Here is a 288,358-nt window from a genome sequence, read left to right as displayed (position 1 = left end):
ACTCCATCACAGGAGGGCCCCGCGACCGCAAGGTCGGATGGCGACTGAGCGGGAAGTCTTGGCCAGGTCTGGCTCCCTAGAAACACAGGACAAGCACCGCTGAACAGGGCCCCGCCGTGACAAGAACCGCTGAACAGGGCCCCGCCGTGAGAAGCACCGCTGAACAGGGCCCCGCCGTGACAAGAACCGCTGAACAGGGCCCGCCGTGAGAAGCACCGCTGAACAGGGCCCCTCCGTGAGAAGAACCGCTGAACAGGGCCCCGCCGTGAGAAGCACCGCTGAACAGGGCCCCGCTGTGACAAGAACCGCTGAACAGGGCCCGCCATGAGAAGCACCGCTGAACAGGGCCCCGCCGTGACAAGAACCGCTGAACAGGGCCCCGCCGTGAGAAGCACCGCTGAACAGGGCCCCGCCGTGAGAAGCACCGCTGAACAGGGCCCCGCCGTGACAAGAACCGCTGAACAGGGCCCCGCCGTGAGAAGCACCGCTGAACAGGGCCCCGCCGTGAGAAGCACCGCTGAACAGGGCCCTGGCGTGAGAAGCACCGCTGAACAGGGCCCCACCGTGACAAGAACCGCTCCGCTGTGCCCTTCCTGTCAAGCACCGCTCCGCTGGGCCCTTCCTGTCAAGCACCGCTCCGCTGGGCCCTTCATCTCGAGCACCGCTCCGCTGGGCCCTTCCTGTCAAGCACCGCTCCGCTGGGCCCTTCATCTCAAGCACCGCTCCGCTGGGCACTTCCTGTCAAGCACCGCTCCGCTGGGCCCTTCATCTCAAGCACCGCTCCGCTGGGCCCTTCATCTCAAGCACCGCTCCGCTGGCCACCGCCGTCTCAAGCACCGCTCCGCTGGGCCCTTCATCTCAAGCACCGCTCCGCTGGGCCCTTCCTGTCAAGCACCGCTCCGCTGGGCCCTTCATCTCAAGCACCGCTCCGCTGGGCACTTCCTGTCAAGCACCACTCCGCTGGGCCCTTCCTGTCAAGCACCTCTCCGCTGGGCACTTCCTGTCAAGCACCGCTCCGCTGGCCACCGCCGTCTCAAGCACCGCTCCGCTGGGCCCTTCCTGTCAAGCACCGCTCCGCTGGGCCCTTCCTGTCAAGCACCGCTCCGCTGGGCCCTTCCTGTCAAGCACCGCTCCGCTGGCCACCGCCGTCTCAAGCACTGCTCCGCTGGGCCCTTCCTGTCAAGCACCGCTCCGCTGGGCCCTTCCTGTCAAGCACCGCTCCGCTGGCCACCGCCGTCTCAAGCACCGCTCCGCTGGGCCCTTCCTGTCAAGCACCGCTCCGCTGGGCAACGCCGTCTCAAGCACCGCTCCGCTGGGCCCTTCATCTCAAGCACCGCTCCGCTGGGCAACGCCGTCTCAAGCACCGCTGGCCCATTGACAGTGCCGGTTCTGTGTCGAGCAGGGCTTCACGATGCACTCTGGGCACCATGGCTCCTCCATTAACAGTGGAGTCGGTAATCCATCTGATGGACTGTGGCTTGGCACTTCCCAGGATGGAACAGTGGGCAAGCCACACACTGTAGAGACTTGTGAGACTGTGGCTTTGCACTCCCCAGGATGGGACAGTGGGCATGGAGGCCCCTCGTGGATCTGGCGTCATGGACTCATGTGGCTGAGGTGCCCCCCCTTCCCTTCCCCCTGAGGTGCCTGTAGTTTTATCATCTGATGCCCCAGCAGTGTTCTCTCCAATGGTATCTGGTCTCCTGTGTGGGCTTTGCCCATGTGTTTGTGCACATTGGCCCACGGACTATGGAACTTTGACAGAATGGGCAGGACTTATTGCCTATGTATATATTTTTAACTATGTTCATTCCTTATTTTGTATCTTTCATATTGCATATTTCCCATAACTTCAATGGAGCTATATTATACATATATTTTATAGATCATTTTAATTGTGTCTTTGCATTATTCCGGTGGGTTTGAGGGGTGTCACTCTGACTTGTTGCTCTGCATTGGGGTGTAGGTATTTGGGGTGGGGGGTGGGTGTATGGCGTATGTATGTGCCCGTAAGCTTTCCTCCTCCCCCCTCCCCTGTGTCGTAGGTGCAGTACTCACCGTTGTCATCTGCGCCGGCGTTCGTACTCCTGGTAGATGAGCAGGTAGACATTAGCTGGTAGGATGTTTAATTTGGGTTCCATGCTGTCCTCCTTCCTCGTGGAGTGTGTAGAGGTGAGCGTTTTCCCATTCATAGTCTGTTTCCGCCGTGTTTTTATCGGCGGGGCTCCCGCCCCGGAAAAGGTGGCGGATTGGTGAGTTGCGATAGGGTGGGCGGTACATTGTCTGCCGCCTGTATGTTGGCGGTGACCACCGCGCTGTTTGTCTGTCCCGCCGTGGCGGTCGGAGTGTTAAAGTGGCGGCCTGTGTTGGCGGTTCCCGCCAGGGTCAGAATTCCATTTTTTTGACCGCCTGCCTGTTGGCGGGTTGGCCGCCGCTTTATCACCGACCGCCAGGGTTGGAATGACCCCCATAATCTTTGACAACATGCTGGGCACATAGCATATCTGTCAAGTTACCTGCATTTGGTGAATGTTATCCTCTTTTCACTGGTATTCAAAGAAAGAAAATGTGTCCATAGACTTTAAAGGGGTCACCCCTTTTTTTAAAACTGTGAACACTCTCCATAAGAGTGTTTGTTCTCCATTCTCATTAACAGGAGGACCCTCTTAGAGACATCACATGTTCAACAATTTTAAGTCAAGCTATTGACAGGCATGTATTTCCCACTGATAAGACACTTTCTAGCAGCCAATATGGACAACCAACCGTAGTTTGGTAAAATACACTACACATGTTCCTGAGATAAGCCCAGTGGCATACAACCTTGGAGCCATGCTTACAAGCCCAGTATGAGTTTCACCATCTCTAAGAGGGTCACCCTTTACACTCAACATTGCTTACCAGTCTGTAGTACTTTAAGTTATTCAACAAAGTTCTGGAAATAAACATCCACAATTATAAACGTCAACAGAATCTTTGGTTTTTCTCACAGATTTTTTGCAACAGGATTTGACTTTAAGTCATATCCTACTTTGAAACATGCCTCTGCAATTCACATCAGGTGAGTTCAGCCTTTACAGTTTAATATAAAGTCTGCGCACCAAACTTCACTAGTTTCTGAACAGTGCACCATATGCAGTTCAGTATGCACCACTCTTGCCTCTAGGACTTATCCTATTTACATTCTATGCAGCCACTTAGGCACATACAGTAACGCTTTGCTGCACATGACTATAGACACCTTATTAATTACTTTCTGTTTTAAACTGATGTAAGGGTTTATGGAGTAAGATGGATAGCAGTTATTGTATGTTTTTATTTGAGATGTCATCAGTGATGTCATTTAACATGTAATGAGGGATTTAATATTTGAGGTCACAAGCAGTGCTAATGGGGGCACAAGTTATAGTTAGTTCACTAAACTATAACTGGTAAATTTCAATTTTTTAAAACAAAAACTTTTTCTTATCACATTTCAGCACCTAACTATAACGTCACTTTTTGGCAAAAAAAAAAAAATTATATATATATATATATATATTACCTACTGGTGGTCACAGAGTTAGGACCTAGTTTTCACTGAAAAAGCATTTTTTGACTTAGCTATATCTTTAGATCTGTTTGATGAATCTTTATGAAAGTTTCAAAATAAAGGGTGCCCAAGGGTCTTGTTGTACATGGAAAAATTCTGGGTGATTCATCAAGCAGCGGCCAGAAAAAAAGAGGGTAAAAAAACATGCATTTCCCATTTTAATTCCATTGGGAATTTTAAAACTGCTACACCCCGAACCACTGGAATGATTTACACCAGATTTGGCAGAAAGGTAGCTTTTGGTCTGGAGAGCACACTTTTTGTTATTTGGGCATACATGTACTAAAGATTGGATTTGCGAGTCGCAAATTGCAAGTCAGAGCGACTCGCAATTTGCGAGTCGCAAAACCTTATGTTGAACAGTGTCAATGACACTGTTTGTGATTCATAAGGGGGTCGCAAATGCCCTACCTCATGAATATTCATGAAGTAGGTTGCAATTTGCGACCCCCTTGGGAATGGCCACCCTGACAGGGATGGTGGCCTGCTGGAGACAGCAGACCACCATGTCTGTGACTGCTTTTAAATAAAGCAGTTATTTTGTTTTTTGAAATGCGGCCCGTTTTCCTTAAAGGAAACATGTAGCCCTTTGTGTAAAACCATTCAGTAGTTTCAGAGTTGTTAAAGGAAAATGAGATTTGTATCTCTAGAGGAGTGGATCCTCCTCGATTCCTCCTCGGATCTGGAGGAAAAGCAAGGCCCTGAAGGCCGGCCACATCCTAACGGAAAAGTTGCAGCTGCCATTTTGTTTCTCACATTGACTAGGGGGTGGGGAGAAAAAAAAAACAGTGTAAAAACATATAAGTGGTCAGAAAACCCCCATAGGACACATGGAAGGGAACCTTAGGCATCTCTCATGGGAAAATACTTGCCCTTTTATTTGGTTGATCTGTGGATACTTAAATTCTCCTCGGATCCTCCTTGAATCCAGTGGAAAAGAAAGGCCCTGATTGGTTGGCCGCAACCTGACAGAAACATTAACATGCACATTAAAAAAAAATAGAAATTCACTGAAAAAACAAAGGTTACATGGATGTTACAGTTAGGTTGACATTTTACCCAGATAAAACCATAAAAATTCAGCAGTTACAGTTATAATTATAGTTATACTTCTCTGAAGAAACTATGGCCCTCATTACAACCCTGGCGGTCGGTGATAAAGTGGTGGTAATACTGCCAACAGGCTGCCGGTAATTACCGCCAAAATATGACCATGGCGGAAAGAGCTCAGATAGACAGCCACTTCACCACACCGACCGCCAGGGCTGAAACAACAGCCACCATGGCGGTAGCCGTCTACAGCCAGGCGGAAGACAATGTTCCGCCCAATGTATTATGACAGCCCAATCTGCCATCTTTTCTGGGGCAGTACCAATGACATCCAAAGCATGGCAGAAACACTGCACAGAAGGGAAAGGACTCACCATTGGAAACACAGGGAACAACCACGCCGCCGTGGAGCCCCAGCTGCAAATATTTCCGATGATCTTTTACGTCCTGCTCCACCACGAACACCAACGAGGGCAAAGACGACCACTGTGAGTACAGCCGCCTAGCACACAGGGGAGGTGGGGAGGAAAAAGAGAGTGACACACATATGCACAACACACACCCCCACCCCCAACACCATACACACAATCAGATGCAGTAAGAAAACTAACTGACCCTGTGGAATAATGCACAGACTACAGGAATTGATGAAAGTGAGTGTAATAATATAAATACAGTAGAAATACGTACATCCAATCTAAAAATATATACATATGTACAATTCAAGGGACACTGCCCAGTCCTCAATGTGCGTGGACCACAGGGCCATATGACAAATCCAAGGCCCCACTTGTCTCCTGCCACAACACAGAGAGAACAGTGCAGGGGCATCATTTGGAAAATAGGCAGGCACCACAGGGGAACGGGGAATGGTGGGGCATCTCAGCCGGCAGATGGAACAACACCACTGGTCCTGGAGGGGGCAACATGCCCATTGCTCTGACCTGGGGATCCAAGGCCACAGTCTCTCAAGTGGGTGACTTGCCCACATGATCTGGAGGGGGGCAACATGCGCTGTGCTCTGTCCTGGGGAGTGCAAGGCCACAGTCTCTCAAGTGGGTGACTTGCCCACATGCTCTGGAGGGGGCAAAATGCCCATTGCGTTGTCCTGGGGAGTGCAGGGCCACAGTCTCTCAAGTGAGTGACTTTCCCACTGGTTCTGGAGGGGGCATTGTACCCTGTGATCTTCATCCTGGGGAGGATGGGTTGAGTGGGAGGTTTCCCCACTGGTTCTGGAGGGGGCATTGTGCCCTGTGATCTTCATCCTGGGGAGGATGGGGTGAGTGGGTGCCATTGCCCACTGTTTCTGGAGGGAGAAACGTGCCCTGTGATGCAGATCTTGGGGAGTGCAAGGTCACATTCTGATGGATACAACTACCTGTGGATTCCTCACCTCATGAATACTCCCATGGCGCCAGCATTCGACGGAAATCTTCTTACTAGTCTCTGCACGTCGACGAGGACGTCACTGTCTCGCACGCGACGCCGTCTGACGTCATACAGGCAATAAGAGGTCCTCGACGACGTGCAGACGTCAGTTCCCTTTTTTCCGTGCATTCGAAACGGTTATCTTCGAGGGAGCAACTGTTACTCTTGCGGTTACAGTGTATATCTTGCTGCGTACTCTTTCTCTGTGGAAATAATGTCGCAGAGAAAGTCTGGATTTAAGCCTTGTCGTGAGTGTGGAGGCAAGATGTCGGTGACGGATCCTCATTCCGATTGCCTTTGGTGTTTGAGCTCCGACCACGACGTCTCGACTTGTGATTCATGTCAGCACATGAATCCGAAGGCCCTTAAAGAACGCGAGGCGAAGCTGTTTATGGCCAAGTCAAAGGAGAAGCATCACAAGAAAAAGTCTTCTCCAAGACATCGGCGTCATCGAGACTCCCGGCGCCGTAGAGAATCTCGGCGTCATTCAAGGGAGGCTCGTTCCAAGTCTCCGGATCGGCGCCGGAGGACATGGGAGGTCAGCCCCACGGTGACGCCGCATCCTTCGACGCCGTTGCTCTCTCCGGCGTCTCCAACTTCGCCTGGACAGGCGTCGGTGATTGAGGTATTGGAGCCTCAAGTGTTTTCTCCGGCGCAGACGCCGAGGCCGGCGTCGGGGTCGCCTCCGAGTCAGGCACCCCAGTATCCGGCTTTTCCCACCCCTGGAGCCGATAGTTCCGCATTCTTGAATGCGATGTATGCCATCTTCCAACAGATGGCTCCAGGGGGTGCTCCGGCTGGGCCTTTGGCCTTTTCTTTGGGTGATCCTGCGCCTCTTCGGCCGGCACCCTTTATGCCCTTTCTCCCGTTTGGGAACGTGGGCTCGGCGCCAGTGTCGGCGCCGGTGGCCGCTCCGGTGGCTTCGGAGGGATTGGCCCCAGGGATTTCCATCCCGTCGACGTCGAGATTTCGGCCTGTGACTCCGGTTGGTCCATCCGTTTCAACTGCTCTTCAGTCGGCGCCGAAGTTACCTGTGGCGCCGGATGCGGCGTCGGTGGCTTCGGAAGATCGGCGCCGATCTCCGACTTCGGCGGAGGTATTGTCGACTCCGCGGATTGAGCAACGACTGCATTCAAGGAGGCGTGCTCTCCGGGTACTAGAGGAGCAGGAGTACCAACGAGCCCTAGAGGAAGGAGAGCTAGAGGACTCGGGTGATGGGCTGCGTGGACTGGAGTCGGCCAGTGGGCTGGACACTTCCCCTGAGTGGGACCTTTCGTCCCCGGGGGAATATACCGAGGAAGCTGCTTCCTTTCATACAGTGGTACGGAAGGCAGCTAGTTTTTTGGACCTGCCTTTGCCGGTGGTGGAGGCGAAACAAAACCTTTTGACAGAGGTGTTGCATCCAGCCTCAGCCGCAGCGGAGCCTCTATTACCTTTTAATGACGCTCTGCTGGATCCGGTTTTAGAGGTGTGGAAGAAGCCGGCATCTTCCCCAGCAGTTCACAGAGCCGTGGCCAGGAGGTATCGGACGGCTCCAACTGATCCTGGTTTCCTATCTAGGCACCCTACGCCGGAGAGCTTGGTTGTGCAGGCCTCCTGTTCGTCCAAGTCAGCGCCTGGTTCTTTTCCGACGGTGCCGGGGGACAGAGATTCAAAAAAGCTGGAGGCGCAGTCGAAGAAGATTTTTTCGTCCTGCAGTCTGGCTTTAAAAGCCACCAATGCAACCTGTATCCTGGGGAGGTATATTCATGCTCTTATGGATGACATCTCCTCTTCGTTTACAGAGCTTCCCCAGGGTCTTTTGGATCTTGTCTCTGATGCCCAGGCTGCTGCGACCCAAATTATCCAGACGGGACTGGATACCACCGACTCGGTAGCCAGAGCAATGGGCACAACTGTGGTGGAAAGGAGACAGGCCTGGCTCCGTAACTCAGGCTTTTCGGCAGATGTACAGTCCACATTGTTGGATCTCCCGTTTGATGGGGACAAACTGTTTGGGGCTAAGGCTGATTCGGCCTTGGAACGGTTTAAGGAGAGCAGGGCCACGGCTAAGTCGCTGGGACTCCAAGCTCCTTCTTCCACGGCCTCTTCCAGATTCTTCAGGAGGTTTCGTGGATTTGGGCGTGGCTCTTCCTCCTCTTCCTTTCGGGGAAGATATCAGCAACCTGCCTCTTCCCATCCCTATAGATCTTTTAGGGGGAGGGGTAGGGTCCGCACCAGGGGAGCTTCTCAGCAGCACTCTGCCTCTTCCTCATCCTCTGGCGGGGTGCAGCAGGGGAAGCAGCCTTAGGCTTCCACCATTTCCCACTCACTCCTCTCCTGTAGGGGGAAGATTACAGCATTTTCTCACCAAATGGGAGACTGTTACGTCGGACACTTGGGTTCTCAGTGTTGTGGGAAAAGGCTACACCCTTCCCTTTCGGGAGTTTCCGCCCCTCATCCCGCCCCGCCCTTCGTATTGTTCACAAGAACACCTCCTGTTGCTAGAACAGGAGGTAGAAGTCCTCCTTTTAAAGGGCGCGGTGGAGTTGGTCCCGGAGCAGGAAAGGGGTCAAGGAGTTTACTCAAGGTATTTCCTGATTCCCAAGAAGGATGGTCGTTTGAGACCAATTCTGGACCTGAGGATCTTGAATTGGTTCCTCAAGCAGGAAAAGTTCAAGATGCTGACCCTAGCACAGGTGCTTTTGGCGTTGAACATGGAAGACTGGATGGTGTCTGTCGACTTGCAGGATGCTTACTTTCATATCCCGATACTCAAGTCACACAGGAAGTATCTCCGGTTTGTGGTGGGATCGCAACACTACCAGTTTGCGGTCCTTCCGTTTGGTCTTACTTCAGCACCTCGAGTCTTCACGAAGGTGATGTCGGTGGTTGCGGCAGAGCTCAGAAGGAAGGGGATAGCAGTATTCCCTTACTTGGACGATTGGTTAATCAAAGCCAAGTCCCCGGAGCTTGTGTTGCGTCATCTGCAGTCAACAACCCAGTTGTTGTTCGACCTGGGCTTTTCGGTGAACGAGCCCAAATCTCACCTAGAGCCCTCTCAGCGCCTCCTGTTCATAGGGGCAGTACTGGATACAACATTGGGTCGGGCCTTTCCTCCGCCTCAGCGGATTCAAGATATTCAGGATTTGGTTCCAATGTTTCGAAATGGAGCGGTAGTTCCAGTCCTCAAGGTCCTTCGTCTGCTCGGTCTTTTTGCCTCCTGCATTCTGTTGGTCACGCATGCTCGCTGGCACATGAGGGCTCTTCAGTGGTGCCTCCGAAGGCAGTGGTCTCAACACAGAGGGGATCTAGAGGGTACTGTCAAGATCTCCAGAGATGCTGCTGTGGATTTGAAGTGGTGGATTGCAAGCAACAATCTTTCACAAGGAAAACCGTTCCAGCAGTCGCCACCAGTGGCCACAGTCATAACGGATGCTTCCACTCTAGGGTGGGGAGCTCATCTGGGGGATCTGGAGATCAAAGGTCTTTGGTCTCCAGAGGAACAGATTTTTCACATCAATCTGTTAGAGTTACGGGCTTTACGTCTGGCTCTCAAGGCCTTCCTCCCTTCCCTTCGTGGTCAGTCGGTACAGGTCCTAACGGACAATACTACCACGATGTGGTACATAAACAAGCAGGGAGGAGTGGGGTCGTACCTTCTCTGCAGAGAAGCTCTTCGACTATGGTCCTGGGCAAAGGACCATCGGATTTGCTTGATAGCAAACCATCTGGCCGGAGTTTTGAACGTGCGTGCGGACAGTCTCAGTCGCCACTTCTCGGCAGACCACGAGTGGCGTCTCCATCCAGATCAAGTCCGTTTAATCTTCCAGAAGTGGGGGTTTCCTCGGGTAGATCTGTTCGCCACTCGAGAGAACGCGCATTGTCCGTTGTTCTGCAGCCTTCAGTATCCGATGCAGGAAGCGTTGGGGGACGCGTTTCAAATGACCTGGTGCGGCCAGTTGCTTTACGCGTTTCCTCCCATACCCTTGATTCCTCGAGAATTGAGGAAGATTCGCCAAGACCGGGCTCTAGTAATCTTAATAGCTCCGGATTGGCCAAGGAGGGTGTGGTACTCCGACCTTCTCCAACTCTCAACGTGCCCGCCGCTCCGTCTCCCTTTCAGGGCAGACCTCCTCTCACAGTCGCAGGGGCAGGTTCTACACCCCAACCTCCAGAGTCTGCACCTACATGCCTGGAGATTGAACGGGGCAACCTGAGTTCCTTCTCTCTCCCGCCTGAGGTAGTGGATGTTATATTAGCGGCCAGGCGACACTCCACTAAATCTATCTACGCTAATAGGTGGTCTAAATTTGTTGCGTGGTGTGGAGAGAGGCAGATTGATCCCTTACATGCTCATCTATCGGACGTTTTGTCTTTTGCTCTATCTCTGGCGCAAAAAGGTTGTGCAGTGGCTACCATTAAAGGTTATTTATCGGCCTTGTCAGCCTTCATATGTCTTCCAGACCAACCATCTTTATTTAAATCCCCTATTGTTATCAGATTCTTGAAAGGTCTTCTAAATCAATATCCTCCAAAGCCATTCGTTATGCCGCAATGGGATTTGTCCTTAGTCCTGACTTTCCTTATGGGGTCCCCTTTTGAACCTATGCATTCTTGCCCCTTGAGGTATTTGGTTTTAAAAACAGTCTTCCTGATAGCTATAACATCAGCAAGGAGAGTGAGTGAGTTGCAGGCCTTATCAGTAAAACCCCCTTATACAACTTTTTATGGGGATAAGGTGGTGTTGAGGACCAAGGCTGCTTTCCTCCCGAAGGTTGTTTCACCCTTCCATTTGGCTCAGGCAATTACTTTGTCCACGTTCTATCCTCCGCCTCATCCTTCCAAAGAGGAAGAAAGACTGCACCGTCTGGACCCAAAGAGAGCGTTGAGCTTCTTTATCGATAGAACAAGGGATTTCAGGCTGGAGGATCAGCTGTTTATTGGATACGTGGGCAAGAGGAGAGGAAAGGCAGTCCACAAGAGAACACTATCCAGGTGGGTTGTTCTTTGCATTAAAATATGTTACTCTTTGGCAAAGAAGGATCCTCCTGAGGGCATTAGAGCTCATTCCACCAGAGCTAAGTCGGCCACTTCGGCCTTAGCCAGAGGTGTTCCTGTGGTCGACATCTGCAAGGCCGCAACTTGGTCGTCCCTTCACACTTTTGCAAAACATTACTGTTTAGATTCTGAGGTTAGAAGGGACGGCCATTTTGCACGGTCAGTGCTGCAGGATTTCTTGGTTTGACCATTTAGGCACCCACCGCCGGGCGTGGTACTGCTTTGGGACTCTATTCATGAGGTGAGGAATCCACAGGTAGTTGTATCCATCAGAAGAACGAGTTACTTACCTTCGGTAACGACTTTTCTGGTGGATACATTAGCTACCTGTGGATTCCTCACGGTCCCACCCGCCTCCCCGTTGCCTTTATGGTCTTGCCAAGTAATCCTTGAGTGCGCTCCTCTTGGTCTTTGAGGGTGCAATAGATGTATATATATAATATATTTATATATATATATGTGTATATGTGTATATATCTTTATGTATATACTTGGTGTGTGTATATATTTTAAAAGAGAGAGTTTTATATATATATATATGTACATAAAAAGATTTACAGTTATTCATACAATGTGGTGTATTTTACAATATAATGGATGTTGCCTTGCTCTTTCATTGCATTGCCTGGTTGTTCTCATGCACGTAAAAAATGATTGGTACTGACGTCTGCACGTCGTCGAGGACCTCTTATTGCCTGTATGACGTCAGACGGCGTCGCGTGCGAGACAGTGACGTCCTCGTCGACGTGCAGAGACTAGTAAGAAGATTTCCGTCGAATGCTGGCGCCATGGGAGTATTCATGAGGTGAGGAATCCACAGGTAGCTAATGTATCCACCAGAAAAGTCGTTACCGAAGGTAAGTAACTCGTTCGTCTCTCAAGTTGGTGTCATTCCCACAGGATTTGTGGGGGGCAGGCCGCACAACAGCCCATGGAGGCAGGTCTACAGAATGTCTGCCAGTGGTGATGGCTGTTCAGTGGTGATGGTGCTGCTGCTGCTGGTTGTGGGGGGAAGCTCCTGCCCATCCTCCGCAGCCTCGGACTGCTGCCCACTGCTGGTGGTGGTGGTGGTGCTGCTGCTGCTGGTGGTTGTGGGGGGAAGCTCCTGCCCATCCCCTGCAGCCTCGGATGGCTGCCCACTGCTGGTGGTGGTGGTGGGGGTGCTGCTGCTGCTGGTGGTTGTAGGTGGAAGCTCCTGTACATCCCCTGCAGCCTCGGAGGCTGCCCGCTGCTGGTGGTGGTGGGGGTGCTGCTGCTGCTGGTGGTTGTGGGTGGAAGCTCCAGCCCATCCCCTGTAGCCTCGGACGGCTGCCCACTGCTGGTGGTGGTGCTGCTGCGGCTGGCAGTGGTTGTGGGGGGAAGCTCCTGCCCATCCCCTGCAGCCTTGGACGGCTGAACAACCATGGTTGGTGGTGGGGGCTCTGACTGAGTCCCAACACCAGGCCCCTTGTCCTTCCTGCTTGCTGGTGCAGGCCCCTTGCCCTTCCTGGCAGCAGTTGGGGATGGCTCCTTGCGCTTCCTGGCAGCAGCTGGGGCTGGCTCCTTGCCCTTCCTGGCAGCAGCTGGGGACGGCTCCTTGCCCTTCCTGGCAGCTCTTGGGGCAGGCACCCTTTTCGTGAGGCAGCCTGGTGCCCTGGATCCTTTCTCACCACGAGTGGGTGTGGACACTACTGGGCCCGTGGACTGGGTGGCTGAGGTGATTGCCTGGGGTTTAGCCACCCTGGCCAGACGTGAAGGACAGGAGGGGTAGGGAAGAGGTCAATGGTGGGGAGGAAAAGCTGCTTAGGGACATTGGGGCGGGGAGAGGGAGAAGGTATGGGAGTGGAGGAAGAGGGAGTGGTTGTGGGAGGTGTCTTTCTGCTGTGTTTGGGCGCAGGTCCATGAGCTGGATGCTGTTGTGAGGTGGATGGCTGTTGGGTGTCTGTGTGCTTGCTTTTGAGTACTTTGGGAGGGGGTGGGACAGACACAATGGGAGATGACACGGGGATGTGTACATGGCTGTTGTGGCGGTGTCTGCTGGAGGTGTTTGTTCTGATAGATGTGCTGGTCATGGCGGTAGAGGATGTAGATGTAGTGCATGCAGGTGTGAGTTTAGATGCAACTGGGAGGGAGGTGGAGGAGGAGGAGGACGGGGACACAGTGGAGGCAGTGGATGTTGGTATATCTGCATCTGGATGGTGTTTGTATGAGTGCCTGTGGGATGATGTGTGGTGCTTGTGTTTGCCTGTGCCATTCTTGTGTGTTTTCTTGTGTGCATGCTCGTCTGCCTGTGTGCTTGGGATAGGTTGGGGTTGAGGGGAATGGGATTGGGTAGTGGAAGTTGGAGGGGGGAGAGTGGAAACAGGGGCAATGGCTGCTATCAGAGAAGAGGGCAGAGCCTGGATTGATCTCAGTTGGGCCGCCACGCCAGTGTGGATGCCCTCCAGAAAGTCATTGCTCTGTTGCATTTAGGCTGCCAGCCCCTGGATGACATTCACAATGGTTGACTGCCCAACAGAGATGGATCTCAGGAGGTCAATAGCCTCCTCACTCAGGGCAGCAGGGCTAACTGGGGCAGGGCCTGAGGTGCCTGGGGCGAAGGAGATGCCCAGCCTCCTGGGTGAGCGGGCATGGGCAACTCAATGAGGGGCTGCTGGGAGGGCGGTGCTGGTATGGGGGTGGCGGATGTACCTGTAGCTGGGGTGGGCACAGAAGTGTCCGCCACCACCAGGGAGCTTCCATCGGAGGAGGTATCTGTGTCCGAACTGTCCCCTTCAGTCTCCCCCTTGGTGCTCCCCTCGCCCTCCGTCCCACTGGTGCCCGCACCGTCGGTGGACTCTGCCCCCTGGGTCCTGTGGGATGCAGCTCCCTCCGTCACGGTCCCTCTGCTCCTCCGCCAGATGATGCTAATGCACATAAGGACAGGATGACAGAACAAAAGGGGGGAGGGACAAAGGATACACTTGGTGAATGGCTGCACTAACACCACCGTTGGTGTACACAGCACCCTCACACACAGGGAACAGGCCTACGCACTATGCAATGCACTACCAGTAACAATGCTAGTCACCAGGGCATGGGGAGGGACACATACCGCCAACTGCAGCATACCTCGGACCCACACCAGCCCTGCCCAGTAGTGGATGCCTACAAGCTGGGTAGGATGACTATCACATCAGAACCCTGGCCAACATGGGCCTCCTCTGCAAAGTCAGGCCTGGTGTAGGGGCACCCACAGACACACATCCCCCACCCGGATTCCACCCCACCAGGCATAAGTAGTAATGATGGGGACTGTACTCACCCCTTGTGGCTGCTGTGATGCCCTCAAGTGCCCATCCAGCTCTGGATAGGCCACTGCCAGTATGCGGGCCATCGGGGGGGTCAGGGTTCGACGGGCACCCCTTCCTCGTTGGGAGGCCATCCCCAGCTAAGCCTCCGCCGTCTTCCGTGCCCAGCGTCTCAGGTCCTCCCACCGTTTCCGACAGTGGGTGCTCCGCCTGACGTAGACCCCCAAGGTCCGCACGTCCTTGGCGATGGCACGCCATATACCCTTCTTTTGATGGGCGCTGACCTGCAGAGGAAATACACACAGGGAAAGGTATTAGTTAGACCGTCCTGCCTGTTACACTCATGGCCCACCATACCCCATCCCCATTTGCACAGACCTGGACGAGCACACAAGCAGCAGGCCGTTCAGGAGACATCCACCAACCCCCCTCACACGAGGTCTTCACACACACCACTCCATGCATTCATGCCCCATGCATCGTGCTCACACTGTACTCACCTGTTGGTCTGCAGGCCTATACAGCAGTCGGTACTGGGGTAGGACCCCATCCACCAGTCTCTCCAACTCCGCCGAGGTGAAGGCAGGGGCCCTTTCCCCAGTCGCATGTGTCATGGTAGGTTCCAGACACAGGTCACAGCAGCATATGCAGTGTAGGTCCTCTTCTGTTGAAGGTCAGGTAGCAAGTGAGTGAACCAATAGAAAGTGGCGGTGACGTCTGCGGCGGTGCATACCGTCACTGCCGGCATACATCACCATTGGCCACTGTACCCCATAGGACCCAATATTATCCAATGAGGCGTTGGACGGCGGTTCCCGACCGCCTCCCACAACGGCGCACAACGTCAGTGGAATTACCTCACTTCCACCTGTCCCTCCACGCAGGACAGGTGGATGCAATTCCGGGGGGGGCAGGCCCTGTATTATAACTGCGTCACAGTTCACAGTTGTACATACAGGACAGACGCCACTTATACATTTAAAATTAACTTCATGCATTGTACTGTTGTGGCTACAATGTATTATTTGTGACCGGCTCCTCATTCTTTTGCCCCATTGATTGCTACCGCTGCAGAGGAACAGGAGATGGAGACATACCCCATGTACAGACCACTGGTGGACTTGGCAACAATGGAGGACAGGCACATTATCCTCACTTATAGATTTGACAGGGCCACAATCACTGCACTGTGTCCCCAATTGGAGCCTGACCTGATATCTGCTATCCGTCACCCCACTGGGATCACCCCTCTTGTGCAAGTCCTATCTGTACTACATTTCTTGGCAACTGGTTCTTTCCAAGTGACAGTGGGCTTGGCAGCATGAATGTCACAGCCAATGTTCTCAATAGTGCTGACAAGAGTGTTGTCTGCCCTAATTAAACACATGTGCAGCTACATTTTTCCCCCAGGTGGAGGATTTGGCCACAGTGAAGGCTGACTTCTATGCAATGGGACATATCCCCAACATCATTGGGGCAATTGATGGCACACATATTGCATTTGTTTCCCCACGGCAAAATGAACAGGTGCTCAGAAATCGAAAGAGTTTTCACTCAGTGAATGTCCAGATGGTGTGCTTGGCAGACCAGTACATCTCCCACGTCAATGCTAAGTATCCTCAGTCTGTGCATGATGCCGTTATACTGAGGAATAGCAGCATGCCAAATGTGATGGCCCAACTGCAGAGGCACAGGGTGTGGCTAATAGGTGAGCCCTGGTTCCCACCCAGTGGATGTTGGTGTGGGCCATATGGGATCGTGTGTGGCTAAATGTTGCCCCTCAATATTTGCAGGTGACTCAGGTTACCCCAACCTATCATGGCTACTGACCCCTGTGAGGAATCCCAGGACAAGGGCAGAGGAACGTTACAATGAGGCACATGGGCGAACAAGAAGGATTTTTGAATGTACCTTTGGCCTCCTGAAGGCTAGGTTTCGGTGCCTCCATCTAAAAGGTGGATCCCTGTGATACTCACCGAAGAAGGTCTGCCAGATAATTGTGGTATTCTGCATGTTGCATAACCTTGCCTTGAGACGCCTTGTGCCTTTTCTGCTGAAAGAGGAGGCTGGAGATGGCCGTGTGGCAGCAGTGGACCCTGTGGAGAGTGGGGATGAGGAGGCAGAGGATGAGGATGAGGACAACAGAACTGCAGTGATTCGACAATACTTCCAATGACACACAGGTAAGACAGTGTAACTTCACATTTCATTGTCATTTATTTGTTTCACATTGCCACTGGCAGGCTGTGATTTCCCACTTCTATGCCCACTCACTGTACCCTTTGGACACTCTTTTTGCAGATGCTGGTGCCCCACTATTGCTCCTGGTGTGTTCACTGCAGCCAACTACAACTCTATCCTATGTGCACATTACTGTACAGTTTATTTGCAATGTTTGAACCTTGTTAAACGAATACATACTTAAATCATTTGACATACTCCATACTTGTATTTTTTCAAAGTGTGTTTATTGAAGTGCTATGAAGAAAAGTGGTAGTGGAATGGGCTAGGGTGGCGATGGAGAAAAGTCCAGGGTATAGTTCCAGTCTATTTGTAGCACAGGTGCATTGTCCAAGGGGACATAGAAAGTGGAGCAATGGCAATTAAAGGTGGACAGGGTGACAGAGTGGGACACAAGGGTGACAATCAGGAGAGTCTTATTTCCTGGTGGGGTCTTGGCAATGGTCTCTGGCTTCTGCCTGGATCGTAGGGAATGTTTGCGGGTTGGTTCTCCTTCTGCAGGGGGAGGGGTGCTGGTGGCCTGGTGGCCTGTTGGTCCTGTGGCGGGGCCTCCTGTCCACTAATGGCAGCAGAGGTGGAGGGCAGTTTAGTAGTCTGACTAGTGGCAGGGGTCCGCTGTGGTAAGACCGCCTCCCTCATAATGTTGGCCATGTCTGCCAGCACCCCTGCTATGGAGACCAGGAAGGTGTTGATGGCCTTCAAGTCCTCCCTGATCCCCTGGTACTGTCCCTCCTGCACCCGCCTGTTCTCCTGTACGTTGTCCAGGATCTGGCCAAGCGTACCCTGGGAATGTCGGTATGCTCCCAGGATCTCGTTGAGTGTCTCCTGGAGAGTCAGTTCCCTGGTCCTGTCCTCCCCCTGGCGCACAGCACTCCTCCCAGTTTCTCTGTTGTCCTGTGCCTCTGTCCCCTTAACCATGTGCCCACTGCCACTGACCCCTGATTGTCCCTGATTGTCTTGGGTATGAGGTGTGCCCTGGGGACCCTGTAATGGTGGACACACTGCTGATTGACATGCCCTGGGGAAAGAGGTATAGGTACGCTGGGTGGGTGGTGTGGTGGTGTTTCGTGAGGGGGGAGGCTATGTGGTGATGTGTGACTGTGGCTGGGTAACCAACGGTCCAGAGGTCCCTAATGGGCCAGGTTGGTCATCCAGATCCAGGCGACTAGAGTTGCTCTCATCACTGTGGGCCTCTTCTGTGTGGGGACTGGAAGTTGCTGGCACCTCTTCCCCGCTGACATTGGCTGGAATACCTGTGGGGATGTAAATGCAGTGTTATTGTTTCTGTGTGTGACATATGGTGCATGGGTGGCTTGCCCTCTTTGGTTGTATTTGCCCTAGCAGGTTTCACTTGTGTGAGTTGGTACGTGGTGTGCTAGCTGATTCTCTCTAGTGTGCATGTTTTAGTGATAGGTGTCCATTCAGGGCTGTGAGTGGTGTCCATGCATTGGTATAGCATGCAGGGCTTGGCATTGGGATGAGTGAGATGTGATGGTGGGGGGTGTGGGACGAAGTGATGTGATGGGAGTGAGGGTGAGGGTATGTGATGGCATGCAGGTAGGGGGGGTGATAGAAATAGAGAGTTGACTTACTAGAGTCCAGACCTCCTGCTACTGCAGCCAGGCCATCAGGATGCATTATTGCCAAGACTTGCTCCTCCCATGTTGTTAGTTGTGGGGGAGGAGGTGGGGGTCCACCGCCAATCTTCTGTGCAACTAGTTGGTGTTTTGCTGCAGTGGAACGTACCTTCCCCCATAGGTCATTCCATCTCTTCCTGATGTCATCCCTGGTTCTTGGGTGCTGTCCCACGCCATTGACCCTGTCCATGATCCTCCGCCATAGCTCCATCTTCCTAGCAATGGATATCTGCTGCACCTGTGCTCCAAATAGCTGTAGCTCTACCCTGATGATTTCCTCCACCATGACCTTTAGCTCCTCCTCAGAGAATCTGTGGTGTCGTTGTGGTGCCTTGGGTGTAGTGTGAGTGGTGTGGGTGAGGGTGTGTAGGATGAAGTATTGGGGTGTGTGATGTAAGGTGTGTGGGTGGTGTATAGGTGATGGTGGTGTATGGGTCTGGTGCTGTCTGTAGTCGTGATGTCAGTCTGTTGGCAATGGTTTGTATTCGTAAAGGGTTGTGGGTAATGTGGGTGTGTGTTTTATAGTGGTATGGGTGTGGTGTGTGTACGGGTATCAGGTATGTGTTGTTTGAATTGCCCAATGTGGTGCTGTTTTGTTTGTGTGTGTGTATTTTGAGCGCAGCGGTATGTACTGCCAATGGTTTACCGTCATTGAATGTCCGCCATGGTGATTCGTGGGTCATAATGTGGTGGGCGTTGTTCTGTTGGCGTAACGGTGTGGGATTTGATACCACCAGTTTATCATTGAACTTTGGTGTGGCCGACGGATTGGTGTGTGTGTGTGTTATAATATGGTGAACAGATATCTGCGGAGGCGGCGGTATGTTGGCGGCAGTCAGCGTGGCGGTATGTGGGATTTACCGCCAATGTCATAATGAGGGCCTATAACTCCTGCGGGAAGGTAACTTTAGGCAACAAGTTATAGCTTCTTAAAATAAGTACAACTATAACGATAACTGCTAAATTTCTATGGTTTTGTATGGGTAAATAATCAACCTAACTATAACAATATTTATGTTTGTGTGTGTGTATACATATAGGTGTAGTATAGTTATAGTTAAGTCAGAGTTCCATAGGAAGAGTGTTTTTTGTTTTGCTGCTAACTTTGGAGTGATTTGACAAATCTTCACATAACTTTCCAGAAAAAAAGTTCTTCCACCTCAACTGCTTTCTGGAAAGATTTTTGGGTGATCGTCAAGCGGGTCGAGGAAAAGGGGGACAGGGGTCCCAAAATGGACTCTCCAAAACACATTTTTTTCTGTGCAATTTCCCATAGGAATTTTGGGAGCAATACAAGCGTAAACAGCTGAATAGCTTTGGCAGCTCTTTACAAAAAGCATGCTTTTGTCATATGGGGTAAATCTGTTCAGCCGTTTTTGAGAAATTAAGCTCCAAAATATAGTGCTATCTGCATGGTTGGTCCCACAGGAGTACCGTTATACTGGAATGAAAAAGAGAACATTCTGATTAGCTAGAGGTTTTTTTGTACCTATGAGCCCCTTTAGTACTTCACAACCGGTACTGGTTCCCTGGTATTGAGCAATCTGATTGGCATGACGCACAATCAACAGAAATGTTGCAGCCACTCAGCCCCATGACTTTAGTTTTGTGATGCTTTGGCAGAGCTTCTTAGGAAGTAGTTGCACTCTAATTAGAGATTGCACTTTTCATATTTATTCTTCTCAAGATATTTCAACATAAACATCAGATGAAGATTAATGCTTGTTCTTTTTCTTCCCTCTTCTAGGTTCCAAGGAGGAGGTCCTTACGCCGTTCCCTCGAGAGAAGCACAGTAACTATTAATGAGTATTTGATTCTCCTTCTTAGTTTGATACCATCACCGTAAACACCATGAATGTGCACTGAAACTCAAAGGGGTGGAATAGGGGAAAAGAAAGGTTTTTTTCCCTTTTAGGCATGGGAGGAAAAAGAAAAATATAAAGGAGTGTATACGTTGCCCTGAAAGGGTAGTAAGGCTTATATTCAGCCCCTTCCCTCACATGCAAGACAGAGCCCCCCTCCCCGCCTCCATCTTGTGATTTCTCTTTGTTAGAACTACTGAAGCGGTCATATAGCTGCAAGCGTCTTTCCCAGTACCTGCACCCAGCCACACACCTGACAAAGCCACGCTCCTCCTGAAGCGTGGCGAGAAGGCGCAGCTCCATGACAAACAGCCTCCTGAGTCGTCTCCTGGTCTGCTTGGGGAAGCTTTCTTTTTGTCGTCTCCTGCTCTGGGTCACAGCGAAGGGGGCAGTTCCAACTGTCTTCTTCAACTCCAGTCGACCTCCAAAAATGTCCAATCATCTGTTCATCTTCCCATCGCTCGGCACTGTTCTCTCCTGGCTCCACCTCTGGTTGCCACTGCGAAATGGCCGTCTCTTTTTTCTTGATGCCAGGGTCAGTACCTCGAAGTTATCCTCTAACAGCTTCTCCTATTCAGAATGTAAACTTCCCTTAAAGGAATGGCATTCGTCCTGCAGGGGAGAAGAGGGACGTATTGAGATCTCATTCTCCCGGGGATTGGGCAGTCGCTGACACATCTCCCACCCAGGATTTTCCCGATCGGGAAAAAGAGGATAATGTGAGAGAAGGTCAGCATTGCCTTGCTCCTTGCCTTTTCGATACAGTACCTCAAAACTAAAAGATTGTAATGCCAAAAACCAACAAAATATTCTATTGTTCTTTCCACTGTTCCTATGTAGCCAGGTCAAGATAGCATGGTCTGAATAGAGAAGAAAATGTCTCCCTTCCAGGTAATATTGTAGTTTCTCCACAGCCCACTTCAGGGCAAGGCATTCCTTCATAGTGGAGTAGTTCTGCTCCCGAGGGAACAACTTACGACTAATTAATACAATGGGAAGTTTGTCTCCCTTCTCACCTTTCTGAGATAATATAGACCCTATTCTTACGTGTGAAGCGCCTGTCTGCACCAGGAATGGTTTGTCAAAGTTATGGGAAAACAGGACAGGTTTCGTAGTGAGAGGTTTCTTTATAGTGTCAAAGGCTTCTTTTGCTATTGCTAGGGGGTGGTCAAAAAAACGTGGTCGAACTGACTTTTTCAGGAAATCTGTTAAGGGGCCGATATCTCGGAATACCGCGGTATAAAACGGCGATAATGTCTATTCTAGGAACACTCTTACGCCCTTCTTATTAGTAAGGAAGGGAGTGTCGAGGATTGCCTTAACATTAATGTTTTTGGGCTCTATACCTCCATCCCCTAGTAAATAACCTAAGTACCTGACCTTACTGCATGCAAATCTGGACTTCTTGGTGTTAATATGTAGATGGGCATTTTGTAGCTCAGAAAGAATTAGAGAAAGGTGGTGTAAATGATCATCCCAGGCTTTGCTTAACACAATTATTGTCCAAATAAGCTGAGGAGTATGCCTGATGATTATACAGTACAGTATTCATTAGACTTTGAAAGTTTGCGGGAGCACTGTGTAGCCCGTGGGAAAGACGGTAAATTGGAACAGACCAGATGAAGTGGCAAAGGTGGTTTTTTTCTTGGTCCTGAGGGCTCAATGGCACCTGTCAATACCCTTTGGTTAAATCAATGGTGGTTATAATCCTAGCTGCCCCTAGTTTTTCGATTAACTCGTCCACCCGTGGCAAAGGGTACCTATCTATTTTAGCTACCTTATAGATGGCTCGAAAGTCAATGCAGAATCTTATTCTGCCATCAGGTTTTGGATCGCGAACGATGGGTGAACACCAGTTACTGGTAGATGGCAGTATAACTCAATTCGTAACGTTGTTGATTTCGGTTTGGAGTGGCTTACGGCGTGCTTCAGGGATTCTATAGGGTTTTTGTCTGATAATCACTCCATTTGGAGTTGGGATGGCATGTTCTGGTAGGTGTTTTTTCCCAGGAAAGTCAGAAAATAAGTTTGCGAAGACTTTAAGGGTTTCGATTAGGTGTGTTCTTATTTTGGGGGTCAAGTGCTCATTGATGTGGGTTTCCTCAAGAGTGTTGGAGGCAGGTACACTACACTTTTTTAGGGGATAGTCCTAACCATTTTTTCAAGAGGTTGATATGGTATATTTGTTCTTTTTTTGGAGACAGTTGCAAACAATAGGTCACCTTCCCAACCTTTCCAACTATTCTAAAAGGACCTTGCCACTCGCTTTTGAGTTTTGAGTTTGTTATTGGATGAAGGTAAGAGTACCAGGACCAACTCCCCTACATCATAGGTCCTCCATTTCTTTTCTTGTCATATATACATTTGTCTTTTTGTTGGATTTTTTCTAAGTTCTCCTGGGCCAATGCCCGTAGTTTTCCCAGGCGGGACTTTAACTGGGTGGCATATTTTTCCCATGCCACTTTTGTGACTGCCAGAAGGGTACGTGGCTGTCGTCCGAAGAGTAAGTCCGTAGAACAAAGAGGGCCAAGGAAAGCAATTGATCCCAGTTGTTCCCCCCCATTTTCAGACAAAAGGTTTTTTAGGGTTAACTTCAGAGAGCCGTTATATCTCTCCACCAGACCATCTGTTTGTGGATGATAAACTGATGTCCTTAGTTGTTTTATACCCAGTTGTCGACAAACTGGTCTGTAAGTATTTCCCGGGGAAACCCCATCCGGGAGAATATTTGCAACAGCAGTTGGGCTATGGTTTTTCTTTTAACGGTCCTTAAGGGAATGGCTTCCGGGGTATCTGGTAGTATAATCAACTAAGACTAATACTTATTGATACCCACAGGGTGTACGAGGAAGGGGACCGATAAGGTCCATTCTAATTCTTTCAAAGGGTTTCTCTATTAAGGCAATGAGTTGTAACGGCACCAGTGGTGTTCGGTATGGGTTCTTTTTCTGGCAGATCTCACACAGTTGGCAATAGCATTTGATGTCAGCGTCAACACCAGGCCAATTAAAGCATTTTTAGGATAGAATAACTAGTCTTCTCTGTCCCTTTGTGTCCAGCCAGCAAGTGTGAATGAGCAGAACACAGAACCTGTTCTCGGAAGTCCAAAGGGACTAGGAGTTGTGGCTCAACCTGAGGTCCTGTTATTCTATATAGTAGCCCTTTCTTGATAGCAAAATGGGGAAAAGGTGGATATGTCTTTTCTTTGTGCTCCTCTGTGGCTTGCCAAGCATTTTGTAATGTGTCCTCGTTTACTTGGGCAAAGCAGGACCAGGTGTATTCAAAATCCCTAGCTCTGACCAGTGACACTTAAAATCTTTCACACCAGGAGTCAGCGCTGTTCCACCTGAACTACAAATGGAATTTTCAGGTCCATCAGGATATGTGGATCATGAGGAACTTCCACAGGGAGTCTGTTGAAATTTCCAGAAGAACTGGGAACAATAGTTGAGCTCACAAAATTGTGCCTCATTATAACCAAGCCCACTCACTGCCTCCTCACTTGTTCCACCTCTTGAGGAATTGTCGTGAATGCAGGAAATGCAAACTGCAGATTGTCACTCCATTCCTGGAGAAAAGCATATGTAACTTACATGCAGCTAAATCCGGTCTCCAACTGAAGAATTCCGAACACTGTTGATTTAGGTGGGATGTGAAGAGATCAATCAAACATGGTCCTCCCTTGTTCATTAGAAGTAGATACATTTGACAATCACTGACAACGTTTAGGTAACAAGACTTTCAATTTGCTACGGAATTCTTCTGCCCTAGTGGATATTCTGCTGATGCTATTGTGGATGTTGAAGGCACATTTTCCAAAAGTCTTTGGCTGCCTCCAATAACATTTTTGATCTTATTCTTACCTACTTGTCGATGTAACAAACGACCGAAAAGATTGTCCGTCTGCAAGAAGATGTAGCAACTCGCTTTCGGATGGTCTAGCGCTCTGTGGCAAATGAGCTCTCTGGGAGTTCTAAACAATTGATGTGTAGTGACATGTCCATGCTGGACGAACAGCGATCTGTGGAAAGAGAGCTGCTGCTGGCACCACACCCCCATCTGCTGGCATCTGATTTGATAGCCACATCTAATATCCTAATATAGCCCAGCTGTTCCAGATGACCATGTGCTCCCACGTCAACACAGTTTCATTCTGGCCTCTGTTGAGAGACTGATCATTTTTGCAAAAGACAAGCCTCTGTAAAGGTTTTTTTATCTTCAGTCTCTGAAGGGTAAAGAAGAAGGCCTGGGAAGTTCATTTGGATTAGTGAAGCTAGAATGCTCACAATTTTGCTATTAATCTCCATGCTAGGACATTATTTCACAATCCAGATTATACGGAGCTGAGTTCTTTCTTTATCTCTTTAATCTTTTGTACTAGCAGTTGCAATAACACTTTCACTGAGTCCACCTGAAAAACAAAAAATTATTTGTTTGTGATTGAAACAAGGCCAAACTTCCCCGTGTTGATGACAAAAACCAGCTCCTGTAACAGTTGACCATTCAGGTCAGATAAGATACCAGAATCAATGGGTTCTGATCCATGATGACCAAGTCATCCAAAATATACAATCATTTGTGCCCCTTTGGCCGTTAGAGCCACAAATGGCTTTATTGCCTTGGTAATGGACCAAGAGGCCACCAAAGGCTGAAAAGGAGGATTGAAAACTCATACCATTGAGATTTCCTTCGAAACAGAAGGAATTTCCAGTGTGGGGTAAAAAATGGAATTGTGAAATCGTCATATAAGCGTTCTTGAAGCCAAAACAGACCATCCAATCATGTTCTTTGAGGAAAAAAAATTCAAGAGATGGATACTCTGCATCCTTCAAGTGATGGCAGAAAATCCAACCATTTAATCCATAAAGATTTAGATCCAATGTGAATCCAGCTTCTTTCTTTTGCCCAAACAAATGTTGCTGCAAAAACACAAAGGATGGTGTAAGGAAATGCCTCCTTGGCATGGTTGCCCCCTGACTTTTTGCCTTTGCTGATGCTATGTTTACAATTGAAAGTGTGCTGAGGCCTGCTAACCAGGCCCCAGCACCAGTGTTCTTTCCCTAACCTGTACTTTTGTATCCACAATTGGCAGACCCTGGCATCCAGATAAGTCCCTTGTAACTGGTACTTCTAGTACCAAGGGCCCTGATGCCAAGGAAGGTCTCTAAGGGCTGCAGCATGTCTTATGCCACCCTGGAGACCTCTCACTCAGCACAGACACACTGCTTGCCAGCTTGTGTGTGCTAGTGAGGACAAAACGAGTAAGTCGACATGGCACTCCCCTCAGGGTGCCATGCCAGCCTCTCACTGCCTATGCAGTATAGGTAAGACACCCCTCTAGCAGGCCTTACAGCCCTAAGGCAGGGTGCACTATACCATAGGTGAGGGTACCAGTGCATGAGCATGGTACCCCTACAGTGTCTAAATAAAACCTTAGACATTGTAAGTGCAGGGTAGCCATAAGAGTATATGGTCTGGGAGTCTGTCAAACACGAACTCCACAGTACCATAATGGCTACACTGAAAACTGGGAAGTTTGGTATCAAACTTCTCAGCACAATAAATGCACACTGATGCCAGTGTACATTTTATTGTAAAATACACCACAGAGGGCACCTTAGAGGTGCCCCCTGAAACTTAACCGACTATCTGTGTAGGCTGACTAGTTTTAGCAGCCTGCCACAAACCGAGACATGTGGCTGGCCCCATGGGGAGAGTGCCTTTGTCACTCTGAGGCCAGTAACAAAGCCTGCACTGGGTGGAGATGCTAACACCTCTCCCAGGCAGGAATTGTCACACCTGGCGGTGAGCCTCAAAGGCTCACCTCCTTTGTGCCAACCCAGCAGGACACTCCAGCTAGTGGAGTTGCCCGCCCCCTCCGGCCAGGCCCCACTTTTGGCGGCAAGGCCGGAGAAAATAATGAGAAAAACAAGGAGGAGTCACTGGCCAGTCAGGACAGCCCCTAAGGTGTCCTGAGCTGAGGTGACTCTGACTTTTAGAAATCCTCCATCTTGCAGATGGAGGATTCCCCCAATAGGGTTAGGATTGTGACCCCCTCCCCTTGGGAGGAGGCACAAAGAGGGTGTACCCACCCTCAGGGCTAGTAGCCATTGGCTACTAACCCCCCAGACCTAAACACGCCCTTAAATTTAGTATTTAAGGGCTACCCTGAACCCTAGAAAATTAGATTCCTGCAACTACAAGAAGAAGGACGGCCCAGCTGAAAACCCCTGCAGCGGAAGACCAGAAGACGACAACTGCCTTGGCTCCAGAAACTCACCGGCCTGTCTCCTGCCTTCCAAAGATCCTGCTCCAGCGACACCTTCCAAAGGGACCAGCGACCTCGACATCCTCTGAGGACTGCCCCTGCTTCGAAAAGACAAGAAACTCCCGAGGACAGCGGACCTGCTCCAAGAAAAGCTGCAACTTTGTTTCCAGCAGCTTTAAAGAACCCTGCAAGCTCCCCGCAAGAAGCGTGAGACTTGCCACACTGCACCCGGCGACCCCGACTCGGCTGGTGGCGATCCAACACCTCAGGAGGGACCCCAGGACTACTCTGATACTGTGAGTACCAAAACCTGTCCCCCCTGAGCCCCCACAGCGCCGCCTGCCGAGGGAATCCCGAGGCTTCCCCTGACCGCGACTCTTTGAACCTAAAGTCCCGACGCCTGGGAGAGACCCTGCACCCGCAGCCCCCAGGACCTGAAGGACCGGACTTTCACTGGAGGAGTGACCCCCAGGAGTCCCTCTCCCTCGCCCAAGTGGAGGTTTCCCCGAGGAATCCCCCCCTTGCCTGCCTGCAGCGCTGAAGAGATCCCGAGATCTCTCATAGACTAACATTGAAAACCCGACGCTTGTTTCTACACTGCACCCGGCCGCCCCCGCGCTGCTGAGGGTGAAATTTCTGTGTGGACTTGTGTCCCCCCCGGTGCCCTACAAAACCCCCCTGGTCTGCCCTCCGAAGACGCGGGTACTTACCTGCAAGCAGACCGGAACCGGGGCACCCCCTTCTCTCCATTCTAGCCTATGTGTTTTGGGCACCACTTTGAACTCTGCACCTGACCGGCCCTGAGCTGCTGGTGTGGTGACTTTGGGGTTGCTCTGAACCCCCAACGGTGGGCTACCTTGGACCAAGAACTGAACCCTGTAAGTGTCCTACTTACCTGGTAAAACTAACAAAAACTTACCTCCCCCAGGAACTGTGAAAATTGCACTAAGTGTCCACTTTTAAAACAGCTATTTGTCAATAACTTGAAAAGTATACATGCAATTTTGATGATTTGAAGTTCCTAAAGTACTTACCTGCAATACCTTTCGAATGAGATATTACATGTAGAATTTGAACCTGTGGTTCTTAAAATAAACTAAGAAAAGATATTTTTCTATATAAAAACCTATTGGCTGGATTTGTCTCTGAGTGTGTGTACCTCATTTATTGTCTTGTGTATGTACAACAAATGCTTAACACTACTCCTTGGATAAGCCTACTGCTCGACTACACTACCACAAAATAGAGCATTAGTATTATCTCTTTTTACCACTATTTTACCTCTAAGGGGAACCCTTGGACTCTGTGCATGCTATTCCTTACTTTGAAATAGCACATACAGAGCCAACTTCCTACATTGGTGGATCAGCGGTGGGGTACAAGACTTTGCATTTGCTGGACTACTCAGCCAATACCTGATCACACGACAAATTCCAAAATTGTCATTAGAAATTGATTTTTGCAATTTGAAAAGTTGAAAACCTGCTAGGGCCTTGTGTTAGATCCTGTTTAGCATTTCTTTTAGAGTTTAAAAGTTTGTAAAAGTTTGAATTAGACTCTAGAACCAGTTGTAGATTCTTAAAAAGTATTCCAACTTTTAGAAGCAAAATGTCTAGCACAGATGTGACTGTGGTGGAACTCGACACCACACCTTACCTCCATCTTAAGATGAGGGAGCTAAGGTCACTCTGTAAAATAAAGAAAATAACAATGGGCCCCAAACCTACCAAAATACAGCTCCAGGAGCTTTTGGCAGAGTTTGAAAAGGCCAACCCCTCTGAGGGTGGCAACTCAGAGGAAGAGGATAGTGACTTGGAGGACAATTCCCCCCTACCAGTCCTATCTAGGGAGAACAGGGTCCCTCAAACCCTGACTCCAAAAATAATAGTCAGAGATGCTGGTTCCCTCACAGGAGAGACCAACACCTCTGAAATCACTGAGGATAGCCCCAGTGAAGAGGACATCCAGTTAGCCAGGATGGCCAAAAGATTGGCTTTGGAAAGACAGATCCTAGCCATAGAGAGGGAAAGACAAGAGATGGGCCTAGAACCCATCAATGGTGGCAGCAACATAAATAGGGTCAGAGATTCTCCTGACATGTTGAAAATCCCTAAAGGGATTGTGACAAAATACGAAGATGGTGATGACATCACCAAGTGGTTCACAGCTTTTGAGAGGGCTTGTGTAACCAGAAAAGTGAACAGATCTCACTGGGGTGCCCTCCTTTGGGAAATGTTCACAGGAAAGTGTAGGGATAGACTCCTCACACTCTCTGGACAAGATGCAGAATCTTATGACCTCATGAAGGGTACCCTGATTGAGGGCTTTGGATTCTCCACTGAGGAGTATAGGATTAGATTCAGGGGGGCTCAAAAATCCTCGAGCCAGACCTGGGTTGACTTTGTAGACTACTCAGTGAAAACACTAGATGGTTGGATTCAAGGCAGTGGTGTAAGTAATTATGATGGGCTGTACAATTTATTTGTGAAAGAACACCTGTTAAGTAATTGTTTCAATGATAAACTGCATCAGCATCTGGTAGACCTAGGACCAATTTCTCCCCAAGAATTGGGAAAGAAGGCGGACCATTGGGTCAAGACAAGGGTGTCCAAGACTTCAACAGGGGGTGACCAAAAGAAAGGGGTCACAAAGACTCCCCAGGGGAAGGGTGATGAGACAACCAAAACTAAAAATAGTAAAGAGTCTTCTACAGGCCCCCAAAAACCTGCACAGGAGGGTGGGCCCAGAGCCTCTTCACAAAACAATGGGTACAAGGGTAAAAACTTTGATCCCAAAAAGGCCTGGTGTCATAGCTGTAAACAGCATGGACACCAAACTGGAGACAAGGCCTGTCCCAAGAAAGGTTCCACTCCAAACTCCCATCCAGGTAACACTGGTATGGCTAGTCTCCAAGTGGGATCAGCAGTGTGCCCAGAGCAAATCAGGGTCCACACTGAAGCTACTCTAGTTTCTGAGGGTGGGGTGGATTTAGCCACACTAGCTGTCTGGCCGCCTGACATGCAAAAATACAGACAGCAACTCTTAATTAATGGGACTAGAATAGAGGGCCTGAGGGATACAGGTGCCAGTGTCACCATGGTGACAGAGAAACTGGTTTCCCCTGGCCAATACCTGACTGGAAAAACGTACACAGTCACCAACGCTGACAATCAGAGAAAAGTACATCCCATGGCAATGGTTACTTTAGAATGGGGAGGGGTCAATGGCCTGAAACAGGTGGTGGTCTCCTCAAATATCCCAGTGGACTGTCTGCTTGGAAATGACCTGGAGTCCTCAGCATGGGCTGAGGTAGAACTAAAAACCCATGCAGCAATGCTGGGTATCCCTGAACTGGTGTGTGTGAAAACAAGAGCACAATGCAAGGCACAGGGTGAAAAAGTAGAGCTGGAGTCTGGAAAAATGGCCCAGCCTACCAAGAGAACAGGAAAGTCAGTTGGGAAACCAACTGCAACACAGCAAAAGAAAGGGAACCTCTCTTCTCAGGAAGAAGTTCTGCCCTCTGAGGGAACTGAGCCTTTGGAGCTTGAACCTTACCAGGTTGAGCTCTTAGGCCCAGGGGGACCCTCCAGGGAGGAGCTGTGTAAGGGACAAGAAACCTGTCCCTCTCTTGAAGGCCTTAGGCAGCAAGCTGCTGAAGAGTCCAAAGGCAAGAAAAATGGAACGCATAGGGTCTATTGGGAAGATGGACTCCTGTACACTGAGGCCAGAGACCCCAAACCTGGTGCCACTAGGAGAGTGGTAGTGCCTCAGCTGTTCAGAGAGTTCATCCTAACATTGGCCCATGACATTCCCCTTGCTGGACATTTGGGACAAACCAAGACGTGGGAGAGGTTAGTCAACCACTTCTACTGGCCCAATATGTCCAACATGGTTAAGGAGTTTTGCCTCTCCTGCCCCACCTGTCAAGCCAGTGGTAAGACAGGTGGGCATCCAAAGGCCCCCCTCATTCCACTTCCAGTGGTGGGGGTTCCCTTTGAAAGAGTGGGTGTGGACATAGTTGGTCCACTGGAACCTCCCACAGCCTCAGGAAATATGTATATCCTGGTAGTAGTGGATCATGCTACCAGGTATCCTGAAGCTATTCCCCTTAGGTCGACTACTGCCCCTGCAGTAGCCAAGGCCCTCATTGGTATCTTTACCAGAGTGGGTTTCCCTAAGGAGGTGGTGTCTGACAGAGGTACCAACTTCATGTCAGCATACCTAAAGCACATGTGGAATGAGTGTGGAGTGACTTATAAATTCACTACACCATACCATCCACAAACTAATGGCTTGGTTGAGAGATTCAACAAGACATTAAAAGGCATGATCATGGGGCTCCCAGAAAAGCTCAAAAGGAGATGGGATGTCCTCTTGCCATGTCTGCTTTTCGCTTACAGAGAGGTGCCACAGAAGGGAGTAGGATTCTCACCCTTTGAACTTCTGTTTGGTCATCCTGTAAGGGGACCACTTGCCCTTGTTAAAGAAGGCTGGGAGAGACCTCTCCATGAGCCTAAACAGGACATAGTGGACTATGTACTTGGCCTTCGCTCTAGAATGGCAGAGTACATGGAAAAGGCAACCAAAAACCTTGAGGCCAGCCAACAGCTCCAGAAGTTTTGGTATGACCAAAAGGCTGCACTGGTTGAGTTCCAACCAGGGCAGAAAGTCTGGGTTCTGGAGCCTGTGGCTCCCAGGGCACTCCAGGACAAATGGAGTGGCCCTTACCCAGTACTAGAGAGGAAGAGTCAGGTCACCTACTTGGTGGACCTGGGCACAAGCAGGAGCCCCAAGAGGGTGATCCATGTAAACCGCCTTAAGCTCTTCCACGACAGGGCTGATGTCAATCTGTTGATGGTAACAGATGAGGATCAGGAGGCAGAGAGTGAACCTCTCCCTGATCTTCTGTCATCAGACCCAAAAGATGGTACAGTAGATGGAGTGATCTACTCAGACACCCTCTCTGGCCAACAGCAAGCTGATTGTAGGAGAGTCCTACAACAGTTTCCTGAACTCTTCTCCTTAACCCCTGGTCAGACACACCTGTGTACCCATGATGTGGACACAGGAGACAGCATGCCTGTCAAGAACAAAATCTTTAGACAGTCTGACCATGTTAAGGAAAGCATCAAGGTGGAAGTCCACAAGATGCTGGAATTGGGAGTAATTGAGCGCTCTGACAGCCCCTGGGCTAGCCCAGTGGTCTTAGTCCCCAAACCTCACACCAAAGATGGAAAGAAAGAGATGAGGTTTTGTGTGGACTACAGAGGGCTCAATTCTGTCACCAAGACAGATGCCCATCCAATTCCAAGAGCTGATGAGCTCATTGATAAATTAGGTGCTGCCAAATTTCTAAGTACCTTTGACTTGACAGCAGGGTACTGGCAAATAAAAATGGCACCTGGAGCAAAAGAAAAGACAGCATTCTCCACACCTGATGGGCATTATCAGTTTACTGTTATGCCCTTTGGTTTAAAGAATGCCCCTGCCACCTTCCAAAGGTTGGTGAATCAAGTCCTTGCTGGCTTGGAGTCCTTTAGCACAGCTTATCTTGATGATATTGCTGTCTTTAGCTCCACCTGGCAGGATCACCTGGTCCACCTGAGGAAGGTTTTGAAGGCTCTGCAATCTGCAGGCCTCTCTATCAAGGCATCCAAATGCCAGATAGGGCAGGGAACTGTGGTTTACTTGGGACACCTTGTAGGTGGAGGCCAAGTTCAGCCACTCCAACCCAAGATCCAGACTATTCTGGACTGGGTAGCTCCAAAAACCCAGACTCAAGTCAGGGCATTCCTTGGCTTGACTGGGTATTACAGGAGGTTTGTGAAGGGATATGGATCCATTGTGACAGCCCTCACTGAACTCACCTCCAAGAAAATGCCCAAGAAAGTAAACTGGACTGTGGAATGCCAACAGGCCTTTGACACCCTGAAACAGGCAATGTGCTCAGCACCAGTTCTAAAAGCTCCAGATTATTCTAAGCAGTTCATTGTGCAGACTGATGCCTCTGAACATGGGATAGGGGCAGTTTTGTCCCAAACAAATGATGATGGCCTTGACCAGCCTGTTGCTTTCATTAGCAGGAGGTTACTCCCCAGGGAGCAGCGTTGGAGTGCCATTGAGAGGGAGGCCTTCGCTGTGGTTTGGTCCCTGAAGAAGCTGAGACCATACCTCTTTGGGACTCACTTCCTAGTTCAAACTGACCACAGACCTCTCAAATGGCTGATGCAAATGAAAGGTGAAAATCCTAAACTGTTGAGGTGGTCCATCTCCCTACAGGGAATGGACTTTATAGTGGAACACAGACCTGGGACTGCCCATGCCAATGCAGATGGCCTTTCCCGGTTCTTCCACTTAGAAAATGAAGACTCTCTTGGGAAAGGTTAGTCTCATCCTCTTTCGTTTGGGGGGGGGTTGTGTAAGGAAATGCCTCCTTGGCATGGTTGCCCCCTGACTTTTTGCCTTTGCTGATGCTATGTTTACAATTGAAAGTGTGCTGAGGCCTGCTAACCAGGCCCCAGCACCAGTGTTCTTTCCCTAACCTGTACTTTTGTATCCACAATTGGCAGACCCTGGCATCCAGATAAGTCCCTTGTAACTGGTACTTCTAGTACCAAGGGCCCTGATGCCAAGGAAGGTCTCTAAGGGCTGCAGCATGTCTTATGCCACCCTGGAGACCTCTCACTCAGCACAGACACACTGCTTGCCAGCTTGTGTGTGCTAGTGAGGACAAAACGAGTAAGTCGACATGGCACTCCCCTCAGGGTGCCATGCCAGCCTCTCACTGCCTATGCAGTATAGGTAAGACACCCCTCTAGCAGGCCTTACAGCCCTAAGGCAGGGTGCACTATACCATAGGTGAGGGTACCAGTGCATGAGCATGGTACCCCTACAGTGTCTAAATAAAACCTTAGACATTGTAAGTGCAGGGTAGCCATAAGAGTATATGGTCTGGGAGTCTGTCAAACACGAACTCCACAGTACCATAATGGCTACACTGAAAACTGGGAAGTTTGGTATCAAACTTCTCAGCACAATAAATGCACACTGATGCCAGTGTACATTCTATTGTAAAATACACCACAGAGGGCACCTTAGAGGTGCCCCCTGAAACTTAACCGACTATCTGTGTAGGCTGACTAGTTTTAGCAGCCTGCCACAAACCGAGACATGTGGCTGGCCCCATGGGGAGAGTGCCTTTGTCACTCTGAGGCCAGTAACAAAGCCTGCACTGGGTGGAGATGCTAACACCTCTCCCAGGCAGGAATTGTCACACCTGGCGGTGAGCCTCAAAGGCTCACCTCCTTTGTGCCAACCCAGCAGGACACTCCAGCTAGTGGAGTTGCCCGCCCCCTCCGGCCAGGCCCCACTTTTGGCGGCAAGGCCGGAGAAAATAATGAGAAAAACAAGGAGGAGTCACTGGCCAGTCAGGACAGCCCCTAAGGTGTCCTGAGCTGAGGTGACTCTGACTTTTAGAAATCCTCCATCTTGCAGATGGAGGATTCCCCCAATAGGGTTAGGATTGTGACCCCCTCCCCTTGGGAGGAGGCACAAAGAGGGTGTACCCACCCTCAGGGCTAGTAGCCATTGGCTACTAACCCCCCAGACCTAAACACGCCCTTAAATTTAGTATTTAAGGGCTACCCTGAACCCTAGAAAATTAGATTCCTGCAACTACAAGAAGAAGGACGGCCCAGCTGAAAACCCCTGCAGCGGAAGACCAGAAGACGACAACTGCCTTGGCTCCAGAAACTCACCGGCCTGTCTCCTGCCTTCCAAAGATCCTGCTCCAGCGACACCTTCCAAAGGGACCAGCGACCTCGACATCCTCTGAGGACTGCCCCTGCTTCGAAAAGACAAGAAACTCCCGAGGACAGCGGACCTGCTCCAAGAAAAGCTGCAACTTTGTTTCCAGCAGCTTTAAAGAACCCTGCAAGCTCCCCGCAAGAAGCGTGAGACTTGCCACACTGCACCCGGCGACCCCGACTCGGCTGGTGGCGATCCAACACCTCAGGAGGGACCCCAGGACTACTCTGATACTGTGAGTACCAAAACCTGTCCCCCCTGAGCCCCCACAGCGCCGCCTGCCGAGGGAATCCCGAGGCTTCCCCTGACCGCGACTCTTTGAACCTAAAGTCCCGACGCCTGGGAGAGACCCTGCACCCGCAGCCCCCAGGACCTGAAGGACCGGACTTTCACTGGAGGAGTGACCCCCAGGAGTCCCTCTCCCTCGCCCAAGTGGAGGTTTCCCCGAGGAATCCCCCCCTTGCCTGCCTGCAGCGCTGAAGAGATCCCGAGATCTCTCATAGACTAACATTGAAAACCCGACGCTTGTTTCTACACTGCACCCGGCCGCCCCCGCGCTGCTGAGGGTGAAATTTCTGTGTGGACTTGTGTCCCCCCCGGTGCCCTACAAAACCCCCCTGGTCTGCCCTCCGAAGACGCGGGTACTTACCTGCAAGCAGACCGGAACCGGGGCACCCCCTTCTCTCCATTCTAGCCTATGTGTTTTGGGCACCACTTTGAACTCTGCACCTGACCGGCCCTGAGCTGCTGGTGTGGTGACTTTGGGGTTGCTCTGAACCCCCAACGGTGGGCTACCTTGGACCAAGAACTGAACCCTGTAAGTGTCCTACTTACCTGGTAAAACTAACAAAAACTTACCTCCCCCAGGAACTGTGAAAATTGCACTAAGTGTCCACTTTTAAAACAGCTATTTGTCAATAACTTGAAAAGTATACATGCAATTTTGATGATTTGAAGTTCCTAAAGTACTTACCTGCAATACCTTTCGAATGAGATATTACATGTAGAATTTGAACCTGTGGTTCTTAAAATAAACTAAGAAAAGATATTTTTCTATATAAAAACCTATTGGCTGGATTTGTCTCTGAGTGTGTGTACCTCATTTATTGTCTTGTGTATGTACAACAAATGCTTAACACTACTCCTTGGATAAGCCTACTGCTCGACCACACTACCACAAAATAGAGCATTAGTATTATCTCTTTTTACCACTATTTTACCTCTAAGGGGAACCCTTGGACTCTGTGCATGCTATTCCTTACTTTGAAATAGCACATACAGAGCCAACTTCCTACAGATGGGGTCAAGAATGATCTATTGCTTCCTTGTTTAGAAGTTTTCATGTTCCCTCATTGTTAAAGGCTTGTTCTTGTTTTCTAAGGGAGAACGTGGACAGTGGTGTCATAAAATTCTAAATGAACACCCTGAATCATTTGCAAGGCCCAAGAATCCTGAGTCAGTCTGCGCTAATTGTGTACAAAGCAACAATTCCTGCCCACATGCATTGAAGGTGTTAGGTTTTATCTGCATTTCAGGGATTGTTGTTGACATTTGTGGTACCTCAACCACCACCTCTCCTGAATCTGGCATACCAACCTTTGTATCTGGAGGGAAGGAAGGTACCTTCTCCGGAGCTCTAGAGCCCCTTCATCGTGCAGCGCAACCTCTCTGGAAGCTTGTGAGCATGAGATGGGCCAATGAGACAACTTTTAATGAAAGATGGGTATTATCTAGTGCTGTGAAGGTGTTAAAAAACGAACCCATCCACCGCTATTTATAAATATATATTACTACAAAATGGTTAAAGTGTGACAATATAGTTAGGTGCAATTGTCAGCCTAAATGTAACATTTTAATCTAAAAAGAAAAAACACAGAAATCCACATCTTACATTATATTCAAATAACTATAAAATGCGCCCTTGTCATGCACAGTATGGTCATCAGTGAGTGCATATCAGATGCCATCTTTGATGGCATCAATGATGTCTTACAACATGTTATGAGAAAATTGACTAGTGGAGGAACTCGAGTCTATGCTGCAGAGGAGGGGACAAACACTGGAAAAGAAACAAGCAAATGAGAGAGACAAAAAAGGCAATCTGTGATAACCAATGGGTGAGCTTCAAGCCCTTGTAAGTTCTTGGTAAGCTGACAATAGGTCTTTTTTACCAGACAACTACAAGCTGCGCTGTCTAAGATACTCAACCTAAAAAAGCAGTCTCCATAGGTGCTGGTGTTAAGGAGGGAACTGGTGAGTCACACGGTGGTGAACGTAGTTCTGCTCAAGCTCAGTCCCCTGCCTAGAGGCTAGGCTGGGCCTCAGAAAGGCCAGTTGCATCTTTGCCACTATTCAAGGCTGGAAGGTTCCTCCTCTCCTGATCCCTCTGGATTCTGATGCTTCCAGAAAATCTCCAACCTTTTTTTTAACTTGTCTTTATTAGCATTTTCCATACTTAAGACATAAAATACCAATACAACAAAACATTGCAGCAAAGATAAACACAAGGAGCTGGCCAAAATCACAAAGTACATACAATGCATCGCTAAGCCCCCCCAAGAGGGGTCAACCCACATTATCAGCAACACTCCGCACAGTAGTACAAATCATGGAGGGTCCTGCAAAAACCCCTGGCACTCCACCAAGCAGACGTTTTGACACATTTGCCATAACTGCAAGCTCCATACTCCATGTGCCCTAATCCATGTCTAAGGCGAAACCAGGGATACCACACAGGAAGGCCCATGGGACAGTCAGTCGTTTCAGTCACTGTACTCACTCGTTCCACTATCTCTCCCCAGAGCTCCAAATCCCTCTCCGCGTTCTCATCCGTACTCACTCGCCGCAGATTACATTCGTCTGCAATTGACTACTAACTACGATCCATCAACCATTTGAGCCACGGCAGGGAGGGTGGTAGCTATCCAATGTATTTCTTTGCATCTCAAGGTCAATCCTAGCCCAAACAATGCAAATTGATATCCCATTTTCCTTACCGCTTTGAGGAGCGGCAAAAGTCTGAGCAGGCTATCTGTCCAGCTCGACTCCTGTGTTTTCACCGAATGCACACAGCACTTCAACCCAGTATTCATTCAGCTGTAGACAACTCCCAATCATGTGTAGAAAACCTGGAGGAGATATTGGCATGTAGAGCATGTGGGCCGGGCGACCAGGGAAGATCCTGTCAAACTCTGTGGAGTGAGATATGCCTGGTGCAAATAATAAAACTGTATGAGCTTGAAGTATATGTTACTTGCAGTGTCCTTCCCCTGGGCGCGGGCCCACTACCTCCCGCTGTCCGTGAGAGGGTCCCCCAGATCCGCTGACCAGCCATTGCAGATATGCCCCACTTCTTTGAATGTGGCAGCCTCCTGGGCAACAAATAGCCTGGAAATGAGTTCCCTTCTTGTGCCTGGGTCCAATATGACACCAATTGTACAGGATTCTTCTGACTCCTTGGGAAAGGTCAACCACATCCCATGAGCTGTGCAGGATAGTAGCAACCTGCTGGAACTGCCCCAGTGCTACACTAAACAAGGTGGCAGCATCTGTCATAGTCATGAAGGTACTGTTCAAATACAGGTCGCCCGCCATCCTGCAGCCTCCTCCAGCCACTGCATCATATCCTTCTGAGACTGCATTTGCTGCATGGCTTTCAGCCACCACAGAGGGAGCAGATGCATGTATGAGGCCTTACTTAAAACCCTCCGTACCGCTTGCTCCCATGCTGCCGCCATCTGCCTCACTATGCAAGGACCTTATGCTGGTATCCCAGCGCCACTCATCAGCAGCTCGGGGAGGGTGCTGTCCTCCACCAAGCCGGCCAACAAGCGCTGTTCCCAGTTGGGGTCTGCATGCACCACAGATCCACATGACGTAGAAGTTCTGAGAGATGATAGAGCTGCAAATCCGGGAGACCCAGCACCCCACCAAATTCCCCCACTCCCCGCCCCTCCCCTCCAGGGTCCTGTTTCAAAAAAATTGACCTGGCTTCTCCCACCCACCCTAATGTAACCAATAGGCTATTGAGTTCCATGAACATAACCCTTGGGAAATCACAGAAATAATTCTGCATTGTTTACAGACAGCGGGGCAGGAGCACAATCTTACTCAGGGCTACCCTACTCATCACCGACACCAGGAGTGTGTTGCCATACTGGACCGATGTACGTAAGCCAGTTGCCACACTTCTCATATTCAGGTAATACTGGGGTCCTGCTTCATGGGCAGTTTGCATGCCCTGATATGGATATTTTACCAGCTCCCAGGGCAGACCTACCTCAGGGAGTTCAGCCCTTGAACACCCCTCTAGGCCCCCTAAGAGTACCGTCTTTGTTCATTTATCATGCAGCCCGAGGCCCTATGAAAATCCTCCAGAACCAGCATCATTGCCGGTACCCAGTCCTCCGGCCTAAACAGGTAAAGGAGGGTGTCGTCGGCATACATCGACACAGTGTGCACTGCGGTCCCCGCATGAACACCCCACTCTGCCAGGTCTTGCCTGACGCACTATGTCATGGAAAGAAATGAGTTGAGACAAGAGGCAACCCTGTATCATATCTCTCTCCACACAAAAGGCCACGGACACCACACCACCTGTCCGCACCTGTGCAGTAGGCCCAGCATAGAAGAGGCGCATCCAGGACAAAAATTCGGGTCTCATTCGCTGCAGACCTCCCACAGATACTCCCAACCTAGGGTATCTAAAGCCTTCTAGATGTCTAACTCCACCAGAACCGCCTCCTGCGTTGAGTGCATCACATGCAACAAACTACAGAGATTCGTATGGGTGCCCCGCCCCTGCATAAACCCGCACCGATCGTCTGCCCCGAGGCTCGACACTACATCCACAGCATTGTGCCCAATACCCTGTAAAGGATCTTGATGTCCACATTTAACATGGAGAGTGGCCTGGAAGAGCTCGGGGTCTCTCAGGTCTTTATCAGGCTTAGGAAGCATCACTTTGAGCATAGGCACCCGCAGTGAGCCCTGACCTTTAGCCTCCAGGAGCATCGCATGAAGTTTGGGGACCAGTAGAGTAGAGTAGGTTTGGTAGAATTCCACTGGTAAACCATTGGGACAGGAGCATTTACCGTGGGTCATGTCACGTATTGCTGCACTTAGCTCCTCAGCTCAAAGCTCCTCCTCTAGGCTGTCCCTCTGCTCATCCGTGAGTCGAGGCAACTCCATTCTGTCCAGGACGGCACCCACTTCATGGCACGTGTCACGCACCCGGGTCCCATACACCCCTACCAGATGCTCACTCAAGAGAGCATTTAGGCCCAATTTGCTGCCCACTAATGTGCTGTCCGTCCAGGACAAGGTTAAAATCAGTAAGGGGAAGGGGTGATGGTAGCGCTCCCCCTTAAGAAGCTAGGCTAACAGGTGCCCTGATTTGTTCTCCCGGTCTAACTGTTCCCTGTATTCCTGCCTAGTGAAACAGTCCAATCTGTCCCATATATCGGCTAGCGTGTCCCTAGCCTCCAATGCCGCTGCCTCTAATATCCCCATCTGCCTGACTCATTGCTGTAGGTCAGTCAGCGATCGCTCTGCTTGCATTAGGTCCCTTTCCAGATGTCACCGAGTGCCACACACTGAGGAGAAACACCCCCCCTCCAACTCTTTCAAGGCGTCCTAGTCTGTACCCCTCTGCTGGGTAGAATGCCAGTTGTCATCAAAGTATCCCTGAAGGACCATTCAGATCTCCTCCCTATAGATCTGATCTCCCATTTCCTCTAGGTGAAGTCACCATAAAGTCTTCAGCTTTCACCAAGTTGGGGGTTATATTAACATCAGAGGCACTTGCTCAAACAAATAATAATTCTTATAGTTCGTAATTAATATTATAGTCTATATATATATTTTGATCAAATAAAGATAAACCATCAAAGTCCAAGAACACACTGTCATGAAGAAAGTCCGATCACATGACAAACAAATAGAGAGACGTCTCATTTCTTCTGCGTGGTTCACCAGTTTGTAGTTTATTTATTTCAAGCCAAATTCTTGTTCTTCTTTATATGCAGATTTTGAATTTTATTAATTATGAAAGATAAGAATTATTATTTGTTTGAGCGAGTGCCTCTGATGTTACTATATTGTCTGATCAACATGTTTTTTTCAGGTTTAGGGATGAGGGTGTTTCCCTTATGAGAGCACCGCTTTACTGATATTTGTGCACTTTTACGTGTGCGACTGGGTCTTTGAGCACCATTTTCTCCACCGTCTAACACCCTCTCTTTTGTACGTAACCAAGTTAGGGCATACCTGGATTTGCAGCCACCAGCAGATGGGTACTTTGCTAGAGTGGCACTTATAGCAGGCTGAAGGAATGCATGGAGGCTGCAAGCAGGGTCTTATGCTACTGCCAGGAGCCATTTTCATCAGCTTTGCAGATACGCCGATAGATCTGACACCTGAAGTCCAGTGAGACTGAAGCAGGCAGAAACCTTTGGCTTGGACTGAAGCTGCAAGAAAGTTTACCCAGTTTATCATTTAAATGGGCCTACCCCTATAAATGAATTGTAAACACCACTAAACATTCTTTACCCGAGTCTGGGCCTAAATGCACCCATTAGATGAATCAAAAATAAATATACCCCCTATCTCAAGATCTGAAGTAATTGACATGGCACTGGTCATTTTGACAACTGACAAATTGTGACAATGAAAACATATAATTCTGTTGTTGTTTACAACAAATGGGGAACATTCTTCTGATGATATCTATTCAATGAAGAAAACCCAAAACTTTCTTGTACACAAACTGACCAGGGCAACAATTATTGAGACTGAATATAACTCCTCTGATCCTATACTGCAGCGCTCAGTGGTGCTGGCACTGTAAGGGTGCACATCCACAAAAAGGGTACTTAAAGTGGTATGCAAAGGCATGATCCCTTTGTTGAACTGCTTAAAGCCAAACATTACAAATATCAATAGATCTGACACTAATGGGGGCATACTCTGTATTATGGAGGCACTTCACCTTTGACAAATGTTCAACTGCTGGGGAGTGCCTCCTTCGACCATGCTAATGAAGTAGAAACAAATCCCCAGGTAAGATAATTATACATACTAATAGGGCGGGTAGAAGAGCTATATACCGCATTTATTCTGCCTGAGTCATTACATAAAATAAATAGGGATGCCCTCTAGCTCCAAAGAAAGCCTGTGACGTGTATTTGCATAGAAGATGGCTGAAACATGTAGGCAACAGTCTAATGGTTATATGAAACACTGTCTTTCTTTCGACATCATTATCTCATTTGACTATATCCAGGTTATCCATAGAATAAAGGAGAAATCATTTGGGTATACCTTAAAGTATTTTTAAACAAAAACTGGATCCCTGTTTTATCTCTAGTCAAAATAATTTATAACAAACTCCCAATAGGGGTTGAGTCCATCTGTGTGGCACCATCCTATCTCGACGAGGGGAAGGCACCAATAATGAAGCATGCCTCTATTAAACCGTGGGTAGGTGACTTCTAATATCTATTGATATCAATGATGTCTCAAGAGTTCAACAAAGGGACTGAACCTTTGCATACAAACCCACATACCCTTTTTGTGGATGTGATTTTGCTAGGAAGAACGTGAGTGGGTGTCATGTATTTCTTGCTTTATGAGTGGAAAACATTGTTAGGGTGCAAACATGCAAGGTCCTTATTCTCATTCATTCTGTGCTACCTGTTGTCTCATCTTTTGGTCTGTGGATAACCTTGTTTTAAATTCTGTGCACAAACACAGTTTACCAATAAAGAAGAAAAAGACATGGAAGAAAAAGAAAAAAAGTTTGTACTGTAGGTCTAAAAACAAAACAAGTGCATAGCAAACAAATAATCATATTATGATTTGCATCATATATTGCCGAGTGATATTCTATATTTTCTCATGGTTCGATTATGTCAAAGTTGACCCATGCTCTTAGGTAGCTGGCCAATCTCGGAAATGTAACCATCATTTGCTTTTTGAAGTTGAAGAAAACTATAATGTCTGTATAGGTTAACAGGCTTTAGGTTAGCTTTTAACTGACATTCTCACCTAACTATAACATCACTTTAACCTTTGGGTTTTTCATTACATTTCTGAAGTTTTCCTAAAGTAATATTATTTCCAGACCTAACTGGAACATTACTTCAGTCTTTGAATTCTTTGTCTTTTTAATGCTTTGCTGTTGTCAGATTTCTTACCAACATTGCACAGCACAGACATTTGTGTATTATTTTGTAAGTTAAGCCCAGCATAATTAACTGTGGGAGGAAATTCAATCCTAGTCATATGTACCATTCTCAAGGCATACAAAGATATAATTTTCACCAATAATGTGTGATCTTGTGATAGATATTTACCTCCATTTCCCAAACTCTAGAGCAGTTAGCATTAAAATTTCCGATTTTATGCCATTAAGAATTTTTAAGGGGTATTACAAGAAATCAAATCAATCAAATTAAGTATTATATACTTAAATCTTATACTTGACTACATAGACCTGTATGTATTACATTTATTAATTAATTTATCATCTCTTCAGAGGCAGTGTTACCCAGCCAACTTGTCCATTTCTCCACTCATCGTTGAATATCATTTTGTAGTATTCCCAAAATAGCACATTGTAGTATTTAATTGTATCCGGTTTGGTATTATGTAAATGCTCATATAGTTTTTCATGAAACTAGTCCCATTCTCGCCTTGTCAAGAAAGATTTAATTTCAACTCTTGAAACTGTAGACATCTATAAAATTACTGCTTTTGTGTAGTAAAATCATATTAAATATCATTGAATATTTGGAAACAGTTATAATCGAATAGTTGACACACCGTACTTATCTTTCCTGAGCTAGTTGGCGAGATCTGCTCTAGAACTATGAAGTGATGTGGAAAGGGGTAAGAGCACACAATGTATTAAGGTTTTTGGTGGAGCAATGTGTGACTATGTATTATGAGCAAGATTAGATGCTTGCAGTAACACAAGCCGTATAGGCAGAGTGAGGGAGAGGGAACACTCCTCCCAAGTTACAGTAACACAAGTCACATATCCTCAATGGACAAAAAGAATCTTGATTTTCCCTTGAGTTTTGAATAATATAAGGTGGAAAGTGGCAAACAGCAACTCCTTGATATGCAAAATTTTCTGTCTGGTCAGAGGAGGGCAACTCGTGATGATAGGACTACAGGGTCAAAATCATTGTTAGACCTCTGATCTCCACTGCTTTTTTTTTTTTATAAAGAACTTTATTGTTTTTTGCATGTTTGAGTCTAGAACTTGTCCTAGAACTGGTCTGGGATAATTCAATTTAATTTTATTATGGTGAGTGCATTGTGTATCAGTTTGTCTTGGATTGTGTACATTCTTCTGTATTGAAAAGTATTTTAGTAAACAGTGGTATTGACTTCAGAGGAGCACTGCCTTCTCAAAAGTGCACTTTTGTTGTGATTTGAGCAACTCTGTCCTGGTGAAGCAGTGATATTACCCTCCCTCTACATTGGTCTCTGGATGCCCTTTCCTGCTTAAGCTTGGTTACTCTGACCACCTGCTCATTTAATCCCGGGTGGTCGTGTAACTCAAGGCTCCTTAGTACTAGGGACTACCCTTTATAACAATCCTAAAATTGCATCCATGTAAATGTTGAAAGGGTTAAAGTTTAAGAGGTTTATTTTTGTTTAAATAAATGTTTTTGTGTTTTAGTAAGGAACAAATTCATTACAAAAGAAGATCAGTTAAAACATGTCAGTATACGTGTGTCTGTATGTCCACTGTAACTGGTTTTATCTCCTGCCCCACCCATATAATTATTACTTATATCATGTGTATAGAACCCACTCCCCTACAAGCACGCACAGCTAACATAGTGTGCAACAGCCGCAGTCAATCTCTCCAATGAAGTAATCAAATCACATATTCTAATTTGACATAGATTATTGTTTGAAGACCTATTAATTTAGCCAGCAGCTGAGATCATTCACCAGAATCCTCAGTCAACCCTTCATCCCTTCTTTTACTCTTCAGATCATGTTCATTTGCTACCGCCCATTCATGAAAATCTTTTTATCAAGCTTCTTGGCTGGAAGGCCTCGTGGAACCCCAGTTCATCCTGAGCTTAACCACCATGCCTAGCACTGCCATCGTGCCTTCATCTTCAAGAACTGCGTGGCAGGTAATATGCCCAACAAACACAGTTTCATTGATTGGACCTGCAAACCATTGGTCATCAACTGCAAACTCACCACAACAGTGTCCTAGAATGCTAACATTTGAGATAAGTCATATGGAGAAAATGAATTTGGATTAGCTTGAAGTGCGCATTAAGGGAGATGGTCTTTACCTGTGTACATCTGGTATTGGTTCTAGGCATTCGCCTGACCACCTTTTATGAACCACTGTTGTATCTCCCCAATCCAGGACCAGGCCTGCACACAAATTAGTCCCCAAATGCCTTCACCCTGCTAGGGCCAAAATCATGCCAATCACCACAGTTGTCTCAGGTAAAGTAGTCCAGATACCTCCAGCCATCTGCACTATATGTGCATGTTGTGAAAACTGGATGGGCCAAACTCAAAAGCATCTCTCATCTGGTCATAGGTAAGGGATTGCTTATATAGATATAACTCCCCCACTACCTCACAACCCCCCTCAACTTCTGGACTGACACTGTGGTGCAGTCACAGGGCGTTCTCTTCAAAACTCCTGAGATCACCCCCTTCCACACTGTCGCCACCTGACCGACAATATATCAAAGAGAGCTTCTTGCCTGTGATCCCAGTATGAAGGCGTTGGGTAGGGAATGAAGGGGATGATACCAAACCAGCAACCACTTTTCCCACTTATCATGCCGATTGAACAAGTGAGTTGCATTTTGGAGCTGTGCAGACGCGTAGTACTGGAAGAAATCAGGAAAACATGCCCACCTTTCATCTGGGCACCTTCAAAACACTAAGTTTAACTTTGCTGCACTTCTGCGCCCAAACCAGAGCGTCAAGTAATCTATCTAGTTCTCAGAAGAGCCTACAAAGTAAGTGGGACATCATATTTAGTAGTACGTATAAACACCTGGACAGAAACACCATCTTGGGCAGCGATATCCGGCCCATCATAGATAAGGGCAATTTGTTCCAAAACACAGTCCGTACTCTCCCCTTATTCAGATCATATTGTGCCTTAGGGTACACCTAGACCTGAATGCCTAAGTATTGAAAATACATTCTTTTAATACCAGCTTTAGGTAATCACTCTGGGACCAACCCCAGGAACCTCCCATGTGGGTAGAGCAGCAATTTATGTCTATTTTGTGACCAATACAGATACATTGCCAGACCAGGTTAACTCCACATAAACACCAAAGTGTCTTAAGCATTAAAGGAGGTCTCATGTGGCTCTGACCCTCACTCCCCACTCCATGATAGAGGTACAGAGATGGCACACTAGTGGCTCTACAGCATTGGTAAACAATGTGGGAGCCATAGGACACCCCTGTAGTGTCTCCTTTTGAAGTGACCACTCTGTAGATACCCAGCTTCCTGTCTGCACCATAGGCATGAGATGCTCATGAGAGAGGCATGTCTAGGTACAGAACTCAGGCCTAAACCCCATATATTATATCACCACCCACAGGTAAGTCTACTGTTTCTTGTCAAAGGACTGTTCTACATCTATAAACTCCCAATGGCAGCGGCTCCAGTTAACACATGTATTAAACGCCTTATGTTGTGCATTGTGCACTTATCAAGAATAAAACCTGATTGATATATATACACACCAAATTACTAAAGATCCTGATTAGTCTTCTAGCCAGCACTTTGCTAAGTATTTTCACATCATTATTTATCATGGCTAAGAGATGGTAAGTCATCAGAAGCATTGGGTCTCTATCTCACTTGGGGACTAGGCCGGCTTTTGCGCTGGTGGCACCTGGTGTGACAATCTTTGTTTGGCACCTCCTCACCCCTGTGACCTCCTTCTCCACATATTCCCTCACTATCACCCTCCAACAGTACCCCCATCTCTCCATAGCCCTCTCTGACATACATTTCATTTTTGTAACGCTACTCATAGTTCACTTACACTCAGTTCCGTGATTTGCATGGTACACATTCTTAGCAGTAGTCACCTTAATCACCACAGTTATTTTCACATATTTTGAAAGGTGCCAGACACACCAGGAACTCAGAACAGGTGCTTTGGAACCCATAAGTTGTCCTAAACACAGCCCCCACTCCACCAGGGCAGCGCCAAGTGTGGCTGCTCTTGTGGCACCACCCTAAATCTGGCCCTGCTTCCGGATTAACGTAATTAGCGCTTGCTGCATAGACTTGGGTTAGACACCCACCGCCCTAGCCCCAAGGAATACCTATAGAAGATCTCCAGCCATTGTGACTGACACATCTGTTATAAGCCGACAGTTCATCTGCGTCACAGGATTTTTGTTTGATGATTCCATCCGGGTCCTCCTGAAGCTCCTCACACGTGCGTTGGATTTCAAATTTGTTTGTATTCCTTTAGGACAAGGGTGGCAGGCACATCCATTTTAGCATTCATCATTGATCTCTTGCCTTGAAATAATGTATACCCCTCCTTCTTCTTGCAGTCTCAGAATAGGTGTGTTGGGTTTCTAAAGGCATCTGGGCGCTGAGGTTGCTGCGTCTGTGACGAAAAGCCAGGTCTTGAGTTACTTTCTGAAGTCTGCCAGGGAGGGTGCCATTCAGATGTGGAGGGGGAGGTCATTCCAGGCTTTGGCGGTGATGTAGTAGAATGTGCGGCCCCGCTGCGGGTGCAATTGATGCGGGGGACATGTGCAAGGGCGAGTGAGGTGGAGCCAGGTGTCTGGAAGGAAGATGGATGTTTAGCAGGTAGTTCATTTAGGACGGTCAAAGTTTATGGTGGGCTTTGTAGGTGTGTGAGCGTCTTGAAGTGGCATCTTTTCTGAACAGGTAGCCAGTGTAGTTTCCTGAGGTGAGGAGTGATGTGGGTCTGCTAAGGGTGGGCCAGGATGAGTCTGGCTGGAGCTGGGAGGAGATGCCAGTGTAGAATGCAGTTGCACCTGGCCCTTTTTGCAGGGTCATCCCCAATCTTTCTGCCTCCTTCTTCCTAATTTATTTGACCAGTTTTTGTTGGCTTTAGGGCTCTGGGCACTTTACTACTGCTAAACAGTGCTAAACTGCATCTGCTTTCTGTGTAAATTGTACTGTTGATTGGTTTAGCCATAGTTGGCATATTTGATTTACTGGTAAGTCCCTGGTAAAGTGCACCAGGGGTGCCAAGGGCCTGTAAATCAAATGCTACTAGTGGGCCTGCAGCACTGGTTGTGCCACCTGCATTAGTAGCCCTGTAAACATGGCTCAGACCTGCAACTGCAGTGTCTGGGTGTGCAGTTTTAAACTGCCAATTCGACTTGGCTAGCGTACTCGCTGGGCGTCCTGTTACTTAGACGCCGAAATCAGGATTATGGAGTTAAGAGTTAGGTACATTATGTGTATTTAACTTTTATTCGGAGAATTGTTACATGGCAACATATCGTTTTTGGATCAACTGACACCTATGTCTAGTGCTTTAGTGATATTGGATTTTTAAGCCCTGAAGAAGTCGCAAGGGATATTAATAATTCCCAAAGACAAAACACGTGTTGGCTGGAAAGCTGGAAGTACAAATTTCTATGGATTGCTGAATATGAAATCAGATCTTCAATAAATTCTGGACTGATTAATGTACTCTAAGAGTCGACTTCAATGAACTATAAGATGCATCATGGACTGTTGTGTGCAACTATATATATGTGAACTATATATTTCATGATTTTTGTGCAATTTAGGGGCACCTCATTGTGTTAAAAACACTTGCCAGGCCTAAACTGCCTCTTTTACTACATGTCAGGCACCCCTAAGGTAGGCCCAAGGTAGCCCCAGGGGCAGGGTGCAGTGTATGTTTAAGGTAGGACATATACTAGTGTAGTTTATATGTCCTAAGAGTGAAATACTGCCAAATTCGGTTTTCACTGTGCAAGGCCTATCTCCCTCTCATAGGTTAACATGGGGACTGCTTTTAAATATCCTTAAAGCGCAGATTCCCCTTGAGAGCAGATATAAATATGGGGTTTAGTGTCTCTAAACTCAGAATTTAAAAATATATCTTTTATTGCAGTTGGTTTTTAAATTGTCTGTTTGAAAATGCCACTCTTAGAAAGTAGCCATTTTCTTGCTTAAACCATTCTGTGACTCTGCCTGTTTGTGGATTGTCTGTCTGGGTCGTTTGACAATTGGGCTGTTTTGCACCTCTGTAGACCGTGACAAAATGGGGGTGGGGGTGTAGCCTGCATATCCCGATAAGCCATCAGAGCTAGAGGGGATGGAGAAGTTGTCATTCACACCTGAAAGGACTGTGCCTGCCCTCACACAATGCAGTTGCCAACCCCCTGCGGTGTATCTGGGGCCTGACCTGGACAAGGAAGGATCTGTCAGACACTTCAGACTTTGCTTTGAAGTTTGCCAACTTCAAAGGCAGAAAGGGGTAAAAGAGGAAGACCCAAAATCCCAGACTTTTAGAATCTTTCTGGCATCAAGAGGAATCTCTGCCCCGGAGAGGAGCTGAAGGAGGAGTACTGTCCCTTTGATGTGTTGCTTTGCTGGACTGGTCTGCAGTTGCTGATTCTGCCTGAAAAGAGTGCAAAGGGTGAACTTTGCTGTGTGTCCTGCTTGAGAAAGTTCTCCAAGTGCTTGTAGTAGAGCTTGTCTCCTGTTGGAAGTCTCAGAGACACCAAAGACTTCAGTTTCCTTGACCTGCAGCACTGGGAACTGTGTGTTTTGTGCTGTTAAAGAGGAGAAACCACCGCAACGCCGGCAACGATGCTGCTGGCCTGCACCGTGACCTGCTGACGCCGCACGGAGTCGCATTGGCCTGCTTTGCACCGCGACCCTGGTCTCACCGACACCGTCATCAGACAACTTTACTGAGCCGCTGCTCGCACCACGACCTATACCCCCCGCACTCCGGCATTGCCTGCTCAAACCGCAGCCTGGGCCTCCCCAACAACACTGCTCCTGCTGACAGCAGCGCCGCTGCCTGCACCGTGGCCTCTGGACACTGCTCGTGAGGAGCACGAAGCACCGTCCCGCACCGCACCGCAGCCCCGGTCCACCGATACCAGCACCATCAACTCCAGTGTTGTCACCAGACATCCCTGCCTGCACCGTGGCCTGTTGACACTGCTCATGAGGGTCACAAAGCACCGCCCCGTCCTGCACTGCTGGCTAGGGCCTACTGATGACAACATTTCCGCAACCACGACGCCGCTGGCTGCACCGTAACCTGCAGACACCACATGTTGCACCGCCCCGCTTCATACCGCAGTCCTGGACTTACCGACACTGCTGGATGCCGTCACTGAGCCGCTGCCTGCACCGTGACCTGTGGGCACCGCGCGTCACATCGTCCCGCTTCGCACCGCAGCCCCGACGGCATCAACGCCGGCGACTCCTACACCGACTCTGGAACCGACACCGCAAAGTCAATGACGCCGCTCTCCGGAGCTCACCGCGAGGCTCACAATGCCCTACAAATCCAAGGTATTGTTTACGGGTCTTCCCGACACCGTAGCTGGCCCGTGACGCAGCGGCCGGCCTCAACTGTTGGCTTTGTTTATCACAACGCTGTAATAACCCCAGTTGGAGCTATTGACTTCAAGGAAATGTATTTTTGAGTAAGTCTTGCAGAATTCATATTTTTATTACTGTATGTTGGATTTTTATCGTATTTGGTCATGTTTTACACAAATAAATATTGGCTATTTTTCTAAAACTGGTGTGGTGTCCTTTTGTAGTGTTTTCACTTATTACTGTGTATTATGTGCAAATACGTAACACATTGCTTCTGAGAACAGCCTGACTGCTCGTGCCAGACTACCAAGGGGGTGAGCAGGGGTTATCTGAGCGGGTATCTCCCTTATCCTGACTAGAATAAGGGTCCCTACTTGGACAGGGTACAAATCGACTGCCAACCAGGGACCCCATTTCTAACAAGCACATTGCTGTAGTCGAGGCGACTGGTGACGAGAGCTTGTGCAACAGTCTTTCTGGTGTTTACTGGGATCCATCTGAAAATCTTGCAGAGCATGCAAAGGGTGTGGAAACAGGAGGTGGTGACTGTGTTGTCTTGTTGTTTCATGGTCATTTGACTGTCCAGAATTATGCAGAGGTTGCAAGCGTGGTCAATCGGTGTGGGAGTGGTTCCGAGTTCTTTCAGCCACCAGGTGTGGACCCAGGCGGAGGTGTTCTGTCCAAAGATCAGTACCTTGGTTTTGTTGGAGTTCAGTTTGAGGCAACTGTCTGTCATTCAGTTGGCTACGTCGGTCATGGCATTTCAGAAGTTTGTTTTGGTGTTGGGGGGTCTTTGGTGAGCAAGAGGACGAGCTAAGTGTCGTCAGTGTATGAGATGATGTTGAGTCCATGGGATCTTATAATATCCGTGAGGGCGGTCATGTAGATGTTGAACAGCGTGGGGTTGAACGATGATCCTTGGGGCATGCCGCATATGATGTTCTTTGGAGCAGAGGTGAAAAGTGGTAGGCAGATGCTCTTGGTGCATCCTGAGAGAAATTAGATGATCCACTTGAGGGTGTGTTGCTGAAATGCCTATATTGTGGAGACTGTCAATAAGGATGTGGTGGGTGATGGTGTTGAATGCTGCAGACAAATTGAGGAGAATCAGCGCCACTGTTTCTCCTTGGTTGAGGAGGGTTCTGATGTCATCTGTTGTGGCGATGAGCATGGTCTCTGAGCTATGGTTAGCCCAGCAACCTGATTGTGATGCGTCATGTAGATGGTTCCGTTCTAGGTAGTCGGCGAGCTGTCCATTGATGGCTTTCTCGAGTACCTTGGCTGGGTATGCGAGCAGGGAGATTGGCCAGTAGTTCTTGAGGTCGCTGGGGTCGGCTGAGGGCTTCTTTAGGAGGGTTCTGATGTCTGAGTGCTTCCATCCATCTGGGAATGATGCTGTAGAGATGGAAGCATTGAGGAGGTTGGTCATTTCCATGCTGATTATGTTGGATCCAGGTTTGAAGAGATGGTGGGGCAGGGGTCGGTGGGTGCCTGAAGTGGATGGAGGACATGATGGTAGCGGTGATCTGGACGTCAAGTGGGGACCAAGTGGTTATGGATGGGCTGGGGTTCACTGGTTGGAAGAGGTTGTCGAGGCTGAGTGAAGTGGGTTGATGGTTAAAGTTGTTTTAGATGTTGGCAAACTTGTTGTGGAAGTAGTCAGTGAGTCGCAGAGTTGTTGGGAGGGGTGTGCTGTGTTTTCTGTGGCAGTCGGGTTGGAGAATTCCTTGATGATCGTGAAGAGTTCCTTGGAGTGGTTGGTTGCTGCATCGATGCAGTCCGTGCTGGCTGCTCTTTTGGCCCCCTTGATGCACTGATGGTAGTCGTTGAGTGATGTTTTGTGTGCTGCTCTGTTGTAGAGGTCCTTGGAGATGTGCCATTGCTTCTTGAGTAGAAGACAGTTATGCTTGATGGTTCTGAGCTCTGGGGTGTACCAGCTGGCTTGTCTTGTCATTCTGTTGGCTTTTGCCAGTTTCAGAGGGACAACTTTGTCTGCACATTTGCTGATCCAGGCAGAGAAATTGAGGACGGCCTGGTTGAGTTTGGTTGGTGTGATGGGTGGTGTGGTGCTGAGAGCCTGCGTCCATTGGCTCTTGTTTACTTTTCCCCAGTTGCAGTGTGTGGCATTTTGGTGCTTGGTGATGAGAGAAGATGGTGTTGAGGGGGTGTCCAGCTTTATGGGTGGGTTTGGAGACTAGTTGGGTGATGTTGTTGAGGTTCTCCAGTGGAGATGTGGAGTTGGCGTCCTTAGGGTCCTCGATGTTGGAGTCACCGGGCAGCATGTAGTGGAGGGAGTCGATGGCAAGGGGGCAACGATGTTGCTGATGGCATTGCAAAAAGCTGGACTGGGTCCTGGTAGTCTGTATGCAAGAGTACCTCTTATGGTTGTCTTGGTGTCAACGAGTGGTAGGAAGTTAAGGTACTCCATGACAGGTGTTGGGTCGTCGTTCATGGCGGAGCATTGGATGGCTTCCTTGAATATTATGGCGATTCCTCTGCCGTGCTTGTTGGGGCAGTCCCAGTGTATCATCCTGTATCTGTCTGGGGTGGTGGTGGCGATGTCAGGGTTGGAGGTGGGGTTGAGCCATGTTTCCGTAATGAAGGTGACATCTGCAGAGAGGATGGTAATAGTGTCCCAGATTTCTGTGATGTGTTTGCTGGGGGAGCGGGCGTTGAGCAGGATGCAGTGTAGCAGTTCCAGGTTGATGGTTTTCTTATGGGAGGTACTGGTGTTGGGTCCTGTGTGGGTAGGAGGTCCTATGAGGCCGGAGAAGAAGCAGTGGCGGCAGGTGAACGATCCTGGGTAGCCCAGGGAGGACATGCAGCAGAGGGAATCTTGGCGTCTGGTGTTGAGGACCAGGAGTTTGTCAGCGGAGTAGCAACGGATGGTGGGAGGGCCAGGATCCTGGCACTGGGTGCAGTCCAGGTGCGGACGGATGCAGACCGGCTTGTCTTTGGCATGCCCACTGCGCAGTTGTGCCATTAAGTAGGTCCTGGAGTGGGAGGTGCACCGGGTGTGAGGGGGTGTAGAGCGGGAAAAATGGCTGGAAGCGGTGGGGTCTGAAGCGGGCGTCCAAAACGAGCAGGAAGTGAGAAGGGGAGGCAGCAGGGGCCTGAATAGTGCTGCCAAGCATGAAAATAGCAGAAAAACCCAAGGCAGGAGCAGTGGGCACTGGACTACAAGCGCAATAGAGCACTTTGCGGTATATGCTGGGGGAGCTGAAGGGACCTGCTCAGTGGGGTCGGCAGCGACTGCCATTAAGTAGGTCCTGGAGTGCGAAGGGCGGAAGGGGGTTTAGTGCGGGAAAAATGGCGGGATGTGGTGGGGCGTGACTTGGGGGTGCAAAAAGAGTGGGAAGGGTGAAGGGGAGCCGGATGGGGCTTCAACAGTGCAACCAAGCAGGAAAGACACAGTAAAACAGTAACCCAAGGCAGGAGCAGTGGGCGCTATACTGCAAGCGCTATAGAGCACTTAGCAGTAAGTGCAGGAGTAGCTGGAGGTAACTGCTTAGTAAGTATGTTCTTATTGAGCCTATCCCATGTGTCCAACATACTATTTTTAGCAACTAGGAGATCCCCCTGCCCTTTCTGTGTCCAAGAGTACGTCTTGGTCCAAGTATACCACCTCAACCTCTGTCTCACGTAGCTTGATCGAGCATCGATCTAACACCCGCAATCTGAGACTTACTCTCCCTTCTCAAAGCAACTTTGTAGGTTCCACATCCATAGTCTGTGCATATTGCGATTGGAGGTATTAAATGCATTACAAAGTCCCGAATATAGGAAACAGACGAGGTGTCTGTCAGTGCTTCAAGTTGTAGTGGCCACAAATAAATCTTAGTAATTGTCCGGCACTGCCTAAGGATTAGTTCCAGAGGTGAATGGTCAGAAAAACCTATTCAGGTAAGTTGCACTGCCAAACCCTCTCAAACAAGTCCTGTTGTTAGGATAAGATAAGTCTGCTGTTGGTTTTAGGAGTCGGGGAGTGTCTCGAAAATAGTCATGTTGATGGATTCTGAACCACCAGATGTCAACCAATTCCATATCGAGAAATATTGGTTTTAATAATGCTACCATTCTCTGTTTCATTCCCTCTCTAGGTGGATGACTGTCTAATTGACCGTCGAATGTACAATTAAAGTCACACGCCCAGGGAAACTGTGTATGCACATGAGGGGCTATCAAGCGTATAATGTTGTTAAATAATCACTTATCATCTGTATTGGGTGTGTATATAGTCATTATGCATGTATCTGTGCTATCCAGTATGCTGTACACCAACACATATCAGCCATTAGGGTCTAAAATAGTTGTCCTGCATTAGAAAGGAAACCTAGTAACAATCCAAATCAGTTCCCCTCGAGAGTAGGAGGAATGACAGGCTGCTACAATATGTCCCTCGTTGTCTTAGGTGTTTATCAACCTCTGGCGTCAACAAGTGCATTTCTTGCAATAATCCGGTTTGGGCACCACACCTTATGAAGTAAGCATGCACTCTACGACATATAGGGTAATGATTTAAGCCTCTAACATTACAAAAGATCAGTTTCCAATCTGCCTTTTTCAGATATCAAAACATTTAGCTGTGGCAGGGGCGGCGAAGGCAACCAGAGACGCAGGGTGTCATGTCCCCAGGAAATGGGGCATCTGATATTTTGGGGACAGCCACTGGCCAAGTAGGTATCAGACACAAGAACATAACAAAACATCACAATATTCCAAATCCCACAAAACAGTCCCTTCCTGAGGGCATATGCCGCAATGAAAAGAAACCTTGGCATTCGTGCAATGATTGTCGGAGCAACTCCATCGTCACAGGGTAGTTCTGGACACAACTTTCCCACCCACTAAGATAACAAGTATGATACTATAAAATCAAGTATGAAATGTAAGCAGTGGAGTCAAGAACAGAACAGTGCCTCCATGTTTCCAGGCGCACCATCCCGCTCATCGACTCATAGCAATACTACAGAGGACGGTGGCCTACACTTGTGATTGTAAGAACTGTAAGTTTAAGACATTGGAAACCTAAACCCCTGCACATATGTCCAATCTCATACACACATCCAATGACAGCTCAAAGGATATATGAGGGTCGTGGGAACCCACGGGATTCAGTAACCCCACATAGGAACCCCCTTTCGGAGGCAAAGGCCCTCTGCTCCTTTCCACACTAATGGCTGATTTAGATTTTGGCAGATGGGTTACTCCGTCGCAACAGTGACGGATATCCTGTCCGCTGGTACATGAATCCCATAGGAAATAATGGGATTTATATTTCAGCAGATGGGATATCCGTCACCGTTGTGATGGAGTAAGTCGTCGGCCGCAATCTAAATCAGCCTTTAGTGTCAATACACCTCAAATGGTGACATCTTGTTCTTGAATGGGATCGGAGTCAGTCAAACTCTATTGGTCCATTCCAGCATCATCCTGCTCAATGATCGTGTTGGCAACAGATGATCCAACTGTTTACATATATGGTCCCATTGTCCTGTACGACAATCCACATTGTATGGTCACTGTGACCAGGTGCATTTTGCTTGGTCCACTCTGGAGAGCGAAAGAGTCCACAGTGCTCTTTCTCGGGTTACCATTAGCCACCTGTGACTGCCCCAGGGGCACTCTGTTTGAGCACTCAAGCCAACTCCAGACTTGGGACGAGGAGTCAAAAAAGTTACTAGGTTGAGAGGTAAAAAGCAATTTCCTATGGTGTTTTTCCTGTTAGGTTCTGTTAATGCCTGGAAGGACCTCTGGGGAGGAACAGTGGCACTGGTCTCCTAGATATCAATTTCCAATCCCTTGGTGTTGTCCTCTTTATAATTCCTGCCATGTTCTTAATCGAACTACTTTCCTTCACAGGATCAGTCACCACTGCTGCACCTCCGCTCCAATAGCAACCTGGCCGGTAGGTTGCAAAAACCTAACTCTGGCTGTACCTATAAATCATCCTATATTCTTCAACCCCTTCCCTCTTCCAACTCCCTTCTCCCTTCTGCCTCTGCCATCTAATCCAAACTAAGGTATTTTCTCAGTGTTCCCTTCTAATGGGCAACTACAGTCCCAGATGCACTAAACAGTCTTTAGAAGTTGACCTGTGCCCCTGATGTCTTATTAAATATGACACTGTTAGTCTTAAAGCTGCACCCTACAGTGTTGCACCTGGTAGATGCTATAAACCAGTGATTCTTAACCTTTTGACCTATATGGACCCTCACTTAATCATTTGTGGAATTGGGGACCCCAAATGAGTTGTTATAGGAATACAGGGGCCCCACTCTAAACCATTTTGGTGATTTGAAACATGAAGCAATACACAAAAATACATAGAAGACTTCACTCCAAAGGTCCAGCACTCTCTTCTAATTTCACAATGCCCTATTCATAGCATTGTGGGCTACCAAATGAGGCATGGACCACTTTTCCTCAAATAAGATACTTAACTGCAAAAAAAGAATGGTAAGCCCACCATAAATCTAAATTAAAGGTATAAATCTTCATGCCACAGGGGTGTTTTAAATAACACGTTGAGCCAAGTCAATAAGTCCAGTAGACATTTATTGTGGAACACTTAGGAAAAAACAACAGCAGACAGGTGTTTTGCCCCCTGAGGGTATATGCACCTGGGGCTTTCTGAAGGCTAGTCATATGTTCACAAAATTATATACATTTTTGATGTCCATAACATATGCAGATGATCAGAAAGTCTATTGATACAACACGAGATTGGAAAAACAAGCTTGTGTGTGTCATAGGTTGAATCCCTGACGTCGAAAGGATTGAAATGTGACTCAATCCTCTTACCTCTCTGGGATATTTTGACACATCTCTCTCTTCCATGATGTTGGTAGGGTCAAAGGGAGTTCTGCATATTCGTGCATGCACTTTGGTTTTCTGCTCGAGCATGCACAATAGGATAAGTCTCTTGTGCAGATATGCATCCTTCCAGTTCGGACACGAGATAGCAGCTCACCTTTTTACACTGTTCAAAGTCCACAGGTAAGAATTTCTGAGCATTCATGACTGGTTTTGCTGAGTTCTGTTTTCACTCCTTTTTTCATTAGGGACCTTCTCTTTCATCTTTCTATCAATATCCTGACTGCTCTGCTTCTCCCAAATGCCACAAACATGGGAGGGAGGATCAAGAAGAAAGAGTTTGCAGCACAGTTGGTTTAAAGGAGATGTTGCCTCCAACCAGGAGATGGCTGTGGCAACTCCTGATTTTGGGTCCTCTGACAGTGGTGATGTTGTCCCTATTGCACGTGAAATAAAGTGCAAATACATTGCTAAAGAAATCTTGACAGACTTACTGGCCCAAATCAGAGAAAATATTACCTTTTCTCCTCTGGAGAAACTGAGGACCCTCAGATGAATCTCTATTAAGACAGTTCCAAAAGCCATCCAATGTGGTTTTGTCACTACATCTGTTTGTCATGAAAGTAGTTAAACATGAATGGATGGATCCTGATAGGCTCACGGTGCCAAGATTTATGGTAAAGCTTTCTTCTCTTGAAAATATGGTCAGTATGTTCCCGGAGAGTGTACACGTGGATTCTGTTGTGGCAAGTCTAGCGGGCCATTCTTGGATGTTGAAGAAAACATCCTAAAGGGTCCGTCGGATAAACAGGTGGACTCTGAATTGAAGAAGTTCTTCTCAGGCTCTAACATAGCAATGACAAACAGAATTGTTGGGCTTGTTCGGTCTAATCTCTCATCTCAGATATTAAAAATCTATTCCAAGGAATTTAGGATGAGTCAACTTGCCTGCCTTTATTAGAAGACATAGAGCTCCTGATATAATTTCTATCAGAGCTTTCATTTGATTTGGTGAGATCAGCTGCACTAGCTGGAGGTGCTTCTGTAGCCAGTAGGATGAATCTATATCTCAAGAACTGTAATACTGATGCGGAACAAAGAGCAACAGCATTAAAATGCCATTTGAAGCTAATAGGTTATTTGGTGCTGGCTTGAGGACAAGCTGTACCATTATTTTTTAAAGAAATGACTCATGTTCCATCCTTCAAGCATCAGTCTTCAAGGGGTTCGAGTTCATTGAAATGAACATCCTATTAACATCAACGTTCTAGAAGGGAACAATCCCAGGATAAGTCTTCCAGATTCCAGGGAAAATCATCCTCCTTCATATCTTTCAAGAAGCAGAAACAGGAAGCAAATACCAAGAATCAGAGTCCCTGACAATGCCAAGACAGATTATTTCCCCATTAAAGGTGGGAGGATGAATTCAACAATTCATTTCAGAATGAGAATAAATAATGATGGATCGTTGGGTTCTCCAAGTGGTCAGCAAGGGGTACCTAATAGAGTTCTTATTGGATCTGATTTCCACTGGAACCATTTGTATTCTGTTCCCTTGAAATCCAGTCAAAAGTGAAGCCCATAAAGGGAATATCTGCTCTTCAGATGAAGGGAGCAATTATTTCAGTTCCCCAAAAAGAGAGGTCGGGAGTGTATTTGATTGTCTTTCTAGTCCCAGAGTCATCGGGGAATTTATGTCCCATTTGGCATGATGTTAGCCTGAACGTGCTCGCAAAGATGATGACGCCGGTTTTGGTCCAAATTTTTTTACATGGAATTCCAGGTTTTCCATCACTGGACGATTGGTTACTTCATACAGAAATACTGGTTCAAACCGCGCAGTTCCGAGAACAATAAAAAATAATTATTTCTTATCTGGGTCTCTTGCTCAACATTCCGAAGTGCCAGCTTTCTACTTCCAAAGATCTGTTGTTCATAGGGGTGCACTTCAAGACAGATTTTGAGGGGGTCTTTCTTACAGAGAAGAGAGTCACTCATCAGCAGTACTTAAACTACTTTCCATTATACAGTCTCCTGCCAGTTTATGGCTAGAGATCCGGGCCATATGGCAGCATGTGTTCAGACAGTCCAATTGGCAAGACTTAATCTATATTCTCTCTCTTGTGGCATCAACAGCCTATGGTCAGCAATTAGGAGCGCTCCTCCATAAGGGTGGAAGAGCTCGTCCCACTAACTAATATGCCCCCAGAAAAGCCCCAGAGATGAAAAATGAAATAGTAATTAAAGTTAATTTATCACTATTTTATTTTTCACTAACCCACGTCCTGAACCTAATGTCAGGACAGGGCGGGGTCTTAGCTGCTTAATAGCAGCAGCAGGGAGGATTGGTGAGCTGGGCACTTAAGTTTAAAGTGTGCATGTCTCTTTCTCTGACTGTCTTGCGATGCCTAGCCAGGCCTGCGCACTTTAAACTTCCCAACCCAGGTGCACTTGGGAGCGCTGCAAGAGTCCGCTCCCTCCAATCCTAGTGCTTCTCTCATGCTGGTTAGGTGAGTTGGCTGGGGTCTGCGCTGGAGCCTGGAGGAGAGAAAAAGAACACTGGGACCGGAGCAAGGTGGACGTGTTGTGCAGCAAGCAAGGCATGTGACTATTTACTTTTTAATATATCTATTTTATAATATATAATATAGGTGCCTTTCATGTAGCGCGTATATAATATAGGTGCCTTACATGTAGCATGTATATAATGTAGGCACCTTACATATACCACGCATGCATGCATTCACCAACCACCCATTTGCCCGCCCCACCATGGGGATAGTCTAAGATAGTGGCGACTGTGCTCAGGTCCTATGTGTCTAAACAGGAGTGTACCGAAATACAGCCCAGTGCAGACAGAAATAATAGAGTTTAGGCACATTTACATAGCTGCTACCACTGCAAATGTGCAGCTTATACATTTCCACAACCGATCATGTGGTGCCAACCGTAATTGAGGGCTATAAAAGCGAAATGTTGATCAGGAATGGTCCCCAGGTTTAGTCTTGGCAATCACATAGCCAAAATCATAATGGGGTCCCAGTATGGATACCGAGGTTTCCTAAAGCATGGAAACAAAAAGAAAACAATAGGGCAAACAGATTTTCAAAACCAAAAAAAAAGAATTGGCAATTTAAGCCAAGAGGTTCTTACATTCCAATAGACCTGCTTCAGGCGGGAGACTCACTATTTTTTAAGCAAACAAATCACTTTATTTTGGCTGTCTCCTATCTGAAATTACCTCTGCTTCAGTAGAAGTAAATCGGGGAAATACATTCGCCTGAATATTTTTGTTTTAAATCACACACTTTATTTTTTCAAAATGTTGGCATGTATGTAGGTCTGGCTTTAATGGGATAACCCATGCACACACGGGTATGCCAAATGTATTCCCATGTAATAGTACATTGAAACTATGACCAGTTGGCTTTGCTAGTACTTGCTTGTGTTGGTGCGATATTTGAGGTTGCAGTATTGGTGTTGGTAATATGTTGGTGTTAATGGTATTGGTGGTGGTAGTATTGGTGGTGATTGTATTGGTTGGGCGTATTGGTGGTCGGTGCTAAAATGCTGATTATGTGGTATTGGCGGTTGTTACATTGATGGTAGCTTGTTATTGGTGTAAGCTGTAAGGGTTATCACATTTCTCAGAAAAGGATTCCGAATAGGCTTGGACCTGGTACTTGTAAAACCATGAAGCCTTTTAGCATGACTAAAGGGAGTTGTTTGTGTGTTTTCTGTAAGTTTACATTTCGAACTTATTTTGCTGATTTTCTGTATTTTGTTTATAAAATACTGGCCATGTTGCAACCCCACAGCTGTCAAGTGTCCCTGGTTATTAGTGAAGCTGTTGGTGGTATTCTTTGTGGCCTTTGTATCAACGGGCATATTATTAGTGATAGAAGGGCTGCGTGGATGAGATTAAGCTAGAAATGCCAGCGAGATACCTAAACAGGAGAAACTTGAAACATAGAAGTAGGACTACAATTTGGCAACAAGCCGCATTTGACTTTGGGACGCCCGGCAGCCATCTTGGAAGGGAATTCGCCCACATATTTGTATCGGTATTGCGTAACGCTAACAGAAATATTTTAAAGACAACTTGTTTTTGAGCCACTAACTGATTTTCTTTTCCACTAACATCATGAAAGGGTACATTATTGTAAAAAATAAAAGTGGGAATTCGGATTGTATATTCGAATTCAAAGTTGCTTACGTATATCTAATAATTTGCTAGGCATGCGCTACTTTGTAAAGTTTACGGTATTAATTTCACGTGATGAAAGTATGCACACTAACATTCCAAGATGGCCAACAGCAGTTCATCGTACACCACAGCGTAGGTCCTCTTTTGATTTCTTCATCCTGCACCAAAGCCAGGCAGACGCAGAGACAAAAAAAAGACTGTGCAGGGACGTCTTTTTGTTCAGGTGCATACACTGCCCGAGTTTATTACAGTTTATTAAAGATTAAAGTTCCTTATAACTTTTACCGTTTTACCTGATTTGTTGTCCGCTGAATCTTTCTGCTCTGATTGGTTGTAGCTTGCTGCTTTCCGATTGGTCGCTGTGCTTTCACGCTGGGCCACGCTGTCACCAGTGACGCAAAGTAATGGGTAAATATTTCTATTTTGTTATGGACATCTAATAAGTGAAAAAAATCCAACCGTTTCACAGAAATTGAAAGGCGTTTATCCTTAACTCGCTGCTTAACAGTTAGCAACGTCACGTTTCACAAACTGTGCAGTGCAATGTAGCCATTGATGACAGCCCGGACTCCCACATTTAGGATAGAAGAATCACTGTCGGTGTTTTGCCGTTTGGAGGAGGTCACCCTTAGTGATTTGCCGTTTTATAGTGCAGGTAGCTAACACAATTAGTGACCTGCAATTTCGCAGTATTTAACACGGCGTTTCCGAATTCGCGGCGTGACACTTTCAAACGGAGTGAAGAGTCTTTTTAAAGTTTACGGTTTGTGACGTGGTGTTTCATAAAATCGTGACAACTGGGAAAAACACTTGGTTTATGTAGCACTAAGGAATTCATACAGGTGGCATGTAGCGCTGTATGAAAAACAAATCAACTTCCATTTCAGAATGGCAGCTCAATAATTGAACAGCGATATTCTGAAAATATGATCTGACTCCAGCCGTTTTCGACCCGCGTTTACCATTTCGAATACAGCAGAGCTTGGATGTCAGTCTGTGGTTATTTTAGTGCTTACTAATAAGGTGAATACCTGAAAATGGAGGCAAATTCTGGAAAGGACTGTAAAAAAGTCAGAACAGAGAGTCAAAATTCAGAACAAAGTGTCGGAATTCAGGACAAAAACTCAGGACAAAAGGTCAGTTTTACAGATACATCCAAGGAGAGGCCATACCCCACTACTTTATCAGTGCATTTATTTACTGTTTTCTACGTAGCACTGTTTATTCACTACGATCTTTATGTAGTTCCTTCTAGGTAGGCTACATACCGGTGGCACATTATGTACTTGTTCAATAATAAATTAATGCCCTCGAGCACAGTGTCAAGGGCATCACTCCTATCCAGATGTACCCAAACGTTCCTGAACAGAAAGCAGCTGCAAACTTTTGATTATGTTTCTAAACATTTTAAAATCAATGGCACAAACATTGGGGAAACATTAAGGTAAGTTAAAGCTGCTAGTTTAGACAAGCAGAACAAAAACATCTGGCTCACCTCAACCTCCAGTCAACGTTAAACCTAAAAAAAAAAAAATATATTGAGGCACAGCACATGGTGTGTGCGATAGCTTCACGCCTAATATCAGGATGTGAGGTACCCACAACTTGTCTGTAGTCTCGCAGCACTAAAGCGTGCTTCCCAAACTCTACATTTAGCTTAGATCTGGGAGCCCAGAATACCAGACAACTAGAAATAAAGAGCAGGATAGAATAGAGATCAGTTGGGAAATTCACAGCAACTGATTCAAAGGACTGTTGCAAAGAACCGGACAAATAAGGATGCCAAGTGGTTGAACATGCAGCATCCACCCCCCTGGCAAACTCTGCTGGTACAAATGTCCGCTGGTCATGCTTGTGAAGGGTGAAAGGGACCAGACCCTTTGGAAGATTGTGCTGGGCGATTGCCCACTCAGTCCATTACTTAAAATGGTTCTGCATCCAAACCAAGGCCAAACCAGTGATGGTGAGAAAGTAGCCTCTTTCTAGCCTTGTTACCCCCACTTTGGGCCTGTTTGTGAGTGTATGTCAGGGTGTTTTCACTGTCTCACTGGTATCCCGCTTGCCAGGGCCCAGTGCTCATAGTGAAAACCCTATGTTTTCAGTATGTTTGTTATGTGTCACTGGGACCCTGCTAGCCAGGACCCCAGTGCTCATAAGGTTGTGGCCTATTGTATGTGTTCCCTGTGTGATGCCTAACTGTCTCACTGAGGCTCTGCTAACCAGAACCTCAGTGGTTATGCTCTCTCTTTACAAATTGTCACTAACAGGCTAGTGACCAATTTTACCAATTTACATTGGCATACTGGAACACCCTTATAATTCCCTAGTATATGGTACTGAGGTACCCAGGGTATTGGGGTTCCAGGAGATCCCTATGGGCTGCAGCATTTCTTTTGCCACCCATAGGGAGCTCTGACAATTCTTACACAGGCCTGCCACTGCAGCCTGAGTGAAATAACGTCCACGTTATTTCACAGCCATTTTACACTGCACTTAAGTAACTTATAAGTCACCTATATGTCTAACCTTTAGCTGGTAAAGGTTAGGTGCTAAGTTACTTAGTGTGTGGGCACCCTGGCACTAGCCAAGGTGCCCCCACATTGTTCAGGGCCAATTCCCCGAACTTTGTGAGTGCGGGGACACCATTACACGCGTGCACTACATATAGGTCACTACCTATATGTAGCTTCACAATGGTAACTCCAAATATGGCGATGTAATATGTCTATGATCATGGAATTGCCCCCTCTATACCATCCTGGCATAGTTGGCACAATCCCATGATCCCAGTGGTCTGTAGCACAGACCCTGGTACTGCCAAACTGCCTTTCCCGGGGTTTCACTGCAGCTGCTGCTGCTGCTGCCAACCCCTCAGACAGGCATCTGCCCTCCTGGGGTCCAGCCAGGCCTGGCCCAGGATGGCAGAACAAAGGACTTCCTCTGAGAGAGGGTGTTACACCCTCTCCCTTTGGAAAATGGTGTGAAGGCAGGGGAGGAGTAGCCTCCCCCAGCCTCTGGAAATGCTTTCTTGGGCACAGATGTGCTCAATTCTGCATAAGCCAGTCTACACCGGTTCAGGGGACCCCTTAGCCCTGCTCTGGCGCGAAACTGGACAAAGGAAAGGGGAGTGACCACTCCCCTGACCTGCACCTCCCCTGGGAGGTGTCCAGAGCTCCTCCAGTGTGCTCCAGACCTCTGCCATCTTGGAAACAGAGGTGCTGCTGGCACACTGGACTGCTCTGAGTGGCCAGTGCCACCAGGTGACGTCAGAGACTCCTTCTGATAGGCTCCTTCAGGTGTTGCTAGCCTATCCTCTCTCCTAGGTAGCCAAACCCTCTTTTCTGGCTATTTAGGGTCTCTGTCTCTTGGGATTCCTTAGATAACGAATGCAAGAGCTCATCAGAGTTCCTCTGCATCTCTCTCTTCACCTTCTGCCAAGGAATCGACTGCTGACCGTGCTGGAAGCCTGCAAAACTGCAACATAGTAGCAAAGACGACTACTGCAACTCTGTAACGCTGATCCTGACGCCTTCTCGACTGTTTTCCTGGTGGTGCATGCTGTGGGGGTAGTCTGCCTCCTCTCTGCACTAGAAGCTCCGAATAAATCTCCCGTGGGTCGACGGAATCGTCCCCCTGCAACCGCAGGCACCAAAGAACTGCATCACCGGTCCCCTGGGTCTCCTCTCAGCACGACGAGCGAGGTCCCTCGAATCCAGCAACTCTGTCCAAGTGACTCCCACAGTCCAGTTACTCTTCACTCCAAGTTTGGTGGAGGTAAGTCTTTGCCTCACCTCGCTAGACTGCATTGCTGGGAACCGCGACTTTTGCAGCTACTCCGGCCCCTGTGCACTTCCGGCGGAAATCCTTTGTGCACAGCCAAGCCTGGGTCCACGGCACTCTAACCTGCATTGCACGACTTTCTAAGTTGGTCTCCGGCGACGTGGACTCCTTTGTGCGACTTCGGGTGAGCACCGTTTCACGCATCCTCGTAGTGCCTGTTTCTGGCACTTCTCCGGGTGCTACCTGCTGCTAAGAGGGCTCCTTGTCTTGCTCGACGTCCCCTCTACCTCCTGGTCCAATTTGCGACCTCCTGGTCCCTCCTGGGCCACAGCAGCGTCCAAAAACGCTAACCGCACGATTTGCAGCTAGCAAGGCTTGTTGGCGTTCTTTCGGCGGGAAAACACTTCTGCACGACTCTACAAGGCGAGAGGGATCCGTCCTCCAAAGGGGAGGTCTCTAGCCCTTTGCGGTCCTGCAGAAACCGCAGCTTCTTCTGTCCAGTAGAAGCTTCTTTGCACCCGCAGCTGGCATTTCATGGGCATCTGCCCATCTCCGACTTGCTTGTGACTTTTGGACTTGGTCCCCTTGTTCCACAGGTACCCCAGATTGGAAATCCAGCGTTGTTGCATTGTTGGTTTGTGTCTTTCCTGCCTTATTCCCCTATCACGACTTCTTTGTCCTTTGGGGAACTTTAGTGCACTTTGCACTCACTTTTCAGGGTCTTGGGGTGGGCTATTTTTCTAACCCTCACTATTTTCTAATAGTCCCAGCGACCCTCTACAAGGTCACATAGGTTTGGGGTCCATTCGTGGTTCGCATTCCACTTCTGGAGTATATGGTTTGTGTTGCCCCTATCCCTATGTGTCCCCATTGCATCCTATTGTAACTATACATTGTTTGCACTGTTTTCTAAGACTATACTGCATATTTCTGGTATTGTGTATATATATCTTGTGTATATTTCCTATCCTCTCACTGAGGGTACACTCTGAGATACTTTGGCATATTGTCATAAAAATAAAGTACCTTTATTTTTAGTATAACTGTGTATTGTGTTTTCTTATGATATTGTGCATATGACACTAGGTGGTACTGTAGTAGCTTCACACGTCTCCTAGTTCAGCCTAAGCTGCTCTGCTAAGCTACCATTATCTATCAGCCTAAGCTGCTAGACACCCTATACACTAATAAGGGATAACTGGGCCTGGTGCAAGGTGCAAGTACCCCTTGGTACTCACTACAAGCCAGTCCAGCCTCCTACATTGGTTGTGCAGCGGTGGGATAAGTGCTTTGAGACTACTTACCACTCTTGTCATTGTACTTTTCATAAGAGAAAAATATACAAAACAAGTTCAGGGTATATACACATAACCAAAAAGTTTTGCATTTCCTCTTTTCACTCTTTTCTAAGTGCTGAAAAGTACTTCTAACTTTCTAAAAAGTTAAAAAAGTTTTTTTCTCTGTCTTTCTAAAAGCTCTGACAAACTTTTTTCTCTTTTTCTATCACTTTAACTCTCTCTAAAAATGTCTGGCACAGGCCAAAATGTTGATCTGTCCAAACTTGCATATGACCACCTTAGCTGGAAAGGAGCAAGGAGTCTCTGTGTAGAGAGAGGTTTGAGTGTAGGGAAGAATCCTTCCTTGGAATTGCTACTTAACATGCTTAGAGAACAAGATAAGGCAAGAAGTGCCCCATCTGTTGAAAAAGTAGCTAATGGTTCCCAATCTGATCCAGGGACTCCCCCAGGAAAAGATTCAGGAAAGAAACTTCCTAGCCTGCCCATTACTAGACAGTCTAGCATAGTTGGTAATGATGTTGAGTCACACCATACAAATAGTGTTGTCTCACATCATAGCAAAAGCATTTATTCTCACCACAGTGGTACTGATGTTTCTGTTAACCAAGCTGTAAGGGTGCCCTCTGTAAGGGACAGGTATCCTTCTGTCCATTCTCACCATACTTCTGTTTCAAGGCATGTCCCTCCCACCCACCCTGATGACAGATTATTAGAAAGGGAACTCAATAGATTGAGAGTGGAACAAACCAGACTGAAGCTCAAGAAGCAACAGCTGGATTTGGATAGACAGACTTTAGAAGTAGAGAAGGAGAGACAGAAACTGGGTTTAGAAACCCATGGTGGCAGCAGCAGTATTCCCCATAGTCATCCTGCAAAAGAGCATGATTCCAGGAATCTGCATAAGATAGTTCCCCCTTATAAGGAGGGGGATGACATTAACAAGTGGTTTGCTGCACTTGAGAGGGCCTGTGCTGTACAGGATGTCCCTCAAAGGCAGTGGGCTGCTATCCTATGGCTATCATTTAGTGGAAAAGGTAGGGATAGGCTCCTTACTGTAAAAGAAAATGAAGCTAATGATTACAAAGTTCTTAAGAATGCACTCCTGGATGGTTATGGCTTAACCATTGAACAATACAGGATAAAGTTCAGAGAGACCAAAAAGGAGTCTTCACAAGACTGGGTTGATTTCATTGACCATTCAGTGAAGGCCTTGGAGGGGTGGTTACATGGCAGTAAAGTTACTGATTATGACAGCCTGTATAACTTAATCCTGAGAGAGCATATTCTTAATAATTGTGTGTCTGATTTGTTGCACCAGTACTTGGTGGACTCTGATCTGACCTCTCCCCAAGAACTGGGAAAGAAGGCAGACAAATGGGTCAGAACAAGGGTGAACAGAAAAGTTCATACAGGGGGTGACAAAGAGAACAATAAGAAGAAAGATGGTGAAAAATCTCAAGATAAGCATGGGGATAAGGGTAAAACCAAAGATCCCACTTCAAATCTTAAACACTCTTCAGAGGGTGGGGATAAAACTAATTCTTCCTCTTCTTCTCAACCTGCACACATTAAAAAGCCTTGGTGCTTTGTGTGTAAAAACAGAGGCCATAGGCCAGGGGATAAGTCCTGTCCAGGTAAACCCCCTGAGCCTACCACCACTAATACATCAAGCTCTAGTGCCCCTAGCAGTAGTGGTACTAGTGGTGGGACTGCTGGCAACAGTCAAGCAAAGGGTGTAGTTGGGTTCACTTATGGGTCCATCATAGAAACTGGGGTAGTCAGTCCCAAGACAGTTTCTGTCACACCTAGTGGCATTGGCCTTGCCACACTGGCTGCTTGTCCCCTTACAATGGATAAGTACAGGCAGACAGTTTCAATAAATGGTGTTGAGGCCTTGGCCTACAGGGACACAGGTGCCAGTATCACTTTGGTGACTGAAAACCTAGTGCCTCCTGAACAACACATCATTAGACAACAGTATAAGATTATTGATGTCCATAACTCCACTAAGTTTCTTCCCTTAGCTATAATTCAGTTTAGTTGGGGTGGAGTTACTGGCCCTAAGCAGGTGGTGGTATCACCTAGCTTACCTGTAGACTGTCTCTTAGGTAATGACCTAGAGGCCTCAGTTTGGGCTGATGTAGAGTTTTATGCCCATGCAGCCATGCTGGGCATCCCTGAGGAATTGTTCCCTCTCATTTCTACTGAAATGAAAAAGCAAAGGAGAGAAGGCCTGAAAACTCAGGATCCCTCTCCATCAACAGGTAAAAAGGGTATCACAGTATCCCCTAACCACCCTACCATTCAGGATACTATTCCTGTGGTGGGAGAAACCTCTCCTGGGGTGGCACCTGTTCCAAGGGAATCATCAGCTGGCAAAGCTGTACTCCCTGAGGTAGAAGTACCTCTCTGTGAAATAACTAACATTGGTGACAAAAAGAGCACCATTTTAGTTAACATGGAGCATCCCTCCAACCCTCCCAGATAAACTTTAGTGCAGAAACTCTGCACTGCCTCAGAACACTTAGGACAGCATCCCTGCCCTAGTGTGGAGCTCATAGGACAGCATCCCTGCCCTGCTCCAACCCAAGAGAAACAGCATCCCTGTTCTCTCTTCCAGCCATATGGACAAAGTTTTTGCCCAGCTATGGCTTTTCTGAGACAGCATCCCTGTCTGGCATTTCCATCACTACAAATAGGTTCAGTGGGCAATTCCCACTGCTCTAAACTAAAACTTACTGATAGAAACTCTGAAAATACATCTTCACATTGTTGCTTAGCTAAAAAACTTCAAACAGGGTGGTTTACATCCCCACAGGGAAGCAACCATATAGTGGATGATAAAGGGAGTAACCAGTCTATTGCAGAGCTACTCTCTACTTATCACCACTTAGACAATAAAGTCTCAACTGGCCAAGGTTAGCCTTATTGTCCTTCGTTTGGGGGGGGGGGGGTTGTGTGAGAAAGTAGCCTCTTTCTAGCCTTGTTACCCCCACTTTGGGCCTGTTTGTGAGTGTATGTCAGGGTGTTTTCACTGTCTCACTGGTATCCTGCTTGCCAGGGCCCAGTGCTCATAGTGAAAACCCTATGTTTTCAGTATGTTTGTTATGTGTCACTGGGACCCTGCTAGCCAGGACCCCGGTGCTCATAAGGTTGTGGCCTATTGTATGTGTTCCCTGTGTGATGCCTAACTGTCTCACTGAGGCTCTGCTAACCAGAACCTCAGTGGTTATGCTCTCTCTTTACAAATTGTCACTAACAGGCTAGTGACCAATTTTACCAATTTACATTGGCATACTGGAACACCCTTATAATTCCCTAGTATATGGTACTGAGGTACCCAGGGTATTGGGGTTCCAGGAGATCCCTATGGGCTGCAGCATTTCTTTTGCCACCCATAGGGAGCTCTGACAATTCTTACACAGGCCTGCCACTGCAGCCTGAGTGAAATAACGTCCACGTTATTTCACAGCCATTTTACACTGCACTTAAGTAACTTATAAGTCACCTATATGTCTAACCTTTACCTGGTAAAGGTTAGGTGCTAAGTTACTTAGTGTGTGGGCACCCTGGCACTAGCCAAGGTGCCCCCACATTGTTCAGGGCCAATTCCCCGAACTTTGTGAGTGCGGGGACACCATTACACGCGTGCACTACATATAGGTCACTACCTATATGTAGCTTCACAATGGTAACTCCAAATATGGTGATGTAATATGTCTATGATCATGGAATTGCCCCCTCTATACCATCCTGGCATAGTTGGCACAATCCCATGATCCCAGTGGTCTGTAGCACAGACCCTGGTACTGCCAAACTGCCTTTCCCGGGGTTTCACTGCAGCTGCTGCTGCTGCTGCCAACCCCTCAGACAGGCATCTGCCCTCGTGGGGTCCAGCCAGGCCTGGCCCAGGATGGCAGAACAAAGGACTTCATCTGAGAGAGGGTGTTACACCCTCTCCCTTTGGAAAATGGTGTGAAGGCAGGGGAGGAGTAGCCTCCCCCAGCCTCTGGAAATGCTTTCTTGGGCACAGATGTGCTCAATTCTGCATAAGCCAGTCTACACCGGTTCAGGGGACCCCTTAGCCCTGCTCTGGCACGAAACTGGACAAAGGAAAGGGGAGTGACCACTCCCCTGACCTGCACCTCCCCTGGGAGGTGTCCAGAGCTCCTCCAGTGTGTTCCAGACCTCTGCCATCTTGGAAACAGAGGTGCTGCTGGCACACTGGACTGCTCTGAGTGGCCAGTGCCACCAGGTGACGTCAGAGACTCCTTGTGATAGGCTCCTTCAGGTGTTGCTAGCCTATCCTCTCTCCTAGGTAGCCAAACCCTCTTTTCTGGCTATTTAGGGTCTCTGTCTCTTGGGATTCCTTAGATAACGAATGCAAGAGCTCATCCGAGTTCCTCTGCATCTCTCTCTTCACCTTCTGCCAAGGAATCGACTGCTGACCGCGCTGGAAGCCTGCAAAACTGCAACATAGTAGCAAAGACGACTACTGCAACTCTGTAACGCTGATCCTGCCGCCTTCTCGACTGTTTTCCTGGTGGTGCATGCTGTGGGGGTAGTCTGCCTCCTCTCTGCACTAGAAGCTCCGAAGAAATCTCCCGTGGGTCGACGGAATCGTCCCCCTGCAACCGCAGGCACCAAAAAGCTGCATTACCGGTCCCTTGGGTCTCCTCTCAGCACGACGAGCGAGGTCCCTCGAATCCAGCAACTCTGTCCAAGTGACTCCCACAGTCCAGTGACTCTTCAGTCCAAGTTTGGTGGAGGTAAGTCCTTGCCTCACCTCGCTAGACTGCATTGCTGGGAACCGCGACTTTTGCAGCTACTCCGGCCCCTGTGCACTTCCGGCGGAAATCCTTTGTGCACAGCTAAGCCTGGGTCCACGGCACTCTAACCTGCATTGCACGACTTTCTAAGTTGGTCTCCGGCGACGTGGACTCCTTTGTGCGACTTTGGGTGAGCACCGTTTCACGCATCCTCGTAGTGCCTGTTTCTGGCACTTCTCCGGGTGCTACCTGCTGCTAAGAGGGCTCCTTGTCTTGCTCGACGTCCCGTCTACCTCCTGGTCCAATTTGCGACCTCCTGGTCCCTCCTGGGCCACAGCAGCATCCAAAAACGCTAACCGCACGATTTGCAGCTAGCAAGGCTTGTTGGCGTTCTTTCGGCGGGAAAACACTTCTGCACGACTCTACAAGGCGAGAGGGATCCGTCCTCCAAAGGGGAGGTCTCTAGCCCTTTGCGGTCCTGCAGAAACCGCAGCTTCTTCTGTCCAGTAGAAGCTTCTTTGCACCCGCAGCTGGCATTTCCTGGGCATCTGCCCATCTCCGACTTGCTTGTGACTTTTGGACTTGGTCCCCTTGTTCCACAGGTACCCCAGATTGGAAATCCAGCGTTGTTGCATTGTTGGTTTGTGTCTTTCCTGCCTTATTCCCCTATCACGACTTCTTTGTCCTTTGGGGAACTTTAGTGCACTTTGCACTCACTTTTCAGGGTCTTGGGGTGGGCTATTTTTCTAACCCTCACTATTTTCTAATAGTCCCAGCGACCCTCTACAAGGTCACATAGGTTTGGGGTCCATTCGTGGTTCGCATTCCACTTCTGGAGTATATGGTTTGTGTTGCCCCTATCCCTATGTGTCCCCATTGCATCCTATTGTAACTATACATTGTTTGCACTGTTTTCTAAGACTATACTGCATATTTCTGGTATTGTGTATATATATCTTGTGTATATTTCCTATCCTCTCACTGAGGGTACACTCTGAGATACTTTGGCATATTGTCATAAAAATAAAGTACCTTTATTTTTAGTATAACTGTGTATTGTGTTTTCTTATGATATTGTGCATATGACACTAGGTGGTACTGTAGTAGCTTCACACGTCTCCTAGTTCAGCCTAAGCTGCTCTGCTAAGCTACCATTATCTATCAGCCTAAGCTGCTAGACACCCTATACACTAATAAGGGATAACTGGGCCTGGTGCAAGGTGCAAGTACTCCTTGGTACTCACTACAAGCCAGTCCAGCCTCCTACATTGGTTGTGCAGCGGTGGGATAAGTGCTTTGAGACTACTTACCACTCTTGTCATTGTACTTTTCATAAGAGAAAAATATACAAAACAAGTTCAGGGTATATACACATAACCAAAAAGTTTTGCATTTCCTCTTTTCACTCTTTTCTAAGTGCTGAAAAGTACTTCTAACTTTCTAAAAAGTTTAAAAAGTTTTTTTCTCTGTCTTTCTAAAAGCTCTGACAAACTTTTTTCTCTTTTTCTATCACTTTAACTCTCTCTAAAAATGTCTGGCACAGGCCAAAATGTTGATCTGTCCAAACTTGCATATGACCACCTTAGCTGGAAAGGAGCAAGGAGTCTCTGTGTAGAGAGAGGTTTGAGTGTAGGGAAGAATCCTTCCTTGGAATTGCTACTTAACATGCTTAGAGAACAAGATAAGGCAAGAAGTGCCCCATCTGTTGAAAAAGTAGCTAATGGTTCCCAATCTGATCCAGGGACTCCCCCAGGAAAAGATTCAGGAAAGAAACTTCCTAGCCTGCCCATTACTAGACAGTCTAGCATAGTTGGTAATGATGTTGAGTCACACCATACAAATAGTGTTGTCTCACATCATAGCAAAAGCATTTATTCTCACCACAGTGGTACTGATGTTTCTGTTAGCCAAGCTGTTAGGGTGCCCTCTGTAAGGGACAGGTCTCCTTCTGTCCATTCTCACCATACTTCTGTTTCAAGGCATGTCCCTCCCACCCACCCTGATGACAGATTGTTAGAAAGGGAGCTCAATAGATTGAGAGTGGAACAAACCAGACTGAAGCTCAAGAAGCAACCGCTGGATTTGGATAGACAGACTTTAGAAGTAGAGAAGGAGAGACAGAAACTGGGTTTAGAAACCCATGGTGGCAGCAGCAGTATTCCCCATAGTCATCCTGCAAAAGAGCATGATTCCAGGAATCTGCATAAGATAGTTCCCCCTTATAAGGAGGGGGATGACATTAACAAGTGGTTTGCTGCACTTGAGAGGGCCTGTGCTGTACAGGATGTCCCTCAAAGGCAGTGGGCTGCTATCCTATGGCTATCATTTAGTGGAAAAGGTAGGGATAGGCTCCTTACTGTAAAAGAAAATGAAGCTAATGATTACAAAGTTCTTAAGAATGCACTCCTGGATGGTTATGGCTCAACCACTGAACAATACAGGATAAAGTTCAGAGAGACCAAAAAGGAGTCTTCACAAGACTGGGTTGATTTCATTGACCATTCAGTGAAGGCCTTGGAGGGGTGGTTACATGGCAGTAAAGTTACTGATTATGACAGCCTGTATAACTTAATCCTGAGAGAGCATATTCTTAATAATTGTGTGTCTGATTTGTTGCACCAGTACTTGGTGGACTCTGATCTGACCTCTCCCCAAGAACTGGGAAAGAAGGCAGACAAATGGGTCAGAACAAGGGTGAACAGAAAAGTTCATACAGGGGGTGACAAAGAGAACAATAAGAAGAAAGATGGTGAAAAATCTCAAGATAAGCATGGGGATAAGGGTAAAACCAAAGATCCCACTTCAAATCTTAAACACTCTTCAGAGGGTGGGGATAAAACTAATTCTTCCTCTTCTTCTCAACCTGCACACATTAAAAAGCCTTGGTGCTTTGTGTGTAAAAACAGAGGCCATAGGCCAGGGGATAAGTTCTGTCCAGGTAAACCCCCTGAGCCTACCACCACTAATACATCAAGCTCTAGTGCCCCTAGCAGTAGTGGTACTAGTGGTGGGACTGCTGGCAACAGTCAAGCAAAGGGTGTAGTTGGGTTCACTTATGGGTCCATCATAGAAACTGGGGTAGTCAGTCCCAAGACAGTTTCTGTCACACCTAGTGGCATTGGCCTTGCCACACTGGCTGCTTGTCCCCTTACAATGGATAAGTACAGGCAGACAGTTTCAATAAATGGTGTTGAGGCCTTGGCCTACAGGGACACAGGTGCCAGTATCACTTTGGTGACTGAAAACCTAGTGCCTCCTGAACAACACATCATTAGACAACAGTATAAGATTATTGATGTCCATAACTCCACTAAGTTTCTTCCCTTAGCTATAATTCAGTTTAGTTGGGGTGGAGTTACTGGCCCTAAGCATGTGGTGGTATCACCTAGCTTACCTGTAGACTGTCTCTTAGGTAATGACCTAGAGGCCTCAGGTTGGGCTGATGTAGAGTTTTATGCCCATGCAGCCATGCTGGGCATCCCAGAGGAATTGTTCCCTCTCATTTCTACTGAAATGAAAAAGCAAAGGAGAGAAGGCCTGAAAACTCAGGATCCCTCTCCATCAACAGGTAAAAAGGGTATCACAGTATCCCCTAACCACCCTGCCATTCAGGATACCATTCCTGTGGTGGGAGAAACCTCTCCTGGGGTGGCACCTGTTCCAAGGGAATCATCAGCTGGCAAAGCTGTACTCCCTGAGATAGAAGTACCTCTCTGTGAAATAACTAACATTGGTGACAAAAAGAGCACCATTTTAGTTAACATGGAGCATCCCTCCAACCCTCCCAGATAAACTTTAGTGCAGAAACTCTGCACTGCCTCAGAACACTTAGGACAGCATCCCTGCCCTAGTGTGGAGCTCATAGGACAGCATCCCTGCCCTGCTCCAACCTAAGAGAAACAGCATCCCTGTTCTCTCTTCCAGCCATATGGACAAAGTTTTTGCCCAGCTATGGCTTTTCTGAGACAGCATCCCTGTCTGGCATTTCCATCACTACAAATAGGTTCAGTGGGCAATTCCCACTGCTCTAAACTAAAACTTACTGATAGAAACTCTGAAAATACATCTTCACATTGTTGCTTAGCTAAAAAACTTCAAACAGGGTGGTTTACATCCCCACAGGGAAGTAACCATATAGTGGATGATAAAGGGAGTAACCAGTCTATTGCAGAGCTACTCTCTACTTATCACCACTTAGACAATAAAGTCTCAACTGGCCAAGGTTAGCCTTATTGTCCTTCGTTTGGGGGGGGGGGGGGGTTGTGTGAGAAAGTAGCCTCTTTCTAGCCTTGTTACCCCCACTTTGGGCCTGTTTGTGAGTGTATGTCAGGGTGTTTTCACTGTCTCACTGGTATCCTGCTTGCCAGGGCCCAGTGCTCATAGTGAAAACCCTATGTTTTCAGTATGTTTGTTATGTGTCACTGGGACCCTGCTAGCCAGGACCCCAGTGCTCATAAGGTTGTGGCCTATTGTATGTGTTCCCTGTGTGATGCCTAACTGTCTCACTGAGGCTCTGCTAACCAGAACCTCAGTGGTTATGCTCTCTCTTTACAAATTGTCACTAACAGGCTAGTGACCAATTTTACCAATTTACATTGGCATACTGGAACACCCTTATAATTCCCTAGTATATGGTACTGAGGTACCCAGGGTATTGGGGTTCCAGGAGATCCCTATGGGCTGCAGCATTTCTTTTGCCACCCATAGGGAGCTCTGACAATTCTTACACAGGCCTGCCACTGCAGCCTGAGTGAAATAACGTCCACGTTATTTCACAGCCATTTTACACTGCACTTAAGTAACTTATAAGTCACCTATATGTCTAACCTTTACCTGGTAAAGGTTAGGTGCTAAGTTACTTAGTGTGTGGGCACCCTGGCACTAGCCAAGGTGCCCCCACATTGTTCAGGGCCAATTCCCCGAACTTTGTGAGTGCGGGGACACCATTACACGCGTGCACTACATATAGGTCACAACCTATATGTAGCTTCACAATGGTAACTCCAAATATGGCGATGTAATATGTCTATGATCATGGAATTGCCCCCTCTATACCATCCTGGCATAGTTGGCACAATCCCATGATCCCAGTGGTCTGTAGCACAGACCCTGGTACTGCCAAACTGCCTTTCCCGGGGTTTCACTGCAGCTGCTGCTGCTGCTGCCAACCCCTCAGACAGGCATCTGCCCTCGTGGGGTCCAGCCAGGCCTGGCCCAGGATGGCAGAACAAAGGACTTCCTCTGAGAGAGGGTGTTACACCCTCTCCCTTTGGAAAATGGTGTGAAGGCAGGGGAGGAGTAGCCTCCCCCAGCCTCTGGAAATGCTTTCTTGGGCACAGATGTGCTCAATTCTGCATAAGCCAGTCTACACCGGTTCAGGGGACCCCTTAGCCCTGCTCTGGCGCGAAACTGGACAAAGGAAAGGGGAGTGACCACTCCCCTGACCTGCACCTCCCCTGGGAGGTGTCCAGAGCTCCTCCAGTGTGCTCCAGACCTCTGCCATCTTGGAAACAGAGGTGCTGCTGGCACACTGGACTGCTCTGAGTGGCCAGTGCCACCAGGTGACGTCAGAGACTCCTTGTGATAGGCTCCTTCAGGTGTTGCTAGCCTATCCTCTCTCCTAGGTAGCCAAACCCTCTTTTCTGGCTATTTAGGGTCTCTGTCTCTTGGGATTCCTTAGATAACGAATGCAAGAGCTCATCCGAGTTCCTCTGCATCTCTCTCTTCACCTTCTGCCAAGGAATCGACTGCTGACCGCGCTGGAAGCCTGCAAAACTGCAACATAGTAGCAAAGACGACTACTGCAACTCTGTAACGCTGATCCTGCCGCCTTCTCGACTGTTTTCCTGGTGGTGCATGCTGTGGGGGTAGTCTGCCTCCTCTCTGCACTAGAAGCTCCGAAGAAATCTCCCGTGGGTCGACGGAATCGTCCCCCTGCAACCGCAGGCACCAAAAAGCTGCATTACCGGTCCCTTGGGTCTCCTCTCAGCACGACGAGCGAGGTCCCTCGAATCCAGCAACTCTGTCCAAGTGACTCCCACAGTCCAGTGACTCTTCAGTCCAAGTTTGGTGGAGGTAAGTCCTTGCCTCACCTCGCTAGACTGCATTGCTGGGAACCGCGACTTTTGCAGCTACTCCGGCCCCTGTGCACTTCCGGCGGAAATCCTTTGTGCACAGCTAAGCCTGGGTCCACGGCACTCTAACCTGCATTGCACGACTTTCTAAGTTGGTCTCCGGCGACGTGGACTCCTTTGTGCGACTTTGGGTGAGCACCGTTTCACGCATCCTCGTAGTGCCTGTTTCTGGCACTTCTCCGGGTGCTACCTGCTGCTAAGAGGGCTCCTTGTCTTGCTCGACGTCCCCTCTACCTCCTGGTCCAATTTGCGACCTCCTGGTCCCTCCTGGGCCACAGCAGCATCCAAAAACGCTAACCGCACGATTTGCAGCTAGCAAGGCTTGTTGGCGTTCTTTCGGCGGGAAAACACTTCTGCACGACTCTACAAGGCGAGAGGGATCCGTCCTCCAAAGGGGAGGTCTCTAGCCCTTTGCGGTCCTGCAGAAACCGCAGCTTCTTCTGTCCAGTAGAAGCTTCTTTGCACCCGCAGCTGGCATTTCCTGGGCATCTGCCCATCTCCGACTTGCTTGTGACTTTTGGACTTGGTCCCCTTGTTCCACAGGTACCCCAGATTGGAAATCCAGCGTTGTTGCATTGTTGGTTTGTGTCTTTCCTGCCTTATTCCCCTATCACGACTTCTTTGTCCTTTGGGGAACTTTAGTGCACTTTGCACTCACTTTTCAGGGTCTTGGGGTGGGCTATTTTTCTAACCCTCACTATTTTCTAATAGTCCCAGCGACCCTCTACAAGGTCACATAGGTTTGGGGTCCATTCGTGGTTCGCATTCCACTTCTGGAGTATATGGTTTGTGTTGCCCCTATCCCTATGTGTCCCCATTGCATCCTATTGTAACTATACATTGTTTGCACTGTTTTCTAAGACTATACTGCATATTTCTGGTATTGTGTATATATATCTTGTGTATATTTCCTATCCTCTCACTGAGGGTACACTCTGAGATACTTTGGCATATTGTCATAAAAATAAAGTACCTTTATTTTTAGTATAACTGTGTATTGTGTTTTCTTATGATATTGTGCATATGACACTAGGTGGTACTGTAGTAGCTTCACACGTCTCCTAGTTCAGCCTAAGCTGCTCTGCTAAGCTACCATTATCTATCAGCCTAAGCTGCTAGACACCCTATACACTAATAAGGGATAACTGGGCCTGGTGCAAGGTGCAAGTACTCCTTGGTACTCACTACAAGCCAGTCCAGCCTCCTACATTGGTTGTGCAGCGGTGGGATAAGTGCTTTGAGACTACTTACCACTCTTGTCATTGTACTTTTCATAAGAGAAAAATATACAAAACAAGTTCAGGGTATATACACATAACCAAAAAGTTTTGCATTTCCTCTTTTCACTCTTTTCTAAGTGCTGAAAAGTACTTCTAACTTTCTAAAAAGTTTAAAAAGTTTTTTTCTCTGTCTTTCTAAAAGCTCTGACAAACTTTTTTCTCTTTTTCTATCACTTTAACTCTCTCTAAAAATGTCTGGCACAGGCCAAAATGTTGATCTGTCCAAACTTGCATATGACCACCTTAGCTGGAAAGGAGCAAGGAGTCTCTGTGTAGAGAGAGGTTTGAGTGTAGGGAAGAATCCTTCCTTGGAATTGCTACTTAACATGCTTAGAGAACAAGATAAGGCAAGAAGTGCCCCATCTGTTGAAAAAGTAGCTAATGGTTCCCAATCTGATCCAGGGACTCCCCCAGGAAAAGATTCAGGAAAGAAACTTCCTAGCCTGCCCATTACTAGACAGTCTAGCATAGTTGGTAATGATGTTGAGTCACACCATACAAATAGTGTTGTCTCACATCATAGCAAAAGCATTTATTCTCACCACAGTGGTACTGATGTTTCTGTTAGCCAAGCTGTTAGGGTGCCCTCTGTAAGGGACAGGTCTCCTTCTGTCCATTCTCACCATACTTCTGTTTCAAGGCATGTCCCTCCCACCCACCCTGATGACAGATTGTTAGAAAGGGAGCTCAATAGATTGAGAGTGGAACAAACCAGACTGAAGCTCAAGAAGCAACCGCTGGATTTGGATAGACAGACTTTAGAAGTAGAGAAGGAGAGACAGAAACTGGGTTTAGAAACCCATGGTGGCAGCAGCAGTATTCCCCATAGTCATCCTGCAAAAGAGCATGATTCCAGGAATCTGCATAAGATAGTTCCCCCTTATAAGGAGGGGGATGACATTAACAAGTGGTTTGCTGCACTTGAGAGGGCCTGTGCTGTACAGGATGTCCCTCAAAGGCAGTGGGCTGCTATCCTATGGCTATCATTTAGTGGAAAAGGTAGGGATAGGCTCCTTACTGTAAAAGAAAATGAAGCTAATGATTACAAAGTTCTTAAGAATGCACTCCTGGATGGTTATGGCTCAACCACTGAACAATACAGGATAAAGTTCAGAGAGACCAAAAAGGAGTCTTCACAAGACTGGGTTGATTTCATTGACCATTCAGTGAAGGCCTTGGAGGGGTGGTTACATGGCAGTAAAGTTACTGATTATGACAGCCTGTATAACTTAATCCTGAGAGAGCATATTCTTAATAATTGTGTGTCTGATTTGTTGCACCAGTACTTGGTGGACTCTGATCTGACCTCTCCCCAAGAACTGGGAAAGAAGGCAGACAAATGGGTCAGAACAAGGGTGAACAGAAAAGTTCATACAGGGGGTGACAAAGAGAACAATAAGAAGAAAGATGGTGAAAAATCTCAAGATAAGCATGGGGATAAGGGTAAAACCAAAGATCCCACTTCAAATCTTAAACACTCTTCAGAGGGTGGGGATAAAACTAATTCTTCCTCTTCTTCTCAACCTGCACACATTAAAAAGCCTTGGTGCTTTGTGTGTAAAAACAGAGGCCATAGGCCAGGGGATAAGTTCTGTCCAGGTAAACCCCCTGAGCCTACCACCACTAATACATCAAGCTCTAGTGCCCCTAGCAGTAGTGGTACTAGTGGTGGGACTGCTGGCAACAGTCAAGCAAAGGGTGTAGTTGGGTTCACTTATGGGTCCATCATAGAAACTGGGGTAGTCAGTCCCAAGACAGTTTCTGTCACACCTAGTGGCATTGGCCTTGCCACACTGGCTGCTTGTCCCCTTACAATGGATAAGTACAGGCAGACAGTTTCAATAAATGGTGTTGAGGCCTTGGCCTACAGGGACACAGGTGCCAGTATCACTTTGGTGACTGAAAACCTAGTGCCTCCTGAACAACACATCATTAGACAACAGTATAAGATTATTGATGTCCATAACTCCACTAAGTTTCTTCCCTTAGCTATAATTCAGTTTAGTTGGGGTGGAGTTACTGGCCCTAAGCATGTGGTGGTATCACCTAGCTTACCTGTAGACTGTCTCTTAGGTAATGACCTAGAGGCCTCAGGTTGGGCTGATGTAGAGTTTTATGCCCATGCAGCCATGCTGGGCATCCCAGAGGAATTGTTCCCTCTCATTTCTACTGAAATGAAAAAGCAAAGGAGAGAAGGCCTGAAAACTCAGGATCCCTCTCCATCAACAGGTAAAAAGGGTATCACAGTATCCCCTAACCACCCTGCCATTCAGGATACCATTCCTGTGGTGGGAGAAACCTCTCCTGGGGTGGCACCTGTTCCAAGGGAATCATCAGCTGGCAAAGCTGTACTCCCTGAGATAGAAGTACCTCTCTGTGAAATAACTAACATTGGTGACAAAAAGAGCACCATTTTAGTTAACATGGAGCATCCCTCCAACCCTCCCAGATAAACTTTAGTGCAGAAACTCTGCACTGCCTCAGAACACTTAGGACAGCATCCCTGCCCTAGTGTGGAGCTCATAGGACAGCATCCCTGCCCTGCTCCAACCCAAGAGAAACAGCATCCCTGTTCTCTCTTCCAGCCATATGGACAAAGTTTTTGCCCAGCTATGGCTTTTCTGAGACAGCATCCCTGTCTGGCATTTCCATCACTACAAATAGGTTCAGTGGGCAATTCCCACTGCTCTAAACTAAAACTTACTGATAGAAACTCTGAAAATACATCTTCACATTGTTGCTTAGCTAAAAAACTTCAAACAGGGTGGTTTACATCCCCACAGGGAAGTAACCATATAGTGGATGATAAAGGGAGTAACCAGTCTATTGCAGAGCTACTCTCTACTTATCACCACTTAGACAATAAAGTCTCAACTGGCCAAGGTTAGCCTTATTGTCCTTCGTTTGGGGGGGGGGGGGTTGTGTGAGAAAGTAGCCTCTTTCTAGCCTTGTTACCCCCACTTTGGGCCTGTTTGTGAGTGTATGTCAGGGTGTTTTCACTGTCTCACTGGTATCCTGCTTGCCAGGGCCCAGTGCTCATAGTGAAAACCCTATGTTTTCAGTATGTTTGTTATGTGTCACTGGGACCCTGCTAGCCAGGACCCCAGTGCTCATAAGGTTGTGGCCTATTGTATGTGTTCCCTGTGTGATGCCTAACTGTCTCACTGAGGCTCTGCTAACCAGAACCTCAGTGGTTATGCTCTCTCTTTACAAATTGTCACTAACAGGCTAGTGACCAATTTTACCAATTTACATTGGCATACTGGAACACCCTTATAATTCCCTAGTATATGGTACTGAGGTACCCAGGGTATTGGGGTTCCAGGAGATCCCTATGGGCTGCAGCATTTCTTTTGCCACCCATAGGGAGCTCTGACAATTCTTACACAGGCCTGCCACTGCAGCCTGAGTGAAATAACGTCCACGTTATTTCACAGCCATTTTACACTGCACTTAAGTAACTTATAAGTCACCTATATGTCTAACCTTTACCTGGTAAAGGTTAGGTGCTAAGTTACTTAGTGTGTGGGCACCCTGGCACTAGCCAAGGTGCCCCCACATTGTTCAGGGCCAATTCCCCGAACTTTGTGAGTGCGGGGACACCATTACACGCGTGCACTACATATAGGTCACAACCTATATGTAGCTTCACAATGGTAACTCCAAATATGGCGATGTAATATGTCTATGATCATGGAATTGCCCCCTCTATACCATCCTGGCATAGTTGGCACAATCCCATGATCCCAGTGGTCTGTAGCACAGACCCTGGTACTGCCAAACTGCCTTTCCCGGGGTTTCACTGCAGCTGCTGCTGCCAACCCCTCAGACAGGCATCTGCCCTCGTGGGGTCCAGCCAGGCCTGGCCCAGGATGGCAGAACAAAGGACTTCCTCTGAGAGAGGGTGTTACACCCTCTCCCTTTGGAAAATGGTGTGAAGGCAGGGGAGGAGTAGCCTCCCCCAGCCTCTGGAAATGCTTTCTTGGGCACAGATGTGCTCAATTCTGCATAAGCCAGTCTACACCGGTTCAGGGGACCCCTTAGCCCTGCTCTGGCGCGAAACTGGACAAAGGAAAGGGGAGTGACCACTCCCCTGACCTGCACCTCCCCTGGGAGGTGTCCAGAGCTCCTCCAGTGTGCTCCAGACCTCTGCCATCTTGGAAACAGAGGTGCTGCTGGCACACTGGACTGCTCTGAGTGGCCAGTGCCACCAGGTGACGTCAGAGACTCCTTGTGATAGGCTCCTTCAGGTGTTGCTAGCCTATCCTCTCTCCTAGGTAGCCAAACCCTCTTTTCTGGCTATTTAGGGTCTCTGTCTCTTGGGATTCCTTAGATAACGAATGCAAGAGCTCATCCGAGTTCCTCTGCATCTCTCTCTTCACCTTCTGCCAAGGAATCGACTGCTGACCGCGCTGGAAGCCTGCAAAACTGCAACATAGTAGCAAAGACGACTACTGCAACTCTGTAACGCTGATCCTGCCGCCTTCTCGACTGTTTTCCTGGTGGTGCATGCTGTGGGGGTAGTCTGCCTCCTCTCTGCACTAGAAGCTCCGAAGAAATCTCCCGTGGGTCGACGGAATCGTCCCCCTGCAACCGCAGGCACCAAAAAGCTGCATTACCGGTCCCTTGGGTCTCCTCTCAGCACGACGAGCGAGGTCCCTCGAATCCAGCAACTCTGTCCAAGTGACTCCCACAGTCCAGTGACTCTTCAGTCCAAGTTTGGTGGAGGTAAGTCCTTGCCTCACCTCGCTAGACTGCATTGCTGGGAACCGCGACTTTTGCAGCTACTCCGGCCCCTGTGCACTTCCGGCGGAAATCCTTTGTGCACAGCCAAGCCTGGGTCCACGGCACTCTAACCTGCATTGCACGACTTTCTAAGTTGGTCTCCGGCGACGTGGACTCCTTTGTGCGACTTCGGGTGAGCACCGTTTCACGCATCCTCGTAGTGCCTGTTTCTGGCACTTCTCCGGGTGCTACCTGCTGCTAAGAGGGCTCCTTGTCTTGCTCGACGTCCCCTCTACCTCCTGGTCCAATTTGCGACCTCCTGGTCCCTCCTGGGCCACAGCAGCGTCCAAAAACGCTAACCGCACGATTTGCAGCTAGCAAGGCTTGTTGGCGTTCTTTCGGCGGGAAAACACTTCTGCACGACTCTACAAGGCGAGAGGGATCCGTCCTCCAAAGGGGAGGTCTCTAGCCCTTTGCGGTCCTGCAGAAACCGCAGCTTCTTCTGTCCAGTAGAAGCTTCTTTGCACCCGCAGCTGGCATTTCCTGGGCATCTGCCCATCTCTGACTTGCTTGTGACTTTTGGACTTGGTCCCCTTGTTCCACAGGTACCCCAGATTGGAAATCCAGCGTTGTTGCATTGTTGGTTTGTGTCTTTCCTGCCTTATTCCCCTATCACGACTTCTTTTTTCCTTTGGGGAACTTTAGTGCACTTTGCACTCACTTTTCAGGGTCTTGGGGTGGGCTATTTTTCTAACCCTCACTATTTTCTAATAGTCCCAGCGACCCTCTACAAGGTCACATAGGTTTGGGGTCCATTCGTGGTTCGCATTCCACATCTGGAGTATATGGTTTGTGTTGCCCCTACCCCTATGTGTCCCCATTGCATCCTATTGTAACTATACATTGTTTGCACTGTTTTCTAAGACTATACTGCATATTTCTGGTATTGTGTATATATATCTTGTGTATATTTCCTATCCTCTCACTGAGGGTACACTCTGAGATACTTTGGCATATTGTCATAAAAATAAAGTACCTTTATTTTTAGTATAACTGTGTATTGTGTTTTCTTATGATATTGTGCATATGACACTAGGTGGTACTGTAGTAGCTTCACACGTCTCCTAGTTCAGCCTAAGCTGCTCTGCTAAGCTACCATTATCTATCAGCCTAAACTGCTAGACACCCTATACACTAATAAGGGATAACTGGGCCTGGTGCAAGGTGCAAGTACCCCTTGGTACTCACTACAAGCCAGTCCAGCCTCCTACAGTGATCTACCTCAACCCTAGGTGCCAAGATACATGTAGATTCATAAAAATATTTGGGATGTCTATTACACAAGCAAAATGTAAGAATATGAAAAAGATTTATAATCTAAGAAGTGTTTCTTTAACACATGGTAGTGTTTTCCCATTTATATACAATTAGTACATCAGAGCCCAGCTTGAACAGGGAATCAGTTACCGCTCAATACGAAAGCATAAATAAACAGCGTTACCCCACCGATTTGCAGGATGTAAATCTGGGCAGGGTGACTTGGTCCCTCCAAGCCCTGTTTGCTTTCTGGATCTTCTCTTTCACTTTCAGTAATGGGCCACATGGAACTAGTGAAGATGGTGGTACTACCCCAGTTATTGCAATATTTTGCAAATCTTCACCTGCTCAGCCCTCGTTCCTTCTCCAGACACCTCAAAATGCTCCACATCTGATTTGGGAGCTGGGGTGCCACCGGGTAGCTTTTTGTACTCTAAAACTACTAGTGACTGCTGGTGGATTAGCCCATCTGGACTTAAAATGCCATTATTTACCTGCGGAGCTCCGAAGGGTGTTTCCCTGGTTGTCAGACCACCCCTACATAAGACGTGGTTTACCCATAAAGACTTTAAGGTGGGCTTACTGCACTACTCATTCTTTCCTACAGACCATTCAACCAAATGCCACGCAGAATTTTTCCACCAAGCTTTCTCTTACCTTACTAGAACTTGTGAACTCACTAACAAGAAGAAAACCTATGCCTCCCCAATACCTTTGCTAGGCCTCCCCACTCGCACAGGGTGGCTTTGCTGAGGGCATGTTCATCAGTGTCGTGCTGCAGGCCCCTCAAAATAATGCAAGTAAGGGAAGGCAGGACACCATATGGTAACATCACTGACTTTGCAGATATTATATAGCTATTCTTGAAATGGGTGCTGAAGGCTTGAGCTATGTGTGAGCCTGAAGCCTGGCTCTGGCCCAGATCAAGGTCCTTTTGGAACCTCAAGCCCATAAAGAGCTGAGTTTTCATATGGCTTGTGCCTGCCTCCTTCCGTCTACCCAGAATGTGGTGTTAGGGCAAGGACTGCTGACTTTGGAAGTGGGCTACCAGGTTCAAGTCTTGGCATTGACTCAACATCTTGTGATTCAGGGAAACCCACTCAATCTCTCCATGCCTATAAACAATGAATGTGACTTTGTGTAATGTTAGTGGTGCTCATGCAAAGTACTCCAGTACCTTTGGATCAAGTTCATGCTATATAAAAACTCAATACAAATGCACAAAAAGTAAAATCACAGCTTTAACATAAGGAAAGACAAAATAACAATTTCCTGGATGATTTGTACAAAGTTAAATTTGAAACCAGGGATAAATTGCTCCTTCCCTGAGTTTTTTTACTTCACCAAAACTCTTTTTTCATATAATAATGCATATGAAATCACTTTCAGATATGTGAGTTCTGAATTCCAGTTGTACAAAAACCTATTGTATTAGATTTCACATATTTAAATTTGACGTATTAACGTCAGTCCTTCACATGTTAAAGAAGTACACTTCTCTTGAATTTTATCATCTTTTACATGATGTTTGTTGTGTGATTTACAAAGCAAACATATCAGGTCTTGGCTTGTGCATGGGCTTTAAGATCTGAGCCAGAGATGGGCTCTGCTCTCCTTTTTAATTTGTCGGCTCACCCACCTCAAAGCTATTCAATGCAGTGGTTGAAGAGCATTAAAAAAAGAGTGGATACTGCATGAGGATGGTGTCAGTGAGTGCACAGGCAGAATCAAAGGTGGGGCGAAAAAGAGCAAAAAATTCGGTAACTATTTTGTTGATCTCTCACCGTCAGGTATTGACATATAAAATTACGCACACCTTAACTGAAAGATAAATAAAGTTAACCTAATCTGAGGGAATTGCACTATTTTATGTTATGAAACCTCTATTGGTTAATGCAATCGCTGCAGATGTGTATGTGTGTAGCTACAGACCCACATAATTAAATCCTATTTGGTGCAGCAGGGAAAAGTGACTTGGGTATTTTTAGTGCTCGAAGGTCCTTGAAAGCTCCGTGAACGTTTAAGTCATTATTTTAGACATGCATTATACACAGTATAATATAGATTGTCACTAAATGTACATAAAAATTTCAGTTAAAGATAAAACAGCTTTTATGGATTTCAGTGATATGCAGATTATCTCTAGTGCAACATTTTTTGTAACCGTCCATTAAAAGCAGGCACTCTGTAGCTCAGCTTGGAACACCCTTACAGTACCCTGTCAAAAAGAAAATATCTTGTCATCAGGAAGCTTCAAGTGACTCCACAAATTAACACCTCACAAGCAGCCTTTACTTTTGCCGATTAACCAATTTCACACAATTGCATTTCTTTGAGGAAGCGGACACCCTAACAAGAAGGCTTATTTCTTTTTTGAGGCCTGCCCCTCCTTCCAGAATGCAGCACAGGAGACTCTTTCTCGTCCACTTCAGCTGAATAGTTTTTTGTGGAAATAATCTTTTGCCCTTTCCTATTGTTCTGGGCTTCCTTCGCTACACTTAGCACACATAGGACCAGATGTACAAAGGATTTTTCTGGTCGCATTGTTTGTATGGAAAAATTAATTTTGTAATGTTCAAAATGCACAGTGCGATTCGGTATTTGGAAGGAGTATATTTAGGGCATTCTATCCCAATACCAGATTTGTATGATATGTATAACTGTTTTGCAAGTGAATTCCGGTCGCAAAACAGTAATACTTTATCACCAATTTAAAACTGGTGGTAACTCATTCACAGAGGGAAAGGAATCCCTTGGGGACCCCTTACCTTTGAGAAATTAAATATTTTTTTAAGAGCAGGCAGTGGTCCCACGATCCTCTGCTTACTCTTAAAAAATGAAACTGCAAAGTTGTAATTTTTCTTTTTTTAAACACATCCCGTTTTCCTTTAAAGAAAACAGGATGCAAAAAAAGATTGCGTTATTAAAAAGCAATCACAGGCCTGGTGGTCTGCTGACTGCAGCAGGCTCCATCACTTTGATGGCCGCGATTCTTAATGGGCCACAAATTGGAACCTAACTCATTAATATGCATGAAGTAGGTCGATATGCGACCCAGTCAGAATCTCTAATGAAACTCAGAAGCGTTTCATACATTAGGAATCCTGATTTCCTAATTGCAGTTCAGAGAGAATCACAATTAGGAAGTTGATATCCTAATGTTATTACATCTGGCCTTTAATCTTTAGGTCTATGACTGTGGTGGGCCTCATGTTGTACCGCAGAGTCAGTTTGCACCCAGTTGTTTCCGCATCTCTGTTAAGAAAATGGGAGACACCTATGGGCGGGATTAGATACACTTACGATTACATCCAGTTGTGCAAGGTTTTCCATCTCCTGCTCTACCAGCAATCGTAAGTGTAATGGTATCCTTTGGTACCTAAGGGTTGTAGGCTTTATGGTTTTGTCAATATATAGTTTGATTGGGGTGCCTTTGAGGCACCCTTGCCCTTGGAACAGATGTGCAAATTGTTCTAAGCTGTTGTTCACTTGTTGCTTATTCACCTTTCATGAAAAGAATACCAGCCCCAGGTCCTCTCCCATGTGATAGCTTAGTGTCCCATAGCCCTGTGGTTACACAGAACCTTGCTTGTATTTCAGTGGCCCGTTGAACACAGTCACATCGATAACTCCTGGCAGTATGAGGAGCTGCTTCTCACCGTGTGCATATATCTTGTACACATTGGCAAAAATAAGTGTTGGGTTCTAGATTTTAACATAGGTGTATGATCATTAAGTTCTCAGAGGTTCCAGTGTTGATCAGAGCCTCCACAGAGTTGTCCATGATCTGTACCTCACACCTGAGCTGAGGTCGCCTACCCTGTCTTTCTGGGGTAACGTAGGAGGCTAACACTACATGTTCATTGACAGTATCGTCCCTGCTTGGCCTCTTAGCTGCTGAAACTGTGGGGTTATTTGGCTAGTGTTGTTGCTCTTCCTAGAGCATTATCTTTCAGAGGGCAAAGTTTGTTTGGCTTCTCCCTCCAGATGTGCTCCCTCGGTCTGAACTTCGGCATACGTAGGCAAAGTGGTTGCTTTCTCATAGTTGGAGCAGGCATTCCTTTTTGAGGGGCATTTGTCCATTGCATTGACATCCAACCTACACTTCTGACATCGGTTGAACAACCTGTTGCAATGTTGCCAGTGATTTCAGTATTGGTCTTCTTCGTATTGTTTCCAAATTGATCTCTGTAGTTTTAGGATTAATTTTTGCAGTGTTGATGATTGGCACCCCTGTATGATTTCTGCCCTTACTTTTTTGGCTGGTCTTCATCTTAACCTGTGCTTGTAATCTCCTTCAGTTGCGCCTAGAAGCCGTCAGTTATCTCTTCCTGCCTCTGGCTGGCCTGTTTCAACTTGAACTGCTCATAATTCGGGTTGAGCTGGACGTCAAACAGGGCGCTGAGTGCCACAATAGCTGAGTTGTAATCGTGATTAGACCATGTCCCTGGGAGGTTTTCAAAAAGCTTATATATTTCCTCCTCATGAAGTGTAACAGTGTGACTGTCTCCGTTGTGCCCCTGAAATAGTTATTTAGGCGGCCTACACAAGTCTTCTGTCAACGGCTGCTGTGGCTGGATTGATAAGCTTGCAGAGTGAGAGGAGCTCTGTTATTGAGGCTCCTCCTGGCAGGTGGGCTACAAATGCTGGCAGTCCGATTTCTGCAGGGTCCCCTTATGCATCATGGGCCATGCCCCTTAAATGTTATTGCTCGCTTATCCACCTCTTTTACCAGCCGTCCGCCCTGAATTGACTTGTGCCTGTTTCTTGCTCTTTTTTCCCCTTGTATTTCTGGGTTTGTTGTCAGGTCTGCATGAAGCCTGTCTTCACTGCCATCAGTGCATGACAGAGCACTGTGCTTGCTGTGCTTGGCTCAGGCACAGGGTCAAGTGGTGTTTGTCAACCAGACTGGGCACGCGCCCACTGCAAGCAGGTGTTTTGCCCTTTTCCATGATTGCAGTGGCACGAGGCGGTCATCAGTACGGCTTTGTGCACAGGGGCGTGGTGTGCCCCAAATGGCTTCTCCATGCTGCGGCTGCAGTAAAATATATGCCCTCGCAAAAAGCCCTGATGTTGGTGGAGCCCGAGTTCGAGGCAACCAGTGATGCGCCTCCTCGGCATGAGGGGTAGGACCTCAAGGCAACTTTGCCAGGCTGAGGATGTTGCGACCACAGGGCTGAGAAATCCTCAGCCTGGCAAAGTTCAGCTCAGGCAGCCAGGAGCCTGCACATTTTGCGCATGACTAGCGCCTGGGTGCCTGACCTGAATAAGAAGAGTGTATGTCAGGCTGACCTTTGCTCAGCCTGACAAACACTCTTCCTCTCTGGAAAAAGATGGAAAACGTGACCTCTTCACCTGTAAGGACGGGCCACAGCTGATCATTGACATCTTGGCAGGCACAGGAGTGTTTCAGTTATGTTTTAAAACTCTCACTTTTGATAAATACTTCTTGATCCAGAGATACAATCTGGTGTACTAAGGTGGAACACTTTCGTGCGTTAAAGTAATATGCTTTTTTGAATTTCAAAGACACCAAACCATATTCTCAAATGATGTTTGTGGCCTGATTTACAAACTAAATATTTTCAAAACTCGGGTAATACATGGGCTGTTAATGCCAGAGCTGATTCTTGGCTCTCTCTGTTAATTTATAGGCTCACCTACTTCTACATAAAACCAAGGTAACCAACTTTTTCAAGGGTGCCCTTTTCCACCACAGATACCCATTTCCGTTTCTACCTCGTCTAGCTACTTCAGTGCTGGAGACAATAACCTTGGTGAATTGGTTGTGCTTTCTCTACGTCATCTCACATTGTTCAGCAATATATACATATCAGCAAATTAAACAAACCACACTGCTGTAATTTTTCTTGTTATCTTGCTTTGTTGCCCCTCAGGCCTTGTTCATGCGGTTATCTGATTTGTCACTTATTTGTGCTGCCCTGCCAAACACACAGAATTGTTTAGAAAGAGCTATTTCTTCATCAGTAGAAGCATTGTAACATCCTATGAAATGCTGAATACTTTTAACAATTGCGTGTGTTTAAGTGAGTAGTTGCACCTGATTCTCTAGTATATTAGAATGAACCAGCAACTGATGAGTCACGACATCCCTTCGAGAAGGTAGCAGTGATCGAAAGAGTTGGGACATATTAATCAATGCTACATATTGAATTACCTTCATAGAGAACTGTCCTACTTTTTTGTCTTTCACCTTCATGTGAGACATAAACTTCTCCTTCAACTGCTTCTGTTCGGCTGTGGGTTTCCCAGGGGTTTACAAGAAATGTCGAGGTAGTTTGCATGCTCCAATTTAGAAACGAATGCACATACTATAATTAAGTACACTTAGTTAAGGGAGAACTGTACTGTCCCAGAGCCATCAAATTAATGCAGAGTAGATTATCAGGCACCACATTTAACCAATGAGAAACTAGACCATATTTAGTTTTCTGAAACATTAAAAAACATTTTAATGTATGTCAGTTGACCAGTGTACAAGTTGAAACAAGGGCAGTACATGTGTACCTTATGATATTATGTTGCAGGAATCCTAACTGAAATGTATCCTTCCACCTTCCTATTCATGAAGGATTAGTCTTCGATTTAATCTGCTTGAAGAATTTGGTTTCATTTCAATGAATGTTTTCAGAGATTTAAGTCAGCAGTCAGATAAAGGGAAGGGCTAGCATGTATATTCAGAATTCATGTGTAAGACACACAAACGAGATGGCAAGGGATAAAAAATGGTCCCTTCCCCTTTTTCAACATGCAGGAGTTCAGGTTTTTAGAACCAAAAGATGGGGATCCTATGGGACGGAGCACTTTAGGCCACTCTGGGATTTTATGGTTCTCTATACATTTCTAATTACACTTGAGTAATTATTATAGAGAGGTTGTGGTCCTGAAGAAAGCTATTAAGTGGGCAGATACATGTTGGCCCCTCAAAAAGGACAAGTATTTCCCCCTTTCTTTTAAACCTACACACTGGGTCACCAGTTAAATCTGTTTTAGTCTACAACTAGATAGTTGTATTTCTTTTTTTTTTTCCTCTCTGAATTTCATCAAGATAATCCCCACTCCAGTAAAACCGGTTATATTACTCCTCCATCCTCGGGATTTTCCCACCTTCTTAGCTCCTCTCGTCTCCAGGGCTGTATCTTATATTGATAGAATCCTTATCAGTATGAGTTGGGGCCTGATAATGAAGCATTCCACCGCTGGATGGGTGAGGGCTTTAATCCTGTAAACATCAGTATGCACATCACCTGCTATGTTTGCTGGGTACCTCTTATATTCATATATTATTTTGGAGATTGTCCCTGTTCTCTGTTAGAAATGGGGTCTCTAGTTGGCAGTCGGTTTGAACCCTGTCCAAGTAGGGACCCTCACTCTAGTCGGGATAAGCGAGATACCCGCTCAGATAACCCTTGCTCACCCTCTTGGTAGCTTGGCACGAGCAGTCAGGCTTACCTCAGAAGCAATGTGTAAAGCACTTGCACATAACACACAGTAATGCAGTGAAAACACTACAAAACGACACCACACCAGTTTTAGAAAAATAGCCAATATTTATTCATGTAAAACAAGACCAAAACGATACAATTCCAACAAACAGTGCTAAAGATATGAATTTTGTAAGATTTATCTTAGAAATACGGTTCCTTGAAGTCGATAGCTCCATCTGGGGCTATCACGGCTTCGTGATCAACTAAACCAACAGATCAGGCCGGCCGCGGCGTCGCTGGCCATCTACGGTTTCGGGAAGACCTGCAAACAGTACCTTGGATTGCCAGGGCGTCGTTATCCTTGCGGTGAGCTCTGGCGAGCAGCGTTGCTGGCGTTGCGGTGTTGGTTCCAGAGTCGGTGCCCTTGAAGTCACACGCGTTGTGGATCAAACTCCAGGCTGATGAAGTCAGGAGCGCTGGCGTGGATGGCGTTGGGGCTGCGGTGCAAAGCAGGACGATTCGACGTGCGGTGCCCACAGGTCACAGTGCAGGCAGCGGCTCAGTGATGGCGTCTACTGGCGTCTGTGAGATCAGGGCTGCGGTGTGAAGTGCGGCGGTGCGACTTGCGGTGTCACCAAGTCACAGTGCAGGCAGCGTCGTTATCGTTGCTGAAGCGCTGTCGTCGGTAGGCCCAAGCCAGCGGTGCGAGACGGGACAATGCTTCATGACCCTTACAAGCGCTGTCCACAGGCCACGGTGCAGGCAGGATACCTGGTGACGACACTGGAGTCGATGATGCTGGCATCCGTGGACTGGGGCTGTGGTGTGGGTTGGGACTGTGCTATGTGTACCTCACGAGCAGTGTCCACAGGCCACGGTGAAGGCAGCGGTGTCGGGATGCCCAGGCCTCGGTGTGAGTAGGTGATGCCAGAGTGCGGGCCTACAGGTTGCGGTGCGAGCAGCGGCTTGGTGAAGTCGTCCGATCACGGCGTCGGTGAGACCAGGGCCGTGGTGTGAAGTGGGGCAATGCGACTTCGTGTGGTGTTGGCAGGTCACGGTGCAGGCCTGCGGCATCGTTGGTGGTGTCACGCTGGATTCTCCTCTTGAGCAGCCCAAAACACACAGTTCCCAGTGCTGCAGGTCGAGGAAGCTGAAGTCTTTGGTGTCCTTGAGACTTCCAACAGGAGGTAAGCTCTACTCCAAGCCCTTGGAGAACTCTTTCAAGCAGGACACTCAGCAAAGTTCACTCTTTGCACTCTTTTTCAGGCAGACGCAGCACTGCAGGCCAGTCCAGCAAAGCAACCCAGCAAAGGAACAGTACTCCTCCTCCAGCTCTTATCCTGGGCAGAGGTTCTTTTTGATTCTAGAAAGATTCTAACAGTGAGGGGTTTTGAGTCTTCTTCTTTAACCCTTTTCTGCCTTTGAAGTTGGCAAACTTTAAAGCAAAATCTCAAGTGTTTGTGAGATCCTTCCTTGTCCAAGCCAGGCCCCCGACACACACCAGGGGGTCATAGACTGCTTTGTGTGAGGGCAGGCACAGTCCTTTCAGGTGTGAACGACCACTCCTCCGTCCCCTCTAGCTCAGATGGCTCATCAGGATATCCTGGCTACACCCGCCCCCTTTTGTGTCATTGTCTAGAGAGGTGCAAAACAGCCCAACTGTCAAACTGACCCAGACAGACAGTCCACAAATAGGCAGAGTCACAGAATGGTTTAAGCAAGAAAAAGCCTACTTTCTAAAAGTGGCCTTTTCAAACAGACAATTTAAAAACCAACTTCACTAAAAGATGTATTTTTAAATTGTGAGTTAAGAGACCATAAACTGCACATTTTTATCTGCTCTCAAGGGGAACCTACGCTTTAAGGATATTTAAAGGCAGCCCCCATGTTAACCTATGAGCGAGATAGGCCTTGCACAGTGAAATCTGGCAGTTTTAGGAAATATAAAACACACTAGTATATGTCCTATCTTAAACATACACTGCACCCTACCCCTGGGCTACCTAGGGCCTACCTTAGGGGTGCCTGACATGTAGTAAAAGGGAATGTTTAGGCCTAGCAAGTGGGTACACTTGCGAAGTCGAATTGGCAGTTTAAAACTGCACACACAGACACTGCAGTGGCAGATCTGAGACATGTTTACAGGGCTACTAATGTGGGTGGCACAAACAGTGCTGCAGACTCACTAGTAGCATTTGATTTACAGGCCCTTGCCACCTCCAGTGCTCCTTACAAGGGATTTACCAGTAAATCAAATATGCCAATCATAGATAAACCAATCAAAAGTACAATTTACCTAGGGAGCACTTGTACTTTAGGACAAATTGGCAGTGGTAAAGTGTGCAGAGACAATAAACCAGCAAAAACAAACCTGAAGAACTGGGAGGAAAAAAGCAAAAGGTTTGAAGATAACCCTGCAAAAAGGGCCATTTCCTACCGGCTCCATTATCCCTATTGTCTCCATCTAATTCATAGATATTCTGAATTCTTAACAAAGGCTACCCTGCTATCCCCCTGGTTGCCCAAATGATACCCTCTAAAGTCATGTGGTGTTAAACCATCTGCTGAAATAGCCATTCTTAGCTATTCTAGAGGACTTAGGTGACAGAGGTTTTATCAGCTGATAGCGAGCGATAAGATTGCATATGGCTTGAAGGACGCAAAACTATGGAGCCGGTCCTTCAATATCACAATGCTGACAACAGAGCTCTAACTTGCCCAATAAGACTATCGAATGTGGGGATCTTGGATCTAAATAGTAAGTAATCAGAGGACTTCTCAATGCATATGAAGAATGCATCACCAACAACAAAAAGACAAGCCTATACCCTTTTCAGACTATCGAGTTCTTAAGTCTCCAAATAGACTCGATCAACGCACAATTGAAAGTTCCCCTTCACAAAGGCAAAGCCATATTTGCATCTCAGCTGGAGGTGATCATAGAATCAGATGCCAGACGTTGGGGCTGGGGAGCTCTGTGTGGTCCGGTGGAGACGGGGGCCGTTGATTTCTGGAAGAGCTCCGTTATCACATCAATTGTCTAGAATTGTTAGAGGGAGTGTTTGCAATCAAGTCCCAGTTCAGTGAAATGTTGCATTCTTCTGAAAATGGACAATGTCTCAGCAGTCAGTTACATAGATTGCCTGGCGGGTACGAAGTGCAAACTTCTGGCAGAGATAGCCAAGGATCTTTGGCATTATTGTCTGGATCGCCAAATCTCAGTAATGGCAGCATACATTCCAGGAAAATCCAGTGTGAGAGCGGACTGGAACTCCAGATTCCTTCGAGACTCCAGCGATTGGAGGTTACATCCTAGGATTTTTTGGGCCATCAATCTATGATGGGGTCCATGTCTGATAGATCTTTTTGATTCTAGACTGAATGTGCAACTCCTGAGCTTCTTCAGTTGGAGGACGGTTTCTTTGGTGACGAATTTAGATGCATTTCTACAGTCTTGGTCGTTGGGGACCCTTAATGCGTTCCCCCTGTTTTGCATGATACCAAGAGTATTGGCTCAGATCAGATGCCAAAAAGCAGAAGTGATCTTGGTGTCTCCCTTTTGGAAAGCCCAACCCTGGCTCCTGGAGGTGATGATGTCATGCGATCTTCCGGCTTCTGTCCAGTCCTTCCCGAATCTATTGATGGACCCAGTGGGTCATCCTCAACCGATGTTGGTTCAGGGCCTTCTGTCTCTCATGGTATGGAGACTTTCAGGAGACGTTGGCAATTGCCTGGAGTTTTGGAGGAAGCAATGTTCTTTCTCACACAATCTTGGGCTCCCTCTACCCACATAAGATATGAACCAGCCTGGCGACACTGGATTAGTTGGTGTTGTGAACAGGATGTGGCTCCCTTGGGGGGGCTGGAGTTCAAGTAGTTGTGAACTTTTTTATCAGAGCTAGCCAGTCAGGGTTTAGCCTACAGGACGGTGAAAAATTATAGATCGGCCATCTCATCGGGCCATCCTCACATTGAATGTAAACCAGTTGATGAACTCCCGATTGTATGTAGGCTCTTACGGGGTATTAGACTAATTCGTCCTCCTCAACCCAAGTGTTCGGTGTTATGGGACGTTAATGTAATTTTGGCTTTGTTGAGAAATTGGCCTTCTAATGAAGACCTTTCCCATAAGCAGTTATCGGCAAAATTAGCCACTCCATTATGTTTGATATCCTGCATATGGGTATCAGATGTAAAGGCACTGGATATTGCAGGTAGAGTATTTACACCTTTTGGGGAATTGTTTACTATTTCTAAACATAATAATACTGCGTCACATTGTGTTTCCTATCCTGCTTTTCCTCACGATCATAAAGTGTGTGTAGTTAAACGTTTAAGAGCATACAAAGATAGTACTCGTGAACTTAGACGAGATTCAGCAGGTCAACTACTTATTACTTTACAGAAACCTGTCCACCCGGTCTCCTCTACAACTTTGGCTCTTTGGGTTAAATGGTTAGTGACAAAAGCTTGAATAGATATCAGTCTTTTTGGGGCTCACTCTGTTTGAGGAGCTGTGGCATCCAAGACTTTTTCAGTAGGTGTTCGATTGGAAGATATTATGGCCGTGGCGGATTGGTCTTTTGACTCTACTTTGAAAGTATTCAATCATAAACCAATTGTGGAGGTTGCAAGAAGGGTAGTAGAACAACTTTAAGCTATCATAATCTGAGGCCTCTGGTCCTGACATAGAATAAAAAGAATTCTAGCTATTGCATTAAGAATTTTAGATTCTATTAAGGACACAAAGGTGAGGATTATGCCACCCAGGGTTATTCATATGTATTTCAAATTGATTATCTATGGTATTTCATCTATACATATTTTTTTCAGTTTAATACCTACCCTGTAGGTCGATCAGTGTTTTTTCTTGGTATTATTCCATATTTTGAATTCCCTAGGCAATGACGGCAAAGCTGCTTGAACACTACGCTCTGGAAGAGTGAAAAGTGAAGTTCGGCTCTACCTCCGAGGACTTGGTGCCTCTACTGGAGGCTGTTGTGGTTCCTGACTGTAGGACTTCATTATCGTAAGCTCCATTATGGGCAAATAAAGAGGAAGGACTTTGTTGGTTCAGGAATAGATAGGGCAGTGAGGCCTTGTGATTGTACAGTTAAGGACTGGGGCTCTTGGGATATGTAGTGTAAAGTTTTATTGTATTGTAATTGACTGCTGTGCTTTACGTCAGTAAAGAAAGAGAAGCATAAACCTCACCTCCATGTCCTTAATGTTTTCTAAAAAACTTAACTCAGTAGCTAGAACATTTTTAACTTACCCTTAGGTACATTAAGCATCTCGCAGTAGTGTTGTTAGCCTGTTTGATCCTAAAAAACTTTGAATAATCTTGATTGACTGCCGAGGGGAGGGCATGGTCAAGTCTATCTGCTAGAGTTTTAGGATGCACATGTGGTTTTGTCTTGCCCATTTTGTACAGAATTGTAATTGTACTCAGCCATGAATTCAGCATATTTTCTGCCCCAACACAATGCCAGATCAGGTTTTTTAAAATTGGCTTGAGGATCCGTTCCCCATGACTCTTCCTTCCAAATGATTGGTATTGGCATTTTCAACAATAACAATCAGAATCACATAAAGAGATACATGAGTGAGCGAGGTACAGAATCAGTAACGGATGTAAAGAACATGGTCACAGGGCCTGTAAGTTTAATGCTCTTCTATCAATCACAGGCCTATGTCGAAAAATGGATCCTGAAGGTGGTGTTTCAAACGTTTGGAACAAACACCCTCTCCCCCCAAGGCTTCACAGAACAAAGAGAAAGATGTGTTGCATATGAACCGGTGGTGCAAGTTACTAAACAGCGTAAGGCAGGACCCAGTTATTGCAGTTTACCGTAGGAAAGCAGTCATTCAAGAGGACTGTCTAAGGGAATCACAGCAGGCGAGTACCCGCACGGGGGCTTGCAGTGTTGTTTAACACTGTTGTTAGAATGTGGGTCACCCCCAAGGTAAGCAGAACATCTGGTAATTTGTCGTCACATCTGGTGCAGCGCATGTGGCTTCTTCAGCTTCTGCCCACTCTTCCCTATGGCTCTATTGTTCCTTTTTTAACTTTAGCATTTTCCAGAGTAATATAACACATAACAGAATAACAACAGTGTACATGAATACATCGATCCATCATTTATTTAATACTTTAGCATTCTGGTATGTACGGTGGAGGCTGGAGTACCCAACATTTTATATCAACGGTGGCTCTGTTGTGGGGTGGCAGTGCATAGTGATCCTATCTTTTTCTCCAGGTGTCAGGTGCCAGTAAGAAGCATGAAAGAGGGGAGGGGTTGAGCACCATCAGAATAACCCAAAGTATAGTAATTGAATCCGATACACCACTGTGCAATGTTAGTAGATAGTCTGGTAGTGGAGGTAGGCTCTGGAGGTATGTGGCTGTAGTGCAGCATAGTCTTTACTGGTTGTAGCACATACAATCATGCTCTTTAACCACTGAGTTGGGCACATATTACTGTCCCAGTGGAACTTCTGGTGTGAGCGTGACTCCTATCATTGTGGATATTAAGAGAAAGACTTATGGCATGTCCAAATCTTTTGGACGAAATCAGTCTTGGTGGCACAGAACTTAGGACATTGTGCAGACCGAGTGGGGTTAATTCATGCTAAATGCCGAGGTGTAAGGTAGGCCCGGTGCAGTAATTTGTAATGTAGCAACCTATATATGTAGCAACCTATATTTGTGGTTAACGGAGATGAGTTTAGTCTAACTACAACAATAATACCAAAGTGTATCAGATAATAAGAGAGCTAAGTCATATTCCAGGGTGTCTCTGATCCGCCTATTCGGCTCAGGTTTCATGGCTATGCATGCTTGGTATAGTCTGGAGACAAGTCTCTCCCAAGCTGTGTCCGTGATAATGAGCATCAGTGGAGAGAAATCCTCTGGAGCAAGTGGGTATGCAGGAGCGCAATGCATCATGAAGGCACTTGAGAACAAAGAGCACGTAGCATCTCCGAAATGTGTATCGTCTGCATGTGTAAGCACATGACCATGCAAGAAAATATCCTCAAAATTGTGTAAATTATATTGCAATTGGGTAAGTTGGGCTAGTTTTTCCTTTGTAAGTTTGATAGTGGTATGACAGGTGAATAGAGGACGACCCCCAGGTTGGCGCCAAAGCATTTTTCATGCCCAGCTTTTGGTTGAGAATGTTTGCATGCCTTTAGGGAGTATAGAAGGAAGTGGAACATGTCCTGCCTGGTCTCCGTAGGCGCCATATAGGGAAGATGAGTATCTGGTTGATACCAGTGATACGGAAAGTGACATTGCGCTGCAAGATAGTTTAACTGGCACGCTGAAACTTCCTCGCTTATAGTGGAGCACTAAGGTGTTCCCATCGGAGCAGAGGTGTCCGCCCGCCCCTATGAGTTGTAGTAGGAGGCTCTGCAGGGTGACAAAAAAGCTATTAGTTAATGGGAGATAGGTATGATCAAGAAGAGGTATAAGAAGCGAAGGAGGACAACTATTATTAGGATTTCCACGCATCCTAGAATGGAGAGGGGAAGTTTAATCCATTGTTCGATTTGTGTAGTCAGTTTGTCGATGGCAGATCTATAATTCAGGTGGATTATTTGCTCTTGCAGAATAATTCCCAGTTACTTGGTGGAGCCTATAAACCAAGTCAGGGGATATTCAGTGGTCCCCTGTGTTGTAACGTTAGTAAGGGGGGTGAGTTCTGATTAGCAGGCTACAGGGCTTGCACACACCAGCATACTCAGTATAACCTTGTTGAAGTCCCAGTTTTTCCCAGCTGGCTTTTAGAAAGGACCAATCTAATGAATCAAATGCCTTTTCGCTGTCTAAGAGGCCTACTGCCGCTGGACCTCGGAGGAAATCCTATTTAATACCGCGAAGATTGTCCAAATTTAAAGAAGTGGATCTGTGGGGAACAAAGCCAGTCTGTATAGGTGATCTGATCTGTTCTATTAAGAGATCATCTAGTTGCGGTAACTTTAGCTAATATTTCATTATCAAGGTTAAGTAGTGAGTGCGAACAGTAGGAGGTGCAAAAGTCGTATTATTTACCGGGTTCATTAATAGTGTGATCACAGCTGCCCTTAGCATTGGTGGGAGCATGCCCGCCTCAAGATCTTTGTCATACATTTCAAGCAAATGTGGTGCGGGTAGCTGTTTATACCCCTTATAGAACGCTCCTCTGAGTCTGTCAAGGCAGGGGGCCTTGCCTGTATTATTTCTTCGCATGAAATCGGTTTACTTAGGAATTATCTCTGGGCATTGGAGATCCATACCGTGGTTATGCGGTTCCTACTTTGGTGATAGGACTGCGTGTTTAGGACAACAGCATTGTAGAGTGTGGTAAATTGAGTCATCCCCACACCATTAGTAGCTGTTGGCCTAACTCCTTGCTAGCTCACAGTGCCTCATCCAAACCTCCAAACCCACAGGGATAAAAGATGACTATGGCAACCTGAACATGATACTCCGACTTCACTGGGAAGCCATAGAAACAGATCGTACCCTTTTCGCTTAGTTACTCACGCATGCCAAGGTGAGACACAAAGATGCAAGATAAGTTTTCAATACATTTATTGAAACAGTCACAAACAAGTATAAAAAGTGTTTGTCTTTGGAACCAGCAAGTGGTGGAGGAATCACAGTTCTGGCACCCTGCATCCCAAGAACAGGCACCAGTACTTGGTATGATGTGCCAAACCTTATTTTCACAGCAATCTTTTCACAAACCAGATCCCCAACTTTTAGAATCTAGTTTGCAGATGTTGGTGAATCCCTTATTCAGGGTTGTTGAATTTAATAAAATATCTACTTGTCAATGCGAAAGGTTACTTCTTAAATCTACTTGTCCGGTAAAACAATCGACTTGTCCCTTTGGTGCGTTGTAGTTCGGCGACAAATTATGGCAGCAATCTCATTGTGTAAGAGCACTGATAATAGCCTCTCTGATTATGTCAGGGCCACTACTATAGTAGGGCTTGAATACTTGCAATTTCAACCCCTACTATAGCAGTTTCCATATTTTGCCACCTTTCCGCAGATTAACATACTGGGGCTGGAGGAAGCAGTAAGCAATAGTTCCAGGGCTGGAATGCCTTTGAGTCTGCAAACCCACTAACTTGCATGTTTTAAGGATTTTCAATAGCTCTTCTCTGATCTTTTCCCGTAATAAGAAAGGTTGGAAATTTACTCAAGGGCAGAAGTAGGGTTGGGAAAAAAATGGATGGAGGGAAAGTGAACTTGTAAACGCTCAATAGATTTTCACATGAGCAAATCTACACATGCATATTTGCTTGTGCTAAAATACAGTTTACAAATATTTTCTAGGAGTATGATTTTCTGGTCTACTTCTGAAAGTGCTTGTGAATTCATGAAAGTCACTAACTCAGAGACACATACCATGGGTGCACTTTAGTGACTTTCTTTAAGAATTGGGTCCCTAATTAGGTCTGATGTTAACAAAGATATCTTGGCCCAGATTTAAGAAAAGTGACTCTTCACATTGTGAAGCACCACTTTTCCTACACCCCCCCCACCCCCCACGCCACCATGTGTGCTCTGTATTTGCGTCACGGCACATCATGGCGGTATTAGGTACAATATCAGCCACATTTTTTACCCTATTGTGGAGCATTGCTCCACAAGCGCCAAAAATTCTGAAGCTAGTGGAGCTAAGTGCAAGGAGGCCTGTTGATTCCAGTGGGTGCGTCCTTTTAACACCTGCCTTCAGCAAGCGTTAGAAATGACACAAAAAATGGTGCAATTAAATCTTGTAGATTTCATTGCACCATTTTTGCAGGCCTTCTTGTGCCGAAACGCCCCCTTTGCATACATTATGCAAGGCGCTTGCATAATGTGACGCAAAGTGTTGCAAAGTGGCGCAATGCATGCAGTACACCACTTTGTAGATATGGTACAGCGTTTTTGGCAGTGTAATGCCACATTAGCGTCAGAAAAATGACACTAATGTGGCTTTAGATGGTGGAAGGCCATCGTAAAATCTGGGCCTTTGTTTTAATACACTTATATTTCTCTATCAGTTGGCTAGCTTTACTGTCAATTATTGCATTCTGCTCTTCCACAAGAAGCTTACTGGCAAACAAAAAGTAGTTTTGTTCAGTGCCAGGAACCATTGTGGCAATCTGTGGCTAACGAAACTGGAGTGAGCCCCCCTGCAAAAAACATGGAGGGCCCCTCCCTCCAGACTCACTCTGTGCTGAGGGGGCCCCAAGGAGAGGGGCTGTGGGGCCTTTGTTATGCCACTGGTGGCAATGTGTGCTTTTTGAGACCAAAAACATTTATTTTTCTTTTTGCCAGTGTTGTTACAATTGTAAGGGCCTGGCAGCTCCCACAACAATAAAGTGTTACAAAAGCCATGTAAAAAGAAGACACGCATTGACAAAACCAAAAGACTCTAAAAAAATGTTGGATCTGTTGCCTTTGCCAGGGCTTGTTTATTTTTATGCTTCCCATAATCTTGTTGAAAATGGTTACACTGATTTTCCATTAGGAATGTTTTTTGGAAATACTAGCATGCATCAACACATTTTACTAAATGAAGCTTCAAAGAAAAAGCACCTAAAATTTCATAGTAGCGAAACGTTTTCTTTCCTACTTGAATTTTTTTTAACATTGTATTTTCACAGCAAAGAATCATCACTCTTGCATACAAGCTGCTGCAAACATTTGCATCTAATCAGCGAGCATTCTGGGAGCAATATACTTAGGCCCTCATTCTGACCTTGGCGGGCGGCGGAGGCCGCCCGCCAAAGTCCCGCCGTCAGGTTACCGTTCCGCGGTCGAAAGACCGCGGCGGTAATTCTGACATTCCCGCTGGGCTGGCGGGCGCCCGCCTTCAGGCCGCCCGCCAGCCCAGCGGGAAAGAGGCTTCCACGATGAAGCCGGCTCGGAATCGAGCCGGCGGAGTGGAAGCTGTGCGACGGCCGTCACGTATTTCACTGTCTGCGCAGCAGACAGTGAAATACATTTAGGGGCCCTCTTACGGGGGCCCCTGCAGTGCCCATGCCAGTGGCATGGGCACTGCAGGGGCCCCCAGGGGCCCCGCGACCCCCCCTACCGCCATCCGGTTCCCGGCGGGCGGACCGCCGGGAACTGGATGGCGGTAGGGGGGGTCGGAATCCCCTCGGCGGCGCAGCTAGCTGCGCCGCCTCGGAGGATTCCAATGGGCGGCGGTACACTGGCGGGAGACCGCCAGTGTTGCCGGTCCGACCGCGGCTTTACCGCCGCGGTCGGAATGCCCATTGGAGCACCGCCGGCCTGTCGGCGGTGCTCCCGCGGTCCTCCAACCCGGCGGTCATGGACCGCCAGGGTTGGAATGACCACCTTAGTCTCATATTAAATTTTTCAAACACATATGTACACTTTTTTTTTTTTACTGGAACCACTGTCTGTAGTGCAGTATGACTTTAAAACGTTTGCTTACAGCGCTCACCCTAATAATGAAGACGTTTAATTAATGAACCATAAATACAAGTTTGAACAGCATTAACATATGAACACACACATTCCCTCAACTGCAGACAATTGCCTTCTCTGTAAACTGGCAGCCCAACAGTTTGTGCTGCCGGGGTTTGGCCAACTTGTCCCAAGGACAAAATAAACATGAGAACTTGTTGCCCTTGACCCCGTGATAGGAATTCCACATCCCTGCTTATTCCCAAAGTGGCGGAATGTTTAGTAGAACGCTCACCTCAGAAATGTTGTAATTCCTGCAAGACAGTAAGACGTTCATTTATGTCAAAATGTGTTTCTGCTGCCACTGCGTCAAGACCATTAAGATCTGGGACAAATATCATAATACCAAGCAGGACTTCATATGGGGTGCAGCCTCCCAAAGATATTCTAGGGAGATTTTTTAATGCTCGCTGGACCCCACATACATGATGGATCCAACTACGACCTGAACCTAATACTCTAGCTGTTAAGGATTGCTTTAAGTCTCAGTTTTTCCTTTTCACTATCCAATCTCTCCTAGGATGATAGGGGGAAGAATAATGCGCTGCTACACCCAGTGTTTCCATGGTTTCCCTGTAAGCCTTGGAGGCAAAAGCATGGCCCTGGTCAGAATGGAATGTGGCAACTGCATATGTCCCGACAAAACATTTGCAAATCTTTAGTAACAGTGTGATTGTCAGCTGATCATTGTGGCCACACCCAAAGGAATCCGGAGCAAGAGATTACTGCTAGTAGAATGTATTTGTATGGACCATCAGAATTTAAAGAACCACAGTCCAGGTACCCACTCTGCGTAGGCTTTTTAGACACTAAGTTGGGTGTCTGTGTTGGGCACTTGACAGTGGAACCCTTAATTTGTTGGAAGATGTCACAGCTAAGGACATATTGCATAGTCTGTTTGTATAGACCATGCCACCATTAGCGTTTTTGTAGTAATGAAATAGTAGGTGCCACACCAGCAGGGGCAGAAGCAACACCCTCACCGCTGCTTGAATTTATTCTAGCCTACAATGTTGGTTGGGTCACAATCACCCACCCCTGGAATTGTTACATAAGAAATGTTCTGGGCACTTAAGTGGTAGGAATATTTTACTAGATATGCTTTAGGGAAAGTGGTGCCATCAGCGGAAAGTTTCTCAGCAGCCAATATTTCATCATCCACCCTAGTATGAGAATGAGTAATCGCAGCTGCAGTTGCAGTGACAACTGCAGATTTGTCTGCTTCATCAGCCAGTGAATTCTTGACAACGTGTGTTCCAATACGTTGATGGCCCAATGTATTAGGCAGTCTGTCTTTGAGCTCTGCCACCATCCCCAAAGCATTTTATGCTTTATGGTGTTTCCTTTGGAGTCTCTGAATCCGTTAAGGCACAAATAGTGTAGGTTTTCATCGAAAGACTGTATACAATAATACGAATCACACATTATCATTGTGGGGAATGCAGGATTCGGATGTTCCAGCGCTAAAATCAGTGCTTTCAGTTCAGCACGTTGTGCTGTACAATCCTCAAAGGACTGTGTAAAGGTTTGTTGAGCAGCAGAACCTCACCAGGCCGTATCACTAGTCATGATACGGCTGGCAGCGTTCAACCGGCTTGGCGTGGCGGTGCTGGTGGTAGCAGCGCCAGTTTACCACCGTCTGCCAGTTTGATCACTGTCGATTTCTGCCCTTTTTGTGGCGGAAGTCTGGCAGTGATCATATTATGGCGGATGGTTGGTAGCCGAGGCGATGGTATTTTGGCGCCCGTCACCGCGGCGGTATGCGGATTTTACCGCCAACGACCTAATGTGGGCTATAATTTACATCAGCGGCAGTTGAGGAGATGGCCCATTGTATCCATTGTAGTTGTAAGGCTTTTGCATTTGGAACACTAGACTTTGTAACAGCCTCTATGGCTCGGACTGGGGTAACGACAATGGTGCGTTTTCCCTAGGCCAGTAGTCTCTCCTTGATAACAGTCATCAGAACTGCGGTCAACATTTTTTCAGTGGCTACAAAATGCTTTTCTGCTTTGGAATACAAATGTGATTTATATGCACCTTTGTTGATGTGACATAGGTAAAACCAGAAGCACCCAGAATTATCCGAATGACCACATTTTTGTTTTCACATGTATGGAAGTGTTTAGTTTAAAGATTGTCATTCTGAAGTGATTGTGAGTATTTGTGCGTGTTAAGTAGTCCAATGTTTACTGGGAAAATCTGAACGTATTAAACCATAAAGTGGTTTTATGTGTTGTACATAATCTGATATGTATGTTCTGCCCAAGTTAAAGAATCCATAAGAGGATTGCAGTTTTTTATGGCACTTGGTGGTTATAATTGTGTACACCTCTCAAGGAAGTGCGGTGCCAGACTATTCCCCTCATTTGAAGCCTCATATCCCACAAACAGGAAAGCATTTTTTGTTTTGTTAAAATTGCACTTGTGGCCATGTTCAGCAAATCCCAGTACAATGAGCTTTACCCTGTCCAAATGTGTGTTTAAGTCATCGTCCATCAGATAAATGTCATCTACATAGGACAGTGCTTCAGGATCAATATCATGTAGTGTAGATGTCACACAGGCAGAGAACAGACATGGGCTGTTCTTATGTTGTTTATTAGTGTTGTGATGTATGAATTTTGAATTGCAAATGGGCATTTTTGATTGTTTAAGTGTTTGTAGTCTAAGACTACTCTATACAAATTGTCCGGCTTAGCTATGGGGAACAAAGGGTTGTTAATAGGAGATACACAGGGTTCAATTACTCCCTTGTATTCGAGTTGTGAGAGAATCTCCCTCACAGTAGCTTTTGCTTCATGTTTTATAGAGTAATGTGGTTGGGCATGTGGGCTGGACCATACCTGTATAAGATGATAAGGAGAATCACTATTCCAGCCCACATGGTTGCTGTACAGCGCTGGGGCTTGTGCAAGTGCCCAGTCTGCAGAATAGGCTTGTTTTTCTTGTTCTGGAACCAGGACCGAAAAAAATGGCAAAATTACATCTTCCCATTGGGGAGTGTTCTAACAGACTCTGATAACCAGTGATTTTCAGCCAAGAGAATGTTGTAGCTGAGGTTTAATCTTTCCCAGAAAATGACTTAAAGTGTTCACATTATGTCCGTCTCAATGTGTATGTTTAATTTCTAAACTTGGTGTGGAGGGGTGACCCTCCTATCTAGGGTTTCGACTTCTATGCAGTTTCTAGTTGCTCTCACATCCAGAAACTCTTGAAGATTCTGGCGTACTATTTTGATCTCTACAGCGCTGTCTAGCAAAGTCACTGCCCATGTCCTGTTCCTCAGAAGCGTTCTCAATATGTGTTGCATATTTCACTGAAAGTCCCACAACCTCCTTCTTTATGCATTGTGTTTTTGGTTGGGGAAGTTGTTCTTCCATTTTTATTACGTCTGTCGAACGTTGCAAGTCCTTCTTTGGTTTCAGATACGCTTCTTGTCTGCAACCTGACTGCCCACCTTTCTCAGTCCTTTGTTGAATAAGCCCTGAAAGGAACAAGAAGGGCTTGTATCACTATACTTTTTACTGTCCGGTTGTTTCAGATTATTACAGTTACATAAATTATAACAACATTTTTCAGAGGTCTCCGAATGCAGGGATTCTCCCCGTGATTTAACTTTATCTTTATTTGATTTTTGTTTATCTCAGTGTTTTTTAGAAGACTCTTGGGCGTGCTTGGTATTATCTTTTTCAGAATTACCTTTAAGCTGCAGCTTACTTCGTCTGGCCCCCAAGTTATCCTGACTAATACTAGTATAAGTCTAGGAAATTATTTTTGGTAGCTCGCAATCCTGATCTACTAAAGAAACTTGTGCAAGCCGTTGGCGTACCACCAACACTGCTACTTCTTCTGTAATATTTTCCTCAACAATTGAGGATACTGTGGCAAAATGACCCATTCATTTTATCCCCAAGTCCAGGGCAGGGGCAGTCTCATGTTCATTTTGAATTTCTTTTTACACCTCCGGCAGATCCAAAAGAGATGGTGTACTATCCGTTATGGTGCATATTTAGCAGCAAAAACTGTGCCTCAAGTAGCACAATCATCGAATGACAAGCACATTGTGAGAATTATATGTTTATCTTGGGGTCCCGTATGGAGAAACACTGCTTCCCCCAAGGGGTTGGTTTTAGAGCAATCCAAAACAGAATCTCTTTTCGTTCGGTGGTATCTTTACCCATAAGTGCATTAAACACTGGGTTTAACCAAGGTGTAGCCAATTGTTGTTGGACAGCTGGAGCAGCCTTCGCTGGGGCAGTATTCAATGTTTGCATTACGATCTGCGCTAAGCATCTATATAGGCTTACTAAATTATTGTATAGTGGGCATAGATCTGCTGCCTGTAAATCTGGTACATTTGTATAAGGGGTATAGGCAGCTAGTACTGGCCAAGTGAGCCCTTTGTTACTGAGGGGACCTAATCTTACATGTGCAACTACGTTTGGGGGTGAGAGGTTTGCCTTGAAACCAATTTTGGTATGATAATGAAATGTTTAAATAACTGTATGCTCTGTATTGTGCTGGTGGATTAGCCACCGTTTATGTATGAAACGTATTTGTGTTGGCATCGACTGCTGGAAAATTGACCCATTACTAAAATGTTTTGGTTCTGTATGTGTTGTGTGCATAACATCTCCACCCCCATTAGGTTCCCATTGGAAAGTAAATGTTGTGTGACAGCATGTCTACAAGCTACTGGAGTAACTATTGGTTGTGCCATTTTTGAAAAACAGAAATTGGAAATTTGGAACACCATTTAGGGTAGCCTTTTAAGAGTTCAAGCTTGAACAACCTGTAGACTAATACCGGTACAATGCTTCATCCAAACCTCAAAAGGTGAAGGTGCCTCATACAAACCATAAAAGGTGATTATGGTAACCTGAACATGACATTCCGGATCCCCAGGGAAGCTGTGGAAACCGATTCTACCCCGTTCGCTCAGTTAATCATGCATTCCAAGGTGAGACACAAAGATGTGAGATGAGTTTTCAATACATTTATTGAAACAATCGCAATCTAGTATAAAAACGTGCTGCGATAATTAGGCAGATGAAACAACGCAGGGTGATCAACATTGTGATCAGGGTAAAGAAGATACATAACCCTACCATGATGTATGTCGTTGTAGAGGTTCTAGAGATCCCTACTTAACCCAAAGTGTACGTCTGATTGCATAGCAGTTTAACCCTGTACCTGTCCTGATCTAAGGGCTTGGCCCCTTCCCCATACCTGGATTGAATATCAGGAATCAGCCTGCTGTGTAGATGGCAATCCTCTCGGGAAGCTGAAAGTTCAACATCAGCAAAACTGCCTGGTGTACAGTACGCGTCCCAGGATGGCCATGACCGGAATGCCCTCCTTGGGTCAGTGTGTAGTTTATATAATAACCCATGTCACATTGGACTGGCAACACAAGTTAGCATATTGTGTACTGCGTTTAACAGCCTTGGACAAAGAGTACTGATTATATGTAGTGACAGGCTGGTTAAATGAGCAATGTGTTCCTTGCTTTTCTAGAATAAAGCAACTGATATAATGTGTAAAAAGCCATCGCTAAAAAGCAGCTTTGCTAACATGAACAAAATTGTATAAAATGTAGATAAAACACAAACCGTAAAACTAAGCTAAATACAGGGGTGCCCAACCTGGGCACTAAAAGGGTCCTCACCACACCATTGCGATCTCTGCAAGGTAATCTGCAATTGCAAATGTGTCTCCCAGAGTTTTGGAAGAGTAGAGATCTCATAGTCTGAAATCAGCCCACCTGCAGCTTTCTGCAATGTAGGGATGTATCCGCTTAGTCTATTGGTTGCAAGAGCTGCACCAGGATGTTCCCTTTCTTCGTACCGTCTAACTTTAGCATACTTTCCATAGCATGCTGTTTCTCGGTCAGCCAAGTCACAGAACTCGTCCATCAGGACCAAGCGTTGGTGCTACTGGGGCCCAATGTGCAGATGTCCCAGGCTCTATTATTCTTTCAGCAAAGGGTGGTATAGTTGTGGGAATCCCCCACATCCATCTCACAGCTTTAACTACTCCCCCTTCCCGTTTCAGGGACTTCACCACTCATGTTTTGCATTTTGGAGCCCCGCTGCTCCACGTCTTGTAGCTTTCACAGCTATAACATCCAAAGTGGGAGCCTCACTGCTTCCAGTCTTGGAGCCCCTCAATACCGACACACCATTCATTGAATTAGGCATCTTCCCTGCTCTTGACCACAGCCACAATGTCACGCTGCTGATTGGGTAGTGTGACCACCCTGGTTGCCCACCTCTGAGATGCCAGTTGCGGGTCCTCAGCTGCATGATATGGCAGATAGGCATCAGAGTTGTTGTTTGGGCCAGGCACCCGCTAAGCTGTAAACACGGAGCCAGGGTTGGGCCACTCCATTTCTCATTCCCTGATGGGAGTTGTGAAAAAGGGCCCCACTGAAGGAATGGATTCTCTCATTGGCTGATCAGGATTTGTAAACAGCTTCTCCCTTCTACTTTGGAAAATGGACAAGCGTATGTCTACCTAAATAAGGAAACAAACCAAAGATGTTTGTGGCCAAAGAAGCTAAGGGAATCTTTACTTGAGGGTGCAGTTTGGCACAGTAAGAAGGGTTTTGTTATTGGAAAACCAGGTTCACTATCCTTTAACTGTATTCTGTCACTTTACTTTTCACAGGGATATGAACACCTACTTACATCTACCTTTTTAAGGACTGGTGAAGAACCCCAATGCCAGAAGACAAAGCTGCATGTAGAACATAAATCCTGAAGCAAGAGTCTTAAATGTGGGAACCCCAGAAGGACCTTTAATAACTTCAGGTAAGTAGAATGCTTCAAAACTTTAATGTATGTCTTCTGTTGCCAAGGATGCCAGCTCCCCACGCCACTGCTGTCTTTTAAGTCTTTATTTAACAGAATAGCAATTTTCAGTTATTTGTAGCATTAAGATGTAGTACAGTTTTGCTGATCTCATATATACCATACCCTCTGTTGAGTAGCGCAAGAATTATTTTGGTATAGAAATCCTGATGGAAGTCCCAGATGTCCTCTAGTTTATGTTTTTTGAATGGATAGTTTTTTTTTTTTTATCTTTCATCACCTCTACATAGATCCCCTTCCATCTGGTTCTTAACTTGTGGTGAGCAGTCTTTACATCTGATTTCATTTGTTCTCATAAAATCCTTGATTATTTTAAAGAATTAGGACCAGATGTATGAATAACTGGTCACATAATGCTGGTCTCAAATTGGGTCCAGTGTTTTTGCGACTAATAAATAATTTTACTATCCATCCTTTATAGTAATAGGTTGGTTTGTAAAATTCTGACTCTTACTGGGTTGCTGTACAGACCAAGAAGAAAGAAATGACCTTTTCCTTCAAAGTTATTCATTTATAAGTAACTGGCAACCATTAATTGCAAACCTTTGCCTCTTTGTCTCATAAGCTGCTTTTGTGACTACAACCACCTTAGTGGAATTACCTAGTACCTGTGACAATAATAGGTTGAAATCTCCACCTTTCACATATTAAGTCAGGTCTACTAGAAATTCTGAGATAAATTCTGCCTGATCACAGTTTGGGGCATATGCTAAGTTCAAGGGGCCACATAGGTTTTCTTAGGATCCTTTCAAGCTGCTGTTAAATGTTTACTTATTTAGATTTGAATCCACCTTATGCCTCTGTCATCCCTGCCCAATGTTCCCTGTCTCCTTAGCTTACTCTTGCAGGTTTTTACATCCTTGATCTCTTTGTCATTGTTTTCTGCCTTGTTTCTCCAAGGTCAACTTTTATCTCACCTGATCTGGGACAAAATCTGAGAGTGAAAGATAAGTTCTGTTCGCCATCTCCGGCACAAACTAAAAACTGCATACACTGATGTGCTTTTAATTAAATGCTATTTACTATTTCTTTGACCTAAATGTACCTCTTGTCTATTTTGATTTCTGTTTTTTATAAATAGCATTTTATGATTTTTACTATTATTACTCTTGGTTTTGTTTTAAATTAGACAAGAAGAATTAGTTGGTCGAACTGGTTGTTTCTCATTTTCTTTCTAACCCCATACAAAAAGCACATATCGGCTTTCTAAACCTTAATCGGTTATGGTTCCCTGCCTCTTCATAAAGTTGTTTGAACTATTTAACTTTGAAGTTGTAATAAATAGGAATACATTTTACACCTCCAATTGTTTCTGGCTCAAGTTCAACTCAAATAAGTATTTTCGTATCTCTACTTCATGACGGAGCTAAATTCAGATATTTTGCCAACCACCTCATTCCTTCTTTAATGCCAATCTTTACAAATATGGCTTGTTCAAGCAAGTCTGTGATCCTTGGTTGAAAACTTAATTTGCCTTCTGAGCTGCTGCTTCTTGGACCTCATCAACTGCCCCCCTCTTCAGATCTGCACAGCCTCTCCTTGTGTGATTGCCACTACCTTGTGTCACTTTCAATAGGAAAATCATGGGAATACCAGTCTCCAATCGTCACCAATCAGATTTTGTCTCATTTTGTGGTGAGTGGATTTTCGGTAGAGGTGCTTCTGGTCAAATGTCAAAGGCCTCAGGGGACCTCCTTCTGGTCCGGTCCACTCTAGGGGCTGGGTGATTTCACTTCCACCTACTTTGTGCAGTTGGTTTTAAATTTACTAAATTCTTGAACTGCATGCACTAGCAAAGCTGTAAAACATGTTAGTGGAAACCCCATCCAAACCAGATATTGACTTCTGACAAAAAAGTCAATGGGAATATTTTCATGCAAGAAGTCTTCAATGTTTGCTGAGTTTGCAAAAACTTGCTGTCTCCAAAACATTTACCGACAGCCTTAGTCCATTCCATCTCAACTATAGCCACCTCCAGTACCACAGTTCCTAATGCTTCTTTTGTAATTGTAACTCTTCAGTTGTGAGTAAGTTTGGCAAATATGATCCTGTGAAATGCTACCTAATGTATTTCTCCTTTTCTTGTGCTCTCTGATCTCCCCCACCCCCTATTGTATTTCCTCTCAATCTGCCTCTCTCTCACCTCAGAGGTTTCAGACATGGACCCACAGAGTTCACCAGAAGTGAGGAAGCTGAGAAAGAAGCTGCGACAAATAGAGAACTTACAGCACTTGCAGCGGGACCTGAGCGAGTCTGAGGCGCTTAAGGTAGGAGTCCCCTCGCCGTTATTGAACATCAGTAATAAGTGTTTCTAGCAACAGTGCAGTGGTTATTGCAAACCGATGAACCTGAGAAAGCATCTCTCACTGACCCCGAAAGATCGACAGCATAAAGAGTTGCTCTCCAATGAACAGTATAGCCTATTAGACCATCATTCCCAATTACTGGGACCTAATTTGACAGTGTGAGATATCCAGTTCCCTTACTCTGTGCTTGTGAAATATTTGTCAAGGTCGACCTAGAGTCTGTAGGTTTGACATAACTCTTCTAGTGACATGCATGACTTTGGACAATTATAAACGCTGTTCTCTGTAGGAGTTACCTGGCTTCCTGCACGGAGGCCCATTTAGTTCCTTGGTGTAAATAGTGCCATAGTTGTGTCTATTTTACCAAAATAAGGTTAGATGATTAGCATCTGTGTTCAGCACTTAGGAACTATTATGCACACAGTAAGTGTGCCTCTTGAAGGGACAGCACCAACTTTGCCATAGGCAGATGCTGTGAACAGGAGTCCCAGGCATAGCAAGTTTACTGACAGAGGAATCTACAACAGTAGCTAAAACAGAACACTTCACAGAAATACAAAAATTACCTTACAAGACTAAATAAACCAGAATCATGTATGTGTGGAGGATTTCTTTCTAAATCCAAAATATAAATTTGAGATTTTTATAAAATCAGTGTAGAGACTGACACACACTGAGTGTTAACCACAGCAGGCTCTGCAGAGTGTGCAGTGCAACAACATCATGAGGTGAGAAGGGTTGTTTGAAAAGGTAAACCAGAATGCCTCCATGTTGGCAGCACTAAGCAAAAACTGAAGAAAACAGAGGTATTCAGGAATCCCGCGTGTGTAAACTGCCAGCCTACAACGTATCCAAAAGAAATGTGATGTTTCAGCATGCAAGCCCACTTAGTGCACACAACATACAATAAATCCTAGGGTTACCCTGGTCATTGATGGGCACACTGGTACCATGTATCCACACACCTGTCTGCGTTTGTAACCTCAAAACCCCCAAGAAAGAAAGCCATCCCAACCTTGGACCGCTGAAGGCGTGGAGTGCCTCCGTGATAGTGGTGATGCGAAATAGGACAGAGGGTAGGTGGGACCAGAGTCCAACTGTAAATGTCATGATCATTTCCCCCCTTGTGCTGCAGCTAGAAGAAACAGACACTGCGCTCTCAGCATGAAACAGCAATGTTGTTCTTGTTTACAGTTCACATTTTACTTACGTTTGCAGTCCTAAGAATGTTTGCTATTGCTTTTTTTTCTTGTGGATCTGTAGTTGTTTTTCATGCAACATATTACTCTTACACAGTGCGCACAGTGAGAAGAATCCCCTCTAGGTGTCTGTGCGAGTACCCTTTGTGGGTTGGTGTTTGTAATGATTCCAGATTGAGAACTGTAAAGGTCACTCTGAAGGCATTGCAAATTTCTGTCAGTGCCCGACAGTGGACAGTAAAGGGGTTCGGGGTGCATGTTCACCCAGTCCTTGGCCTTTTTTCAGAACGTGCAGAGCAGTGATTGGGTGTGCCAACTGGAACTGTGATTCTGTGTGAAAATGCGTGAAGGAATTAAACACCTGTTTAAATATTAACACGTCAAACGTTAGAGAAAATACAGTGCTTACAAGTGAGTGGGCGCGGTGTGGGTTTTGGGGGGTGGTGAAGTGCAGGAGATGCAAGAGAGTACGTGAAGGACAGAGTGAGGAATAGGTGCTAAAGAGGAAAGCGATGAGGGTTGTGATATGCAGATAGTGTTTTCAGAAGGATATGAGGAGAAAAAGGGTTAAGGGTCTAAACCACAGGCCGCAGAAGAAAGTGATGTGAAGAAGTGGACTTGTGTGATTGAATCATACCAAAGACTACTACCCCTTCCACAGACCTTAGTAACGTTTATTAATGCACAGTCTGCTTAAAATGCAAAATGACAGGCACAGTGAGGGTAGGACACTTTTGGAAGCAGGCCGCTGAAAATCATTGAACAATAAACCCTTTGGTCAACCATTGCTGCGAAGAGCTGAAGACTGAGCAAGAAGCATGTTAGGTGGTAATGGAGAGTTGGCCCAGATGAGGCACTATGGCTAACCCCGCCGTGTGGGGTTTGGACACATGCAAATGGTTGGGTGCTGGGTCTGGCAATAGAGCCAAGCCACCTGCCCAACTCTTTTGAATGTTGGATGCAGGGTGTGATATGACACCAGGCCTTGCAAGCAACCTGTTTGTGGAGAGGTGGGTGCAGACCATGGCAACAGGCCAAGCCCTGTGTCAAACGTGTCCTACAAGTGGCTAAATATCATGTCCAGTATAGGTTTGATTATTGTGGAGGGTTGGATGCAAGGCCTTGACAGAAGCCTTGGTACTTAGCCCAAGTACTGATGCAATTGGGTACAGGGTCTGGCCAAAGGCTATGACTGAGATGTCATGAGTGATGTTATATGTGGGGACATAAGCAGTGCATGATAGGAGAACAAGTTATAATTAGTTTATTAAATACTAAATTAAAACTGGATTATGTCAGTGGTCTAGGGCATTTTTAACATTAGCTTGTGTCTCATTACAGCACATAAATATAATGACATTTTGACTATTGTTTTTTTCAGTGAATAGCTGTTTTTTTTTAATGTAAGTTAGGGTCTCGGCACCTAACCTGTTTTTCTTCAGTGGATGGAGATACATATATCTATATAATTCGGACCCTACGGTAACTAGAACTCGTGCCTTCACCATTCACAGTTGTCTCATTAATAATTTTATTGCAAATGCTGCAGTGAGAATATGAAAGATGGCATAGAATATGTCATGAATTATATAATATGTGAACGAATTAGCTATGCATGGCGCGAGTCGTAGTTACCTTAGGGTACGAGTTTTAGTTACTTGCAGAACTCTAATTATAACTGCTGAATTTCTATGGTTTTTGTATGAGTAAATTCAGAACCTAACTATGGCGTCCTTGTAACCTTTGGTTTTGTAAGTCAATTTCTATGTTTTTTTTTACCTATAGTAATTTTCATTGCTATAAGTGAATCCGACAACAGCTGCACACGGCCTTTGGCAGCAGTTCGGCCCTGAGGCTAACCCCCTATAGGCATCCAACCTTGCACCAGACACAGCCTTCTCCTGTGCGCAGTAGGGCTTGCCCCCAAGGGCTGGCCTGCTGCCAGTTCCTGCGGCCAGCCTTCCTAACCTGATACTGTGCATGGCCCTTTGCACATGCATGGAGAAAGTTGGCCGTGGCCTTTATGGGTGTGTGAATAGGTGTGAGAAGCTGTATCTGGGGTTAAGAATGGCTGTCAGATTGTCTGTTTGGGTGTGAGAATGTGTACATCAGTATTTTAGTGGGTGCATCAGTATGTGCGCGGGTCTGTGAGTGGGTGCACCAGGGTATCAATGGGTCTGTGAGTGAATGTCTAGCGGTCTAAGAGGGTGTGTGACTGGGTGCGTAACTGAGTGAGTGCGGGAGGGTCTGACTGGGTCTATGAGTGCGTGTGTGAATGTCTGAGTGGGTCTGTGGCTGGGTGCATGAGTGTCTGAATGGGTGTGTGAGTAGGAGAATTGATTAAAAGAGAGACAGAGAGAGAGAAAGAGTGAACGTGATAGAGATAGTGCTTTTTAGCCTTTGATGTCTGATATTCTTAGAAGGAATTATTTGTCTCAAATTTAAAATAGGATTTTTTTTTTTTTTTTAATATAATAATTAGTTTTTTATTTAAAAAAAAAAAAGAAATTAGTCCACTTGGATTCGAGCTACCCAAAGGTCAGTGTGAAGGTCACAGACCTTCAGACTGAGCTATGGGTTTTTTTTTTTTTTTTTTTTTTCTTTATGGGCTTTCTGGTACCTGCGAGAGGCCCTTAAGGGCTCCCCCGTGGCCCCTTCCTATTTTTTAAAAATGATTTTTTTTTTTTTTTTTTTTAACAAAAAGCCTTTTACAGGCTACCAGGCTTCCCCTGTGGTGACAATGCTTCAGCAAGCAGGGAGCTGCTTTGACAGCAGCAGCCCCCTGCTTGCTGAAACATTTCATCTCTGACAGAGATGAAACTTAGGATTTTGACAGCAGGACCTGCTTTACAGGTACCGCTGTCAAAAGCTAAGAGTTTGCTGTGGCTTGGCTGCAGCTGCAGAGCTGCAACCAAGCAACCGCAAACAGCCATGTCCCGGGGATTGGCACCCGGGGACATAACAGTAGCCTGCCGTGGGAGGTGGCGGTCCCCAGGGCCATCAGTGGCTCCTCGAGGAGACATAGCCCAAGGGACGCCCCGCATATTTTAAAAGGAAAGGCACTCACCACATCGATAAAAAGCAAAGCCCTGGGCAGGTAGCGGTCACCGGAGGTGTGCTGGGGTAGGGAGGCTCCCCCATACTAAATTAATATGCCCCCAGGACCTGGCCCACCTGGGGACCTATGAAAAACACCAGCGCTGGAGCCGGTGCTTGTTTTTTTCTTTGTTCACAAATACTTTGAGGCCAGGGATGTACAAATATGAATTTCCCTAAATTTCTCAAAAACTACTGAATGGATTTACACCAGGTAACAAAAAGCACAATCTGCGTACCAACAGCTAATTTTCTGCCAAATTTGGTGTACATTTGGTCCAGCGGTTCCGGCTATAGATGCGTTGACAGATCCTATGGGAATTAACATGGGAAACACAACGTTTTTGAGCCCCATTTTTCCTCAGCCCCTCTTGACAGGTCACCCCAAAACTTTCAATGCGCACCAAGACTCACTGGACCAGTTTTTAAAAAAAAACATTGTGAAGATTCATCAAATGGTGCCAAAGAAGCTGGGTCCAAGAAAAAAAAAAAAAGGTTGAAACTTCTATCACAGATACAGAAAAATAGCTGAATGGAATTATGCCAAACTTGGTAAAAAGTTAAAAACGTTTCTCAGAAAGCATGGTTTCTGTGGTTTGCATAAAGCCATTCAGCTGTTTTTGAGAAATTTGCTTTTAAACAGGTGCTCCGGGTAATAATGGAATAAAAAAAAAACATGGGTATATCTGGACTGTTGGTGTCCGGATATGCTCAGATTGACCACTTTAAAGGGAACTGACAAATCCTGATCAGCTACATGAAAAATGCTGACTCCCTGCTGGGTTTTCAAGAACCAATCAAGTGAGTAAATATTTTCCTCTCATGATTATTTAATGGAGGCTGGGAAATTGCACCAGAAGCTAAAATGAAAGCACATTTTCTTTATCTGTATGCTATCTTCCTCAGCCAGGTGGGAATAAAGTCAGATATTCTCAGTAAAACATGTACTTCCAAGCACACCATCATCTTGTCAGTTGATTCCACAATGATCTACTGCATCTTCCCTCAGTGTACAAATAAACAACTAGAATGTTAACTTTCAGTTTTTGTGACAAAAGTGTGGCATGGCTGAACACCATCATCACGAAATCAAGGCTGTAAAACGTAAAGCATTTCTTTTAGAAATGAACACAATGATGGGATTATTTTGTCATGGAAATTACAGTTAGTGCTTTAGAAAGTTAAAATGAGGGCACATTGTCTATGACTTCTCAGGTATCTTTCTCATGCATGTCAGTAACACATTCTGACATGCAGACTAAAACATGTACTTCTAAAGCCAGCGGCAGTCTTCATTTCCCGGTGTTCTACTGCATCTTTCCACAGGGTTATCTCAATGGATTCAAAGCTGAAAAAACATACAGCATTGCTTTTAATAATTGACAAAATGGAGGGCAGAGGAATGGGGGTAGGGGCAACAACCCAAACAGGCAAGAGAGGCTCTGGCAGTATAACAGACCATTGAGTGCAGAAGTCAGAGGCCATGGCAGAACAACCATACAGGCCAACAGACCCGATTCATGCAGGAGTCTCCCAATGTGTATATCCGTCTCCTACCTAAAATCTCCCCTTTTTCAATATAAGTCAGTGGGGAAAATCAATTCCCCAGGTTTTTTTTTTAAATCTCCCTGGTTCAAAATGTTGGCAAGTATGGTTCATTTGATCACAGAGGGCAGGAGGAATGGGGTAGGGACATTCACTCAGATAACATAGGGCAAGAGGGAGATAGGCAGGGGCACGAAACTGACCTTTCTGGGCAGGCGTCAGGGATCGCAGCAGCACAATACACCACCCAGGGCAAGCGTGATGACAGTGCAGCACAACAGACCATGGGAAGAAATAGGGAGGGGACAGGGCCATGTACATAGACAATGGAGAGCACAGGGGAAAGAGACAAGGGCAGCAGGCTGACCATACCAGACAGACAGGAGGGACAGTTGCAGCTTAATGGACCATGAAGGGCAGGAGGGGAGGGGGCTGGGGCACGACAGTGGACCAGACAAGGCAGGAGGGAGGGGATAGGGGCCTGCACATGGAAACCGTAGGGCAGGGGGAAAGGGGACAGGGCAGGAGCAGCAAAGGATGGGCACTGAAAGCACAAGACACCATGAAGGGTAACAGTGAGACCATAATGACTTACACACAGACAACAAGGGGAAGGTGGGAGGGGGTCAGGCGCAGCAAGCTGACCACGCAAGCTAGGTGGGAAGGGCAGTGGCAACACAAAAGATCATGCATGCAGGACGGTTAGTGGCAGCACAAAGGCTGTTGTGGGTAAGAGGGAGGGGGCAGGAGCATGCATGCAAAAAGGACTATGGAAGACAGAAGGGAGGGGTAGGAGCTGTACACAGACAAGAGATGGCAAGGGAAGGGGCTTCACAGCAGACCATGCCGAGCAGGCAGGAGGAGCAGTTGCAGCACAACAGAGCATGGAGGGCAGTAGGGAGTGGCAGCCAAATGGACCCCAGAGTACAGAAGGGAGAGGATAGGGTATGGAACTAGAACAGGCAGGGCAGAGGTGGCAGGGATAGGCAAGAGCCATCTGACCATGCTAGGCAGATCGGAGGGGCAGTAGCAGCTCAACAGAACACTCAGAGTAGGTAGGAGGGGCAGCAGCAGCTCCAATGAACATGGTAGGAAAAAAGGAGGCAGCAGGGGCATGCACGCAGACATCGGGTGGCAGGGGGCAGGAGGGTAGGGGCAGCAAGCTAAGCACAGAGGCTATGCAGGAGGGCAATGATGGGGCATAGAATTGGGCAACGGAGGGCAGGAGGAGTGGGCAGGGACATCAAGCTAAATGGAGGGCAGTGGCAGCACATCGGACCATGCATGGCCGGAGAGAGTGGGCTTGTGCATGGACTCAGACAACAGAGGGTAGGGAGGAGGTGGATGGGGCAGCAAGCTAACTGTTCAGGCAGGTGGGAAGGACAGTGGCAGAACAACGTCCACACAGAGCTGTTATGAGGGAGCAGGGGCATGGACTTGGACAATGGATGGCAAGGAGGGGGGGGCAAGAGCAGCAAGCTTGGGTTGGGGCAGCACAGTGCTGGCCCTGCGTCCAGTGCCTTGCTCACTGTGCATTGCGACAGGCATCTTACTTAACATTTTTAAAAAAAATAGAAATTCACTGAAAAAAAACAAAGGTTACAGGGACGTTATAGTTAGGAAATTTAATTTAAAAAAACTTTAGAAATTCACAAAAAAAAAAACCCAAAGATTACATGGATGTTATAGTTATGATCAGATTTTACATGCACAAACCATAGAAATTAGTTAGAGTTATCTCAAGTAACTATATGTCGTGCCCTAAGGTAACTGTAACTCGCACCCTCACCATGCACTGCTAATTATCCCAGATACTACATCACTCATGACATCTTCTATGACATCATTGATAATATCACTGTAACATTTGCAGTAATATTATTGGTGAGAAAACTTGCATGGCGAGGGCACAAGTTGAAGATACCTTAGGGCACAAGTTATAGTTACTTGAAATAACTGTAGCAGCTGAATGTCTGTGGTTTTGTACGTGTAAAATCTGAACCTAATTATAATGTCTCTGTAACCTTTGGTTTTATAGTGAATATATATATATATATATATATATATATATATATATATATATATATATATATATATATATATATATACCATAGTTATAGTAAAGACCATGTTTCCATAGGAAAAACATTTTTTGCTTGCTAATACATTTGCCACTATTTTGACGAATCTTGATGAAACACTGCAAAAAAAGGTTCACCTACCTATTTCCTTCTTGGAAAGTTTTGAGGTGATTTATCAAGCAGCAGCTGAGAAAAGAGGGCAGGGGCCAAAAACATGTTTTCCCCATTCATTTTTCCATAGGAAAATTAGGCACAGCTACAGCCAAAATGCTGCATGGAATTAAACCAAATTTGGCAGAAAGCAGGACCTTGATCCAGAAAGTATGCCTTTTAGTGAATTGGTTTAATTCTGTTCAGTAGTTTTAGAGAAATTAAGGTTAAAGAAATATAGATATTTCACTCCGCGGAGGATCTTCAGAGCCAGAAGATCTAAAGATTCCTCCAAATCAACAAAGATGTCATGGGAGCCATTTTATGACTCTGGGACTCAGTCCCCTTTCGAGGGCACAAGTTGAAGATACCTTAGGGCACAAGTTATAGTTACTTGAAATAACTGTAGCAGCTGAATGTCTGTGGTTTTGTACGTGTAAAATCTGAACCTAATTATAATGTCTCTGTAACCTTTGGTTTTATAGTGAATATATATATATATATATATATATATATATATATATATATATATATATATATATATATATACCATAGTTATAGTAAAGACCATGTTTCCATAGGAAAAACATTTTTTGCTTGCTAATACATTTGCCACTATTTTGACGAATCTTGATGAAACACTGCAAAAAAAGGTTCACCTACCTTATTTCCTTCTTGGAAAGTTTTGAGGTGATTTATCAAGCAGCAGCTGAGAAAAGAGGGCAGGGGCCAAAAACATGTTTTCCCCATTCATTTTTCCATAGGAAAATTAGGCACATCTACAGCCAAAATGCTGCATGGAATTAAACCAAATTTGGCAGAAAGCAGGACCTTGATCCAGAAAGTATGCCTTTTAGTGAATTGGTTTAATTCTGTTCAGTAGTTTTAGAGAAATTAAGGTTAAAGAAATATAGATATTTCACTCCGCGGAGGATCTTCAGAGCCAGAAGATCTAAAGATTCCTCCAAATCAACAAAGATGTCATGGGAGCCATTTTATGACTCTGGGACTCAGTCCCCTTTCGTAAAAAAAAGAAGTAAATATGACATATAGGGGCAGGGCAGAGATACCCCGTCCCCTTAGGACTGATGGGGGAGGACCAGAGGGACAACCACCTCCTGGGGCAAAAAACAGCATTTTTGTTATCAGTACCTATGTGCCCTAAAGTAAATATAACTTGTGCCCTGCCATATGTTGACAGTTAACTCCAATATTACATTGCTCATGACATGTTTCATGACATAATTGATAAAATTCTGCAGCATCTGAAATTAAATAATTGAGGACAACACTGCATGGAGGGAGCATGATTTAGTTACTTTAGGGCACAAGTTATAGTTACTTGAGATAACTATAAGTGGTGAATTTTAGTGGTTTTGTTTGCTTAAAATGGTATATTTTAACTGACATTTTCCCCTAAGTATAATGTCCCTTTAACCTTTGTTTTTTCACTGAATTTCTAACTTTTTTAACTGTAAAGTAACATAATATCACAATTTATAACTATAACATTACTTTAACCTTTTTTAAAGTAATATATATATATATATATATCACACAGTCTTCATGATTCTCCATTGTAGGTGAATCATCCAGTTTTACCTGTGCCCCCTTGTGTGGCCCCCTAAAAACACTTCTGGAGACATTGATGCTTACTGATATGCCATCTGTACAAAATATAAATTACAAAACCTAGCATATTGCTCAGATAGTTGCAGTACAGTATACAGTGTCAAGGTAACCATGAACATCGGCAAATGAAAGCAGCAATACTCATAATTCACATCAATGTTCACACTGATTTGAAAGCTAGCTCTGACAGACTGATATGTTCTTGAGCCAGATGAGAAACATAAGGGGAGGTGGAGGGTCCCCTGTGTCATTTTCGAAACTACCTCAGGATAACAGTTTGGCTCTTGGAATTGTAATGTTTAGCATTTTAGCTGCCAGCATTGCAGTGCTAAAAATGGATTTTGATTCACACCAACCTGAGAGTTTGTATTTAGGAAACATCTCTGAAAGCTTCTCAGTTCCATAGTGCCAGCAAACTGTAATGTTTACTGGTCCAGACACCGACAAAAGTATTCTGTGTTTCACAAGGTGTGAAATTTAGTGATGTGAGGTTTGAATGACAATTAGAGACTGCGGATGTTGCAGCTGCAGCACCAACGTTTTACAGTGGTTGGTGGTTAATTATTAGTGACATGTAATTTCACAGTTGTAATTAAATTTCATATCTCGTGACATGTTTCACAGTTAGCACTGTCAACTGTGGCTTTCCCTTTTGTATGCATTGATGCCACTTTGCAACTCAGTGACACCACTCCCTCATTTCAGATTTGGTGACAGGAGCTTTCACAATGAGCAGATGTGCGCTTCATAAGTAGTAATGCCATGTTCCTCAGCCCTTTACAAAATAGTCGGGGTTCCCCTGATTATTGAATATATAAGATCTTACAATTAGCAGTATTGGAAGTCACATTTAGTGGCATGTGATTTGTCAATTAGTGCTGTGAGATCTCACAATTAGAGACAGGATTTTGGTGTTGAGACATTTCATAAAATGCTCACCTCATCCATACCCAACTCTGACCCTTCCTCGTGTACATCTGTTCTTTTTCCCCCCCTAGGTGTCGTGTAAGCAAGAGATCAGAGCAGAATTGACACTTCTGCTCTCTCGACTGGCTGTGCAGAGCAATGAGCCCCCTACAGCAGAAGATGCCAGCTTTCTGCCGATGGCTCATGGAAAAGCCCCTGAGGCGGGAGACATTAAAAGGTGATGAGAGAATGAACAAAATGATGTATGTGTTGTAGGCCTGAACATTTGGTGCAAGTCAAATTGGAGGATATTGAAAGAGCTCTGCCAGTGACTCAGTATTGGGATATTAGTGAGTACAAAGTTCTTCCATCTAAACTTAGTGGTGGAATCATCGCTTGAAGATCAGTGAAGTTCAGGACAGAGTTGGTATTTATGCACACCATTAAAATGCACTACATGTAATTTGAAGACGAGAATTGAAGACAAGAAGCCAAAGGTCAAAACAGCTATTGAAGATTTAATCTCCCTAAACCTTCTTGGTCTTACCAACTTAACCTCCCTTTCCTCCTCCAGTACTGCCTCCCTAACACCTAGACCATTACTAATGACATTGTATCCACCCAAAGTATTGGAGAAAGTTACTGCCAAACACGCAAGTGATATTTAGAAAGGAAATATCTAAATGGCACCTGCGGTTTTTACACTGCCATTGTGATAGTTCAATAGATTGAGCACTTGCTCCAGAGATGTTTACAATGTGCAGGCCACCAGTCTGAATCCCATGAGGGTGACCTCAGCCATCTGAAGTGGAGGAAGTGAGAACCCTTAAATTACATAACTAATCCCTAATATTAACGGGCCAAGAACTAATATAATTTGTGATCTGAACTGTAAAAATGGTCAATAATAATGTTATTAAGTTACCTGAATAAAGCAATAAAACCATTTACATTTTCTGTTAGACCACCGTGTGTGTGTGGATTTGTGAGGGAGAGGGAGGCGGATAGAACTGATTAGTTTGCTGCTCTCCAGCTTCCTTCCAGCACTGCCTATATTTGGGGGAATTTGAACACAACAGACATGCTGTGGAGAGAGTGAAATGGTGCCAGATTTCTGTTTTAGTTTTTTTTTTAACAAAAGCATTGACAAGTGGAGCATTTTGCTTCTCTGGGCATTAAAAGAAGAGATGACAGATCTAGAGCTGGTAAATGTTTGCCAAAGTCCTCGCAAAGTCACTGAAGTTATTGCTTCACCACTTCACCCTGTCTTAATCAATCCTATTATGGGACAATAAACTAGTACAGATAATGCTATATTCTCCAGTTCCCTTCTTGAGGCTGCTAATCGCAGCATGAGCCTGCCTAAGCTACAACATCCTTGGATGTGGAAAAACCCTTGTTCAAGTTTAGTGCACTTTCCATGACCCCATCTTTCAATGAACATGTTTCAGCCACACCTTTCAACAGGTGGCAGTAGCACTTTACCATTGTGAACTGCCTGCATTTCTTTGTAATAGTGGTTTCTGTCAAGGTGCAAGCAGTTTAACTTATTGAACAATGAATGCTAACTTTCAGGAACACACAAGCAGAAGATATGATGAAATAAAGGAATAAAGTTACTTTCGGAATGTAATCACAGTTATTACCCACAGAGCATACTGGTGGTTATAAAAACAAAAAATATGTAAGGCTGATTAGCAATAAATGCAAGAAAGTGCTTGGTGTTCAAAGCTGATTCACACATTTAATTTGTGATATTTGCATGCATGAAAGAAAGGGAGACGAAAACATGACTGTGTACGCGTCTTGTAATGTAGCATAACAATTTTGACAGGCCATAACTAAATCATTTGTATGGTACTAGGTTGTGATGTCGATAACGTTTCGACCCCAAACGATAGGAGATTCTTCATCAGAGCAGTGAGCAGTAAAAGGCATGCGAAAGGCGCGGGGATGGCGAGTATCGATCCGGGACACTCTTAACTCCATAGTGACAAGAACTAGGGGTCCCAACTCCTGAGAAGTTAAGGAGACGGGGTCCAGTATCGATTCTGGGCAATGAGACATACACAGTGAAAGGGTTAGCAGTTCCAGGTCCTGAAAAATAACAAAGTGAGTTTTATTAATTATTAGTATTAGATGATGCCAATGAGCGCACATGAAGTAGTAAGCTTAAAGGTGAATAGTACTTAGACAGAATTGAAAAGGTCTAATTGTAAAGATTAAATATATAGGTTTATAGCACCAAATGAGGGCAGACTGCCCTAAAGATACAGAATAAAGGGCTTACCATGTTCTGGTACACAGCAACAGATGGTGCGGGTATGGGAAACTGATAGAGGCCTAGTGATGTCCACTCTCTAATCTCATAAAGGATACCTACTTCTAGAACTTCAGCAGTGGTACAACACACAAGGTTATTGTGTCATGCTTAAAATTAATACGTACTCCCTTAAGAATGCATTAGTTTGCCCTGTGTGCTGGAATTGTCATTAAGATAATGACACTCTTGCATGTTATGGTTTAATGTTCTCTATTTTCTGGTTATTGGAACTCTGTCAACATTATTGAGAGATTACTTGGAATATGAATATTTTTCTCACCTAACGTGTTGTGTACAGTTCAATAGCAGTTTTGTTTCTCAGAATAGAAGTCAGAAAAATAGGCACCATTTTCTTGCCTTGTCCTGTTACTCCGTGAAATGTGATTTCAATCTCCACATAGATAGGAAGATGGCAGCTGTAAAAAAGGACTGCTAGAACATTATAACAATACCATTTGTTATTCACCCTGTGATCCTGGGAACTTGACTAATTTGACCGTTATGCTATCCTTTTCATTCTTTCTACTCCTTCCTCATCTTCTCCTCTTCTATCTATAATTATAAAAAAGTATTCCCACCCGATTTATTACTTTTTGTAAGTGAAGTTTCTAAATATAGCATAAACCATCATTCTTTTAGTAGATTTTTGTTTTATTTTTGGCATCCACGCCCCACATACACTCCCCTCCCAAGCTTAAAGGTAGGGGAATAGTTCAGTGTCAATTCTAGTTCTGGAGGCCGAAATATGTCCACAATTTCTTCCATATGGCCTCATATTTGCGGGGGCAACCCCTCGCCGCGTAAACGAGTTAATCCAATTTGCCACACGGGTCCATGTTCTTAATCCATGCTGCCACAGGTGGGGCCATCGTATAGGTCCATGCTCCAGCAATATCGCACTTGGCTACCACGGTCCCCAACCCCACAAGCAGCCTGTCTCCTTTAGGTCCGTCCAAGTCATACATTATACCAAGGAGAGTAATTCTGGGGCTTATCTGGATGGGGAACCCTACCACCTGGGAGAGACCTTGAGTACCACAATCCAGAATATGTGTACGACCGGACTGGACAGGACCAAATCATGTGGTAAAAATCACTCTTCAGGTCAGGGCACCTGGGGCATTCAGGGCTGTCCCGGTGCCCGGCTCTCCATGGTAGTACAGGTATAAATAAGGCTTGATGCAAGTATTTAAACTGTGCTAGCCAGGACCCGAGGTGCCTTGCACTCATCCCACCAGTCCGCCTCTTCCAAGTCCCCCACACACCTCTCCCACTTCTCCCTCAGGAGGCCCAATAGGTCAGGCCAATGACACAGAGAATTATAGATCTGTGAAGTCCTTCCTTTCCCCAAATGGCCCATAAGTAATCATTCCTGTGGGCTGTATTGTGGGACCGCATCTAGATCGTGCAGTGCTCCTGAAGGGCATTGTGGAGTTGGCGATAGAGAAAAAACTGTGAGGTCAGCATCTGGAACTCATCAAGTAGATCCTGGAATGACCAAATATGTTCTCAATCCCAGGCATCACCAATTTGGATATCTCCATGGAGTCCCAGCCTCAACCCCTGTAACTGGGCCACTTGTGTTAGCCACCTACCAACCCGGGGGGGGGGTGCACATGGGCCTAGGACAATCGTTCGTAGTAGCGAGCAAATACCTCCACGATCTCCTGGGAGTTCTCTACGAGGCATGCTGCTTCATCCCGAACACTGGGAATCACTCTATCCTCGACCTCCTTTGTAGCCAACCAATGGAGAAGCTTACTAGATTTGTCCGACCACTCGTATACACCTCGGATAGAGGCCATTGAACACCTTTTGGTCTCCTCCATGCATTCTAGATGGAGTTTGGTCCTGTCAAGCGGCAGCTAGTCTCTCTTGATCAATAAGACTGGCAGGGTCCTCTGGTTCCTGCACCGAAAGCGAAGCCTCCAAGTCCGCGATATGCCCCATCCGCTCATGCCCAATCCCTTTAACATACGATCGGGCTATCCCTCTCAAAGAAGCCTTACAAACCCCACTCTCTCTTCCCCCCAGAGCACTCTGGCCTAGGGCACAGAGCCCTTGTTGATGTCAAGGAATATTTTTAACTCTTCACATAAATGGTCCACCAGCATGTCATCCAATAGATGCCAAATTGGACTGGTACAGGTGAGGTCCTTCCCAGAGAGGTAAGGATTGGGACGTGATCAAAGATCCCTCTGGGTAGTATCTGCGACCCAGTGGTGTGCAAAATGTCAGTCGCTGGGAAAAACAGATAGTCGATGCGGACCACGAACCATGTGCTGCAGAAGTGTGTGTATATACCCTTCTGCCAGGGTTCCAAACCCGCCAGGAGTATCTACCACCTAGTCAGGTCCCCCACTCTGCCAGACCCTTCCCAAACCTACAAGCATCACCCTGGGACTTGAACCAGTCCATTGGTCTCATGACATTGTTGAAGTCACCACCCCCGATAATGGTCACTCCAGGAAGTTTGTCTGCCATCTGGTCCCTTAGTTATGCCAGGGTAGATTGCTGAATGGACAGAGGAGCATATACACTGTATACGTTGTAGATGGAGCCTTCCAGTGTGCCCTTCAGAGACACGTATCGATCCTGGTCATCACTTTTGACTCTGGTCTCGGCTAACTGGAGTGTCTTATGAAGCAGAATAGCTATCCCCTGGAGCCCAGAGAGTAGCCCGGGTAAAACACCCTGTCATACCCCTTGCGGGCCAGGAAATGGTAGTTGTGGCCATCTAGATGTGTCTCCTGTAACAAGTGTATTTTAGGTTTGTGTCTGTGTGTAAACTGAAGTACGGCCCCACATTTAATTCGGTTTAATTGGCCGTTGACGTTCCCAGGTCATAACTGAGAGTGTCCCCACAAGAGAAGGAATGGAGTATCTGACATAAGTCCCATAAGAAGTGGTAACGGCCTTTCCCCACGGGGCCCCGAGCATGACCAGACGTGGGCATGTGTGACACTATAGATTGATGAGCAACAAAACAAAAAGGGTAACACAACCATTTGCAATTACAAAACAACCCCTCTACCCCCAATGCCCCCACCCTATACTTCCCAGCCAGACGAAGCATCTGTTGCCTGACCCCAAACAAACCATAATACTAACTAGGGAGTGATGTAACTTAGAATTGCCAGACTACAGACCCCTCCACCCTGCAGGGAAGTCCTAGCGTCTGTCATCATCATAGGATACAAACGTTCTGGCGTGCAAAACCTGAAAAGCAGTTGTCGCTTGTTTGTAACACCTTTGTCCACAGCCATCGCAGGCTCACGCTTTAGCTTTAAGGGTTGACCCCTCCATCCGGTGGCTGTCCCTCTCCCCTCAGACTCTGAAGACCCCTCCGCCTCCAACTGTTCCCCTCGTCGTTTTTGGGATTGTTTCTTCCATTGCCTCTTCGCCTCTGCCCCTACGGAGCCACGGTTGTGGGAGGGAGATGCTGTGGCCATTGCCACTGTGGTGGGATGTTGGGAGACAGTGGTCTCTGTTCAGAAAGCCAAGCCCAGGCTTCCTCTCAAAGATTCAAAAAACAGAAATTTGGAATTATAGATAACTCGGAGCTTGGTGGGGGTATAAAAGCTTGTACTGTATTTACGTAGCACAGAGCTTTTGTTTCACTTGGTCTAATGATTTAAGTTTTGTGCGGACAACTTTGGTTACTCACAGTCTCGGAGTCGCCGGGGAGTCCTCCCTGAAGTGTTGTTTCTCCACAAGTCGAGCCGGGGCGTCGGGTGCAGAGTTGCAAGTCTCACGCTTCCGGCGGGAAACGCAGTTGTCTTGAAGTTGCTTCTTTGAAACAAAGTTGCAGTCTTGGGTGAACAGGGCCGCTGTTCTCAGGAGTTTCTTGGTCCTTTTAGAGCAGGGCAGTCCTCTGAGGATTCAGAGGTCGCTGGTCCTGGGGAAAGCGTCGCTGGAGTAGTTTTCTTCCGAAGGGGGGAGACAGGCCGGTAGAGCTGGGGCCAAGGCAGTTGGTGTCTCCGTCTTCTCTGCAGGGTTTTTCAGCTCAGCAGTCCTCTTCTTCTTAGGTTGCAGGAATCTGAGTTCCTAGGTTCTGGGGAGCCCCTAAATACTCTATTTAGGGGTGTGTTTAGGTCTGGGAGGGCAGTAGCCAATGGCTACTGTCCTTGAGGGTGGCTACACCCTTTTTGTGCCTCTTCCCTGAGTGGAGGGGGGCACATCCCTATTCCTATTGGGGGAATCCTCCATCTGCAAGATGGAGGATTTCTAAAAGTCAGAGTCACCTCAGCTCAGGACACCTTAGGGGCTGTCCTGACTGGCCAGTGACTCCTCCTTGTTTTTCTCATTATCTCTCCTGGACTTGCCGCCAAAAGTGGGGGCTGTGTCCAGGGGGTGGGCATCTCCACTAGCTGGAGTGCCCTGGGGCACTGTAACACGAAGCTTGAGCCTTTGAAGCTCACTGCTAGGTGTTACAGTTCCTGCAGGAGGTAGGTGTGAAGCACCTCCACCCAGAGCAGGCTTTTGTTTCTGTCCTCAGAGAGCACAAAGGCTCTCACCGCATGGGGTCAGAAACTCGTCTCTCAGCAGCAGGCTGGCACAGACCAGTCAGTCCTGCACTGAACAATTGGGTAAAATACAGGGGACATCTCTAAGATGCCCTCTGTGTGCATTTTTTTATAAATCCAACACTGGCATCAGTGTGGGTTTATTATTCTGAGAAGTTTGATACCAAACTTCCCAGTATTCAGTGTAGCCATTATGGAGCTGTGGAGTTCGTTTTTGACAGACTCCCAGCCCATATACTCCTATGGCTACCCTGCACTCACAATGTCTAAGGTTTTGCTTAGACACTGTAGGGGCATAGTGCTCATGCACCTATGCCCTCACCTATGGTATAGTGCACCCTGCCTTAGGGCTGTAAGGCCTGTTAGAGGGGTGACTTACCTATGCCATAGGCAGTGTGAGGTTGGCATGGCACCCTGAGGGGAGTGCCATGTCGATTTAGTCATTTTCTCCCCACCAGCACACACAAGCTGGTAAGCAGTGTGTCTGTGCTGAGTGAGGGGTCCCTAGGGTGGCATAAGACATGGTGCAGCCCTTAGAGACCTACCCTGGCATCAGGGCCCTTGGTACCAGGGGTACCAGTTACAAGGGACTTACCTGGGTGCCAGGGTTGTGCCAATTGTGGAGACAATGGTACATTTTAGGTGAAAGAACACTGGTGCTGGGGCCTGGTTAGCAGGGTCCCAGCACACTTCTCAGTCAAGTCAGCATCAGTATCAGGCAAAAAGTGGGGGGTAACTGCAACAGGGAGCCATTTCTTTACACAAGCCCCCCCCCCCCCCCCCCCCAGCCCACATGCCAGGAGACTCAGCCAAAGCTGGGAGAGTCTTCATAGTCTGTCAGGCGAGGAAGAGTAGAGGAAATAGGCTGGTTTGTTACAGGGCCTAACCTGCCTTACATCCTCCTGTTCAGGTCATTCCCTCTGGGGAACTGACCCACTTCCACAGTGATAGGACCTAGTCTGAATTGCCTCTTCTCTGTGCTTTTAATGTCTCCACCCATTCTCTCTATTTTGGGGTTAGAGGTATCCACCTCTGCTAATCTTATCTTAGCCAGGGTCACCCCTAGCTTACCCAAAGAGGTTACCCAGAGCTGGAGTAACCCCACCATGACCAACAAGGTCAGGGGGCCTAACTTGCTATTTGGCATGGGGTCAGACCACCATGCCAAGGATAGTGCAGCCATAAAGGCTAACACCCAGCAGAGGCCACTGACAGCTGTCAGTGCCCAGAACCACACCTTTAGCTCTTCACCTACAAGGGAAGGGGCTAAGTTACAGGCTTCTTTGGGTTCAGGGTGCCTGTCTGCTGTATTAGAGTGGGGGGTTACTACATCTTGTAGTAAACACCCTTCTTCCACTCCTTCTTCTGTTAGCTGAGGAGCCACCCACTCAGGCTTAACAGTTGCCTGACTAGCCAGGACTTCTTGTGGGTCAGGTTGGACGTTACCAGTGCCACTTTTGGAGTTCTCCCCTACTGGAGCAGAATCTCCTTGGCTTGCTGGAACCTTGGCTAAAGATTGTCCACCCTTCCTACACTGTTTTCTTTTCTTTTTCTTCTGGGGCCTACTTGCAGTTACTGCAGAGGCAGCACCTCCAGAATCCTTGGGAGAGGACTGGCACTGGACCAGGTCCTCTCTTGGGCTCTGACCAACCTCTGGGTAGTCATTTCCAAGGAGACAATCAAGGGGGAGGTCTGTACTGACTACCACCCTTCTCCACCTAAAAGTCCCACCCACTTCTATGGGCACAAAAGCCACAGGCCTATCAGTGACCCTGTCTGGGCTAACTCTTACTCTGGCCATCTCACCTGGGATGTACTGGTTTGAGAACACCAGCCTGTCATGCACAACAGTGTGACTGGCACAAGTGTCTCTCAGGGCAATGGCTGGGATTCCATTCACCAGTAGGTGGTGGAAGTGTCTACTTCCCTCTGGAATCTCCAACTCACCTGTTGGGCCCTTTTTCCAGTTGAAGGCTATGAAGACCTCCTCATCTGAGGAGTCATCCCCAATGGCTACACTGGCCACCCCTGGGAATTTGCTAGGGGGTTTGTTTTTGGGACAAGAAGTGTCCTTGGTGTGGTGCCCTGTCTGTCTACAGTTATGGCACCATGCCTTAGTGGCATCCCAGTTCTTACCCTGGTACCCACCTTTGTTTTGGGTTGTGTCTTGGGGCCCACCCACCTGTTCTGGTTTTTGGGGGCCTACAGAGGACTCTTTTTCTTTGTTTCTAGTGTCACCCACTCTCTCCTGTGGAGGCTTTGTAACCCCTTTCTTTTGGTCACCCCCAGTGGAAGTTTTGGTTACCCTAGTCTTGAGCCAATGGTCCGCCTTCTTTCCCATTTCTTGTGGAGAAATTGGTCCTAGGTCTACCAGATACTGATGCAACTTTTCATTGAAGCAGTTACTTAAAATGTGTTCTTTCATAAACAAATTATAAAGCCCAACATAGTCATGCACTTCATTTCCAGTTACCCAACCATCCAGTTTTTCACTGAGTAGTCTACAAAATCAACCCAGGTCTGGCTCGAGGATTTTTGAGCCCCCCTGAATCTAATTCTATACTCCTCAGTGGAGAATCCAAAGCCCTCAATCAGGGTTCCCTTCATGAGGTCATAAGATTCTGCATCTTTTCCAGAGAGTGTGAGGAGTCTATCCCTACACTTTCCAGTGAACATTTCCCAAAGGAGAGCACCCCAGTGAGATCTGTTTACTTTTCTGGTTGCACAAGCCCTCTCAAAGGCTGTGAACCATTTGGTGATGTCATCACCATCTTCATATTTAGTCACAATCCCTTTAGGGATTTTCAACATGTCAGGAGAATCTCTGACCCTATTTAAGTTGCTACCACCTTTGATGGGACCTAGGCCCATCTCTTGTCTTTCCCTTTCTATGGCTAGGAGCTGTCTCTCCAAAGCCAATCTTTTGGCCATCCTGGCTAACAGGAGGTCATCTTCACTGAGGCTATCCTCAGTGACTTCAGAGGTGCTGGCCCCTCCTGTGAGGGAAGCAGCATCTCTGACTATCACAGTTGGAATCAGGGATTGAGGGTCCCTGATTTCCCTAATTAGGACTGGAAGGGGGGAATTCTCCTCCAAGTCACTAACATCATCCTCTGGGTTGTCATCCTCAGAGGGGTTGGCTTTTTCAAACTCTGCCAAAAGCTCCTGGAGCTGTTGTTTGGAGGGTCTTAAGCCAACTGGAATTTTCTTTATTTTGCAGAGAGACCTTAGCTCCCTCATCTCAAGATGGAGGTAAGGTGTGAGGTCGAGTTCCACCACATTATCTTCTGCACCAGGCATTATGTTTCTAAAAGTTGGAATACTTTTTAAGAATCTAAAACTAGTTCTAGAACCTAATTCAAACTTTCACAAAACTTTTAAACTCTAAAAGAAATGCTAACAGGGCCTAACACAAGGCCCTAGCAGGACTTTTAAAAATTTAGAAAAATAGCACAAATTGTAAAAATCAGTTTCTAATGACAATTTTTGGAATTTGTCGTGTGATCAGGTATTGGCTGAGTAGTCCAGCAAATGCAAAGTCTTGTACCCCACCGCTGATCCACCAATGTAGTAAGTTGGCTCTGTATGCACTATTTCAAAGTAAGGAATAGTATACACAGAGTCCAAGGGTTCCCCTTAGAGGTAAGATAGTGGCAAAAAGAGATAATACTAATGCTCTATTTTGTGGTAGTGTGGTCGAGCAGTAGGCTTATCAAAGGAGTAGTGTTAAGCATTTGTTGTACATACACACAGGCAATAAATGAGGAACACACACTCAGAGACAATTCCAGGCCAATAGGTTTTTGTATAGAAAAATATATTTTCTTAGTTTATTTTAAGAACCACAGATTCAAATTCTACATGTAATACTTTGCATGAAAGGTATTGCAGGTAAGTACTTTAGGAACTTTGATTAATCACAATAGCATATATACTTTTCAAATAAAACACATATAGCTATTTTAAAACTAGACAGTGCAATTTTCACAGTTCCTAGGGGAGGTAAGTAATTGTTAGTTCTTGCAGGTAAGTAAACCACCTACGGGGTTCAAGTTTGGGTCCAAGGTAGCCCACCGTTGGGGGTTCAGAGCAACCCCAAAGTTACCACACCAGCAGCTCAGGGCCGGTCAGGTGCAGAGTTCAAAGTGGTGCCCAAAACGCATAGGCTTCAATGGAGAAGGGGGTGCCCCGGTTCCAGTCTGCCAGCAGGTAAGTACCCGCGTCTTCGGAGGGCAGACCGGGGGGGGTTTTGTAGGGCACCGGGGGGGACACAAGTTAGCACAGAAAGTACACCCTCAGCAGCACGGGGGCGGCCGGGTGCAGTGTGCAAACACACGTCAGGTTTGTAATAGGTTTCAATGGGAGACCAAGGGGTCTCTTCAGCGATGCAGGCAGACAAGGGGGGTGCTCCTCGGGGTAGCCACCACCTGGGCAAGGGAGAGGGCCTCCTGGGGGTCACTCCTGCACTGGAGTCCCGATCCTTCAGGTCCTGGGGGCTGCGGGTGCAGGGTCTTTTCCAGGCGTCAGGATCTGAGAGTCAGGCAGTCGCGGTCAGGGGGAGCCTCGGGATTCCCTCTGCAGGCGTCGCTGTGGGGGATCAGGGGGGACAACTTTGGTTACTCACAGTCTCGGAGTCGCCAGGGAGTCCTCCCTGAAGTGTTGTTTCTCCACAAGTCGAGCCGGGGGCGTCGGGTGCAGAGTTGCAAGTCTCACGCTTCCGGCGGGAAACGCAGTTGTATTGAAGTTGCTTCTTTGAAACAAAGTTGCAGTCTTGGGTGAACAGGGCCGCTGTTCTCTGGAGTTTCTTGGTCCTTTTAGAGCAAGGCAGTCCTCTGAGGATTCAGAGGTCGCTGGTCCTGGGGAAATCGTCGCTGGAGCAGTTTTCTTCCGAAGGGGGGAGACAGGCCGGTAGAGCTGGGGCCAAGGCAGTTGGTGTCTCCGTCTTCTCTGCAGGGTTTTTCAGCTCAGCAGTCCTCTTCTTAGGTTGCAGGAATCTGAGTTCCTAGGTTCTGGGGAGCCCCTAAATACTCTATTTAGGGGTGTGTTTAGGTCTGGGAGGGCAGTAGCCAATGGCTACTGTCCTTGAGGGTGGCTACACCCTCTTTGTGCCTCCTTCCTGAGGGGAGGGGGGCACATCCCTATTCCTATTCCTATTGGGGGAATCCTCCATCTGCAAGATGGAGGATTTATAAAAGTCAGAGTCACCTTAGCTCAGGACACCTTAGGGGCTGTCCAGACTGGCCAGTGACTCCTCCTTGTTTTTCTCATTATCTCTCCTGGACTTGTGGGGGCTGTGTCCAGGGGGCGGGCATCTCCACTAGCTGGAGTGCCCTGGGGCACTGTAACACGAAGCTTGAGCCTTTGAAGCTCACTGCTAGGTGTTACAGTTCCTGCAGGGGGGAGGTGTGAAGCACCTCCACCCAGAGCAGGCTTTTGTTTCTGTCCTCAGAGAGCACAAAGGCTCTCACCACATGGGGTCAGAAACTCGTCTCTCAGCAGCAGGCTGGCACAGACCAGTCAGTCCTGCACTGAACAATTGGGTAAAATACAGGGGGCATCTCTAAGATGCCCTCTGTGTGCATTTTTTAATAAATCCAACACTGGCATCAGTGTGGGTTTATTATTCTGAGAAGTTTGATACCAAACTTCCCAGTATTCAGTGTAGCCATTATGGAGCTGTGGAGTTCGTTTTTGACAGACTCCCAGCCCATATACTCTTATGGCTACCCTGCACTCACAATGCCTAAGGTTTTGCTTAGACACTGTAGGGGCATAGTGCTCATGCATCTATGCCCTCACCTGTGGTATAGTGCACCCTGCCTTAGGGCTGTAAGGCCTGCTAGAGGGGTGACTTACCTATGCCACAGGCAGTGTGAGGTTGGCATGGCACCCTGAGGGGAGTGCCATGTCGACTTAGTCATTTTCTCCCCACCAGCACACACAAGCTGGCAAGCAGTGTGTCTGTGCTGAGTGAGGGGTCCCTAGGGTGGCATAATACATGCTGCAGCCCTTAGAGACCTTCCCTGGCATCAGGGCCCTTGGTACCAGGGGTACCAGTTACAAGGGACTTATCTGGATGCCAGGGTTGTGCCAATTGTGGAGACAATGGTACATTTTAGGTGAAAGAACACTGGTGCTGGGGCCTGGTTAGCAGGGTCCTAGCACACTTCTCAGTCAAGTCAGCATCAGTATCAGGCAAAAAGTGGGGGGTAACTGCAACAGGGAGCCATTTCTTTACACTTTCTGACTGCAGTCACTTTATTGTGGAATTATACACAGCATATAAATCATCAATACAGCCAGACTTCAACACTGCTGTTACAAATAAGTAACTTTTTCCGTACACAAGCCTTTAGTTTTGTAGTTGATTAAGCCACAATCAGATGTTTTGTGAAAAACAGCCATAAACGCCACCTTCTTCCTCAAAGACGTGCTGCTCCACTTCAGTACATGTTTTACACTAGGGCTCTTGTTCCCCCAAGCAAGGTTAATATACGTGGTGTTGATTACAATGTGAAGGGTGGGCTGAGCCCTCAAACCAGAGTTAGGTAAGACATTGAAAGAAAACCTTGATTGTAAACACCATCATTATCAGTAAAACAACCAAAGGTTTTTGTAGAGCAGACATTAATTATGCTTATTTTATTCTTCTTTCGTTGTGGTAATCCTATGTTTGGAATGCAGCATTCATTGTATTTTGGTTGTCTTGATGCTCAGCCGACACTTATTCCACCTTCTTATTGCACGCAAGCCCAGAGTTTATACAGATCTGTCATAATAATCTGCATTGAAGAGAGGGATTAAATTAATTTTGCTATTTAAGTCATTAGAATGTGATTAGTGAAAATCTATAGTACATAATGAATAAAAAACAAACTCTTGTCATATTTGATGTTTTTCTGAATTTATACTACTTAATTGTAATTCTTTGTTGTTGATGAACATCGACAACTTTACCTAAACCAGATTGCTTTCAAGCATTACATTCCTGACATGGTGCTGGGTGTTCCCTACCTGTCTTCCTACATCACTGATATTCGTGTCGCTTACAATCAAGGGTTTCTCTGTGTGTCCTGCTTTAAACTCCCATCGCACTAGCTTGGACTCTTCCAGTTCTTGGTGGTGCCCAGACTAGCTGCTGCTTTCTGCTTTTACTGCCACAATGCTAACTTGAAAACTTTTGTGAGGGAAGCTTCTCTTATTCGTGCACAAACAATTTAACATTTATTTTTGTAGCTTGTCTTCTGTCTTTCGAGGGTTGCATTCTATGAAATGTCTCTCTTAACATCTTAAGGGAATCTTCACACTCCCCTATATAAAAGTTCACCTCAAACTGGATCTTTAAGGAGGTTGTTTTGCAATGAACCAAGGCACTGTCCCTGGGTCTGCTCAGGGATATATATTGTGTTAGTGTGCTTTGCAAGGGACATCTTTTCTCCTGTGATGATCTTAAATGTTCGCTCTCTTTAATATCTCGCCCGGTCTCCTGTTTTTCAGCCTTCCTGGCAGTGAGACCAGTCCTAGGAAAATGGACACTTTTGAGAATGCCACGGAGAGCTCGCAAATGCCCACCAAACAGTTAAAGCTCAGCCATGCAGTAACCGACCCTGCTCCAGAGAGGCACAAGGAGACAGGTACACCCTGGGACAGTCATGTGTTGGATATCTGGATTAGACAGGTATTTAGTGTGAAGTACAAAATGAGCAAGCAATGTGCCTGGAGATATTCACATAGCGCTACAAAGGTTGACATAGCTCAGGATCTCCTTCTTTTCTTCTATAATTCCCTCTGCAAAGAATGGACCTTTCTCACAGTCCTGCTGCCTCTCCCTGTGTGTTGATCTCCTTTCTTTATCCCCCTTTCTACACTCTGTCCCCATCAGTCTTCCTGGCTTCACTCTCTGCGTGTCCACCGCTCTGCCGCCCCCACCCCTCAGCTTTGAGTTCATGGCACTCAATCCATTTCTGTTTTGTCTTCTCTTCGACTTGCCTCAGTCTTCTCTCCCTCTGTGTATTTAGTCTCCCTTCTTCTCTTCATCATCCTAATTTCTTTCTCCCTCTTCTTTGTACCATTTATCTTTATATTCTCTTTGCTCCTCTCTAAATATCTAGTACTCTTCCATTTTCCACCTTCCTTCTGAGTTGTTCAGCATCTAGCTTTACTCTCATACCACACGATTTCTTTCATTTCTGCCTTTCTCGGGTCATGTCCATGATATTCCTTCATCTTCTTGACTTCATCCTTTCCCCCCGCCTTTATTCCTCCTTTGTTTTATTTTTATTTCCTTTTTCCACTTATGTATTTTTTGTCTCTCTTTCCTTATGTATGTTTCCATTATTCCTCTGCAATCACCTCCGTTGCTCTCTTCTTGTCTTCCACCTCCTCTCTTTCCACCCTCTTTTTGCATCTCTGTTTCTGTTCTTTTGTGACCCTTTGTTCTTTTCTTTCCTTGCCCTTTCCCCTCTTTATTCTACCTCCTGTTTCTTCTTGAATGACTCTCCCACCTCTTCTCTCTCCTGTTTGCATTTCCCCATCTTTCTCTCTCTTCTCTTTACCCCCTGTCTGACTCCCCATTTTCCTTCCAGCCCTTATTTGCCTCTTTCATCCTTTTCCCTTAGGACACGTGAAGGACCCTGTACTTGCGCAGAGGCAAGCAGCTGCGAAGATGCATTTCCTGAAGCGGCGGCTAGAAGGACATGCAGACCTCATTACCGCAGTTGTATTTGAAGGCGCCATGGTCATCTCAGCCAGGTAAGCTTTGTATAATTAGTGTAGTAACGCAGGTAAAATCTCGCAAAATGTAATTTACTATGGGGTTTACATCTGTAGAAAGGAAATTATAATTGCAGATTCCCTCTCCAGAACACATACAACTTTAATGGAAAATAAAGATGATTTAAAGTACAAATTAAAAATAGCATTAGTGTGTGATAGTGATATTAAGGGCCTGGTTATGAGTTCGGTGGATGGTTTAGACCATTGCCAAACTTCCGCCAGGGAGGTTGCCGCCATACTATCTACCCTCTCGCCGGGCCCATCAAGATTTTCCCGCTAGGTCAGCGGTGGAAACCTGAGTTTCTGCCCGCTGGCCTAGCAGGAAACAGCCTACAGCATTGTCTCCCGCTCATAATCAAGCCGGTGTCAACGGGACGACGGGATGGACATTTATTTCATGAATAATCTTTGGATGGATTTCATTAATTTTGGATACCTATGAACATCTTTTCAAATTTACAACTGTGAAGCAACTAATATTTCAGTGTGGGAATATGGACTATTGGATAATTAATCCCATTAATTTCATGTTTGTATTATAAATTGGATCTATTGTAACATTTCCTGGACTGTATTTAATTTGTAATGAATATTAGCTTCTGTTTACTGACTTGGTGTACAATGACTCATAATTAGTACAAGTGTGCGAATACATTCTATGTAGTTGGAGGTAACGTTATGTTACTTTATTGGGGAGATTGGAGGGTGCAACCCTAGTATTTGGCACCGTGTACTGCAGTATAATTTATAGCTGTATTTATGGGGGCAGGAGCGCCTTATCACTCGTAATTCACCCCCACATATAGAATGTACAGGGTGCACCAGCACCCTCACAATGTTTACTGTCTGCAAAAGCAGACAGTAAATATTGTGAGAGTGCTGGCTAGAGGGGGGCTGCACTACCTATGCCAAGTGCATAGGCAGTGCAGGGCCCCCTCTCGGGACCTGCACCCATTCTCCGTCAGCCTTTTCTTGGCACTGCTACCTCCATGAAATTGGTGGCTGAGGACGAGGTCGTAATCCCCCGGGGAGCCCTGCTTGCAGCGCTGCCCTGGCAGATTATAATTGCCACCTACCGCCAGACCGCCAGGATCCATAATCCTGGCAGAGTTGCAGTCCCACTGCAGCCCAAAAGTCAGGGTTGAAATATGTCCCTCGGACCGCCGCATTGGCGGCGTTCCGTCCACCATCTGTGAGCCTGGCGGTCTATTCCATTTAGGAATTGTCAAGATTAAATATGTAGTCAAGAATGTTTTTTTTGATGGCCTGGAATTTATATTGATGTAGAGAGGATGGTAAGAGAGTGCGTTGACTGTTATTGTTACTGATAAAACCATGCGAAGCACTTAGACTGCTTGTTTGTGATTATGAGTATCCCAGAGCGCCTTGAGAGAGCATAGCTGTGGACATCAGTGGACCGATTGGTAAGTCACACAAGTGTATCATTGTGGTTGTAGATATCCATGTGTCAAAGTAGTTGATGAAGCAGACACATACAGTGTTTTCATTTTGTTATGCAAAATATTGGAATTGAAGGTATACCTTTATACCTGATCAGTGACAACGGGGAACAATTTACATCTGGTTAAGCAAAGAAACAGATCAGAGACATGGGAAATATTCATAGAAGCAGATCACTTTATAACCTTAGTGATAACGGAATGGTGGAACCATTGAACAAAGGTTTGAAACGTGCCCTTCGCTTGTGTGTAAGAACAATTCGAGCTGGGAGCTGCAAGTTGTAAAATCGGTGTGGTCATACAGAAGTAGCTCCCCCGGGATATATACTCCATTTGAGATCATGGGAGGAAGGAAACCAAGGTCAAAATATAGTCGTGGTTCGCCTTTCATTTTACGGTAATTGGGATGTCAGAAACCAAAGTCAAAAATTACGAAATGTATATAGAAAGTATAAGAACTATTATGACAAGAAACACAGTGTTACAATAGCTAAAATTGAAGTAGGCCAGTGGGTAAAAATCCAATAACCTGGCAAGGTGCCCAGAGGAGTGAGCCAATGTGTTTTTAAACTAGGCGGGTCATTCAACTTTTGAAAAATGTTGCGAGGGTGGAGGACGGGAGATGCCGGCCTTTGAGTAGACGGGCTGTAACCCATGGGGTGACGATGACTGTGGGCAGTGTGCACAGTAAGCCTCACCGACCACGGCCCCGGAGTCCAGCATCACTTCTGAACAGGGAAGTGTGCCGAGCGGTTCAGAGCAGTGTTTGGGGAATTCTCGACAGCGGAAGAAGGAAACGGAGTCTCCGGGAGATATAGGGTTTGAAAGCGAAGGTGTAGAAACCATTTGTAAACATCTGCTGCTCAACAAGATACCTTCGTTAATGGGAATCCAGTTACTAAGCGACCTGAAAGGACATCGAAGGACCGAAAGCTTTGGATGAATTTGCGTCTGGATAATTGCGTGTTATTTGTGGAGCTTTACACATCTTTATGCATCTGATAAGGGAACAGAACTTTGTTTCTCACTTTCGTTTTTAGGTCGTTTTTCCTTTTTATTATTACATTATGCCGTACGATATTGTTCGTCAATGATAGATAAGTTATTTTTGTCATATATGGGAGGGGAAATGCAGTGTACGTATTAGCTGACATGTCAGGGTTCATTGTGAGAGTGAAATGAATGAAGGTTAAAGGACAATCCAGTCACAGATTAAGAAGTACTCCACAGCATCCCACTCATTTGATTGGTTTACCACCATAACTGGAGGCTCTGAAATCAGGTCTCCTTGAAGTGACTCTACTCATAATCATGGTCGGCCCCTGAGCCAGGCGATGCAACACTTGTACCATTCAGAGAAGCTGCATCACAAGATGATCACAATGTATGCTGTGCTATGCATAACAACCCGCCAAGCTGAATGCCAAATGAAGGCAGGCGTAAAATAGGAGATATTTCCACTAAACAAATAAAAAAAACAATAAATTACGAGAAAAAAATAACAGTAAAGCAACTATATTGTTAAAAAAAACACCAGTCTCCGGCTGGATATCTGATATCGACCTGAAACGAAAAAGGGTAGTTATTATATGCATAAAAGCAAGTATACTTGGATCAGCAAAGTGCAGTATACAGCTATGGCCACTAGGCTGCAGTATTAGCTAGGTGAACTTAAAAAGAAGCGATCTGAGGGTGTCTAAATCCAGCTTGCAGTACAAGAGAATACGAAGTCAAGGTGACGAGGTGGGTCACCTTACATAAATTCCACCACACGGAAATGTTTTATTTATGGAGCAGAGCAACGCTAGAGACGGATCTAAAGAGGAAGGTTAAAGCCCGGATTCCCTTTCGGGCTTCAGCAGCTTTGGAACTGAGCTCCTCGCTCCGCTCATGTCGTGGCGAGGAATGAAGTCAGCTTCTCTCATGCTTACCACTCGCGCGCACAGGGTCGCACTCTGTTTCAGCAGCTGAAGGATGGAGCGTTTCTCAGAAAAACAAACATCGGCCAATTGTTCACGTTTTAAGATTCTGCAAAGGTTCCGAACATGATACCTTTAGATCTTCGTATAAAATTGTCTCTATTCATTTTTTCATGTCTTTTCTGTATTTGTTTACTTTAATTTTCCGTAAGGGGTCATTAAGGTATTAGTAGAACACATTTTAAAGTGATTTTGTCTATGTTTACTGTTTCAAGTATGTACTGATAAGGGGGAAAAATACACGATATAGGTAATTTTCCTTTTTTTTTAAACTGACTGGAACCCAAGATCATGCGGGCAAAAAAACAAGCATTTGCATTGGGCCTCACATTTGCTCAAGTTAGAGCTATTAGTGTTGTAAATTCCTAACTGGACTTTTCTTGCCACATAACTTGAAAATAAAAAGTAAAACAGTTGACAGAATCAAGCCGATTCAAAGCGCCAGGGCCGCTATGAGAATGAGCGCGAAGGAGAGACACAAAGTGAAAAAGAAGTTCACTCACAGTCAAACGTATCTGCAATTGTGCAGTTATCCATGTAACAGGTTCAGTCTGCAAGGCAGTAACAAAATTACCCCAAGGAGGGACAAGTAAAGCATTTACCAATGACAAGAAATTATTTTTGAAAGGCAAGCACACTAATGAGTGAAATTGATGGGCGTTGTTAAAAGCCCACAATTCTTACAACAGGTCAAAGCGCTTGTGCCGTTGCCCTAAAAAGGGCCTTGTGCTGCAGAAAGTGCATAAATTCACCATGCAAACTTGAAGGCCCAAGTAAGAAGAGAATTGACTATAAGTAGGCATTAAAAAAAATGGATAGGGCAGGGTCCAGTGAGATCAAGTGAAATGGTAAACGAGGGCCGAGGAAAGAAATGAAGGATAATTCGTAGTTGCCGAGCTTCCCTTTTGGTCATGTGTGACAATATCACGGTCAAGTGTGCTTATGTATCACAGTCTGCGCCTTATGAGTGACAATGTGAGTGAAACCTTATCCAGATTAAAACGATCAGAAAGAGTCCCCTGTGCTGCAACATACAGATCTACAAGTAAGTCCTATGTATTTTTTTGTTCAGTTGTAATTAAGTGCACTGAAGTCGTGCTGCTCGCCGGTGACACACTGTCATTGAATTTAAAGTTACCTGTTTCTGCACACAGTGGAGAGCACCAAGCAGCTGCCTCTAAAAACACTGCACTCCCTGACAGCTCTCAGGCCCACTTCTACCTCCAGAGCCTGTCCCAAATCGGATTGACCAGGACAGCGCCCTGGGGAGAGAGAACATGTGATGTTTCGTGTGAGGGCAGGGGGGTCGTTGCGGCGTGACAGCAGGAGGTGTGAGGAAGATGGGGGGAGGGCAGGGGTTTAATGGGGAGCTAACAGTTATGCTGAGGTACGTTAAGAGCTGATCATGGGATGGATGATGCTGTTTGCAAGACATTAAGTCAGGGAGTGCCCTGCTGCTCCCTTTGGGAAATTGGTGCCCAGGGCCTGGGCCCAGCATGCTCATGCCCAAGGCTGGCGTTGCGCTTATCATCCAGCCGGGTCACAGACACTGGTAGCTGCTAAATGTTGACCATCAGTGTCTTTCTCATCCTACTGACAAATAACTTTTTTGACACTGGGTGAATTACAAATAACTACTGCTGCTCACCTAACAGGAACTCTCAAAATTGTGCGATATTGTTGCAGTGCAGGAATGGGGAAAAGATTAACGAGTCTGGTAATCTAACCCAGTGGTCTTCAAACCTTTTAAATTAGCACCCTCCAGTGGAAAACAAAACGATCGAGCCCCACCCCCTCTGAATTCAATTATTCTTTTAAACTGGCAATGTTTAAATACATTTAGACTTTTTTAAACATTGCAGCTAACTTCTGTTACTGTTTTAAAAAAGGAATCAAATACATGATGGCAAACATACTATTCTGGTCAGGCAGGCCTTACTGTGTAAAAGTACCCAAAGTGGGATTATTAGAAGTGTTTTGGGGATTTTAAGAGTATTTGGAGTTCCTTAATTTTTGACCAGCTTGGATATAATGACAAAACATGTCATTGATGGCCCATTACAGAGCTGTTTACTGCTGATCATTGTCCCCCCCCGTTTGAAGACCCCTTATCTAACCTGTGATGTTTGGCACTTGGCAGGGCTGTTACAATTTATATAGTGCTGAATAGTTCCTTGGTGCAAATTAACCCCACACATGCATTTTATTCAAGACCCCAGAGCAAGATATCTTGCACTATCAAAGCTCTCCATTCTTGAGGTGCATCTATTAAAATGTATACATTTATTTATAAATCATTTATCATTGGGAAACGTGCGGTATTCTATAACTTTGCAGGATATATATTGATGTACAAGTACAACAGATTTAAAGCCTTACTATGTAACCTCAAATTAGTACTTTTTCTGTCTGAAATATTTTGATGGCGTTGTGACATGTATAAACTAGGAGGAGGGAAATGGGATTTGATTTATATATGCAGCTGAATAGTTGAAAAACAAAGATGCTCGGAGTCAGACCCTACATGGTGAAAGGTTCAGATGCCTTGGCGGAAAACAACACTAGGAAAGATGCTGCTCCCGATCTGTGTCCGGGCACTGCTGGGTTCAAACTGTATATTGTTTATCAACATGACCACGCTGTTCTGACAAAACCATGTAGTATGCTCAGAGCCGCGTTCAGCATAATTGTGAGTGATAATGATTCCCCGTGATGGGTGCCTAAGAGACTTCTTAATTGATGATGTGTGATGATGATCAAGACAAGCCAGTACATTTTGACACAGCGCACCCACTGCCGGCACAACTCACTACAGCTCCTTGTAGAGCGCAAGTGCACCTTGATGTTGTTCCCGTAGTGCTATAGTGCGCTTAACTCATGCATTTTAAAGCAGCAATGCAGACACCAGCACTTAAATGCGTTAGTTTAACCCCTGATGCGTGGTACTTGGCAGGGCTGTAAGGTCCACAGTGAGAATAGAATGAGCCCAAAAATAGGATTGAAAGCATCAGGTTGAAGATGTTCCTTGATGAAATAGAGCCGAGAAGATAAAGTGCAAGCACTAGACAGTACCTTTAAAGGAATGTTGATGTTGTAGCTTGAAATGGCACACGGGGAACATCAGTCATTGCCAACATATGTAATTTTGTATCTTCCAGGGAAAGAAATCACAAGTGTATAGGTTGCAGTCTTGAGTTTATTCTGACATAAAAGCTCAAGCCTTCATCCAGCAATAATCATCAAGGTATGGAACTTTCACCCCATCCCACAGCAATGCAGTCCCACAACACCAGACAAACATTCCATGACATTCCATAGAAAAAGACTAGAAAGTTAGCTCTAAATACCACCTCTGGGTTTCGGTTCACTTAATCCTTGACTCTTGGAAGAAGTCTTGCAGCTTAGATTTAGTGAGCAAAGAAGAGCTGACCTTCTCAGCCAGAAGAGAGACTGTCCTGATATTGTGAAGATCTGCACAAGGCCCCGCAGAAAGTCTGCATTGCGGACCTTTCAAAGGACCAAGATCTTCCAAGATCAACGATGTTCCAGCAACTCAGCGGGCCTAAAGAAGCAGAGAAAAAGCACCTTTCAGGGTAATGCACTGCACCACACATTTTCTGGTTTATTTAACTAGGGGAGCTTGTACTGATTCCACAACCTTTTGAACCACCTTTATGGCCTTTATTGTGTCATTGCAATAGGTAATAGTTGCAGATTATCCGTAATCATAAAGTTCATACCGAGCAATAGTAAAGTTTTGGGGTCCACTGGATGCCCTCAGTTCTGTGAGTGGCAGTGTTATGGTATCCTGAAGGTAGGTGCTCCAAGGAATCTAGTTGGTTATCCTCTAGTACATTCTCTACTTTTCTAAAAGATGAAACACAGTTGGGGGCCTTAATGTTTATCGAAATACTTGAATTGTGTCCTTCCTTGTCCCCCGGTCACCATTGATATGGACACCCTGATGCTGAATCCTTGAACCACACCATTGATAACATCGGCTGACACCCTTGTTGTTTAGGTATTTCGTGTTTTGGGTCTCAGAGACTTTTCACTTTTTATGACTGGAAACTTCGCAGCTCCTGCTCCAACCCACGGAATTCTCGAATCTGGTATCCAAACGCAGCGTCTAGTAACCTGACATCCTTTCTTTCTGTTTTTTGTTTAATTACCTGGAGCATTAAAGAAATGTTGCTAAACACTATTGAAAAGGACCTGCCACATCATGAAGTTCCTTAGGACAACCCACTTGCAGCCCCATAGGATACTGTTGGTCACATAGCACGCGTTATACAAATTCTAGTACAAAACGAGGGTGCCTGTGGGTCATATCTTCACCCTAGAAGCTATAAACATATTTTTAAAAAAAATTTGTGTCATAAACTTAAGTGCTCTTTTTACTTACCAGTAAATACATCCTAAACTTTGACGATAAAACACTGAGCGGAAATTGAGTTTATTGCGTGTTATTTACTTTGACATACTGAATATGAGCTTCTGACTCCTACAACCTTCTGAAGTTAGCCTTGACAGCTTGCTCTTGCTATCCTGGGTGTCAAGAACAGAAAGGGAGTACCATGGCTATCCCATGGGGCCGTAAGGGCACACAGGCCCGGTTTGTGCTGCAACGCCAGGTGCCAAAAAGGAACAGTGCACCCTATAGCTGATATTGTGCTGCCCCCAGAACAGCCATACACTCTCTGGGGGCAGTGCATTGGTGAAAGATGGCCACTGACTGAATCACTTTGTCTTCTTTTTACAATGCATACTGCACCTAACTTGCACTTGCAAGGCGGTTAGAGATCCCTCTGCCAGTAGGTGACTTCACCGCTTCAAGTGTATGTCTGGGGCCAGTCCATTGACCCCCTTTGGCCCTCCAGAGGGCTTCCCTTAGGGGGCACATTGACTGTGGGCTGCCTTTCCGTGCCCCGTCTCTTTCCTTCTGCGCCCAACATCAATGATACAGCAAGGATGCAGTGACAAAATGTTGCCCCCATTTTCCATGGGGCCAGGCCTGGTGCAAATGAAAGAATGCCCTCTTAGGATAGCGCCTGCGCTATATGTGTGCCAGCGCTATCAGTACTACAGAAGGGCGGCATAAGCGTCTGCTGCACCTCTGGGATATAACAGCGCCCCTGGTGGTTGTCAGAAAACAGGCGCACCCATGTGTTGTATCCCGGGCACCATTGGAGATGCGGGCCCTGGAGTGCGGAAGTATCAGGGGCTATGGACATCAGTGGTAAACAACAGTACCTACAGGAGATCCTTGCACGATAATCCCCTGTCTGCTCCACGACCATCCCCCCATTACCCATACAAACCATCCCACTACACAGTGGACGACCAGTGTGTGACTTGTGATCTATTTACTCCAGCAACACCCTCACCGTGGAACACTGCACACAAGCCAAACCAGGGGATAGCTTGCACCATCATCATCCCTTTCAACACACTAAAAAGTAACAATACTTAAAATCACACAACTTACACCAGATCAGCTGTGACTGGCACAGTGTAGGTGCACAACTTGCGCCAGTGACAGTATGCACCCCTCAAACAGACACATGTATGACGAAGTGTGGAGCAACTCACCGAGTCACTCACTGACGTCCATCACTGAATGTCCTCGTTAGGACCTGCGGCAGCCTAAGGGCGTGCAGCAAAATGTACCCTGAACACACACGTCCAGCCAACAGATGAACTTGGAGATCCACTCTTACTGGCTGCTTCTACGCAGTCACTGATACGTGACATACCTAATGTCATAGATAATACATGCTAACTTCATATAATCCAGTTATGAACCACTATATGAATATCTCCTGACACAATCTCTGTGCAGACTGCAGGATTGTCCTCTCTCCAGTCCTCAGTTAAACCTGCACACTGATGCGCCGTACAAAGCCAGTTACTGCGCTGCGTCACAGCCACACATGCCCAACAGCAGAACACTGCAGTTTGCCACTGACAATCGAAACACTACTCATTTGACAAAACACTGTTCATTAAAATGTGCACAAAGTCATAAAACATTCTCAACCAGGCCTGGTGGAGGCACACACACCAAGTAGAGTAAAGGTGTTGAGATTGCTTGTTCAAGTGCAACACAAGTCACTACAGCTTATTTAAACACAGTTGCTCCTGCGGATTGGTTGAATGGCAGCCAATCAGAATTGTTTTGATTAGTCTCTCTTCAGTCACTAAATACACCTTTGTGTCTCTGCAGTTCTGATACTCTGCTGGAAATCTAAGGTTCGCTTACCCAGATACCCATGAAAAATGGGATTTTATAAGAAACACAGATGTGTAGTCTTTGGATTTCCTCTTTGCTGTTCTTCTTCAGCAGTAAATAAAATAGAAGTATAACTTAGTATTAAAAAAGTTAACACCAAGAAATACCAGGTACTTATAACCAGCAGTCAAACAGCCATCATCACTGCATATAAGTGACATTCCCACCTCCAATTCCTTCTTTTTCTTTAATGCGAGGTGTAGAAACATAAGTAAACTGCCCATGAATTCAACATCGCAAAGTATCCACATAATTCTTATAGAATGAAGCAACGCCCCATTGAAGTAATCGCCAAATGGAGAAAACATCTATGAAAAGCTACCTAAATAAACTAAAAGTGATAACAAGGTGAGAAGATGTACTCATCTCTGTCCTTTATCACATTCCAGTTTTTATGCACGGCTAACTAGGAAAATAGACCAAGAGTGTGTACTGTTTTTTGTGGGCAATGCCCATTAACAACCAACTGTGAAGCATATATTATTGGTTCACAATAAAATGTCTTGAACACACTTTCCTTCACTTAATCAGCCTTTCAAAATGTCTTGAAGTTACTCACCCAAAACAGAGGCTTGAAAGCCCAAGTCCCTGTAGAAGAGTGTTCCCAGACAGATAAACATCAATACAGCTAACTACATAATCCAATGTACCTGTCTAACGATTTTCGGGGTAGAAACTGGTAGTTAAGTTTTCTTAAGTGGAATCAGTAATTGTGTTGAACCAGGATTTCTGAAATTGCCTTTTTTGGCTTCATAATTCTCAATCATTTTACGGTACAAGATATGTCGTAATTCCAGAACTCTGAATATATTATTATGGAACTCTGAAGCATACTGATATGCCTCGTGATTGAAAAATATACAATCAAGAGTAAAATAGGTGTTATTCACAGCTAATGCTTTTGCACCCTGAAACGCTTCATAAGTACATTCAATATAACAGCATAGTTAACCTAGTTGGAATCTGTTAAAAAGAGAAAGCTTCATTGACTGGCCACCTGTTGACAAATTAAGAAACACATTTTCTTACAACAAAGAATAACATTTTACTGTAGAGAGTTTTAACACTTTTACCTCTTTGGACAACCTACACAAGATTGGTTGAACATTGAAGCGTCTGTATGCCATGAACCTGAAACTCCTTTTGCAAGTTCGTAACCTGCAGAAGTTTCAGACCAAATTAAATTGATGATTCTATATCCTCTAACTTTCTCTTTAAGGAAATTAAAGTATATAGAAAAGACCATTAACCACATTTACTTGTAGGAGCCATAACTGGACTCAGCTTCCCAAGGTGCTCAATAATTTTGAAATACTGAATCTCAGTTTGACTCCTACAGACCTCTGGAGTTAGCCTTGACAGCTTGCTCTTTCTATCCTGAGAGTCAAGGTGCACAATAACGTTTGTACTTTCAGGGCCCAAAAGTCCCTAGCGATGTTGATCAAGAGAACTAGGGTACCCCTGGAAGCCTCTGTCCACTTTCTGAAGAGAGCCATGTATTAGAATGTTGTGATTACTGCTGAATAGTTCCAGGAGAAGTAAAGTGAAATCTAATAGGAGAAAGGGAATAGTCATGGTCATATCTAAAAGTGCTCCGAGCCACAGCAGACACAGCCAAAGGACCATGGACATGGTCTGCATACTGTGGGACACAAACAGGGGTTAACCCTTGAAATCCATATTGCCCGTCAAACCTAGACCACCTTTGGTTATATATGTGTTTTTCATAAAATAGAGCATTGAGAGCTATAAGCAAAGGGAAGATCTTTTCCCCTTGTTTCATTTCCTGTTGTGCTTCCCTACCCTGAAGATCCCTCTTTGTATCCCCTCCCCCACTGAGGCCACACACCCCTCCCAGTGCTATGTGCAGTTCCACTGGACTTAAGCGATTTTGCGGCCTCTGCTTTTCTGCATAATTATGGATTTACATCATTTGCCATTTAAATCATCTTCTGCTGCATAATCTTGAGATTTCAGCAATAAAAAATGGTTTTGTAACTAATATGGATCAAAAGCTTCTAAAAATGTGGCAACATGTGTTGATGCATATTGAAAGGCCCTTCACAAAAATAGACCGGTCATCTTTCTTTTGCGTATTTCCATACCAAGGTGTGAAAGCCATACTAATGAAGTGAAACCTTTGCACAGATATTTTTAACGTGTAAAAATGCCAAAATAATGGGGTAATACTAACTGAAAATGTGCTGCATTACGCTACATATTTTGCCTTTTCTTGCTGCACAATATAGTCAGTCTGCTGCATAAACTGGCGTTCCCCTTCTGCATAGTTCCAGTGGCCCTAGCTACGGGGCATACATTGTTGTTGTTTCCAAGTTTACTGTTGGTGTATTAAGTGGCATTTTGTTCATAAATCGTTTTATAATCAGATTCCAATTTATAATCTTCTAAAATGCTTAGCGATCTAAGGGCCTGATTTAGATTTTGACGGTATTACTGCAATCCGCAGCGGACCAGAGTACTCCACCAAGCAGACAGCTTTCCGACCGCTGTATTTAGATATATTACAGTTAAACCACCGACCGCCACAACGGAGTGCTCTTCCTAGCCGTCAGGCTGGCGGGTTCTGCCGCCCATATTTAGATGTCACAGTTCTGCAGGTGTTGTACTGGCTGCGGATTGCTAACACAGGGAGGACATTGTGGGACCCAATGGACATCGTACAGTGGCTGTGGAATAGAGGTGAGTCACACACACATATTGTACCGTAGCCAAATGCGACCCACTGCACAACACACTATACTACACACCACATACACACTGTTATCCATTGCTATTCCACCACAACACAGCACATGCATGCCGAAAACACACATTGGGATACAGCCATGATCCAACATACACACTATCGACACTAATCCACACACAACACAGTCATGACAACCAACACAACCATGCCCTCATCTACTCAAACACACACTGACACAGTATCACAACTACACACATCACGAGAACGACTACCACACAACACTCATCTGAATGTTATGCACAGCAACACAGCACACAACCAAACATACACAACAACAGCAGACCCATAAGCGAATGGCACAAGTCTGACACAACCACATCACTCGTTAAAGCTCCTTCCACCTCAACCAGCCAGTCCAGTCCCACAAACACACATCTCACATAAACAACTAGTAGTACATATTCAGAGGTACTGGTCCCCTTGCAATGTGCACACATGGACATAGTTGACAAGTGCAATTGTGATGGTATTGTGGTGCCAGCATACATTTGACAATGAATACTGACACCATAACGACAGTTGTGTATGTGTGCGATATGTGTCTTGTACCAGTGTGTCCCCATCTATGTCTGACACAATTGTGTTCTGAACATATGACTGTCACAGTAATGTTTTTGAATTACTGTTACGTTTATATGAGTGCACTGGACCCGAGCTCTTGTGCAGTGACCACACAAAGTACACAGGCAGAAAACAGAAGTGGCAACCGGGAAAAAAGTTACGTTTTTACATCATTTACCACCCTCACTCCGCCAACTCAGATGTGGAGGTCGGATTGCCACAGTTGGCGGTAAGGCACAGCAAATTCTGCTCAGCGGTGAGAGTGGCTGGAGTCTTGCTGCCAGCTACTATGTTCAGAGGCGCCATCGATGCGTTGGAGATTCCGGGCACAGTCGGTGGGATTCGGCGACCTATCACCTATTGGACCCCCAACATCTAAATCAGGCTTGCGGACCGACAAGCTGGCAGATAGGTTTTCCGATTGAAAACTGACAGCGGGACAGTTACCGCCAAGATCTAAATCAGGCCCTAAGGCACTTGTGGCATGACAGTTCTTTAGATTCTCTGCTAATGTGTACTCCACTGTTTTCCAAAGTAACTCTCCCTACCTTAGGCCAGTCTAGATATTTTTTCCTTCCCTGGCATCCACCACACTCCCTCCATCCATTTGTTTTCGTTGGTCACCCTTATTCTCCCCCGCAGAGCCATAAGGGTCTGTTTTGCTGCTAGGAGCAGGTGAGAGATACGTCTTACCGTTCTCCCCTGTAAAGAATAAATTTCAGGCAATGATCTGCCCAGGATTATCACTTGAGGGCAGCCAGACATCCAGCTCAGATCGTGTGATTTCTTCAATTTTGTGGACTTAAACCACTTTAATCTGATTTTGTCATTAGGGGCCAGATGTAGGAAAGGGTTTGCGCCTCGCAAACGGCGAAAAACGCCGTTTGCGAGGTGCAAAAGCCTCTCCGCGATGCAGAAATGCATTTTGCGAGTCGGATCCGACTCGCAAAATGCATTTCCGACTCGCAAATAGGAAGGGGTGTTCCCTTCCTATTTGCGACTCGCAACGCTATGCAATTTCGCAGTTACCATCCACTTGAAGTGGATGGTAACCCAGTCGCAAACAAGAAGGGGTCCCCATGGGACCCATTCCCCTTTGTGAATGGAAACAAAAATATTTTTTCAGAGCAGGCAGTGGTCCAATGGTTTCGGTATTTTTTTCCAAGTGCAGGTCGTTTTCCTTTAAGGAAAACGGGCTGAAGTTGTTAAAAAAAACTGCTTTATTAAAAAGCAGTCACGGACATGGTGGTCTGCTGTCTCTAGCAGATCACCATCCCCGTGAGTGCCCATACTCTCAATGGGGTCGCAAACTGCAACCCACCTCATTAATATTAATGAGGTGGGTCTTTGCGACCCCATTGCGAGTTGCAGAAGGTGTCTGAGACACCTTTCTGCATAGCAAATTGCGACTTGCAATTTGCGAGTCACACGGACTCGCAAATTGCAAGTCGCAATTTTAAACCTACCTACATCTGGCCCTAGGTGTGTTGCAACACAGACAATGCTTTTCCTGTGTGCAGCCTGCTGGTATTCAAAGGACCTGGTTAATTCTTCTCTTGCCCTTGCCAAGAACAGACTACTCCCTGTGGAGGTCAATTGCTCTGAAAATGCTGTGGTCCCAGAAAGATTGCCGGAAGGATTATGACCTACTAGATCAACTTTGCAATGTAGTGACCCCAAGGGATAATTTCTGCCTTCAATACAAATAGGATTTCATTATGACTTGCATGAAGGCCCCCAGATCAACTCATAGAAACTCTTTGTATTGTGTTGGAGGGAGAATGAGATTTATTCTAATTTTAGATGAACCCTTCGTTCTGTAGTAACTCTGCTGTGATGTGAGTTTGTCTTAACATTGACTTGCTCTGAGACATGAGATGAATGTCATCTTAGTATGTGATGAGGGTGAATGCCCCAAGTGCTCAGTAATTCCAACACAGTTTCCATCAGTTTGGTGAAGTACATTTGAGCCGATGAAAAGCCCAAGGAAGACAAGATTTCCAAAACTCTATAGTAGAAAATATTTCAGAGAATTCCTGGAGAATCCTGAGGAATTTGAGCTAATGTCCTGTAGAAGATGATTCCTCATGTGGACCAAAATTGTTACTGGTGTACTTATATTGGTTTCTTGAATGATTGAATATGAATCCCTTAAATGTCCTCCCCCTTCCCCAAACCTCCCTCACTGAACAGTTATGTGTAGTGTAGGTTGGACCCCAGCTGATCAAAGCCTGTAAGTAAAAAAAGAAAAACAGCACTCCGTTACCCTTCCAGGTTTGTGGGCGCTATATAAATGTAGTCATTCAGTTTTGTCTTTACCGCTTGTTGACTGGATTTTGTTTATACCTGCACATCGTTTGTAAAGCCCCCTAAAGATCATCTGCATTATGCTAGTTGCTTTGAGCCCAGGGGCACATTCAGGCATCCCCTCATTGCCAAATTTATATTATTAGTAACTCAAAAAGTGAACTTTGGTATGGCTTGCTGTCAGTCTGCATGTTGATTGCTTTGAATTTAATTTGCGTCACTGAAACTCCTATTGATATGGCAGGTAACTGGTTGCAGTGGTTAGGTATTTGAACACACTATATCCTTATATTGTGTTAAATCTGCCAACCCGTTTGTAAGGCTGTAGAGGTCTGCACCAGTGCTGAGGTTCAGAGACTGAGTCACACCAGTCTTCCAGCGAAAGGATATTCAGGTTAGAAGATGAAGTACCCTTCATGCCTTCTGCGCTTGTGAAATGTAGTCAATCGTTTTAAAACATTTTTTGCATGATGTTTGTTGTGTCAACCCTTCCATATCGTTTAAAGTGATTTTTGTGCTATGAAATTCTTTATATCCATTAAGAATATTTTTTCCTTAAAACTTTTTTTTCTTGGAACCCACCAGTCTACTCGCTCTATTGACGTCAATTGATCTTCACCCTGAGACAAGGAGCTGTTTTCTTCAAGCAGCTCTAAGATGAAATATTCAGGTCTTTCCCAGAAACTTGAGTCATAGACCACTCTTACTGGTTGTTACATTTCTTATACCTTCAAAAAATTAGAAAAGCACTTGGGAACGTTTGGTTTCTGTGACCTGACAGAAGTGCCCTTCATTGGATCATTTTCTTCCACTGTGATTCCCTACCAAGCATTCAGGGACCCAGTACAAAATATCTAATAATATTCTGTCTGAATAAAAGCACTGCACTCGAGAAATGTTCGTGTGGTAAATGTACCAGGGGCTCATACAAAGGGAAACCATGCCACCCACGTAAAACCACGCTGCAAAAGTGGACCCTAACCTAAAAGCATCTACTTGAGAGTTGGGCTGAACTGGCCACTGGTCCCCGCGTTCTGGTCACTTAAATGCATGTGGACTTTGATGAACAGGACAGATGCTGACTTTGTTTGAAAAAGTAAAATTAGGAAACAGATATGGGGACTCGACACTCCCCAAATATTCAATAAACCCCTAACCCTTCACCAGAGTAAAAAAAGAAAAGCACTTAACTGCAGAGCAGCAAAGAAGATGAATGACCATGGGTGCGAGAGGGATTGATAACTGCGGTGATGGCTGATTGGGTGATGTTTAATGCGCAGTTACTGACAGAATGAAGTAAAGATAAAATGCAAAATTGTAACTTCCCTATCTTGATGTAAAATTAAAGTTGAGTTTAATGAATTGTAGCAGAAATGCCATAGTGCTCTTTGCATGTTGAAGTCCATCGTCAGGAGGATTCATAAAAAGTTGCATCTTTGAAAATTAGCGCGCACTCTTTGGCACTCCTGTCTAACTAAGCAGAAATACACACACAGAGCTTTGCATTTTGGTCCTCATTAGTGGTCACCTTCTTTTCTTGCTTCTCTTTCTCTGCTGCACTGAAGCCAGGACACCACAGTGAAGGTCTGGGATGTGCCAACTGGGACCGAGGAGAAGAACCTGGCAGGCCATCAAGGAGGTGTGACCTGCCTAGCGTTGATATCACACGCGGCTAGAATTGGTAAGAGCTATATTTCATCTAGGCTAGTGCTCCAGTGCTGCCTCCCACTGCTAGCCAGTGGCATTTACCACAGCCAGTGCCCCACCTCCATTCTGAACAGGCAACAATGGTCCATCACCCCCCATAGCCAGCGTTCCCGCACATTCGTTCACTGCCAGCGTTCCTGCACCATCGTTCACAGCCCGCGATCCTGCACCACCGTCCACAGCCGGCGCTCCTGCACCACCGTCCAAAGCCTGGTTTCTGTTATGTTCTTTACAGCCGGTGCTCCTTCACTATCCAAAGAGCCAGCAGTCCCGCAGCGTTCCTCCCCACTGGTGCGCCAACATTGTCCCGCCCACAGTCAGTGCTCCTAAATCAAGTATCACAGCGGGCACTCATGCAGCACCCACATGGTACATTGATATACAAGCTTCTTGAAGTAGTGTCCCTACACCATCTCCCACAGCCAGCTCTCGCGTACCGCCCAGTTACCTATCCTGTGCTGTGCACTATGGCCTGTAACGGCACTGTGTTCTCTCCAGCTGCAGAGTTTGGGTGTGACCCCCAAGAGAAGTTTGTCGCCAGTGGATCTACAGATTGTGCCATCATTATCTGGGCTCTGGGTAGAGGTAAGTGAAGGAGGGCGCGTGAGAGCCCTGAGGGAGCGGAGCAATATCTGGGTATCACTGGTGACCAGTGGATAGTCAAGAGAAGTCCTTGAGTCACTACTTTCTGTGTCAAAAGCTTTTCCTAAGGAGATTGGTGTAAGTTGGTATTCATTTTGGTACAAACAGTAAGTTATTTCAAATCCGCACAGTGGTTTATCCCCACGCAACACGCAATGAAATCTTGTATCAGGCTTGTTGCATTGTATAGCAACTGAATTCATAAAGCACCTACTTTCCCTTCCTTTAGACAAGAATTGTTGAGCATGATGCCAGTCTGGATCGTAAGCTCCTGGGTTGGGATGTTTTGTGATTTTTGCTTGAGTGGATTTTAGTCCTTTGGCATTAACAGTTACGTGAGTGGTGCAAAGTAGTTTGAAAGAGAATTTTCTTGTTGTTGGGAGCGAGTGTGGAGCCTTCAGGACCGGAGATATGTATGTTTGTAAATTTACATTTAGAAGTAGTCTTGCAGCTGAGTGTTAGATTCTTCGTAGCCTCTGACAGTTAAGAGTGGAGTGCTGGGGCATACATAGTCTGTTAGCATAGTCAGGCTGCATGAGGATGAAGGATGTTGTTGCTTGTATCTTTTTTAGGAAATCCAAGATGTGCAAAGACGTGCCTACGTGTTTTCCTTTGTGTAAAAGGTTGATTATGAAAGCCTGTCCACTTGAGTATTCACTGAAAGTGTAAAGTCAAAGAAACCTCTTAGATTTTTCATATCTGTGGCTATTTTCACAGGGGTCCCACTTTATCTAGCCATGAAGAGGTAGGGTCATAGTTTTTCCAATCAATGCAGGTCAGTATTCCAGTTGTTGTTGCAAATCTTGTGACATTGCACACTTTGTTCTCTCATTTATGCCTAACCTTTTGCAGCTACATTTCATTCAGGCTTTTTAATAAATGTTGGGTGGCAACTACAAATATCCTTTTTAATGTAAAGCAAAGGCTAAAAAATCACCGGAAAGAAGGTGCAGATATTATCCCAAAGTCGAGGTGGGCAATTTAGATTTCACACACAAGCGAAATCTGATGTACTGGCTCTTATGAGTAAACAAAATCCAATATATTCTGAATGATGTACTGCAATGACTTACAAATTGTAAAAAAAAAAAAAAATTGATGCATGCGATCTCATCAAGCGCATAGCTCTACCGCCAGGCGCTGCAAGATGTCACTTCCGTGATGAATAGAAAAACAATTCTTCAGTCTGTGCCATTTAACATTCAGTAAAGGTCAGGCAACTCATAGGAAAATACTGAAAACACAATACCAGGACAGCTCCCACTCCAATGAAATATTCACATCTCCGCATTTGAATCCGACATGACTGCAGCATCAAATTAAGCATCAATATGTTTGAGGCTTCCCTAACGCTTTCGCCCCTCAGGACCCAATGTATGAGCAATTCACAATGTGTGCATAAAGTAACTAGAACTTACAGTGAACCTAGGAGGCTCTTTTGGTCCGTCCAATTCAAAAATAACAAAACCAAAACCCACAACAAATAGCACACCCAGGAACACAACAGAAACAAATGAAAATATCTGAAGCGAGGTGGAGATTTGTCAAAATAGAAACGATCCTCACATCTCTTCACACTGAAAAAATGTATTTCCCCTTGGAAAGAAGAAGCCATTGTAAAATCAAACAAGTAACTCACCATGGTCCAACAGGCCAACAATGAAAGCAGTGTGTTGGTCTTGGCCCTTTCTGCAGGGTCGTCCCCTATCTTTTTGCCTCCTTCCTCCTATTTTTTCTGACCTGTTTTTGTTGGCTTTAGGACTCCGGGCACTTTACCACTGCTAATCAGTGCTAAAGTGCAAATGCTCTCTGTGTAAAGTGTACTATTGATTGGTTTATCTATGATTGGCATATTTGATGTACTGGTAAGTTCCTAGTAAAGTGCACTAGAGGAGCCCAGGGCCTGTAAATCAAATGCTACTAGTGGGCCTGCAGCACTGGTTGTGCCACCCACATTTGTAGCCCTGTAAACATGGCTCAGACCTGCCACTGCAGTGTCTGTGTGTGCAGATTTAAACTGCCAATTCGACTTGGCAAGTGTACCCACTTGCCAGGACTAAACCTTCCTTTTTACTACATGTAAGGCACCCCTAAGGTAGGCCCTAGGTATCCCCACGGGCAGGGTGCAGCGTATGTTTAAGGTAGGACATATACTAGTGTGTTTTATATGTCCTAACAGTGAAATACTGCCAAATTCGGTTTTCACTGTGCAAGGCCTCTCTCTCTCATAGGTTAACATGGGGGCTGCCTTTAAATATCCTTAAAGCGCAGATTCTCTTTGAGAGCAGAGAAAAATGTGGAGTTTAGGGTCTCTGAGCTCACAATTTAAAAATACATCTTTTAGTGAAGTTGGTTTTTAGATTGTTAGTTTGAAAATGCCACTTTTAGAAAGTAGCCATTTTCTTGCTTAATCCATTCTGTGACTCTGCCTGTTTGTGGATTGCCCATCTGGGTCAGTTTGACATTTGGGCTGTTCACACCTCTTCTCTAGACAGTGACACAAAGGGGGCTGGGGTGTAGCCTGCATATCTTGATTAGCCATCTGTGGTGGAGAGGAGGGGAGGAGTGGTCACTCACACCTGAAAGGACTGTGTCTGCCCTCACACAATGCCGTCTCCGCCCCCCTGGTGAGTGTCCGGGGCCTGGCCTGGACAAGGAAGGATCTTGCAAACACTTGAGACTTTGCTTTGAAGTTTGCCAACTTCAAAGGCAGAACTGGGTATAAGAAGAAGACCCAAAAACCCCAGACTTTTAGAATCTTTCTGGAATCAAGGGGAACCTCTGCCCAGGAGAGGAGCTGAAGAGCTGAAGGAGGAGTACTGTCCCTTTGCTGTACTGCTTTGCTGGACTGGCCTGCAGTTGCTTCTTCTGCCTGAAAAGAGTGCAAAGGGTGAACTTTGCTGTGTGTCCTGCTTGATAAAGTTCTCCAAGGGCTTGGAGTAGAGCTTGCCTCCTGTTGGCAGTCTCAGGGACACCAAAGACTTCAGTTTCTTCGACCTGCAGCACTGGGAACTGTGTGTTTTGTGCTGCTCAATAGGAGAAACCACAGCGACGCCGACAGTGATGCCACTGGCCTGCACTGTGACCTGCCGACACCGCACGGAGTTGCATTGCCCCGCTTCGCACTGCGACCCTGGTCTCACCGACGCCATCATCGGACGTCTTCACCGAGCCGCTGCTCGCCCCGCGACCTGTGGGCCCCGCAATCCGGCATCGCCTGCTCACACTGCAGCCTGGGCATCGCCGACGACGATGCTCCTGCTGACACCGGCGCTGCTGCCTGTACCGTGGCCTGTGGACATCGCTCATGGGGTACACAAAGCACCGTCCTGTCCCACACCGCAGCCCTGGTCCACCGGCACCAGTATCATCGACTCCTGTGTCGCCACGAGGCATGCTGCCTGCACCGTGGCCTGTGGACACCACTCGTGAGGGTCACAAAGCACCCTCCCATCCTGCACCGCTGGCCTGGGCCTACCGACGACAGCGATTCAGCAACAACGCCGCTGCTGCCTGCACCGTGACCTGTGGACACCGCACGTCGCACCACCCTGCTTCACATCGAAGCCCTAGTCTCACCGACGCCGCTGGACGCTGTCACCCAGCCGCTGCCTGCACCGTGACCTGTGGGCACAGCACGTCGCATCGTCCCGCTTCGCATCGCAGCCCCGACGCCATTCACGCCGGCGCACCTGACTTCATCAGCCTGGAGTTCGATCCGCAACGCTTGTGATCTCAAGGGCCCGACGACTCCTGCACCGACTCCGGAACCGACACTGCGACGTCCGCGATGCCCTGCAAATCCAAGGTACTGTTTGCGGGTCTTCCCGACACCGTAGCTGGCCCGCAACGCCGCGGCCAGCCTGAACTGTTGGTTTTGTTGATCACAATACCGTGATAGTCCCAGGTGGAGCTATCGACTTCAAGGAACTGTATTTTTGAGTAAATCTTGCAGAATTCATATTTTTATTAATGTATGTTGGATTTTTATCGTATTTGGTCTTTTTTTATATAGATAAATATTGGATATTTTTCTAAAACTGGTGTTGTGTCCGTTTGTAGTGTTTTCACTTATTACTGTGTGTTATGTGCAAATGCTTTACACATTGCTTCTGAGATAAGCCTGACTGCTCGTGCCAAGCTACCAAGGGGGTGAGCAGGGGTTATCTGAGCGGGTATCTCCCTTACCCTGACTAGAGTGAGGGTTCCTACTTGGACAGGGTGCAAACCGACTGTCAACTAGAGACCCCATTTCTAACACAGTGCATCAAGTTCCTCCTTTCTCAATTAATAGAAGAATACTCAGTAATAAATAGCAATTTTGTTGAGAAAATCAATGCCAAAGGATTTAGCATTGAGTTGAATAATTAGTCCTCAAAGATGCTTCCCCAATGCCATCATCCTCAGATGAGTTCATCAGTGAACATTCCCCTGATGAACCTCAGTAACATACTCTCTTTTACTCTGTGCTTTTGGTGTCTGCCCTACTTTTGCCAGGGTGAGAGGCAAGAACTGTACCTTTCAGGCTAGTCTGCTTCTGTAGACCTTGAAAAGTGGGAAGTTAGGGGAGGTGCTAGGCACTACACAGTGTTCACTGCTCTCCAGCAGCATGGAACACTTTTGGAGTTTGCTGGACGTTTGCCTGGGAAGGAGCCAAGGACTACACCTCCCAGGCTACCCTGCTGCTGTGGACCATGAAGGAGTGGAGAAGCAGGAGGAACTATACACTAAATAGTGTGTTTTTGCTTTCCCTCCGCACGGAACGTGCCTGGGCTGTGCCTGGGCAAAGACCTGGTCAAGAGCGGGCCAGTCTGCGCCTGGTGGAGGCTGGGCGGGGCCACAAAGCTTCTGTCTTCCATTTCTCTCTTGGTACTCTCCTGTTCTATGGGGAAGTGTAAGACTATAGGTAATTCTAAGCTGGTTAATAAAGGCCCTTCTCACTCCACCATTGGCTGTTTTCTTGAGAGTGCTGTTGGTGTAATCTCAAAGAAACTGAATTGGCAGAGAGTTGTCTAGTGGTGAGCAGTCTCTAAAATGTTTGCCTCTTTCTCTCAACGTGCCCTATTGCAACATTTACAACTGCAAGGCCTTCTACCTCTTCCAACATATTTCATTTTGGTGCGGCCCCTGACTCAGTGCAATCTCCAGAATGGAATGAGAATAATTCTTCCCTACTTGCCAGCCCTGCTGCCAAGAGCAAGAAAACAATTGTCTAACTCACACTCCAAAGCCCCTGTGTGCGACTGCAAGACTTTAGATGAGTCACTGTGATCTCCTGTAGTAAATGACCTCTGTAACAGCGTGTTGAAGAAAATAGCTTCTCCGATTGAACCATGTTTTAACATAGTTGAAGACAGACTGTCGTGTATTCAGCGTTCCTTAGGCAGACTGGTTAGCCATCCTGCCACTACTTTAGTTTCTCAGCCAAGCCCTACTAATGTTGTTGCACCTGGGGCCAGATGTAGTAAGATGTGATTTTGCGACTCGGAAATTGCGAGTCGGTGCAACTCGCAATTTCCGAGTTGCAAAATCATACGCAGAATGGTGTCTCAGACACCTGCGAATCGCAAGGGGGTCGCAAAGACCCACCTCATTAATATTAATGAGGTGGTTCGCAATTTGCGACCCCCTTGCGATTCCCTGCACTCACAGGGATGGTGGCCTGCTGGAGACAGCAGACCTCCATGTCTGTGACTGCTTTTTTGATAAAGCAGTTTTTTTTCTATTGCAGACCGTTTTCCTTAAAGGACAACGATTTGCAATACAAAAGAAAAAACGAAACCATTTGGTTTCGTTTTTTTCAGAGTAGGCAGTGGTCCATTGGACCACTGGCTGCTCTGAAAAAATATTTTTGGCAACATTCACAAAGGGGAAGGGGGTCCCATGGGGACCCCTTCCCTTTTGCGAATGAGTTAGCACCCACTTGACATGGGTGCTAACTGCGAATTGCTTTGCGATCACAAAGCAATTCTGCATCGCGGTGCGAATCGCAAATAGGAAGGGAACACCCCTTCCTATTTGCGAGTCGCATTCCCATTTTGCGAGTCGGTTGATTGTGCATCGCGATGCGCGTTTTGCATGGCGCAAACTGCGAATTTTGCAGTTTGCGCCATGCAAAACACTTTGTACATCTGGCCCCTAATTCCTTTCATCTCAGTGGTTCGTTACTAGGCTCTCATGCGCCCATCACTAGTGCTTCTTTGGCGTGTGCTTCTACACTTGTTACTGGCAATTGCCCCACCTCCCTTGATATCCAGTCCGTTGACTCTTCTAGGCACGACAGCCGTCTCATTGCATCCAATTGTAATACTTCTGCTAGTCATGTCACAGGTCCGCCAACTTACTTATTTCTCCACCTTCAACTCTGCATTTCCCTCCTGAAACTTTTTGTTAATTCTTAATTCTGCCTAACGTTCCTGTATTTCCCACTAATACTGCTAACACCACCTCTCAACTTAAGAGTAGGGTGATGCACTGGCTGTCCACTAAAATCAGTTCACACGTTGCTGTCTATGATAGGGTTTTGCTTGTGAGGCAAATTCCCTGGGTCGACATCGCCTAAAAGCCGTCAAGGGGATTGTGTGTTTGTTAACTTTAAATATCCTGCTGAATTAAGAGATATTCTCCCTAAATTTAGCTTCTGTGGCACTCAATGATTTCCACTGAGCTTTTTTTTTATAACCCCTCCTCCAAACCTGATTAGTGTTGATTCTTGGACTACATGTAACACTTTTAATGAGTCAATTAAGGTTTTTCCACTAGTTTTTTTGTTTTAATAAACCTTCCAGTACACTAAATGTGTGTTGCTTCTTGAACTGGTTGCAACGTTGTCTCAGACTATCACTTCCTCGTTACTTCCCATTGCATCTGCTGAGAGCATCTTTGCGGCTCTTGATTGCTTAGATTATGACTGACTTCCTAGCATATGCAATAGTATCTGTTCTGCTTCCAGTATGGATGCCAGATTCACTTCCCTCATGGGTAGCACCCTCATACTTGGTATTATTCCTTGTTCTGGTTTCTCTGTCAGAACCTCTGTCCTGGTGCGCCTTGTTCGTTGGAACGGGGTTGGATTATCCTTTAAGCGGAGTCTGCTCAGTTGGGTTGTTCTACGTTAGAGGCTTTGAGATTATTATGTCTCGCGAAACATGGACCATGTTGCATGTTGTGTGAGGTGTTTGTTGGTATGCCTTGCCTGCTTCTCCATCAGCGTCTGGGTGTTATAAAAAATATACACACTTTGTAATATGGTGAGCAACTTGCCTGTTTCTCTTGTTGAGCACCCCTCATCTGCTCATTGTAATAAGGATTATTTTGTGTTGTACGCCTTACAATTGATTGTGGTCTTGTCAGTATACTGGAGTTGTTTAATGTGGATCATGCCTGCTCTTCTATTATAGATTACAGTTTTGTGTTTAGTGGTCTGACTAACTTTGTTACTGATTAATCTGCACCGGCGAGCTGGTATGACGAACATGATCCTCTTCTGGTTCATTTGTGTTTCCAGCCGGGAGTTTCATTATTCCGCATCTGTGATCCGTCGTGAATCCTTTATGGATGGTGTGTTGAGAATCAGCTGGCGACTTGTTGATGCTAGTAGGCTTTTAACAATTTTGTTGGGTTCAACTTTTGATCTTTTTGATGTTTGTCTTTCGTCATGTGTGTCGTGATTCTGTTTTACATGCCTTTAAGTCATTTTGTGTTGGTTTTTTTCTCCCAAAGTTGTTAATTCGACCCGTCTGTTCTGCTCAGCAGCCCACCCACAAATGGTTTGACCCCAATTGTTTAGGAGCCAATAGGTGCCTTCAGACGGCTCCCTTTAGATGTCCTAGAAGTAAAGCCCAGATACTTCCGATAAAGCAGGGCACAAGCCGGCCCTAAAACCAAGAAGGTGCATTACTACATCAGACATCTTGATGCATCTGGTACAGGCCAGCAGATTGAAAGATGTTTTACTTGTTTTGGAATGTGGTTCACGCTTCCTGCTTTGATGAGGGTTCTGGGACTTTCTTGGCTTCTCACAACTCAGCTCAAAAGTGGGTTACTCGCTTTAAGCTTATTTATGATAATGTTGCCTGCTCCAGTTCCTCATTTTCTCCCTTGACCTTAACTGTTAGCACTGGCTTTTATTATGAGGACTTGGTAATTGCCTTTTCAGGAAGTCTGTCTGTTAGAGCCCCTGCACCAGGTGGACTTCCCAAGGGTCTGTTTTAAGTGTAACATAGAGTTGTGGTCCCCCCTTTCGACCAACATCTTGAACTCTCCCAGTCATTCCTATTAACCGTGATCCTGGAACAATTCAATTATTGATCCTTTATTTGAAAAGGGTGATCGAAGCGATTCAAAATGATACTCTTGTTAAATGATCCTGCTGTTAAAGTAGCTGGGAGGGTAATTTTGAAAAAAGATTTAGCTTGGTCTTCTGATAACACTGTTATTTGTGAGGTCCAGTATCACTTTAGGGAGGGTCAGGGGTCAAAGGAAAAGAGACACGATCTGTATTTAATCAATAGCAAGTAAACACTGTTAAAACGGTCCTCTCTGACAAACTCAACAAGTTATTACCTCGGATCATTCGACCGCCCCGCTCCCGCTGGATGGTAGCTGCTCGACCCATGTTCCACCCTTTCTCTACGTGGATTTTCTTTACTCTGGTAAACATGTCCATACCAGTCCTTGCTGTTAAATCGTACCTTCTCCCTGGCTTCCTCTGAGCACAGTATTCCGCTGCTTTCCAAAACGATGCCGAGCTGGATTTAACACCCCAATTAAAAAGTTATATACAATAAGCAGTGCTTAAGCTGTGCTTGTTGTTTCCGGTGCTGAGCACAGGCAGTTATTATTGAGGGCCGGGGGTTATTCTTCTGCCTCAAGCATTTGCTGCGAGCAAAAGATACATATGGGAAAGACGGAGGAAGAGAAAAACGAAAAAGCGTCAGAATGGGAGAAAGCAGAAAGCTGTAAGAGTGAGCTGAAGGGACAGGGAGTGGCTTTAAATGGATTGAAGATGCCCGGGGTGGCTTCAGGATTACACTGCCTCAGTATTCCGAGCTCGCACATTTATTTGCAGCAGCCGCATGTTTAAGAGAAGGGCTTTGGGCACCGGCACGTTTTTATTTACAACTTAAGCACTGACAATACGAGTTGTATGCTGTCGGTACGGCTCGACGTTGATCTCTGCGGTATATATGTACAGTCCATTATTTCCAATGACAGTGTCAGACATACAAGTCAATACATGGCTTGTGGGTGGCACGTGCAAGAGCATCGGAAAGAGCCACCTGAGGGAAAGTCCTTAGTGTTGAGCCTTCTGAAGATACCTTGATCGGGGATGCTCCGCGTGTGAGTCATGTCAGCGTGATTAACTGGGCCACATTTCTTATGAAGGACTCCCTCAGATTGTGTGAAGGGTGTGTGACGATGCTGTCACCATTAGTCACCCATCTCTTCTGCACAGTCTTGAATGGAACGGTCCTCTCCTGCTCTCAATAGCGTTCTTCTCTCTGTTGATGCCCCTGTCCTTAAGGGCTTTCTAGCGTCAACTGAACCTGTGCACATCGCAGCGCTACTCCTGAGAGTGCAGCAAGGACAACCGGAAACACACCTTACTCAGATATCAAAAACTGAATTCAGAATACTAATAACGGAATTATTAAGGGATTGGCGGATGCAAGACATGTCCCGTTCATCAGTTTAGAGTACATGCTTTGCATTCTAAATCGGAATTTTTGGCGCCAATCTCTTAAAAAAAAACAAAAAAAACTTTTGAGGTTCAGCGTGGAAATACTGCTCTTCAACAATTAGGACACAGACAACTCATACTGTGGCACCCAGGACTGGTAGCATTTTCTGCTACTGACGGAGAGGGTCGGGCGCATGCGCCCTGCTGAGGCACCTGCCTCTGAAGGATGAGATCAGCCTCAGCCAGCAGCGCCTCTGCCCTGTTCTGCATTTTTGCTGGCGATGAACGAGTACAGGTAGTGAGTCCTACAGCATCACCCGTGCACGCGCCTCCTGCTTGCACAGTGAGCAGCCCAGAACAGCAGATCCCTTCCTACAAGAGACGAGGAGCGATGTGGTGATAGTGGTAACATAGAAACAGAGTGAGAGAGGGGGAACACAGGACAGAGAGAGCGAGAAGGGGAAAAAGAGAGAAATAGCATGGAACACAATGACGTGGAGGAATAGAGAAAGGGGGTGAGAGACCAGGTGTGGGAGAAAGCTCAAGAGCAGTGGCACATAGAAGTACGGGGGGTGAAAGAGAGGGAAAGAGACGGGGGGGGGTGTCTGTGGAAGGTGGAGAACAATAAACCGAAGTGGAAGGTGTGAGGAAGCAAAAATGAAGGGGAGGTGAGTATGAGTGCTAAAGGGCAGGGAAATGTAGAGGGCAGTAGAAGAAATGGAGAGAAAGTGGACGAAGCTGGGGAAGAGCAAACACGAGGAAGAAACGGGGCTAGTAGAATAGAGTCTGCTGCCAAGAACAACGAAAAGCGCGAGATAACTACACGGAGCAGCAGGAGAGACACAGGACGTGTGATAGAGAAACAATGCAAAGGTCTTCGAAGAGAAGCAACAGACATAGGATGATGGGGATAATTTCAAAGGAAGACAGCTGAAAGAATATCCCAGAGGCAGTGAGATGAAGTAACTGAGAAGGAATGACAGTGAGAGAGGTATGCTGAAAGACAGAGAGGGATGAGGGGAGACGGACAGGCCCCGGGGGAGCTCGGGGGAAGGAGCCCCGGACACAGAGGGACAACGCCTGGAATGGATGGAGGTGGAAAGAGGGCATCTTGAGACCCTAACACAGCAACAGTTAGTGGTGTGTTGAAAAAGAGACCAACAGAAAGGGGAATGATACATGAGAGGCTGGCACTAGCAGATTTAGTAAAAGATCCGATAAAAAAGAGATGGCAAAAAAAGCTCAGAGAAGGAGGAAAGAGGTACACAGTGTATAAAAATAGACTAAAGGGATGCTTGAAGAAAAAGATAGGTAAAACGAGCTACCGTACACAAATAGTGATTAAAGAGTAACAGAAAATGGCATTGTAAATGAGACATTAATGGAGAAGTGGTAAAAGAAAGACCATCGGAATGAAAAAAAAGGCTCACAAAAAGAAATCGCAACAGAAAGACACAGAAAGAGGGAGTTTCACAGATGATTGGTAAAAGTGAGACATACAGAAAGTTAAATGGCAAGGACACTAGTCTGGGAAAGTGTGAAATGAGACCCCCGAATGAGAAAGAATGAAAAAGTGACTGGAAAGGGTAATAAAGACATCTCTGAAAATAAACGATAGGAAATCCTCATGAAGATAGTGCAAAGAGATATCCACAGAAAGAGAGAGTAAACGATAGAGACGTTGTAACAGAAAGGAAGACATTGGATTAATAAAATACACACAGAAAGAAAGAAACAGTAGTAGGAAAACTTAATTTCGAGAGAATGTGTGAGAGATTGAAGAAAATAGGTAAAAGAAAGACCTTTACACACAGTCTCTGGTGTGTGGCAACTTTAGGAGAATGTCTTGCAGATGGTAAAGGATGCAACAGGCTCTGTTTATATGAAAGGCCCAGGGGTATATTTACTCGGGTGCCCTTGAAGCAACGTACCCCTACACATAAACACGGGGAAAACAATATTGGGTGAATAGCTTGCATCAAAACTACTAACATTTCCGCAGTTGAAATGTGGGTGCAAAAGGTATGGTGGCTTTTGGGGGGGGGGGGGGTGGAGACATGGAGAGATGGCTCAAGGACAGAGAAAGATTTCTGGATGCGGTGGAAACCAGTGTTAACTCCTGGTCTCCGAGCACTTATTTTGCTTACTGTGCCCCACCGGCTTAATATGTTGAACACATATCTAAGAGCTAACTCCTGAGTCAGAGAGCAGGTAAATCCCACAGATGTGGGGCGGACGTTGAACCAAAGGAATCCCAGTGGTAGCCTGCATAGGCTTATCCAGAGCCCCAGAGGAAAGGGTGGTGGGAGTGTTCTGGGAGGAGCTGGGTGTAGGTTTGAAGGACACTTCCGGCTGCGGGTTGTAAGATTGAAAGACTTTTCTAAAGGTGGCAACACGAGCCATCCGTGCTGTACGCAACTTAATAAAACTAACCCAAAGCTTAAAAAGACTGAACATGAGAGGGTAGTACACATTCTCCTTTGCGAAATGTTAAAATAGAGCCTGGGACTAAAAAGGGTAAGAAAGTGTAAAAGCGGCTACATAAGAGAATAAAAAAAAACGCAGAAATAGTAAAATAGAGATTCTCAAAACACAGAAAAATGGTAACGAAAAATACTGAAGTGTCTTTATTTAAACAAAAGCCCAAAAGACAACTGAAAGTGCACAGGTTGAAAGAAGGCAACGAGATGCCCACATATAAATCTAATTCCATAGATTTTTTCGCTCACTGAGGAATTGCCTTTACTTGCAAATATGATGTAGCTCACCTTACCGGAGAGCACCTAGCCTTGTTTCCCATTTAAAGCGCTGCCTTTCTCTTGCTGGTGGAGGCCATGGTCAGCTCAGGAGTTTTCATCCATTGGCTGCTTCTCAGCGCCTCATCACAGAGACATCCAGGCGCTGGTCTACAGCCATTTACCTACCCTTAGAGCCAGCTGATGCTTCATTGCCTTGTGGCTGGATCTCTCTTCATCAATGAGATCATTTTAAAGAGGAATGGTTCTCCAAACCGCAGGGTGATCATCACATTGGGAGCTTGTTGGCCAACAAAGATGATTCTGAGAAAGGCGGGAATGCCCCAGTTTGTGGAGCCAAAGCCTGGTAGAGAGATAGTGGCACATTACAAAGGCCTGTGACCAAAGAACAAAGAACAGTTCTCATTCTGTGGTTGTGACAGGGCTGTGTGTCACCTGCACCTGCATGGGTCGGTCCTCACTCCATCAGTTGCCTGGAGTTTAATGTGTATTTACCAGTAAAGCGTGCTTTTCTCTGAGGACGTCTGAGTGAGCCGTGCCACCAAGCTTCTTCTGGCCAAAGTTCGGTGGAGGTGGGTGGACAGGATCCGGAGGAACAATCAAAATAAATGATCTGGATAAGGTTTTGCTTCCTTTTTCTGTAGTTACCTTACTATACTCTGATGCATTGAGGTCCTCACACATGAAGCACTCATGGGGAGCAGGCATGTAATGGCAATAAATGTGGCGACATTAGTGGAAATAGATGTTAAGGGCTGATAGGAGCAGGCATGCATGTACTGGCTTGGGAAGGACCTAACGGGTGCGGCACATGTGTTTAAAGAGACAGAGGAGCATGCCGATAAGGACCCTGGGAGCAGACTTCTTAAGGCCCTTCAGCCCGCATCTAATGGGTCAGAAGCAAGTCTTTACATGTTTATGGGAACAGGCTTACAGACGTAGACATGTAAGGGCTCAGTATCCAGCTTGCAAGTATTACAGTGAGCTGCAGTAATAGGGCTTGGGAGTAGGTGTGTACAGTTGTAGGACAGCTGACATAAAAGATTTAAAGTAAATTAAATGTAGCCCCCCAGAAGCAAGCATGTAAGGGCTCAGGGGAGCAGTCATGTACAAAAGCAAGGGCGTTGTCACATATGAACAGAGAGTAGCGGACATGCAGCGCTCACGGAAGCTTCTGTGTAGTTGTTCCGGAGAAGGTATGTGAAGGTTCAGGAACTGGTGTGTGAGGACTCTGTGAGCAGGTGTAACCAGGCACTCACACTGGCCATTCAGTAGGTGTGAGCTCTGAATCCTGACAGTGCTTCCTTCTCACACTCAGGTGCCGCTGTGGTGAACATTTACACCTTCTGCGGAGTGTCTTCTCTTTGTTGCCTGCAGGACTCTGGCCTCCTCGTCTCTGGATCAGGTTAGTTGTGTCCGTAAGTCCACAAAGAGCTCTCAGTGCTTTCACTACCTCTGAGTTTATTTTTTCTGACTAGACCTGGTGGCAACATCCTTGTGTCTTCATCTTAGAAGCCGGCAAAGTGGAGGTGTGGGATCCGGTGAGCAGAGAGAAGCGACAGTCGGAGCGAGCACACTCGGGTACCGTCACCACACTAGAGGTAACACCAGGACCTTCTTGCCTTGTGTGCTTCACCCTGTCTGGCTCTTCCTGTCTGTTCCACCAATGCCACTCTCTCCTAGGCCGCAAGGCGAGTTCGGTTTCCATTGTGTTGTTTTCAAACCTCCCCACACACACGCTTCCCCTCGTCCTTCTCCATCAGTGAGCCTCACTCTGGAGCAACCTCTCTGTCCCGGGGTTTTGTTATGGTTAGGAATTCATCTGACATAAAAATTGAAGTGGAACATTACTTTTTTAATCATGTGTTTTCAAAAATGTTCAGAAAACTGCAGGCCAAAGTCATTTGCAGAGATCCTCCCAGTATTTCTCACCCACCATTGGGAAAGTCTTGCTCATTTTTTTCTTCTCTGTGGTACACGGTGGGCTACATCTCTTGGGTGCAATGCAAAGTGTCTTAAATGAAAACGTGAATGTCCATGTCCTGTGACCCCTCCTCCTGGTGCTTGAGAGTAGTTTTGTTGTTGAATTCCTTATGTATCTCAAAATTGGTCTCAACATTTCAGGTGGCTAAAGCTTGGGTTTCAGGCTGTCTTTTAGTCACCATCAGTGGTGATAACCTCTCATTGTGCGTGTCCAAGTTCTTCCTCTTTTCTGAAGCTCCAGGAGAAGGGTTTACACCTTCTGTTCAAAACTCTATCTGTCAACTAGTTTCGGTCTTCAGAGCCATTTTCCCATTTCACTGGGGGTTAATATAAGTTTATTTATTCATTCAGCCTTCAATTTTTAGCTAATGTACTATATTTTTATTGTCATTGTCCGTAGACAATAACATTGAATACTCATCCATGAGACATGGAACGTGTTTTTCCCCCCAAAACAATAAAAATAAAAATAAATTTTTCCAATATAACATAAAAGGTCTGGTTTACTTTATTTAGTTTTATCTCTAACTTTAAGAAGACAACAGACTTTCTATTTTTCATTCTCTCCATTAAGACTGGTCGCCTTTTCCTCCAAAACACTGCTTTGTTTGGCGCGCCATAAGTGTTTTTGTGTTGCATGTTTTCATGTCTTTCTCTGGTGTCCCTACCTCGTTTCAGGTGTTCTGGAGGTCTGCACCTCGCATCCCCCCGGGGTTCTCTTGTAGTCGAATATGGTTCATCTTAAACTCATTTCTAGAGAAAGACAAGCAACAAACCTTAACTCACCTCCATTGGCCCCCAACACCCTCCAGCACCTTTACCCCTCTTAAGCTAGGCTGGTACAGCTTCCTTTTGAAATAAGACTATGTTCTGCATTGGCCAGAACAATTACTACTTATGTGGTCGGGTGAATACAAGTATTGTATGTACATCAGTGATGGGCAAAGTACTTCCACGCCTCCTCAGCTCCTCAAACTCTGTGGGCACTTCATTTCCTTTGACCAACTTGGAATGTGCTAAACAAGTAACTGCATATGAAGAATAGTCAACTGGCCAATACCCTTTGTTGGGTTGTGGTCATGGAGGCACATAGAAGGCAAACAGATGCAGGTTCCACTGACATGCCGCTGAGGTGCAACCACGGACTTCTCCAAGATCAGACCAGTATAAGCTATCTTGGCATTGGTAGCATCACCCTCACCCCAGAGTCTAACGCATCCAAATACACAGGTATAATATGATTAGATGAAGATATTCTGATCCTCTTTTCAATCTTTCTCGAGCCCAGACATCTGTGTACCATCTCATCCCCAATTGTGTCTCTCTCAAACCAGGAAAATGGCACTTACCTCTTCAGCGGCTCGGCAGATGGGTCTGTGAAGGTGTGGCAGTTGCGAGAAGGTGCCCGTCTGTGCGTCATATATGCCACAGAGCACTCCACCTCTAGAATCCGTTCCGTCAGATGCCTCACTGCAGCGGCTGCCGGTGACCGGCTCTACTATGGTGATGAAGGCACCAACATCAAGGTGCTGTCCTGGAAGAAAGGTGAGAGTGGCTCCAGGTCAGGTGGGGATAGGCTGTCACTTCTGTTTTTAACCTTGGGATGCGACAATACACAAAAACTTAGAATATACCTGCCTATTTGCATTGAAAATTGTGGGACTCTTTCCAGTAGTGGGGGTGTGGTGGGGGGAGTTGGTGTATTTGTGGAGGGTAAATGGCATCCATGAGTTATTGGGCCTCATTTATATCAGCTTTGGTTGACCACACACTATTATCACCCTAAATTGAAATCCACACACACCCTTTCAGCACTTCACTCTCACTTACATGCCGGGATGACTGCTCATGCAGAGCTTTGGGGCTCTGCCCCAACCACAAAATTTGCAACCCCTTATAGTATATATTTTTGTACGTCCAAGACGAAATCAGCAATGCCAGGCTTCTTGCCCTTTGTTGCCAGATAGGGTCAGCCCAGCAGGAACTTCCTGAAGACCAAGTGCGCAGGTGTGCCAGAAATGACATAATGGTGTTCGACTTACTGCTGCCCAGTCCTTCACTTCAGTAGGTGGTGCAGGCCTCCACGCTAAACCCTGCCTGTAGATAGCGCCTCCGGTGTTGCACGTAGAAGCCCTACGTACTGCTTCGTGTCACTTACTCCAGACTTATCACACCCTTCCCCCTCAGCACAAGGTGGGTGGATCATCAACCTTCAGGGACCACACCTCACTTTGTGACACTGTTGAGGAAAGTGGAGTCAAAAAGGAATACCTCATCACAGACTTGTGCAGTCCCTCCAGGTCCTGCCTGCTTGGGGGGAGACCGAGGACTTAACCACAAATGTGTGTGATGTTTGGAAGCCACAGAAAAGCCTGTGCGGCAGAGCTGGGAATGCAAATGTCCGCGTCTACTTGTCTTCCCTGTCCACACCAGAGTTTGTGAGGTCAGCTTTGCTGTTAAAACCCCTTAACAATTGACATTTTGAATTGAGCTGACAATTGGGTATTCTAGCTGTTCTTTGCTGGTGTTAGACGTGGTAGGACACAGCTTACCGGTGGTAGCCCCTCTCTTGGGTCCGTGTGTCACTCTGAGCCCTCCATTTCTGTCCCACGCCTCTCTGCCTCCAGATGTTCAGGTTTCTGTCTGTATTGTGCCAGTCTACACTACCTATAGCTTCAAACTGCTGAACACTTGCCTTATAAGTAGTTTTCATGTATCCATTGACACAAGACGGTACCGCCCCATACCTCTTCACAGACAGTAACAGAAGGCATGGATACTTACTTTATTGGTGCTGCTAGAAATGTATCTTGCAATACATGTAGTATTTGCATTTAGGGAGTTCATTCCTCTGATAGTGAAATGCAGCAGCGGCGATACTTTTAGCGGGGAGGGGGCGGACGGGAGACAAACAAACACATGAACACTGTCTCACACCCATACATTCACGCACACACACACACCTATCGTTCACAACGCTCACTCCCATATATTCATGCACACACTGTAGGAAGTTGGCTCTGTATGCACTATTTCAAAGTAAGGAATAGTATGCACAGAGTCCAAGGGTTCCCCTTAGAGGTAAGATAGTGGCAAAAAGAGATAATTCTAATGCTCTATTTTGTGGTAGTGTGGTCGAGCAGTAGGCTTATCGGAAGGTAGTGTTAAGCATTTGTTATACACACACAGGCAATAAATGAGGAACACACACTCAGAGATAAATATCTTTTCTTAGTTTATTTTAAGAACCACAGGTTCAAGATTTACAAGTAATACTTCAAATGAAAGGTATTTCATGTAGGAACTTTAGGAACTTTGAATTAGCAAAATAGCATATACAGTTTTCACATAAATGACATATAGCTATTTTAAAACTAGACAGTGCAATTTTCAACAGTTCCTGGGGGAGGTAAGAGTTTGTTAGTTTTTGCAGGTAAGTAAACCACCTATGGGGTTCAAGTTTGGGTTCAAGGTAGCCCACCGTTGGGGGTTCAGAGCAACCCCAAAGTTACCACACCAGCAGCTCAGGGCCGGTCAGGTGCAGAGGTCAAAGTGGTGCCCAAAACACATAGGCTTCAATGGTTAAGGGGGTGCCCCGGTTCCAGTCTGCCAGCAGGTAAGTACCTGCGTCTTCGGAGGGCAGACCAGGGGGGTTTTGTAGGGCACCGGGGGGGACACAAGTCCACACAGAAAGTACACCCTCAGCAGCACGGGGGTGGCCGGGTGCAGTGTGCAAACAAGCGTCGGGTTCGCAATAGAAATCAATGGGAGACCAAGGGGTCTCTTCAGCGATGCAGGCAGGCAAGGGGGGGGCTCCTCGGGGTAGCCACCACCTGGGCAAGGGAGAGGGCCACCTGGGGGTCGCTCCTGCCCTGGTGGTCGGATCCTTCAGGTCCTGGGGTCTGCGGGTGCAGAGTCTTTACCAGGCATCGGGTCTTTGAAGCAGGCAGTCGCGGTCAGGGGGAGCCTCGGGATTCCCTCTGCAGGCGTCGCTGTGGGGGCTCAGAGGGGTCAACTCTGGCTACTCATGGTTTCGTAGTCGCTGGGGAGTCCTCCCTGTGGTGTTTGTTCTCCACAATTCGAGCCGGGGGCGTCGGGTGCAGAGTGTAGAGTCTCACGCGTCCGGCGGGAAACGTGTGTTGTTTTAAAGTTGCTTCTTTGTTGCTAAGTCGCAGTCTTTGGGGAACAGAGCTGCTGTCCTCTGGAGTTCTTGGTCCTTCTAGATGCAGGGTAGTCCTCTGAGGCTTCAGAGGTTGCTGGACCCTGGGAACGCATCGCTGGAGCAGTGTCTTTAGAAGGGGGGAGACAGGCCGGTAGAGCTGGGGCCAAAGCAGTTGGTGTCTCCGTCTTCTCTGCAGGTTTTTCAGTTCAGCAGTCCTCTTCTTCTTAGGTTGCAGGAATCTCTCTTGCTGTGTTCTGGGAGCCCCTAAATACTCGATTTAGGGGTGTGTTTAGGTCTGGGGGGGTTAGTAGCCAATGGCTACTAGCCCTGAGGGTGGCTACACCCTCTTTGTGCCTCCTCCCTGAGGGGAGGGGGGCACATCCCTATCCCTATTGGGGGAATCCTCCATCTGCAAGATGGAGGATTTCTAAAAGTCAGTCACCTCATCTCAGGACACCTTAGGGGCTGTCCTGACTGGCCAGTGACTCCTCCTTGTTTTTCTCATTATCTCTCCTGGACTTGCCGCCAAAAGTGGGGGCTCTGTCCAGGGGGCGGGCATCCCCACTAGCTGGAGTGCCCTGGGGCATTGTAACACGAAGCCTGAGCCTTTGAGGCTCACTGCTAGGTGTTACAGTTCCTGCAGGGGGGAGGTGTGAAGCACCTCCACCCAGAGCAGGCTTTTGTTTCTGTCCTCAGAAAGCACAAAGACTCTCACCACATGGGGTCAGAAACTCATCTCTCAGCAGCAGGCTGGCACAGACCAGTCAGTCCTGCACTGAACAATTTGGTAAAATACAGGCGGCATCTCTAAGATGCCCTCTGTGTGCATTTTTTAATAAATCCAACACTGGCATCAGTGTGGGTTTATTATTCTGAGAAATTTGATACCAAACTTCCCAGTATTCATTGTAGACATTATGGAGCTGTGGAGTTCGTTTTTGACAGACTCCCAGACCATATACTCTTATGGCTACCCTGCACTTATAATGTCTAAGGTTTTGCTTAGACACTGTAGGGGCATAGTGCTCATGAACCTATGCCCTCAACTGTGGTATAGTGCACCCTACCTTAGGGTTGTAAGGCCTGCTAGAGGGGTGACTTACCTATGCCATAGGCAGTGTGAGGTTGGCATGGCACCCTGAGGGGAGTGCCATGTCGACTTAGTCATTTTCTCCCCACCAGCACACACAAGCTGGCAAGCAGTGTGTCTGTGCTGAGTGAGGGGTCCCTAGGGTGGCATAAGACATACTGCAGCTCTTAGAGACCTTCCCTGGCATCAGGGCCCTTGGTACCAGGGGTACCAGTTACAAGGGACTTACCTGGGTGCCAGGGTTGTGCCAATTGTGGAGACAATGGTACATTTTAGGTGAGAGAACACTGGTGCTGGGGCCTGGTTAGCAGGGTCCTAGCACACTTCTCAGTCAAGTCAGCATCAGTATCAGGCAAAAAGTGGGGGGTAACTGCAACAGGGAGCCATTTCTTAACACACACGCACCAAACAATTGAAAAAAAAGTCACACTTACCTGCGCAACTCTGCTTTGGAGATCCTAGGAGGGTTGGGACTGCTGCCTTCCCCAGGTCAGCCAGTGAGGGGAGGCAGCTGTCCCTTCTTGACACAGAGTGGGATGGGGTCAGTAAGAGTTGCTGGCCCCACCCTACTCTGTGATGAGGTATGAGTGATTGACACTCGGCCCTGGACACTTCTGGCTTATAACTGAAGCGCCCAGGTCCAAGGCAACAGTAACGCTCGTCACAAGGGGGAGGGCTTTGAGGGGCTTTGCCAGGCTGAGGAGGTCTCGCCCACAGGAGCCAGGACATCTTCAGCCCAGCAAAGTTGAGCTCCGGCAGCCAGGCATCTGCGCATTTAGAGCATGTCTAGCTCCTAGCTGCCCGACCTGAAAATAAAGTGTCTGCAGGCTGATCTTTTCTCAGCCTAACAGACCCTCTTCTTGTTGGGCAAAAAGGCAGGGGGCGTGGCCCGTTTGCCCATTAGGACGTGCCGCTGCTGGTGAAATGTTTTGAATTGCTTTGCCTCTGCCTTATGCACCTGTTCCACCTCCTTAAAAGGTCTGAATATGGAATGAGATAGGAGATTATTCTGCGATTTCCTATAAATTACTGTTGTTCCAAACATTGAAACACTGCAGGACAACTGAAGTGGGTTTTTCTCAGGCATTTGTCTTTTGGGCCACATACATCCGCTTTGCATTCTGTTGAGGTGAATAAGGTGCAATCTGTACTTTAGTAACCTCAACTCATTATGACCCTTGTAACCTTATTGTGAGCATTTATCTTTTGTCCGCAGCTGACCAATGTGTTTTGTAGTTCTTAAGAGAAGCTTTCATTGTGATCCTGCAACCAAGGTAGTGTTCCAGCCTCTTGTCCCTTTAAGCCTAATGACCCAAGGCAATAGTCAAACGCTAGCTGCAATTTCTGAAGGCTTGAGGGGTCTTTGGCAGCGACTTGGTCATCATCACATCCTTTCGGTCATCAGGCAGGTTTATACCGTTCATGTAAAATACATGAAGAAATGTCATCCACATGCAGGAGGTGGGAGCCATGCAGGTGACAGTGACAGCAGGCCGTCTTTCCTCAGTAAGTACACATACACCCTGCTATTTCAGATTATTTGAGTCATTGTGCAGTGGGTCACTCTACTAGTGCAACACAGACTGCACTTTTGACATTGTAATTCTTGGCCTTCTGTTGCTCTGGACTAAGGACTGACTACTAGGGAGCTAAGAGTTTTTCCCTGTAAAAGGGCTAAGATATCAGATGCAAGGGTTACAATTTCAGTTGTCTTACCCCTCTCAGACGAGGAACTACTCGCTGCTCAGAAGAATGAGGTAGCGCCTGGCTTGCACCATGCAGTTTAAGTTTGAATTTATGCCCCATAATTTCTAAAGTTCAGCAGACACCACTGTTCCACATACTGTTAGCTCCCAAATTGAAAACCAAGTACACTTTTTAGCCTTTGACTCTCAAGGTAGGCATGGTAGTGGTGCCCGGGGCTCCATCGTAGAGGTGATAAGGGCAGGAGAAGCAGAACTGAATATTGCACAGGATGGCATTCAATAAATCATTGCCCAGTCAGTGCTTTTATTTTTAAAAGGACGCGTATTGTATTGTCCACAGACCAAAACTATGTAAAGAATCACTAATATCTACTGTTGAAAAATCGGTATACCAAACAGTAATCATAATGACAGTGGGAACAGTGTTTTAAAATCCCTGATCAACAGGACCTCAGACAACTAATGAAAAGTTAAGTGTGCCTACTTTAGCATGGCAACATACCATATTACAAAGTTTCCAGAACTGCATATTTTATTAAAAATGAGCATATTACCTAAAACATTCTTTAACATGACAACATACTTCTAGTTTATACACTTGACTGCTGAGTAATCTTTCGACCCACATTCCATGGAGTCTGCCCCGCCAAGCCGTCAGCAGGAGAATCTCTTAAGAAACAGCCACATTTCTCCCAGAGCCTCACATTCCTAGCCCCAGGAGATGTAAGGTTCTCCATGCATGTATGGGTGTTATGTAGGATTACTGTTCTTCCCGGTGTATTCCAGACACAAAACACCTTTGGGTGCTTCCTGCCCCTCAGGAAGTGCCAAACAAATGCACATTTGTAATTGGCTTTGCTTCCGTAAGCGTGCTGTTTCGTCCCAGTGCTTATGCTGTGATGCAGCTGCATGGGCCATACCAGCCCCTGCTCTCTTGAGGCACGCGCACTGGCTTAGACTATTTCCCACTCGACCGGCTCACCGGGGACTGCGGGCTTCAGTGAGCTGCGCAGTCTCCCTGGCTTTCTCCACCTCCCTGCTGTCTCTCCCTGTAGCTGGGCATCGAAGCTGCTTGATGGTACTGCCCTGCTCCTGACGTGGAGTGTAGTATAAGACGTGTCGATGTTCTTGGTGCCTGGAATTTAAAAAAATTCTAGCTTTGCTACAAGAATTTTCAATTCTATTAAGGACACTGAGGTGGGATTATGCTTCTTCTTTACTACTCAAAAACCAGCAGCCAATGAAAACATTAGGAATTGTGTAACAAGAACTACATATCCTGTGAGTCTTTGAACCACAGCCCCCACTACAGTCCACCTATCATCTGTTCTTAAAGCCCCTAAAACAGTTAGACACATCTTGACTGCCTCGTTCTTTGTTGCTCCGCAGTCACGGTAAGTGCCTCTCAGATATTCACAGCTGTACTCGCACGTTCGCTACTCGGAGGCCTTGCAGCTGTTTGTCTTATGAATTTTTGAAGGCCTGCTTTTGGTTGGTTAATGACCTCTTTTTCCATATTATTATTTGCTTGCCTTTTATTAGACTGCTGGAAGTTGTATTACTTGTTTGTGTTTGGTAAACTGATATCTAATCAATTGCTGTAGGCGAGTTCTGCCTTTTTTGTAATTGGAAGCAGCGACAGAGTTTCCTCGACGGAAGAAGATAGAGGTAGGTTCCTGTGGAGATGGCATTGAGACGATGTTAGTAGATTGCCATCAAAAATCATCCACAAGTTGCAGCCATCAGACTTCCTGGTTGGGGCTTGGCCTAGTGAGGTTGGCTACCTCAGAAGGATCTGGTTTGCTTGATGCATCACAATTAGTAGGAGGGGATGTTGGTTTGTATTGCTCCGCTTAGGTGAAGCGTACTCTGCCACATACATTGCTGTATGAAGGCCAGTGTTAAGACACACTTTTGGCTGAGACTGTCCTCCAGATCCCTCCCAGTTCTAAAGCATTTGTTTATTGTTAGTGCATATTTGGAGTTGGAGATTGTGGAAGTTGATGTTGGGGACCAAGTCTACATATACATTAAAGAAGATAGTTGAGAGCAGGTGTTGTGGACCAAGTCTACATGTACTTTAAAGAACATAGTGGAGAGCCTTGAGGGGAACACAGGACCCAGATGCGCCCGGTACACTAAAAGATTCTCTCTCTGTTGGATATGATGGATTTTGTGTACTAATACTTTGGGCATTTGTGAGGAGCAGAGCTATGGCAAAAGTTTTAAAGCATCTGAAAAGATGTCTGAAAACAAGATGACAAACAGGGGCACAGTTAGTCGTGTGCTTTGCCAGAGTGGCAGGTTTTCACTTTTTTTCGTGAACAGAGTAGTAGTAGGTGGAGTTGTTGAAGCGCTGGGTGCAGGACTTTATTTCGTGCAATACCTCAACCTGCAATCCTTCTGCCACAGGTGTGCTTTCGGAGTTGGGAGGGTCGATCAGATTGTGTTTTTGGCACAGCAGATTACTTTTAGAGTCATTTCAGACAGATTTTGCCAGTCTTCTGCATGGGGGGTATGGCTCAGTGGGAGCCCTAGGGATTTGTGGAAAGTCCTGGGGATTAGCGGAAAACAGGATTCGTGGGATACTGGCAGCTAGCACTGACGCTGTCTTGTCCCAGAATGTTTATTTTGCAGAGACTCAAGGTGTACATCCTAAGGATACTACTGAAATCACTTTTGCGTAAATTTACCATTGCCCTTGCCCACAGGTGATTTGCATGCTATGAATTCCTCATCTTAAGCTCTAGGCCAGGCCACTGTTCACTCACGAGACCACAGCTCAAATCAACCACTGTACCACACTAATGGCAGTGTTCACCAATCATCTTCCAGGGCTGCTGGGCAGACTGACCAATCACCTTTCAGACTCTGGTTTTGTGGACGCGGTGCATGTGACCAGAGATGGACATCTCATCTCCACTGGGTTCAACATTGATCTGGGCCAAGGATACCTTAACGGTGAGTGAGCGCGTGATATTTTACTGAGGGGTCCTGTCTAATTCGAGTCCACCGATTACACATGCAAATTCCTTGCCTGCACTGTCTAGTCATGACTTTTAATTCCCAAATTAGGAACAACCACATGGAAGTGGGCTTACTATAAGGTTATCTCCGATTCTAGGACATGTTCCGTGCCCATTTACCAGCTCCCGTACCTAGGTGATAAGTGGGAGCTGGGGCCCTGCCAGGGTTGTGGGGATTGGAGTCTGGAGTTTGAGGGATTTGTGGGCCTGGCACGCTTAGGGGGTATTGGGGAGAAGTGTTGCATACCTTCCCTTTGCTGCAGCAGCGGGTTCAGTGGGTTCTGATCTGTCTGTGCCTGCTGACTGGGCATGACCCGCTTGTGTTAGTCCCGGTGTGGTGACTGGCAGTGGACACACCACCCTTGTGCTGCTGGGGCTACCTGGTGCATGGAAGGCATGACAGACCACTCTCACTGGCGAGCACAGTGTGCCCCCTTCATGTTCTTATACGAAGGAAGGATTATAAGGGTGATGCCTTGCAGGACCTTATGCTTGCTCACAGTGAGAAGGTGTGTCTGAGGTTAAGTGAGTGGCCCACGGATTGCATTTGCTTGCTATAGGGTGTTCCTGTTTGTGGATGGAAATGTGACACTATATTGTCCCACAGTGCATGTGCGCAAGCTCACTGTTTGAAAGTGTGCACGAGAATGAGTGTGCACTGTAAGTGTCGAAGCCTTGCAATGCCAGGGACCTGATGGTCGGGAGGGAAGATGCATACCAAAAGTACTGTCCCCAGACACGAGAGTGGGTGTACCATAGTAGGCAGCCCCACAGCCCCCGGTGGTTAGCGATTGAAAGGTATACTACACTTATTTCAGGATCTGCTGATAGCAAGAGGGAGTTTAACTCCCCAAACCAGCAATCCTGGAGGACACCGCTGGAGAGTGGGCATCACCCACTGTCCCAGGGACCCTGGAGGTACGAGACATGTGACTGCCACCTGATGTGCACCATACCTGTATTCTTAAAACCACTAGTACTTAGTAACCTGGTGACAGGTCACAACCTCAGCGTCAAGGAGCACTCTGTGCCCAGTGGGTTGGGGAAAGATCACACCTGCCTGGATTCTTGGTGGTAATTTCATCACCAGTGTGGGCATTATCTTGCAGTTCATGAGTGCACCAATTTGCAAGAGCAGCAGTTGAACTAATTGTTTACCATCACTCATGCTTGCCCCATTCATTGTTCCCCCTTAGTAAGAGCCCTGGACAGCGGACGGTACCTGGGCACTCTGACGTGCCCTGACAACCCACGACTGCTCTGCCTGGATGCCCAGATCACCTCCAGCGGCCTGCACCAGTGGGTGACCGGAGGGAAAGAGCTACTTGTCTGGGAGCAAGTGCCCGCCAGCTCTGCCGACAGGTAAAGGAGCACCTGTAGTCCAGTACCGCGCTCCACTGCCTGAGCGCTGCAATCCTTCCCACTGCGTGTATTACAGTATTACGCCACATATTCAGCTGCCTCCTCTTCCCTCTTGCTGCCAGTGTGGTAACTGCCCCAGTAACAGTACTCCGCTGCCTGCCCTGCTCCTTTCTATCCTCTAATGCATTCCTTCCCAGCTGATACTCATCTCTTGCCCCAGTGTCCTGCATCAGTCCCTGTAGTTCGCACCATCATAAGCCACCCTCATCCCCTCTACGTACCATTATTGGCCCCCCGGGTAGACCCCCTTATTCGTCAGCAAACTGTTCAGCTTCGCTGTGGAGCGGGCCTTCGTCTCTGTACATGTCCCATCCATCATTCCCTGTTAATTAAGCCTCGGTACCTTTAGATGTGCTGTTCATCTTTCCACATAATTAAGCTCCCATTTCCGTCAATGGACTGTTAATCTTTCTTGGTTATTAAGCTCTCATCCCTGTAGGCCCACTATTTATATCCTCTGTTTATTAAACCCTTGTCCCCATCAACATTTCATCCATCTTTCCGCGTTAGGCCCTCATCTATGCGGATGCTCAGCTCATCTCATTCTCCTGTACTTTTAGTTCCTCTTGTTTACATCGACCCAGGATTTCATGTCACCATCGCATGACGTCTCATCTTTCTCTTTCTGGCCAACAGAGCCTCATCCTTGAAGATGAATTACTGGGCAGAGTTTGAGAGGGAGGCTGTGGAGTCTGAATCAGAGGAGGACTCGGAGCTGTCAGAAGAGGAGGAGGAAGGTGAGGGAACTGCACCTGGTGATATTGGGCAGAAGTGTGGGGGTAGCTAGAGTGGAGGGTAATTTGCAATCTTCAGAGCAGGGCTGAAGAAGCAATATTAGGAAAGAGGGGAAGGGAGATGAGTGGAAGTAAGAGATGGGAACAGAAATGGGAATACATCAAGGAAAGAAAGAAGAGGCGACAGTAGCAGAAGGAAAGAGGGAAGTTAGATAAAAATGAGGAGGGAAAAGCAAGTTTGAAGACTAGTGGCAATTGGGCAAGAAGGGAATGGGTGAGAGGGTGACCACAGGAGCATAGTACAGGCTCAAAATGAAGGAAAAAATAGGCAAGCGATGGGGCTAGGAAATGAGAGACTAATGTGTAGCGTAAGTTGGTACTCTCTTGATAACACTCTGGATGCTCTGCTTCTCTTGCAGATGCTGCTCCTAGGCACAACGGCGAGGGGACAACAAAGGACGGGAAGAGCTGGCTGTGGTGCAACCTTCTCTGAACCAGCAAGCACTGGAGGATATCAGACCAAGTGGTCTGAGAGTGACAGCATTGAACAATATCAGACATCAGCATGAGAAGATAGCCGAAAATATACTCTATGAAATAGTACATTTGGACAAGATGAGAGTTGTGATGCAACAGTTACCTGCACTGGACCAGTTGAGACTGCGTAGCTCAAGAACTCCCAACAGAAGGTGATGTCAAACACTGGCCCGAGAATGACCAAAATGTGTTGATTCCTATTTATTGGACGTGATAGTCTGAAATATTCCAGGCTGATCACTCCTGGACCATGTGCTCTGGTTATATAATACATGTCTACGGAAGAAGCGATGTAGGAGATAGCATGCACCGTGGCCGCATAGTCGCCACATTTGGGTGAGATCTGATCATGTGTCTAAAGAAGTAGCAGTTGTGGTGCAACACATGCCACATCTGGATGCCATTGGACTGCCTGGAACAGGCACTGATGCACGTGGGTAGTTTCAGACTACCTGGCTCAAGAGCTAACCGTGTGGATCATTTCTGACAACTTGCCCTCAACAGTCCAACTTTGTTTGAAACCAGACCACATGTTGAAAGTACCACCAGTGTTGTATGACAGCCAACAGTGGACAGTGTCAGGGCACATGAACCAAGGCATGCACTTATGGGATGATGTACCCTGTTACTCCATTACTGACGGCTTTTTGTAGTATCTGACTTCCAGCGCCTCAGATGGCTTAAGGATGAGCGGCTTTGAGAGATATCAGACTACATGGTCCAGGAACCAACAGAAATGGATGACAAAGACAACAAGGCTCTAGAATTAGTAGCTGTGGCCGATATGACATCTTGTGGCTCCAGACCGACTAGTGCTGTTTTTTGTCGTTCATGGCATTGGGAATCGCCTGTGGTGCTGGAATCTTAGAATGCCCTCCGTGCAATGGAGTCAAGAAGAGATAGTTTGAGAACTGTTTCCAGTGAAAATAAACGTAAACCTCTCACAACTGTGTGATTTTGTAAGGTTATCTGCATTGAAAAAATGTATGTTCTGGGGTGTTATCAGTGCTTTCTGGCCTTCGTGGCTTCCTAGTTGAGGTATGAGCCATTTCTGATTATAAGAATTTGCCACGGTCACTTAGCTGGACCAAAAAATGTCGCAAATGATCCGTAGTAAGATTTGCTGCATACGGATAGGGTGAAAATGATCCTGACATGAGATAGCTAACATATGTTTTTATGTAGCTACCAATATTTTTCTAAGCTGTCAGGCTGGGCAGCAGCGCTCTTAATGGAGAAGTCCTCCGTCAAGTAGTTTAATATGATGTCTGCCTCTAGTGCGCATACCATGGATAGTATATCTACTGGCAGTGGCTCTCATAAGGTGAAATTGAGAACATTGAAGTGGGTGGTTGAAAAAAGATCAGGGAAACATTAAAAGAGAAATATTCATAGTGAAGAAAAGAGCAGGCAGAATTGTGCCATCCAGGCCCTCATTTCACTGGGCATGGCAACCACCCCGTCATTTCACTAAAGGCCGAGGCAAGGCTTTTGGGCGAAACAGGCCTTGGTCTTGAATTAGTTAGTGTAGTCATTACTTAGGCACTGGTCTTAGTAGCGAAGAATCACCTTCCTGTACATGGCAGACTGCCAGCAGCCTCGACCCCCCCCGTGGTACTTACTGTCTGCCTCCCCAATGCACGGTGTGCAGGAACTGGCTGCCTCTGCAAGATAACCTTAAGCCTGCTAAGAGGCGGCTTCTCCCAGCCAATGGTTTCCAAATTTGGCTTAACCTCTACTTCGTTGGTACCAGAATCTCCTGTCACAGCAAAGGTACCAGCAGTGGAGAAGAATCAACAGTGTAGGCCTTCTAGTAGCAATGTAACACCTGAACTAATCGGTAAACAAAACGGATGTCCGAGTTTGTGAGACCAATGTAGAGAGCGCCATATACTGAAAAGAGAACATGGAACGTGCATAACTGTGATCGGCCTGAGATCTGACTTCCAGTGTTCTCAGGGACCAAATCTACCCTTTTGAGAACCACCCCGAACTTTTGAAAGACAAACTTTCTAAATTTCGAAACTTGAGTTCATGGTGCGGTTCCCGTCATGAGCCATAAAGAGCTAGCAAAGCACAGACACTCTTTCCTCTTTAAACATTGAACGAAGAAAGAATATTAGAAAGGATTTGCAGTTGCATTATTGAACATTGCCGGAGCTTAGTTAGAATGATCAAGTCTGTAAACCATTCCCAGGGTGTGGTGAGATATTCCAAAAATTCTGTTAGTAAAATGCTGCCATTAAACTCTGATCTACAGTCAGAAAGCTGAAACTAGCAGAGACATTTATCCGGAGTGCATGCTGACTCGCTCATATTGCTTTTCATAATATGATTTTGTTCTTCATGAGTAATCGCTCTTCTGTCTTTGATAGATACAGGTGAGCTAAGCCAAGTGATTTGAAGGCAAGAGCGAACCATGCAATGCAAAGATTAAGGACCGGAAAATACTCTTTCTAGAGGAAACTCCAATTAAGGAGTACATTTTATGGGCTGAATTTCCTCCACCATGGGGATATTTTTATTTAGGATATTCAGTGGGTATTTAAAGTTTGTGCCTTAAACAGTATTTTCAGTTCTCTATGAACTCTGAATGAGGCCCTTTGACTCGAATCTGTGTCAAGCTATAAATGTGTATATCACTATTCATGACGTTGTGCCCTTCCTTTAGGATTGTGTACGTTGTTGACAACCCCTGCACAGCCACAGCAAGCCATGTAAAGTTGGATCCTCTATTGTATGTGTGAAGTGAAAGGTTCAGATGGGTGCGGGTGAGAATGAATGTGCTATTTAAAATATGCACACGAGTCTACTGGGGTGTGGCAATAGAGGGTCATCTCTTTCGGAATATATGCTGTGTTATAACTACTTTCTGGTCTCCACTGTGACTTCATTTTAGTCTGCACTGCAAGAGTCAAAATCGAGGGGACTGTCAAACATTTACGTATGTCGAATAGGGGAGTTTTCGCTCACATCAGTAATTGGCCAAGCATAAGGGAAAGTCAGCAGTTTTGCAAATTTTCCTAGTGACTGCACCACAGGGCAAGCACCACGGTCAATCTGCTTGTGAGATTCTGGTTGTGGGAGAAATTTGGAGAAGTAAATAGAATTTAAGTCTGTGGCAAATTATACCACAGGACTATTAAATCATTAGAACATCAGCAGCCGCTACAAATCTTAATGGGGTGAGGGGGACGGGGGAAAGAATAAAATTAAAAAAACATTTGGCTTTCCGCACCCCCCCGCCGCATCGCTCGTTGCTCCTCTTCTGATGTACCAGCATTCACTGGGCCACTAGCACTAACTCCTCAGCAATCCTGGCGCTGCTTTCATGCTAAAGCTTGCATGAAAGCAGTGTCAGGATTAGCCCGAGCGGCTTGGACTGCCACTCAGACACAGCCCTCTGGTCTGTGCAGTTACTCCAGCACGACTGTTAAACATGAGAGGGTTGGAGAAACCTAAGTGTGCCTAAGTCGGCCAGCCTAACACACATGCACACTTAGGTGCACTCTCCCCTCCTCCCACCTCCCATGGCCCAGCTCACCCCTCCCTGTACGGCTGGCTAAGCCAGCAGATGAAAAATAAAACAATAGTGGAACTATTGTTTCATTTTTCGTCTCCTGGCTCTTGGCAAGGGGGGTGACACTCGTCCGCCATTTCGGAGGAGCCACCCCTCCATTAGAAGACCTATCTCTTCAGAGTATTTCTATGCTAATCTTAGAAGCTTCAGCCCTCTGTACTGTTTGCCTGATATTTAAAGTTATTTTTCCCTATTACTGTGTTACATTGTAAGATGATTTGGTTGCCTCTCAGTATATTCATCATTATCCATCCCTTTCAATGTAAAGGATGCTGATGCGGTTTGCTTGAGTTGCGCTGTTGAAGAATGTTAAACTATGTGACACGCGGTGGTGGAATCACCAACATGTAGAAGTTTGTGACGTGTGCGTATCACATTCTGACTGGTCCACAACACCCTGTACCACGAGTGGTCGATGTAGCAGAGGGCATGATGTGGAGGTTCTGAGCAGAAGAGACACTTTTAGATGAGACTTAACACATTATTTGCTCACTTTGGCTGTTTATTGGGGTGGAACTATCACCTCTAGTTTTGTGGTCATTAGTTGATGTAGTGCACCAGTGTTCGTCACCTGAAATGAAAGAAATATCGCCACTTTTGTTTAATTTGTGAGACATTGAGAACCTGACCATGCTTGTTTCAGTGCTTAATTTGAGCTGGTAGTTGCCAGTGGGGGCCACGACACACATTTCTGGGGACTGGTACAAAAAGCGAGAGAGAGAAAAACACGAGGTAAAAAGACGAAGAGAAAGACGAACAAAAGTTACAAAGGGAGACAGCAGGAACCTGCAAGAGTGAGATAAAGGGGCGGGAAATGACTGGCAGTAGTTTAAAGAGACAATGAGATGGATGTATGACTGAGCATCCTTGGTATTCAGCACACCGACTTTTAATAGCGCCCACTATAGTCTTCTGAGCAGAGTTTTGGGCACCCAGCACTCATTCTCCTACAAATTAAGCACCGGTTTGATAATTTTCCTATATAGAAATAAGTCTGTAGGTTAAAATGATGATTTTGTTGAGTACTAAGATGCCATGTGCAAGCACATGTTTTACAAAAAGATACTGTGCAAGTATGTCAGTACAGAACCTAATGGCACATTATGGATTTAGGAGTCACATGTTGAATTTCAAGTGTCAACTAATTGACTAATTAGAAACTAGGGGCCAGATATATCAAAGTACAGTCTAGCATTTCGTAAATAGCGAATTTTAAGAAATCGCTATTTGAGAAATGCAAAATGGTATGTAAGAAAAAAGTGATTCCCTAATAGCATTTCTTAAAATTTGCAATCGTTATTTAGGCATCGCTATTAGGGAATGGGACTCCATATATCTCTATAGACCTGAAAACCCATAGGTGCGAATTATTTTGCAATTCCTAATTTTCAAATTCCTTTTAGGAATTTGCAACTTAAGTAATGCAAATCCAAGGGTGCTAGGGGCTAAGGATCAGTGAAGATCTACTTATCCAATGACTGGTGGTGATAACAGGGTGTACAATTTGTCAGTGGTAGCATGTGCATCGTGGTAGATCCAGTAACATGAAGGTTCTCTTCTTTGTGATGTATTGATGCGGTGTAAGATGGTAATTTCCTGGGAGGTTTATGTGCAGATTTCAGCCCTGCTTCAGAATATATAAGTTAGATACAAGGAAATGGGTGGAAGTTATTTTCTCAAGACATAATTTCTTTGGCGTTTACTAAAAGTTTGACTTACTGTATTGTTCCAGTGCAGGGATGGATTTCAGCTGGAGGTGCTCTGTGGACAAAGTTGATATACGTTGAAGAGGCACTGATACTTGGTGTTATATCCTATTGTATGTAACAAATTCTAAAAAAATTGTGTCGGGTCCAAATGTTGTGATTAACTTGCAGTCAGTTGTTGTGAAATATATTTCTAAATTTGCGAATTTTAAGTTCTTCTGTATATTTTTTAACCTGTTAAATTTTAGTGTTTTCCGCTCATTCTCTTTTTAGCCCTTGTGGTTTTTCATGGGTCTTTCTTCATTGGAGGAGACGACTACTGTTGCTGTACCTGCCTTACCTTTTGAGAGTCGAGCCTGCGAGTGTGTGCGCTAGCGCATGCATTTTGCTTGTGAGAATCTGAGGTGTACAGTAAATGACTTGGAGCTCACCTGTCACTTACCATTTGTCGGCTTGCATGGCACTCTTCTTTACAGTCTTGTAATTCATCACTGTAAGCCTAGCATAATTTCTGTTCCTCTCTGTGAAGCAGGAACCAAGCACTGATTGATTCATTTTAATCAGTACTCGTCCCCTACTCCAGACGTGTTTGAGGTACTATTTTGTTCTTTTTAACCTCTAGTGCCCTGCAAACAAAAGGCTTGTTTCTGGCAAAAACGTGCCTAGCAGGACAAACAACATTGTAGAGTTATATTTTTATAGGTAACTTTTTTTTATTTTGCCAAGTTGTCTTTTTCACACTGTGCACTCATGTTTTCTTTCATTTTTGCTCGTGGGCTTTTCAGTTACAATTATCTAGTTTTAAATATTGCAAAGCAACATTGTTTCTTTATTATGTGTAATTTCTCGAATGATGCTTTAACACATAATTGTGCAGTACATTCCAATACACCCCACTGAAATCCACCACACCTCACCCCATACCAATCCATCCCACTCCAATCCAAGCCACTCACCCCAATCAACTCCACTCCAAACCACCCCACTCCAATTCTCCCAAACCACCACAATATAATCTGCCCCTCTCCAACCCAGAACAATCTGCACCACTCCAATCCAAAACAATATACCTCACTTCAATCCAAAACAATATGCCCAACTCCCATCTACCTCACTCCAAAGTGCCCTACTCCAATCCAAAACAATCTGCCCCCCTCAAGATCAAAACAATCTGCCCCACTCCAATCTGCCTTAATCAAAAACAATCTGCCTCAGTGCAATCTACTGTACTGTAATTCAAGACAATCTGCTCCACTTTAATCCGCCCCACTCCAGTCTGCCCCACTCCAACCAACTACAATCTGTCCACTTCATCCCATTCCGTTCTGCCCTACTCTAATCTGCCCCACTCCAATCCGCCCCACTCCAATCCGCCCCACTCAAATCCGGCCCACTCCAGTCCAAAACAGTTTGTCCCACTCCAGTCAACCCCACTTCAATCCAGAACAATATGTCCCACTCCAATCCAATCCATCTCACTCCAATCCACCTCACTCCATCCCAATTCACCCCACACCAATCGAACCCACTCCAATCCAATTCACCCCACAACAACCTAATCCCCCACTCCAATCCAGTATACCCTCCCCACCCCACTCCTATCCAACCCAGCCCACTTTAATCCACCTGCCCCACTCAAATCTTCCCCACTGCAATCTAAAACAATCCACCCCACTCCAATCCAAAACAATCTGTCCAATTCCAATCCATTTCAATCTGCCCTACTCCAGTCCAAAACAATCTGCCCCATTCCAATCCATTTCTGTCTGTCCCACTCCAATCTACCCCACCTTAATCCAAAACAGTCTGCCCCGCCCCAACCTGCATCACTCCAATCCCAAACAATCTTCCCCACCCCAGTTCACCACTTCCAATCCACATCACCCAATCCAATCCACTCCACTCCATCTTAATTCACCCCACTCCAGTCCACCACAATCTACCCCACTGCAATCCAATCCACCCCATACAATCCAATCCTGCCCAGTCCAGTCTACCCACTCCAATACAATACTCCTGACCCCAATCCACTCCAGTTCAATCCATCCTACTCCAGTCTAATCCACCCTACTCCACTCTAATCCACCCTCCTCCATTCCAGTCCAACCCACTCCAGTCCGACCCACCACACTCCAATCCAACCTAACCGAATCCAATCCATCCCACCCCAACCCACCCCACTACAACCCAGCCCACTCCAGTCCAACCCACCCTACTATAATCCAACACACCCCACTCCAGTCAAACCCAATCCATCCACTCCAATCAAGCCCACTGCTAACCAATTCATCTCACTCCAATCCAGTCCACCCCCACACTACCCCAATCCATCCCACTCCAATCATTTATTTGGAGTTTTATCTAGAGCGAACTAGACCCAAAGGTGTTGGAGCACTTTACATGAGCACCAGTTACATTACACAAGGATACATTTACTTCCTTGGTAGGCACAGGGAGATTAAGTGATTTGCCCAGAATCACAGGATGTTGAGCTGAAGCCGAAAATCAAACCTGGTTCCCCAGCTCCACAGTTGGCAGCTCTGGCCAGTATGCCTCATCCTCTCCCCAATCCACCTCACTCCAATCCAATCCACCCAACTCATAACCAGTCCAACCCATTCCACTCAAATCCATCACATCCAGCTCCAATTTACCCCACCCCAATCCAGTCCACCCCACCCCACCCCAATCTAACCCACCCAACCCTATCCAATCCACCCAATCCAATCCACCACACTCAATCCAATCCACCCACCCTAGTACACCCACTCTAATCCAGTCCACCACACTCCAATCCAGTCTAATCCACTGCACTCCACCCCACTCCAATCTAGTCCACCTCACCCCAATCCAGTCCACCCCACCCTATCACTCCAAACCACCCACTGCAATCCAATCAGCCTCACCGCATTTCAATTCACCCCACCCCAATCCAATCCATCCTGAACTAATCCACTCCACTTTACTGCAATCCAGTCCACCCCACCTCAATCCACTCCACCCTATTCCACTCCACGACACTCAGCCACTGAACCACTGAACTCTACTCCCTTTACTCAACTCTACAACACTCTACTCCCCTACTCCAATCTACAGCACTCCAACAGATCCACTCTACAACTCTCTACTCCCCACCTCCACTCTGACACTCCACGCCACTAACATTTAGCCATGCTAAACAGCAGCCGCACTGGTGTGCAACATGGCAAAACACATTGCCAAAGCCAATAGCTCTTGTATAGGCGAGACCTATTGGCTTTGCCAATTCTTGTTTCAAGTAGGGGAAGCCCATGCTGCGATTCATGGTCCTTCTTTCCTTTTCCAGACTTGCTACTTATTCCGTTTGTTGTTGCTATGGGACAGTGCACAACAATAGAAGACTTTTTGTTGTTCTCTTCCATGATGGCAATCTTAACATGTGATGTATGCGTTTTATTTCACAACATTTTCAGTTTTGTTTTCCTTTGCACAACCTTTTAGTAAATTACATTTTCCGCTTACTGCAATTTTTAGTCAATTCTTTGACCACAACTTTTAGTTTCAGCTCCAGACCTATTTAGCTGTCTGATTGAGAGCTATTATTTTTTAATACACTACATATTCTTAAAGTGGGCTTTACATCGGCCCGTTGCTTTATTATATGGTTTTGTCGTCTGTCTCACTTCCCTGCTCCTGATTTGCTGACTTTTCTTCATATTCCTGTTGTTGTCCCACCGTCTCACAGTATTTTGATTGGCTGAGTGTATCCTTTCACAAATCTTGCTTTGCAGTGCATGTGAAGGGCTCTTTTTCCCCTCCCTCTCTCACTCCCTCCTTCCCCTTCCCCTCTCTTTGATCACAACCCCTTCTCCTTCTTCATTGTGTACTGCCTGCGACGCTGTTGACAGGCGGCCATGTTAAAATCTTGTTTGGCTATTCCATGATGGTCCCAGATTGATTTGCGTGCACATGCATGGAAGGTGGGCATTGAGTAATGCATTTTTTCCATTTTATTAAGTCCCATTCAAAGTTGGTTGCCAGAGATGAACACACGTTCACGTTGGCAGCACTGAACATGATTTGTTAAAATATAACAAAAAGTATTAAAAAATGACCGTTGCATATGTGCCATCTGGGGAGCAAAAGCACTATCAAGGGCAAATGTTTTCATGACAGAGACTTATTGCCTGTGCCAATGCCTATTTAATCTCAGACATCATATATGTACCTAGGAGGTCAGGGAAATAAATTGATGAGATCAAAATCAGAACTGTATGGGTTTTCAGAGAGGCCTTGGACTGGTGGCTTAATTTGTTGACACTGTAAAAGAAAGCTCAAGGTTACCTACGCTGCTGAACACGCTTCTAACTGATATTTGAGCACTCTCCCTGTGTTGTATTTCATGCTTCATGTGAAACTCTTTGTTGTAATTGGCGTCTCAGTATGTGCTATACAAATATCTAAAAACGTAATCAATAAAAATTGAGGACTGTTTTCATGAGTGTAAAAAAGGACTCACCAAGTGTCATAGATGAAGTGTGTGCAGGTTGTTTGTGCCCATCATAGGGATATGTCTGAGTGGGACAGTGTTAGGTTTTTCAGATGATGCAGAAATGTCATCTAATAAACACATCACAAACATTCTGTATCCAGTTTGCATGAAAATCTGTAGACATGGAAGACATCTCAGGGTAAGGAATGTGAGCTAGGACTCAGTGGCGGCTGCCACTGAACAGGGGTGGCGGGGCAGGACAGAACTCAGAGGGACGGGGCAAGGGAGTTAAATCCCTCCCCCCCCCAACAAAAAAAACACTTACCTTCGAGCGGAGACACGTTTGTCTCCGCTCCGTCCTCTTTCTCTTCCCAGCAGCTCAGGCTCCCAGCCAATCATGACGCTCCTAAAAGTCAGCCAAAAAGACATACGCACTGTGTGTGCACATAGCCCTCCTCAGGCCCCCTCCCTCCAGCCCTGCCCCGCCCTAAAAGGAAAAATAAAATGATAACGGTATGTACGTTATTATCATTTTATTTTTCCTTTTTGGATAAACCAAAGGGGTGACGCTCCTCCACCTTAGCGGAGGAGCCGCCCCTGCTAGAACTGTCTACTGTACGGAGCAAGTGATAATGACAAGGAGGGTTGTGGCAAAGTTTCAGCACTGCTGTATGTGTTAATGGGGCACAAAAGGGCGGATGGCTAGAGAATTGGTCATGGTAGCAATCTATAAGTTCTAGTCGAAGGAATGGGAATTCAGCACAACATTTATCACAATCTTGGGGGGAGATCTCCAAAGCCATAAGGTCGACTTTCTAGCTCCCTGTTGCAAGGTCGTAGATCAGTGCACCAACCTGAACTAGCAAATCCATATGGACTGCGACACAGCCCACTCAGCAATCTTGTTTAGGAAGTATTTCCTGTTTATACTCAGTCCTATAAGATAATTTCTGGGACAGAAGTGAAATTCCAACAAATCTTTCATTATTAAATTACATAACTAATGACCACTAGAGACCAGTGGCGGCCCGTAATGTGCAGCAGAGGTGGGGCGGACACATGCACACTGTTTTTCCATCATGGACACACATACTCACACCCAGCACAAACACACACACACATGCATCCATTCACACTCTACATGCACAGATCCACAAACATTCATACATACACACATGCATGCAGGCACCCAACAAAAAAAATGTACGAAGCCGACCAGTGATCTCGGTTGGCAGAAAGGAAGCCTCTGTTGTTTCCTGAAGGCTTCGGGTAAGAAAGGGAAGGAAGGAAGATCCCGCCGCCCCACCTTCTTTACCTCGTCACAGAGGGGGAGGCTGTCAGTGAGAGTTGCTGATCCCATCCCACTCTGTGATAAGCTTCGCTGATGGACACTCAGCCTTGGGCACTTCAGAGATTAAAACTGAAGTGCCCAGGTCTGAGTCTATCAGTGACACTCCCCTTGTCATGAGGGGGAGGCTCACAGAAGACTTTGCTGGATTGAGGAGGTCACCCACACCAGACAAATATTGGCTCAGGCAGCCAAATGCCTGCACATTTAGTCCCTGTACAGTGCCTCGCTGCCTGACCTGAACATGAAGTGTCTGTCAGGCTGACCTTTGCTCAGTCTGACAGATACTCTTGCGTCTGAAAAAGGTGTCAGGATGAGGTCGCTCCACCCTTAATGGCAGGTTGCTCCTGCTAGAAACTAAATATGCATATTCAAATATTTATTTTCAAACTCCTCATCTAGTGCACACGATACTGAATTCTAACATCATAAAAGATAAAAGTGAAGTATTTGATGAACAGTGAACATAAGGAAAAGTTGTAACATTCTCATTACATTTTGTTGCCTTAGCACCCTCAATAAGCTATCTCTAGGCGCAATGCTAGTTCTATCAGAATCAATCAATAATAAACCTGTTTTCAGAGTTTCACAGGTGGTGCGCACCCCTTAGATTTTTGACTGATGCTGCTGGTTTTTCGACTCTGAGAGTGGACGGAGGCTTGCTAACCAGACCTCAGTGCCAGTTACTTGACTCCAAACGTATATGTTGTCAATTGGCTATACCCAATTGGCAGAGTCTAACTTACCTGTAAGTCCATAGTAAATGGTACCCAGGGCATGTATGTTAGACTAGAAGAACAATTTTATACTGCTAGTCCGACCTGACATTTAAAGCAATGGCAAAGCCAAAGCCTCCACTGCAATATGTGTAAGTCACCCCTGTTGCAGGCCTTCTAAGCCCTAAGGCAGGATGCAACATATGTTTAGTGCAGAACATGTATTTCATATGTTCTGTCAGTAAAATCACCAAACTGGTCTACTGTGGAAAGGATTTGTCACCCCATTGGCAAGTAAAGGGTTACATGCTGATCCTTCAATCAATCAATCAATAAAACAAATTTATAGAGCGCGCTACTCACCCGTGAGGGTCTCAAGGCGCTGGGGGTAGGATGTGGGGAGGGGGATCACTGTTCCAATAGCCATGTCTTGAGGTTCTTTCTGAAAAGCAGGAGGTCTTGCGGAGGTTGGTGGGGAGGGAGTTCCAGGTCTTGGGGGCGAGGTAGGAGAAGGATCTGCCTCCTGTGGTGGTGCGTTGGATACGGGGGACTGTGGCGAGTGCGAGGTCAGCAGATCTGAGGTGGCGGGTGGGAGTGTTCACTCTTTCGTTGAGGTAGGTTGGGCCGGTGTTGTGGAGGGATTTGTGTGCGTGGATGAGGATCTTGAAGGTGATCCTCTTGTCGATGGGGAGCCAGTGCAGGGATTTGAGGTGAGATGAGATGTGTTAATGGGGAGGGAAGTCCAGGATGAGGCGTGCGGCTGTGTTCTGGATTCTCTGGAGTTTGCGTTTGAGTGTGGTGCCGGCATAGAGGGCGTTACCGTAGTCCAGCCTGCTGCTAATGAGTGCGTGGGTGACGGTCTTTCTGGTCTCTATGGGAATCCATTTGAAGGTTTTTTTCAGCGTGCAGAGTGTGTTAAAACAGGAGGAGGTGCCGGTGTTGATTTGCTGGGTCCTGGAGAGGGAGGGGTCCAGGATGATGCCAAGGTTGCGTGCGTGGTTTGCGGGGTTAGGTGCGGGGCCTAGGGCGGTGGGCCACCAGGAGTTGTCCTATATGGTTTTGTTGGGGCCGAAAATGATTATTTCGGTTTTGTTGGAGTTGAGCTTGAGGTGGTTTGCTGTCATCCAAGTGGCGGTGTCAAGGAGTGCAGCGTGGAGGTTGGTTTTGGCAGTAGTAGGGTTGCGGATGAGGGATATGATGAGTTGGGTGTTGTCTGCGTAGGAGAAGATGGTGATTCAAAGGTCGGAGGATGTTGGCGAGCGGGGTCATGTAGATGTTGAAAAGGGTGGGGCTGAGGGAGGACCCTTGGGGCACTCCGCAGTCGATTTTGGTGGCAGTGGAGTGGAAGGGAGGGAGGCAGACTTTTTGGGTTCTATCAGTGAGGAAGGAGGTGAGCCAGTCTAGGGCTTTGTGTCGAATCCCTGTGTTGTGGAGGTGTGTGCGGAGTCTATGGTGGCAGACAGTGCCAAAGGCTGCGGAGAGGTCCAGGAGGATGAGTGCGACGGTCTCGCCCTTGTCGACTCTGGTTCTGATGTCGTCAGTACATGTGATGAGGGCAGTTTCCGTGCTGTGGTTCTTGCGGAACCCAGACTGGGAGGGGTCGAGTGTGTTGTTTTCCTCAAGGAAGTGGGATAGGGGGGTGTTCACTAGTTTCTCAGCGACCTTGGTGGTGAAAGGGAGGAGAGAGATGGGGCTGTAGTTGGAGAGTCGTCCGGGTCAGCTTTGGGCTTTTTTAGGAGTGCAGTGATTTCTGCGTGCTTCAAGGGGTCTGGGAAGGTGGCGGTGTCGAATGAGGTGTTGATTATGTCGCGAAGCTTGGGGGCGATGGTTGGGCTGGCTTTGTTGTAAATGCGATGGGGGCAGGGGCCGGAGGGGGATCCAGAGTGGATGGAATTAATTGTTTTTTCTGTTTCTTCGTCGGTGGTTAGGGCCCAGGTGATTAGTAGGTTGGAGGGGTGTGAGGGGGGTCTGTGTTGGACGGGTGTGTGGTGGGTGTGTGTGGTATGAAACTTTTGTGTATGTCTAGGATTTTGCTGTGGAAGTGGTTTGAGAGGGAGCCGCAGAGGGGTTGTGTGTGCGTGGGGTCTGTGTTGCTGGCTTCGGGTTTCGAGAGCTCTTTGATGATGGTAAAGAGTTCTTTGCTGTTGTGGGAGTTGCTGTCTATGCGTTCCTTGTAGTATGCTCTTTTGGTGGTGCGTATGAGTTGGTGGTGATTGCGAATGGAGGTTTTGAGGGTGGAGAAGTTGGTGGTTGAGGGTTCCTGTCGCCAGGCTTTCTCTGCTTTGCGGCATTTGTGCTTGGAGTTCAGTGGTGAACCATGGGGCGTTCTTGATGTTGCGGTGGTGATGTTTGAGGGGGCGAGTGAGTCTGCGCAGGTAGTGATTCACTTTGAAAGGTTGTGGGCCGCAGTGTTGGGGTCGTTGGTGTGGGGGGGTTTGCGCCAGTTGGTAGTTCAGGAGTTCTGTCGGGATCTTGTCCCACATGCGGTAGGGCGTGGTGTGTTGGTGGTGGTGTGTGGGGGGTTTGGCGAAGGAGAAGTGGACGCAGTGGTGGTCGGTCCAGTGGAGTTCGGTGGTGTTGGTGTAGGTTATGTGCTGGCTCAAAGTGAAGATTGCGTCTAGTGTGTGTCCTGCTGAGTGGGTGAGTGCTGTGACCAGTTGTTTGAGTCCGAGGTTGGTGAGGTTGTCTAGGAGGGGATGAGGAGTTGTGGTCTTAAGGGTTCTTGTAAAGAAATGGCTCCCTGTTGCAGTTACCCCCCACTTTTTGCCTGATACTGATGCTGACTTGACTGAGAAGTGTGCTGGGACCCTGCTAACCAGGCCCCAGCACCAGTGTTCTTTCACCTAAAATGTACCATTGTTTCCACAATTGGCACACCCTGGCATCCAGATAAGTCCCTTGTAACTGGTACCTCTGGTACCAAGGGCCCTGATGCCAGGGAAGGTCTCTAAGGGCTGCAGCATGTCTTATGCCACCCTAGAGACCCCTCACTCAGCACAGACACACTGCTTACAAGCCTGTGGGTGCTAGTGAGAACAAAATGAGTAAGTCGACATGGCACTCCCCTCAGGGTGCCATGCCAGCCTCTCACTGCCTATGCAGTATAGGTAAGACACCCCTCTAGCAGGCCTTACAGCCCTAAGGCAGGGTGCACTATACCATAGGTGAGGGTACCAGTGCATGAGCATGGTACCCCTACAGTGTCTAAACAAAACCTTAGACATTGTAAGTGCAGGGTAGCCATAAGAGTATATGGTCTGGGAGTCTGTCAAACACGAACTCCACAGCACCATAATGGCTACACTGAAAACTGGGAAGTTTGGTATCAAACTTCTCAGCACAATAAATGCACACTGATGCCAGTGTACATTTTATTGTAAAATACACCACAGAGGGCACCTTAGAGGTGCCCCCTGAAACTTAACCGACTGTCTGTGTAGGCTGACTAGTTCCAGCAGCCTGCCACACCAGAGACATGTTGCTGGCCCCATGGGGAGAGTGCCTTTGTCACTCTGAGGCCAGTAACAAAGCCTGCACTGGGTGGAGATGCTAACACCTCCCCCAGGCAGGAGCTGTAACACCTGGCGGTGAGCCTCAAAGGCTCACCCCTTTGTCACAGCCCAGCAGGGCACTCCAGCTTAGTGGAGTTGCCCGCCCCCTCCGGCCACGGCCCCCACTTTTGGCGGCAAGGCTGGAGGGAACAAAGAAAGCAACAAGGAGGAGTCACTGGCCAGTCAGGACAGCCCCTAAGGTGTCCTGAGCTGAGGTGACTCTGACTTTTAGAAATCCTCCATCTTGCAGATGGAGGATTCCCCCAATAGGGTTAGGATTGTGACCCCCTCCCCTTGGGAGGAGGCACAAAGAGGGTGTACCCACCCTCAGGGCTAGTAGCCATTGGCTACTAACCCCCCAGACCTAAACACGCCCTTAAATTTCGTATTTAAGGGCTACCCTGAACCCTAGAAAATCAGATTCCTGCAACTACAAGAAGAAGGACTGCCTAGCTGAAAACCCCTGCAGCGGAAGACCAGAAGACGACAACTGCCTTGGCTCCAGAAACTCACCGGCCTGTCTCCTGCCTTCCAAAGATCCTGCTCCAGCGACGCCTTCCAAAGGGACCAGCGACCTCGACATCCTCTGAGGACTGCCCCTGCTTCGAAAAGACAAGAAACTCCCGAGGACAGCGGACCTGCTCCAAGAAAAGCTGCAACTTTGTTTCCAGCAGCTCCAAAGAACCCTGCAAGCTCCCCGCAAGAAGCGTGAGACTTGCAACACTGCACCCGGCGACCCCGACTCGGCTGGTGGCGATCCAACACCTCAGGAGGGACCCCAGGACTACTCTGATACTGTGAGTACCAAAACCTGTCCCCCCTGAGCCCCCACAGCGCCGCCTGCAGAGGGAATCCCGAGGCTTCCCCTGACCGCGACTCTTTGAACCTAAAGTCCCGACGCCTGGGAGAGACCCTGCACCCGCAGCCCCCAGGACCTGAAGGACCGGACTTTCACTGGAGGAGTGACCCCCAGGAGTCCCTCTCCCTCGCCCAAGTGGAGGTTTCCCCGAGGAATCCCCCCCTTGCCTGCCTGCAGCGCTGAAGAGATCCCGAGATCTCTCATAGACTAACATTGAAAACCCGACGCTTGTTTCTACACTGCACCCGGCCGCCCCCGCGCCGCTGAGGGTGAAGTTTCTGTGTGGGCTTGTGTCCCCCCCGGTGCCCTACAAAACCCCCCTGGTCTGCCCTCCGAAGACGCGGGTACTTACCTGCAAGCAGACCGGAACCGGGGCACCCCCTTCTCTCCATTCTAGCCTATGTGTTTTGGGCACCACTTTGAACTCTGCACCTGACCGGCCCTGAGCTGCTGGTGTGGTGACTTTGGGGTTGCTCGGAACCCCCAACGGTGGGCTACCTTGGACCAAGAACTGAACCCTGTAAGCGTCTTACTTACCGGGTAAAACTAATCAAAACTTACCTCCCCTAGGAACTGTGAAAATTGCACTAAGTGTCCACTTTTAAAACAGCTATTTGTCAATAACTTGAAAAGTATACATGCAATTTTGATGATTTGAAGTTCCTAAAGTACTTACCTGCAATACCTTTCGAATGAGCTATTACATGTAGAATTTGAACCTGTGGTTCTTAAAATAAACTAAGAAAAGATATTTTTTCTATATAAAAACCTATTGGCTGGATTTGTCTCTGAGTGTGTGTACCTCATTTATTGTCTATGTGTATGTACAACAAATGCTTAACACTACTCCTTGGATAAGCCTACTGCTCGACCACACTACCACAAAATAGAGCATTAGTATTATCTATTTTTACCACTATTTTACCTCTAAGGGGAACCCTTGGACTCTGTGCATGCTATTCCTTACTTTGAAATAGCACATACAGAGCCAACTTCCTACATTGGTGGATCAGCGGTGGGGTACAAGACTTTGCATTTGCTGGACTACTCAGCCAATACCTGATCACACGACAAATTCCAAAATTGTCATTAGAAATTGATTTTTGCAATTTGAAAAGTTTTCTAAATTCTTAAAAGTCCTGCTAGGGCCTTGTGTGTTAAGTCCCTGTTTAGCATTTCTTTTAGAGTTTAAAAGTTTTTAAAAAGTTTGAATTAGATTCTAGAACCAGTTGTAGATTCTTAAAAAGTATTCCAACTTTTAGAAGCAAAATGTCTAGCACAGATGTGACTGTGGTGGAACTCGACACCACACCTTACCTCCATCTTAAGATGAGGGAGCTAAGGTCACTCTGTAAAATAAAGAAAATAACAATGGGCCCCAAACCTACCAAAATACAGCTCCAGGAGCTTTTGGCAGAGTTTGAAAAGGCCAACCCCTCTGAGGGTGGCAACTCAGAGGAAGAGGATAGTGACTTGGAGGAAAATTCCCCCCTACCAGTCCTATCTAGGGAGAACAGGGTCCCTCAAACCCTGACTCCAAAAATAATAGTCAGAGATGCTGGTTCCCTCACAGGAGAGACCAACACCTCTGAAATCACTGAGGATAACTCCAGTGAAGATGACCCCCTGTTAGCCAGGATGGTCAAAAGATTGGCTTTGGAAAAGCAGCTCCTAGCCATAGAAAGGGAAAGAAAAGAGATGGGCCTAGGTCCCATCGATGGTGGCAGCAACTTAAATAGGGTCAGAGATTCTCCTGACATCCTAAAAATTCCCAAAGGGATTGTAACAAAATATGAAGATGGTGATGACATCACCAAATGGTTCACAGCTTTTGAGAGGGCTTGTGTAACCAGAAAAGTAAACAGATCTCACTGGGGTGCTCTCCTTTGGGAAATGTTCACTGGAAAGTGTAGGGATAGACTCCTCACACTCTCTGGAAAAGATGCAGAATCTTATGACCTCATGAAGGGTACCCTGATTGAGGGCTTTGGATTCTCCACTGAGGAGTATAGAATTAGATTCAGGGGGGCTCAAAAATCCTCAAGCCAGACCTGGGTTGATTTTGTAGACTACTCAGTAAAAACACTAGATGGTTGGTTAACTGGAAATGAAGTGTGTGACTATGTTGGGCTTTATAATTTGTTTATGAAAGAACACATTTTAAGTAACTGCTTCAATGAAAAGTTGCATCAGTATCTGGTAGACCTAGGTCCAATTTCTCCCCAAGAATTGGGAAAGAAGGCAGACCACTGGGTCAAGACTAGGGTAACCAAAACTTCCACTGGGGGTGACCAAAAGAAAGGGGTTACAAAAACTCCCCAGGAGAAAGTGGGTGACACTAGAAACAAAGAAAAAGAGTCCTCTGTAGGCCCCCAAAAACCAGAACAGGTGGGTGGGCCCCAAGACACAACCCAAAACAAAGGTGGGTACCAGGGTAAGAACTGGGATGCCACTAAGGCATGGTGCCACAACTGTAAACAGTCTGGGCACCACACCAAGGACACTTCTTGTCCCAAAAACAAACCCCAGAACAAAATTCCAGGGGTAACCAGTGTAGCCATGGGAGATGACTCCTCAGATGAGGAGGTCTTCATAGCCTTCAACTGGAAACAGGGCCCAACAGGTGAGTTGGAGATTCCAGAGGGAAGTAGACACTTCCACCACCTACTGGTGAATGGAATCCCAACCACTGCCCTGAGAGACACTTGTGCCAGTCACACTATTGTGCATGACAGGCTGGTGCTCTCAAACCAGTACATCCCAGGTGAGACTGCCAGGGTAAGAGTTAGCCTAGACAGGGTCACTAAGAGGCCTGTGGCTTTAGTACCCATAGAAGTGGGTGGCACTCTTAGCTGGAGAAGGGTAGTAGTCAGTACAGACCTCCCCCTTGATTGTCTCCTTGGAAATGACTACCCAGAGGTTAGTCAGAGCCCAAGAGAGGAACTGGTCCAGTGCCAGTCCTCTCCCAAGGATTCTGGAAGTCCTGCCTCTGCAGTAAATGCAAGCAGGCCCCAGAAGAAGAAAAAAAGAAAACAGAGTAGGAAGGGTGGACAACCTTTAGCCAAGGTTACAGCAAGCCAAGGAGATTCTGCTCCAGTAGGGGAGAACTCCAAAAATGGCTCTGATAAAGTCCAACCTGACCCACAAGAAGTCCTGGCTAGTCAGGCAACTGTTAAGCCTGAGTGGGTGGCTCCTCAGCTAACAGAAGAAAGAGTGGAAGAAGGGTGTTTACTACAAGATGTGGTAACCCCCCACTCTAATACAGCAGACAGGCACCCTGAACCCAAAGAAGCCTGTAACTTAGCCCCTTCCCTCGTAGGTGAAGAGCTAAGGGGGTGGTTCTGGGCACTGACAGCTGTCAGTGGCCTCTGCTGGGTGTTAGCCTTTATGGCTGCACTATCCTTGGCATGGTGGTCTGACCCCCTGCCAAATAACAAGTTAGGCCCCCTGACCCTGTTGGTCATGGTGGGGTTACTCCAGCTCTGGGTAACCTCTTTGGGTAAGCTAGGGGTGACCCTGGCTAAGATAAGATTAGCAGAGGTGGATACCTCTGACCTCAAAATAGAGAGAATGGGTGAAGACATAAAAAGCACAGACAAGAGGCAGTTCAGACTAGGTCCTATCACTGTGGAAGTGGGTCAGTTCCCCAGAGGGAATGACCTGAACAGGAGGATGTAAGGCAGAGTAGGCCCTGCAACAAACCAGCCATTTCCTCTACTCTTCCTCGCCTGACAGACTAGGAAGACTCTTCCAGCGTTGGCTGAGTCTCCTGGCCTGTGGGCTGGGGGGGGCTTGTGTAAAGAAATGGCTCCCTGTTGCAGTTACCCCCCACTTTTTGCCTGATACTGATGCTGACTTGACTGAGAAGTGTGCTGGGACCCTGCTAACCAGGCCCCAGCACCAGTGTTCTTTCACCTAAAATGTACCATTGTTTCCACAATTGGCACACCCTGGCATCCAGATAAGTCCCTTGTAACTGGTACCTCTGGTACCAAGGGCCCTGATGCCAGGGAAGGTCTCTAAGGGCTGCAGCATGTCTTATGCCACCCTAGAGACCCCTCACTCAGCACAGACACACTGCTTACAAGCCTGTGGGTGCTAGTGAGAACAAAATGAGTAAGTCGACATGGCACTCCCCTCAGGGTGCCATGCCAGCCTCTCACTGCCTATGCAGTATAGGTAAGACACCCCTCTAGCAGGCCTTACAGCCCTAAGGCAGGGTGCACTATACCATAGGTGAGGGTACCAGTGCATGAGCATGGTACCCCTACAGTGTCTAAACAAAACCTTAGACATTGTAAGTGCAGGGTAGCCATAAGAGTATATGGTCTGGGAGTCTGTCAAACACGAACTCCACAGCACCATAATGGCTACACTGAAAACTGGGAAGTTTGGTATCAAACTTCTCAGCACAATAAATGCACACTGATGCCAGTGTACATTTTATTGTAAAATACACCACAGAGGGCACCTTAGAGGTGCCCCCTGAAACTTAACCGACTGTCTGTGTAGGCTGACTAGTTCCAGCAGCCTGCCACACCAGAGACATGTTGCTGGCCCCATGGGGAGAGTGCCTTTGTCACTCTGAGGCCAGTAACAAAGCCTGCACTGGGTGGAGATGCTAACACCTCCCCCAGGCAGGAGCTGTAACACCTGGCGGTGAGCCTCAAAGGCTCACCCCTTTGTCACAGCCCAGCAGGGCACTCCAGCTTAGTGGAGTTGCCCGCCCCCTCCGGCCACGGCCCCCACTTTTGGCGGCAAGGCTGGAGGGAACAAAGAAAGCAACAAGGAGGAGTCACTGGCCAGTCAGGACAGCCCCTAAGGTGTCCTGAGCTGAGGTGACTCTGACTTTTAGAAATCCTCCATCTTGCAGATGGAGGATTCCCCCAATAGGGTTAGGATTGTGACCCCCTCCCCTTGGGAGGAGGCACAAAGAGGGTGTACCCACCCTCAGGGCTAGTAGCCATTGGCTACTAACCCCCCAGACCTAAACACGCCCTTAAATTTCGTATTTAAGGGCTACCCTGAACCCTAGAAAATCAGATTCCTGCAACTACAAGAAGAAGGACTGCCTAGCTGAAAACCCCTGCAGCGGAAGACCAGAAGACGACAACTGCCTTGGCTCCAGAAACTCACCGGCCTGTCTCCTGCCTTCCAAAGATCCTGCTCCAGCGACGCCTTCCAAAGGGACCAGCGACCTCGACATCCTCTGAGGACTGCCCCTGCTTCGAAAAGACAAGAAACTCCCGAGGACAGCGGACCTGCTCCAAGAAAAGCTGCAACTTTGTTTCCAGCAGCTCCAAAGAACCCTGCAAGCTCCCCGCAAGAAGCGTGAGACTTGCAACACTGCACCCGGCGACCCCGACTCGGCTGGTGGCGATCCAACACCTCAGGAGGGACCCCAGGACTACTCTGATACTGTGAGTACCAAAACCTGTCCCCCCTGAGCCCCCACAGCGCCGCCTGCAGAGGGAATCCCGAGGCTTCCCCTGACCGCGACTCTTTGAACCTAAAGTCCCGACGCCTGGGAGAGACCCTGCACCCGCAGCCCCCAGGACCTGAAGGACCGGACTTTCACTGGAGGAGTGACCCCCAGGAGTCCCTCTCCCTCGCCCAAGTGGAGGTTTCCCCGAGGAATCCCCCCCTTGCCTGCCTGCAGCGCTGAAGAGATCCCGAGATCTCTCATAGACTAACATTGAAAACCCGACGCTTGTTTCTACACTGCACCCGGCCGCCCCCGCGCCGCTGAGGGTGAAGTTTCTGTGTGGGCTTGTGTCCCCCCCGGTGCCCTACAAAACCCCCCTGGTCTGCCCTCCGAAGACGCGGGTACTTACCTGCAAGCAGACCGGAACCGGGGCACCCCCTTCTCTCCATTCTAGCCTATGTGTTTTGGGCACCACTTTGAACTCTGCACCTGACCGGCCCTGAGCTGCTGGTGTGGTGACTTTGGGGTTGCTCGGAACCCCCAACGGTGGGCTACCTTGGACCAAGAACTGAACCCTGTAAGCGTCTTACTTACCGGGTAAAACTAATCAAAACTTACCTCCCCTAGGAACTGTGAAAATTGCACTAAGTGTCCACTTTTAAAACAGCTATTTGTCAATAACTTGAAAAGTATACATGCAATTTTGATGATTTGAAGTTCCTAAAGTACTTACCTGCAATACCTTTCGAATGAGCTATTACATGTAGAATTTGAACCTGTGGTTCTTAAAATAAACTAAGAAAAGATATTTTTTCTATATAAAAACCTATTGGCTGGATTTGTCTCTGAGTGTGTGTACCTCATTTATTGTCTATGTGTATGTACAACAAATGCTTAACACTACTCCTTGGATAAGCCTACTGCTCGACCACACTACCACAAAATAGAGCATTAGTATTATCTATTTTTACCACTATTTTACCTCTAAGGGGAACCCTTGGACTCTGTGCATGCTATTCCTTACTTTGAAATAGCACATACAGAGCCAACTTCCTACAGTTCTCCAAGTGAAAGTTGAAGTCACTGAGGAGGATGTAGTCTGTGGAGGTGAGGGTGTGAGGGCTGATGGTGTCGGCGATGGTGTCACAGAAGGGGGGGCGTGGCCCTGGGGGTCTGTATATGAGTGTACTTCTGAGGGTGGTGTTGTTGTTTATGTGGATTAGGAAGTGCATGTGTTCTGCGCTGTCGAGGGTGTCGTGGGTGTTGGTGGTGACCTTAATGGTGTCTTTGTGCATGATGGCGATGCCACCTCCTGGTTTGTTTAGGCGGTCTTTGCGTTGGAGTTTGTACCCGTCAGGGGTGGCTGTGGCTATGTTGGGCTCAGATGAGTGGTTTGTCCAGGTTTCCGTGAGGAAGACGATGTCAGGTGAGTGTGATGTGATGAGGTCCCAGAGTTCTATGGCATGTTTGTGTAGGGAGCAGGTGTTTAGGAGTAAGCAGTTGAGATGGTTGTGGGGGGTGTTGTTGTGTTGTGCGATGGTGTTGGTGTGGCGGCTTGTGGTGTTGCTGTGGGTTGTGGTGGTGTTGTCGTGGAGTGTGTTCAGGTTGTGTTTTTTTTTTGTGGTTGGGCCTGTTGGTGGGTGCGGGGGCTGTGCGGGAGTCTGTTGCGTTGGGGGTATTGTGTTTGGTGTGGGGGACATTGGGGTGGTGTGGAGCATGTGGGTGTTGGAGGTGTGAAAGATGGAGCAGGAGAATCGGCAGGCGTAGCAGGTGAAGGGTCCCTGTGTGGGTGGGGGGTTGATTTGGGTGCAGGCAGGGCGTGGTCCTGGGTTGAGGGAGAGGAGAGTGTTTGTGGTGGAGTGTTGTCTGGGGGTCTTGGCTGGGTGGACCAGGGGGACCGGCGCCGGGCGCGGTCCAGGCGCGGACAGGCTTGCCTCTGGCACGCCAGCGGCGTGCCCGCTGCGCGTCCACCATTAAGAGGGTGGGAGGGTGGAGTAGCTGGGAGGAGGGAGGGAGAGCCAATGGTTGTGCGCGGGGGCGGGGCTGCAAGGGAGGGAGCGGCAGGGGAAACTCAGACTGGACGGAGCCAGAGGTGACAAAAACGGGTGGGGGAGAGAGAGCGAAGCGAGAGCTAGGAACAGGGGGATTAGGGGGGCAGAAAAGCGCGTTGCAGGGATCACAGGAGGATTAGAAGGCTATGCAAAAGAAGGCAGAAGAAAACGGCATAGACAGAATAAAAAGTACATTAGCGGCATATACGGAATACAAAAATACAAAAACAGAAAAGGATCACTTGCACGGCAAACCGGAGATACCTACCACTAGGCACCAGGGATGAGGCGCAGGCGGTTGCCTGCGGGTGGAGGAGGGCCTCGAACTTCTCTCCAGGCGGCAGTCGGATTGATCAGGGGCACGGGGGCAGGCTGGTGGAGCCAAGTGGACTTGGAATACTCCAAGGTATCAATCAACTCATCGCATTCAGCTAGATTTGATTCTCATGTTGAAATTAATGCAACATGTTCCAGTTTGCAACGTTCTCAAAGTTGCCACTTTGTTGTCTTCAATCTCCAGTGCCCTAAACAGCTGCACATGGAGCTTGTGCCCAAGACAGCTTTCTGGCCTCCTAAGGAGATGTGCTAACTTCTCCCAGTAAGGACAACAATAGGGGCCTTCACTGGAGGAAGGTGTTACCTCCCGCCTGTAGAAAGCCACACGGGTGCTGGCCCAAAAGGCAAGCTTTAAAGTTGAAGCCGCCTTGGAAGAGAAAATGGGGAACACTTGAGAGACGGGCGTTCTATTGATTAGGTAGACCAGCTGGCACTATGTAAGAATGGGGGAAACTGTTGTCAAACCAGTTTATCAGGGGTGTGTAGTCCCCTTGGTGGACGCATATCTCGGTTGGACTAGGGAGCTCTGGGCGCTAAAAGAGGGGTTCTGCCATGTTGGGAGTGGGCAGAATGGTGCATCTTGGAAAGCCAGATGCCACACTTCCCAGGAAGTGGTCATCAGGAGAGAGGAAACCTGGTAGCCGCGCCTACCCTGAGGCATTTTTTTTAACATAAATAGGGCATTCCTGGCACCTAGAACTCAGATTTCAACTGGGCTGGAAAAGGGACTGCTTTGCTGCACCTGGCAAAGAGAGGCTGCGCTTGAGTGGACGGCACCTTCTGACCTGGAGCCTAGCAAAGAAGAGGGACTGTACCTCCTGTGTCCTTCTCGAGGTGAGGAGGTTTTCTCCACAGCCCAGCCAAAGCAGAGACTCCAAGTGTCAGTTGGCTGACCTCCAGTTCACAGCACAGGGACGCAACAGCTGAGAAGCCTGCTGGGGCAGGTTGGTAGCCCAGAATCTTCAAGCCACTACCAACTGCTGCCATGCAGCACCACCATCCAGGACACGATTCTCAAAGTTGCACCAGAGTTTGCTGACCCTGGAAGAGTGACAGGGGTGCAGCTTGGTTGCCCAGAAGCCAATTTAAACCCCAGGGAATGATTTGACTGTGATTGCGATGCCAGGTGACTGGTAGCCCGGAGGTGACTGGACTTCTACTAACACCGAGAGGACTTCGAGGGATATTGACCCTGTGACCAGGACTACCTCACCCCCTTCATGGACCGAGGAGTGGCTGCATAAAGACCCCCGTCAATTGCATTGCATCCACAGAATCCTTTAGCATCTTTGGCATCCTTCATCCCTTGCATCAAGACCACTTCCAACGGAAACCACTGCAATGGATAACGAAGTGCCTGAAACTGACTGAGGACTGCTTCACCTGCTGAAGTAACTGTTTCTGAGGACCTTGTTGGTTCCCTTGACTGGCTGCCTATTTGAGTTGGTCATTTAAAGTGACTCTAAGTGACCGCATAACTACTAGCCCAATTTTTAGGTGAAAATGTTGTCAAATTTGTTGAATTTGCCAGTGCTTATTCTTGGTTGAGTGAAATGCTTTGATTTGCCATACCTTGTAAATTATATATCTCCAGAACCCTCTGGTGGATCTTTTTCGCGGTGGTGTCTAAAAATACATAAAAATACAGTCTATTTTTATTTTTGGTGTCGTATTTCTTGAGTTTGTTGTCCATTTATTCAGCAATGGTTTTGGTGCTGTTTAAATGCTTTACAGTTGTTTCTCTGTGTAAGACTTGCTGCCCAAAGCCACAGCTACTGAGGGTTGAGCTGAAAGATTGACAATTGAAATCTACTGATCCAAGGTTGGTAAGTGTATTACACAGCGAGGTCACTCAACTACACCATATATCACATCCCATTTCCTTACGGAAACAAATATAGAAAGGTCTGAACTTGTAAGACAAATAAAATAGAATTTATAAAGGCATTTCTGAGCATGTCACAGTTTCTTTTTTTCAGCATCTTTATTATGATAATGACCATTATACCTTGCAAGTACAAACTAAGTCGCTCTCACACTGAGGAAGCTAGCACCCAAAAGAAGCGTTACAGATTCGTAAAATCAGTACAGGCAGTGATATGGACAAATCGTACAGTCGTATATCTCAGCGTGAATTATGGTTCTGTACTTGTATCAGAGTTATTTTACCTTCTGTTTCCCTCCGCCTCTGTCAGTCCTCAGTGGTCGCAGCATCGTCCACCATTTGGGTCATCATACCTGCCCCCTCCCTGAGATCCTCCCCAGCTCTCTCATCTGTTTGCACATCTTTTAATCACAGTTTCTCTGCCAGGGCCCACTGCAGTTTATCCCTGATCCGTTTTGGACTGTGGGTCTTCCATCAGACAACCATTGTATTGGTATACAGAATTGCACAAGCAGTAGACCTAGGTTTGCAAATTTGTGCTGCATTGTCCCCTGTTTGAATTTGGGTACGGGGGCCCAGCAGGCAACGACGGACCGACATTTGGATGCGGATCCTTGTCACCCTTGGGAGCCGCCTCACCACCTCCTGCCAATGCCCCATTGATGCTCTACATGTCCATATGTAGGAATGTGGGGCCTTGCTTCTTACATCTGGGACAGGTCGAAGGCCTAGTGAAGTGTACTTTGCATAATCCGTCAGGTGTCCTGTGCGCCAGGTGAAGGTAGAGAAAGTGTGTCAGTCTGAATCTGGCATTACTGGCCATCTCTTGTTCCTGGGCACAAGCCTGAGTCCATTCTGCGTCTGTTAAGGGAGTCTGCAGGTCCCTATTCCAGGCCTGTTGTGCCTTGAGCTGTGTTGGTGGCTGCTCTTCTTTCAATGCTTTATAAATACGAGACTCCAATCTTTGTCCCCTCCGTCCAGGAGCACCTCCAGGGTCTGTGAGGCCTGTAGAGTATCCAGGAAACCCGTCCACGTCTCCATAACTGTGTGTGCTTATGGAGCAAATTGTAGGAACTGTCCTGTGGCGACCACAAAGCTCACTCAGGCCTCCTAAAATTTGTCAAGAATTTATCTCCTGGGTACACTTAGGGATCCTCCCTCTCTCCAGGCTCCCAGTGTCAACCTCCCGTATTTGGCGAACAGTTGTAGCCCATCTATGGGTAGGAACCTACTAAAGGGTGGGTGCCTCAACGCCCAACGCTTGCCCCAAGATTGCTGCCACATGTTTACTCACGTCAGGGGTACCCTCGGGGTGTTTCAGACCCCACGTCAACACAGTTTGCATGAAAGAAATAGAAAAAGTCTTAAAAGACAAGAAAACAGAAGAATCGTGAAGGAGAGACAAGTGATGGAGATCACACAATCTGAAAGGGAAACAGTCGTTGTCCAGTGCTTACGTCATCCATGGAATAACTCCTAAACTAAACAATAAACTTAGCACAGCTACTTGTTGAACATTTCTAAACTAAACCATCACAGAAATATTTAACCATTGTGAATACGTTTTTCGGAAACGTGATTATCGCCACATCATGACACATTTGCAGAACAGAAGAACATGTTAGAAACTTGCATTTGATGGAATAACAGTTATTCACTAGGTGGCTGTTCAATAACACACATTTTCATACCGAAATAAAAAAAGGTTTCTGCATTGAAAACATGGTGATCATGACACTTTGAAGGCAGAATGATGAGGCAAGGTGCTTAGTTTGTGCCACCTTGTGTGAGTGGCAGGTTGTTAAGCATGACCCACGGAGGCCACATTGGCATGGCATTGAGAGGCATCTTAGAGGTATCATGGTGGAGGGGATGGACTTCATTTTCTATAGCTCTTGTTTCATAGGGTGCTTGGGCCTCTTTAGGGGCACTCCATACCACTGATGGGGCTACAGAGAAGGACAATCTAGATCAACAAGAGTAGCACAGTTCAGAGTCGTAGACCCCACTTGCAGAGCAGATGGGTGATTTGGTGGCTTTTGTGAACCTCAAGGCCTCTGTGGGAGCCGGAGATACAGTGGAAGAGAATTCCAAAGGGAGAGACTGATGCTGCAGGGATGCGCCCCCGAAACAAATGTACGCTGGCTAGGGAATGGCAGCAGGTTTTGGCAAGACGACCAGAGGCCAGTGGTCACTCTGTCACAAGGCTCCCAGCCACTCAGAGCGTTGTGGGTCAGGCACAGTGTCTGGAACTCAAAGCACTGTTCAGCTGGTAGGAAATGTAAACTTTTAAGGTTTGCCCGATTAGCATGAATATATTTCTTTCCTCTGCTGGGAATGGGAGAATGGAATGTACAGCTTGCAAATTGCATCATCTTACACTCACGAGTCGAAAAAGAAAGTCATTGAGATCTTACACAGCAATAAGGGCGCGTTTGGCCAATTTAGGACCACAGACCCAGATTTTGCAAAGTTCTGTTCTTTCCATTTCATGCAGCAACACCGTGGGCTGCAGGAAGCACGAGTTGTCAATTCAGTTTTGGGTTCTCATTTCTGTTAAATTTGAGTGATTTTAGGGTTGATTCAGGCGCTCGAAATAGAAGGGAACAGTGGGACGAGGCAAGGAATCTCGAGTTGAGACTATGAGGCTGTAGAGAAATAACAGGAACAGAATCTGCTAGCCATAGTGGGAGCACTGGCACCATAAGCTCCAGTGGGCACCAGGACTGGTTAAGGAACAAGAGGGGGCACATGGGATCCAGGATAAAACAGAAAAGCGTGCAGATAATTCAAACTAGTGGCTATGGTGGGTGCCCGGCAGGGAAAAATACATCACAGAGACCGGCTTGGCTAAGAATTTAGAAAGAGTTGGATCATGGAAATTGTGGTGGGCATGAAAATTTATTTTAGGCGTTCAACATGACGCTCCTCTTTGTCTTCGCAGTTAGTAGCCTGGTTCGCCTTCAGTATTTCCATGGCGACTTCTGGACGAATTCTTGGATATTCGCTCAGAGCCTCAAAGATGCCAGGAGCTGGTGGCACTGGACAGTGTGAGGAGCATGTACCAGGGGCACCACAAGCACTTTGTGTGATGCTTCCAGGAGCTCTTGAAGCATTACTCCCGCCACTGATGGGGTCTTGCCTCCTCCCTACCCTACTCTTAGCCATTGTCTAGCCAGCTCAGACAGGACCTTTTGGTGCCAGGGATGGGGAGTATTGCAAGTCTTGTGAGGCTCTGGTGATCAGGACAAGGTGTGAGGGCGACAAGGGGTCAAGAGAGTGGAGTCTGGATGGATGAAGAACAGCTGCCTGAAACTGAATTCCGACAAAACTGAGGTCCTCATCTTCGGCTCCACCCCCTCTGCATGGGACAACTCCTGGTGGCCTGCCACACTGGGAACCGCACCGACACCCACCAATCATGCACGCAACCTGGGATTCATCCTAGACTCCCAGCAAGTCATGCCTTCTCTTCCTCCTGCTTCGATACCCTCTGCATGCTTCGGAAGATCTACAAATGGATCCCCACTGAATCCAGAAGGTCGGTCACCCATGCCCTCGCAAGCAGCAAACTGGATTACGGCAATGCTCTCGACGCAGGAACCACGGCCAAGCTCCAGAAAAGACTGCAACGCATACAGAACGTCTCCGCACGCCTCATCCTGGACATCCCCCGCCACTGCCGCATCACAGCCCACCTGAGAGACCTACACTGGCTCCCCGTCAACAAGAGAATCACGTTCAAACTCCTCAACCACGCTCACAAGGCACTGCACAACACCGGACCAGAATACCTCAACAGACGGCTCTCCTTCTAAACTCCGACCCGACAGCTTCAATTCGCCAGCCTTGCCCTCGCCACCGTCCCATGCATCCACAGAACGACCGCTGGTGGCAGATCGTTCTCCCACCCCTCCGCCAAGACGTGGAACACTCTTTCCACCAATCTGCGACAGACACAGTACCTACTTACCTTCAGGAGACACCTCAAGACATGGCTATTTGAACAGTAGCAGCCCCCACCCAGCGCCTTGAGACCCTCACGGGTGAGTAGTGCGCTTTACAAATACTCTGATTGATTGAGTCTCCCAGACTAAGGTGCTGTGCCCATGTATTCCATCTCTACGAACTGGCACCTTATCTTCAGAATGTTAAATTCCCTTGATAACTCAAAGGAAATGTACAGTTCTTTTAAGGACACAGAAGCGACAATAGAAACGTCATTACAGCCTGCATCAGAACAGCAGCCGAATAATAAACATGAAGTATAAAAAGCACATCTCCCACTGACTCCTGAGGATGAAGCTAGGTAGTACTTAAGCACCGGTAGAAACCTCCAATGTCCTTGAAACAGCTGGACAGACCAGCCTCCAGCTCTCCAGGATGATCCAGATGATGTCTAGCAAAAGGCTTTTTTTTTAGGGCACAAGAGTGATAACATCTAGTCCGTCTGTTGCTCCTGTGTAGCGCCCACACAGCCAGTAAGGCCCTTCAGAGCACTAATAGGACGCAGCAGGATCAGAGTCGAGGCGCCCTTTGCTTTGAGAATGCCATGACGCCCAAAGGCAGCCTTTCTTCACTATGTTCCTCATAAGAGCATGTGGCAGAATATCCCACCACTGATATTTCATTTAATCTGTTCCAAGTGTAAGATAAACGGTTCTCCCAGAGAAGTACATGGATTCATAAAGCATGGTTTGCATTTCTTAATTTGTGCTTTATTGCATTTTTTAATAGCCGCTCTTATGTCGTGGCACTTCCAAATAGAAAATGTAGCATAAAATTGCCTGACTTCTAGAAAAAGATAATTGTGTTTTATTGCACGGCAGGTCCGAGAGAAAGTGGAAGTATTTTATTCAGTGTAGGTTCATGTCTGTTGCCCAAGCTTAACGCACAGGAAGAACACCCTTCCCGGGGATTCCAGGGTGCAGAGGGAGTATGCCCTGGACCACAGGTTGGGAACCACTGTGCTACACCATGCGGTGTGTGGTTGGGTGGTGGTGTCTTTGTGGGAAGTGTTCTGGGCGTGCGAGATGACCACTGAGTTGGGACTTTTTTAAGGCACCTCTGATGCTTTATCTAGTGTCCAAGTGCATTCTGGGACTTGCAGTTTCACTTGTCCCCTTTAAATATGGCTCTCCAAGAGCTAAGTTATACAAAGTTCCTTTCTTATAAAAAGCTAGGGCTGGCTGAAAGTACTTTATTGGCATGCCTGACCAATATTGTGAATATATACTATTTTTGTCTTTTGTAGGCCTAAGAAACATTTTATTCATTAATGAAGGTCACCGGATCTTGAATGTGAGGATTTTGTTCGGTTTAAAGCTTTGTGCTCCGAGCACTGTATGGCAGAAGAATTTATGTAGTATTTCGATTTTACGAAATGTTACCCTTGTTCTTTAGAGTTGATTTAGGGCAATAGGTGCTGCTGCCTAAACAGCCCATATCCCCGAGACTCCCACTGGCAGCACCGGTTACTGATCACAGACTCAACCAGGTCCAAAACAGTTCATCCAAGTCCAGGCAGGTGACAGGCCCATATTTATACTTTTTAAGCGCAGCATTTGCGTCATTTTTTAACGCAAATGCGGCGCAAACTTGCAAAATACAATTGTATATTGTAAGTTTGCGCCGTTTTTGCGTCAAAAAGCGGCGCAAATGCGGCGCTAAAAAAGTATAAATATGGGCAGTGCTTAATTTGTAAATAAATACGTGCGGTGCCCAAAGCTCAAAACCACCAGTTCAAATTAAGTACTGGGCCTTCTACATCATGCTTGTACCGGAGTGACAGCTCTTAACAAGCACTCTTCATGGGTGGGATTAACTAAATATGATGCTTCAGACCGCAGACATGATTATTGCGGAAGCCAGATATGGGTCTCCGGGGCCGGCAGGAAGGGTATATTTAGAACTCGTTCTCTTACTGAGGTTTGGAAATAGCTGACGCTTACGTCACATCCTCCACGGAAACATCGCTACAGACTTGATAGATTCTGCCTCGGTTGTGGCCCCAGGGTGTATAAATAGAATCTCTGAAGCGTGAGCTTTTGTTGGTTTACATGAAAAAACTGCGTGTAGTAGACGGGAGCGAAAGACCTTATACCTCCAGGTGACATCTGACTCCCACCCCCACCCCATCTTTGCTCTGCATGCCACTTACCACTGATGGATACTCCTCCCTGAAGACTCATCAACTTTTGACATCGTCCCCCCACAAGCATCAGACTGGATCTAGAAAAACTGCAGTAAGTCTTCTGTGCCAGAAAGTAATAATTGTCTTGGACTCTGCCGAGTACCACCCAGCACATGACATCACCAGGGCCATATAGCACCACCCCTAACACCAGTTCCAAATTTTAGGTACCCTCCGATGTGGATCTAGAGCGGCTCTCCACGAATCATTTCCCAATGAAAATGTAGCTTTTGCAGTGGAAGGCTGGATGTCTCCTGTTAGAAATGGGGTCTCTAGTTGGCAGTCGGTTTGCACCCTGTCCAAGTAGGGACCCTCACTCTGGTCAGGATAAGGGAGATACCCGCTCAGATAACCCCTGCTCACCCCCGTGGTAGCTTGGCACGAGCAGTCAGGCTTATCTCAGAAGCAATGTGTAAAGCATTTGCACATTACACACAGTAATAAGTGAAAACATTACAAAAGGACACCACACCAGTTTTAGAAAAATAGCCAATATTTATCTATATAAAATAAGACCAAATATGATAAGAATCCAACATACAGTAAGAAAAATATGAATTATGCAACATTTACACAAAACTACAGTTCCTTGAAGTCGATAGCTGCACCTGGGGCTATCACAGCATCTTGATTAACAAAACCAACAGTTCAGGCCGGCCGCGGCGTTGCGGGCCAGCTACGGTGTCGGGAAGACCCGCAAACAGTACCTTTGATTTGCAGGGCGTCGTGATCCTCTCAGTGAGCTCCGGAGGCGGCGTCACTGACGTCGCTGTGTCGGGTCCGGAGTCGGTGCAGGAGTCGTCGGGCCCTTGAGGTCACACGCGTTGCGGATCGAACTCCAGGTTGATGAAGTCAGGTGCACCGGCGTGGATGGGGTCGGGGCTGCGGTGCGAAGTGGGACGATGCGACGTGCGATGCCCACACGTCACAGTGCAGGCAGTGGCTCGGTGACGGTGTCCAGCGGCGTCGGTGAGACCAGGGCTGCGGTGTGAAGCGGAGCAGTGCGACGCGCGGTGTCCACAGGTCACAGTACAGGCAGCGGCGGCGTCGCTGCTGAAGCGCTGTCGTTGGTAGGCCCAAGCCAGCGGAGCAGGATGGGACGGTGCTTTGTGACCCTCACGAGCAGTGTCCACAGGCCACGGTGCAGGCAGGATGCCTGGTGACGACACAGGAGTCAATGGTGCTGGCGTCGGTGGACCGGGGCTGCAGTGCAGGATGGGACGGTGCTTCGTGTACCTCATGAGTGGTGTCCACATGCCACGGTGCAGGCAGCGGGCCGGTGTCAGCAGGAGCGTCGTCGTCGGGGATGCCCAGGCTGCGGTGTGAGCAGGCGATGCCGGAGTGCAGGGCCCACAGGTCGTGGTGCGAGCAGCGGCTCAGTGAAGTCGTACGATGACTGCGTCGGCGAGACCAGGGTCGCGGTGCGAAGCGGGGCAATGCGACTCCGTGTGGCGTCGGCAGGTCACAGTGCAGGCCAGCGGCATCGTTGGTGGCGTCACAGTGGTTTCTCCTCTTGAACAGCACAAAACACACAGTTCCCAGTGCTGCAGGTCAAGGAAACTGAAGTCTTTAGTGTCCCTGAGACTTCCAACGGGAGGCAAGCTCTACTCCAAGCCCTTGGAGAATTTTCTCAAGCAGGACACACAGCAAAGTTCACCCTTTGCACTCTTTTCAGGCAGAAGCAGCAACTGCAGGCCTGTCCAGCAAAGCAACACAGCAAAGGGACAGTACTCCTCCTTCAGATCTTCAGCTCTTCTCCTGGGCAGAGGTTCCTCTTGATTCCAGAAAGATTCTACCAGTCTGTGGTTTTGGGTCTTCTTCTTATACCCAGTTCTGCCTTTGAAGTTGGCAAACTTCAAAGCAAAGTCTCAAGTGTTTGCAAGATCCTTCCTTGTCCAGGCCAGGCCCCAGACATTCACCAGGGGGTCGGAGACGGCATTGTGTGAAGGCAGGCACAGTCCTTTCAGGTGTGAGTGACCACTCCTCCCCTCCCCTCCAGCACAAATGGCTAATCAAGATATGCAGGCTACACCCCAGCCCCCTTTGTGTCACTGTCTAGAGGAGAGGTGTGAACAGCCCAACTGTCAAACTGACCCAGACAGGGAATCCACAAACAGGCAGTCACAGAATGGATTAAGCAAGAAAATGCCTACTTTCTAAAAGTGGCATTTTCAAACTAACAATCTAAAAACCATCTTCACTAAAAGATGTATTTTTAAATTGTGAGCCCAGAGGCCCTAAACACCACATTTGTATCTGCTCTCAAACAGAATATGCTCTTTAAGGATATTTAAAGGCAGCCCCCATGTTAACCTATGAGAGAGATAGGCCTTGCACAGTGAAAACCAAATTTGGCAGTATTTCACTGTTAGGACATATAAAGCACACTAGTATATGTCCTACCTTACACTGCACCCTGCCCCTGGGGCTACCTAGGGCCTAAGATAGGGTGCCTTACATTTAGTAAAAGGGAAGGTTGAGAGAAGAATTAACAGTTTAAAACTGCACACACAGACACTGCAATGGCAAGTCTGAGTCATGTTTACAGGGCTACTAATGTGGGTGGCACAACCAGTGCTGCAGGCCCACTAGTAGCATTTCATTCACAGGTCCTGGGCACCTCTAGGGCACGTTACTAGGGACTTATTAGTAAATCAAATATGCCAATTATGGATAAACCAATCCACAGTACAATTTATATGGGGAGCACTTGCACTTTAGCACTGATTAGCAGTGGTAAAGTGTGCAGAGACAATAAATCAGCAAAAACAGACCTCAAAAAATAGGAGGAAGAAGGCAAAAACTTTGTGGATAACCCTGCAAAAAGGGCCGTTTCCAACATCTTCAATTAAAAAGAAAGTTAGGCCTTGGTTCATGCAATGGACAAGTGTCCGTTTTGGACCCTCAGGACTCTGTCGGTGGTGCGAAGGACCTAAGCATGAATCAAAATTGTGCGACCAATGTGACCTCATGCACTCAAAAGCCATATGGGAGCAGTAGGTGAACCTCCTTCTGGAGCTGGTATGTGACTAGCTTTGGGCGCGGTTTTACTTGTACTCCAGGTCCTTCCCAAAACCCAGGCCGTAGCCATTCTCAACCTCACTGAAGGAGAAAAAGAAGAAGCCCAAGAAGCAGCGCAAATGGGATGAATCCACTCCCATGCTTCATTGTCGCATCACAAGTAGATCTCGTTCTGCTGTCCACCTTGAGTGACTGGGGAAGCGCTGTGACCGGAGGAGGGGCAGGAGCCCTTTAAATCTGTAACGCGCTCCCGCCGTCGCGGGAAGCGCTGTGACCGGAGGAGGGGCAGGAGCCCTTTAAATCTGTAACGCGCTCCCGCCGTCGCGGGAAGCGCTGTGACCGGAGGAGGGGCAGGAGCCCTTTAATTTTGTAGATCGCGCTCCCGCTGCGCGGGATGCGCGCGGGCGGCGCCCGGGCGAAGCCCGGGCCAAGGGCGGGCCCGTCCTTCGCCCGTCATCGACCGGAAGAGGCTGGGCTGGGCCCCCCCCCTAACGTCTACTTCTTCTGCCTGTGAATCTCCATCAGGGTGCTGTACCAGATATTGTGTGAGTTTGTTACCAAATATGGGGAAAAGAAAGTCTAATGTTCAGAAGGGGGAAGCCGGGTCCAGCTCCCTTCAGTCCTCCATTACTAGTTATTTATCCTCTGTGATGGGGGCCATTGAATCCGAACTTGAACATGTAGAAGAAAGGATTGGGGCTGTCCAAAGTACTGTTCAACACCCCCCCTTGGAACCTACCATCCATATTTCCACCTTTCCAAGGACTGGTCCTTCATCACTGATCTCGCCTCTGAATACCAGCCAGTTGGGCGCCGATATACTCCCCACAACCGACCAAATTAATTCTTCTCTCCTTTTAGCTATTCCTCCTCCTGAAAGCTCTTGCTCTCAGGCCGATTCTCCCCCTTTGAAGAAGAGGAGAGCCGGGAAAAAGCTCAAAAATACAAAAAAGGCCCTGGGCCCCAATAAGAATCTACCTACCTCCCTGGCCCATAGTGACCAACCACCAATCCCCCTGGTCTCCTTCCCCGAATGCCCTCCGAGTAAGGATGCTCCTGAAGATCTTTCTAGTTTTATTGACTTGACACTCAAATCCTTTTGTGCAACTCTTGAGGCAAAAATGTCCACCTTGATCGCTAGGAAGCTCGATTGCTTTTGTAACGATGTGACCAGGTTTTTATCTAGTTTTTTAAAACCAGGTCCTTTATGCACGGGAATACTTCATAGCCCCGAACCAGCACATCAGTCTACTCCTCCCCCTACTTTGGTATCCCAAGGAGTAAGCAATTTTTTGCCTGATCCACGAACCATCTCTGGTCAAGGACCTTTCGCTGACAACCCTGCATCAGGGTCGATAAGGGAAGTTTATTCCTCTAGATCACATGACAAAGTTCCTACTAAACTTACTAACCATGCAGACTTTTTACATTTACCACCTGCCTGCAACCCGTACGTTCTGGTTCTTTCAAATGTTCCTCCTCTGGAGTGCTCCAAACAAGAAGATACCCACTCCCTAATTAGAAAAGCTGGTCACTGGTTGAACTTCAATTTCAAATCCAATTGTTTCCACAATGATAAGATTCTCATGGCCCGAAGAGTGAGGAGGGTAGGACACTCCAAAGTATTGGAGGAGGGAGACTATGTTGTTTTAAATTTTGCTAATCCTCGTTCAGTAGACAATTTTTTGACCAATTTGGACTACTCTAAAATGTCAACTAACAGGATTGAAATACATCCCCTGTATCATTTTTACGACCCTGTGCTCCTACCAAACCGCATTGTCACTAATTCTAGTATTCGCAGACCAGATTTTGAAAGGCTTCATTTACAGGTAAATGTACCCTCTAGCAACCGGTTCTCGACTCTCAGTCACCTTGACGTGAACGATTGACTATAGGTGACCCACCCCTGCTCTTCTAAAAAGGAGAGACCAAAGGCTGGGAATGTCCACGCTGATTGTATCTGGGACACAGGAAAGCCTGTTTTGGACCTGAAAGCTCCTATAAATACTAAAGTTCTAATGTCATGTCCTGTGTCTAGACCACTAACTCTGCTTAGCTGGAACATAGCAGGGCTGCGATCTAAATCTGACAATTCAGACTGGAAGAGCTTCATTTCCTCCTACGATATAATCTGTCTACAGGAGACCTGGTCCAAAGATACGTTCCTCCTGAACGGTTTCACCTCTTTGTGTCAGCCGGCATTAACCTCCCAGATGGGGAGAGCTAGTGGCGGCCTCTTAGTTCTCGTTTCCGTACATCTCCCGCTTTTAAAAGTGTCTTTAATCTGGTCTTCCCTTTATTTTATGGTTGTCCTTGTCTCTATCTGTGGCCAAAAGGATATCCTTATTTTAAACTTTTATAACAATATTCCACGGGGCCTCCTTATGGGCCATTTGGAAGAGGTAACGGATTTTATAGATTCTTCACATGCTTTGCAGAATAGTGACCTAATTATTATATGGGTGGGCGATTTCAACACTACTCTGTGCAGCAAAGAACACATGGACCTGTGTGCCTTTCCTGCTGAGGGCAGAGAGTCAGTATTTCATTTTAACCATACATCTGAAGGAGATGCCTTAAACCTTTTTACTTTTAAATTTGACTTGGTCCATGTTACCGAGAAATTGGCCCCTGACGCCTGCAATATACCAACCTTTACAGGGAATTTGAGGGGGAGTATTATCGATTTCATACTTATCAGCTCCTCTGATTTTTACGTAATTCAAGAATTCAAGATTACGCCCCACTGTGCGAGTGATCATAACCCCCTTAGTATTATATTGGACCTAAAAATTATTCAGGCACCCAATAATAAAAGCTTGAGCGCTGCTACTGTTTATAATCCAAACTGTGGCATACGTTTAAAATGGGACAAAATAGATCCAAAACTTTTTAACCAGGAAATTGTAAGAAGTAGGTCGGACTCGATTCAGATGTGTCTCTCCCAGCAGTTAGATTCTGACCGCATAGTGCGTGAATTTGAATTTTTAAGCACTGACATTTCACGCGCCTTGGCGGTGGACAGGCCTGCGAAGGGGGCCGGCGGCCCACAGATGGTTCGATTCCGCGTGTTCATCTGCCCACAAAAAACTCAAAGATGCACTTAAAGCAGTTCCTCTCTCCCGCCAATTAGTTAAAATAGCCAGAGTTGATTATAAGGCTGCCATTGACAAACGGAAATCAGAAATTAGGTCCAGGGCCTGGGGCGATCTTTTGGCTGCATCTGAGCAGAAGGATACTTCTAAATTTTGGAAAGTGATTAATCACTCATACTTTTCTGGTCACCACTCTTTGGCCGATGACTGTCTTATTACTGAGGATGTCTGGTTAACTCATTTTAGGAAAGTCTTCTGTTCAGGAACCTATGAGAATTCGCTTGTAAATTCTTCTGCACTTTTCAATTTAGATTCCAAAACTAAGGCCCCAAACATTATTTTTGACCTCCACGAGGTCAAAAATGCTATTAATAGATCAAGGCAGGGAAAAGCTCCCGGCCCTGATGGGGTTCCCGCTGACCTTTTTAAATCAGAAATTGATCTTTGGGGTCCGCTAGTTACAAATGTTTTGAATAGTGTGGTAAACAGTAACGTGCCCCTTTCATGGAAATCGGCCATTATTGTTCCTATCTTTAAAAAAGGTAATAGACAAGATCCTTCCTGTTACAGACCAATCTCTCCTATTGATTCGACGGCAAAGATTTTAGGTAGAGTGATCTTGTCTCGGTTAGAAGACTGGGTGTCCGAGGCCCATATTTTATCCCCCATTCAATTTGGTTTTAGACCTGGTGTAGGCACAGTTGAGCAAGTTTTAAACTTGCAGCTGATACTCAGCAAATATGTGACAGTCAAAAAAGAGTCTATTCACATGGCTTTCATTGATCTAACCAGTGCCTTTGATATGGTTAATAGGTCAAAGTTATGGCAAATTTTGGAAGCCTTAGGCTGTGATCCGCCTCTATTGGAGCTTATTAAACGCCTACACACAGACCTAACAATTTCTGTTCAGGTCGGCTCACATGGGCAGAGAACCTCCCCCATCCCGTCAACTAGGGGCGTAAGGCAGGGATGTATCTTAGCCCCTTTTCTCTTTCTGATTTATATAAATGGGCTCTATGATTCACTTTTAAAACATGCAAAGGACATACCGAAGATGGGTCAGAGACACCTTCCAGTTTTATTATACGCTGACGATGCAGTTTTAATTGCCCGTACTGCAAACGGTTTACAGGGACTACTGGATGTATTTTACGATTTTATGCTGAATCTGGATCTGAAAGTAAATTACCCAAAGACTTTTGTTATGACTTGTGGCCCACGCAACACTAAGTCTAAACTATTTTCTATGGGAGGGCACACTCTTAATAAGGTCAAAGAATTTTGTTATCTAGGCATGTACATGAGTTCTTCTTTGTCCTGGAAGACACACATTAATTTTAAGCTCCAACAGTTGATAAGGAATAATGAAGCAATTTTTCGCTTTTCAAATAAACTAGGTCACAGACCCCCTGCTCAGTTGAAAACTCTTTATAATTCCAAATGCACTGCATCAGTCCTATATTAATAAAATACCGTCTCTTCAGAGTGTAGAAAATAAATTCCTGCGCAGATTATTGTTGGTTCCAAAATGCACCGCAAACATAATCTGCCATGAAGAACTGGGTCAGTGCTTTTTGGAGGACAGGGTCTTTATGGCTCCCCTACTGCTGTGGATCAAATGTTGGTCAAATCCTATGGCAAGTTTGGTCCAAGACTGTATCACTGATTGTCTTCAATTGGAATACTCAAATAGGATTCCCTGGCTTATGTTTCTGCAAAACTCCTTTGAGAACCTAGGGCTTAGATATATGTTTGATGATCCCCATCTATTAACCACAAACTCTAGGTCTGTTTTGAAGTCTACCTATTCCAAGCACATATCAGAGCTGAGATTTTATAGTTCCCTGAAATTGAAATCTTTTGATTCTTATTCTCGGATTGTGACTGTTCCATGCCTTGAACCCTATTTGTCTTGGTTTTCAAGTTTTAAAATAATTTCCTTTTTAACACTTTTTAGACTTAATCTAATTCATTTTAAGGTAGCTTTCCCTGAACCATGTTTCTGGAAAAAGGATTTACCGCTTTGTCCCTGTGACTCCAAATCAACCCAGAGCACTTTGCATTTTTTTCTTTTTTGCCCTTTATATGCTGCACCTAGAGGGGCCTTTATTTTACCCACGTTACGTCTTTTTAGACCTATTCATTATAAGGAAGCCCTGCTATACCTTCAGAGGTTGCCTAATATCCAAATTTGTCACCATGTATTAGACTTTGTCACAGCTTCTTTACGCATTAGGAAAAGGCCTATTCCTTTTTAAATATTTTATGTACATATAGTATATCTTTTTAACGCCAACATTTGTACTTTTCTGACTTTGTGATTTTTAATCATGTCTAGTATATTTATCTATGTATGTCAAGGGGTTTCAGTTTGGATGTTCATCTGGTGCTTCCAGTAATGGTTTTTAAGTTCTATTTTACTATTTATAGATTGGGAAATGTGTCTTGGTTTGTACTTTTATGGCAATTGCCGAATAAAGTTATTTGACTGACTGACTGACTGACTGACTGAGTCTTCCACGGGAACGGAATTGGGTACAGTCACCGTAGTGTTGGAACCAGTGTCAACCTTGAGGCTGGCCCTTACCCCTGTGCCTACCCATCTTCCAGTGTACCTGAAGTTTCCAACAGCCGTCACTGATCCAGTGAAGGTAATGAGGACTACCCAAGCCTTGGCGCTCGCTCTTTTGTACACCCGGTTCATCTGGTGTGCCCTGGCCCATAGAACCTAAGGGGCTTCAACTGGAATACCGCTGGAGGGTTCTTCCCCATTGGCGGTTGACCCCACTCCTCCTCCTCCTCAGGGCACTACACCATCCCAACCTATAGCTGTAAAAGCTCCATAACTCGTGCCGTCTAGGTCACAGGCTTCAAAGCATAACCACAAACATGAGCTTTCTGCGCTGAAGAAGGTGGTCGAAATCATTGGTAGAGGAGTTCAGTATAGAGTAGAGTCTCATTCCAGTCCCTGGCTTGGGAATCAATTTGCTCAGGGCATGGAAGTTATTTTTGGCACAGACTCAGATTATATACAGTGCTGCACCTGGCACTACGCAAGAGGTATGCGTATTTGCCAGAAAGGCCAACCCTAACCAGTTCCGTCAACAGTAAAGGAGCCGAGGTGGATCCAGCAGCTCAGAGGTTCAGCAGCCCTCTTTCTTCTCTCCTGCACACCATTTAAAGGCCTGACAGGCTACAGCAATTGAGCACTGGGTCCTGCAGGTCTTAGAAATGAGTTCTGCCTTTCACTTTCAACAGTCCCCCATCGTTTCTTCCCAGTCAGAAGAATAAACTGGTTCTTCAGGCTTGGTGTTTAGAAGACTGGACGTTTACCCTCGACTTGTAGGACGTGTACTTTCATGTTTCAATCCTGCATTCCCACTTGAGGTTCCTGCACTTTGTGGTAGGTTTCCCCATTTCTAAGTTGTGGTTGCGTCTTTCTGATTGACTTCGCACCCTGAACCTTCACAAAGGTGACAGTCGTGACACATCTGCACAGGATGGGACGCTCGGTATTCACTTACCCTGAAGGTTGGCTACTGAAGGTGGATTTGCTGCAGCTGGTGTCAAACCATTTGAGCGTCACAGCAGCCCTACTTTTGACATGTAGTTTTTCACCCAAAAGCCAAAATCACACCTGGAGCACTCACAACACCTTCTGTTCCCAGGGGCAGTGCTGGACAAAACGTGTGTTAAAGCCTTCTGACACATTCACCAGATTTACCAACACTGGAGAGCCTGGGACTGTGTCCATATGTTACTCTGAAAATGTATTGATTTCTCCTCGTTGTTTCCTCATTCCACATTCTGCAGCACACCTAGGAAGAGGTAAATGCCTCTGAGGATTGTTTTTGTGCAGGAAGTCACCCATTGCTGCACAAAAACAATCCTGCGGGCAACGCAGGCACCTGTGGACAGTGGTGCACGGGAGCCTGCATTGGAGAAAGGCAGCACATTGTGCGCCAGAGCAAGGAACGGGCAGGAATGCGCAACGAAAGGACAGGAATGTGCAAGGAAAGGACAGGAATGTGCAAGGAAAGGAAAGGAATGCACAAGGAAAGGACAGGAATGCGCAGAAAGGACAGGAATGCGCAGAAAGGACAGGAATGCGCTGTATCATGTTAAACACAGCACATTCCTGCCCTTTGGCTTTCACGCAGCCTAACAAGGTGCCTTGCTGTGCTGCACGAAATAATGATAAATCTGCCCCTAGGTCTGTGCTGGATGGTGGAACCATTCTGTTACGTATTTAATGAGGGAGAGCATTGATCCTCTGAATGCTTCCCTCTCACAGATGTTGCATTTAGTGCTTTTGTTAGCCCAGCAGGGTTGTGCACTAAGCACAGTTTTTTAAAACTTGTCTTTATTCAGTGATCGCACATTGCATTACAGCCAGTTCTGGTAATCACAGTGGAATCGCATCAAAAGCACAATATTAGGCCTCAGTGTAAACATCAGTCGTGGCGAGTAGACTGTGCAATGTTCCCTTAGTGTGGGTCCTTGGGTCCCCTAGGCCCTCCCCAGGGAAGGCTCATTGGCCTCTGCCATTGTTTTCCCAGGTGTGTTGCGCCCATTAAAGTGCAGCAATTTGATGCAATCAAACATACGGGCCACAGGGTTTTAAGGAAATGTTCGACCATTTCAAATAATGCTGAACAGATAATGGTGAACAATTACGGCAGCAGCAGGTCAATGTGTTCAACTCCATTTGTCATATATAGCAGGGAGGGGGGAGTGTGTGGGATCAGGGAGGTGGAATGAACCAGCAATCACGCCTCTCCCTCGCATCTGGGGGGTCTTTGGTGCCCTACTGCATGTGCATCCAGAATATTGGGGCTTCACCCGGCCAATTTGTGTGCCCCCTCAATTATTCCTGGCTGCAGGGGGCTGTAGTTCCATTTGTGTAGGCTGAAAATACTCTCAAAGGATGGGGAGGTGTGTGGTGCAGGGGCCTTCTGCAGGTTGTGGCTTGGACAGCCTTTCACCGAACTTTTCCATCTTCACAGTCGCACGTATATATCTACCCATGCGGTCCCTCGTGCGGCCCCACTCACTTCCACTTACATGTATAGTCTCAAGAGGCTGGGTCAACCCCTCCAGCAGACTCGGTGGTCGCATCAAAACTCGTCGCTTGTGAGTGTCCAGATGGTGTAGTGGACTTCAGCTCCCCCCACTCCCCAAGCTATCTAACATATCCCCCCATATCTCCAGGTCTCGCTCTGCATACCCATCAGTGCGGACACATTTTAGTCTCCCCCATTCACGAATATCTGCTCTCCATTTCTCTAAAGTGGGGGTGCGGGGACTGCTTTAATATATTGCAATACAGCATTTTGGCAGCACCAAGCCCAATAGTGCAAACTTATACCGTATTCGGGTCCCTTTTTGGGGGGATGGTAGTACACCCAGTGGGCAGTGTTTGATCGAGGACTCGATCTGGACCCTCTTGATCTCCCATAGCTCGCTTAGTGTCTCGGCCCCGTAGCTTTGCAGCTTCACGCATTCCCAAGGGATGTGTAGGAATGACGCTGGTTCAAATTCGCAGCGGGGACACCTGGAGGACTGCGTCGCAGTAAACATCTGCAACCCCTGTAGTGCAAGATAAGTATGGTGCAGATAGTGGAAATGAGTACGCTTAAGCTGAGCGTGGCTGGCCGCCTCGCGCTTCTGTGCGAATGTCTGTCTCCATTCCCCATCTGTGAGGGGCCTCAGCAGGTCCTCTGACCACCTATCCCAAATTCTCATCATGTCTACTCTGATGTGTGAGTCCTTTGGCTCTGCATGGAAGGCACTGCATCTCTCAGGTCATTCGGGAGATCTTGGCATATTGTAGGAATTGGCCTGGTGGTGGCTGATAACATTCCCAGTCTCCAGTTGCGGAGCACCCCTTGGTGTACGATCGGGACCGGTCCATCAACTCCTGTATCTGTTTGAAGCTTGGCAGCCACTCTAGTGGCAGCAATTTCACGTATGGGGCCCTGGAGAGGACCAGTGTGACTGCTTGTTTCCATACTTCACAACTTGGTGCACTATAAATGGGGACTTGTTGGGATCCTCGACCCCCTCATCAAATATCCCTGAAAGTCTGCCATTTCCTCCCATCTCACCAGGAAGGCTTTTTCTCTGGTAGAACCATCTGTACACTATTGTGCAGCATATTGGAGTATCCCCGCAAAGCAGCACAGTTGCAGGTCTGGAATGACCAGGCCACCCACCTCCATGCCTAGTTTCAGCACCTCCAACTTCACCCCGCTCCCCCTGCCTGCCCACAGCAGAGATATCAGAAGGCTGTTCAGTTTGTCAAATGTAGCTCTCAGTATGCGGTACATGGAATTTTGTAGTACGTAGAGACAATGGGGGAGCAGATCCATCCTACTCAACACCGCTCTCCCCATAATGGAGAGTGGGAGTTGGTTCCGAAATTGTATAGAGGCTTCAAGGTGAGTGACCACCTCTCCCATGTATAAGTTATAATTGTCTGTTTCAATGTGGGCCACCAGTATGCCCAGGTAATGGAAATAATTGCTCCCCCAGGCGAGCCCCATCCTGGGCAGTGTCTCGGCATCCACTCCCACCAGACTCACCAACAGGAAAAGGACTGACTTCTGATGACTAATGCATAAGCCTGAGACTCTGTCAAAGGCTGTCATATTTCCAGCAGAGTGGGGACCAAGTGTTCCGGGTGGTTGACATCAATTAGTGCATCATCTGCGTAGAGGGAGACGACATGAGTCAGCTCCCCACAATTATACCCCACCCGGCCATGTCGAGTTGTCGCCGCTGTGTAAGGGGCTCCATAGCCAATGCAAAGAAGAGTGGAGACAGCGGGCAACCCTGTCTTGTCCCCCTCTCTATGGGGATACTCTGAGACCATCGTTTCAGTGTGGACACGGGCTGTTGGTTGGGTGTAAAGTAGTTGGACACAGGAGAGTAGCACCAGCCCAAGACCCATCCTTCCCAACACATTCCATAGGTAGACCCAGCTGAGTGCATTGAAAGCCTTTTCGATATCATGCACGACCACCGCCACCCATGTATCCGTGCCTGCCATTGAGTGGAGTACATGAGAAAGTCTCTGCAGATTCATATGAGTTCCCCTGCCCGGCATGAATCCGCATTGGTCCTCATGAACGAGGTGTGTCACAACATGTCAAAGACGCATGGACAAGGCCTTAGCTAGTATTTTGTTGTCCACTCCCAGCATGAATAAGGGTCAATATGAACTGGGATCTCCTGGGTCCCTGCCCGGCATGGGGAGCATCTCACATGGTCTGCGGCAAGGAACCCGTACGTCTGGATTCCTGAAGTGTCTCCAGCTAAAGGGCAAAAGGATGAGTGCAAAAGGCTGGCCTGCAGCTCGCAATAGCTCCAACGCCACCTGCAGTTCCTCTAACCGGAGGTCCTCCTCAATACCCGTGCACTGTGCCTCTGTGAGGGGTGGGAGGTCCAGATCCGTCAGGAATTTCTGAAGCACCGCCAGGGTGCACGTATGCCTCTACAATAAACTCCACCATGTGGTCCCATAGTAAAGTTTTTATGCCGTCCTGAGTGATTGCCTCAGTCCTATCAAGACATCTCAGTGTGAGACCGGGGGCAGGGGGTGCGCTCCTGGTGCAGCAGCCATGCTAAAGATCTCTCTGATTTATCCCCTTCCCAGTGCAGTAGTTGTCGGTATTCACGCCTGGCCAAGCTGTCCAGTCTGTCCCAAATGTCCCCAACTCGGCACTACGCCTGCAGTAGGGAATCAAGGCACACCCCCATCTCTGGCGTCAACCGCTGAAGGTCCGCCATGATTTCTTCTGCCTCCTGCAACTCCTTTCATTGTGGCAATTTGTTCTTCCAATTCTGGAGATGCATTCACTGTGAGTCACCACTTTCAGTATCTCCCACTCCAACCTCCTCTTCGCTGTTGACAGACAGTTTATGTTGAAGTATCAAGCAGTCGCCTCACGGAGCTCCTCCCAGAACAGAATATCTCTCAGCGCCGCTGGCCGTAGTCACTTAAAGGGAACAAGTGGGCGAAACCCATCCACATCCCACTCCAGCAACACTGGGGCACGATCTGAGAGGAAGCAGCCCATGGTCTGAATCCGAGGCATTGCCTGTGCCATTTCACCGGAGACCAGGAATCTGTCAAGCCAGCTATACGCCTCGCAGACAGCGGTGTTAGATGCATATTCTCGCACTCCGGGGTGTCTCGCACCACACGTCTATGCAGTGCAGATGATCCATCACCACGTGTAGGGCATCTATCATGTGCCTTTTGGTGCTCGGTTTCTGTGGGTGGCTGTCCAGGCCACCATCAAGCACACAATGGAAGTCCCCAGCCATTGGGGTACACCAATATAAGGGATCAATTCCTTCTCTAGTTCCAGGTAGAAAACGCCATCACCCACGTTCGGGCATAGACATTCATCAGGCATCCTTCCACACTATCTAGAAGGCCACGCACCAGAGTGTATCTTCCCTAAGCACAGTTAAAGCCAACATTGCGGCTGTGTCAACCTTTAGCTGTTTATCTGACTAAAATTCTCTTTTAAGGCACTATCTTATATGTTTACCCTTCTCTGTTTGTTATTCTTCACTGCAATAAAAGGTCTTCAAGGTAGCCATCATGTTGACTCAGCTTGTGGGAGAGCTGTAAGTTCTGTGTGCCAGACCGCCATTGACATCCATCTTTATAAATAAAAAAGTTGGTCCTCAGAACAAAAGTGTAATTCTTCACAGGTAGTGACCATATTTCATATTGGCCAGTCTGTCACTACCTACATTTTACCCTCTGTCGCATCCCACCAAGGAGGAGAAGAGACTGCATTATGTGGACCCATGTTTGGTTGTCAGCTACTACATAAACGGGCCCAGGAACTGTTGTCTGATGATAAGGTCTTCCAGGGCTATGTGGTACTAAAAAGGCCAAGAATGTCCAGAAGCAAACATTTACCAGATGGATTGTGCTTTGCATTAAAGCCTGCTATGCCTTCAAGAAAACGGACTCACTGGAAGGTATTACAACCCATTCCACCCCTGCGAGACCCTGGATATATGCATGTATCAACATGGGTTTTTATGCCCTCGTTTATAGTGTATTATTGCTTAGACTCAGAAGTCAAAAGACTTGGCCATATTGCATGCTCAGTGCTGCAGGATGTTCGGGTATGTGATCATCTCAGACCCACCAACTGAGTGGGGCATTGGTGGGGAACTTTTTCAAAAGATGCTGAATTTGCAGGTTGAAATATCCATCATAAGAACAAGTTGCTTCAGTAATAATCTTTCTGGTCTGTCAACTGGTGGGTCATCAATAATCCTGCTCACCTCCTCATCCTAAGAAATGGTTGCAGGCTGGCTAACCAGGTTAGATTGGTGTGCAGCATAACTATTGATCAAATTACTGCTATCCCCATATCTACCTTTCAGAAAAAATGCATGACAAGCTGACGTCAGAGCACCAGGGTGGTGCTGAATGGCGAAATTGATCTCATGCCTGGGAATGTACCTAACTCTGAGATGGAGCTGAATGCCACCTGCTGGTGCAGGAGACCTATTGCAATTTTTCCAGATTGGGTCTGGTGCCGGGAAATGTTCAAAAAGTGAGGACTCTGCAGGTAGACAGAGTAACCACAAGAAAGACTGTTACCAATGTTAGGTAGCTTGCTCATATCACCCTTCTTGCACCCCTCAAAGGCACTGGCTATAGACCACTTGGAATAACATTTTGCAACATTCTATTTTTAACCTGAATTTGAGCACTTTCACATGAACTGCAAAATCACAAAAACGGAAGACTGTAACACTGCAGCAAACAGCGATCACTTGGTCAACTGTTATGCCTAAAATCTTCTGTAGAGTTTCTTTTAAACTGTTGTGACAGCGCATGGAGCATGGTACATGCCATAACCCTCTTCAATATGGATATGAGACTCACAGGGGCTTTAGCTAAAGAATGCATTTTATATCAGGCAACTGTGAATACCATTTGTTCTTCCAAAACTACTTTAAACCAATGGCATAGAGCTCAAGCACACCCCATCCATTTCCTTTCTTATGAATGGAGGTCTCTGAAAATTTTATATCTGGACAGCTGCTTCGTTCATTAGCCCTGTGTTTGGACCATTCACATGCCCACCAAATTGCCAGGGCCAAGTAGCTCATGAAGATAATGATTGTTAAACTATTAGCATACTTTAAAGGGTTGTTGCTGGTGCTCCCAGTGGACCAGGGCATGCTTGGGCTGAAGTCAGGCAAATAAAAACAAGCATTATCAAAGCTAATAGATGTCACCCGTGACCTCTGCTTACTTTGCCAGTGCTTCTTTTTTTACTCCTTCATGGCCACCACACATGAACATTTAGGTGCGGCGGCCATCAGGGAATATTCTTTCTTTTGCTTTAAGAAAAAACATTCTAAGATGGCCGGCATGTGTGTGAAAGCAAATGCGGCAGCCATCTTGGAATATATTTTAATACACTGTCAGAAAAATAATTCTATGATAACTGTATTATTCCAATTGAATAATCAAGTTATCTCCTTTTTAAGTCTCGGCAACACAGCACATTCGCTGCCTCGAAGAGACCTACTGTTAACAATTCAGTGTCTAAAACCACCCACGGGCTTGTCATTCGTTTGCTTCTACGTCACTGTTATATCCTCCATTCCCGTTTGCCCATAGCATGCATACATCACGACTCTTTATGTGTTACGCCCTCCCCCAGAGCATGGACCAAGTACTTGTGTCAATCCACTGCTCGTGTTTTAGGAGCTAATTTTTTTCTTTGTTTTCAGCACTCCACATGAGTACTTGTGTTTTAAAGCAGCCACCGCCGCTTGGAGTAAGTTACACTCATTGCTTGCCACTTCACAGCTTGGGTAAGTGGCACTCACTCTTGCTTGGTACTTTAAGCTTTTGAGCTTTTATCTTTGTCAGTGTATCATTTCTTCAGGCGTACAAGGCACCTTGTACACTGCATTTTAACACACCGAAATTACAGGGCATCCTACTGTTCACAGGGCTGCAGAAGTGTGCACTCGGCAGTTGACGTTCGACTGAATATCCTGTTCTGCACATATGCGTTGACCTACTCGAAATTTTGCAATGTTCAACTTAAACAGTACAAACTTACGTTCTTGTTACTTGCAACTGCACTTCAAGTCTGAACGCAGTTGCATACCATTTACATTATGAACTTAACACCACTGCATGACTGCATGCGCTTACCAAGGTCACTTAACATAACTGTTTATTTTCCACTGCCCGCTCCACGTCCCTGCACATGCTGGATACTATGTACTTCACTCCAGGCGCGACCCATCCTTTAGGGTGGAGGGGCCACGCCCCCCACCTTTTGCCCCTCATGAAGAGTGCCTGTGAGGCGGAACAAAGGTCTGCCTGACAGACACTCTTCATGTTCAGGCCAGGCAGCCAGGAGCAAACACGCGCGGTTTGCGCAGACTCCTGGCTGCCTGAGCTGAACTTTGCTGGGCTGAAGAGGTCACAGCTCCTGTGGGCGTGACCTCCTCGGCTCAGCAAAGGTGCCTCGAGGCCCTCCCCCGGGTGACGAGGGAATCGTCACCCATTGACTTTGACCTGGGTGCTTCAGGTTTAGGCCCATATTTATACTTTTTTTGCGCCAAATTTGTGTCATTTTTTGCAGCAAAAGAGGCGCAAACTTACAAAATATAATTGTATTTTTTAAGTTTGCGCTGCTTTTGCATACAAAAATTACGCAAATTCGGTGCAAAAAAAGTATAAATATGAACCTTAAACCCTGAAGCACCCAGGACGAGTGTCAGGTGGGGTCAGCAGTCTCACTGACCCCATCCCACTCTGTGAGGAAGTTGGGACTGCTGCCTTCCCTCACTGGCTGACCTAAGGTCAGCCAGTGAGGGAAGGCAGCAGTCCCAACCCTCCTGGGACCTCCGAGGCTGAAGGTAAGTGTGTGTGTGATCTTTTTAAATGAATGTTTGGTGCGTGCGTGCATGTTTGAATGTTGATGAGTGTTGTTAATGGATGTGCGTGTGTACGTGTGTGTGTGAAAGAATGAGTGTGAGTGTGCTTCCTTCCCACCCCCCTCCCTCCTAAAACGGCTGCCACTGCTTCACACCACTATACATCTGCCTGTGCTTTCCGAATTGCACTATACATGAGCAGAGGACAGCATTTAATCAGCCCTTGTAGACTTTGTAACACAATGCACTTGTGTGATCTGGTCCAGCAGGCACCTCACCACATTAGACCTGCTTGTATACACTTTATTGCACTAGCGCAGAGCATTGTTCTGTAGAAATAAGGCTCCTCACACAATTTTACCCTCTGCCTCTACTCTGCGCTTCGCTGAACTATGTACTTCTGACGTCCTCTGGATTGAACGCTTCACAGCACTATACACTTGCATGCACTCTACAGTGCAAACTTCACAGTACAGTTCACATACTCCTGTACGTACTTCTTGGTGTTGGATGTTTTGGACTGTACAGTTCCACTTTGTCATACAGGTTGTGGATCTGGAATGTGTACCTGACTACACAACATGCTTCAGTTTTTAAAGTTCTGATACTTTAATTACAAGCAAAAAGTTATTTACTCTAGACATGCTGTCATGTGTCTTTTTAGGCTACCACGTGACTCAATGTCGCAAAGACATAACTTTTCAGGTCTTGTACTCACCTTTCAACTCATGGTTTTCAAATGAGACAGGCCAGCGGGTTCATTTGACTACTTGACTACAAGTCATAGAGTGCGCTTTTGTGTAAAATGAAAGGCTAGGACTTGAGTGTGGATCCCTTTTTTTCTCTCGAAGAGACATGTTATTAGGTATTGGCTAGACAGCACTTGCGCTGTCTTGAAGAGACATGTTATTAGGTCTCGGCTAGACAACACGTGCGCTGTCTTGAAGAGGCATGTTATTAGGTCTCGGCTAGACAACAAGTGCGTTGTCTAAAAGAGGCATGTTATTAGGTCTCGCCTAGACAGTATGTGCGCTGTCTTGAAGAGGCATGTTATTAGGTCTCGCCTAGACAGTATGTGCGCTGTCTTGAAGAGGCATGTTATTAGGTCTCGCCTAGACAGTACATGTGCTGTCTTCAAGAGACATGTTATTAACAATTCAGTGGGCTGGCTAGAGCCCGCCCACAGGTTTGCCATTCGTTTGCTTCTACATCCCTCTTGTATCCTCCATTCCCGTTTGCCATAGCATGCATACGTCATACCTTTTCATGTGATTGGCCCTCCCCCAGAGCATGGACCAAGTACTCGTGTCCATCCACTGCTCCCGTTTTAGGAGCTATTTTTTATTTGTTTTTCAGCACCCCACTGAGTGATGTGGTTTTAGTCTCACTGCCTCTTTATCGGCTTTATTTATTCCCCTCCTCACCCACCATCCCGCCCCTTCTGTACCTTTTTATAGCCCCCTGCCCTGTTGTTTGAGACCAGAACATGGCAAACTTGTTTATCACACTCGAAGAAACGATCTCAAATCAACAGGAAAGCAAGCACAATGGCATTTAATATTTCAGGTTGGGTGAGTGTGAGCGGTGTTGTTCGAACTGTGCTGTGCCTCACTAGCTGAACACTGAAACCTGAATCAGGTGGATTGTGAATATCGATGTGCATGTTGCTATTCACAAATTGATCAGTGGCTGAAACAAAGACGTTATTTCCCATCAGTGCTATTTCCCATCAGTGCGTGTGGTGTTTTTGTTACAAATGCAGTTTTTCATGAATCAACTTTTTTTTGTCACAAATCAGAAACAAATTGACATGTCATGATCATTTTCTTGAGCAACATTTTTTGGCAAGATGGTGGTGAAGATGACTCACCAGTCCCTGCACATCGAATTTGGTTGCCAAAATCTGCATGATTTGCTTTGGAGTGTTCAGTTTTCCCAACCCAGAGTACTGTTTACGAAAACTAATAGACCATCTTGTGCTCTTGGTCTCCTCTGTCTCAGAGCCCAGTAACTGACATGAAGTTGTACAGATGAACAGACAACAACAGGTCTACCGTGGAGCTGGGCACCCGCCTGGGCTCTGGCCAGGTTGGAGCAGCTGTGGGAGCTGGGCTCAGGCACTTTCCCGAGTTTGCTGCTTAACATAAGGAAAGACAAACATATACTTGTTTCCTAGCTACGTTGTGGCAAGTGAAACTAGAAAACCTGGATAAATCTTGGCTTCCCCAATTAAAATGTGTGCTCTTGCTTAAATATTTTATTTCGCCAAAACTATTTACTTCATTATCGCCCATGAAAGCGGTTTCAAATGTGAGTTCAAAATACAGCGCAGACTGGGTCATGGCGTTTATTTTTGCATGACTTTCAGCCATGCTCGACAGCGGCCATGCTGCTACTCAACATGGCTAAAAGACATTGACAACGGCAATAGCTCTCGGATTGCCAAGACCTATTGGCTTTGCTAGTGCTTGCCATACTTGACTCTACAAGGTTAGCAATAGCAAGTATGCAAAGTATCACTTTTGAACTTGTTAATTGTTGTATTGGTAAGGCCAAGAAAAATGATGCCATATATACTACAAAAATAAATATTATGAATTTGCATAGGAAAGAGCGCTTTTCCACATAAATTAAACTCTGCCCTTAGTCACATAGACCATGCCTCTTATGGAGAGTTCTCATGGATACCTCCTAGGCAACACATTTGCTACCTTTAGAACCCCCCCACCACTTTTCATCCATTCAAATCACCGGTTGTTACAAAATACAATTGAATGAGCAGTTTATGTCCCTCCTAAGGCACCATTATGTTGCTGTTGGACATGTTTACAACCCCTGCAAGGCAGGAGTTAGAGCCAATATGAACATTGTCTTCTCATCTCGCGAAGAGCAGGAGAAAGACTAAACTTTGTTTGCTGTGGATTTGAGCCCTGATATGGGATGTCCACATCTGTAATCTAAAAGTAGCAGTGGGAATGTGAGAGGCCACACACAGATGGATGCTCACAAAGTCGTGTTTTTTGAGGCGCGGAGAACTGACTGGGATGTTTGATGCTCCATGGAGGTGCTCGTGTCTATGGGGGAGCTGAACTGATGAACATTCTCCATCTTGAAGTGGTTTGGAGCCTTGCTCTCCTGCCAGGAGGTCATTCATGAGACAGGTCCCAGGGTCTCTCTGACCCTCCTATCAATAACCCGCCTGAAGATAAAGCTGTATTGTTTCTGTTCGTCTGATAAATGTCCCTCTGCTGTTCTGTATGCCTCTTCCCAATGGGGCTTCTTGGTTCCCATGATTTGTTATATCTTTGAGAATTTCACATTGTGCCTAGTCTAACTGGAACAGCTCAGCCATTTTCTGCTCTTGCTGTTCTTACTGATCTATCAAGTCTTTGACATGTAAACGTCAGTTCAATTCTCGGCTTATGAGAGGAGGAACTTCAGATTATCTGCCTCTCCTTCCTGAAATTAAACTCTGATACAACTGAGATTATGGTATTCGGTGTCCCACCTTCAGTCCGATCTACCATAATCCACCCCACTCAAATCCAGCTCTTAATGTTAGTGCTCTGAACAGGGGCGGCCCCTCTGCTATGGCAGAGAACCGTCGTCCCACTAAAAAGCAGCAGAAAAATAAAATGATAATAGATTCTTATCATTTTATTTTTCCACTGAGTCTATGGTGGGGCGGGCCAGCATCCTTCCCATCATCAGGGAGGCGGAGTAGTGGTCGTCTGAGGCTGGCCAAACTGGCATGCGCACTTAGAACTCTCCCCAGAGCTGTATTTCACATCCAAGTGGCAAACAAGCACTGTGTAATAGCATGAGATAAGCATCTGGATTGGGTGGAGAGGCGAGCAAGGAAAGCACTGAGATGGGGGAGTGGCGGGGGCAAGGCAGCAGGTAAGTGTATTTTTTAAAAATTATAATTGCCTCTCCAAACCTCCCCTGGCTCCCCCCCTCCCCGCTCCACCCCACCATCCCTTACTGGCAGCAGCTGCCCTTGGACCTGAAACAGTGAACAACTGTCCCTCTCCTTCTAGGACATTTAAAAATCTGGGTGTGGCATTTGTTGATGACCTCATCTTTAAAGCCAAGGTGCTGGATGCCTGTTTGTTTCCATCTTAAAGTTCTGGAAAGCCTCACCATCCTGTTTGCCAGGCAGTATGCTATCGTCCTGTCTGTCAGACTAACTTTGTGTGTGATTTCTCAGCGACAACTAGTTCAGTGCTCAGCAGCTCGCCCGCTTGTACAGTTTCCGCCACTCCTCCACTGCTGATCATTGGCCGGCCATGGTTTGGCTGTCTGTGCGCAAGAGCGCCATTTTTTAAAGGCCTCTGCTTCTGTTTAAAACCCCTTTATAATAGAGGCCCTCCTAAGAGTTTGTGTACTTCAGGTCGGGTCATTCCCTCTAAAGGTACCAAAGATCGAAAAGTCATGGCAGGTCGTGTGTTTTCCAGGTGGCAACTGCTTGGACTGTTCTCCTGCTGGAGCTCAAATGAGATGACAAAAATGATCTAGAATTCATGAGGAAACTTAAAACTGGCTTCCTACGAGCAGACGGAGAGCTTGATTGGTGATGTAACAGCAGATGCAAATTATGGGGGGGGGAAGACATTTCAGTTTTGCCTGAAACCTTTGGCAGAATTTAGAACCTTCCCACTTTGTGAAAGAGACAAAGTTCTGCTAACTTTTCAAAACTGAAAATGTTTCCATGTATCTGTGTTCAGAAGAACTGCTCTGCGGAAATGTGTCTGCAAGAGAATTACCCCACTTAAAGTGAAAGTTTGCTGGCATTTGGTCTGCAGAAACTATCTTTACACCCTATTTTTGCAATGCAATGTTTACAACCTTAACAAATGTTCTGAAGCTTCCTTGATTGTGAAAAAGATCACGACTATTGCAAAAGAAAAGCTTTGCAACTCCACACACTGCTGCTGTTGGCTGTAAAGTGAGTTAGCATCATGGCAATTTCAAACCTTATACATTTCACTCTTCATAAATACTGTACATAAAAAAAAGATATTCACATGGAAGTGTTTTACGGTTTTAACTCATTCTGTCCTAAAAAAAACTGCAAGGTAGCAAAACGAGTTTCTGTTTTGACATCTTTGTAGGGCATTTGGGTAAAGATATTATATCTCTCTGCTTGGATTTATCCCAAATGCTTAGCAATTACTATTTAATGAGCATTAAGCAGCTCTGTATGTTTCACGAGAGAGGTAATTATTCTTAAATTAGGCGCTTAGCAAAGCTCACTGAGCGGCATGGGGCATCTCAGCTGGACTTTAAGGGACTGTTGTGTTAGTCTGCCCCAAACCTTGCACACTTTGAGTCCCCACCGAGTCCTTTAGTCCTACCACGAGCAGTGGTTCCTTCCAAATACCCAGATCCAGGGGACTTTGCTGAGAAAATAAGTAACAAGTGCTTCCGGGTTATTTTTAAAGGCTTCTCGTGGAGATTAACATTCCACATTCAAAGTCTATGTGATACTTGCCAATTGGTTTTATGTTACAGTGTGTCATTTAAACTCTATTTATGGATCATATATGTGGAACCATGAGAAGAGGCACTTCTGGTATTCCTCGTTTTAACAATTCTGAATGAATGAATGAATATCCAACTGTGTATGCATCATGAGTAGACACAATTTAAATTTTGCATGCAAAAAGAGGAAGAATTTAGAACTTCTGCAGAATGCTAAAATTGTACATTCCTGCAAACTTTGCATCACTTGCCCTTCCACATTTAGTATTTAGAAGTATTTGTGGTACTTGTCATTTTGTTTTATGTTACATTGTGCTGCGTAAGCTCTTTTTCGTGTCAAGTACATGGAACTAAGGCCCGTATTTGTACTTTTAGCGCCGCATTTGCATCCTTTTTCGACAAAAAAATGACTCAAACGTACAAAATATAGGCCCATATTTATACTTGTATAGCACCGCATTTGCGTCATTTTCTGACGCAAAAGTGGCGCAAACTGTTAAAATATAATTGTATTTTGTAAGTTTGCGCTGCTTTTGCATCAAACGACGCCGCCAATGTGGCGCTAAAAAAGTATAAATATGGGCCATAATTGTATTTTGTAAGCTTGCGCCACTTTTGCGCCAAAAAAGGATGCAAATGCGGCACTAAAACAGTATAAATATAGGCCTAAGAGTGCAAGACACTTGCACTGCTCATTTTAACTATTCTATATGCATCTAACTTGAAACAATGAGTGGAAGAAATCTAAATTTTGAAGGCAAACTTTGAGCCAATCCGTTTAGAATTGCTTTTGTTTTACCAGACACTGATGGCACACCAAGTGCCACAATGGTCCGGCCTTTCAGTGCTTCAGTCAAAACCGAAATGAATTTAATAGTTTGGTAGATGGTCCTGTAAAACAGTACTTTCCACATCAGGGGACATGACAAAGTGAGATGACACTACCCTACTTAATTGCCTTAATAACGCGTTTCATCAGTTTCTGCCCTGTTGCATCTTGCATCAGTAAAGATTAAACAACTTGCACTGCCCCTGGTTCTCCCCTGAATTAAAACCCGTTAAATTATTAACTCACAAAACAGAAAGGAAGCAGCAGCCACATTCGTCTATTGAAGCTTAAGAGCTGTAGCTTAAACAGCTAGCTACTGTTAAACTATGGGACGCAAAGAACGCCTTCTCTTCTCAGCGGATGGCATCTGCAGCAAATGTCCCCAAAGAACGATATTACATCCTTACTAACCTTCGGTCACCGTGGTCTCCAATTCTCACCATTCCTCCTCACTTCGGAACTTTGTGATAGATGACAGGGGATGCCATCATGGGGGTGTCCTTGTAGCTACCCTGCAGTACACTTTTGGATCTGTCTGTCGCAATCAACAACATAGACCCTCTCACTCTCAATAAAACCTTGGGAGATACATCCCAGGCCAAGTATTAACAAGTGTTTACAATGCAATGGGTCTTGCGTTTGCTCGAGTTGAAGCTGTTAGCGTTGTAAGGGCCTAACCAGACTTTTCATTCCACATAAACTGAAAATGAAAAGTAAATCAGTTTCACACCTGTGAGCCGACGGCCGGCATGAGCGCGAAGAAGACACAAAAAAGGAAGCAGAAGCTTGCCCGCAGTGAAACGTATCGGCCAAAGTGCAATTATCCACGTAACCAGCAAAAGTGCAATTATCCATGTAACAGGGTTGATGTCATTCAAAGCACTCGACTACTGCCCTGCGAGATTGCGCTGCCTACAAAATAAAGAGAAGAGGTAGTCTAGAAACCATACGGAAAAATAGAGCCTCGTATGTTTTCAATAGTTGGCCGGTGCGTTCGAGGAGGGCTAAACACCAGAAAAGGCATGACGTATGTATGCCTTTCACTAATGAAATCAAACGAATTTTAAAAAGCAAGCCGACGAACCAACCAAAGTCATGGGCATGACATGGGCGTGGTAACAAGCCCATAGAGAGATTACAACAGGTACGGAGCGCTTTGCGCGCTCAACCCTAAAAAGGATTCAAACCTTTCTTGCAAGCAGTGTTCAGGCTGCCTTATTTCCCTCTCTTTAGGTATAATATTAGTTTGATAAACTGTGGTATCCCCAATGTCCTCCTTTCTCTCCACTGCTGTTCAACCTGTACATGTGCACCATTGCTAGTTTTTTTATCAGTATGGGATGCACTTCTATAGGAATGCAAGTGACACAGTTTATCCTCACTATTTCAAGTCATCAGAGTACATTTATATCAAACCCTAAGCATGACAACCCAAGCGACTGCCCGGAAATCACTCGATGGTGGACGTCTTAAATTTTTCTGAAGCTGAATCCTCAAAAAACTCAGGTCCGTTTACCCCTCTCAATATTGATCAACGCGTCGATGGGCTCTAGACCTGCCCCTGTAAACGCTATAAGTCACTTAGGGATTCACCTTGACTCTGTCACTGTCATAGTGACTTCACGCCACCAAGGTAGCAACCAGCTGCTTCTTTCCCCTCACAGGTCTAAAGAAAAGTTCTCTGTTTTCTGGAAGCTGACTTGCCTATAGCAGTTGTTAATGCATTGATCCAATCAAAATAGTACTATGCTAATTGATTCTTCTTCTAACAAACTGACCCATCTTGTGTCAGGTCGGCTTCTCCAGGCAGAACCACGTTAAGCCCATCTTAAGATGCCTTCGCTGGATACCCGCACATCTCTGGATTACTTTCAAATCCAGGACCATTTTGCCCAAGGCCATTTACAAAAGTTCTGCAATGTTTCTTGTGTTCAAATGTTTTTGGCACAATCCCAATTAAAACCTGTGCTCAAGCAATGTATTATGTCTCTCTGTTCCCTGATCAAAAACAACATCCTTCGGTGACAAAACATTCCCTACAGCTGCTGGAAAACATCTGGAACTCGCTACCTCTGTCCACACGACCTGAAACCTGTCTTCTAAGGAAACGCTTCAAAACCTGGCCTTTTAATTCATGGATGTTTAGAAGCCCAGGTGTGGTTACAAGGATGTGTTAGCCCAACCGCATCAAGAAGTTTATATGTATGAGCACTTTAAAAACACCCCATAACGTAAAATAAAATAACATACCCAGGTACCCAGAGATTTATGTGCATACGCGGTCAGGGAAAAACTGACACACAATTGGACTGGGAGAAGTTGATAGGCACATTGGGACAGGGAGAAAATAACAAACACTGGGACAGGGAGAAAATGACACACACATTGGGACAGGGAGAAAGTGAGACACGCACTGGGACAGTGAGAAGCTGACACACATTGGGACAAGGCGAAACTAACACATTGGGACAAGGAGAAAGTGACACACACTGGCATAAGGAGAAAGTGACACACACTGGCATAGGGAGAAAGTGACACACACTGGCATAAGGAGAAAGTGACACACACTGGCATAGGGAGAAAGTGACACACACTGGCATAAGGAGAAAGTGACACACACTGGCATAGGGAGAAAGCGACACACACTGGCTTAGGGAGAAAGTGACACACACTGGCATAAGGAGGAAGTGACACAAGCTGGCACAGGGAGAAACTGATACACACACTGGGACTGGGAGAAACTGACACATTGGGACAAGGAAAACTGATACACGCTTGCACAGGAAGAAAGTGACACACACTGGCATAAGGAGAAAGTGACACACTGGGACTGAGAGAAACTGACACACTGGGACTGGGAGAAAGTGACACACACTGGGACAGGCAGAAACTGACACACACTGGCATAGGGAGAAAGTGACACACTGGCATAGGGAGAAAGTGACATCCACACTGGGACAGGGAGAATCTGACAAACACTGGCACAGGGAGAAAGTGACATGCACACGGGGACAGGGAGAAAAAGACGCACACTGGGACATTCAGAGACTAATCTGTCGACGCAGACACGAAGACATGAACCTTTACAGGGGAAAATAGACGGTGGTGTTTCTAGATATGAATTTCGTGGACAACAAGAGGGGTCCCGTATAAATCCGGTGGGGGACCCGTACACTGGACGATGACAATGAGCGGGTGCATGCTTTTGTGCATAGTTAATATTAGCATAAAAAGATGCATGCATTCAAAACATCATGGTTCTTTCTATGAAACTTCATGTATAGTCCTTATCTTTTGTGTACAGTGAGTGCATCTTTTAAGCACAGATTTGTCGCACTGGTTTTGGGTCTTAAACGTTCGCCAGAAAAGCCTTTTTAATAAATTATTTTAGACTATCAACTTTTCTTTGTTTTGTATAAAGAATACTGAATCATTCTCCCTGGCTTTTGTGACTGTGTTTGTTTACAGTTAGTGTTTGTTTTTCTAGAGAATACAAAAACGCCTCTCCAGCTGTCACAGTTCGCTGATGTGTTTGGCTGGAGACAGATTCTCACCTCATTAAGGCTTGAGTGCAGCAGAAGAAAGGTGAAGGCTGATCACCACCTCGCCGCCTCTCTCCTCCCTCCACCCCCCACCCCATGCCTGCTTGTCTCATAGAAGATGTGAAATCCGCCAGATTCTCAAAGCGCACCAAGCGAAGCGCAAATAAGCCAGCGCAGGAGCATGCAGGGGTTGTGTTTATGAGCAGGCACCGACAAGGGGTCCTCCTGACGGCGGCGCTGGAGATGTCGAGGCAGGGCATGCACCTCAATCCCATAGGCGCTGGAAGTAGGGATGTTGGGGTGCAGCGGCACCCCTAAATTAACCATGCTGGGGTTCAGGAGGTGAATGAGCAATAAGGCTGCCTTTAAGTTTTGTTTTTATCTTGTCACATTTGCTGTGAGTTCAGAGGTCAAATGTCAGGCTGTGTCTTCTCACAAAGAGCTACTTATCCTGTTATTGTGGAGATCAGTGTTTATTTTCTCTTTTTCTGAGTGCAAAGTTAGATGATGTTGTGAAGTGAACCATCTGACAAGCTTGCTGTGTACAATGAATGTGAAAGACACACACAGCAACATTAAAATTCCTGTAACTAAACTGTACATATTTCAAACTATATCATGAGTTAGGAAGGCAAAAATGAAGCAACTTCTCTTGAAATTCTGAAGTGCGATGGAAACACAGATTTGATTAGCATCAAAAGACACTTACTTGATGATGTGCAAATGATAAATATTTGCAGAACGTGCATGCCATTTTGCAGCCATGTCAATGGAAAATGTGCTGTCTCTAAATAACAGTGTTCTAGCACACCATGGGGACGATTTACTAAGGGCTTACGTTACCCTTGTGTCATGCAGGGCAATGCAACGCAACACAACGCAACGCAACGCAACGCAAGCTCTTAAGTGGAATTGACAAAGCCCCGCAAAGCCTCTTTGTGTGGCTCTACGTGGTTTTGTAAATCCAGAATAACACAAGGCAGTGCAAATCGCTGCCTTGCGTTACTCTGCGTTGAGGTGGTGTTTCATGGGTGGAGCACGGGAGTTCCTGTGCATGAACCCATGGATTTTGACACAATCTGAGATTTACTAAGGTTAGTAAACCTGGTATCGTACGCCTTTAAAATGGTACGCCTTCAGAATGGTACACCTCAAGTGAGGCGCAACAAAGAGAAAAATATTTAATTGTTATTTCCTCTTTCCATGTGCTGCTTTCTGCATCTCATTTAGAAAGAGGAAAATGCACCAAAAATGTTTTTTGTGCAGGAAAGTATTCTTTCCTGCACAAAATCAATCCTGCCTATAACACAGCCACCATTGCACCGTGGCGCAAGGGGGTCTACATTTGCACTAGGCAGCACACACGGCGCCTGGGCAGGGAGACAGCAGAAATGTGTCATATCTTAGTAAATATAGCATGTTTCTGCTCTCTCCATATCATGCACAGCAGCATTGCGTGACTTCTTAGTAAATCTGCCCCCATGTTTTAGTAATATATTTGCAACAGTGTAGTCCACAACGCGCCACTGGTTACATACCACATCTATACCACTCTACCACTGAATGGGAGTAGCTCACTGGCTATGCTTGCTTTTGGTGAAACATTTGGATTTTTCACAGTCCGTTTGACTTCAGTGATATAACATTGATGGTAGCACCCCCACTCTAAAAATTGTTCAGACACCACTGCTCACACTTAACAATGTCCAATTCTTTCTCGCCTCATCAGGCTACTGTGAACTCCAAAGCGTCCCCAACCCAACAAACATTGTTAAATGCATAATTGGACTCCAATCAAGGAAGATCAGGGGAATTGGAAGTTCACTCTTCCAGTGATCATCCACAGGGCTAGGAGGTCGAACTAATGCAGATGGGTGCTATAAAAAAATTGAATAAAGCATAAATGGGAGTGGAAGATGGATGCAACTGCTGCACTTAGACCGAGATTTATAAAGATATGACTCATTCCAGGTGGGTCATGGTGTAAGGGTGCCAGTGTTACCAGGCAAAACATTTTTTGTGCTGGAAGGACCACCTTCCTGCACAAACAAATTCTCCTTAGAGGCCTCTTCCTCTTTCTAAGTGTTCTGCATAATGCAGGACACTTAGAAAGAGGAAACAAAGAGGAGATGTTGTGCCTGTATCAGGGAAGCGTACAATTCTGATGCATTTCCAGGTCTACCAGTGTTGGTAAATCAGGGAATGCTTCGGAATACATGGATGGATGCGTGGAAACACCCACATTACACCCATGTAATGACTTCCTGCCGCAATGTAATGCAAGGCAGTGACTTCCTTTCCATACACCGGGTTCACCAAGCCACGCAGGGTGCCTCAGCGTGGCTCGGTAAGTCTCATTCTCGGGTTTGCATGGCGCTATGGTGATCCAAAACCTTGATAATTCCGGGCCCTAATGTGTGCTCCCACAGGACACCGGCCCAGTGTCCAGTGATTGTAATACTCTGACTGTACACTGGGTGTCGCTGCTGCACTGGTGTTTGTCCCGGAGCAACTCGGATAATACTACAGTCTGACAGGGCACTGGGTGTGACTGCTCCCCCCAAATCTGTCTGCTGTGTTCCACCCACACAGGGGCCTCACAAAAAGAAGGAGTTTAAGACAAAATAGCGTGGCCATTATTCATGGAGATACTTTTAATCTCATTAAAGCGTACATGTTTGAAGGTGAAAGGAGGTTGCCAGAAGTGACCAGGGCACCACTCATCAGGGGGTTTAGAGACAGTAAAAACGATGCAAGAGCGGGACACCATTGGGAGGGGGGGGGGCGTCAGGGATGCTATGGCGGGTAGGTAGAGGCAAAAAAAAAACGGACACAAAAGGAGGCGGGGGAGAGAAAGAGCTAGAGAGAGGGAAGCACGAGAGCGCGGCAGAGCAGAAAAAGAGGCGAGAGAAAGAAAAGAGCGCGGAGGAAGGGAGAACTCCAGTGAGAATCCAGAGGTATGCAAGCTGGACGTGGAAAGGAGGGAGGTAGACGGGCGAGGGGGAGAGAAGAAGTAAGAAGGGAAGAGGGGTGGGAAAGCAAGGGAGGAGACGCGAGAGAGCAGCCAGAGTCAAAGAGTGTGCGAGAGAAAGGGTCTTAGAGAGATACAGCTAGCGAGGGGGTTCAGGACAGCACACATAATAATGAGACACTGATGCAGAGGCGAGGGACGGGGCGCTGAGGGGGGAGTGAGTACAGGGGAAGGGGCGTGGGGCGGAGAGAGGGGTTGTCCATAACCCTCCATCCCCTTCTCCAGGGCGCATCGACTTTTGTCCTTCTCCTCGGTGGCCGGTGCCAGTCCCGGACTGGTGAGTTGGAGCTGGTCACCAGCCGCGGCCCGTGCCGGCGCCATGGCAACCAACATCCGTCCTCCCAGCCCGACGAGGTGAAGAAAGATGCTCCAAGTCTGGGGGTAACCATAGTAACAGTTATTAGGACCGGAGAGCTTTGCCATCCTGCGCCACACCGTGCAGCGGGCACCATGTTCTGGTGACCATCAGCCTTACTGCGGCCTGGTTGTGAGGCCTCCTGCAACCCAGACGGGAAAAGACATACATTGACATCTGCCTCCCCTTTCCGGGCATCTTCAGCTGTGATAGGACGAGATGTCTAGGTACTAGAGGCCATCCTGTCATGGAAGTCAAGCTCGAAGGGACCTGAGTGTTACTGACTCGTGCCCCAGTACCCCCCTAAATCAGCGGCCCCAGTTCACGAGACTCTCCACCCTACAGGGGTCTCTACGACAGCCACAATGGAATGGAACACCTATTTATTTGAGGTTTCTTGAAGCACAGGTCACTTCAAGGTGAGGCCAGAGGCCTTTTCATTCTAGGGAGGCGTGGAGAACCATTGCTGGGACCTACTTACTTAAATACAAAAGCTAATTCAATTTGATTCATGTCGGTGGCCCTAAGAGCTCCCACACATGCTCCTTGTAAACTTTTTAAGTTTCTGAGCTCCGTGGGACAGAAAAACTATCCTCTCTAGGCCACTCAGACCCCTACGCACTTCGATGGAATACAAGTGCCACACCCCGTCTCTCATCTGTGGGGAAGGTCCCTTGGAGCATTAACTTGGACCCTCCCAACCTGCTCAGCCTTCTGACCCCTTGGGGTTGTAGTACTAGCCTTCCATGTGGTCCAGTGCAGTGGGGACAAGAACGCCCCCGTCTGTGCCACCTGTGGTCACCCTGATGGGAGGGGTCACGGTGACTCAAGCCTCTTCCAACTACTTTGGCAGCCTGATGGAATGAACGCAACTTCCTCTAGGCCATACCTACAACTGTGGTGACTGCAACAGGACAAAAGTGCAATTTCCCACAGGTCATAACTACATCTATGGTGACTCAGATGGAATGAGAGTTAAATTAATTCCGGGTCATACCTACATCTGTGGCCCTGGCAGGGCAATAGGCCAACTCCATCCGGGTCATACCTACATCTGTAACCCTGGCAGAACAAGAGTGCAACTCCATCTGGGTCATACCTACACCTGTGCCCCCGAGAGAACAAGAGTGCAAGTCCCTCCGGGTCATACCTACATCTGTGAGCCTGACATGACAAGAGTGCAAGTCCCTCCGGGTCATACCTGCATCTGTGAGCCTGACATGACAAGAGTGCAAGTCCCTCCGGGTCATACCTACATCTGTGACCCTGACAATACAAGAGAGCAACTCCATCCCTGTCATACATACGTACATCCTTGACCCGGGCAGGACAAGAGAGCAACTCCATCCGGGTCAGACCTACGTCTGTGACTCGGACAGGACAAGAGTGCAACTGTCTCCGGTTCATACTTATATCTGTAGTGACTCCGATGGGACATTAGTGAAATGCCCTCTGGGTCATACCGACATCTCTGGCGAGTATTAGTTTTGTCAAGTACATTTATAAAGTACTTATATGCGGTGTGTCACTTTTATTGAAACTCCACAATGTAAATTAAAGTAATTATAAGTGAGAGTACAGAGCACCAGAAATATGTCCAGCTAGCTCTATTGGAAAGGGTTATCATCAGGCCTCTCTGGTTTATGGTATTTATTCTTTCAATATTTCCATCTGTTTTTATCCACATTTAGTTTTTATCATCTTATCAGTGTTCAGCCATAATTATTTAGTTTGTTATGAATAAATGAAGCCGTGACTTGGATTTTTTCCACATATATTTATCTGATAAATGTGCCTGTCATTCTTTGATGCCTGTTAGGGGTTAGCACATTAACCATCCAAATATGACAGACTAATACACCCACATGAAGATATTAGCATTATGCTACGCATGTGTGCAGGAGTATGCAAACATTTAAGGAAATCTCATCCTGTTAACCCTCTAGGCTATCAGTTTGCTCCACTGTAGACTTGTGAATCACAGCACAGAGTAATTAAAAAGAAACTAAATTTTTCATATTTCTCTGTATTAAAAAGGTAAATACAGAAAATAAACACATTATTTCCTGTCTATATTTATTGGTAAAAATCAGTAAACCTAGAAAACTGAGTCTTTGGGGCAGATTTAAATGTTGGCAGAAGTCCTTCACAACAGCGACGGTGTTCCCCTCCAACAAAACAGTGGTCCGCCTTCCCAATTTAAATGTAGGCAGGCTATAGGTTTGGCTATGGCAACACCACCATAGCCAAACTTCTCCGATGGATAAGGGCTGTTGAAGAATTGGCTACATGTCCGTCTGCGCAGTTAGGATAAGCAGACGTATAGCAGTTTGTGACCACCAAGCAAATCCTGGCAGTAAGGGACAGTAAAAAACACAAAATGCCACCCTCGTGCCCCTCATCATTGGGATTTTCTTTTTGAGAATAATAAACAAAACAGTTTGGTGCAAGCAGTGCTTAATTTGTAAATACGAATGTGCCGGTGCCCAAAGCCTTCCTCTTAAACACGCGGCTGCTACAATGAAATGTGCAAGCATGGAAAACTGAGGCAGTGTAATCCTGAAGCCACCTTGTGCCTCTTCAATCCATTTAAATCCACTCCCTGCCCCGTCAGCTCACTCCTGCAGCTTTCTGCTTTCTCTCATTGTGAAGCTTTTTTGTTTTTCTCTTCCTCCATCTTTCCCATCTGTGTCTTTTACTCGCAGTAAATGCTTGAGGTACAAAAATAAGCGCCGGCCCTCAAAAATAAGCACCGGAAACAACACTGGGTGCAAGGCTTCATCATGTTAATGGAGCCCTGCACCAAACTGTGAAAAGCATTGGCAGGAACTGCCAGCCATTCCTGCCAATGTTTTAGAAGCGATCGCCTGCTTGACACTCATTTCTAAATTTGGTGGGTCATCTCTGCCAGGGCGACAGCGTACTTTACTCTGTCACCCTGGTGGAGAAATGGACCACCTGCCGATATATAAATCGTTCCATTCGTTATAGTTGATGGTGGAATGAAGGAATCTTGTGTTTTTAATTGATGTTTGGCCTCACTTCAAGCAGGTATTATCGGGTCACACACCATTATATAGCTACACCTTATTTTAAATAATTTATTTTAGGCAGACAATGTATTGTAACAGTGGATGTGAGTGTGGCATGCTGTAATTGTGTAATTGTGTTACAGCCAAGTGGGATGGATGGATTGTAGTTTATGGCTCCAGGGTTTTCAAAGAATAGGAAAGGAACTACTCTGTGATAGAGAGGGACTTATTGGCATGTGCCTGGGTTGTAAAGCCTTTTTGCATGTTTTTGTGGGAAACAAATTAAGAACAGATCACAAGCCCCTAGTAAATAAAGTTGCTCTAGAAGAGTAATGTCTACTAGATTGGCTAGGTTGGCTGCAAAGTTACAGAATTACCCGCCTGTAATCAAGCACATTTAAGCAAAGATGAATCAGCAAGCGGACTAAGTGTCATGGTGTGACAGTGAATTGTTTTTCAACGTGACAGATGCATTGTCTTTAGGGGAGTTTAATTCAAAGTATTTCTATAATGAAGATGACTTGGTGATGGGATTGATGAATGATGCTGTTTTCATGAACGTCTGACAACATCTCCAGTCGCGCTGGATGAGGGGAAATTGTGTTGAGGCTCTTAATTCATTAGCCAAAGCGCAGGATGAGGTGGAGTGGGGAAGTGAAATAATTGTAAGGGGTGACAAAGCACTGCCCCCTATTGCGCTGCGAGGGAAAGCGATAGCCCAAGAACACAATGGTCCTATGGGAATATTGGCTAACCAAGGGTGAATTCATAAGTACTGCTGGTAGCTAAGGTTGGACGAGACGCTGGATACAGCATTAAGAACATGCATACGCTGTTTTAAAAGTGATAAGGTTCCTAATGCATATATTACATCTCCTCTGTAGGTCACCACCTGGAGGGCCACTGAAGAAGCTTTGGAATGATGTAATGGGTCCTTTCTGTACACTCACAAAAAGATACACGTCTGCCGTGGTTCTGATCGATTACTGATTTAAGTGGCCAGAAGTGAAACTAGTGGACCACGTCACTACTAAAGTTGCCATCAATTTTCTAGAAGATGAGGTTTGTAGGGAAGGCTTAGCTAAGTTTCATGTTTCTAACAGTGGGTCACATTTTACTAGCACCAAATTTACTACAGATATTGCAAGGTGTAGTAAAAGCCATAGAAAAAGTGCTGTTTATCATCCTGAGACCAGTGGACAGGTGGTGCGGTTTAACTGGGTTATGAAGGAGTTCTTGCAGTTAGCTATAGTGGGTGGTACGGGCTGGAAAAAGGCCTTAAATGCACCCTTGCTTTCTTAAAGAACACTCAGTTGTGTTCTGAGTCATTCTCTGTTTGAATTGCTCAGAAGAGGAAATCCAGGTTCTTGTCTGGCTCCCTGGTGACTCAAAGGCAAATTGGGTGTTGCAGGTGTAGACAGTAAATCTAAGGATGCATTTGTCCAAGTGGTTAGGTAGACTGTGGGTTAATGTAGGCCAAGGGTAAGACAGGGCATGGAAAGGAGGAGAGTTTTTTTCAGAAAAAGTAGTGGGGGCCAATTTGCAAGGGTGGAGATTCTATTGGGACGTTGGAAGAAAGGAGGCGATTGGACAGGTCCTGTTGGGGTTATCGAGGTGCTGAATGATGCAGAGTAGGGGGATCTGCACTGAACCTCAGCAGTCTTTCCTTGCCAGGACTGGGGGTTGAATGACAATTTCATTACAAGAGCGGAAGCTACCATTATGCATCAATCCTTTAATGCCACTCCACGCAGCATTTGAAAGACCTTATACATCACAAAGTAAATGTTCTAGATCATAACAATCTGCCTCTTTTGAATGCTGCTCCTCGCAGATAAGTATCTTCCTTTTATTGATTGTACTTTATTGCCTGTACTACTTATTTTGCCATGGTGTTTACATTTTAGATTGATTTGTGTGTTTTAGTAAAGTACTATCCATGGTTTCCAATCTATAGAAACAATCTTCAGTTTATTTCACCGCTATTACTCTTGACTGTTGCCCTTTTCTTGTTATATTTCACACTTGATGACACCATTTTTGGAAAAGGTATTGTAATAATCTATTAGCGCTCATGTTTCCAAACCACAGATATGCATTAATACTCAAGAGCAGAACACGGAGATTGCTTGGGGAGCAACTGACTGTCTACATCGCCCCGTAATCTGATAAAGTTGGGGCTGTATGATTACTGCACCAGATGTGTCTCTGAAGGAAAGACGCGTCAAGGAAAACACTAGAGGAAGGCAATGGGCAACGCCCTACCTCTCCCGATACGCCACTAGGGAAAGACGCATCGGGCAAAATATTAGAGAAACACCCTTATGAGGCAGTCTTTGCTGGTCCATTCAAGGCAAAACAGCTGTGTGAGACACCGTGGCGTCAGATTTCAGTTGTTTAGTTCTTTAATTTTCTAAATAACTATATTAATATGAATACTTCCTCTCTGTTCATACAATTTGTTTTAAAATTAACTAATATTACTATATATACTCCCTCTCTGTTGATATTTTATTCACTTATTGATTTTGTTCAGTTTTTCTCCTCCAGAGTTTTGCTCTCCATTCATATTACTCTCCATTAAATAATCTCATATAAGGATGTCGGATCAAGATTCAAAGGCGCCTGAAATCCCTTTAGCAAAATTTAATGAAGACACTATTAAGAAGTTGATCCAACAAGAGATGTCTACATGCATATGCAAAACTCTTAACCAAGTAATGATTGATAAAAGATCTCTAAGATCAACTAATGAGATGGAAGGTGGGTCTTTCTCAGAGGGAGAGTCAAATTACATTATTAAAGGGGGCAAGAGAAAGAAAAAATCAAATCATATTGACTCAAGGTATATACCACATAAAAAAATGGGAGGTCAAAGCACCTTGAAAGGAATGTGAAGTCAAAGCACCTTGAAAGGAACGGGAGGTCTAAGCACCGCAAAAGAAATTGGTGTCCTGTGTGGCACAAAACTGAAAAGTGCCCGATGCGGCATGGCAAAATCTACTTCTAAAAATGACACAGAGTTTAATGATGTGACATAGAGGGAACATGACAGAGGGGAACTCTGAGATGAGTATATTTTAGATCTTGGACAAGGGGCCTATAACATGGATGACTCTTTACTGAGAATGAAACCCCTTACTCCTCCAAGGGAATTGTTAGAGACCCACTGGGAGAAGAAATGTTTTCCCCATATAACATTAGGCACCCTAGAGGTGCTGAGTGGTGGCCACTTGGCCATGTAGGTAAATACATAAAAAGGTGGACCAGAAATCCACTTGAGAAAAAAGCAAGAAACGTCCTGAGGGCGGAGTGCTCAAGACCTGCTGATTACCTTCCTCTTTAAACTCCGAAGAGATCATAGAAAAGGCTTGCAGGACCAACTATTTGATGAAGTGTGACCTCTAGCAAGAATCATGGTGATAGTGGAGGCTGCACATGTGAATGAACTACCTCTGGACATAAACCTCCTCAGAGGCTGGAGCCAAAGGGAATTCGTTCTCCTAGGGAACACCAATGCTGATCTCAATGCAGAATGGTGTAGAGTTGTTCTTATGAAGATTAATCCAAAACTTGCACAGAAAGAACCAACCGAGAACTCCAAAGGTCATGATTAAAATACTGAGCAAGTACATAGCTACTTTTACTGCCCTTGATAAGGTGAAATCTAACATGCGCAAGGTTTTCAGTCCAGGTTTGTTTGGATGGGCCGACAGAAGGGGACTTTCTGCCGGCTGTGGCTTTGAGAGGTCCCATTTCAGATACAGAGGCTTTGGCAGAGGACAAGTCAGAGCCACGGCCTTCTACCCTTAAAGAGGATGTTCCCATTGTCCAAGGGGGAGCAGGTCTCTAGGACAAAGCTCGGCAACTCACCATGGTGACTACAACAACAACTTTAAATTCTTTTCCCTTGAAAGAGTGGGAGGTCACCTCAAATTCTTTTCCCAGGCATAGGAGTCAAATACTCTGGATCCTTGGGTATTAGTGACCGTCAAAGGTGTCAAGATAGATTTCATGAGGAAACCTTTCCACATTGTTCCATTAAGAAAGCTAAGTATGACTATAGATCAACAAAAGGTGGTAGAAAAAGAGGTGAAATGCATGCTGCAGAAGGGTGCCATTATAGAAGTTCCCTCTCATCACAGAGTCTTCTCAAGTACACTATTCCTGGTGGAAAAGAAAGACAAAGGGAAGAGACCAGTGTTAAATCTAAGAGAGCTAAACAGATTTCTTGTATAAAGACATTTCAAGATTGAAGGTATCCATCTCCTAAGGGATGTTGCTTGAAAAGGACTGGTTGGTAAAGTTGGAACTGAAGGATGCCTACTTTACCATTCCAATGTCCAAGAAATATCAGTGCTTTCTTCAATTCACCTGGCAGGGACGACTTTATCAATTTTGCGCACTCCCCTTTGACTTTTCATCTGCACCATGGTGTTTTACTAAATTGATGGAAGCTGTAGCTTCCTGCCTCAGAGAGAGTGGCATGCATATGATTGCCTACTTGGATGATATCCTAATCATATGCCAATGCCAATCACAGGTTGTGAAGGATTTACATATGGTTATGTCACTCCTGAAAAGTTTGGGTTTTGTGATAAACAAGGAGAAATCTATTCTCGCTCTATCCAGATCCTTCAAGATTTTAGGTTTTACAGTGGATACAGTGAAGGTGCTTCTGCTCTTTCCTATAAAGAAAATTCCCAAAATTCGGAATGAGTTAAGCTTTGTCCTGAAATGAGAATATTTAACTCTGAGAGAACTAGCGAGACTTTCAGCTCTTCGATCCTCTTTCATTCAAGTTATATTTCCAGGCCCCTTACACTATCACGCTTTGCAGAGGGTAAAAGCGAAAGCACTTTGGGAAGGATTGTGGTATGGAGACAAGAAAGCTCTAGATCAGGATGCAAAGTTTGAATTGAATTGGTGGTTGGGGAACTTGGATGCCTGGAATGGCAGGGCGATCTTTGGATGTGTCCCAGAATACATTCTGGAGTCGTATGCAAGTCTAGATGGTTAGGGTGCACGCCTGAGTGCCCTGGATACTGGGGTATTTTGTTCATATGCTGAGAAAATGCATCACATAAATTATTTGGAGTTGACTTCATCTCTAGGTGCCCTTATGAGTTTCAAAGATTGTTTGCAAGGCAGAGTGGTTTTGTTAAAGACTGACAATGTCTCTTCAGTAGCTTATATAAATCGCTTAGGAGGAACAAGACACCAAGATCTATAAAACCTGGTCAAGAAACTATGGATGTTTTGCTTGGAGCACAAGATCAGCTTGAAACCAGAGTATTTGCCTGGAAAGTTAAATATCTTTGCGGATTGGCATTCAAGATTCTTGAGGACCTTCAGCGACTGGAAATTATTTGAAACCTATTTCAGGAAGCTGCGTCAGATTTGGGGGTCCTTTGGATTTAGAGCTCTTTGCGAGCAGGTTGACATCCCAACTGAAGAAGTACTTCAGGTGGATGCCAGACCCTGGTGCTCTAGCAGTGAACACATTCCCACAAACCTGGAGGGGAACCAACACTTAGGCATTCCCACATTTGGGGATGAGTCAGAGAGTTCTTCAGAAGGTGAGGAAGGCAAAATGCTCGCTTGTCCTAATTACTCCCTTTTGGGCATCTCAGGCATGGTTTCCAATGACCTTGGAGTTAGCTTGCAAAATTCCCTTTCTTCTTACCGCCGTGGGAAGTCTATTAAAGAATGCAGATGGAGAGGAACATCCTCTGGTTCTAACAGGGACTTTGAGCCTTCTTGCTTGGAGAATATCAGGAAATCTAGAGCAATGTCAGGTCCTTCGGGAGGAACTTTTCGAGGAGTCTTGGGCTTCAGGAACTTGTTATATGTACAAAGGGATATGGAAAACGTGGGTACGTTGGTGCGTGGAAAGGGACTTGGATCCCATGGGGGCTCCTATAGTCGAAGTAGTCATTTTTCTAGTTGAACAGTTTGATAGTCGTCTTAGCTATAGAACGTTAAACTGTTATAGATTTGAGATGTCTGCAGGTCACAATCTAGTCAATGGCAGAAGCGTAGGGAAAAATGTTATAATCCATAGAGTACTTAATAGCATCAGATTGAGGAGAGCCCCCTAGACATAGGTATAAAACTCTATGGGATGTAAACTTAGTTGTCAGCATGTTTTCTTCTTGGCCGAGTAATAGATATTTAGACCTCAAAAAACTCTTAATGAAATTAGCCTCTTTGCTTTGTTTTTGTCAAATCTCAGACATTAGAGCTTTGGAGACAAGTAACAGAGTATATGATGCCTTTGGGGTAACTTTTAAGATCATAAGGAAAACAAAAACAATGTCCGACACTATATTTTACCCCAAGTTTGATTCTTACAAAAAACTGTGTGTTGTGAGTTGCATGAAGGAATATGGTTCCAGAGTGAGCTAGCTCCGTCCTAATGGCATTGACCAACTTCTGATTTAGATTGTGAAACCCTTTAACTAGGTCACCTGTGTGACGGTTGCCGGTGGGTAAAATGGACTATGCAGCTGGCTGCTATTGACTTACAGATGTTGGAAGCTCACTCTGTCGGAAGCTATGGCTAATCAGTATTTTTGGAAAGGCGGCAAACTGGAGGATATCTTGAGAGCCGCTGACTGGTCTAATTTCTCATCCTTTGCAAAACATTACTGTAAACCGATTGAACATGTCTAATGTGGTACTGGAGGGCTACCAATATGCATAATGGTAACCTCTGATGAAGCAGAAAATGAAGGTTTTGATTTATTAACGCTTAAACGTAGTGCTGAAATAATCATGTGTGACTTTAATCGAACTAATAAAGATTGTACGGGGACAAAATGTGCCCTCAGAGTAGTTTGCCATCATTTATATGCGTGCTTTATATAACGTGGTGTATTAGAATTGCACTAATCCTACATAATCATAAACGTGTGCTATGATTTGCTTATTTGAAATGCCTTAGCTTAGCATTACTTTAGCGGAGGCTTTGGCCTAGTTGCCTGGTCTCACGGTTTAGGTGTTCGTATTTTTCCACTGTGCTAATAAACGTGTATTTCTGCTTGAAGCTGTACTTTTCCACAGAAACTGTTCACATGCTTATCTTAAGGTTTCGTGCCAGCCTGGCATATTTTCTCCTTACTCCAAGGTCGATCTGCAGGTGCGGACAATGGAGGCTCTGAAAGTGAGCTAATTGGTAGACAATGTTGCAACTTGCGTACCCATCTCCAAGGATAATGTATGCTTAAGTAAAGGCTTGAGAACTGTCGTTTTTGATTGGTCAATTTGAAGCTAACCTATGAACCCTCCAATGGAAGACCCTACTGGATTTGAACTGTTGTCTATAAAACCCAGGTGCACGAGAAGAAGGTAGCCATTATAGCCATTATGACTATTGCAGCCATTGCCAGCTCGATAACCCGCCATTTTGATTTCGTAGCTATTATGGCCCACTTTGCTGCGACGCCATTTTGAGAGACTTTGATGCTTTCTCTAATCGAGAGAAAGAGACTTTAAATGATTCTTGCCCTAGAGACTTTAACTTTGATTTGATCCCTTTGCATGAAGTAGTAGTTTACCTTGCCGCCGTGAGGCAATTGCCCTGTCCACCCCTGCCCTTTGTCCCGTCCCATGCTGATCGAGAAACGGTACCCATGATGACCGAAGAACGGTACCTGTGAGACGAAGACTTCCTTGTATGCTGATCGTAATTGGTAAATATGAAAGGAAATTGTAAAATTGCATTGTGTTTCTTTTAGGTAACCAACTGCTGATTTTGATAAGAGCCCTAGTTAAGAGTTTTTTCTAAATTAATGTTGCCAAATTGTTTTTGCATGAAGTCCCACATGCCGATGCTAATTTGAGGTTAGACGAGGATTCCATATGTCGCACGATGCAATTTGAGATCTTGTTATGCTGACTAAATGTATGCCATTAGTTCATTACAGATTATCGTACTAGTGATTTGCATTGCCATTATCGAATGCCTTGTGATTCAAATGCTACATAGATTACACTTGTTTCGCCGTTATGGACAGCTATTAATGTTCATATATGTTTATCATTTGGTGTTGAGACACATCTATATTGTGCTAGCTTTGTTAATATAGGGAAATAAAAATTCACTAACTTTGAATAAACTGGTGTGGTTATTCCTGACTGAAAGGTCAGGGTTCGCCGAAATGTATTCTGGATTAATTGTTAAGTGTTATGTCGAACAAGGTATTGCTTATGTACGTTATTGATTATTGATTTGATGAAATTGGTTGATTAAGAGTACAGAGAGTTCCCACTAAGTCAAAAGATTCATCGGCCTAAAGAGCGTCCGAAACAGGTAAAATTATTAGTACGGACCGCTCTATCAGTAGATGGTAGCAGAGGACGGTTCCGTCTTTTGGGACCTTGTACTCTTAAAGTACATGGTGTTGAATTAACGGTTACGTGTTTTGAGACCCCATCCGAGAAGTTGAATTAGATTTTTCTTGGGTAAAACAGATTGACAGAATGATGATGGGCTAGGTCCACCGCGACTTTCCCGGGATCTCGGAGCTTGCGAATGGAGGGAATGGAGGTGTGGATTCAGGGTTGGCGGTACTAGTGATGGTATGAGTGAAGTTAGGGTTTTGCGCTTGCACAGCTTACTGCCGCAGGGTGTGTGAAAAGGTTGCGAGGATTTTTCTCTTTTTTTAGAGGATAGCGGAGGTGCGACTCCGAGTGTAGAAGTAGTGAAGTCGTCGAACTTCATAGAAATAGCGGAGGTGCGGCTCCGAGTGTGAGAGTAGGGAAGTCGTCGAACTTCATGTGCGTGTGGCGCTTTGTGCATAAAAAGGTCCACGTGGTTGTTGTTGTTGAGACGGGCCCTGCGAGGTCAAGAGACTCCGGAGTATGTTGATCCATGTTGTGGTCTGGGCGGTTTAGTAGGTTGATCGGGCGTGGTCAACGAGTCAGTACGTGTGTTAGGGAGTGAAAGAAACTTCGACTTCGGGCTTTGACAAGATTCTAAAGTGCACTAGAATAGATCATTGACAAGTTGAGAGTAGGTCTGCGGGTCAGATTTGCTTGCGAATGTGGGGACTGAGAAAGACGGAATAGCGGCCGAGGCTAGTGAAAGGTCCCTAAGGTCCTGAAGCGATTGTGTTACCCTTCCTGTAGTAAACCGACAGATCTGTTTTATTTTTGGTAGCTCGCGATACATGCAAGAAGTTGTTACGAGAGGAGCTGAGTGAAGGAAGACTAGCCGCGAGGCTTTGTCAGCCGCAGTGTGTGTGAGTGTGACGTCACTAAGAGCCGCGCTGGGATAGGTTGGTTGCAGAGAAGGGTCGCGCACGGATTGGACGCAGTCCGTGGGGCTCGATTGGAAGGGGAAAGGCAGGTGAAGAGTATTCCGGGAATAAAAGTCACATATTGATTACAAACTTTGTGAAATAAAAGACGAGAAAATGAAATTCTTTAAAGCATTCAGGAGCGCGATGAAGGGGGAGTCTTACATTAAAGCGAGCGTAGGAGAGGAGACGCCACCCGAGGGTACACCAGCTTACATTGTAATGGAAGAGAAGGGGGTAGCTCCGTGCCTTTGGCTAAAGCAATGGCACAAGTTGACAGAGAAACATGGGAGCGTAGCGTTCCCGATACATGGGACATTCAATATAAGGATCCTAGAGAATTTGAGATTCACGATGTACGACATGAAGGTGCCTCCAAGGCCAGCACAGTTTGAGGCTCTAGCAATTTGGGAACTAATGGCCAGACAGCAACAGCAAAAGAAGTTCGAGACCAGAATGAGGAAGGTAGAAAAGACACTAGCGGACGCTAGGTGGGATAATGCACAAAAGGTGTGGAGGTCAGATGTATTGCAGGGGATTAAATTGTTTCCCGCAATTACTAAGGAAGAAGAGGAGACAGGTAAGAAAGCTACCTGTAAGACAGACAGGAAGTGTTCCAAGGATAGAGAGGACGAGGAAAAGTTGAGACGAGAAGAGGAGTTAGAGGATGAGGAGTTGATAATGCAATTGCTGAACGACCGTCCACTACCTTATGCGGAGAATGGACAAGGTTCAAGTACTAGTTCTGCCCCTCCGGCACCGGTACAGAACAATGAAACACAGAGTTCAGGAGCGTCACTGGGACCAAAGGACCCGAGTTTATTGCTCACCCCGCAGATACCGCAGGTTAGGAGAATATATCCAGATGTGCCCGTGTTGAAACCGGCAGAAAATTATCAGCCGCAGATGCCAGGGTACTGCAGTAGTGACAACAGTGGAGGAATGGTTCTAGAGCAGACCGTAAGGGGAGGACAGAATGGTTACAACCAAACAATGGGACAAGCTGAATCAACTCAGTTTATGCTGCCCCAGAAACAGATGCAGGGAGGAAACGCACATGCTCAAATGACGGGGAGTCAGATGGGCATGCCGACAATGATGACCCATGGTGTAGGAATGAACATGCCACAGAACATGGGAAATGGACAGAACCCAGACGCGATATCACTACCCATTACTGTAGGTCCACCGGTACCTCTGTATAGTCAGCCTAACTTGGGTCTGAGCGGTCAGGGATCAATGCTGCAGAATGGGACCGAAAGGAGGTGCATAGAAAACACTCCGGGAATAACTCCGATAGCGACTCAGCCAAATGGGTCTGGATCCTTGATGGAGTTTAGTCCCATATGTGCTCAGTCAACACTGGTGAGGTCGAGCCCCCCACTGATAATACCCTTAACATCGAACACTGAAAAGTTGCCTCAACCATCGATGGCAGTCGATGTGAACGCCACGCTGATGGGGGTGAATGCGCAACAGTTGACACAATGGTTCAACAGTCTAAACTCCACACAAAATTCAGCCAGTGGGAAAGGAGAAGACTATATGAATAGGGTCAGGTTGAATATGGAAGCACAAGAATTGGTGGAAGGGTCCATGGGTGTGAACAGGTTAGAGTCCTATACGGAAGAAGAGCTGAGGTATCTATGTCCCAGGATTACGAGGGAAGTGAACAAGGTACATAAGAGTCTGCAAGAAGCAGCTGACAGAAACGGGGTTGACATAGACAAGATGAAACACTTGAGCAGGAGCTACAGGTTAGATTTTGGGACCACAGATTTTGAACACATGAGGTCAGCAGGCATGAAGACACACCTTAGAGAATTGCTGCAGAGTGCACAAGTGTGGAGGTGCTTAGACAAATGGGAAAGCAGGTGGGTAAAGAGGAAGGAAAAGAGGAGGGACAGTGCTACAGAGCACAATGAGAAAAGACCGCAGAGTAGTGATACAGTAACAATGTTACCAATGAGGGAGACAGCAGGGGGAAAATTAGTACATGTACCATGGCACAGAAGCGACATTCAGTCTTTTACGGACGATTTTCCCAAACTGAGAGAGAAGCCGATCGAATGGTATCAGCAGACTGACAGGTTTGTGAAGCTTGCAAAATGTCTCTGGGAAGACCTGAATACTCTCTTTGAGATTGTGGTTCCGGCAGATTTGTGGGAGGATTGCAAAAGAGCTGTAGGTTGGCCGACGAGTGAACCAGAGAGAGACAGGGAGACGGGCGCACCATCACCTATGGTGATGAGCTTGTACTATAAGGTGATTGAGCATTTGAAAACGAAGGTACCAGCGAAAAACGTGGATTGGCAGAAGATTGATCGAACTGCCCAAGAGGCTAAAGAGTCGATTCATAGTTATTATGAGAGGTTGTTGAAGGCGTTCAAGAATTACAGTGGCACGGAAACAATAGAGGCGAAGGACATGCTCCATTTTGTCTTCAGATTTGTGGAAGGGCTGAGGCCAGAGATAAGTCAGATGATAAAGTCGCATTTGATTTGTTGGCAATCGAAACCGATTGATGAGGTGTTGAATTATGCGAAATACTGTAGCGACGAAATAGAAGTGAAACAGAAAAAGTTGAAAGAGAAGGTGATGATGATGCAGCTTAAGGCAGCTCAAACAGGTTTGCAAGGTTTGCAGGGTTTGCAAGGGATGCAAGGGTTCCAACAGCAGGTACCGCAACCGCAGTTGCAGTTGCAGGGAAACATGGCGTTTCAGCCACAGGCCAGAGGCAGAGGCAGAGGAGGTTTTGTGAATAATGGTCCGGATTTGAACACTGTTGTGAAGGGTGTGCAGGCAATGAAGAAGGTGATGCCGTGTCACGTGTGCGGAATTGTAGGTCATTGGAAACGCGAGTGCCCGATGGTGGTGCAGGAAGGTGCAGGTGCAGGTGTTGGTCAGCAAAACAATGATGTCAATGCATTTCAGACAATGAGGGGACCGAAACTGAGAGGTCCAAGCCCAAATTTTCAGACCGTAAATCAATTGCAGGGATTACAACCTATGCAGCCGCAGCAAATGCAGATGCCTCGTATGCAGATGACGCAAATGCAGCCAATGCAACAGCAGTTACCTATGGTACCTAATCAGCAAATGCAAATACCCTTGGCACCAATGAGTCAGCAGCAAGTGATGGTTCCTCCACAGGTATCGGGTCAGGTAATGAGCACAAATGGCACCGTACAACAGTTCCCATTACATAGTGAGAGTGGAATAAACAATGTATGGAAGAGTGAAAGTTCAGAAGAAGAAGGAGATTGTGTGCTTGGAGCATCCTTGGAAGTTGATCAAAAGGGTCCATACGTGGAGGGAAGAGTAATGGGTCATCGTGTATCATTCTTGGTTGACACGGGAGCCACACGTTCAACTGTTAAGAGCAGTGAAGTACCAAATTTGCCACTCTCAGGGAGGACAGTTCAAGTGGTGGGAGTAGCAAACAGACATCTGACGAACCCAATAACAGATCCGGTACCAGTCAGCATCGGTAGCTATCAAGGGGTACATCAGTTTGTGGTATGTGACTCAAGCCCGATAGCACTGTTAGGGAGAGACCTATTGTGCAAGTTGGGTTGTTCGATCATGTGTTCGAACGAAGGAATAACAATCCAGACGAGTAGTGACGGGGAAGAAGAGGACAGTGTAGAGGGGGATGAGGTGGAAACTGTCGATGAAGAGTATCCTCTGATTTGTCTTTTCCCGATGATAACTGAAGAGGATATCCCAGCTGAATTACGGGAAACAGTCGGAAAGGAAGTGTGGGATATGACAGGGAAAGAGGTGGGATTGATGAAAGGAGTGGAACCAGTGAAAGTGACTGTAAAGCCCAATGCAATCTTTCCCCAGACCCCACAATACCACATGCCACAAGACACCCTCATGAAAGTTGCTCAACTCATTGACGAATTCGTAAAACAGGGGGTACTGAAAGAAGTGTTAAGCAGTCCATGTAATTCACCAATAATGGGACTAATAAAGCCGAGTGGAAAGGTCCGACTCGTGCAGGACTTGAGGAAAATAAATGACATCATAGTCAAATGTTGCCCAGTAGTACCGAATCCAGCTGTGATAATGTTCCAGGTCCCTTGCGATGCTGAATGGTTCTCAGTCATCGATTTGTCACAAGCGTTCTTCTCGGTGCCTCTTCATGAGGACAGCCAATTCCTCTTTTGTTTCAAATTTCTAGACAGAGTATACAGTTGGTGTCGAATTCCTCAAGGGTTTTCTGAGTCACCGTCAATCTTCAATCAGATTCTAAAGAAAGACCTGGAAGCATTAGAATTGCCTTTCGAGTCAACCCTAGTACAGTACATTGATGACTTACTGGTTGCATCAAAGACAGAAAGTGGCTGCACAGCCGATACCATTGCTCTGTTGAACCATTTAGGGAGGAATGGACATAAGGTGTCTCCTACCAAATTGCAGTTCTGTCAGAAGAAAGTGAAATACTTGGGTCACCAGATAGAGAAGGGGTCAAGGAAAATAATGAAGGAAAGAATAACGAGTGTACTTCAAATGAGTCCACCAAAGACAAGGAAGGAGGTGAGGAAGTTTTTGGGAATGGTGGGTTATTGTCGCCAGTGGATTCCCAACTTCTCGACTCTAGCAAAGCCTTTACTGAAATTGACCCAGAAGGATGCCTTGGATGAAATTGAGCTGAAAGGAGATGAGATGGATGCTTTTGTTGAACTGAAAGAATGCATGTGCAGGGCTCCAGCATTAGGTATGCCTGATTACACAAAGCCTTTCACATTGTTTTGTCATGAACGTGATGCATGTTCTTTGTCTGTCTTGACTCAAGCCCATGGTGGCGTAAACAGACCAGTAGCGTATTTTTCAGCTACTTTGGACCCGGTCGCAGCAGCACTCCCAGGGTGTTTGCGCGCCGTAGCAGCAGTTGGTATCAGCCTCACTCAGAGTGAAGGAATAGTGATGGGACACCCAGTAACAGTCATGGTCCCTCACTCAGTTGAGATACTTTTGACCCGCTCCCGAACGCAGCACATGACTGGAGCAAGACTCACAAGGTATGAAACGATAATTCTGGGCTCACCGAATGTGCAGCTGAAAAGGTGCACTACGTTGAATCCAGCAACCTTGCTTCCTGGAGAAAATGCCGAAATTGAGAACGCTGAAGACGTCGAGCATGACTGCCTTCAGGTGACTGAATTTTGCACAAAACCTCGACCGGACATCAAAGATACCAAGCTTGATGAAAATGACCAAATTCTTTTTGTAGATGGTTCATGTCTAAGAGACGGGATGGGGATTTTGAAAGCAAGATATGCTGTATGTACTGTAACAGGTGTCTTGGAAGCGGGATGGCTTCAAGGAGTCTATTCTGCACAAGTAGCAGAACTTGTAGCCCTTACCAGAGCATGTCAACTGTCTGCATTGATGAAAGTCACCATTTACACTGATAGTCAATACGGGTTTGGGATTGTGCATGACTTTGGACAACTATGGTCACAGAGAGGGTTCCTGACTTCTTCAGGATCCCCAGTGAAGAACGGGGAGAGGATAAGGGAATTGTTACATGCCATTCAAGTGCCAGCCGAAGTTGCAGTGGTAAAATGTAGTGCCCATACGAAAGGACAGGACTATGTGTCTCTGGGAAATGCATATGCGGATCAAGTCGCAAGATTTTGTGCCTTGAACTGTATATTACTCAGGGATGATTGGAATACGATAAATGAGCCAGAACTCGAACCAGCTGAAGCGTTTGCCTTGAAGGTCGTAGATACAATAGATGAACTAAAAGCATTACAAAACAATGTCAGGGAGGATGAAAGAGATTCCTGGATTAAATCACAATGTATAAAGAGACAAGACGAGTTATGGGTTTCACATGAGGGAAAATTTATTTTGCCAAACAGTCTCTTATCACAGCTTGCGCGGTTCTATCATGGGCAAGCTCACCTAGGGAGAGATGCCATGATAAGATTGTTCAAAACTGATTGGTTTAACCCCAGATTTCGTCAAGCTGCAGAAGCAGTTTGCCATCGATGTGTCACTTGCCAACAGATGAACCCAGGAAAGGGAACGGTTGTGAACGCGAGTCACATTGGTAGGGCAAGCGGGCCTTTTAGTCGAATGCAGATGGATTTCATTGAGATGCCTGTGCATGGAGGTCTGAAATATGTGTTGGTGATTGTGTGCATTTTTAGTCACTGGATTGAGGCATACCCCACACGTAGAAATGACAGCCTTACAGTTGTGAAGCTGTTGTTGAGAGAGTTGATACCACGTTTCGGATTCCCGATCTCTTTAGAATCAGATAGGGGAAGTCACTTCAATAACGAGGTGATAAAGTTACTTTGCGAAGCGCTGAACATTGAGCAAAAGCTGCACTGTAGCTATCGCCCTGAAGCCTCAGGACTGGTGGAGCAGATGAATGGTACGCTGAAATCGAGAATGGCAAAAATATGTGCATCGACAAATTTGAAATGGCCTGACGCATTGCCCTTAGTGCTAATGTCAATGAGAAACACTCCCGATAGAAAGACTGGATTGTCTCCGCATGAAATACTCATGGGCAGGGCTATGAGACTTCCTGCAGTTCCCGCAAACGCGCTTTTGAATATTACAGATGATATGGTGTTAGACTACTGCAAAGGACTGGCTGACGTGGTTCGCTCTTTCTCTCACCAGGTGGAAGCGACCACCTTGCCACCGATCCAAGGTCCAGGACACGCACTGAAAGCAGGTGACTGGGTCGTGGTAAAGAAGCACGTGAGAAAGTCGTGTCTGGAACCCCGTTGGAAAGGCCCTTTTCAAGTGATCCTGACGACAACTACCGCTGTGAAGTGTGCGGGGGTTCCCAACTGGATTCACGCCAGTCACACAAAGAAGGTGTTGTGTCCCACAGATGAGGAAGTTGAAGCGCTGAAAATACCAGTGCCTGACAAAGCAGTGCTGAGCGCTGAGACAGAACAGAACCGAACTGAAAGCGAACAGGCAGAAACTGGAGAAAAGGAGATATTCTCTGACGACGAAGACACCAACTCGCTTGGGAAAGACCAAGGAGAAAGTTCAGACAGCGACGCAGAAGCTGAAGGTGACAAACAACCTGAAGCAGCTGAGGGTAGCAAAAAGCCTGAAGCAGCTGAAGGTGACAAGGAGCCTGAAGCAGCTGAAAGTGATAAAGAGCCTGAAGAAAGTAACGGTGACGAAGGGCTCGAAAAAGGTGAAAAGGCAGGAGAGCCTGATCAGAGGAGGGCTTTCCCAGAAGCAGACGATACAGAAAAAGAAAAAGAGAACGTGATTGATTCCCCAGAAGGAGGGAACGAGGCAGAACAGGACAAAAAGGTTCAACCTTCCACAGAAAAGATTGCAGGTCCATCAAATGGACATGGTGCAAAGAGAAGACTAAGTATCTCACCAATAAAAGAAAGGGGTAAAGAAAGTTTGGGCGACGGAGGAAGGCCAAAAGTGAAAGAGAAAAGAAAGGAAGTGACTGTCGTGGAACAATCGTCAAGTGAAGAAAAGGACTTGACAAAAGAGGAAAGTGCCAGCGAGGCAGAGTCGAAAAGAGAAGCAAAATTGAAAAGGAAAAGGATACCAAACAGGAGATATTCCGGTCCTGAATGGGCATATGCAGTCAATGACGATTGGACTGACGAGTTTGTATCTCTAAGCATCGAGAACGAAGAAGAAGAAGAGATACCAATAGAAAAGAAAAGTTTCATAGACTCTGTCGATTGAAAGAGTAGTAAATGATATTGCTTGCTACAATCTAATGTGAAAGAAACAACCAGCTGAGACATTGCCAAACCGGATGAGACTTGCTAAACCGATAAAGACTGAGAGATTGACGAATTGAGACAAATGCTGCTAACCGATAAGTGACTGGCCTTTTGAAGAAGACGGTGTGAACATTGCGCTCGTTCAGCTTTGTAACTGAATTGCTAAGTAGTTTCATTTATAGGTGCTTCTAGCTCTCTGATTCTATACAGATCATGACTAGGTACGCTACGCAAAACAATAGAAGGAAATATTGTAAATATGTGTGTATAGGCTTGGTAATTACATGTGTAATAATAATAATGGCAATTGTGCTTGGAGTGCATGGAAAGGGTGAGAGTGAGAATATTGAGGCTTCTACTTTTGCTCCTGTTACTGTCACTGAACTAACCCCATTGAAAAGACTAGCATTGGATGAGAGGCTCTTGCACGATAAGAAAGAGCTTTCGTATAACGTTTTCTATCGCTTGCTAACAGAGTATGTTGAGACTATGGATGCGAAAGATTGCTATGTGTGTACACAGATACCGACATCAGTAAAGGAAGGGGTAACTTATCACCACATGCCTCTTACATATGGGATTACATGTAGTATAGTAATGTCTAGGTTTTATGGCCAAACTAACATACAGTATTTTTATTCGAATTATGATGTTACCTTTGCTTATGTTCCTATAATAGCGCAGCTAAGCCAGACTGCTAAAGATTGGGATGCTAAAATAATGAGGGAATTTTTCGAGCCAATGCAACCTTTTGAAACGGCTCATGCTCATAGGGAGAACCTTACTTGCTCAGTCTCTGCTGTAGAAATAAGCTTTTTAGATCGCACAGATGATAGAAGGGCACAAATGAAGGCGAAATTGGAAAAAGGGCTACATAAGAGGACTTCAGTAGATAATTATGATTTTGCTGCTATAAAGACACAAGGGAAAATAGCTTCAGATGCTTGGCATGTAGGAAAATTTTGTATATATCGAGGAGAATCTTATTATGATAATATTTTTGTAGGAGCGAGTGAGTGTAAACATACGTTTATTTTTAAGGCCAAATGGACATTCATGATGAACGGACTTGACCCTGTCATTCCAGGTGTATATTACATTTGTGGGTATAATGCCTATTATCGTCTTCCAAAGGGATGGTGGGGGAGATGTTATTTGGGTATAGTATTCCCAAAGGTTTATCAACTGGATGACGTATCGATGATTCAAAAGACATCTGGATCCCATCGTATCCAGAAAAGAGAGACCGCAGCTGCTGTGGTAGGAGATATATTTGGAGCCATGATTCCTTCATTGGGAGTTGTGTTGAATTCCATCAAGATACGAAAGTTGTCTACTATAGTGGATAACATGTTGACAAAGTTTTCAGGTGCTATAATCCTGATAGATGCTGAACTTGCAGCGGAAAGAGCTATGACTCTTCAGAATAGGCTTGCTTTAGACATTCTTTTAGCAAAGGATGGAGGCGTTTGCAAAATGCTTGGTGCCCGACACTGTTGTACCTATATACCCGACAATAGTGTGAAAATTAAGACTATGCTTGCTAATCTAACAAAAGAAAGTGCAGATTTGAAGGAACTGAAAGAACCAGGAGTGTGGGAGAAGGTTGGAAAGGGACTTGCTTCAGTGGGACATTGGATTGGGGGAATTTGGAACGGAATATTGCTGAAAATAATAGAGGGGATATTAATAGTTATAATTTGTATATTTGGAATTTGGGGAATAAAAAGGGGAATAATAATGATTATGGAAAGAATTAAAAGAAGAAAGGAGGAGAAAATCATGAAAAGAATGGCAGAAGAATACAAAGCGCAAACTAGGGGAACTAAAAGGAAAAGGGAACTGACAGAATTTTAATGGAATAAAATTTGTGGGCATGATTTGTGTGATGACAAGTAGTCATCAGAGGAGGGATTGATGAAGCAGAAAATGAAGGTTTTGATTTATTAACGCTTAAACGTAGTGCTGAAATAATCATGTGTGACTTTAATCGAACTAATAAAGATTGTACGGGGACAAAATGTGCCCTCAGAGTAGTTTGCCATCATTTATATGCGTGCTTTATATAACGTGGTGTATTAGAATTGCACTAATCCTACATAATCATAAACGTGTGCTATGATTTGCTTATTTGAAATGCCTTAGCTTAGCATTACTTTAGCGGAGGCTTTGGCCTAGTTGCCTGGTCTCAAGGTTTAGGTGTTCGTATTTTTCCACTGTGCTAATAAACGTGTATTTCTGCTTGAAGCTGTACTTTTCCACAGAAACTGTTCACATGCTTATCTTAAGGTTTCGTGCCAGCCTGGCATATTTTCTCCTTACTCCAAGGTCGATCTGCAGGTGCGGACAATGGAGGCTCTGAAAGTGAGCTAATTGGTAGACAATGTTGCAACTTGCGTACCCATCTCCAAGGATAATGTATGCTTAAGTAAAGGCTTGAGAACTGTCGTTTTTGATTGGTCAATTTGAAGCTAACCTATGAACCCTCCAATGGAAGACCCTACTGGATTTGAACTGTTGTCTATAAAACCCAGGTGCACGAGAAGAAGGTAGCCATTATAGCCATTATGACTATTGCAGCCATTGCCAGCTCGATAACCCGCCATTTTGACTTCGTAGCTATTATGGCCCACTTTGCTGCGATGCCATTTTGAGAGACTTTGATGCTTTCTCTAATCGAGAGAAAGAGACTTTAAATGATTCTTGCCCTAGAGACTTTAACTTTGATTTGATCCCTTTGCATGAAGTAGTAGTTTACCTTGCCGCCGTGAGGCAATTGCCCTGTCCACCCCTGCCCTTTGTCCCGTCCCATGCTGATCGAGAAACGGTACCCATGATGACCGAAGAACGGTACCTGTGAGACGAAGACTTCCTTGTATGCTGATCGTAATTGGTAAATATGAAAGGAAATTGTAAAATTGCATTGTGTTTCTTTTAGGTAACCAACTGCTGATTTTGATAAAAGCCCTAGTTAAGAGTTTTTTCTAAATTAATGTTGCCAAATTGTTTTTGCATGAAGTCCCACATGCCGATGCTAATTTGAGGTTAGACGAGGATTCCATATGTCGCACGATGCAATTTGAGATCTTGTTATGCTGACTAAATGTATGCCATTAGTTCATTACAGATTATCGTACTAGTGATTTGCATTGCTATTATCGAATGCCTTGTGATTCAAATGCTACATAGATTACACTTGTTTCGCCGTTATGGACAGCTATTAATGTTCATATATGTTTATCATTTGGTGTTGAGACACATCTATATTGTGCTAGCTTTGTTAATATAGGGAAATAAAAATTCACTAACTTTGAATAAACTGGTGTGGTTATTCCTGACTGAAAGGTCAGGGTTCGCCGAAATGTATTCTGGATTAATTGTTAAGTGTTATGTCGAACAAGGTATTGCTTATGTACGTTATTGATTATTGATTTGATGAAATTGGTTGATTAAGAGTACAGAGAGTTCCCACTAAGTCAAAAGATTCATCGGCCTAAAGAGCGTCCGAAACAGGTAAAATTATTAGTACGGACCGCTCTATCACCTCCGGTCTTGCAATTAAATAGCGATTCTCCAAATGTTATGCCAAGAGAATCTGAATTTCATTAAAGAGGCTAACATTATCCCAACCTCCCATCCCAGCAAATTTAACTTATATCAGATGATTAATATATATATATATATTAATATTCAATTTTAAAAAAAGTAAAAGAAATGGAAGTAGAATGACATATGCAATAATAATCACACTGTAAAGAAGGAATTTAGTAAATGTTATGTTTTATGATGAACATTTTACTGTCAGTTTATTTTTCTGCAGTTTTTTTCTTGATATTCTCGATTGCTTAAGCCAGAGTATTAAGGTTTTTTCCTTTTCTTTCAGATAATAACCAGTAGTCCTCTTGGATCAAGGAGTTACTGAATCTGTATCTTCATTCATCCATGAAGAAGGAAGTGAGTTTCACCTTCAAAGAGGCAGATTGTTGTGTGCATGGACGTGGTTTGTGTTATGTCAGTCATGTTCTAGAACATTTACTTTGTGATGTATAAGGTCTTTCAAGTGCTGCCTGGAGTGGCATTAAAGAAATAATGTATAATGTTAGCCTCCGTTTCTTTAATGAAATTCAGATTCTCGGCCAACATTTGGAGAATCGCTGTTCTTTGCCACTTTAGGGGAATGATGTTTTGGAGTGTGTATTCTTCAGTGGAGAGAACCCTACGCCTGTTGCAGGCCAGTAGTGGGTCGGGGAGTGAGCTGTGCTTTCGGAGTTTGCCGGCCTTCTGCAGGTTGTGAGGGAAGGTAACGATGAAAAGCACAAAGATTAAAGGTATTCCTGTAAAGTTTGAAGATTACATGTTCTCATGATGTATTGGTTTGGTTGTTTATTGGTGGTTGCTTCCATCATTTTTTGTTGAGTATGTTTCATGTTTCATTTACTTTTCCTTGTTCTTATTGTTATTAAAGTGTGATGGTGTGTAGCATGTGCTCAGTGTTAGAATGTGTGGCCTGGACTGGATAGTAGAATGTTGGAATGTGTGGAATGTATGGCTTATAGTGGGGCATATGGACACTGGCTGGGCTGGGGGTCGTTTATGTCTCCCTGGGCTGTTAACTTGCTGCTAAGTACCGGAATGTTCACCAATAAACCTTCCTTGAACACTCTTCACAAGGAGTGGAGGTGTGAATGCTCAGAGACACCCTCTCAGGACCCACCTTTCACCTGCGGCTATGCAAACAATACAGAGGATAGTTCTTGCACCCACCCTGAAGGGTGTGCGACAGGTGTGTACGGCAGGTATACAACAGGTGTGTGGGTGAGAAATGTGTGGTGGGTGTGTTTGACAGATCTGTGCACATGTATGTGACGCGTGTGAGTGACAGCTGTGTCTCAGGTGTGTATGGCAGATGTGTTAAGTAGGTATATGATAGGTGTGAGGGACAGGATTGTGGAAGGTGAGTATGGCATGTATGCAACAGGTTCTTAGCAGGTGTTTATGGCAGGTGTGTGCAGCAAGTATGTGGCACGTGTGTATGACAGGTGTGTGGTGGGTGTGCGTATGCCAGATATGCGCAACATATATATGACAGCTGTGTGGCAGGTTGTATGGCAGATGTGTGCACAGCTATGTAATAGGTGTACGTGTGACAGGTGTGTGGCAGATGTATATGGCATATATGTGGCCGCTGTGTGTGGCAGGTGTGTATGGCAGATCTGTGCACAGCTATGTAATAGGTGTACGTGTGACAGGTGTGCGCAGATGTATATGGCATATATGTGACAGGTGTGTGGCAGGTGTGTGCAGGTGTGTATGGCAGATATGTGATGCAGATGTATGACAGGTGTGTGGCAGGGGTGCATGGCACATGGGTGAGGCAGGTATGTGACGGGCGTGTATAGTAGATGTGTGGAGCAGGTAGGGGACAGATGTATGTGACAGTTGTGTGTGTCAGGTGTGGCAGGTATGTGACAGTTGTGCATGTGACAGGTATGTGATACGGGTATGTGACAGGTGTGTGTGAGTAGGTGTGTGACAGGTATGCTAGGTGTGTGCGGCAGATATGTGGCGCGTGTTGGATCCTCTCCCTTGCCCACACTTTTCCCTGAAGGTTCCGCCTCGCACCCCATGCTGACCCCAACACAGCTAAGTCCCAGGCCACGTGTCGTTTTTATCGGAACATAACACCCTCTCTCCGTTGAGACTCCCACACCCCCAGGGACTGAGCCCCTCTTCCTGCAGACCCCTCCACCTCTTGGACTGCGTGCAGTTGCAGACCCCCTTCAAGATCTCCCTGCCCCTCCCTCCTTCCCCTAATACAGATCTGTCCCTCAAAGACTCCCCCACCCAACCCCCCCCAAACCTCAGAGTCACCGGAGCATGAAATGAGTTGTTGTTCAGGGTTAAATCACCACAGCTCTTCTTCATTCTGTTTAATGGAGTGGAAAATAGCTCTCTTCCTCCTTGTACATCTGTGTGAACACCCCCGCCCTCCTCAGCCCCTCCCCCCCCCCCCCCCCCAAACAATGGATGATTCCCCCACGGATGATCCCACAGCCAGCTTTACCAGCTCCTCCAAAAACAAACATCTCAAGGCTGGCTGTGTATGAATGATGGACATGGGGGCGTGCGGCACAGGGTGACACCCTCTTCAAATACAGGGCCCAGCACAAAACCAGGCCTGGACCTCAGTCCTCAGAAACTTGTCCTCAGCAGCAGCCCCTGTGATCACTCGCTGCTACAGACGGCCCCAGGGCATTAACAGCGCCCCGGCAGTAATCCCAAGCACCGGAGAGTAACGAGAGCCATGTGTTGATGACTGGGGCAGAAAGAGCCCCAAGCATTAACTGCACCTTGGCACAATCCCAATCAGGGACAGCTCAGAGGAGAGTAACCTGGCGCCAGGAGTCCATCACTGGCAGAATGAGTCCCGGGGCATTATCTGAACCCTCTATTTAACTTTGCTTTTGCCAAATGCTTAATATCAGCATGGCTGTCAGTGTCCGCAAGTGACGTGGAGGTGTGGTGTGTGTGTGAATGACAAAAGACTGAAGTATCCTTTGGAAACTGAAGTACGTGTCTATTTCTACACCACCCCTCTTCCTCATACCTTTCTTAATCGTCCAATAGAGTTCAGAGCTGACCTAATGAGGACTGCTCTCCTTGACAGACCTTCTACCATCTTTCCAAGATCCACATAGGAGACCCTCTATATTCCCTCTTGAGGACCGAGAGGACTTTGGTGCAGGACTGGGCGTACATTATCGTATGTGCAGAAAGATGCCTTGTGGCAGCAACAAAAATTGACACAAGAGGGCACCAGATTGCAATCAACCAGTATTGTGAGGGGAGGAGGAGCGCCAAATGGGAAAACATAGGTGCATTTGCTAAGGAGGCTCTAAAGTGGCTTTTCTTCTGCACCATATTTACAAAGTGGTGCAATGCATGCATTGCACCAATTTGTAAACCCTTGCACCAGGCATAATGTGTGCAAGGAAGGGGCGTTCTAGCACTAGGAGGCCCGCAAAAATGGTGCAGTGAAATTTAAAAGATTTCACTGCACCATTTTTCGTGTCATTTTTAACGCCTGCTCAGAGCATGCGTTAAAATGACGCACCCATAGAAACATATGGGCCTCCTTGCCCTTTGCTACACTAGCGTCAAAATTTTTGACACTAGTATAGCAAAGCACCTCAATAGCGGCAAAAATTTGACGCTATTGTACTAATGACCGCCAAGGTGCACCATATCATAAATATATGGTGCATCCATGGTGTCAAAAGTTTGTCTGGGTACCCAAGAATCTTTGTGAGGCACTCATTTGGGAACCTAATAGCTCTTCAATACACACACCATGCCTGATGGGCAAATAGGATTGGAGTTTGGACATCATGAGGTAGATACCATTAGGGGGCTGAGATCCATTCTTGTACTTTCCATAGTGGACACGCGAGCTTCAGCAAGTGGAGTAAGGGGAGAAGCAAACTTATCCCTTGCTTGGAGAGGGTCTCTGGTCAGCTCCAGGGTTGTTTAGTGACAAGGGGGTGAAAGCAGCAGATGGTTGAGATTCTGGGGTGTTGGATAACTTCCAGGCAGCTGCTTAGGTCTGGATGAGCTCGTATTGAGAGGATGAGAAGGAATAACCACAAAAGGTTGCAAGGTTGCTGCACCAGGCCTTAAGAAGCATTGGCAATGTCAATAGGTCTGGCTTTAAAATAATGTTGTATAGTGACGTGAAGTATTACAAGTAAATAGAATGGGAATGGACATTTATTTGTGTGGAAGCAAAGAATTGTAGAATTATATTGGTAGATAGGTTAAAAGATCATGTGAGATTTGCACTGTTAACACAGACCTTAAATCCACTCCTCTCATCTGTGCTGATAGAGAAAAACACCAAAAATTATCTAGTTAACTAAGGCACTTTAATAGCATTATAATGTCATGAATGTGCCCCTGAAAGTTCAACCTCAGGCAGCTGAAAAAATAAGAAATATGATCACAGATGCATGGAGGGCAAGCACTTTTTTGTGGAAGTATACAACATCTGTCCAATCAAAACATGTACAGTTGTTTCCAACATGTGGGCGGGGCATACGCCCTTCTCCTTGGCGGTTTCACATAAAATTGACTGGCAACAGCTGAGCTGTCAAGCCAGACCTCAAACAGGTCTGGTTGCCGGAGGAAGGAGAGTACCTGAAAAGTAAAATGACGTTTTCCCTAGAACTCCGAAATGTCTTGCATCGAAACTGTGATGGAAGAAACACTTTCCGTCAAATCAGAACCACTGAATCATTATTTGCTTCTTCGAGGCGCGAAAACACTCCTAAGTACCTTGATTTTGAGTGGGTTGACCCGCTCCAAGGAGACTTTCCTGTGGACTCTATCCAATTAGCAACCAACCCAGGGGCGTCAATCACTATCCTCCTGTTGTTACTGTATTGAAGGTTTAAAAGGGCACGTCCAACTTTCATGTTGGCTGCGCAACATCAGTGTCCGTGCTAGCCAATCAGCACACAAGGCGCCAAATTCGAGCTGCTTTGCGTCGTGGCTCATTTAGCGGATTTCGAGCAATTATTTTAGCATTAACCAGTGCTTTGAGATTTCTGAACTTTTTATCAAGCCTACAGGCCCTAAGGTCGGCCTGTGTACAAAAAAACAGATGTTTCCATTTACAGCCGCCGAATTTGGGAGATTGGATTGTGTCAAGAGTCGTTAGTGATATTTTTAATTTGTCCTTTGCTTTATGAGCCAGAAGTCCCCATTTTCACAGGTGCTTGATTTTTAATCATTAGATAATTTTTCATTTTAATCACTATGACAAGGCACTTACAGTTACTTGCGTTGTTACTCAATTGTGACATCATGTAGGGGTCGCATGCTGTGACCCCGGGCTTGTCTTTGGCTACCCTTGGCACTGCCGTTGTGACTCCTGGCCTGGCTGAGAGGTGGCAACATCAGAGTCAGCTCACCCTAACTGGTGTTGGGGCACCACCTTCATAGTTTCCTGCCCATTTTTTTTAATGACACTAACAATGAATACTAGTCTATTATTCACTATATGTAATAAAAATTAAGCGCTAGGAGCTGCAACAAGACCTGGAACGAGACACTCCCTGGCAGGTGACGGAAGTAAATTAAAATGTGCTTGGTACATCCTGTGTGCCTGTGGGCAGGTAAAAGTGAATTTGTGTGAGTGAGAGCCTTTGTATTTGTGAGAGTGTAGATCTGTATGTGTGAGCATGGCTCAGTGTGTGAGTGAAAGTTGAGAATGAGGTAGATTGAGTGTCAGTAAGTGAGAATGGGCGAGTGAGAGAAAGAGTGAATGCAAGTGAATGAGATTGGGTGAGAATGATGAGGAATAATAGATTTTTTAGAGTGTGAGGGAGAATGATTTCAAATGAATGTGATGGAGAATGTGCGGGAGTGTGTGATAGTGAGTGAGTGTAACTGAGTGAGAATGTGTGTAAGAGTGAGTGAAAAGGAGTTAGACTGAGTGAGAACATTTGTGTGAGTCAGTATAAGGGCGAGTGAGTATAAAAGTCTCAAAAGAGGGAGTGGAATGGGGAAGATTAGAGTAGATTGGAGTGGGGTACATTGGAGTCGATCTAGCTTGGGCTAGATTGGGGTAGATTGAAGTGGAGTGGGGTAGATTTAGGTAAATTGAAGTGGAGTTGGGTAGATTTAGGTAGATTTGAGTGGAGTGGAGTGGGGGAGATTGGAGTGGACTAGAGTGGAGTAGATTGGGGAGGGTTGGAGGAGGGGGATAGATCGGGGTAGTCTGGAGTAGGGTAGATTGGAGTTGGGCAGACTAGGGTAGAGTGGAGTGGAGAAAGGTAGATTGGCATGGAGCAGATTGGGGTAGTTTAGATCAGAGTGGGATAGATTGGAGTGGGGTAGATTAGAGTTGAGTGGTGTAGATGCAGTGGAGTGTGGTGGAGTGGAGTAGAGTGGGATAGATTGGAGTGTTGTGGAGTAGATTAGGGTAGATTGAGTGGGGTAGATTGGGGTGGATTGGGGTAGATTGGAGTGGAGTGCGGTGAATTGGAGTAGGGTAGAGTTGAGTGGATTCAAATAGATTTGAGTTGAGTGGGGTGGATTGGAGTGGATTGTGGTGGGTTGGAGTGGATTAGTGTAGATTTGAGTGGGATAGACTGGGGTAGATTGGTGCAAAGTGAGTTGGATTGGGGGATGTGAGGAAGAGTGGGGTAGATTGCAGTGGGATGGGGTAGATTGGAGTAGAGTGGGGTAGGGTGGAGTGAAATGGGATAGATTGGAGAGGGGTAGATTGGAGAGGGGTAGATTGGGGTATATTGGAGTACGGGAGATTGCAGCAGAGTGGAGTGGGGTAGATTGGAGTGAAGTGGAGCCGGGTAGATTTGAGGATTGGAGTAGTTTGAAGTGGATTATTTTGGAGTGGATTGGGGTAGATTGGAGTAGAGTGGGATAGACTGAAGTGGAATGGAGTGTGGTAGATTGGAGTGGAGTGGGGTAGATTTGGGTGGAGTAAGGTGGATTGGGGTAGACTGGAGTGGATCTGGGTAGATTGGAAAGGAGTGGAGTGGGGTTGATTGAAGTGGATTGTGAAAGACTGGAGAGAAGTGGGGTAGACTGAAGTGGATTAGAGTGCCGCAGTGTACACTTGAGTAGAGTATGGTAGATTGGGGCATATTGGAGTGGAGTGGGGTAGACTGGAGTGTGATGGAGTGGAGTGAGGTGGGGTAGTTTGTAGGAGATTGGAGTAGAGCGGAGTGGGGTACATATTGGTAGATTGGAGTGGAGTGGGGTAGATTGGAGTGGGGTTGATTTGGGTAGAGTGACGTGGAATGGGGTAGACTGGTGTAGTTTGGAGGAACTGGGGTGGAGTGTGGTACATCGGAGTCAATTGGAGTGGGGTAGATTATGGTGGGGTGAGTTGGAATATGCTGCATAGGGATGGATTGGGGTTGTTTGCGTAGATTGGGGTGCAGTGGGTGGAGTGTGGGAGATTGGAGTGGAGAGGGGTAGATTGACTTGGAGTGGAATGGGGTGGATTGGGGTGGGTAGATTGGAGTGGACTGGGGTACATTGGGGTAGAGTCGAGTGGAGTGGGACTGACTGGGGTAGAGTGGAGTGGAATAGGAAAAGTAAAGTGGGGTAGATTGGGATGGTTTGGCACGGGGTAGATTGGAGTGTGTGGGCTAGATCAGGGTGGATTGGAGCAGCATAGATAGGTGTAGTTTGAGTGGGGTTGATTGTGGTAGATTTGAGTATAGTGGAGTGGGGTAGATTGGACTGGAGTGGGGTAGATTGGGATAGATTGGAGTGGGGTGATTGTGGGACATATTGTGGTACAGTGGATGTGGGTAGATTGGGGGGGTGGGGTGCATTACAGTAGATTGGAGTGGAGTTATGTGGGGTAGATTGGAGTGGAGTAGGGTAGATTGGGGTAGAGTGGGGTAGACTAGGGTGTAGTGAAGTGGAGTGGAGGTGGATCGTGGTAGACTGGGATAGATTAGGGTAGATTGGAGTGGAGTGTGGTAGAATGGAGTGGAGTGGGGTAGTATGGGTCGATTGGTGTAGACTGGAGTAGAATGAGGTAGATTGGAGTGGAGAGGGGTAAAATGGGCTAAATTGAAGTGGAGTGGAGTGGAGTGGCAAAGACTGGAGTGGAGTAGGGTAGAAAGGAGTGGAGTGGGGTGGACTGGAGTGGGGCAGATTAGTGTGCAGTGGGGTAGATTGGAGTGGAGTGGGGTAGATTGGGTAGAGTGTTGTAGATTGGAGTGGGGAAAGTTAGAGTAGATTGGAGTGGGGTACATTAAGGTGAATCTAGTTTGGGCTAGATTGGGGGGGGTAGAGTGGATTGGAGTGGAGTAGATTTATGTAGAGTGGAGTGGGGTAGATTGAGGTGGTTTGGAGAGGAGTGGAGTGAGGTAGATTAGGATCGATTGGGATACAGCGGAGTGGGATAGATTGGAGTGGAATAGACTGGTGTAGATTGGAGTAGAATGTGGTAGTTTGGAGTGGAGAGGGGTTAAATTAGGGCAAATTGAAGTGGGGTGACAAAGACTGGAGGGGAGTGGGAAGATTGAAGTGGAGTGCACTGGGGTAGATTTGAGTATAGTGGAGTGGGGTAGATTGCCTGGAGTGGGGTAGATTGGGATAGATTGGAGTGGAGCAGGGTAGATTGTGATGGAGTGTTTTGTGGTAGATTGAACTGGAGTAGGGTAGATTGGAGTGGGGTAGAGTGGAGTGGAGTAGATTGGAGTGTAGTGGAGTAGGATAGATTGGGTGAGTGGGGTGAATTACAGTAGATTGGAGTGGAGAGATTTGGGGTAGATTTCAGTGGAGTAGGGTAGATTAGGGTGTATTGAAGTGGAGTGGAGTAGCATAGATCGTGGTAGATTGGGATAGATTAGGGTAGATTGGAGTGAAGTGTGGTTAAATAGAGTGGAGTGGGTAGTATGGGGTAGATTGGTGTAGACTGGAGTGGAATGAGGTAGATTGGAGTGGAGAGGGGTAAAATGGGGTAAATTGAAGTGGAGTCGAGTGGCAAAGACTGGAGTGGGGTGGGAAAGATTGCAGTGGAATGGGGTAGAGTAGATTGAGGGAGAGTAGAGTGTATTGGGGTAGATTGGAGTGGAGTGGGTTAGATTGGGGTGGACTGGAGTGGGTAGATTGGGATAGATTGGAGTGGTGTAGATTGGAGTGGGGCAGATGGGTATATAGTGGATGTGGGTAGATTGGAGTGGATCAGGGTAGATTGCAGTCAATTGTTTTGGTGTAAATTGGAGTGGAGTAGGGTAGATTGGAGTGATGTAGAGTGGATTAGGGTAGATTGGAGTGATGTAGAGTGGAGTCGAGTAGGTTTGAGTGGAATGGAATAGGGTAGATTGAGGTTGAGTGGGGTGCACTGGGGTAGATTGGAGTAGATTGAAGTGGGGTAGATTGGAGTGGAATGAAGTGGGTAGACTGGGGTGCATTGAAGTGTAGTGTCATAGTGTAGCTTGGGGTATTTTGGGATCGCTTAGGGTAGATTGGGGTTGAGTGAAGTAGAATGGAGTGGAGTAGATTGAAGTGGAGTGAGGTTGATTGGAGTGGAGCATGGTAAATTGGGGTCAATTGGAGTGTACTGGGGTAGATTTGAGTATAGTGGAGTGGGGTAGATTGCCTGGAGTGGGGTAGATTGCGATAGATTGGAGTGGAGCAGGGTAGATTGTGATGGAGTGTTTTGTGGTAGATTGAACTGGAGTAGGGTAGATTGGAGTGGGGTAGAGTGGAGTGGAGTAGATTGGAGTGGAGTAGGATAGATTGGGGGAGTGGGGTGCATTACGGTAGATTGGAGTGGAGTGATTTGGGGTAGATTGCAGTGGAGTAGGGTAGATTGGGGTAGAGTGGAGTAGATTAGGGTATATTGAAGTGGAGTGGAATAGCATAGATCGTGGTAGATTGGGATAGATTAGAGTAGATTGGAGTAGAGTGTGGTAGAATAGAATGGAGTGGGGTAGTATGGGATAGATTGGTGTAGACTGGAGTGGAATGAGGTAGATTGGAGTGGAGAGGGGTAAAATGGGGTCAATTGGAGTGGAGTGGAGTGGCAAAGACTGGAGTGGGGTGGGACAGATTGCAGTGGAATGGGGTAGAGTAGATTGAGGGAGAGTAGAGTGTATTGGGGTAGATTGGAGTGGAGTGGGTTAAATTGGGGTGGACTCGAGTGGGTAGATTGGAGTGGTGTAGATTGGAGTGGGGCAGATGGGTATAGAGTGGATGTGGGTAGATTGGAGTGGATCAGGGTAGATTGCAGTCAGTTGTTTTGGTGTAAATTGGAATGGAGTAGGGTAGATTGGAGGGATGTAGAGTGGAGTCGAGTAGGTTTGAGTGGATTGGAATAGGGTAGATTGAGGTAGAGTGGGGTGCACTGGGGTAGATTGGAGTAGATTGAAGTGGGGTAGATTTGAGTGGAATGAAGTGGGGTAGACTGGGGTGTATTGAAGTTTAGTGTCATAGTGTAGCTTGGGGTATTTTGGGATCGATTAGGGTAGATTGGGGTGGAGTGAAGTAGAATGGAGCGGAGTAGATTGAAGTGGAGTGAGGTTGATTGGAGTGGAGCATGGTAAATTGGGGTCAATTGGAGTGGAGGGGGATTGACTGGTGTAGATTGGAGCAGAGTGGGATAGAGTGGGTTGGGTGGAGTGATGCAGAGTTGGGTATATTCGAGCTGAGTTGAATCGATTGGAGTGGGGTAGGTTGGAGTGTAGTTGTGTAGTTTGAGGTGAACTGGAGTGGGAGCAGATTAGGGTAGATTGGAGTGGGGTAGATTGTGGTTGGTTGGAGTGGGGTGTTTTGGGGTGTATTGAACAGGAGTGGGGTAGATTGGAGTGGGGTAGAGTGGAGTGGGTAGGTGTGAGTGGAGTGGAGAAGGGTAGATTGGAGTAGAGTGGGGTGCATTGGGGTAGATTGTAGTGGAGTGAAAAGGGGTAGATTGGAGTGGAGGTGGGTAGATTGAGGATGGAGTGGGGTAGATGGGGTGGAGTGGGGGAGATTGTGGTGTATTGAAGCAAAGCGTAGTAGCGTAGTTCACGGTAGATTATGGTAGTTTGGAGAGGAGTGTGGTGGTGTGGAGAGGGGTAGATTGGGGTAGATTAGAGTGGAGTGTGGTAGATTGGAGTGGAAAGGGGTACATTGGAGCAAATTGAAGTGGAGTGGCAAAGACTGGAGTGGAGTGGGGAAGATTGCAGTGGAGTGGAGTAGATTGAGGGACAGTGGAGTGTATTGGGGTAGATTGGAGTAGAGTGGGGTAGATTGAACTGGAGTGTGGTAAATTGGGCTGAACTGAAGTGGGGTAGAGTGGGATAGATTGGAGTGGGGTAGATTGTTGTAGATTGGAGTGGGGCAGATTGGGGTAGAGGAGATGTGGGTAGATTGTAGTGGAGCAGGGTATATTGTAGTGGGGTGATTTGGGGTTGATTCGACTGGAGTAGGGTAGATTGGAGTGGGGAAGATTTGAGTGGAGCAGGGTAGATTGGGGTGGAGTGGGGTAGATTGGAATAGAATGAAGTGGGGCAGATTGGAATGGGGTAGATTAGGGAGTATTGAAGTAGAATGTATTAGGGTAGATTGGGATAGAGTAGGGTAGATTGGAGTGGAGTGTGGTGGAATGGAGTGGAGTGGGGTAGAATGGGGTAGATTGGAGTGGAGTCGGGGCGATTTGGGTGTATTGGGGTAGATTGGAGTGGCAGTAAACTCTGGTCAATTGGAGCCGAGTGGCATTGATTGTAGTAGATTGGAGCATAGTGGGGTGGAATGATGTGGAGTTGGGTAGTTTGGAGCAACATGGGGTAGACTTGAATGGGGCAGGTTGGAGGGGAGTGGTTTGTTTAGGGTGGACTGGAGTTGGGTAGATCGGAGTGGTGTGGGGTAGACTGGGGTGTATTGGAGTGGAGTAGATTGGCGTGGGGAAGCTTGGTTTTGAATGGAGTAGCGATTGATGTAGATTGAGTGCGGTCAATTGTAGTAGATTGGAGTGTGGCAGATTGGGTTAGAGTGGAATGGAGCAGGTGGACTGGAGTGTAGTGGAGTATGGTAGATTGGAGTGTAGTGGAGTATGGTAGATTGGAGTGGATTGGAGTGGAGTTGGGTACCTTGGGGTGGAGTGGATTAGTGCGGAATGGGATAGATTGGGGTGGAGTGGGGTACATTGGATAGAGTGTTTTAGGTTGGAGTGCGGAAGATTAGAGTAGATTGGATTTCGGTACATTTGGGTGGATCTGGTTTGGGCTAGATTGGAATAGATTGGAGTAGATTGAAGTAGAGTGGGGTATATTGAGGTAGATTGGAGAGGAGTAGGGTAGATTGGGGTGGTTTGGAGAGGAGTGGAATGAGATAGATTAGGATAGATTAGAGTAGACTGGAGTGGAATGGGATCGATTGGAGTGGAGTGGGGTAGATTTGTGTAGATTGGAGTGGAGTGTGATTGGAGTGAAGTGGGGTAGATTGCAGTGGAGTAGATTGGGGTTAAGTGGGGTGGATAGGGGCAGGTTGGATTAGAGTGGAGTGGGGTAGATTGGGATAGAGTAGAGTGGACTAGATTGGTGTGGATTGGAGTAGGGTATATTGGGATAGATTGGAGTTGGGTAGTTTGTGGTAGATTGGAGTGGGGCAGATTGAGGTAGAGGGCAGTGGAGTTGGGTAGTTTGGCATGCAATACATTAGGGTAGAGTGAAGTGGAGTGGGGTAGAATGGAGTAAAGTGGGGAAGATTTGAGTGGAGTGGGGTAGATTGGAGTGTTGTAGACTGGAGTGGAGTGTGGTAGATTGGAATAGAATGAAGTGGGGCAGATTGGAATGGGGTAGATTAGGGTGTATTGAAGTAGAATGTATTAGGCTAGATTGGGATAGAGTAGGGTAGATTGGAGTGGAGTGTGGTAGAATGGAGTGGAGTGGGGTAGAATGGGGTAGATTGGAGTGGGGTCGGTTCGATTTGGGTGTATTGGGGTAGATTGGAGTGGGGGTAAACTTGGGTCAATTGGAGCTGAGTGGCATTGATTGTAGTAGATTGAAACATAGTGGGGTGGAATGATGTAGAGTTGGGTAGTTTGGAGCAACATGGGGTAGACTTGAATGAGGCAGGTTGGAGGGGAGTAGTTTGTTTAGGGTGGACTGGAGTGGGGTAGATCGGAGTGGTGTGGAGTAGACTGGGGTGTATTGGAGTGGAGTAGATTGGAGTGGGGAAGCTTGGTGTTGAATGGAGTAGCGTAGATTGGTGTAGATTGAGTGGGGTCAATTGTAGTAGATTGAAGTGTGGCAGGTTGGGTTAGAGTGGAATGGTGCAGGTGGACTGGAGTGTAGTGGAGTATGGTAGATTGGAGTGTAGTGGAGTATGGTAGATTGGAGTAGATTGGAGTGGAGTGGGGTACATTGGAGTGGAGTGGGGGCAGAATGGAGTGGAGTAGTTTGGATTGCAGTGGATTAGTACGGAGTGGGGTAGATTGGGGTGGAGTGGGGTAGATTGGACAGAGGCCCATATTTATACTTTTTTAGCGCCGCATTTGCGTCATTTTTTGACGCAAAAGCGGCGCAAACTTCCAAAATACAAATGAATTTTGTAAGTTTGCACCATTTTTGCGTCAAAAAGTGCTGCAAATGCAGCGCTAAAAAAGTATAAATATGGCCCAGAATATTTTTGGTTGGAGTGCGGAAGATTAGAGTAGATTGGATTTGGGTACATTTGGGTGGATCTAGTTTGGGCTAGATTGGAATAGATTGGGGTAGATTGAAGAAGAGTGGGGTATATTGAGGTAGATTGGAGTGGAGTAGGGTAGATTGGGGTGGTTTGGAGACGAGTTGAATGAGATAGATTAGGATAGATTAGGGTAGACTGGAGTGGAGTGGGATCGATTGAAGTGTAGTGGGGTAGATTGGTGTAGATCGGAGTGGAGTGTGGTAGATTGGAGTGGAGTGGGGTAGATTGCAGTGGAGTAGATTGGGGTTAAGTGGAGTGGATAGGGGCAGGTTGGATTAGAGTGGAGTGGGGTAGATTGGGATAGAGTAGAGTGGACTAGTTTGGTGTGGATTGGAGTAGGGTATCTTGGGATAGATTGGAGTAGGGTAGTTTGTGGTAGATTGGAGTGGGGCAGATTGAGGTAGAGGGCAGTGGAGTTGGGTAGATTGGCATGCAATACATTAGGGTAGAGTGAAGTGGAGTGGGGTAGAATGGAGTAAAGTGGGGAAGATTTGAGTGTAGTGGGGTAGATTGGAATGTTGTAGACTGGAGTGGAGTGTGGTATATTGGGGTAGAGTGGAGTGGGGTAGATTGGAGTGGAGAGTGGTATATTGGAGTGGAAAGGGGCACATTGGAGCAAATTGAAGTGGAGTGGCAAAGACTGGAGTGGAGTGGGGAAGATTGCAGTGCATTGGAGTGGAGTGGAGTAGATTGAGGGACAGTGGAGTGTATTGGGGTAGATTGGAGTAGAGTGGAGTGGGGAAGATTGGACTGGAGTGTGGTATATTGGGCTGAACTGTAGTGAGGTAGAGTGGGATAGATTGGAGTGGGGTAGGTTGTTGTAGATTGGAGTGGGGCAGTTTGGGGTAGAGTGGATGTGGGTAGATTATAGTGGAGCACAGTATATTGTAGTGGGTTGGTTTGGGGTAGATTGGACTGGAGTAGGGTAGATTGGAGTGGGGAAGATTTGAGTGGAGTAGGGTAGATTGGGGTGGAGTAGGGTAGATTGGAATAGAATGAAGTGGGGCAGATTGGAATCGGGTAGATTAGGGTGTATTGAAGTAGAATGTGTTAGGGTAGATTGGGATAGAGTAGGGTAGCTTGGAGTGGAGTGTGGTCGAATGGAGTGGGGTAGAATGGGGTAGATTGGAGTGAAGTCGGGTTGACTTGGGTGTATTGGGGTAGATTGGAGTGGAGTGGGGGTAAACTCGGGTCAATTGGAGCAGAGTGGCATTGATTGTGGTAGATTGGAGCATAGTGGGGTGAAATGATGTAGAGTTGGGTAGTTTGGAGCAACATGGGGTAGACTTGTATGGGGCAGGTTGGAGGGGAGTAGTTTGTTTAGGGTGGACTAGAGTGGGGTAGATCGGAGTGGTGTGGGGTAGACTGGTGTGTATTGGAGTGGAGTAGATTGGAGTGGGGAAGCTTAGTGTTGAATGGAGTAGCGTAGATTGGTGTAGATTGAGTGGGGTCAATTGTAGTAGATTGGAGTGTGGCAGATTGGGTTAGAGTGGAATGGAGCAGGTGGACTGGAGTGTAGTGGACTATGGTAGATTGGAGTGTAGTGGAGTATGGTAGATTGGAGTGGATTGGAGTGGAGTGGGGTACATTAGAGTGGAGTGGGGGCAGAATGGAGTGGAGTGGGGTAGTTTGGATTGCAGAGGATTAGTGCGCAGTGGGGTATATTGGGGTGGAGTGGGGTACATTGGATTGAGTGTTTTAGGTTGGAGTGCGGAAGATTAGAGTAGATTGGATTTGGGTACATTTGGGTGGATCTAGTTTGGGCTAGATTGGAATAGATTGGGGTAGATTGAAGTAGAGTGGGGTATATTGAGGTAGATTGGAGTGGAGTAGGGTAGATTGGGGTGGTTTGGAGAGGTGTGGAATGAGATAGATTAGGATGGATTAGGGTAGACTGGAGTGGAGTGGGATCGATTGGAGTGTAGTGGGGTAGATTGGTGTAGATTGGATTGGAGTGTGGTAGATTGGAGTGGAGTGGGGTAGATTGCAGTGGAGTCGATTGGGGTTAAGTGTAGTGGATAGGGGCAGGTTGGATTAGAGTGGAGTGAGGTAGATTGGGATAGAGTAGAGTGGACTACATTGGTGTGGATTGGAGTAGGGTAGTTTGTGGTAGATTAGAGTGGGGCATATTGAGGTAGAGGGCAGTGGAGTTGGGTAGATTGGCATGCAATACATTAAGGTAGAGTGAAGTGGAGTGGGGTAGAATGGAGTATAGTGGGGAAGATTTGAGTGGAGTGGGGTAGATTGGAGTGTTGTAGACTGGAGTGGAGTGTTATATATTGGGGTAGAGTGGAGTGGGGTAGATTTGGATTGAATGGGGTAGATTGGTGTATATTGGAGTGGGGTTGATTGAAATGGGGTATAATGGAGTGAAGTGGGGTAGAAGGGGTGGATTGGAGTTGTGTGGGTCGATTACAATAGATTTGGATAGACTGGAGTGCAATGTGGTAGATTGGAGTGGAGTAGGATAGATTGAGTAGATTGGAGTGGAGCGGAGTAGATTTGAGTCAAGTGGGGCAGATTGGATTGGAGTTGGGTGGACTTGATTGGGGTTTAGATTGATGCAGATTGAAGTGGAGTACATTTGAGTGGGATGGACTTTGGTCAACTTGGTTAGATTGGAATTGGGAGGGGTAGATTGAAGTGGAGTGGGGTAGACTGGAGTGGAGTGGGTTAGACGGCAGTAAGACTAGGGTAGATTGTGGTGGATTAGAGTTGAGTATGGTAGACTGTGATAAGACTGGGGTAGATTGTGGTGGATTGGAGTGGAGTAGGGTAGATTGGACTGAAGTGGAGTGGAGTGGGGCAGATTGCAATGGGGTGGAGGTAGCTGGGGCCTTTAGGCTACAACTCCTGCACCTAAGTGCATATGAATTTAGGTTACTCTATCAACACACACATTCTTAGGATGCGCAGAGAAGAGGCACAGGCTACCAAGACATACAGGCACACGGACTGCTTTAATATCCTGTGCCATTTGTTTGGTGCCATAAAAGGAAGTGCCTAACTGTAAAACAAAGTCACAAACTGCTTCATTAGTCTGTGTCATTTGATTGGAGCTGTAAAAGAAAGCGCTGAGTTCCAAAACAAATTAAGGCAACAACAAACAAACCTGTAGGACAGAAGTTAAAAGCAACCCAAAGGTGAAGCATGAATGTGGGTATGATGGACAGAAAAATAAAGAAAAGAATGCCCTGAATCATCGCTCGAGCAACAGAAGGACAAAGGTAAGGCACTAATCAAATTAAATCCATTAGCAGTTGGTCCATGCTCCGGAGAAATAAAAGGAAGTGACATGAGACATATGGTGACCAATTAGGAGGCAGCTAAAAAGAATGACATCAAGCTAGCAAATAGTAAGTAATGGCCGGGCCCCAAGCCCTTTACTGCATACAGTTTCCCTCGCAGCAACAGTGAATATGCTGTTAGACGAGGCCTAAAAATAAGGCCAAAATCTGGTAAAGAAATGGAGGTTTATTATAGTTGAGTCATCACCAAACACTGTGAAAGACTGTGAAAGACTGTGACAGAACATTTATATGCTATGGAACACCCATCAGTGGCGTAATGAAACCAGAGGGGGACCCCCTGCACAGAACATGGAGGACCCACCCCCTTTCCCCCTGGACTCACTCAGGCCAGATGCTGAGGAGGCCCCCTGGAGCTAAGGGCCCCCCTGCACCGCTGGGGATGCGGGATCCTTTGTTACACCACTGAGTAGACCGTACCTTTATATTAGCACAGAAAAGATTGACGTTTCATTAAAGTACTTGTCACTATCCTGGTTGTTCAAAGCGTGTAATTGGATCTGAAGCCAAGGCATTTTTCAAGACCCACCTTCCTCGACACGTCCCAGTGGAAACAGCTGTCCAACAGTGTACCAGGGAGAAGCTGTGCTGGAACAATTTTCAGAGAGGGGTGCTGCCATCACTGTTAAACTACTGAACTCATAGTCATTATGAAAAATTCAAGTGTCATCTAAAGTATAGCAAATTAGCTGCTGCCATTCAGCCGAAGAGTGGTAAGGGTGTGGTGTGTAGCTGGTGATGCATTTCAGAGCAAGCTGTTACAAAATAACTAAAGCATGGTGTCGTTCTGCACTGTCATTTACAGACAGCACATTCTGCTTTGAAATGGCCACTGAATTTGCAAAGATACAGTTTTACTGACAAAACTATATATCATACAAACTATAATTTCTGGAAATCGAGATTGAGCAAATACATACTCTTTGCAAATCACCAAGTAAAGTGTCTTGATTTGTTTTGATCCTGTTAAAATCTTTGTGTTTGTCACACTTCAGAATTACAAATATGTTGTACTGTTCATTTATAGGTATTTAAATTTTGTAGTGTGTCATAAAAAATGGCA

At 46.3% G+C, this 288,358-nt stretch overlaps 1 protein-coding gene and 1 long non-coding RNA gene across 3 annotated transcripts; one reads left to right on the top strand and one right to left on the bottom strand.

Annotated features, from left to right (window-relative positions):
* The first annotated feature begins 60,937 nt into the window (after positions 1-60,937).
* LOC138303727 (lissencephaly-1 homolog) lies at positions 60,938-185,906 on the top strand. 2 transcript variants are annotated; one of them, XM_069243081.1, is made up of 16 exons: positions 60,938-61,027; positions 61,142-61,212; positions 109,707-109,849; positions 112,058-112,176; positions 122,917-123,062; positions 137,171-137,307; positions 138,292-138,424; positions 155,380-155,495; positions 156,020-156,106; positions 169,920-170,006; positions 170,114-170,202; positions 171,919-172,129; positions 180,378-180,503; positions 181,765-181,930; positions 182,627-182,727; positions 183,144-185,906. In XM_069243081.1, exons 4-16 carry the CDS (start codon positions 112,069-112,071, stop codon positions 183,215-183,217), a joined length of 1,581 nt encoding a protein of 526 aa, XP_069099182.1. In that variant the 5' UTR covers positions 60,938-61,027; positions 61,142-61,212; positions 109,707-109,849; positions 112,058-112,068; the 3' UTR covers positions 183,218-185,906. The 2 variants fall into 2 exon arrangements, with proteins under 2 accessions (XP_069099182.1, XP_069099183.1); XM_069243082.1 differs by lacking the exon at positions 61,142-61,212.
* On the bottom strand, positions 145,151-193,393 carry LOC138303728 (uncharacterized). Its single transcript, XR_011205440.1, has 3 exons — positions 193,344-193,393; positions 171,934-172,118; positions 145,151-145,449 (listed from the first exon to the last, which is right to left on the bottom strand). It is a non-coding gene; the product is annotated as an uncharacterized lncRNA (long non-coding RNA).
* Positions 193,394-288,358: the final 94,965 nt, after the last annotated feature.

This window comes from Pleurodeles waltl, chromosome 7, assembly GCF_031143425.1.
Source record: "Pleurodeles waltl isolate 20211129_DDA chromosome 7, aPleWal1.hap1.20221129, whole genome shotgun sequence".
In the NCBI taxonomy this organism is placed as follows: domain Eukaryota; kingdom Metazoa; phylum Chordata; class Amphibia; order Caudata; family Salamandridae; genus Pleurodeles; species Pleurodeles waltl.
This window is presented reverse-complemented; position numbering and strand designations above follow the sequence as displayed.

Bases quoted from the DNA above. Each gene is read 5' to 3' on its own strand.
- LOC138303727 (XM_069243082.1), top strand. From the start codon at position 112,069: ATGGACCCACAGAGTTCACCAGAAGTGAGGAAGCTGAGAAAGAAGCTG. The intron at 137,308-138,291 runs GTACACCCTGGG...CTTTTCCCTTAG, and splicing joins AGAGAGGCACAAGGAGACAG to GACACGTGAAGGACCCTGTA. The intron at 172,130-180,377 runs GTGAGAGTGGCT...ATCATCTTCCAG, and splicing joins GGTGCTGTCCTGGAAGAAAG to GGCTGCTGGGCAGACTGACC.